This window comes from Ranitomeya imitator, chromosome 10 (genome assembly GCF_032444005.1).
Source record: "Ranitomeya imitator isolate aRanImi1 chromosome 10, aRanImi1.pri, whole genome shotgun sequence".
Taxonomy (NCBI): Eukaryota; Metazoa; Chordata; class Amphibia; order Anura; family Dendrobatidae; genus Ranitomeya; species Ranitomeya imitator.
In genome coordinates this window covers 57581429-57869786 of record NC_091291.1, presented here as the reverse complement: position 1 = coordinate 57869786, position 288358 = coordinate 57581429, and the positions used below count along the sequence as shown (strand labels likewise).

At 46.7% G+C, this 288358-nt stretch overlaps 1 protein-coding gene across 2 annotated transcripts; it reads right to left on the bottom strand.

Annotated features, from left to right (window-relative positions):
• Positions 1-96599: 96599 nt before the first annotated feature.
• On the bottom strand, positions 96600-223451 carry LOC138651725 (3-beta-hydroxysteroid sulfotransferase-like). Of its 2 annotated transcripts, XM_069742147.1 has the most exons (8): positions 223279-223354; positions 211180-211360; positions 177639-177800; positions 174859-175067; positions 174217-174343; positions 133256-133350; positions 103630-103810; positions 96600-96884 (listed from the first exon to the last, which is right to left on the bottom strand). In XM_069742147.1, exons 2-8 carry the CDS (start codon positions 211256-211258, stop codon positions 96781-96783), a joined length of 957 nt encoding a protein of 318 aa, XP_069598248.1. In that variant the 5' UTR covers positions 211259-211360; positions 223279-223354; the 3' UTR covers positions 96600-96780. The 2 variants fall into 2 exon arrangements, with proteins under 2 accessions (XP_069598248.1, XP_069598249.1); XM_069742148.1 differs by lacking the exon at positions 211180-211360 and having other exon boundaries at positions 223279-223451.
• Positions 223452-288358: the final 64907 nt, after the last annotated feature.

The window sequence follows — 288358 nt, the reverse complement described above, 5'->3', positions numbered from 1 at the left end:
ACAAGGTCTACAACCTACTGCTTGTTTGACATTCATTAAAAAAGAGGGTATCACTGGATTGTGGGCATAATGGCTCTTAACTAAATGATCTTTTAAATATTGGGATCTTCTGTATGTAATGGTTGGTTTGTCACTAATATATCGTGCCAAAACTGGATCCGCCTTCAGAATTCCCCAGGATTTAGCCAAACATGATCTCATAAGCTCATTCTGTCCGTGATACCTAGTAATATATCTGACTACCTGGTTGGATTTGGGGGTCTGTTGACCATAAAGAGCTTGGTGTCTGGTGATATTTTTGGCACGATTATATCCCTTTTTGATTGAACGTTTACTATATCCCCGTTCGAGAAATCTCTCTTTGAGATCTTTGGCTTGTATCTCGAAATCAATGTCAGCAGAACAAATCCTTCTGAGACGTAAAAACTGTCCGATAGGGATCGATTGTACCATCGCAGGGGGATGTGCTGAGGTAGCATGTAGGAGGGAGTTTACTGCTGTCGATTTCCTAAAAACATTAGTATATAGGCAATTATCCTCCCCTCTATAGATATTTACATCCAAAAAGTCCAGAGAGTTGGAATCAAATCTATACGTCAGATGTATATTTAAAGAATTATGATTAAGGGACGTCATAAAAGATTGTAGGGATTCTTCTGACCACTGCCAGATGAAAAATATATCGTCTATGAATCGTACGAATAGGGATACAATCCATCCATGTGTCAGACATCAAAAGGTCCCTCTCCCACAGCCCCAGGAATAAGTTTGCGTAAGCCGGCGCAAAAGAAGCACCCATGGCGGTGCCCTGGAGCTGTAGGTAGAGGGACCCCTTAAACAGAAAAAAATTATGTGACAATGAAAATTCGAGGAGACGTATAACAAACTGTCTCATATGATTGGGCATGATTGAAGACCCCAAAAAATGTGTAGCTGCCTGAACCCCATCACTATGCCGGATGTTAGTGTATAGACACTCTACATCGCATGTTACTAAGTAGGTGTCCTTACCAATATATAACCCATCAATTTTTTTGAGAAACTCATTAGTATCTTTGATGTGAGAAGGAAGTTCCTCAACCAATGGTTTTAGTCTCGAATCCACAAAATTATTGACATTTTCTAAAAAATTCCCACAACCGGATATGATAGGTCTACCTGGTGGGGTGGTTTGATTTTTGTGGACTTTAGGCAATAAATATAGTGTAGAGACTATTGGCTCCGGCACATGAAGAGCCGTAAACAATTCTTTATTGATGGTACCGGCATCTAAAACTTCCCTAAGGATATTTAATAGTTCCATTTTATATTTATCCAAAGGATTGAACGTCATTTTTTTATAATAGACCTCATTCTTGAGTTGGCGAAATACCTCATTTTCATAAAGATGCTTAGGCCAGACGACCACATTTCCCCCCTTGTCTGCTGGTTTGAACACCACGTCGGTCATATTTTTAAGTCCCTTTAAACATAAATGTAAAAGCAGCGCGTCGTTAGTGGATGTTCACGGTCAGGGAGAAGTCGCTTCCTTGTCTTCTTCACCAAGAACAACAGAGAAGGATGCGTCAGGCGACACAACGGGTTACTCCATGGAGCTCTTTACACATACCGTTCCTGGGTTAGAAAGTGAAACAGTTAACAGGCCATGCCCATTACAAGTTGAATCGGACATGGAGTGCACAGAGTCTTAAAAGTCTAAATACAAGTTGCATGCGTAGACATTTAACCACCATGCATTTGCAAGCCTGGACTAACTACCAAACGTCCCTTAAGGTCGTAGCACCCTCGGCCAATGAAGCTAGTCAGCAACGCTACATCCCTTCCCTCACTGTAAGCCCACCATTTCCCGCAACACCTGCAGTAAATGTGCAGATTTCATCGCCAGGCCAAAGCAGTCAGGGAATCACCAGTTTCGTAGTAGGAAACACTGCATGTAGGGCACCAGCAAAAATACCATCTCCAACCCTCTCTCAGTCTGCCATGTCCACCGGCACCCCCGCTAGTTCCACGATCTGCAGTTCTCCAGTCCAGCTCACCCTACATGAGACTCTCGATAGGAAAAGGAAGTACTCATCCTCGCATCCGCGTACACAGGGTTTGAACACCCACATTGCTAGACTAATCTCATTAGAGATGATGCCCTACTGGTTAGTTGAAAGCAAAGCTTTCAAAGCCCTGATGGACTACACTGAACCACACTATGAGCTACCCAGTCGACACTTCTTTTCGAGAAAAGCCATCCCAGCCGTCCACCAGCATGTAAAAGACTGCATCGTCCATGCACTCAGGCAATCTGTGAGTACAAAGGTGCACCTGACAACAGATGCATGGACCAGTAGGCATGGCCAGGGACGTTACGTGTCCATCATGGCACACTGGGTTAATGTGGTGGATGCAGGGTCCACAGGGGACAGCAATATTGAGACAGTTCTGCCTAGCCCACGGTCTAGGAAACAGTTGGCTGTAGGCGTTCGCCCCCCCTCCTCCTCGTCCTCCTGCAGAAGCGAGAGCTCGTCCACAGACCGCAGTCGCACGAGCACTCCATCCACAGCTGCCACTGTTGCACACGAGGAGTCCCATTATGGGACAGCTAGTTGCAAGCGTCAGCAGGCTGTATTGGCAATGAAGTGTTTGTGCGACAACAAACACACCGCGGAAGTTCTCTCCGAGTTCTTGCAGAAAGAAATTCAGTCATGGCTGGGCACTGTACATCTTGAGGCAGTGAGTGATAGCGGAAGGAATTTTATGGCTGCCATAGCCCTTTCACAACTGAAACACATTCCTTGCCTTGCTCACACCTTAAACCTGGTGGTGCAGTGCTTCCTGAAAAGTTATCCGGGGTTACCCGACCTGCTCCTCCAAGTGCGCAGACTTTGCTCGCATATCCGCCGTTCGCCCGTGCACTCCAGCCGTATGCAGAACCATCAGCGGTCTTTGAACCTTCCCCAGCATCGCCTAATCATCGACGTTGCAACAAGGTGGAACTCCACACTGCACATGCTTCAGAGACTGTGCGAACAGAGGCGTGCTATTATGTATTTGTGGGAGGATACACATACACGGGCAGGCAATTGGATGGCAGACATGGAGTTGTCAGGTGTGCAGTGGTCGAAGGTACAAGACCTGTGTCAAGTCCTTCAGTGTTTTGAGGAATGCACACAGCTGGTTAGTGCAAACAATGCCATAATAAGCATGAGCATCCCCCTAATGCGTCTGCTGATGCAAAGTTTGACGCACATAAAGGAGCAGGCGTCTGCAGCCGAGGAAGAGGGAAGCCTTGATGACAGTCAGCCATTGTCAGGGCAGTCTACAAGGCGAGGTAGCGGGCGAAGAGGAGGAGGATGATGGGGATGAGTATTTTTTGAATGAGGAAGCTTCTCCGGGGCCAATAGCAACTGGAGGCGTTGCAAGGCCGGGTTCAGGTTTTTTGAGGGAGACAAGTGACGTAGATTTGCCTGAAACTGCCCCTCAACCCAGCACAACCGCAGATTTGACAACTGGAACTTTGGCCCACATGGCGGATTATGCCTTACGTATCCTCAAAAGGGACCCACGCATTATTAAAATGATGACTGATGACGATTACTGGTTGGCCTGCCTCCTTGATCCTCGCTATAAAGGCAAATTGCAAAATATCATGCCACATGAGAACCTCAAACAAATATTAGCAACCAAACAAGCAACTCTTGTAGACCGTTTGATTCAGGCATTCCCAGCACACAGTGCCGGTGATGGTTCTCACACGAGCTGCAGGGGGCAACAGGGCAGAGGTGTTAGAGGTGCACAAATCAGAAGTAGCGCTGGACAGAGGGGTTTTCTGACCAGGTTGTGGAGTGATTTTGCAATGAACGCAGACAGGACAGGTACTGCAGCATCAATTCAAAGTGACAGGAGACAACATTTGTCCAGTATAGTTACTAACTATTTTTGATCCCTTATCGATGTTCTCCCTCAACCGTCATTCCCATTTGATTACTGGGCATCCAAAATAGACACCTGGCCTGAATTGGCAGAATATGCTTTGCAGGAGCTTGCTTGCCCAGCAGCTAGTGTGCTATCAGAAAGAGTATTCAGTGCTGCTGGTTCAATATTGTCCGAAAAAAGGACTCGTCTGGCTACCCAAAATGTTGATGATCTAACCTTCATTAAAATGAACCACTCATGGATTTCTAATTATTTTGCCCCACCTTTCCTGGCTGACACCTAGCTTTCCTATAAAAAGGTCTTGCTTGTGGACTGGTCTTACTGACTGTTCCAATCTCTTAATTTGCAGCAGCTGTTTGTCCAGCATACGACATGTTTACACCTCCCTAAATGGGCTAACTTCCCCCATGGGGCCGTGGTCTCGCCACTTGGCGCAAGCACCCGTGAGAGTGCCGTTTGTCTGAAGAGGTGGGTGTGCCCGCTTTTGGTCGACGGCACTGCCTCTGGGTCCCTCATAGTACAATACAGTGTTTCTGGCGGTGGTGGCGCGCACCCAACGTCAGACACACCGTTGTAACATGAGGGGCCCTGGGCCTGTACCGCCGGCCACAAGAGAGTTCCCCCCCCAGCTCAAACAGTGCTCTACCACTTGCAAAATTATCTCTCACAGCTCCAACAATGTTTATTCTATGCGCTGACATCCTTCAATGCCTGGCACTGACAATACCAATTTGTTGACATATATGATGCTAGTTAAAATAGTCAGGGTCAGTGTCCTATATTGACACCAGTAAATACTTAGCGACAAATTACTATGTCTGGAACTCAGCAGAGGAGCCCACCCGTGTACCTAAGTATGCCACCCTTTTTTTGGGGTTTTGTTGTTTTGCGAGACATTAACATCTATTTATTTTTTGGGAGTACTAACTGTGTCAGATAGGGTTGAGCGAAACGGGTCGGCCATTTTCAGAAGTCGCCGACTTTTGGCAAAGTCGGGTTTCATGGAACCCGACCCGACCCATGATCTTCTGAATCTGGTATCGGAATTCCGATCCCGAGTTCCGATATGTTTGCAATATCGGAAGTCGGTATCGGAATCCATATTTAAGTGTAAAAGAAAGAATTAAAATAAAAAATATCGCTATACTTACCCTCTGATGCGCCCTGGTACTAACTGGCAGCCTTTCTTCCTTTGAATCAACGTTTGCAGGACCTTGCGGTGACGTCGCGGCTTGTGATTGGTCGCACGACCGCCCATGTGACCGTTCGCGCGACCATTCACAAGCCGCGACGTCACCGCAAGGTCCTTCAAGCGCTGATTCTTAGGAAGGAAGGCTGCCGGAAAGAAGCAGGGCACGTCCGAGGGTGAGTATATACCTAATAGGAATATACTCACCCTCGGACGCGCCCTGCTTCTTTCCGGCGCGTCCGAGGGTGAGCATATACCTAACAGGAATATACTCACCCTCGGACGCGCCCTGCTTCTTTCCGGCAGCCTTCCTTCCTAAGAATCAGCGCTTGCAGGACCTTGCGGTGACGTCGCGGCTTGTGATTGGTCACGCGAGCGGTCACATGGGCGGTCGCGCGACCAATCACAAGCTGCGACGTCACCGCAAGGTCCTGCAAGCGCTGATTCGAAGGAAGGAAGGTTCCCGGTTAGTACCAGGGCGCGTCCGAGGGTGAGTATAGCGATATTTTTTATTTTAATTCTTCATTTTACACTTAAATATGGATCGCAGGGCCTGAAGGAGAGTTTCCTTTCCTTCAGACCCTGGGAACCATTGGTAACCCAATGCACTGCATTGGGTTTCGCGTTTTGGCCGACCCCGACCCCGACTCTTTTATAGGATCGGCCGATTTCACTCGACCCAACTTTTGAAAAAGTCGGGTTTCGTGAAACCCGACCTGATCCTATAAAAGTTAAAGTCGCTCAACCCTAGTGTCAGACACTCCTTCCAATCTAACTCCGCTGACCACACCAATGCTGCCTGTGTACCCCTGCCACATAATCGAAGGTGCTTTGAGCCCATTTTTTTAATTTTAGGCCTACTAAGTGTGTCTGCGGTCCCTCCTTCCATTTGTCCTCCGCTGAGCACACCAATGCCGACCGTGTACCCATGTAACTTTTTTTCAACCTGCAGTGAGCCTACTTTGTGGTGTCAGGCCTACTAACAGTGTCTGTCTGCGCCACTTAATACAGCTGTCCTCCTCTAAAGAAAAAAAAAAAAAGGCTGGTTTTCAGCCTGTCAGAATTATAAAACTGCATTGGGGCCACAAGTTTCGTTGTGGTCTACAAACTGAGTCTTCCGCTCCAAGGTGTTCTCCTGATTGCCTTTACTGAGCTTCTATCTTCAGGCTCTTGTTAATTAGTATTTTAATCGAACAACTGCAGTGGGGTTACTAGTTTGGTTGGGGCCTACTAACGGTGTCTGCCACTCCAAGGTGTTCTCCTGGTTGTCTTTCTTGAGCTTCTATCTTCAGGTTCTTGTTAAATAGTTGTTAAATGGAACAACTGCATTTGGCCTACTAGTTGGGTTGGGGCCTACTAATGGTGTCTGCCGCTCCTTGCTGTTCTCCTGGTTTCCTGTCCTGAAATTCCATTTTCAGGCTCTCGTTAAGTAGTTGTTGAAACAACACTGCATTAGGCCTACAAGTTGGGTATGGGTTGTAGAGACGGTGTCTGCCGCTCCAAGATGTTCTCCAGGTTGCCTCTCCCTAGCTTCTATCTTGAAGCTCTCGTTAAGTAGTTGTTGAAACAACACCGCATTAGGCCTACAAGTTGGATCTGGGTTCTACAAACGGTGTCTTCCGCTCCAAGGTTTTCTCCAGGTTGCCTTTCCCTAGCTTCTATCTTCAGGCTCTCGTTAAATTGTTTTTAATATAACACTGCATTTGGCCTAATTGTTTTGTTGGCCCTACTAACGGTGTCTGCCGCTCCTTGATGTTCTCCTACACTGAACAAACCAGAGCCGCCTGTTTACTTCTGTTAACAATTTTGAACTGCATTTAGACTACTTACTGATTTGGGCCTACTCACTGTGTCAGCCTCTCATTACAGTTGTACTCCACTGAAAAAAGCAATGCCCCCTGGTTAGTCCTGTTACCAATTTTGAACTGCATTTAGCCCACTTTATTATTTGGGCCTATATCTGTGTTTCCTCCTCATCCTGCCCATTGCCCAGCCAGTGATAGATGAGTCTGCTGGTACATTGACCCATAACGCAACATTCCCCATGCACGCTACACAGCAAGATTGTGACTCTGCTGAAAGTCAGGTTCCCCTTCCCGCATACCATACCACCTTACACGGGGACAAAGAGAAAGGTGCAGATGAAAGTGCAGGTTCCTTCATCAGGTGGGGGGGAAACTCGTTGGCGACATCACTGGCACAGGGCCCCTCATAGTACGCAAAAGTGTCGCTGCCGGTGGGAGGCGCCCCTGCCGTGCAAACACACCGCCATACTTTGAGGGGCCTTGTGCCAGTGCCAATGCCAACGAGTGGGCCCCCCCTGCTTGCTCAGGATCACAGCACTTGCAAAGTTGAAATACTTACCTCTCCCTGCTCCACTGCCGTGACGTGGTCCAGATTTCCTGGGCCCACTAAATACTTGAACCAACCCTACCCCCCACAACTTTAGCCAAATGACCCCCAATTTCCAATGCCTTACTATTATTATAAGGTAAATTAAGATTGACAAGCTTCAGTAACAAGAATATATGTTTTTGCCATTAAAATGGGCACTGTACATGTTTTCCTGGCCTCCACTCACTGCCGACTATGCTTCCCCATTGACTTGCATTGGGTTTCGTGTTTCGGTCGATCCCCGACTTTTCGCGATAATCGGACGATTTCACTCGACTCGACTTTTGAGAATGTCGGGTTTCGCGAAACCCGACTCGACCCTAAAAAACTAAAAGTCGCTCAACCCTACTAGCAAGCACAGCAGAGAGGGATGGATTTATAGCATGAAAACAGGCAAGAAGAAGTAATGGTTTTACCAGAGGGAGAAAAAGAATACCATAAGATACAGCCTTCCCAAAACCCTGTCTGATGACAAATGCACATTTAGCAGGATGCAGCAGGCCTCCACTGATAAAGGCAAGGGGCAGCACAGGTGCAAACTACTGATAAAACAGCCACCCTCACACTAGTCAGACTTTGGAGAGGTTGGCTGCCTGGTAGTGTTGAGCATTCCGATACCGCAAGTATCGGGTATCGGCCGATATTTGCGGTATCGGAATTCCGATACCGAGTTCCGATACTTTTGCAATATCGAATACCGGAATCGGAAGTTCCCATAATGCAAAGAGCCAGTTTCATTTAATTCAGCCAATGAGGGAATGATTAGAAGTGTTGGCACATCCTGTTTTGCATGGTAGGCATGTAACTACTGGCATGGCTGTGATTGGCTGCGGAAATGATGTCATCATGCACTATAAAAGTTGCTGCTGCCATTTTGGGTGCACTCTGCTGTGAATTCAGTTAGGGACAGGACGCTGTGTTCTGACTGAGGGCCAGTATGGAGATAGCGATTTGCTTTATTCTGCTTTATCCAGGCTAATTTAGCAACCGCTGTGTGTTAGGGGTCGAGTTCCTGCCTCTGCACAGGGGGAATCTCAGGCCATCTCCACTGCGGTCTCCCATTCTTCTCCTGCCGCAGTGGAGCCTGCTCAGCAGAGACGTCGATCCCAGCGTCTCGCTCAGTCTGACTCTGTGCTAAGAGTTACTGCTGCATTTCCTGTTTCTGCTATTGAAGTCAGTGCTGGGCAGCGGCGAGCAGACGCTTCTGGGACTAAGTCCTGCTTTTCACGTTCTGAGCATGCCCAGAGTAAGACCTCTCAGTGGAGATCGAGAGTCACATGATCAGATACTGCAGCTAAGGTCATTGGTCCTTCTTGGAAGGTCCTTGTAGGTGCTAGGACTAAGTCCTGCTTTGCACGCTGAGCATGCCCAGGGCAAGATCTCACAGTGGAGATCTGGGGTCACATGCTCAGGTACTGCAGCAACTCCATTGGTCCTTCTTTGAAGGTCCTAAACGTGCTGCAACTATTTAAGGCTCGCATGGCCGCACGGCCATGCACTAGTATTGTCTTTTGCTATGTGCTTTGCGCCAGTGTGGTCACGTGAGAGTGTGTTCAGGGACCCGGCTGAAGTAAGCCCCTAGAATGCTGGCACCTCCGGCGAAGAGTTTGTGTTTGAATGTATTCAGGGACCCGGCTGAAATAAGCCCCTAGAGTGCTGGCTCCTCCGGCGAGGAGTTTTGTGTACATGCATGACCACTGACTGCTCTCTGTTTGGGCAGTTAGCCTGTGCCTCTGTGGAGTCTGACAGGGCACAGTGCTTCTCTTTCACGGCTACTTGGTGATTAAACTGAGTTAGTCTATACCGCCATGTAGTACCGCCATTTGCTAGCAGCAGGTACTCCTGCACGGTGGACCCCGGGCTGCAAACGCACCAATATCAATAAAAACATCTCTATTTACTCGGTGCGTTCCGCTAGCCTTAACACTGTGTTAGAACCTTGCTTTTGCCTTGCAGCGCTGTTCACAGCTGTCTGCAAGGTCTCTGCGTGTGTGAGTGCAGCTCACTCTGTAGTCTGTCCACAGCCACAGCCGGTTGTAGTCAGCTCAGGGTGCATCACTGCCTCATACTGTTCAATCCATTGTCCTTTCTTGCAATTAGTGCAGCCTGCTGGACATTTTTTCAAATGTATCCTATTAGTGGGTTTCCATCCGTATCCTGCTAGATTGTGGAAAAACACTTTATAGGATTAGATAGAGGAGCTTTTCTTGGCCCTGCAGTGCTGTTCAAGGCTGTCTGCACGGTCTCTGTGTGTGTGCAGCTCACTCTGTAGTCTGTTCTGCTGCCACAGCCGGTTGTAGTCAGCTAAGGGTGCGTCACTGCTTCATACTGTTCAATTGTCCTTTTTTGCATTAGTGCAGCCTGCTGCACATTCGTTCAAATTTACCCTATTAGTGGGTTTCCATCCGTATCCTGCTAGATTGTGGAAAAACATTATAGGATTAGATAGAGGAGCTTTTCTTGGCCTTGCAGCGCCGTTCACGGCTGTCTGCACTGTCTCTGTGTGAGTGCAGCTCTGTTATGGACCTGGTGGTTAGGAGCACCCGGAACGACCTGATGACTAAACTCACACAGGACAAGCTCTGGGAAGTGGGAGCTCTGCTGACCGCAACCCCTAATCCTATCAAATAGCCGTGGAGCGTACCTAACACGACCTAGACGCCTCTTCACAGCCTAAGAGCTAACTAGCCCTGAAGATAGAAAATAAAGCCTACCTTGCCTCAGAGAAATTCCCCAAAGGAAAAGGCAGCCCCCCACATATATTGACTGTGAGTTAAGATGAAAGTCACAAACACAGAAATGAAACACCAGGGAATGAAGAAAAATAAAGTGGCACTCACCCAATATTGCTATATGAAAAATGTCCTTTATTCAGAGTATACACTCACAGACATCAGGTGGAGAGGCGGCTTGGTAGGAAGGGAGGTGCAAGAGGACGACGGCCGTTTCGCGCCTGCGCGCTTCAACGGGTCCAGGTGCATGAATTTAGAACGTCACATCCTATATAGAGGACTAAACATCATGGTGTGAACAGGTGATACCATTAAAAACATATTTGGATACAAACACCAAATTATGCTAATAAGCACAAGTACAAACGCTTTTTGTATATACTATACATAATGCTAATACAAAAGATATAATTCTTACAGGAAAATAGACATGTCCAATTTGTCATTCAATCCTATTGCGCCTTGCGCATTCGTTTCAATAATCCACCTTGCTTCACGTTGTAACAATGCATTACCTCGATCTCCTCCATTCTGGGGATTTTTTACGATTTCCAAGCCTGCGAACCGCAAGACATTCGGGTCTGCGTTATGTATGTCACGCATATGCTTAATAAAGCGGGGACAGCCCTTCCCAGAGGAGACCGAACTATAATGTTCTCTGAACCTATGGTAAAGTGGGCGGATAGTTTTACCAATATAGAAGGAATGGCATGGGCACATAATTAAATAAACCACATACTGTGATTTACATGTTATTAATTGATGGACTGTGTGACAGATGGGACCAATATGAATGGGATTATCAAGTAGTCTAAATCGACAATAACTGCAATTTCCACATTTGTGGTTACCTGTAGGTTGCAGTTCCCTCAACCAATTTGAATTTTCAATGGCTGACAAGCGGTTTTTCACAATAAGGTCCCCCAAATTTTTTGTTCGTCTATATGCGAAAATTGGGTGATTTTTTGTCAAAGATGAAAGTTCCCGATCAGACTGTAGAATGTGCCAGTTTTTTTGTATAGCCGCATAAATTACTTTATTCATCGGGCTATGCATAAATGTAAATACAAATTTATTACTATCACTGTCACTAGGGGAACTTTTTATTTTTTTACGATTTTTGAGCAGATCCTCTTGTGCTAATTTTCTAACCCTATTTTCTGCTACCGACAAAATTTTGGGGGGATAATTTCTTTCCAGAAAATTGGTTTTGAGTTCAGCTATTTGTTTATCAAAAACTTCCTCATTATTGATAATTTTCCTATATCTAACCATCTGGCTGTAAGGTATGCTGTTTTTTGTGTGAAAAGGATGAGCGCTATTAAAATGCAATAAACTATTTGTCGCTGTCAATTTTTTATGTACCGATGTATTAATTTTACCTTCGGCTATCTCGATCTTAACATCTAAAAATTCAAGCGACAAGCCCCCAAATACGGCGGTAAACTGCATATTGTCATCATTATTATTGTTAAGATGAGAAACAAAATTCTCAAAATCCTGTTTTGAGCTATCCCACACAATAAAGACATCGTCTGCAAACCTATAATAGGCACGTATAAACCGCAGACTCCGATTCTAGTGGGGTAGAAGAGGGTCCAGATAATCAAGGAGCCACAGCTGTTTGCCTTCACAGTGATATCCCTTTAGAAAAAAGACCCGACGAGGTGGACGAAAAAAGAAACCCACAAAAGAAACGCAAACAAGTATCCTGGAGAAAGTGATAACAGATAGTAACAAATTGCAAATAATTAATTTGTCTAAAAGAACTTTGACCCAGGAGCAAGAAAAAGTATTATCGTTGGGTTTAAATTTTTGTATTCCAGAGGAATTTAACTTTACAGATTTTAAGATCGATTTGTTTAAAGCCACAAGAAAGCTGCATCTAAAAAAATTCTTTTCAAATATCAAAGAGAAAAAATCTTCTTCTGATACTTCTACAGAAAGTCCTGCCCGTATTGGGAATTTGGGCTTTATGGCTTTTCCACCCATTGATCAGAAAGATATTGAAGACGCATGGCTCCTTGCTAGTCTGGATGAATCAACGGCCACAATACGTGACTTAAATATTATTACAGAGGGTGCCCCCAGTATAGAACCCTTTAAAGGGGGCACAAAATCAACGTTTATGCCTCCCATCTCTCCAGGAAATGCTGTAGACTTATTCCAGGATTTGGTGATAAAGGACGTGGAGGCCATTCTATATCGCCACCCCCAAAAAAATTTGTCAAGGGAAGAGGAGAATGCTATTCATGAAATGCAGCGGTGGAATGACACAATATTCAGGAAAGCAGACAAGGGGGGCAATATAGTTATTCTTGATAGAAGTTACTATATTGAGGAGGCAATGTCCCAGTTGAATGACAGATGTACATATACTCCGTTAGATTTCAACCCTACCTCGAAATTTAAAGAAAAACTGAGAAAGCATTTGAATAAATATGTAACAAAAGGTGTTCTATTAAAAAATAAAGCAGAGAAACTGCTTCCTGAACATCCTACTATCCCTAACTGGTACAGTTTGCCAAAAATTCATAAACATGCTACTAAACCGCCTGGAAGACCTATAATATCGGGCATTGGCTCACTAACGGAGCCCTTGTCTAAATTCCTGGATTGGTTGCTCAAACCCCTGCTGCATAAAGTTCCCTCCTTTGTTAAGGATTCTGGAGATTTTTTACTAGCTTTACGCGCTTTAGATTGGCAGCCCACTTTTTCATTAGTTTCAATTGATATCGTGAATTGTATACACGGATCCCCCACAATAAGGGCATCGAAGCAATACGTTTGATATTACAGAATTGTAATAAAGACCAGGACTTCATTGATTTCATCACTGAAAGCCTGGACTTTGTGTTATCACACAACGCGTTCAGGTTCATTAACAAATGGTTCCTACAACGAACCGGAACCGCAATGGGCACGCCGGTCGCATGTGTTTTTGCGAATTTATTTCTAGCAGTGTTTGAGGAACGATATATAACCTCTATTAAGAACCCGTTTTTGCGGTTTATACGTGCCTATTATAGGTTTGCAGACGATGTCTTTATTGTGTGGGATAGCTCAAAACAGGATTTTGAGAATTTTGTTTCTCATCTTAACAATAATAATGATGACAATATGCAGTTTACCGCTGTATTTGGGGGCTTGTCGCTTGAATTTTTAGATGTTAAGATCGAGATAGCCGAAGGTAAAATTAATACATCGGTACATAAAAAATTGACAGCGACAAATAGTTTATTGCATTTTAATAGCGCTCATCCTTTTCACACAAAAAACAGCATACCTTACAGCCAGATGGTTAGATATAGGAAAATTATCAATAATGAGGAAGTTTTTGATAAACAAATAGCTGAACTCAAAACCAATTTTCTGGAAAGAAATTATCCCCCCAAAATTTTGTCGGTAGCAGAAAATAGGGTTAGAAAATTAGCACAAGAGGATCTGCTCAAAAATCGTAAAAAAATAAAAAGTTCCCCTAGTGACAGTGATAGTAATAAATTTGTATTTACATTTATGCATAGCCCGATGAATAAAGTAATTTATGCGGCTATACAAAAAAACTGGCACATTCTACAGTCTGATCGGGAACTTTCATCTTTGACAAAAAATCACCCAATTTTCGCCTATAGACGAACAAAAAATTTGGGGGACCTTATTGTGAAAAACCGCTTGTCAGCCATTGAAAATTCAAATTGGTTGAGGGAACTGCAACCTACAGGTAACCACAAATGTGGAAATTGCAGTTATTGTCGATTTAGACTACTTGATAATCCCATTCATATTGGTCCCATCTGTCACACAGTCCGTCAATTAATAACATGTAAATCACAGTATGTGGTTTATTTAATTATGTGCCCATGCCATTCCTTCTATATTGGTAAAACTATCCGCCCACTTTACCATAGGTTCAGAGAACATTATAGTTCGGTCTCCTCTGGGAAGGGCTGTCCCCGCTTTATTAAGCATATGCGTGACATACATAACGCAGACCCGAATGTCTTGCGGTTCGCAGGCTTGGAAATCGTAAAAAATCCCCAGAATGGAGGAGATCGAGGTAATGCATTGTTACAACGTGAAGCAAGGTGGATTATTGAAACGAATGCGCAAGGCGCAATAGGATTGAATGACAAATTGGACATGTCTATTTTCCTGTAAGAATTATATCTTTTGTATTAGCATTATGTATAGTATATACAAAAAGCGTTTGTACTTGTGCTTATTAGCATAATTTGGTGTTTGTATCCAAATATGTTTTTAATGGTATCACCTGTTCACACCATGATGTTTAGTCCTCTATATAGGATGTGACGTTCTTAATTCATGCACCTGGACCCGTTGAAGCGCGCAGGCGCGAAACGGCCGTCGTCCTCTTGCCTCCTCTTGCACCTCCCTTCCTACCAAGCCGCCTCTCCACCTGATGTCTGTGAGTGTATACTCTGAATAAAGGACATTTTTCATATAGCAATATTGGGTGAGTGCCACTTTATTTTTCTTCATTCCCTGGATCTTCATTGCTTTTTTGTTGAGCACCACCCTAATGCTTTTGATTACCGCATGCCACAGTGGTTCTAAATTGAGTCTCCATTTTCCAGCGCTATTTGTTTGACAGTCTAGGCATACCCCACGTTATACCATATTCGTGGAGGAAACACTTGGTGCCATTCTATCTTTACCTTTACAGAAATGAAACAGGTTTCAGCAAAGGGAGGCCAGACTTACTAAACAGACTGAGGATAGGAAAGGTATCTTTGCGGTCAGCACAAAAAACTACAAAAGACCACGCAGAGTGTGCAAAAAGACCTCCGCACCGACTCACGGTGCGGAGGTGCCACTCTGCATCCCAGAGCTTCCAGCTAGCAAGGCGAACTCATGATAGCCAACTGGACCAGGAAACAATGAACAAATAATTAACTAGCAGGGACTTAGCTTCTGCTGGAGTAGACAGGTCACCAGAAAGATCCAAGAGCGAACTGAACCAGTACAAAAACATTGGCAGCTGGCATGGAGTAACGATCTGAGTGGAGTTAAATAGAACAGCCAGCCAAAGAATAAACTACGTCACCTGTGGAAGGAACCTCAGAAGCAGCAGCTCCACTCACAGCCACCAGAGGGAGTCCATGGACAGAACTCGCCGAAGTACCATTTATGACCACAGGAGGGAGTTCGAAAACAGAATTCACAACAGTACCCCCCCTTGAGGAGGGGTCACCGAACCCTCACCAGAGCCCCCAGGCCGACCAGGATGAGCCAAATGAAAGGCACGAACTAGATCGGCAGCATGAACATCAGAGGCAAAAACCCAGGAATTATCTTCCTGACCATAACCCTTCCACTTGACCAGGTACTGGAGTTTCCGTCTCGAAATACGAGAATCCAAAATCTTCTCCACCACATACTCCAACTCCCCCTCGACCAACACCGGGGCAGGAGGATCAACGGAGGGAACCATAGGCGCCACGTATCTCCGCAATAACGACCTATGGAACACATTATGGATGGCAAAAGAAGCTGGAAGGGCCAAATCAAATGACACAGGATTGAGAACCTCAGAAATCTTATACGGACCAATGAAACGAGGCTTAACCTTAGGAGAGGAAACCTTCATAGGAACATGACGAGATGACAACAAAACCAAATCCCCAACACGAAGTCGGGGACCAACACAGCGCCGGCGGTTAGCGAAACGTTGAGCCTTCTCCTGGGACAATGTCAAATTGTCCACCACATGAGTCCAAATCTGCTGCAACCTGTCCACCACCGTATCCAAACCAGGACAGTCCGAAGGCTCAACCTGCCCTGAAGAGAAACGAGGATGGAAACCAGAATTACAGAAAAAAGGCGAAACCAAAGTAGCTGAGCTGGCCCGATTATTAAGGGCAAACTCAGCCAAAGGCAAGAAGGACACCCAATCATCCTGATCAGCAGAAACAAAGCATCTCAGATATGTCTCCAAAGTCTGATTAGTTCGTTCGGTTTGGCCATTTGTCTGAGGAAGGAAAGCTGAAGAAAAAGACAAATCAATGCCCATCTTAGCACAAAAGGACCGCCAAAACCACCTCGAAACAAACTGGGAACCTCTGTCCGAGACGATGTTCTCCGGAATGCCATGCAAACGAACCACATGCTGGAAAAACAATGGCACCAAATCAGAGGAGGAAGGCAATTTAGACAAGGGTACCAAATGAACCATCTTAGAGAAGCGATCACAAACCACCCAAATGACCGACATCCTTTGAGAGACAGGGAGATCTGAAATAAAATCCATGGAAATATGCGTCCAGGGCCTCTTCGGGATCGGCAAGGGCAAAAGCAACCCACTGGCACGAGAACAGCAGGGCTTAGCCCGAGCACAAGTCCCACAGGACTGCACAAAAGAACGCACATCCCGTGACAAAGAAGGCCACCAAAAGGATCTAGCCACCAAATCTCTGGTACCAAAGATTCCAGGATGACCCGCCAACACCGAACGATGAACATCAGAGATAACTCTACTAGTCGATCTATCAGGGACAAACAGTTTCTCCGCTGGACAACGGTCAGGTCTATCAGCCTGAAACTTCTGCAGCACACGCCGCAAATCAGGGGAGATGGCAGACAAAATTACCCCCTCTTTGAGAATACCCGCCGGCTCAGGAACACCCGGAGAGTCAGGCACAAAACTCCTTGACAGGGCATCAGCCTTCACATTCTTAGAGCCCGGAAGGTACGAAACCACAAAATCAAAACGGGAGAAAAACAGCGACCATCGAGCCTGTCTAGGATTCAACCGTTTGGCAGACTCGAGATAAGTCAAATTCTTGTGATCCGTCATGACCACCACGCGATGCTTGGCTCCTTCAAGCCAATGTCGCCACTCCTCGAATGCCCACTTCATGGCCAACAACTCTCGATTGCCAACATCATCATTGCGCTCAGCAGGCGAGAATTTTCTAGAAAAGAAGGCACATGGTTTCATCACCGAGCCATCAGAACTTCTTTGCGACAAAACAGCCCCTGCTCCAATCTCAGAAGCATCAACCTCAACCTGAAACGGGAGCGAAACATCTGGCTGGCACAACACAGGGGCAGAAGAAAAACGACGCTTCAACTCCTGAAAAGCCTCTACAGCCGCCGAGGACCAATTGACCACATCAGCACCTTTCTTGGTCAAATCAGTCAACGGTTTAGCAACACTAGAAAAATTAGCGATGAAGCGACGGTAAAAATTAGCAAAACCCAGGAACTTCTGCAGGCTCTTCACAGATGTCGGCTGAGTCCAATCATAAATGGCCTGAACTTTAACAGGGTCCATCTCGATAGTAGAAGGGGAAAAAATGAAACCCAAAAATGAAACCTTCTGAACCCCAAAGAGACATTTCGACCCCTTCATAAACAAGGAATTTGCACGAAGGACCTGGAACACCATTCTGACCTGCTTCACATGAGACTCCCAATCATCCGAAAAGACCAAAATATCATCCAAATATACAATCATGAATCTATCCAGGTACTCTCGGAAGATGTCATGCATAAAGGACTGAAACACAGATGGAGCATTAGAAAGCCCGAATGGCATAACCAGGTACTCAAAATGGCCCTCGGGCGTATTAAATGCTGTTTTCCATTCATCGCCCTGTTTAATTCGCACAAGATTATACGCCCCTCGAAGATCTATCTTGGTGAACCAACTAGCCCCCTTAATCCGAGCAAACAAATCAGACAGCAGCGGCAAAGGGTACTGAAATTTGACTGTGATCTTATTAAGAAGGCGGTAATCAATACAAGGTCTCAAAGAGCCATCCTTCTTGGCCACAAAAAAGAACCTTGCTCCCAACGGTGATGACGACGGGCGAATATGACCTTTCTCCAATGATTCCTTTATATAACTCCGCATAGCGGCGTGCTCTGGCACAGATAAATTAAACAGTCGGCCCTTAGGAAACCTACTACCAGGAATCAAATTAATAGCACAATCGCAATCCCTATGAGGAGGTAAGGCACCGGATTTGGGCTCTTCAAATACATCCCGGTAATCTGACAAAAACTCAGGGACTTCAGAAGGAGTGGAAGGCGAAATTGACAGCAATGGAACATCACCATGTACCCCCTGACAACCCCAGCCGGACACAGACATAGATTTCCAATCCAATACTGTATTATGGACCTGTAGCCATGGCAACCCCAAAACGACCACATCATGCAGATTATGCAACACCAAAAAGCGAATATCCTCCTGATGTGCAGGAGCCATGCACATGGTCAATTGAGTCCAGTACTGAGGCTTATTCTTGGCCAAAGGCGTAGCATCAATTCCTCTCAATGGAATAGGATACTGCAAGGGCTCCAATAAAAAACCACAGCGCCTAGCATACTCCAAGTCCATCAAATTCAGGGCAGCGCCTGCATCCACAAATGCCATAACAGAATAGGACGACAAAGAGCAAATCAGAGTAACGGACAAAAGAAATTTAGACTGTACCGTACCAATGGTGGCAGACCTAGCGAACCGCTTAGTGCGCTTAGGACAATCGGAGATAGCATGAGTGGAATCACCACAGTAAAAACACAGCCCATTCCGACGTTTGTATTCTTGCCGTTCAGCTCTGGTCAAAGTCCGATCACATTGCATAGGCTCAGGCCTATGCTCAGATAATACCGCCAAATGGTGCACAGCTTTGCGCTCACGCAAGCGCTGATCGATCTGAATGGCCAAGGACATAGACTCATTCAGACCAGCAGGCATGGGAAATCCCACCATGACATCCTTAAGGGCTTCAGAAAGACCCTTTCTGAAAATTGCCGCCAGGGCACACTCATTCCACTGAGTAAGCACAGACCACTTTCTAAACTTCTGACATTACACCTCCGCTTCACCCTGACCCTGACACAAAGCCAGCAAGATTTTCTCTGCCTGATCCACTAAATTTGGTTCATCATAAAGCAATCCAAGCACCAGAAAAAACGCATCTACATCACGCAATGCAGTATCTCCTGGCGCAAGTGAAAATGCCCAGTCTTGAGGATCATACGCAACAAAGAAATAATGATTTTTACTTGTTGAACAGGGTCACCAGAGGAGCGGGGTTTCAAAGCTAGAAACAGTTTACAATTATTTTTGAAATTCAGGAATTTAGATCTATCCCCAGAAAACAAATCAGGAATTGGAATTCTAGGCTCTAACATCGGATTCTGAACCACAAAATCTTGAATGTTTTGTACCCTTGCAGTGAGATGATCCACACAAGAGGACAGACCTTGAATGTCCATATCTACACCTGTGTCCTGAACCACCCAGAGGTTAAGGGGAAAAGAAAGACAAAAAACATTGCAGAGAAAAAAAAAAATGGTCTCAGAACTTCTCTTATCCCTCTATTGAGATGCATTAATAGTTTGGGCCAGCTGTACTGTTATGGACCTAGTGGTTAGGAGCACCCGGAACGACCTGATGATTAAACTCACACAGGACAAGCTCTGGGAAGTGGGAGCTCTGCTGACCGCAACCCCTAATCCTATCCCACAACTAGAAATAGCCGTGGAGCGTACCTAACACGACCTAGACGCCTCTTCACAGCCTAAGAGCTAACTAGCCCTAAAGACAGAAAATAAAGCCTACCTTGCCTCAGAGAAATTCCCCAAAGGAAAAGGCAGCCCCCCACATATATTGACTGTGAGTTAAGATGAAAGTCACAAACACAGAAATGAAACAGGTTTCAGCAAAGGGAGGCCAGACTTACTAAACAGACTGAGGATAGGAAAGGTATCTTTGCGGTCAGCACAAAAAAACTACAAAAGACCATGCACAGTGTGCAAAAAGACCTCCGCACCGACTCACAGTGCGGAGGTGCCACTCTGCATCCCAGAGCTTCCAGCTAGCAAGGCAAACTCATGATAGCCAACTGGACCAGGAAACAATGAACAAATAATTAACTAGCAGGGACTTAGCTTCTGCTGGAGTAGACAGGTCACCAGAAAGATCCAAGAGCGAACTGAACCAGTACAAAAACATTGACAGCTGGCATGGAGTAACGATCTGAGTGGAGTTAAATAGAACAGCCAGCCAAAGAATAAACTACGTTACCTGTGGAAGGAACCTCAGAAGCAGCAGCTCCACTCACAGCCACCAGAGGGAGTCCATGGACAGAACTCGCCGAAGTGCCATTCATGACCACAGGAGGGAGTTCGAAAACAGAATTCACAACAAAGCTCACTCTGTAGTCTGTTCTGCAAAACAAACAAAAAGTTTATAAAGTTCACCAAACACTCCACTTTACAGTTGTGTAGGCCACATTAGATCATATTAAAGTGTAGTCCACACTTTATAAAATTAGTGTTTCTTATACCTGTTAGCAGCTGTTCAGGAATAAGCACACTAAGCCCTTAGTACTTTTCTGCCTATCTTTATCAGTCTACCAAGATGAAGAAGGCAGAAAGTAAGGCATGTGGTCGTGGAGGTGGAGCAGGGAGAGGACGTGGGGATTCTGAGCCTGCTGCGGGCACCAGTGACTCATCATCCCCCAGTTTTAGCAGGGAACAGTCCTTCATGCACAGCTTTGTAGGAGCTCACCGTACACCGCTGCTGCGGGATGAACAAATTGAAGCCATTGTCGGATGGATTGCAGCTAACGCATCGACTTCAATTAGTGCCACATCCTCTCAGGGACAGAGCACTGAAGAGCACCCATCTGTCTCTTCACCACCTGCCAAATTGGCCAGGCTGTCAGAGAGCCCAGGACAGGAGCCATCTCTACTTCTGTTCTCTGAATCTATTGGCTTGGAAGGAGGGGGCCAGCCAAGCAGCATTGGAGAAATTAAAGAAGAGGCAGTATGCAGTGATGTCCAACATCTTTGTCTCTCTGAATCTGAAGAGGCGGGTGGGCCAGTGCCTCCGGTCAGCACACCCCCGCACGCATCTGATGATGAGACTCAGGTGCCACTTTCTGGTGCAAACTGTGCTGCCGAGACTACCCAGGAGAAGCAGTTGGTGGAAAAGGGTAGTGTAGATGATGAGGTCCTTGACCCATCATGGTGTGAGGTACAGGAAGGTGGTGGGAGCAGCTTTGAGGAAGAGATTCCCTGAACGGCCCAAAGAGGGAGAGGGAGGGGGAAGACTGCGTTGCCTGTAGCCTCCACTTCGGCACCCATTAGGAGCATGCCTCTTCCAAATGCCAAAACGGGTGCTCCCAAGATTTGTAGTGCCTGCACCTTTTTTGACACAGTTGCAGATGACATTTGTTTTGTCAAATGCAAGCTGTCATCATAAAGTCAAAAGAGGTAAAAGTGTCAGCAACCTCAATACCACAAATATGTGGAAACATGTGCGGACCAAGCACGTGGTGGAGTTACAAAAACACAATGAAGACCTAGGCCAACCAATAGTGGCACCTACCACCTCTTCAGCTCGTGGTGTAGCCTCTTCCTCCAGCTCACACACAGCTGATTCGGCTTCCTCACATGATCGCCATGGAAGAACCTCTGGCACTGTTGTCCAGAGACCCAGAGTAATTCCACCCACAGCACCACGTTCCCAGTCATCCTCACACTCCAATCCCAGTCTACAGCCATCGGTAGCACAGGCATGGAAGAAAAGGTGACCATTCTCGGCAAACCACCCCCGAGCACTGGCTCTGAATGCTGGCATTGCAAAACTACTGTCCCTTGAAATGCTCGCATTCAGGCTGATGAAGACTGACACTTTCCGTAACTTCATGGCATTTGCAGTCCCACAATACAACGTGCCCAGCCGCTTTTATTTCAGCAGGTAAGCCGTCCCTGCCGTGCAAACGCATTTGAAGGGAAACATTAAACATGTGCTACTAATCGCCATCAGTAGCAAGGTCCACCTCACCACCGATGCTTGGACCAGTCACCATGGACAGGAACGATACCTTTCCCTCACTGCTCATTGGGTCAATGTTGTGAAGCCGGGTACAGATCTGGCGAGTGGTGCTGTACGTGTTCTGCCAACTCCAAGGATTGCAGGAATCAGGTCTGTACACATTGCCTCCACCTCATACTCCAGTTCCTCTGAATCATTGCTGCAGGAGCCGTCACGGTCTACCTCCACCTTGACCCGTGAAAGCTTATCTGTTACGACCGATATGAGCACAGCCATGGCCAAACGTCAAAAGGCCGTACTGAAATTAATTTAATTGGGGAATCGAAGCCACACAGCGCTGGAGCTCTGGAATGCCATCAAGCAGGAGATCGACGTGTGGTTTGTGCCAGCGAATCTCCAGCCAGGCATGGTAGTGTGTGACAATGTCCGAAATCTGGTGGCAGCTCTGGGCCTAGGCAACCTCACTCACATACCATGCCTGGCACATGTGCTCAACTTGGTCCTGCAGAGTTTTTTGAGGGACTATCCGGATCTTGATGCACTGCTACACAAGGTCCGCCTAGCGTGCGCTCACTTGCGGCGTTCCAGCATGGCAAGATCGCGCCTTGCAGTTCTGCAGCGCCGATTCCGCCTTCCGGAACATCGCATCATATGTGACCTACCCACCAGGTGGAATTCAACGTTACATTTGTTGGAGCGGTTGTGTGAGCAGCAGCCAGCAGTAATGGAGTACCAGCTGCATCAGGCGCAAAGAAGTCGCAATGCATGCCGTTCAGACTTCACAACCACTGAGTGGGACACTATGAAGGACATATGCCAGGTTTTGCGTGCCTTCGATGATTCCACGTGGATGGCAAGTGCAGATGATGTACTAGTCAGCATGACTGTACCCCTTATCTGCCTGCTTGAAAAAACACTGCAAGCGCTAAGGGATGAGGTTGTGGAAGAGGTGGAGGATGAGAAGTCAGAAATGTCATCTGCTTCTGGACAGTCTGCGCGACGTGGTTCCTCACAGAGGCCTAGGCAGGGGACACTTTGTGACTAGGATGAGGAGGAGTCAATGGAGGAGGAAGACATCTGCCCAGAGGAGGGAGTTACACAATGCTCCAGTAGTCAGTATGTAGAGCGAGGGTGGGGTGATGCAGAGCAGGCAGAGATCACGCCTCAAGCAGGGGACAGGGTTTCTTGGCCAGTTGGCGGTCTGCAGCACATGGTTGATTTCATGCTGCAGTGCCTGGGAAATGATCGCCGCATCACCCACATTCTCCACACGGCTGATTATTGGGTGTACACCCTCCTAGATCCATGCTACCGGGACAATGTATAAAGCCTCATAACACCATTGAACCGGGAGTGTAAAATGCGGGAGTACCAAGACACACTGGTGCATTCCATCACCTTCTCCAGTCCAACTGAGAGCAGTGCTGGTACTGCTTTACAAAGCAGCTCAGTGCGTCAAGGCAGTGGAGGAAGCTCAGCACAAACAGGGTGCAGAAGCAGTGCCTCAGCACAAGGCAAGACCAGTATGGCCCAACTGTGGAAAAGTTTTGTGTGCCCGCCACAAATGTCTACACCATCACAGACGGCTCCCGTCAGCAGGAGGCAACGTTTCCGTCCGTCATGGTGACAGACTATATGTCTTGCCCTCTCAGGGTACTCCCAAACGGCTCTTCCCACTTCAAGTTTTGGGTCTCTAAGCTGGATACATGGCCAGAGCTTAGCCAGTATGCATTGGAGGTGCTGCTAGTGTATTATCGGAATGTGCCGCAGGTGGTATACTAACAGACCATCACATGCGACTATCCTCCGATAACGTTGACCGGCTTACTTTTCTGAAAATGAACAAGGCCTGGATCTCACCAGAATTTGCCACTCCTCTTCCAGATTAAATACTTGGTTGGCAACAGTATTCAGGTCTCCTGTTGTGTTCATGCTTCTACCACCTGAACTGTAATCCCTGGACTCCAACACCGCCAGTTGCTGCTCAGAAGTGCCGTCTGCACAGTCAACACATGACCCAGTGTTCGTGGGTTTCAGTAACGTCAGCTGATCCCCTGCTGTGTATCCGGCAATTGCTCCTGTTACCTCCACACTCACACTACTACAGAAATTAAAGGGAACCTGCCCCATCCAGGCGTTTGAAACTGAAAAAGCCACCTTGTGAAGCACAAATGCTGCACCAGGAAAAGGTGGCTCTTTTACTTATGCTCCTTGCACACGCTGAACTTGACACTTAAAAAATATGTGCCCCCTGATACCGTGAAACCCTCCCGGAGGTGGGACTTTCCTTCGTAATGAGACGCAGCACAGCCGGCATTCATACCCCCTTGGCACCGGGCGTCGCCTCCTCAGCATTGTTTGAATCTGTCCCGTAGCCCGTGCTGTTATGTGAATCCTTGGCCATTGACAGTTAGCGTTGCCTGTTTTCTGACATCATTTGATGTCAGGCTGACTGCGCCTGTGCAGCCGCTGTGCCCAAGATCCTGCCGCACTGTCTACCGATTTATTCACCCTGCGGGGCTGGGATTCATGGGCATGTGCAGTGCATATCTTTGCCTCTCACTCATCTCCCTCTGCCTTCTTCCGACTGTGCGGCATCAGCTGATCCTTAATCACATGCCATGTCCATGAGGCCGCACAGTCTGAAGAAGGCGGAAGGAGATGAGTGAGAGGTGAAGATATGTACTGTGCATGCCCATGAATCCCTTCCCCGCAGTGGGAATAAATCAGAAGACACTGCGAGGTGGGATCTCGGGCAGCGCGGCCGCACAGGCGCAGTCAGCCTGACACCAAATGATGTCACAATACGGGCAGCGCTAACAGCGCATGGCCAAGGTTTAACATAACAGCGCGGGATCTGTGACAGATTCAAACAATGCTGAGGAGGCGTCGCACGGTGCCAAGGGGTATGAATGCCGGCTGTGCTGTGTCTCATTACGAAGGAAAGTACCACCTCCGGGACAATTTCACGGTATCAGGGGACACATATTTTATAAGTGTTTAGTTCAGCATGTGCAAGGAGCATAACTAATAGAGCCACATTTTCCTTGTGCAACATTAGTGCTGCTCAAGGTGGATCTTTCAGTTACAAACGCCTAGGGGGTTAAAGGTTCCCTTTCAACTTGCTCCAATTAGGCCTCAGCCTACACTCTGCTTCTCTTTTATTCCCTGGGCTCCAACACCGCCAGTTGCTGCTCGGAAGTGCCGTTTGCACAGTCAACACTTGCTGCCGTGTTAATGGGTTTTAGTAACTTCAGTTGATCCCCAGCTGTGTATCCGGCAATGTGTCCTGCGACCGCCACGCCGACACTACAACAGATATTAAACTGCCTCGAGTGCAGGCCTCAGCCTACACTCTGCTTTTCTGCATTCTCTGGGCTCCAACACCGCCAGTCGCTGCTCGGAAGTGCTGTCTGCACAGTCAACACTTGCTGCCGTGTTATTGGGTTTCAGTAACATCAGCTGATCCCCAGCTGTGTATCCGGCAATGTGTCCTGCGACCGTCATGCTGACACTACAACAGGTATTAAACTGCCTCGAGTGCAGGCTTTGGCCTACACTCTGCTTCTCCTGCATTCCCTGGGCTCCAACACTGCCAGTTGCTTCTCGGAAGTGCGGTCTGCACAGTCAACACTTGCTGCCGTGTTATTGGGTTTTGGTAACGTCAGCTGATCCCCAGCTGTGTATCCGGCAATGTGTCCTGCGACCACCATGCTGACAAAACAACAGATATTAAACTGCCTCGAGTGCAGGCTTTGACCTACATTCTGCTCCTCCTGCATTCCCTGGGCTCCAATACTGCCAGTTGCTGCTTGGAAGTGTTGTCCGCACAGAGAAAAACACTCGCTCCTGTGTTACTGGGGTTCAGTAACGCCAGCTGCTCCCCTGCTGTGTGTGCGGCAAGAACTCAAGTCTGCTCCTCCTGCTGTCCCTGGTCTCCAACACCACCAGTTGCTGCTCGGAAGTGCTGTCCGCACAGTCAACAGTTGCTCCTCTGTTATTGGGGTTCAGTAATGCAAGCTGCTACGCTGCTGTGTGTGCGGCAATAATTCAAGTCTGCTCCTCCTGCAGACCCTGGGCTCCAACACTGCCAGTTGGTGCTCGGAAGTGCTGTCTGCACAGAGACAAACACTTACTCCTGTGTTAGTGGGGTTCAGTAATGCCAGCTGCTCCCTTGCTGTGTGTGCGGCAATAACTCAAGTCTGCTCCTCCTGCTGTCTCTGGGCTCAAACACCGCCATTTGCTGCCCGGAAGTGCTGTCTGCACAGTCAACAGTTGCTCCTCTGTTATTGGGGAACAGTAATGCCAGCTGCTCCCCTGCTGTGTGTGCGGCAATTATTACACTCAGTTTCTAGCATTGACCCTGAGCTCCAACAACGCCAGTTGCTGCCTGGAAGTGCTGTATGCACAGTCACCACTTGCTGCCATGTTATTGGGGTTCAGTAATGTCAGCTGATCCCCTGCTGTGTATCCAGAATTTTTCCTACTCCCTGCACACTAAGACTACAACAGATATTAAACTTGCTCCAATTAGGCCTCAGCCTACACTATGCTTTGAGCATTTACCCTGGGCTCCAACACCACCAGAAATGGAACCGGGAGAAGAACAGGGACCATCTGGCCTGGCGAGAATTTAGCCGCTGGGCAGTCTGAATATAGACCAAGTTCTTGTGGTTGGTGTAAACTTGGTAGCATCTCCCTGTCCCTGATGGAATAATTCCTCTCTGCCGGTGTGAAGGTCTTAGAGAAAAAGAAGCAAGGATGCTTCCGATCTTGAGCATCTTTTTGCAATAGGACAGCTCCAGCACCGACAGATGAGGCATCCACCTCCATTATGAAAGGTTTATCTACATCGGGGCGATGTAGAATGGGAGCGATAGCAAAGTGGGACTTAATAGAGAGGAAGGCTTTGAAGACCTCCTCCACCACAATTTGGGATTTTCTCCCTTTTTGGTGAGGGCAACCAAAGGAGCTTCCAAAGTTGAGCAGTGGGGAATGAACTGGCGATAGTAATTAATGAACCCCATAAAGCGCTGCACCGCTTTGAGAGAATGGGGTTCCTAACAGTCCATCACAGCCTGTAGCTTGGCGGGATCCATAGCCAATCCTTGGGCTGAGATGATATAGCCCAGGAAAGGCAAAGATGCCCGCTCAAACACACACTTCTCCAACTTGGCATAGAGGGAATTTGCCCATAGGAGGTCGAAGACTTTGCAAACATCTCTCCGGTGGGAGTCTATATCTGGAGAGTAGATGAGAATATTATCCAGGTAGACTGCAACCGAGGTGGAGAGCATATCCCAGAAGATATCAATCGCAAAGTCTTAGAAAATGTCTGGTGCATTACAGAGCCCGAAGGACATCACCAGATATTCATAATACCCATCCCTGGTGTTAAAAGCCGTCTTCCATTCGTCCCCCTCACGGATGCGAATCAGGTTCACCCCGCAGATCTAGTTTAGTAAACACCCTTGCTCCCCGAAGCCTATCAAAAAGCTCAGATATCAGGGGCAATGGGTACTTGTTCTTAATAGTGATGGTGTTGAGATACCTGTAATCTATGCATGGACGTAATTCTCCATTCTTCTTCTGTACGAAGAAGAACCCAGCCCCTGCAGGTGACACTGACTTCCTAATGAATCCCCTTGCCAGATACTCCTGGATGTACTGAGACATAGCCTCCATCTCTGGGAGAGACAATGGGTAGACGTGACCCCAGGGAGGCTCAGCACCAGGCAAGAGGTCAATAGGACAGTCATAGGGGCGTTGAGGCGGAAGGATCTCCGCAGCCCTTTTGGAGAACACGTCTGCATAGGGCCAATATTGCTTGGAGAGAGAGGAGAGATCTGAGGGTACCTCAGTAGTAGCAATCTGAACGCATTCCCTCTGACATCTACCCCCACAAGATTCACTCCATCCCAAAATCCTTCCTGTGGACCACTCGATATGAGGAGAGTGGTATCATAGCCAAGGTATCCCTAACAGGATCTAAACAATTCCCTCAGGAATGACGAGCAGAGATTTTATATCCTGATGAGATGGCAACATGGATAGAGTAAATGGGATGGTCTGGTGTGTAATCTGTGAGGGCAGTGTCGACTCATTCACCACTCGTCCGGTCACTGGTTGGGCGAGCATCACCAGAGGTATTGCGTGTCGTTGGGCAAAGGCAGAAGACATAAAATTGCCCTCCACCCCAGAATCCATGCAAAGTTCTACCAAATGAGTCGATGGGCCAATGGTAATTGTCCTCTTAAAGGACAATTTAGAGGCAAACGTCTCCATGTCTAGTGTACCTCCACCTACTACCACTAGATGCTGACATTTCCTTGACCGCTGGGGACATCTAGTGGCAAGATGTCCTGACTGCTGGCAAACATGACAGACCCTAAGTGCACGAGCCGTCCGGGACTTAGATCCCGCTCGTGACACCTCCAAGGCCTCATGTGACTCGGTCGCATGGACTGGAGATTCCAAAGATTTGGCGAAGGTGGGAGCCAGCTGAAACCTCTGCCTACACTGGGCTCGTTCTAACCTCTGCTCATTAAAACGGAATTCAATACGAGTAGACACACCTATTAGCTCCTCATGTGTGGCGGGAATCTCCCTAGTGGCCAGAGCATCCTTAACATGGTCAGCCAGCCCCCTCCAAAATATTGGAATGAGGGCTTTATCTGGCTACTCCAGCTCAGATGCTAAGGTGCGGAAGTGGATGGCAAAATGGCTGACCAAGGACGGACTCTGAGTCAATGCCAACAGTTGGAGCGCCGTATCATGGATGACTCGAGGTTCTAAGCAGACCAGTTTCAGAGTGCTCAGGAACAACGGAGAACTCTGCACCACATGATCGTCACGCTCCCACAGCGGCGTAGCCCATTCCAACGCCCTGTCTGACAGGAGAGACATAATGAATCCCACCTTTGCCCGCTCTGTAAGGAAACATGCAGCCAAGAGCTCGAGGTGTATAGAGCACTGGCTCACAAAACCCCTACATGATTTGCCATCACCAGAACATTTTTCTGGCAGCGGGAGGCTAGATAGTCGGAGCAGGGGTGGCGGTGGACAAAGTTGCTGCAGCCACGCTAGCAGCCTGAACAGCCACTGCGGAACATCCACAGCTGCAGCTGCTCGATGTACCGCAAAAATTGCTGTTTGTCCGCCATTGCTAGCCAGACCCTGGCGCTAGGATTATGTTAAAGCTGGCGGAACGCAACAAGTATATTTAGATATAATTATTGGTGCGTTCGCAGCCCAGGGTCCACCGTGCAGGAGATGAAAGCGCTGCTAGCAAATAGTGGCACAATATGGCAGTATAAGCGAACTCTGTTACTTCACAGAGTCACACAGAAGGGAAAACGCTGCACCCTGTTAGCGTCACAGGTGAACATAGCTGCCTAACAGAGCAAAAGCAATCAGTGGTCAGGGAGTAGTAAGCTCAAAAACACCTCCTCTCCGGGTGGAGCCGGAATTCTAATGGCTTTACATCAGCCCTGAATTCACCATACAAAACTCCTCACTGGAGGTGCCGGTATTCTAGTGGCTTATTTCAGCCAGACGCTGACTACAAGCAGACAAGACCACTGAATAGCAAAAGCTCTTGACATAAGCTGATTCTAGCGCATGGCCGTGCGGCCATGCAAACCTTTTATAGCTGCAGCAACTTCAGGACCTTTCTAGAGGACCAATGGGATCTGCCACAGTACCTGAGCAACTTCTGGACCTTCATAGAGGACCAATGGGAGCTGCTGCAGTACCTGAGCATGTGACCCCTGACCTCCAAAGAGAGGTCTTACCTTGGGCATGCTCAGAAGGGGAACAGCAGGACTTAGTCCCCGAGACGTGTGCTCACCACTGACCATTACTGGCTACAATGGCTAAACCTGGAAAGGCAGCAGTAACCATCCACACAGTATCAGGCTGAGCCAGATGCTGAGACCGACGTTTTCGCTGAGCAGGCTCCACTGTGGCTGGAGAAGAATGGGAGACTGCAGCAGAGATGTCTCGAGACTCACCCTGTGCAGAGGTGGTAACTTGACCCCTAACAGAGAGGAGGTGATTTGAGACCAGAGTCCCCCACGGTATGAATCTGCAACAAGATCTTATTTTACAATACAATTAACTCCAATCGATTTTTCTATTTGTCTTGGTATATTATATATTTAAAAAATGTTTTTTCTTTTTTTACTTATTTATTTATTTATTTATTTCCTCGTTCATTCTCTCATACCATCTGTGTATATTTATGTATGATGTATGTGTTTATTTTCTTCAACTTTGTGTTAATTTTTTTGGCAATTCATTGAATTAATTTTCAGTTGTTTTTTGTTATCTACTTTAGCTCACACCTGTGCAGCACTAACTTGTAACCTATATTAGAAACCTGTTCAGTTCAGGGTGGTACATACAATGATTAAGGCTCTTGGCTGAAATGCGTTGGTTGTTCATCCCAGGTTGTGGTGACCAGGATCCCTGTCTTTTTTAAAGGACTACTTTACCAAATAAAATTATTATCATTTTTTTACAAAAAGATTGCTTTAATTTATGATTTCATCGCAGGAGGTTTCCTATCCCACCTTTTCTTTAAAAAATTGTTTAAAAATCTATGGTTACTATATTGCTCATCCATACAGTATTACGTGTTCTTGGGTACATTTTGGCTTTATATAAGTAGTGAAGAGAGAATTTGCTTGGAAAACGATCACGAAATATAAATTTGTCACACATATGGCACATTTAGATTCGTGATCGGAAACACGAGCAAAATCAGGAAAAATCGGTAACACAGAAGTGTTTTCAGCACATTAGCAATGACAATGGTGGTGTATCATGAGCATTTGGCACATGTTTGATGAGGGGAGGGGGTTTCCAGAGCTCAGAGGAGCGGTGTTCTTGTAAACAGTCATTTTTTTTTCCCTAACTGTAAGAGTGCATATTGCGGCTAACCAATCAGGGTGCAAGAAACACCCACAATGTCCTGACACAACGGCTTGTGTTATTGGCTTCTGAAATCACATGTCCCTCGCTATATAAATAGCAGACATGTTGTTTCAGTGCCATTTTGACACTGTAACAGTGCTGAGAGGCTGCTACTGACGCTGGCACTGTTAACAGTAAGATTTTAGCTAGTTAGTTAGGCAGTTGTATATCAGTCAGATAGTGTAGCTAGCTAGTGTCCAGTGTGCCTGTTAAATTTACCTTCCAGCACTTTTTTTTTGGCCATTACGGAGGTCCACAGACAAAGCAACAGAGCACATGTCCTACAAGTGTATTGTGCACTGCTTCTATTGTGCTCCATGCATGAATATAGCATTCTAATTAATATTTTTTTCACTAGCTAAATGTGAAACAGCCTGCTCTATCCCACCTTCTCATTTAGTGCTGTGGTGATATAAAACTGTCTGCAGACCTAAAACGCATTAAAAAAATTATAATTTTTCTGTTGCAAAACAACCCGCCGTATCACACTTTGTCATTTGGTTGGGTTGAAATTAAGCTGTGGAGGCCTGATGCAGAGGCCACAAAAATTATTCTATTCCTAATTTCATACAGTAGAGGACCTGACTTTAAAATAGTTTGCAGCTAGTGATGAGCGAACGTGCTCGCCACTACTTGTTACTCGCCCGAGTATCCCTATGCTCGGGATACTTGACGAGCGGCGAGCATTTCCGGGATTATTCGGTGGTAACTGGTATCTCCACCCAGCGCTTTTGGCGGACTTTAGAGACCCAATTGCAACGCCCCAGAGACCTGGTCGTTGCAGTATGGCACTAGGCCACTAAGGAGAGTAGCGGTACGTCTGATAGCACTAAAGAGTTCTCCTGACCAGGTATCACCAGAACACATTACACTTCACACTCCGGCCACTAGGGGGAGAAAAAGGCTTTATTTATTGGGCCACTCCTCACACTGGTAAAACTAGGGGCTGGGGAGGAAGTTAGTCAGAAGCTGACTGGGTTGGAACCGGCCAACATCCCGTGGCAGGGGGTGTTGCAGGGAGAAGACACAGGGGGGTCCCTGTCAGGCGTGGGAACCTGGCAGGTGCCTAGCAAACAGAACAGAACGTAACGGAACCGCGCCTGCACACCTTGCGGCGGTATCCTAAGAGAGAGACAAGAAGGGAAGAATATTGTGGAACAGTGTAAACGAGACCAGCACAAGGGAGAGCCAGTAAGAGTCGTGCCGAGAGAGGAAGGCAACATCTTACTGAGGCGCGTAGTCGGTGGCCGGATCACCGTAGGAGTAACTGACTTCAGGCCTTACTTCAAATTCCGCTGGACAGTTAACCCCTTCCCGACCTTTGACGCATACGCTGCGTCATGAAAGTCGGTGCCATTCCGACCCATGACGCAGCATATGCGTCATGGAAAGATCGCGTCCCTGCAGATCGGGTGAAAGGGTTAACTCCCATTTCACCCGATCTGCAGGGACAGGGGGAGTGGTAGTTTAGCCCAGGGGGGGTGGCTTCACCCCCCCATGGCTACGATCGCTCTGATTGGCTGTTGAAAGTGAAACTGCCAATCAGAGCGATTTGTAATATTTCACCTAAAAAAATGGTGAAATATTACAATCCAGCCATGGCCGATGCTGCAATATCATCAGCCATGGCTGGAAACACTAATGTGCACCCACCCCACCCCACCGATCGCCCCCCCAGCCCCCCGATCTGTGGTCCGCTCCCCTCCGTCCTGTGCTCCGCTCCCCCGTCCTCCTGTCCGCTCCCCCCGTGCTCCAATCACACCCCCAGTGCTCCAATCAAACCCCGCCGCACTCCGATCCCCCCCGCACAGCGATCCCCCCCCGCACAGCAATCCCCCCCCCGTGCTCCGATCCACCCGCCTGCACAGCGATCCCCACTACGTGCTCCAATCCACCCCCCCGTGTTCCGATCCACCCCCCCATGCTCCGATCCACCCCCCGTGCTCCGACGCCCCCCCCATGCCCTGATCTCCCCCCCTTATACTTACCTGGCCTCCCGGGGTCCGTCCGTCTTCTTTCCTGGGCGCCGCCATCTTCCTAAATGGCGGGCGGATGTGCAGTGCGCCCGCCGAATCTGCCGGCCGGCAGATTCGTTCCAGAGTGAATTTTGATCACTGAGATAGGTTATATCTCAGTGATCAAAATAAAAAAAAAGTAAATGACCCCCGCCCCCCCTTTGTCACCCCCATAGGTAGGGACAATAAAAAAAATAAATATTTTTTTTTTTTCCACTAAGGTTGGGGTAAGAACTAGGGTTAGGGGTAGGGTTAGGGGTAGGGGTAGGGGTAGGGTTCGGGATGTGCACACGTATTCTGGTCCTATGCGGATTTTTCCGCAGAGGATTTGATAAATCCGCAGTGCTAAACCGCTGCGGATTTATGGCGGATTTACCATGTTTTTTCTGCGCATTTCAATGCGGTTTTACAACTGCGATTTTCTATTTGAGCAGTTGTAAAACCGCTGCGGAATCCGCAGAAAGAAGTGACATGCTGCGGAATGTAAACCGCTGCGTTTCCGTGCAGTTTTTCCGCAGCATGTGTACAGCGATTTTTGTTTCCCATAGGTTTACATTGAACGGTAAGCTCATGGGAAACTAGCGTTTTCCGCAGCGTGTGCACATACCTTTAGAATTAGGCCATGTGCACACGGTGCGGATTTGGCTGCGGATTCGCAGCAGTGTTCCATCAGGTTTACAGTACCATGTAAACATACGGAAAGCCAAATCCGCTGTGCCCATGGTGCGGAAAATACCGCGCGGGAACGCTGCGTTGTATTTTCCGCAGCATGTCAATTCTTTGTGCGGATTCCGCAGCGTTTTACACCTGTTCCTCAATAGGAATCCGCAGGTGAAATCCGGACAAAAAACACTGGAAATCCGCGGTAAATCCGCAGGTAAAACGCAGTGCCTTTTACCCGTGGATTTTTCAAAAATGGTGCTGAAAAATCACACACGAATCCGCAACGTTGACTAGAATTAGGGTTGTGGTTAGGGTTAGGGGTGTGTTGGGGTTAGGGTTGTGATTAGGGGTACGGCTACAGTTGGGATAAGGTTTAGGGGTGTGTTGGAGTTAGAATTGAGGGGTTTCCACTGTTTAGGCACATCAGGGGGTCTCCAAACGCAACATGGCGCCACCATTGATTCCAGCCAATCTTGTATTCAAAAAGTCAAATGGTGCTCCCTCACTTCCGAGCCCCGACGTATGCCCAAACAGTGGTTTACCCCCACATATGGGGTACCAGCATACTCAGGACAAACTGCGCAACAATTACTGGGGTCCAATTTCTCCTGTTACCCTTGAGAAAATAAAAAATTGCTTGCTAAAACATCATTTTTGAGAAAAGAAAAATGATTTTTTATTTTCACGGCTCTGCGTTGTAAACGTCTGTGAAGCACTTGGGGGTTCAAAGTGCTCACCACATATCTAGATAAGTTCCTTGGGGGATCTAGTTTCTAAAATGGGGTCACTTGTGGGGGGTTTCTGCTGTTTAGGCACACCAGGGGCTCTGCAAATGCAACATGACGTCCGCAGACCATTCCATCAAAGTCTGCATTTCAAAAGTCACTACTTCCCTTCTGAGCCCCGACGTGTGCCCAAACAGTGGTTTACCCCCACACATGGGGTATCAGCGTACTCAGGAGAAACTGGACAACAACTTTTGGGGTCCAATTTCTCCTGTAACCCTTGGGAAAATAAAAAATTCTGGGCTAAAAAATTATTTTTGAGGAAAGAAAACGTATTTATTATTTTCACGGCTCTGCGTTATAAACTTCTGTAAAGCACTTGGGGGTTGAAAGTGCTCACCACATATCTACATAAGTTCCTTTGGGAGTCTAGTTTCCAAAATGGGGTCACCTTTGGGGGGTTTCTACTGTTTAGCCACATCAGGGGCTCTGCAAACGCAACGTGACGCCCGCAGAGCATTCCATCAAAGTCTGCATTTCAAAACGTCACTACTTCAATTCCGAGCCCCAGCATGTGCCTAAGCAGTGGTTTACCCCCACATATTGGGTATCAGCGTACTCAGGAGAAACTGGGCAACAACGTTTGGGGTCAAATTTCTCCTGTTACCCTTGGGAAAATAAAAAATTGCGGGCTAAAAAATCATTTTTGAGAAAATAATTTTTTTTTTTATTTTCATGGCTCTGCGTTATAAACTTCTGTGAAGCACTTGAGGGTTCAAAGTGCTCACCACACATCTAGATTAGTTCCTTTGGGGGTCTAGTTTCCAAAATGGGGTCATTTGTGGGGGATCTCCAATGTTTAGGCACACAGGGGCTCTCCAAACGCGACATGGTGTCCGCTAATGATTGGAGCTAATTTTCCATTTAAAAAGCCAAATGGCGTGACTTCCCTTCTGAGCCCTGCCGTGCGCCCAAACAGTGGTTTACCCCCACATATGGGGTATCTGCATACTCAGGACAAACTGGACAACAACATTTGTGGTCCAATTTCTCCTATTACCATTGGCAAAATAGGAAATTCCAGGCTAAAAAATCATTTATGAGAAAAGAAAAATTATTTTTTATTTTCATGGCCTTGCATTATAAACTTCTGTGAAGCACCTGTGGGTTTAAAGTGCTCAGTATGCATCTAGATAAGTTCCTTGGGGGGTCTAGTTTCCAAAATGGGGTCACTTGTGGGGGAGCTCCATTGCATAGGCACACAGGGGCTCTCCAAATGCGACATGGTGTCCGCTAACAATTGGAGCTAATTTTCCATTCAAAAAGTCAAATGGCGCGCCTTCCCTTCCGAGCCCTGCCGTGTGCCCAAACAGTGGTTTACCCCCACATATGAGGTATCGGCGTACTCGGGAGAAATTGCTCAACAAATTTTAGGATCCATTTTATCCTATTGCCCATGTGAAAATGACAAAAATTGAGGCGAAAAGAAATTTTTTGTGAAAAAAAAGTACTTTTTCATTTTTACAGATCAATTTGTGAAGCACCTGAGGGTTTAATGTGCTCACTAGGCATCTAGATAAGTTCCTTGGGGGGTCCAGTTTCCAAAATGGGGTCACTTGTAGGGGAGCTCCAATGTTTAAGCACACAGGGTCTCTCCAAACGCGACATGGTGTCCGCTAACGATGGAGATAATTTTTCATTCAAAAAGTCAAATGGCGCTCCTTCCCTTCCGAGCCTTACCATGTGCCCAAACAGTGGTTTACCCCCACATGTGAGGTATCGGTGTGCTCAGGAGAAATTGCCAAACAAATTTTAGGATCCATTTTATCCTGTTGTCCATGTGAAAATGAAAAAATTGAGGCTAAAAAATTTTTTTTGTGAAAAAATAGTACTTTTTCATTTTTACGGATCAATTTGTGAAGCACCTGGGGGTTTAAAGGGCTCACTATGCATCTAGATAAGTTCCTTGGGGCGTCTAGTTTCCAAAATGGGGTCACTTGTGGGGGAGCTCCAATTTTTAGGCACACGGGGGCTCTCCAAACTTGACATGGTGTCCGCTAAAGAGTGCAGCCAATTTTTCATTCAAAAGGTCAAATGGCGCTCCTTCCCTTCCAAGCCCTGCCGTGCGCCCAAACAGTGGTTTACCCCCACATATGAGGTATCAGCGTACTCAGGACAAATTGTACAACAACTTTCATTGTTCAGTTTCTCCTTTTACCTTTGGGAAAATACAAAAATTGTTGCTGAAAAATCATTTTTGTGACTAAAAAGTTAAATGTTCATTTTTTCCTTCCATGTTGCTTCTGCTGCTGTGAAGCACCTGAAGGGTTAATAAACTTCTGGAATGTGGTTTTGTGCACCTTGAGGAGTGCAGTTTTTAGAATGGTGTCACTTTTGGGTATTTTCAGCCATATAGACCCCTCAAACTGACTTCAAATGTGAGGTGGTCCCTAAAAAAAAATGGTTTTGTAAATTTCGTTGTAAAAATGAGAAATCGCTGGTCAAATTTTAACCCTTATAACTTCCTAGCAAAAAAAAATTTTGTTTCCAAAATTGTGCTGATGTAAAGTAGATGTGTGGGAAATTTGTGTCACATACCTCTCTGGTTTAACAGAATAAAAATTCAAAATGTGAAAATTGCAAAATTTTCAAAATTTTCGCCAAATTTCCGTTTTTATCACAAATAAACACAGAATTTATTGACCTAAATTTACCACTAACATGAAGCCCAATATGTCACGAAAAAACAATCTCAGTACTGCTAGGATCCATTCAAGCGTTCCTGAGTTATTACCTCATAAAGCGACACTGGTCAGAATTGCAAAAAACGGCAAAGGTCTTTAAGGTCAAAATAGGCTGGGTCATGAAGGGGTTAATCATAGGCTGGCTGTCTACCTTCTACACCTACGAAGACATAGGGGGCAACATTGGGAGAGGGGCGTCTCTAGGGTCCCGGAAGACCTCCAAGCCTTCCCATCAAACGGGTGGCTGTTGTGAATTCCGCTCTTGGGCTCCCTCCGGTGGTTGTAAGTAGCATTTTTGTGAGTTCTGCTCTTTGGCTCCCTCCTGTGGTTTTGAGTGGTATGGCTGCTTCTTGGATCTAGCTTCAGCATCTGTTTTCACTGATCGTCTTTCTGGCTCGGCTATATTAGTCTGGCCTTATCCCTCATTCAATGCCAGTTGTCAATTGTTCCTGCCTGGAGTCATTGCTCTTAGGACTTTCCTTACACTCTGACCAGTTCATCAAAGCTAAGTCCTTGCTTGTCCTTTTGCGATTCTCTTGTTGTGGACTTTGTTGTTCAGCACTTTCTTTGTTTTTGTTCATTTGTCCAGCTTTTCAGTATGGATCTATTCAGTTAAGCTGGAAGCTCTGGGCAGCAGAGTTTGCCCTCCACACCTTTAGTCAGGTGTGGAGATTTTTGCATTTCTCTGCGGTGGACTTTTTCTAGTTTTTATTACTGACCACACAGCGTTCTGTTCTGTACTATTTCTATCTAGCTAGAAGTGGCCTCCTGTGCTAAATCTTGTTTCATACTGCGTATGTCATTTCCTTCTCCTCTCACAGTCATTATTTGTGGGGGGCTAATCTATCCTTTGGGGATTTTCTCTGAGGCAAGATAGTTTTCCTGCTTCTATATTTAGGGGTAGTTAGCTCTTAGGCTGTGACGAGATGCCTAGGTAGAGTTAGGAGCATTCCACGGCTACTTCTAGTGTTGTGTTGGGCTTAGGGACTGCGGTCAGTATAGTTGCCACCTGCTCAGAGCTAGACGCATGTCGCTCCTTAATCACCAGATCATAACAGGTGGCGTCCTAGCCAAAATATACCTGGGGGACGTTAGAAACTAGCAACATCTGGAACCAAAGAACGAGAGAGAGAAAGAAAGCTGTAGAGAACGAACTAACGAGAGCAGCAGTTGTGAGGACTATTCCGAATGCTCAGCAGGGTAGGACTACAACACACAGGTGCTATTGGTAGGCAACGATTTCCATCTGCGAGGGAAACTCTGGATGTGCCATCGGACCGGCCGGTCTCTGATAGCCCGGTTGTACGTGCTCTCGACTGAGTATATTGAAGCCTTCAGTAAAAAGGTAAAGAGACTGCAACCTTGTGTCCTCGTTATTGCCTGCACCTCTTGCCATCACCATCCACCTTACTGGGAAGCCCTGGGGGATATACTTCACCTGTGGGAAGGTACACCATCCAGCTGCCATTCCATCACCCCAGCGGACCCCACAGCAGCGTCGGTCATCCTGACCGAACACCACAGGTGGCGTCACGAACCCCTGACAGACTGTACTACCACCTTCATTGGACGCCCCTTAGCAGGGTCACGACCGGGTCCAGCCACCGTGACAACCGCAGAACCGAAGGAGAAGGGACCGGTACCGAGTGACTTGTGGCCCTGTGTCTGGGGGCGCTCCAACTTGGCGTCACGAACCGGATCGTACTTAAACCTGAAGAATTGGGTCATGTGTGCCTTGGAACTGTGATTGAGACGTGTTGGAATTATGATTTACTGCAAGGACTGTGCATTGCTTTTGACGCAAGATGCCCGCCAAAACTGCCGCCATTGTCGCGCACGAGGAGCGCAGGAGAAGAAGAAGGGCGTGGAAGTGGGTGTAGAAGAACCGAAGAGTGCAAACGATAATGGCCGCCCAGTCTAAGCATTGCTGTATCTTGAGGGCGGGCCCATCCGCCTTCTCATCCTCTACGGAGGGTGGAGACAGTGGGGACGGAGCCGCCCCCGAAAGAGAGCCCGAGAAGAAGATCTGAAGAAGGGGACAAAGATGGCGACTCCCAGGCCACCGCATGGAGGCGACCCGGCCAGGCACAAGCCTGTATCGCCCTCGGCGATCCCAGAGTCACCGCCGCTGCAGGACTTGACTGCTGCAAAGCCGCCTGAGGGAAAACCTGGAGGGCGGATGCCTGATGGCTGGGTGGCCGCCGCCGAGGCTCGGCGGCTGGCACGTTACCTGGAAGCCCGTGCCCGAGTGAGTTCCCGGTTGGGCCATCCGACGGAGATCCGTTTGTCCCCTGTGTCCCCTTCTCTGCCCACTTCGGCTGCGCCAGGACTTTGGACCCGGCCAGGAAGTTGTGCCCCGCAGGAGCGGGACTTAAGAATCCTGCCGGTGACGGAACACCAGCGACGTCTAGTGGCGGCTTGGAGGAAACAGCCACGACCTGTAGACGTGATAGACCTCACCGGAGAGGAGAAGATCCCACCATCGCACTGGGGAGTGGTAGTCTTCTACAACCCCAGGCAGGAGAGGGGGGTTATCCAGGAGATCGGAGAACCCCTGCAGGTCCGTGTCGACCGGAGTGAAGTGAAGCCCCGCTATGGGACGAGGGAGGAGACCCGTGAACTGAGGCCAGGCGACGCGGTGACGTATACCCGGTGGCGGAGAGAGGCCGACTGGGTGGCCAGAGGTGTCCAGTTATGCGCGGCCCTACAGGTGGAAGCTGGAGCTCCAGAGGAAGGGGTCCCTGTGGTGGACCACCAAGCGAGCCCGGCCCCGCGAGCAACTGCGGATTCCACCCGTGCCCAACGGAAAGGTGTGGTCTGTGAGGTAAGACCACAACCTCCTCAGAAATAAACCTCGAAAACCCGATTTGTACATAGTTCGTTGTTTCCTGCTGCTACCTTCAACCCATCTAGGGTTAACTCCTAGGGATCCCTTCGTTTACCCGGGATCCCTATTGTTTTCTATTGTTTTCTTTTCTACTGTTAACCAACGTTCATCATTGTTTTAAAGACTGTCGGATCATGGACGGTGAATGATTCAGAACTGCCTTGTAAATAGTTTGCACCTTTTTAAAGGTGCTCCCTACTGGTTTTATAAGTCGAAGAAGACTTTGCGAAGACCTGATGCAGAAGGACTTGCTGATTGCGAACTTGCTGCTGAAAGAGAGTCTGCACCAGAGACTTGGGTCCCTCTTAAAGGGAATGTTTGACAATTACTTTCATAGAGGTTGAAACGTTAATAATGTTGGAGAATTTAGATAGTTAATAATGTTGGTAAAGATTGAGGACAGGAAAGCCTGGAAGTGAACCCGTAGGGGTTAGAGAGAGGGTCCTCTTGAGAAACGTAGAAAGATGGTTGGTACAATGACAGTAGGCCCAGCCAAGGAGCTAGGCGGTCCTGCATTGGGGAAGTTAGAATAGAAAGAAACGAGTTATGTAGCATTTTATAGTAGGTCTTTAGTGGGTTCAGCGAACACGCCCTTAAAAGTAGAGTTAGTTATTTGTTCAAAATTTGCACTTAAGTAGGATACCTGGCTGGGTACTAAAGGTTATTTATAATCTAAACGTTATTTAAAACTATTTAATCTTGTTATTGTTTGCAATGTTTAAGCGTCCTTACCTCCCATAAAGGGAAGCACCTTTTCTAATTACTTGTTCTTAGCATTCAAAAATTTTTGTATGTCTTGCACTGTATTATATTGTTGTTCTTCTTTCCCAGTTCAGGAGTACTGGATTTAACCGGGGGGGAGTGCAGCGCCCCAGAGACCTGGTCATTGCAGTATGGTACTCTGCCACTAAGGAGAGTAGCGGTACGTCTGATGGCACTAAAGAGTTCTCCTGACCAGGCATCACCAGAACACATTACACTTCACACTCCGGCCACTAGGGGGAGAAAAAGGCTTTATTTATTGGGCCACTCCTCACACTGGTAAAACTAGGGGCTGGGGAGGAAGTTAGTCAGAAGCTGGCTGGGTTGGAACCGGGCAACACCCCATGGCAGGGGGTGTTGCAGGGAGAAGACACAGGGGGGTCCCTGTCAGGCGTGGGAACCTGGCAGGTGCCTAGCGAACAGAACAGAACGTAACAGAACCGCGCCTGCACACTTTGCGGCGGTATCCTAAGAGAGAGACAAGAAGGGAAGAATATTTTGGAACAGTGTAAACGAGATCAGCACAAAGGAGAGCCAGTAAGAGTCGTGCCGAGAGAGGAAGGCAACATCTTACTGAGGCGCGTAGTCGGTGGCCTGATCACCGTAGGAGTAACTGACTTCAGGCCTTACTTCAAATTCCGCTGGACAGTTAATCATAGGCTGGCTGTCTACCTTCTACACCTACAAAGACATAGGGGGTAACATTGGGAGAGGGGCGTCTCTAGGGTCCTGGAAGACCTCCAAGCCTTCCCGTCAAACGGGTGGCGTCCTAGCCAAAATATACCTGGGGGACGTTAGAAACTAGCAACATCTGGAACCAAAGAACGAGAGAGAGAAAGAAAGCTGTAGAGAACGAACGAACGAGAGCAGCAGTTGTGAGGACTATTCCGAATGCTCAGCAGGGTAGGACTACAACACACAGGTGCTATTGGTAGGCAACGATTTCCATCTGCGAGGGAAACTCTGGATGTGCCATCGGACCGGCCGGTCTCTGATAGCCCGGTTGTACGTGCTCTCGACTGAGTATATTGAAGCCTTCAGTAAAAAGGTAAAGAGACTGCAACCTTGTGTCCTCGTTATTGCCTGCACCTCTTGCCATCACCATCCACCTTACTGGGAAGCCCTGGGGGATATACTTCACCTGTGGGAAGGTACACCATCCAGCTGCCATTCCATCACTCCAGCGGACCCCACAGCAGCGTCGGTCATCCTGACCGAACACCACAGGTGGCGTCACGAACCCCTGACAGACTGTACTACCACCTTCATTGGACGCCCCTTAGCAGGGTCACTACCGGGTCCAGCCACAGTGACAACCGCAGAACTGAAGGAGAAGGGACCGGTACCGAGTGACTTGTGGCCCTGTGTCTGGGGGCGCTCCACAATCATGGTGCAGGTATTGTTTGCCAGGCCATGAAACGCCTCAGCCATCTTTGTTGTGGTCATGCAGTGATTGGCTTGGCTGTACAGCATCATCCCGAGTATATGAGACCTGGCACTGCCCTGCTCACCGCATTCTGTTCCTGGTTCAGCGAGAGTAGGGAGAGCTGGTGCCAAAATTGTGTCAGAATCGTGGTTTTTAGAGGTATTGTAGGTCTGCAACTCTTACATGGGCAGCACGGTGACGCAGTGGTTAGCACTGCAGCCTTACAGCGCTGGGGTCCTGGGTTCTAATCCCACCCAGGACAACATCTGCAAAGAGTTTGTATGTTCTCTCCGTGTTTGCGTGGGTTTCCTCCGGGCACTCCGGTTTCCTCCCACCTTCCAAAGACATACTGATAGGGATTCTAGATTGTGAGCCCCATCAGGGACAGTGATGATAATGTGTGCAAAACTGTAAAGCGCTGCAGAATATGTTAGCACTATATAAAAATAAAGATTATTATTATTATTAACATAGTAACATAGTAACATAGTTAGTAAGGCCGAAAAAAGACATTTGTCCATCCAGTTCAGCCTATATTCCATCATAATAAATCCCCAGATCTACGTCCTTCTAAAGAACCTAATTGTATGATACAATATTGTTCTGCTCCAGGAAGACATCCAGGCCTCTCTTGAACCCCTCGACTGAGTTCGCCATCACCACCTCCTCAGGCAAGCAATTCCAGATTCTCACTGCCCTAACAGTAAAGAATCCTCTTCTATGTTGGTGGAAAAACCTTCTCTCCTCCAGACGCAAAGAATGCCCCCTTGTGCCCGTCACCTTCCTTGGTATAAACAGATCCTCAGCGAGATATTTGTATTGTCCCCTTATATACTTATACATGGTTATTAGATCGCCCTTCAGTCGTCTTTTTTCTAGACTAAATAATCCTAATTTCGCTAATCTATCTGGGTATTGTAGTTCTCCCATCCCCTTTATTAATTTTGTTGCCCTCCTTTGTACTCTCTCTAGTTCCATTATATCCTTCCTGAGCACCGGTGCCCAAAACTGGACACAGTACTCCATGTGCGGTCTAACTAGGGATTTGTACAGAGGCAGTATAATGCTCTCATCATGTGTATCCAGACCTCTTTTAATGCACCCCATGATCCTGTTTGCCTTGGCAGCTGCTGCCTGGCACTGGCTGCTCCAGGTAAGTTTATTATTAACTAGGATCCCCAAGTCCTTCTCCCTGTCAGATTTACCCAGTGGTTTCCCATTCAGTGTGTAATGGTGATATTGATTCCTTCTTCCCATGTGTATAACCTTACATTTATCATTGTTAAACCTCATCTGCCACCTTTCAGCCCAAGTTTCCAACTTATCCAGATCCATCTGTAGCAGAATACTATCTTCTCTTGTATTAACTGCTTTACATAGTTTTGTATCATCTGCAAATATCGATATTTTACTGTGTAAACCTTCTACCAGATCATTAATGAATATGTTGAAGAGAACAGGTCCCAATACTGACCCCTGCGGTACCCCACTGGTCACAGCGACCCAGTTAGAGACTATACCATTTATAACCACCCTCTGCTTTCTATCACTAAGCCAGTTACTAACCCATTTACACACATTTTCCCCCAGACCAAGCATTCTCATTTTGTGTACCAACCTCTTGTGCGGCACGGTATCAAACGCTTTTGAAAAATCGAGAATTATTATTATTATTATCCACAACTCCTGAGAAACCAACAGTCCTTTTTAGGGCTAATTTGTGGGACCTGATATTGCAGCGCTAAGTAGGCAGGGCACAGCATATCCACATCAGTGCAAGGAATGCAGGCACTGTATGTGCATCCATTGCTCCCACTGCATCTTTCCCAAAGCTCCATAACTCTCTGCTGCTGCAGCTTCCTTACTATATACCTAGTTTGATTTTTTTTTTTCCAAAAATTTACCTCCAAAAAACAAAATTATACAGTCTGTTCTGTCAGACTGAGGCCTATTGAGAAATCATGTTTTTTCAGGCATACGTAGCATAGTTGTGCGTGCTAGCCTTGTGCCATTTTTTTGTGTTTTTAAATTCACCTAAAATGGCCTCATATATCTGTGTGCTCCAACTTTGTGCATTGTAGGTCGGTGGACCCCTTTTTTTGCTGTCTGAGACTCTAATTCTATACAGCACTATTTAACTTCCAAAATTGCAAAAAGGCCACATATTTGCCAGTGCGGTAATTCCGTGACAGCCCTCATATATCTGTGTGCTCCAAGTTTGGGCATTGTAGGCTGGTGTGCCTCTTTTTTGGCTGTCTGATACTGTAATTCTATACAGCACTATTTAGCATATAAAAAAGGCCACATATTTGCCAGTGTGGTATTTCCGTTACAGCCGTCGTATATCTGCATGGTCCAAGTTTGGTCATTTTAGGCTGGTGTACTTCTTTTTTTGCAGCACTCTTTTGCATATTAAACAAAAAAAATAACACATATTTGCCAGTGTGGTATTTCTGTGACAGCCCTAATATATCTGCGCGCTCCAAGTTTGTTCATCATTGTAGGCCGGTGTACCCCTTTTTTTGCTGTCTGAGACTCTAATTCTATACAGCACTATTTAGCTTACAAATTAAAAAAAAGGCCACATATTTGCTTTTGTGGTATGTCGTTACAGCCATCATATAATTGCGTGCTCCAAGTTTGGTCATTGGAGGCCTGTGTACTTCTTTTTTGCTGTCTGATACCCAAATTCTATACAGCACTATTTTGCATATTAAACAAAAAAAAGGCCACATATTTGCCAGTGTGGTATTTCAGCCCTGATAAATGTGCGTGCTCCAAGTTTGCTCATTATAAGCCGGTGTACCCCTTTTTTAGCTGTCTGATACTCTAATTCTATACAGCACTATTTTGCATATAAAAAAAACATATTTGCCAGTGTGGTATTTCCGTGACAGCCCTCATATATCTGCGCGCTCCAAGTTTGCTCATTGTAAGCCGATGTACACCTTTTTTTGCTGTCTGATACTCTAATTCTATACAGCACTATTAAGCTTCCAAAATAAAAAAAGGCCAAATGATTTTGCGGATGATTGCCCCCCTTTCCCATGTAAGGGCAATGAGGTACTCGGTACCGGGTCCTTCAGTTCCCTCAGCTGGGATGTCACGGTGGCCCGACACGGACCGTGGCCCTATGAGTGGGTTGCCACAAATTAAATAGAGTCGAAATAGTTTGTAGATGATGGTAGTGTTCGTGACGCCACCTGTGGTGTTTGGTCAAGGTGACTGATGCTGTTTAGGGGTCCGCTGGGGTGATGGAATCACAGCTAGATGGTATACCTTCCCACAGGTGAAGTATATCCCCAGGGCTTCCCAGAAGTGTAGATGATGATGGTGGATGGTGCAAGGCGCGGTAAATAACGAGGACACAATGGGTGCAGTCTCTTTACCTTTACTGAAGGCTTCAACATCCACAGTCCAGGGTGCCGGATGACAGGGTAGGCAGAGTCCGGCCGGTCTGATGGCAATTCCAGAGTCCCCTTATCCAGGTGGAAATCAGTAGCCTTCCCCTTGCGCACAGTAACGTAGTAGGTCCCTACGTGCATTAGCTCCCATAAGGTCCTCACTCTTGCTACTCTTCTCTCTGTCCCCCAGATGGATAGGACAAACCCGTATGACGGTGGTGGCCTGAGGCTATTTTATAGGGAGCCTAGCATCGCCCCTCCTCCATGTTGCAACCTTGTCTGCTTAGGTTCTTAGGTCGGACAGCCAACTTGGAATCAACTGTCCTGCTGGTCTCTGAAGTAAAGCGTAGAGTCTATTACTCCCTCGGTGTTCCGGCTACCGGATCTGCGCTCAGTGGGAGGCAGCCTGCTTCTAGCTGGTCTCCCACTGGTGTTTTACTCCTGTTGTTACGACTTCTGTGCTCACTCACTACGGCACATTTCCTTTCTTGTTTTTTCTTAGGAGTCTGCCGCATGGGTTGCAGGCGCAGCTCCGTGTCCTTCTTTCCCTTTCCTGGGCCAAGCCCAGTCTGCTCCTCTCCTCTCCTGCCGACTATCTCCTTCCCTCTCCAGTCAGAACTCAACTCCTCTAAGGTCCTAACCAACTCCCAGTTTTACCCTAGTGTGAGGAGTGGCCAAATAGATAGAACCTTTTGCTCCCCTGGTGTCCGGCGTGTGAAGTGTGTGTGGGGCTGTGATACCTGGCAGGGTGAACTCCTTTGGTGCCATCAGACGTAACATCGCTCCCCCTGGTGGAAGAATGACATTACTGCAACGACCAGGACTCTGGGGCGTTGCATTTGCCAGTGTGGTATTTCCTTGATAGCCTTAATATATCTGCGTGCTCCAAGTTAGCTCATTGTAGGCCGGTGTACCCCTTATTTTGCTGTCTGATACTCTAATTCTATGCCGCACTATTTAGCTTCCAAAATAAAAAAAGCCACATATTTGCCAGTGTGGTATTCCCGTGACAGCCCTCATAAATCTGTGTGCTCCAAGTTTGGGCATTTTAGGCCGGTGTACCCTTTTTTTTGCTGTCTGAGACACGATTTCTTTACAGCACGATTTAGCTTCCAAAATTACAAAAAAGCCACATATTTGCCAGTGTGTAATCGCTGTCAGACATCTGATGTATTTGTGGCCTACAAAATGTGGAAATTCAGGCCTGCACTCAGCTTCATTTGATGTCTGTTACCCTAGTTCGGTACACTATTTTAGTTTTAAAGAATAAAAAATACAGGTCACATATCGAACAATGTGGTATATCGTTAAAAATACTTCTCTTACAAGTTGTCATGGCTGCTTCATGACTGCGTTAAATGCTCCAACTCCAACTACCACCATCATCATCTTCTGCCTAGAGGCAGTCACTGCGCACATAGAAAGTCTGAGGAGCAGAGTGTGAACGCTTTTGCAATGTTGTACTCTGTCTCTGTATTATGAAGGCGTGTGCTCCCGCCAAAAAAAATACTGCCAGAAAGTGAGGAGCCATGTTCACAGTGACCGCCAGAAAGTGAGGCACCGTGCTCTCCATGACCGTGAGTACAGTGCACGTTCGCAGTAGAGAGACAGTTAATGTTCCGTGTTCAGCTTTGCAAAACAATAATTAAAGGGCACAGAGGAATGACAGAGAACATTGGTACGGTCAGCAAGGTACTCCCTTATTATTTTCCAAAACAAAGCACTCCTTGTGAGAGTCCTCCATGCCTCAGGGCCAGGGCGACAGGAGGGTGTGAGAAAACTCTCCCCGAACTTTGTCAGTGTTCCACTGCCTCTGCTGGATTGGAGTTGTGTCTCTCTCACCTGTACTACTTGCTTGGCCAACGAACTGTGACCTCTTCTGCCAGCGTTTTCAGATGGGAATTGTTTTAATAATTTAGCAAGAAGAGCCTATTGTCCTCCAACATTGTACTACACCTATCTGCCTCTGGAATAAGAGAAATAAAGTAGCATGGGTCTGGAAGTCTCACTAATCAGTATTCCATGTCACCCAAAATTTTGGGAACGTGAGGGTGATGGGAAAGGCAGCAGAAACTCAGGCATGCATGCAAGACTGCTAATAGTCGATACTTCCGTGTCATCACCAAGAGGACAACTGACCATGCTCTCCTCCTCCTCCTCCTTGTCCTCAGGCCTCGACAACTTTCGACAAACCTCAGTAATATCATTATAAATACATCCTTGTAAATACATTCCCCTGTAGTTTTTATTTCCACCACCTCATTGTAGATAGTAAGTTGTCATGAGCAGGATGTTTTTTTTAGTTTACCGTATTTTTCGGACTATAAGATGCACTGGACCATAAGACGCACCCCAAATTTGGGGTGAAATTTTTTTTAAAAGATGGGGGTCCGTCTTACTGTCCGAATTTACAATATCTTACCTGTGGGCTGGTGGTGGCAGAGCAGAGTCACAGGAGGCATGGTGTTGGCAGAGGTGCGGTGTTGCGGTGGGCAATATGGCGTGCACCTGAGCAGGGTCCCTTCCTGTTTAGGTGGGTGATGCCATGGCCTGGTGTCCATGGGGGGTTGCAGCAGTGCTGTGGTGGCGGAAGAGGTGCAGGGATGATGAGGCGCAATGAGCGGTATGGTGTGAGCAGGGTCCCTTCCAAAGGTGAGGTGATGCAGTGGCCCGGTATCCAAGGTAAGCAGCAGAGCCGGGTGAATGATGGCTTTATCGGTGGCAGCGGCCATATTCCTGAGGCTGTGCGTGCGCAGATGAAGTGCTATGCTTCCCGGGGCTTCAGGAAAAAGGCCCAAAGAATTGGGTATGGACAACTGAACGCTGCACTAGGACAAGGATGTGGATGTGCTTATTGATGGTGCTAGTTGTGTTTGTGTGCAACTGCAGATGCAGGGCATGAGGCATCTTTGCCTGCACCATGGGCAGTGGATTTGCTTGCAACATTGAAAGAAGCAGTTCATGTAGCCTAGTGTTCAACCAACAAAGTCTGGTGCTTTGCTGCCATGTGCCTGATCATGCTTGTGGTGGTTAGGATGGGAGGTTTGTTACCCCTGCTTATGCGGGCATGGCTGTTGGTGCAAATGGCCTTCTGGGGGTTGTCGGCAGAGTCTTTAAAAAACAACCAGGATGTTACCGGGACATTCAGTGTCTCCCTCTCCCACAACACCTCCTCACCTCGGCCATGGTCTTTCGATGTTCCCCAAGGCTCAGTTTTAGGACCCCTACTCTTCTCCATCTACACCTTCGGCCTGGAACAGCTGATGAAATGGCACGGTTTGCAATATCATCAGTATGCCGATGGCATGCAGATCTACCTATCTGTACCTGAGATTACCTCCTTACTGACCCAAATCAAACGTCTTGCCTCTATTTTATCCTTCTTTTAAGCTCGCTTTCAAAAAGTGGACATGGACAAAACAGAATATATCATGTTTCAACCATGTCAGGCTAAATAGACATGAGAGCTGTGTATGCATCATTCGGTATCACTTTATTAAGATCGAAAGTTTGCCCAAGAGAAAATGATTTTCCAGACATTCACAGCCTTTTTTTGCAAATTTTTTGCAGCTGTGATCTTCATCTTCTTGGTGTGGATGTGGTAAATTAATTTCAAAGTCGTCATCAATAGCATCATCGTCCATATCTTGTAAAGAGGAAATCTAGTGTTTCCCAGCGTCGTGGTTATCTACCCTTAGTGCCATTCCTTTAACAGTGTTTGTTACACTAGAACAAATAATTTTCAACTTTGGATATTATTGGTAATATGTGTGGGTGAAGATGAAGAAGCTTGTGACACGGGTGTGTGGATCGCCCCCAGACGCAGGGCTGCGGGTTACTCGGTACCGGTCCTCTGCTGGCTCAGTTCTGGGGATGTCACGGTGGCTGGGCCCAGTCCGTGATCCTGCTAAGGGGCGTCCAATAAGGGGGTGATGGTGCGTAGTGCGAGGAATAACGAGGACACAGGGTTCAGTTTCTTTACCTTTTACTGAAGGTTTCAGGATCCTCAATCCAGGGCACTGTCAACGGAGCTGTCTGAGACCGGCCGGTCCGAAGGCACATCCGGAGTTCCCTTTGCAGGTGGAAATCAGTCTCTACCCACTAGCGCCTGTGTGTTGTAGTGCTTCCCTGCTGAGCATTCAGGATAGTCCTCACAACTTCTGTTCTCGTTCTCTCTAGATCTTTCTCTTCTCCGTCCCCCAAGTATATTATGGCTAGGATGCACCTTTATGACAGGTAGGCCTGGAGTTATTCTGGAACCCTAGCATCGCCCCTCTCCCACGATTGCCTCCTATGTCCTTTTTAGGTGTTGTATGGTAGACAGCCAACCTGTAATTAACTGTCCTGCCGCTATTTGAAGTAATGTGTGGAGACTGTTACTTCCTCGGTGCTCCGGCCACCGCTGTGCGCCTCAGTAGAATGTTGCCATTCTCGGGGCACTACTCCTACTGGATCTCCTTTGTGCTGATCTCGTTTCTCAATGTTCCACAATATCCTTCGCTTCGTGTCTCTTTTTTAGGATACCGCCGCAAGGTAGTGCAGGCGCGGTTCCATAACGTTCTGTTCCGTTCTGTTTGCTAGGTACCTGCCAGATTTCCCAGTTCTGACAGGTCCTCCCTGGAGCTCTCCCAGGCTTCGTTCTGTCTAACTTCCTGTCCATCCCCTAGTTTTACCAATGTGAGGAGTGGCCCAATAAATAAGCCTTTTACTCCCCCTAGTGGCCGGAGTGTGAAGTGTAATGTGTACAGGTGATACCTGGTCAAAGAACTCCTTTGTCAGACGTACCATCACTCCCCTTAGTGGCAGAGCGACGTTACTGCAACGACCAGATCTCTGGGGCGCTGCACTCCCCCCGGTTAAATCCAGTACTCCCGGACTGGGAAAAGAAGAACAACAATACATGTTAATAGAAAACACACAAAAATTCTTATATATACTCTAACAAATAAATATAACAGTGCTTTCCGTTATGGAAGGTAAGGACGCTTGAACGTTGCAAAAGATTGGTCATGCACATTCCATGACTCCCAGTTCTGTAGGTGCAACCATAGAATAGCAGGGACCCCGGGTAAACAAAGGGGCCCCTGTGAAAGTTTTGGAGTGATTCACTGTCCATCACGCCATTGTCCATTTTTAACCTATAACACAGATATTTACACAAGCATTTTAAACCAAATAAGTATAACAACTATCGTTAATATCGCCAAGGTCTATAACGAAGTGGAGTCTGATTCTTGGTGCTACGCGTGGACCTCCGCGGCGCAGGGGCTGCTACTGGCCTGACAGAACCTGCTACGCTTGCTATCGCTAGTGTAGTGCACTGTCTTCTAGCTACACTTCTAGTGAGTCTGGGCAGCACTGGCATACTGGAGTCCTCAGTGCTACCACTATTAGTGGTGGGCATGGCAGATTCACCGATGACAGAGGGAGGACCCGCTGGTTCGACCGTTGGCATCGCATCTTCTGGGGGGTTTGGCTGCTCTGGCGGGTCCAGCTGCCCTGGCACCACATTTAGTTCTGGCGGTCTCGGTTGATGGAACGTTAGGACAGGTACCAAAATGGCCTGATTTATTTGAGTCCAGGACTGGGGAAAATCGCCAAGAACATTGTGTATCATCTTCTCTTCTTCCACGGGCGGAGAAGTCCTGGGATCTATTTCCCCATCTTTCAGCTTATCAGGGCATATTTTCAGGTGGTCTCTGGATATGGCCGCTGAGGTCTCTCCTCCGTCTTTACTGATGAGACAGACCTTTGTATTGTCGAAGTCAGAGGGGAGAATGGTATACGGTTCCGCTTCCCATTGATCATCAAGCTTGTGTAGTCTCCTCTTTCTTTTGAGTACTTGCTCACCAGGTGCCAATGGAGCCGCAGGAGCATGCTGGTTGTAGTCCCTCTCTTGCTTCTGTCTGGCCTGAGCGAGACTCTTTTCCACACATTCCTGTACTTTGCGGTACCTCTGCTGCCTCTCGGTATCCCAATCCGCATCTGGTGATATATCTTCGGGGGTCAGAACCCCCATGTCCAGATCGACAGGTAACTTGCTAGACCTTCCTCTTATCAGGTACGCTGGGGTGCAGTTGGTGGAATTCACTGGGATGTGGTTGTACATGTCTACCAAATCTGATAACTTTGTAGGCCACAAGTTCCGCTCCTCTACAGGTAAGGTTTTCAGTAAGTCGATCACCACTTGGTTCATCTTCTCACACATCCCGTTAGTCTGTGGATGGTATGGTGTGGTTCTGATCTTCTTACACCCGTACAAATTGCAGAACTCCTGGAACACCTACGCCTCAAATGCCGGCCCTTGATCAGTCAACACCTTCTCTGGGTACCCATGGGGTCGACAGAAGTACTGCTGGAAGGTTTTGGCAGCCGTCCTAGCCGTCAGATCTTTGACTGGTACGACCACCAGGAATCTGGAATAGTGGTCCACAATGGTGAGAGCGTAGATATACCCTGACCGGCTAGGTGTTAGCTTTACGTGATCCAGCGCGACCAACTCGAGTGGCCGTTTGGTGATGATGGGCTGCAAGGGAGCCCGTTGGCTGTCCCGATCCTTCCGGCGTAAGCTGCAGGGGCCACACTCTCAACACCACTTCTCGATGACCTTCCTCATGCCGACCCAGTAGAACCTCCCACGGAGTAGCCCCTCCAGCTTCCTCCATCCGAAGAGTCCTGCCCCATCGTGGTATGCTCAAAGGACCATGGGCACATCTTGTCTGGGGACCACAATCTGCCACACTAATTCATACGTGCGAGGGTCGATGTTCCTTCGGCACAGCTTGCCATCGTGAAGAAACAGTTTGCCCCTCTCCTTCCACAACTGTAATGTCTCCGGTGGATCATCCGGGGCCAGGATGCAAACCTGCCTGCGTCAGGAGCTCCTTCACCCGACGGACCGCAGGGTCACCATCCTGGTTCTCTGTCCACCCGTGGTGGGGCAGGGGATTCAACGTTTGTTTCTGCGCCTGTTCTCCACCTGATGGGAACACTGAGTTGCCTTGGGACAATGGAAAGCGGGCAGCTCCACTTCTTCAAATGCTTCTGGGTCTTCCTCCGTTTCGGGTAGGTGAGGCATTTGGGACAATGCATCAGCATTTGCATTCTTGTACCCCGCCCGGTACTTGATGGTAAAATCATAATTGGACAATCGGGCCATCCACCGCTGCTCCAAGGCGCCGAGCTTCACTGTGTCCAAGTGCGTAAGTGGATTATTATCCGTGAAGACGGTGAATTTCGAGGAGGCCAGGTAGTGCTTGAACCTCTCCGTCATGGCCCAAATGACGGCGAGGAACTCCAGCTTGAAGGAACTGTAGTTGTCTGGGTTCCTTTCAGTGGAGCGAAGCTTCCTGCTGGCATAAGCGATTACTCGTTCCTTGACCTTCTGGACCTGAGACAACACCGCTCCCAGCCCCACGTTGCTGGCGTCCATATACAATACAAATGGTTGGTCGTATTCCGGGTAGGCTAGTACTTCCTCTCCCGTCAGTGCCGATTTCAAGCAAGTGAATGATCCTTCCAGTCCGTCGTTCCAATTCAACAGGGCATTCTTACCATTGGGTTTCTTGGGCTGGCCCACCAACAGGTCTTGTAACGGCACGGCCTTCTTGGTGAAGTCCTTGATAAACCTCCGGTAGTAACCCACCAACCCGAGGAACTGCCGGACCTCATGAAGGTTACTGGGCTGCGGCCAGTCCTTGATCACCGTGACCTTGTCGGGTTCTGGGGCCACTCCTTCAGCACTCACCACATTGCCCAGGTACTGTACCTTGGGTTTGAGCAGATGGCATTTGGACGGTTTCACCTTTAAGCCAAAGTTGGACAGCGCTTCAAATACCTCGGCCAGGTGCTTCAGATGGTCTTCATAGGTCTTAGAGAAGACAATGACATCGTTCACATACAGCAGCACGGTCTCAAAGTTTTTGTGTCCCAAACAGCACTCCATCATCCTCTGGAACGTCCCCGGGGCGTTACTCAATCCGAAGGGCATGTAGTTGAACTCGCAGAGACCCATCGGCGTCGTGAAGGCTGTCTTTTCTTTGTCTGCCTCTGCCACGGGAACCTGCCAATGCCAACTGGTGAGATCTAAAGTAGAGAAGTAATTAGCAGATTTTAACGCAACCAAAGACTCCTCTATCCTAGGCAGGGGGTATGCGTCCTTATGTGTAATGCGGTTTAATTGCCTATAATCCACACACATCCTCATGGTGCCATCTTTCTTCCTAACGAGGACTAACGGAGCTGCCCAGGGGCTACAGCTGTCTCTCACTACCCCAGCCTCCTTCATCTCTCGTAACATGTCCTTGGCACACTGATAATGAGCTGGTGGTACAGGACGGTATCTTTCTTTTACGGGTGGGTGATCTCCAGTGGGGATGTGATGTTGAATCCCTTTTACCCGCCCGAAATCAAGGGGGTGTTTGCTGAATACCCGCTCATACTCGTGAACCATCCTGTAGGCCCCCTGTATCTGGTGAGATGGAGTAGCATCAGTGACCACATGTAATTCCTGACACCAATCTTTTGATTGCTCTGCAGAGCCGTTGTCGTCAGCCGACTTGGACGGAGCCAAGGGCCCGGGTTCGTGTATCACACTATTATTAACAGTAAACAGCTTGGCAAGTGTGACATATTTGGTTAGGTGGACTTCCTCCTCCCCGCAGTTAAGAACACGCACCGGCACCCTCCCCTTGCGGACGTCAACCACCCCTCTGGCTGTCAGGAGGGTAGGCCTATTTTCTGAATACACAGGTTCTGCCAGAGCCTGATAGTCCTTACCCCCGAGGCCTATGGCTCCCCGACACCATATTAACATTTCACTGCTGGGGGGTATTGCAATGGGATTCGAATCACTCACTTTGACCCGGCCAATTTCACCACCAGTCAGCTCCACTTGCTGTCTCCGCATTAGGGCTCTGATTTCTTTCTGCAAAGCACGCTGCACACTGTGACCAGCTGTCTCTGCTACTTGCTGCAACAAGACAATAACTTCTGCAAGACAATTTTCTATGACATTAGTACCGATGGTCATCATGGGGTAACGTTCACGTCGGTCAATATCAACAATGACAATTCCTTGGGCCTCCAATTCTACCCGCCCCACCTTAATAGTGACCTCTTTATATCCCACTTGCGGCAGTGGCTGACCATTGCTAGCTATTATGGTGAAATCATCATCAGGGGCACGGGTAATGTCAGTGTCCTCCCAATAACGCCTATAAAGAATATAGGGCATAGTTGTCACCTGGGAACCGGTGTCCAGCAAAGCATTCATGGGGATACCGTCGATCACGATGGGGAGAACAGGATGCCCCCCGACGTATTTGGCTCTCCAATTTTGCAGGCCTGGGCATTCTACTCCTGGGGGTTGGCCCTTGGCCCCAGGGGTCGCTCGTTTAACTGACAGTACCTTGCAAGATGGCCCACCTGGTGGCAGCGGCGGCAGATAGGTCTTCCATCCTGATGAAAATGATCATCGTCTCTGCCTCTGGTCGGTGGAACCCTCCTTGGTCGTTGCCAGGGGACATCCTCCGGGCTGGAAGCCAGCTGGATCTTCTCCTTGGGGGCCTCCTGTAGGGACTGGACGGTCCGGGCTAGGGCAGCGACGCTCCTGGTCAGTTCGTGTACCTGGAGGCGCAGTCCTGCACGGGAGTCATCTTCCAGGATGTAGGCATCGGCCTCGGCGGAGACAGGTGCGTTCGGCGCCACCTCCTGGTGGTATGTGAGGGCTTGCCGCCTGAGAAGTGTGGCACGGCTGGGCTGCCGCTTCGGTAGCGCCTGGATAGCTTTATCTTTGAATTGCGCGAAAGTCAGATCTGGATTCTGCATGGCCAGGAAGTGTAGCTGGGCCCTTTGGTTACTGAACAGGAGCCCTTCAACTAACCGCTCTTTCAGGAGTTTATCCTCATCTTGCATGCTGTTTGGGTCACTTTGCTTGATGGCCCGCAGTGCCTCCTGCAGATTAAGGGCATAGTCCCATAAGCTACAGTATCCTGCGGCCGCTGCTTGCACCCATAGAACGTCAATTTAATTTCAGTAGCGGTGCGGGTGTCAAAGGTGGCTTTATGGCTATGTTCACACTAGCGTTGTGCGCCGCTGCGTCGGCGACGCGACTCACAACGCACCGAAAAACGCATGCAAACGCACGCAAAAACGCTACGTTTTTCGACGCGCGCGTCGTTTTTTGACGAAAATCGGACGCAAGAAAAATGCAACTTGTTGCGTTTTCTTGGTCCGACGCTAGCGTCAAAAATGACGCACGTGTCGGAAAACGCAACAAGCAAAAACGCATGCGTCCCCCATGTTAAACATAGGGGCGCATGACGCGTGCGTCGCCGCTGCGTCGCCAGACGCTAGCGCGACGCACACTAGCCGAACGCTAGTGTGAACGTAGCCTAAGCTTGGCAAATACTTGTTGCGCAGTTTTCTTGTCCACAGCGGGCCAGGACTTTACTTCCCTCAATGCCACTCCAAAGAGTTGGCCGATTATCATATGAACCTTCTGAGGCTCCGTCAAGGGATAAAACTCGAGCAGGCTACAAATCCCTTCTTTAAATTCAGTTAACGTATGAGCTTCTCCAAAGTATCGCGGGAGCCAGGCGGCCCCTGGTAGGTACGGCATAGAGAAGGGCATTATGGCTGCTGTAGCGGCGGCAGTATCCGGCAGGTTGGTGGGAGCGATAAGCCCCGCGGCCTCTAGAGGTGATACCGGGTTTGGGGCTGCGCTTACCGCGGAATCCAGAAGTGCTCCCGAGTCTGCAGCTGTGGCCGCCGCCTCCGCTCCTCCGGAATCCGACATGGCCGTTCCTCCTCCCATGCTAATCTGTCGGGGTCGGGGTTCTCCTTCCGGGGTCGGCACTTCACCGCGTCTTCCGCTCCACGCGCTTTTCCAGCTGGCTCCACCCACGAAGCTATGGCTCCTCCCTTCGCGCTCCACACGGCGCGGCAATGGCGGATTTTTGGCGGGAAATAGCAATACACAGTCTTTGCAATAAGTCACAGTTCCAAGGCACACATGACCTGATTCCTCAGGCTTAAGTAGATCCTGTTCGTGACGCCAAGTTGGATCGCCCCCAGATGCAGGGCCTCGGGTTACTCGGTACCGGTCCTCTGCTGGCTCAGTTCTGGGGATGTCACGGTGGCTGGGCCCGGTCCGTGACCCTGCTAAGGGGCGTCCAATAAGGGGGTGATGGTGCGTAGTGCGAGGAATAACGAGGACACAGGGTTCAGTTTCTTTACCTTTTACTGAAGGTTTCAGGATCCTCAATCCAGGGCACTGTCAACGGGGCTGTGTGAGAGCGGCCGGTCCGAAGGCACATCCGGAGTTCCCTTTGCAGGTGGAAATCAGTCTCTATCCACTAGCACCTGTGTGTTGTAGTGCTTCCCTGCTGAGCATTCAGGATAGTCCTCACAACTTCTGTTCTCGTTCTCTCTAGATCTTTCTCTTCTCCGTCCCCCAAGTATATTATGGCTAGGACGCACCTTTATGACAGGTAGGCCTGGAGTTATTCTGGAACCCTAGTGTCGCCCCTCTCCCACGATTGCCTCCTATGTCATTCTTAGGTGTTGCATGGTAGACAGCCAACACACTAGCTGTTGAAGTAATGCGTGGAGACTGTTACTTCCTCGGTGCTCCGGCCACCGCTATGCGCCTCAGTAGAATGTTGCCGTTCTCGGGGCACGACTCCTACTGGATCTCCTTTGTGCTGATCTCGTTTCTCAATTTTCCACAATATCCTTCGCTTCGTGTCTCTTTCTTAGGATACCGCCGCAAGGTAGTGCGGGCGCGGTTCCGTAACGTTCTGTTCTGTTTGCTAGGTACCTGCCAGATTTCCCAGTTCTGACAGGTCCTCCCTGGAACTCTCCCAGGCTTCGTTCTGTCTAACTTCCTGTCCAACCCCTAGTTTAACCAATGTGAGGAGTGGCCCAATAAATAAGCCTTTTACTCCCCCTAGTGGCCGGAGTGTGAAGAGTAATGTGTACTGGTGATACCTGGTCAAAAAACTCCTTTAGGGTGGTTTCACACTTGCGATTTTGTCTGCAGCGTTTTTTAAAAAAAAAACGCATGTTTTTTTCCCCTATTTTTAACATTGAAAACGCATGCGTTTTGTTTGTACGCGTTTGGTCGCATTTTGAAACGCATGTGTTTTTTTACTGCATGCGTTCATTTTCAGAAATGCAACTTGTAGTATTTTTGAGAGGCGTTTTTTGGACCAAAAAAAACGCATGCATTTTCATGCGTTTTTTTGGGGTCAAAAAATACATTGGAGTCAATGGGGACGCATGCGTTTTTTTGTGCATGCGTTTTTTTTGCGTTAAAAACGCATGGTTTTTCTATTAAAAAACCAGAAAACATACTGATATGCCACCCCCCAACATAAAGGTGATAAAGGGATCCTAACCCTAACCCTAACCCTACCCCTAACCCTAACCCTACCCCTAACTCTACCCCTAACCCTAACCTTACCCCTAACCCTAAGGGATCCTAACCCTAACCCTACCCCTAACCCTACCCCTACCCCTAACCCTACCCCTAACCCTAAGGGATCCTAACCCTAACCCTAACCCTACCCCTAACCCTACCCCTACCCCTACCCCTAACCCTACCCCTAACCCTAAGGGATCCTAACCCTACCCCTAACCCTAACCCTAATCCCTTTAGGGTTAGGGTTAGGGGTAGGGTTAGGGGTAGGGTTAGGGTTAGGATCCCTTAGGGTTAGAGGAAGGGTTAGGGGTAGGGTTAGGGTTAGGATACCTTAGGGTTAGGGTTAGGGGTAGGGTTAGGGGTAGGGTTAGGATCCCTGAGGTTAGAGGTAGGGTTAGGGTTAGGATTAGGGGTAGGGTTAGGGTTAGGTTCCCTTAGGGTTAGGGTTAGCGGTAGGGTTAGGGTTAGGATCCCTTTAGGGTTAGGGTTATGATCCCTAACCCTAACCCTAACTATTTCTGTTTATAGTGGGTTTTTTACTTTATTTTGATGATTGGCAGCTGTCACACATTTCTCAGCATGCGTTTAAAAAACGCAAACGCATGTAAACGTGTCAAAACGCCGCGTTTTTTTCACCACATGCAAAAACGCATGCGTCAAAAAAACACAGCGTTTGCACGCGTTTTTTCACCATGCGTTTTTTTGCGTTTTTTACCGCAAAAAACACACCCAAAAAAACGCAAATGTGAAACCAGCCTTAGTGCAGTCAGACGTACCATCACTCCCCTTAGTGGCAGAGCGACGTTACTGTAACGACCAGATCTCTGGGGCGCTGCATGTGTTTATAGTTACGGACGGTGCACTCCTCTTTTTTTAAATCAAATAATTTTGTATTCAAGCATATGACACGCAGTAACACAGTCTGACTCATTTTCCAGACAGGTACCACTAATACAAAACCAATCAATACATTTTCATTTTACGAAAATAGGACCCTTAACCGATAACCAACCCTCCATCCCAGTTCCTTGCCCATTATCCAATACAACCAACTGACAACATCACCTCTTGAAAATTGTCCAACAGTACATGTAAAAGTCCCTCCAGAAGCAACTAAACGACCCCCATTCTACTCTGCAATAACTCAGCAGATGCCACACCTGGGTAATCTATCCATCCGCCCCACACATTTTCAAATTTTGTATTCTGACCTCTCTTGATGTAGATATTCCTTTCCATAAGGAAAAGATAATTAATTTTAATAATAAATTCCTTTTACCCAGGCGGTTTTTCATCCAACCAGTAAATAGCATTAAACTTTCTCGCAGCATACAACAATCTTGCAATAATCAACCTTACACATTCATCCGTAGCAATATCATCCATAGACAAGTCTGCGGGTTACTCACCACATTTACCACTGTCACATCTTGAATCAAGTTAAGCACCTTCACTCAAAAGGGTTGGAGGCGAGCGCACGACCACATCATATGTATCAAATCTGCATCATCCTCAACATACATTGGGCATATAGAGTCACCTCTCAGTCCTGCCTTCCTCATCCATGCCGTGGTCCTGTACACCCTATAAACCAGGTATAACTCCAACACCCTCTTAGCCTCACTCAAGGATGCCCTGGGGATGTATTGAAGTATAGACTCCCACTGTGACTCTGACAAAGGACCCATGTCCGCCACCCATTTTTCCTTTAGCGTCACAAACGCCGATCCAGTGATGTCAGCGGTAGATCCAGCGACGAAATAAAGTTCTGGACTTTCCTCAGCGACCAACGATCTCCCAGCAGGGGCCTTATCGTTGGTCGCTGTCACACATAACGATTTCCTTAACTATATCGTTGCTACGTCACAAAAAGCAACGATATCGTTAATGATATCGTTATGTGTGAAGGTACCTTTAATGGATGTTTCAATAAAAAGGTATCCATCAGACCCCTGTACATCAAGGTAATGAACCCCCTCGTACTCCTCTGAGGCTTGATAAGATTCAACAAGCTGTCGGACTGCAGAATCACGCGTGACCCCTCCTTTTGACAGTTTAGGGCATGTCTCCACTGCAAATACTGAAAGAACATCTTCTGGGACAAAGGAAACTCTGTCCTAAGTGTCTCGAATGTTTTAATAACATCCCCATCATGCAACTGAGACACAAACCAAATGCCAATGCGCCTCCACTGACCGAACCCCCACAATCTCATGAGCTCTGCCAACCTAGGACCAAACCAAATTGGCGTAAATCTCGTAAATTCCATTACTCCCCTCCAATACTTAATTTTCTGCCAGACTTTCCCCATCATAGCTATTGTTGGGAATTGTTTGGGGTTATTTCGGAATCTGCCTGCTTCCAGACAGGCTAACAATGGGCCTTTCCCTACCGCGTGTTCAATGATTATCCCCACTTAAGCACTCTGTTCGTTTCTCCCCAACCTACCATATGCTGGCATTGAGATGCTATATAGTAAATCCATGGATTGGGGACTGCCAGACCACCCTCATCCTTCGCCCTTAGTAAATGTTCCAATTTGATGCGTGCCAGGCCACCCTTCTAAATTAAGTCCATAAATAGAGTATTGATCCTATAAAATTTACTCTGAGGCAGCCACACTGGAGCATTATGCAATATGTAGAGGAGCAGAGGCATAAGTATCATTTTGATCAATTTTACTCTTCCTGCAACCGACAGAAATAGCTTATCCCAGGCCCCAATCTTCTGCTGGAACTTCCCAAGCATAGGAGTCAGGTTGAGCCACACAAAGTCCTCTATTTTGCCCCAAACCATGATGCCCAGATATTTAAACTCATGTACCACCCTTAAGGAAACCCCAGGGTCTAGTGTCAGTGGAGCCACCGTGTCCATGGGCAACAACACCGACTTATCCCAATTAATAGATAATCCGGAAAGAGCCCCCAATTTTTTAATGCTGTTTATAACAGCCCCCAAAGACTACTGCGCATCTTCCAAGAACAGTAGCACATCGTCCGCATACAGGGCAATCTTTTCTTTATAGTTTCCGTATCGAAATCCCTTTATGTCCCTATACCTGAGTATCGTCGCCGCCAAGGGCTCAACAATTGCAAACAAGAGAGGAGACAAGGGGCACCCCTGCCGCGTTCACCTTTACAAAGGGAAATCCCCTGACAAGAGCCCATTTACCCGTATCCTGGCTCTTGGAGAAGCATATAACAATTGCACCCAAATTATAAATCTCTCGTCAGAACCCATAGCCTTCTTAACCGCCCACAAATACTGCCATTCCACAAAATAGCCTTAGTGGCGTCTAAAGACACCATAACCCTCTGACCCATATTGCCTGACTTTACCTGCATATTGAGAAACAATCATCTAAGATTACATGCTGTAGAACTATTGGGAACAAAACCGGACTGTTCCCGGTTTATTAGTGTCGCTATCACCTTGTTAAGATGATTAGCCAAGATTTTGATATCTTTAGTTAATAACACAGGTCTGCAAAAAAAAATTATTCAAGAGCTGTTTTGGTTATTCCATGTAATCTTTGTTTTTAAGTGCGCTGAATCCGAAAATGAGCTCTGTTTTGTCAAAAGACATCATGTTTTCTGACAATTTAAGTAGCTATGTTAAATAAGACAATACCTCAAAATAAATGAAAATAGACTCATAAAATTTATTTTTTATTACAAATGTTTCATGAAAATCATTTTTTAACTGCAATGAGCTCATTAACACACACTAAAATCGATTCTTCTTCCCTGTGAGGCTTCTCTTGGTACATTTACGCTTGTGAGTAGTGTTAAGCGATACCTTCCGATATCGGAAAGTATCGGTATCGGATTGGATCGGCCGATATTCAAAAAATATCGGATATCGCCGATACCGATACCCGATCCCAATGCAAGTCAATGGGACCAAAATATCGGAATTAAAATAAACCCTTTCTTTCCTTGTAGGTTCATTCTACATGAAGGAAAACAACTAAGAATAATGCAGGATGTATTTGGGGAGGTGGCGGAGACATTAAAGGCATAGAGGTTTAGCCCAATCAAATAGAATAGCATGATTTTTTTTTTCTTAAAGACGTTCGGAGTGACAAAGATATTCACTATGTAAATATTTTTTTTATTTTGTCAGATATTGATGTTTCACTATTCCACGCCCTTCCCCTTATTTTTTTTTTACTTTTCCCACACTTTCATCTTCGTCATCATCAGCATCTTTGACATCAACTTCTTCACCTTATTCATCTTTTTCTTCATCTTCTATCTATTTTTTTTTATTACATTCTTCATATTCATTTTATTCAACTATTATTATTCTTCCTATTCTACATATTCATTTTATTCAACTGTTATTATTCTTCCTATTCTACTTCTTCATCATATTCTCATTTGTGACAGGCATTCCCGTAGTTGTTATCTATAAAAGTTTGAAGATTACACCTTCCGTTTTGCCTGTCACAAAAGTTACATTTGTCCGCGTTCAGTTTGGCCTGCAGCATCAGGCTTTATCCAGGGGCACCACGAGGAGGAACGGACTCACCCCCATACACTGCTTAGTCTTCTTCTGCATATAATTAGTGTTGAGCGATACCGTTCGATACTTGAAAGTATCGGTATCGAATAGTATCGGCCGATACCCGAAAAATATCGGATATCGCCGATACCGATATCCGATACCAATACAAGTCAATGGGACACCAAGTATCGGAAGGTATGCTGATGGTTCCCAGGGTCTGAAGGAGAGGAAACTCTCCTTCAGGCCCTGGGATCCATATTAATGTGTAAAATAAAGAATTAAAATAAAAAATGTTGATATATTCACCTGTCCGGCGGCCCCTGGACATCACGCTGCTAATCGGCAGGCTTCTTTGTTTAAAATGCGCGCGTTTAGGACCTGCGAATGACGTCCCGGCTTCTGATTAGTCGCGTGCCGCCCATGTGACCGCCACGCGACCAATCAGAAGCCGTGACGTCATTCGCAGGTCCTCAATTCCTAGAATTAGGAGTTTAGTGAATGAGAATGACGTCGCGGCTTCTGATTGGTCGCGTGGCGGTCACATGAGCGGCACGCGACCAATCAGAAGCCGCGACGTCATTCTCATTCACTAAACTCCTAATTCTAGGAATTGAGGACCTGCGAATGACGTCACGGCTTCTGATTGGTCACGTGGCGGTCACATGGGCGGCACGCAACCAATCAGAAGCCGGGACATAGTAACATAGTAACATAGTTAGTAAGGCCGAAAAAAGACATTTGTCCATCCAGTTCAGCCTATATTCCATCATAATAAATCCCCAGATTTACGTCCTTTTATAGAACCTAATAATTGTATGATACAATATTGTTCTGCTCCAGGAAGACATCCAGGCCTCTCTTGAACCCCTCGACTGAGTTCGCCATCACCACCTCCTCAGGCAAGCAATTCCAGATTCTCACTGCCCTAACCATAAAGAATACTCTTCTATGTTGGTGGAAAAACCTTCTCTCCTCCAGACGCAAAGAATGCCCCCTTGTGCCCGTCACCTTCCTTGGTATAAACAAATCCTCAGCGAGATATTTGTATTGTCCCCTTATATACTTATACATGGTTATTAGATCGCCCCTCAGTCGTCTTTTTTCTAGACTAAATAATCCTAATTTCGCTAATCTATCTGGGTATTGTAGTTCTCCCATCCCCTTTATTAATTTTGTTGCCCTCCTTTGTACTCTCTCTAGTTCCATTATATCCTTCCTGAGCACCGGTGCCCAAAACTGGACACAGTACTCCATGTGCGGTCTAACTAGGGATTTGTACAGAGGCAGTATAATGCTCTCATCATGTGTATCCAGACCTCTTTTAATGCACCCCATGATCCTGTTTGCCTTGGCAGCTGCTGCCTGGCACTGGCTGCTCCAGGTAAGTTTATCATTAACTAGGATCCCCAAGTCCTTCTCCCTGTCAGATTTACCCAGTGGTTTCCCATTCAGTGTGTAATGGTGATATTGATTCCTTCTTCCCATGTGTATAACCTTAAATTTATCATTGTTAAGCTTCATCTGCCACCATTCAGCCAAAGTTTCCAACCTATCCAGATTCATCTGTAGCAGAATACTATCTTCTCTTGTATTAACTGCTTTACATAGTTTTGTATCATCTGCAAATATCGATATTTTACTGTGTAAACCTTCTACCAGATCATTAATGAATATGTTGAAGAGAATAGGTCCCAATACTGACCCCTGCGGTACCCCACTGGTCACAGCAACCCAGTTAGAGACTATACCATTTATAACCACCCTCTGCTTTCTATCACTAAGCCAGTTACTAACCCATTTACACACATTTTCCCCCAGACCAAGCATTCTCATTTTGTGTACCAACCTCTTGTGTGGCACGGTATCAAACGCTTTGAAAAAATCGAGATATACCACGTCCAATGACTCACCGTGGTCCAGCCTATAGCTTACCTCTTCATAAAAACTGATTAGACTGGTTTGACAGGAGCGATTTCTCATAAACCCATGCTGATATGGAGTTAAACAGTTATTCTCATTGAGATAATCCAGAATCACATCCCTCAGAAACCCTTCAAATATTTTACCAACAATAGAGGTTAGACTTACTGGCCTATAATTTCCAGGTTCACTTTTAGAGCCCTTTTTGAATATTGGCACCACATTTGCTATGCGCCAGTCCTGTGGAACAGACCCCGTCGCTATAGAGTCCCTAAAAATAAGAAATAATGGTTTATCTATTACATTACTTAGTTCTCTTAGTACTCGTGGGTGTATGCCATCCGGACCCGGAGATTTATCTATTTTGATCTTATTTAGCCGGTTTCGCACCTCTTCTTGGGTTAGATTGATGACCCTTAATATAGGGTTTTCATTGTTTCTTGGGATTTCACCTAGCATTTCATTTTCCACCGTGAATACCGTGGAGAAGAAAGTGTTTAATATGTTAGCTTTTTCCTCATCATCTACAACCATTCTTTCCTCACTATTTTTTAAGGGGCCTACATTTTCAGTTTTTATTCTTTTACTATTGATATAGTTGAAGAACAGTTTGGGATTAGTTTTACTCTCCTTAGCAATGTGCTTTCATTCGCAGGTCCTAAGCGCGCACATTTTAAACAAAGAAGCCTGCCGGTTAGCAGCGTGATGTCCAGGGGTCGCCGGACAGGTGAATATATCAATATTTTTTATTTTAATTCTTTATTTTACACATCCCTATGGATCCGATACCGATACCCGATACCACAAAAGTATCGGTTCTCGGTATCGGAATTCCGATACCGCAAGTATCGGCCGATACCCGATACTTGCGGTATCGGAATGCTCAACACTATATATAATTTAGATAATATCTTTTGCTCTGATATTAAGTGTTATGCTTAATGTTCTTCTGCTCTTTGTTCTGCAGCCTCTTGTTCTTCTGCTTCTCGGTCTTCCATGTCGTCGTCTCCAGGGTCGTCGTCTCCAGGGTCGTCGTCTTCTCCGCCGCCGCCGTCGTCGTCTCCGCCGTCGTCATCGGGGTGGTCTTCAGGGTCGTCATCTCCAGGGTCGTCATCATCTCACTGGTTGTCGTCTCTGGTGTCGTCGTCATCTTAGGGGTGGTCTTCCGGGTCGTCGACTTTAGGGTCTTCAACTTGGAAATGTAGCAGAAGGTACAAGAAGGCTGAGAAAATGCCAAGAACCAGCTGATGGAACTGGAACTCGGATGGCTACCCGAAGGTTCAAGAGCCTATGGAACTACCGAGGACCAGCTGACGTTACTAGAACCCGGTTACTAAGCAGGAGGTACCCGTGCTAAAAAGCACTACCAAGGACCGCCAGACGTTGGCGGAACTCGGATACCCAGAAGGAGGCACCTAAGCCAAAGGCTCTGCCCGGAACCAGCTGACGTTTCTGGAACCAGGATGGGGAGCAGAAGGTACAAGAGCAAAAGACACTGCCGAGAACCAGCTGACGGTACTGGAACCCGGATGGGTAGTCGAAGGTCCAAGAGCCAATGGAACTACCGAGGACCAGCTGACGTTACTGGAACCCGGTTACTAAGCAGGAGGTACCCGTGCCTGAAAGCACTACCAAGGACCACCTGACGTTGGTGGAACTTGGATACCCAGAAGGAGGCACCTAAGCCAAAGGCTCTGCCCGGAACCAGCTGACGGTGCTGGAACCAGGTGATGGACCAGAAGGTCCACAGGAGAGGAGAGAACAGCTAAGCCGCGAGGCAGCCGCAGTTACCGAACCCCAACAGTCCTACAGGGGGAGCTTGGCCTACTGGCACTACAGAACCAGCCTTGACTGCCAATTCACGCAGCCCACATAGGAAGCTCCTAAACTGGAGGCACCCTGGAGTTGGCTAACCCGACCACAACACGACGGGGCAAGCATAGGCGTCTCAGTGAGCTTGACAGTACCCGGAAACAGCTGACGGTGCTGGAACCAGGCTGGGCACGAGGGAGTCCCCGTGACAAAAACACTGCCGGGAACCAGCTGGCGGTGCTGGAACCCGGATGCGTTGCCCCAGTGTGCAAGAGCCAACGGTGCTGGAACCCGGTTACTAAGCTGTAGGTGCCCGCGCTTAAAAGCACTACCAAGGACCGCCTGGCGTTGGCGGAACTCGGATACCCAGGAGGAGGCACTTAAGCCAAAGGCTCTGCCCGGAACCAGCTGACGGTGCTGGAACCAGGTGGTGGACCAGAAGGTCCACAGGAGAGGAGAGAACAGCTAGGCCGCGAGGCAGCCGCAGTTACCGAACCCCAACAGTCCTACAGGGGGAGCTTGGCCTACTGGCACTACAGAACCAGCCTTGACTGCCAATTCACGCAGCCCACATAGGAAGCTCCTAAACTGGAGGCACCCTGGAGTTGGCTAACCCGACCGCAACACGACGGGACAAGCATAGGCGTCTCAGTGAGCTTGACAGTACCCGGAAACAGCTGACGGTGCTGGAACCAGGCTGGGCACGAGGGAGTACACGTGACAATAACACTGCCGGGAACCAGCTGGCGGTGCTGGAACCCGGATGCGTTGCCCCAGTGTGCAAGAGCCAATGGCACCGAGGACCAGCTGACGGTGCTGGAACCCGGTTACTAAGCTGTAGGTGCCCGCGCTTAAAAGCACTACCAAGGACCGCCTGGCGTTGGCGGAACTCGGATACCCAGGAGGAAGCACCTAAGCCAAAGTCTCTGCCCGGAACCAGCTGACGGTGCTGGAACCAGGTGGTGGACCAGAAGGTCCACAGGAGAGGAGAGAACAGCTAGGCCGTGAGTCAGCCACAGTTACCGAACCCCAACAGTCCTACAGGGGGAGCTTGGCCTACTGGCACTACAGAACCAGTCTTGACTGCCAATTCACGCAGTCCACATAGGAAGCTCCTAAACTGGAGGCACCCTGGAGTTGGCTAACCCGACCGCAACACGACGGGGCAAGCATAGGCGTCTCAGTGAGCTGGACAGTACCCGGAAACAGCTGACGGTGCTGTAACCAGGCTGGGCACGAGGGAGTACCCGTGACAAAAACACTGCCGAGAACCAGCTGGCGGTGCTGGAACCCGGATGCGTTGCCTATTCAAGATTGTCATCCTAGAGCCCCAAGTAGCGGTGTTGGAGCAAAGGGTAAGCAGAGGGAGCATAGTGGATGCCGAAGCCTGCACTGGAAGCAGCTTTGTGTCTGCGTTGCGTTTGCAGGACACGATGCCGGCTACGCAGCGGGGGAACAGCTGGCGGTGCTGAACCCCACTGTCACATTGGCTGTTGTGTTTTTCTCTGTGCAGCTAGCACTTCCGGGCAAAAACTGGCGGTGTTAGAGCCCAGGGACAGCAGGAGTAGGAGAGGAGCAGAGTGTAGGCCGAAGCCTAATTGAACCAATTTCAAAGGTAACCTTTAACCCACCCTCAGGTGTTACAATGTAGAAGAGCCACACCTTGTGCTGCAGTAATGCTCCACAAGTGAAAGGTTGCTCTTTACATTTTGCTCATTGCACACGCAGAATGAAAGACGTACACAATTTTGCCCATTGTACAGTAGAACTGTATTGGAGGCGTGACTTGTCTTTTTAAGGAGATGCGGCACAGTTGTCCAAAAATAACGCCTTGGTGCTGGGCGCAGCCTCCTGAGCGTTGTTATTTGCTGTACAGGAGTCTGCGCTCTTGTTAGCCCTTGGCCATGCGCTGTGAGTGCTGACTGTCTTCTCAACTGATTTCACATTGGCCGGTGCGGTTAGCGATGGTCATGAATCCCAGACCCACAGTGTCTTTTCATAAAGTCACACTGCGTGGCTGTGATTCGTGGCCTTGCGCAGTAAATATGTTTGCCGCTCACACATGTCCTTACACCTGCTTCAGACTGGGCGGCCTCAGCTGATCCCTTATCGCATGCCGCGGCCATAAGGCCGCACAGTCTGAAGAAGGCGGAAGGAGATGAGTGAAGACAGGCGAACATATGCACTGCATATGCCCATCAATCACACCCTCACCGTCAAAATATATGAGACAACGAGGGGCATTGTGTCGGGCAGGGCGGATGCACAAGCAGCCAACCAATGATGTCAGAAGACGGACAGCGCTAACAAGGGGGGTGCTGTGTATCCTTAACAAGGAAAGTCACACCTCTGGGACAGTGTAATAGTCTCCAATGAGACACATTTTGTAGGTGTTTAGTTGCACGTGGGCAAGGAGAAAAACTCAGCCACCTTGTACAAATGCAGCATTACTTCTCTACAAGGTGGCTGTTATACATAGAAACACCTGGGGGGGGCAGGTTCCCTTTAATTTCAGTTCAGGTGCCTGCATGGCGTTTGTAGGACACGTTGCCAGCTACACAGCAGGGGAACAGTTGGCGGTGCTGAACCCCACTGACACATTGACTGTTGTGTTTTTCTCTGTGCAGCTAGCACGTCCGGGCAAAAACTGGCGGTGTTAGAGCCCAGGGTCATCAGGAGGAGGAGAGGAGCAGAGTGTAGGCCGAAGCCTGCACTGGTAGCAGCTTTTGTTCTGTTGTGCCAGCGTGTCTTGTGCTGGACACGTTGCCGACTACACAGCAGGGGAACAGCTGGCGGTGCTGAACCCCACTGACACATTGACTGTTGTGTTTTTCTCTGTGCAGCCAGCACTCCCGGGCCCCAACTGGCGTAGTTAGAGCCCAGGGTCTGCAGGAGGAGCAGAGTGTAGGCCAAAGCCTAATTGAACCAATTTCAAAGGTAACCTTTTACCCACCCTCAGGTGTTACAATGTTGAAGAGCCACACCTTGTGCAGCAGTAATGCTCCACAAGTGAAAGGTTGCTCTTTAAATTTTGCTCATTGCACACGCAGAATGAAAGACGTACACAATTTTGCCCATTGTACAGTAGAACTGTATTGGAGGTGTGACTTGTGTTTTTAAGGAGACGCAGCATAGGTGCACATAAATAACGCCTTGGTGCTGGGCGCAGCCTCCTGAGCGTTGTTATTTGCTGTACAGGAGTCTGTGCTCTTGTTAGCCCTTGGCCATGCGCTGTGAGCGCTGACTGTCTTCTCACCTCATTTCACGTTGGCCGGTGCGGTTATCGATGGCCATGAATCCCAGACCCACAGTGTGTTTTCAATAATTCACACAGCGGGGCTGGGATTCATGGCCTTGTGCAGTAAATATGTATGCCGCTGACAAATGTCCTTACACCTGCTTCAGACTGGGCGGCCTCAGCTGATCCCTTATCGCATGCCGCGGCCATGAGGCCGCACAGTCTGAAGAAGGCGGAAGGAGATGAGTGAAGACAGGCGAACATATGCACTGCACATGCCCATCAATCACACCCTCGCAGTCAAAATATATGAGACAACGAGGGGCGTTGTGTCAGGCAGGGCGGACGCACAGGCACAGGCAGCCAACCAATGATGTCAGAAGATGGGCAGCGCTACCAAGGGGGGTGCTGCGTGTCATTTAAAAAGGAAAGTCACACCTCAGGGACACTGTAATGGTCTGTAATGAGACACATTTTGTACGTGTTAAATTCAACGTGGGCAAGGAGAAAAAGTCAGCCACCTTGTACAAATGCAGCAGTACTGCTGTACAAGGTGGCTGTTATACATAGAAACACCTGGGGGGGTGGGGGCAGGTTCCCTTTAATTTCAGTTCAGGTGCCTGCATGGCGTTTGCAGGACACGTTGCAAGCTACACAGCAGGGGAACAGCTGGCGGTGCTGAACCCCACTGACACATTGACTGGTGTTTTTCTCTGTGCAGCTAGCACGTCCGGGCAGAAACTGGCGGTGTTAGAGCCCAGGGTCAGCAGGAGGAGGAGAGGAGCAGAGTGTAGGCCGATGCCTAATTGAACCAATTTCAAAGGTAACCTTTTACCCACGCTCAGGTGTTACAATGTTGAAGAGCCACACCTTGTGCTGCAGTAATGCTCCACAAGTGAAAGGTTGCTCTTGAAATTTTGCTCATTGCACACGCAGAATGAAAGACGTACACAATTTTGCTCATTGTACAGTAGAACTGTATTGGAGGCGTGACTTGTCTTTTTAAGGAGACGCGGCACAGGTGTCCAAACATAGCGCCTTGGTGCTGGGCGCAGCCTCCTGAGCGTTGTTATTTGCTGTACAGGAGTCTGCGCTCTTGTTAGCCCTTGGCCATGGGCAGTTAGCGCTGCCCGTCTTATGACCTCATTTCATGTTGGCTGGTGCAGTTAACGATGGCCATGAATCCCAGACATGCAGAGTCTTTTCATAAAGTCACAGTGCGGGGCTGGGATTCGTGTCCTTGCGCAGTAAATATGTTCGCCACTCACACATGTTCTTACACCTGCTTCAGACTGGGCGGCCTCAGCTGATCCCTTATCGCCTGCCACGGCCATGAGGCCGCGCTGTCTGAAGAAGGCGGAAGGAGGGGAGTGAAGACAGGCGAAGATATGCACTGCTCGTGCCCATCAATCACACCCTCGCAGTCAAAATATATGAGGCAACGAGTGGCGTTGTGGCGGGCAGGGCGGACGCACAGGCACAAGCAGCCAACCAATGATGTCAGAAGATGGGCAGCGCTACCAAGGGGGGTGCTGCGTGTCATTTAAAAAGGAGAATCACACCTCAGGGGCAGTGAAATGGTCTGTTATGAGACACATTTTGTACGTGTTGAGTTCCACGTGGGCAAGGAGAAAAAGTCAGCCACCTTGTACAAATGCAGCAGTACTGCTGTACAAGGTGGCTGTTATACATAGAAACACCTGGGGGGGGGGGGGTCAGGGTCCCTTTAATTTCAGTTCAGGTGCTTGCGTGGCATTTTGCAGGTCACGTTGCCGGCTACACAGCAGGGGAACAGCTGGCCTTGCTGAACCCCACTAACAAATTGGCTGGTGTGTTTTTCTCTGTGCAGCTAGCATGTCCAGGCAAAAACTGGCTGTGTTAGAGCCCAGGGTCAGCAGGAGGAGGAGAGGAGCAGAGTGTAGGCCGAAGCCTGCACTTGGTGGCAGCTTTTGTTCTGTTGTGCCAGCGTGGCTTGTGCTGGATACGTTGCCGACTACACAGCAGGGGAACAGCTGGCGGTGCCGAACCCCACTGACACATCAGCTAGTGTTTTTTCTGTGTAGACACTTCCAGGTGGCAACTGACAGTGTTGAAACCCAGGGAATCAAAGAGGAGCAGAGTGTAGGCCGAAGTCTGCAGTGGAGCAAGTTGAAAGGGAACCTTTAACCCCCCCCCAGGAATTTCGTTGCTGAAAGAGCCATCTTGCTCCTAAAATTATGCTCCTTGCAAACGCTGAAGTACACACTCATATAATGTGTCCCCTCACACCGTCAAACCGTCCCAGAAGTGGGACTTTCCTTTGTAATGTGACACAGCACAGCCATCATTCCAACCCCTTTGGTGCCGTGCGCCACCTCCTCAACGTTGTTTGGTTCTGTCACGGAGCCCGCGCTGTAATGTTATCCCTTGGCCATGCACAGTTAGCGGTGCCCGTCTTCTGACATCATTTAGGTGTCAGGCTGGCAGTGCCTGTGCGTCAAAGCTGCCCGAGATCCAACCTCGCAGTGTCATCTAATGTAATCCCACTGCTGGCCAGGGATCCATGGGCATGCGCAGTGCATATCATCGCCTCTCACTCACCTCCTTCCTGCTTCTTCAGACTGTGCGGCGTCACGGCCGTGGCATGCTATTAGGGATCAGCTGACGCCGCCTAGTCTGAAGAAGCGTGAAGAAGGGGAGTGAGAGGCTAGTATATGCACTGCGCATGGCCATATATACCAGGCCCACTGTGGGATCACATTAGACGACACTGCAAGGTGGCATTTTGGGCAGCGTGGACGCACAGGCGCAGCCAGGACGACAACAAATGATGTCAGAGGACGGGCAGCGCAAACTGTGCATGGCCAAGGGATAACATAACAGCGCGGGGTCCATGACGGAATCAAACAACGCGAAGGAGGCAGCTCACGGAGCCAAGGGGGTAGGAATGACGGCTGTGCTGCGTCACATTACAAAGGAAAGTCCCACCTCCGGGACGGTTGGACGGTGTGAGGGGACACATTACATGAGTGTGTAGTTCAGCGTTTCCAAGGAGCATAATTTCAAGAGCGACCTTTTCCTTGTGCAGTATTAGTGCTGCACAAGGTGGCTCTTTCAGTAACAAACGCCTAGGGGGGGGGACAGGTTCCCTTACATTTTTGTTGTGCCAGCGTAGCGGTCGCATGACACGTTGCCGGATACACAGCTGGGAATCAGCTGACGTTACTGAACCCCAATAACAGAGGAGCGACTGTTGACTGTGCAGACAGCACTTGCAGGCACCAACTGGCGGTGTTAGAGCCCAGGGACAGCAGGAGGAGCAGATTGGAGGTATTGCTGCACACACAGCTGGGGATCAGCTGACGTTACTGAACCCCAATAACAGAGGAGCGACTGTTGACTGTGCAGACAGCACTTCCAGGCACCAACTGGCGGTGTTAGAGCCCAGGGACAGCAAGAGGAGCAGAGGAACAGAGTGTAGGCCGAACCTTTAACCCCCCCCCAAGACGTTTGTAGCTGAAAGAGCCATCTTGTGCAGCACTAAGGATGCAAAAGGAAAAGGTTGCTCTTTTAATTATGCTCCTTGCAAACACAGAAGTAAACTCTAAAAATGTGTCCCCTTATACCGTAAAACCGTCCCGGAGGTGGGAATTTCCTTCGTAATGGGACGCAGCACAGCTGTCATTCCTATCCCCTTGGTGCCATGCGCTGCCTCCTCAGCATTGTTTTAAGCTGTCACGGAGCCTGCGCTGGTCTGTTATCCCTTGACCATGCCCAATTTGCGCTGCCTGTCTTCTGACATAATTTGGTGTCAGGCTGTCAGTGCCTGTGCATCCACGCTGCTCCAGATCTCACCTCGCAGTGTCGTCTAATGTAATCCCACTGCGGGCCTTGGATCCATGGGCATGCACAGTGCATATCCTCGCCTCTCACTCCCCTCCTTCCCTCTTCTTCAGACTGTGCGGCGTCACGGCCGTGGCATGCTATTAGGGATCAGCTGACGGCAGTCTAAAGAAGGCGGAGGGAGATGAGCGAGAGCCCGAGGGGAAGATATGCACTGCGCATGCCCATGGATCCCAGGCTCGCAGTGTGATTCAATCAGAAGACACTGCGAGGCGGGTTCCCGGGCAGCGCGGGCGCACAGGCGCAGGCAGCCTGACACCAAATTATGTCAGAAGACAGGCAGCGCAAATTGGGCATGGCCAAGGGATAACAGAACAGTGCTGGCTCTGTGACAACTTAAAGCAACGCTGAGGAGGCAGCGCATGGCACCAAGGGGGTAGGAATGATGGCTGTGCTGCGTCACATTATGAAGGAAAGTCCCAGCTCCGGGACGGTATAACGGTATCAGTGAACACATTTTATAAGTGTTAAGTTCTGCGTGTGCAAGGAGCTAAACTAAAAGAGCTACCTTTTCCTTGTGCAACATTACTGCTGCACAAGATGGCTCTTTCAGTAACAAACGCCGGGGGGGGGGGGGGACAGGTTCCCTTACATTTAGGTTGTTGTGCCAGCGTGGCGGTCGCAGGACACATTGCCGGCTACACAGCTGGGGATCAGCTGACGTTACTGAAACCCAATAACACTGGGTCGTATGTTTTGACTGTGCAGCCTGCACTTCTGAGCCGCAACTGGCGGTGTTGGAGCCCAGGAATAGCAGTTCAGGTGGTAGAAAGATGAACACAGCAGGAGACCTGGATGACACCCAATTACTTAATCAGGCAGAGGAGTGGCAAATTCCTGCGAGATCCAGGCCTGGTTCATTTTCAGGAAAGTAAGCCGGTCAACGTTATCGGAGGATAGTCGCATGCGACGGTCTGTTAGTACACCACCTGCGGCACTAAAGACACGTTCCGATAAGACACTAGCCGCAGGGCAAGCCAGCACCTCCAATGCATACTGGCTTAGCTCTGGCCATCTATCCAGCTTAGAGACCCAAAACTTGAACGGGGAAGAGCCGTCTGGGAGTACAGTAAGAGGGCAAGCCATGTAGTCTGTCACCATCTGACGGAACCGTTGCCTCCTGCTGACTGGAGCCGCCGGTGATGGTGTAGACATTTGGGGCGGGCACACAAAAGTTTTCCACAGTTGTGCCATACTGGGCTTGCCTTGGGCAGAGGCACTGCTTCTGCTCCCTCTTTGTGCAGAGCCTCCCCCACTGCCTCGACGCACTGAGCTGCTTTGTAAAGCACTAGCAGCACTCCTCTCAGTTGGACTGGAGAAGATGATGGAATTCACCAGTGTGTCGTGGTACTCCCGCATTTTACGCTCCCGGGTCAACGCTGGGATGAGGTTTTGGACGTTGTCCCGGTAACGAGGATCGAGGAGGGTGAACACCCAATAATCAGGCATGTTGAGAATGTGGTCGATGCGGCGGTCGTTTCTCAGGCACTGCAGCATGAAATCAACCATGTGCTGCAGACTGCCAACTGGCCCAGAAACGCTGTCCCCTGCTTGAGACATGATCTCTGCCCGCTCGTCATCACCCCACCCTCGCTGTACACACTGACCACTGGACAATTGTCTCACTCCCTCCTCTGGACGGAGCTCTTCCTCCTCCATTGACTCCTCCTCATCCTCCTCACAAAGTGGCCCCTGCGTACCCCTTTGTGAGGAACCACGTGGTGCTGACTCTCCAGAAGCTGATGGAAAAGGAGACTCCTCATCCTCCACCTCTTCCACAACATCATCCCTTAACGCTTGCAAAGTTTGTTGAAGCAGGCAGATAAGGGGGACAGTCATGCTGACTAGTGCATCATCTGCACTTGCCATCCGCGTGGAATAATCGAAAGGATGCAAAACCTGGCAGACGTCCTTCATAGTGGCCCACTCTGTGGTTGTGAAGTCTGATCGGCGCTGACTGCGACTTTTTAGCGCCTGATGCAGCTGGTACTCCATTACTGCTTGCTGCTGCTCACACAACCGCTCCAACATATGTAACGTGGAATTCCACCTGGTAGGTAGGTCACATATGATGCGGTGTTCCGGAAGGCGGAATCGGCGCTGCCGAGCAGCAATGCGTGATCTTGCCAAGCTGGAACGCCACAAGTGAGCACACTCTAGGCGGACCTTGTGCAGCAGTGCATCAAGATCCGGATAGTCCCTCAGAAAACTCTGCACAACCAAATTGAGCACATGTGCCAGACATGGAATGTGAGTGAGGTTGCCAATGGCCAAAGCTGCCACCAGATTTCGGTCATTGTCACACACTACCATGCCTGGCTGGATATTCGCTGGCACTAACCATACATCGCTCTCCTGCTTGATGGCATTCCAGAGCTCCTGCGCTGTGTGCCTTCGATTCCCCAATGAAACTAGTTTCAAGACGGCCTGTTGACGTTTGGCCACGGCTGTGCTCATGTCGGTCATAGGTAAACGTTCACGGGTCCATGTGGAGGTGGACTGTGACGGATCCTGCAGAGAGGAATCTGAGGAACTGGTGTAAGAGGAGGAGTCGATGCGTACAGACTGGATTCCTGCAATCCTTGGAGTGGGCAGGACACGTCCTGCGCCACTCGCACGATCTGTACCTGGCTCAACAACATTAACCCACGAACCAGCTGTGCGTGAGCTGGAGGAAGAAGCAGCACGAGCTGAAGAGGTGGTAGCTGCCGCTGTTGGTTGGCCTAGCTCTTCAGTGTGTTTTTGGAACTCCACCGCGTGCCTGGTCCGCACATGTTTCCACATATTTGTGGTATTGAGGTTGCTGACACTTTTACCTCTTTTGACTTTCTGATGACACAGCTTGCATTTGACAAAACAAATGTCATCTGCAACTGTGTCAAAAAAGGACCAGGCACTGCAAGTCTTGGGAGCGCCCTTTTTGGCTTTTGAAAGAGACAGGCTCCTAACGGGTGCCAAAGTGGAGGCTACAGGCTCCGCAGTTTTCCCCCTCCCTCTCCCTCTTTGGCCCGTAAGGGGAATCTCTTCCTCAGAGCTGCTCCCACCACCTTCCTGTTCCTCACGCCACGATGGGTCAAGGACCTCATTATCTCCACTACCCTCTGCCACCAACTGCTCCTCCTGGGTAGTCTCGGCAGCACAGTACGCACGAGAAAGCGGCACCTGAGTTTCATCATCAGATACGTACTGCGCTGTGGTCACTGCAGGCACTGGCCCACCCGCCTCTTCAGAGTCAGAGAGACAAAGCTGTTGGGCATCACTGCACACTGCCTCTTCTTCCATTTCTCCAATGCTGCTTGGCTGGCCCCCTGTTTCCAAGCCAAGAGATTCAGAGAACAGAAGTAGAAACGGCTCCTGTCCTGGGCTCTCTGACTGCCTGGCCAATTTGGCAGGTGGTGAAGAGACAGATGGCTGCTCTCCAGTGGTCTGTGCCTGAGAGGATGTGGCACTAATTGAAGTCGGTGCCGATGCGTTAGCTGCCATCCATCCGACAACGGCTTCAATTTGATCTTCACGCAGCAGCGGTGCACGGCGCTCTCCGACAAAGCTGCGCATGAAGGATTGTTCCCTGCTGAAACTGAGTGATGATGAGTCACCGGTGCCCGCAGCAGGCACAGAATCACCACATCCTCTCCCTGCTCCTCTCCCTGCTCCGCGCCCACGCCCATGTGCCTTACTCCCTGCCCTCTTCTTCTTGGTTGACAGATAAAGATAAGCAGAAAAGTACTAAGGCCTTAGTGTGCTTATTCCTGAAATGCTCCTCCTAACAGGTGTAAGAAACACTAATGTTTTAAAGTGTGGACTAGACTTTATTATTTATAAAATGTGGCCTACACAAGTGTTAAGTGGTGTTTGGTGAACTTTACTTTTTTTTTTATGCAGATCGGGCTACAGAGCGACTTTAACACACACGGGGACCGTGCAGACAGCCGTAAACGGCCCTGCAAGGCCCAAAAACCCTCCTCTAGGTTATCCTATGTAGTGTTTTTCCACTATTTAGCTGGAAACGGGTGGAAAGACACTAATAGGAAATTTTTTAAACAATTTTCAACTGCCTGCACTACTTGAAAAAAGGAAAAGTTTTTTCACGGTATGAGGCAGTGACGCACCCTGAGCTGAATCCAACCGGCTGTGGCTGCACACAGACTACAGGGCGAGCTGCGTTATGGAGACCATGCAGACAGCCGTAAACGGCGCTGCAAGGCCCAAAAACCCTCCTCTAGGTTATCCTATGTAGTGTTTTTCCACTATTTAGCTGGAGACGGGTGGAAAGACACTAATAGGAAATTTTTTAAACAATTTTCAACTGGCTGCACTATTTGAAAAAAAGGAAAAGTTTTTTCACGGTATGAGGCAGTGACGCACCCTGAGCTGAATACAACGTGCTGTGGCTGTACACAGACTACAGGGCGAGCTGCGCTCACACGGATACCGTGCAGACAGCTGCAAGGCCCAAAAAAACCCCTCTAGGTTATCCTATGCAGTGTTTTTACACAATTTAGCTAGAGACGGGTGGAAAAACACTAATAAAAATTTTTACAAAAAATGTGCAGCAGGCTGCACTATGAGCAAAAAAGGACAATGGATAGCACTGTATGAGGCAGTGTGAACCCCCCCCTGAGCTGAATACAACCGGGTATATGGCTGCACACAGACTACAGAGTGAGCTGCACACACACACACACACAGAGACCTTGCAGAACGCTGTTAAAACAGCGCTGCAAGGCAAGAGCAAGGTGAACAGTGAACAACACACAGCGTTTTGCTAAATTAGCCTTGGGAAAGCAAAATAAAGCAATTAGCTATCTCAACTGGCCCTCAGTTAGAACACAGCGTCCTGTCCCTAACTGAAATCACAGCAGAGTGAGCGCAAAATGGCGGCAGCGTTTTTTATAGTGCAGAGTGACATCATTTTATCAGCCAATCACAGTCTTGCCAGTACTTACATGCCCACCATGCTAAACAGGATGTGCCCACACTTCCATTCATTCCTCATTGGCTGCTGCATGCAGTTTGAATTCTGGGAACTTCCGATTCTGGTATCCGATACGCGGGGAGTATCGGAATTCGGTATCGGAATTCCGATACCGCAAATATCGGCCGATACCCGATACTTGCGGTATCGGAATGCTCAACACTACTTGTGAGTAGCATCTGGAATGTCTCTCTGAAGCATCCAGCAGTAGTCTGCCATCATTGTAATGCTCCATCTTCCATGGTTTCATCTTTCCATCTCTTTAATGTCCTGGTGAAATCGTTCACCTTGATCTTCACTCACAGCTCCCAAATTTTCAGGAAAGTTGTCAAGGTGGGAATGAAGGAAATGCACTTTCAAACTCATCAGGCAACCTAAAGCTTGAAATGCTTTCATTTCAACAGACCAGCAGCATACACCTCCAACAAAGCGGGAAGGAATACCTCTTTACATTTTATTTACACCTCCCCTGAGATATCATCCACCCCTGGGGTTTTATCATTAGGCATAGAGTCCAGTGCGGCGTCAAGCTCCTCCAAATTAAATAGCTCTTCAAGAAGTCCCTGATCAACCGTAGAAAGTCTAAGAAGCTGAACCTCTGCCAGAAATACATCCACCTCCATCGTTGGTTGTACCCGCGATTTAGAAAGATCCGAATAATACTCCGTCATCACCTCCAAAATTGCCCCACAACCAGTATGCTCCGACCCATCCTTTCCCTTCAAAGAAACTACATGTGTGGAGTCTCTCTGTGCCGCCACTATTCTGGAAAGGAGAAGAACCACCTTGTCCCCCTCCTCGTGCACTCCTCTGTAAACTTAGTTTTTCACAAGCAGCCATCAGTTTGTTTGGTTTTCCTCCAACACTGATCTGCTTTCTATAATTCAGCATCTCATGAACATGTTGCACTTTGCCCTTTAGACAGACACGTGCGTCTTTGGCTTACCAACATATTCTTGACTGGCATTTTTTAGTCTAAGTCAAACACGCGCATCTGTTACACCGATCTTCTGATGGGCATGAAACACATTCTGGTAATTGGTGGTGGCTAAACGACTAATCATTGTAGGTTGTATCCTGGATCTCATACCTCCCATAGCCACAGCTGTTATTAATCATGTACGTTTCTATTCCTGTCATCACAATGCCCCTTTTCCTGATCACTTCATCCAACGATTTGTCCGCCATATTTTTACTACAAACCTGCACCTTCCCAGCAGCAACTGTGTAGGAAACCAATTTACAGTTTTGCAAGGTGTTTATGATGCCCGTACACTATTTTTTTAAGAAAAATTGCCCCCCTCATGGGGAAATGTTTGTCAGGCTGTCAGCCCATGCACTTAGTGTATGGGCATTACTACTGTAGGAGACACATTCCTTTTCATTGGGCCTAGGTTTTAATGAGGCCTTCAGCAATGTCTCCTCATATTCCACGACTAGAACACCAGGGTTCACGTGTTCCATGCTGCTACAGAAAGTCAATTTTTGGGAAAGGGTGTCTAGGATCCAAACGCAAAATTTTTTAAAAATTAACCACCTATGAGCAAATGTTTGCCAGGCCAGGTACTCCATTACAAGTCTAAGAGACCCACACCTCTACATTGGGCCTACTTCTTAACTCTGTCTCCTGCAATATATTCTTTACCTGCCACTAGATGACCAGGGTGAACGTGCTCTGTACGGTGAATTTTGGGCACGGAGCTGTGATGGCACAATTTTCTTAATAAAAAACAGGAACCCACTTTGGGGAATTGGGCATGACACTACATTGGGCCTACTTCTTAACTCTGTCTCCTGCAATGTCTCTTCTTTAACTGCCACTATATCTCCAGGGTGAACTTGCTCTGTACTGTTATAGATCGGTAAAGTTTGGGCAAGGGGGGCTGTGATGGCAATAGTATATTTTTAGAAAAGGTAGCCCCCATTGGTGAAACCACATCCTTGTTGGCAAAGACTTCATCATAACATTTGTGTACCTTAAAGAGCTCACTTAAAAAGCTCCTTTTTGTGTTGCCTGGTTGATCACATTGAACACAATACACTTCATATAAATTTGATAAAGCAAAGTCGTTAGTATGGCTCAGTAGTTCATTAAAAATATTTCTTTGTCCACTATATTACTTTCTCTCCTTAAGAGCCATAACTTTGGCTGCTTCAAATGTACAAATGGCAAATCTACCAATGGTGATTTGGAATCCAGATTAAAATTCTGTATGCCGAATGCATTCTGACAATCACATAGCTGCATTTCTTGTAAAACAGTTAAAAATGTGACTGACAATGCTCACAGTGACACAATCTTGAGAAATGTTTGTTTATTCACTTCACAAACAGTTCTAAGCCTCTATATGTTTGCTGTTTGTCATTGTAAAACATTAACATTTACTGAAACTATGTGTCACGCCGTAAGCGGTGTTAAAGGGGCAGGATGGCGTACTGGGACCCGCACCTGTCCCTACCACTTTAATGGGGCCCTGGCTTTCCCTTATCTCGGGGGTTCCTATGATGGTTAGGAGGCCCGAGCCGCCAGCGTATCCCTGTCTCCTGTGCAGGCCCTATAAGTGGCCCCCTCTCCCCCCCAGGAAGGAGGACTGCACCAGTGTATAAACACAACAATAAACAAGATATACAGACAGGGTAACTAAAAGTCTCAAACTCACCAAATACTCACACAACCACAGAGGGTACACATAGAAGGGAAGAGAGGGAGAAAACTAGGAAGGAAAACAGGTTTATCATGCAACCAAAACCGCAGACACCAATCTCTGTAATAATCCTCCAAGCTCCAAATATCACTCTCCTTCAACCTCCAAGCCAGGCAGCAGAAGTGATCACTGACGCTAGCTGTAGTTAGGACTGGGTCTATATAGAGGAGGAGATTGCAAAATCACCTTCAGCTGAGAGACCAAGCTCACAGCAACTTAGCAAGTAAGGTTAACTCCTGCACTGCTGGCACAAAGCAGCCAGGTCAAAATACAGGAGAAGAGCTTCTGTTCACTATGTGTGAACGAGGCCCAGAGCCCTGCGGTTCTCTGGAACCTCTCTGTCGTGGTAACCCCGTGACACTATGCCTGTGGTGGTTTGATTTAAATCCTTGTGGCTTTTATTTTCTAGGGTTTTATGGCCCCTCGTCTGATGACTCCATGATATCTCAGTTTCATCCAACCTTAAAAAGTGGCCACTTGAAGGTGTGGGTGAAACTAGAGTTACTATATAGTGTAAATCACTATATAAGATGTTATGATCTGGTGACCTTGGAGCTGCATGAGAACTTTCACTGGAGAAAGTGGCCACTATACTGACCGCAACCCTGAACTTAACACCGCAACTAGAAATAGCCGTGGAGTGTACCTAACACACCTAGACACCTCGTCACAGCCGGAGGACTAAATACCCCTAAAGATGGAAATAGGAATACTATCTTGCCTCAGAGCAAATCCCCAAAGGATAGACAGCCCCCCACAAATATTGGCGGTGAGTTGGAGAGGAAAAAACATACACAGGCAAAAAAAAACAGGATTTAGCACAGCAGGCCACTCTAGCTAGATAGGACAGAATAGGACAGAGTTCTGTGCGGTCAGTATTAAAACCCTACAAAAAATCCACAGCAGAATATACAAAAAACTTCCTACATCTAACTAAAGATGTAGGAGCATATATCTGCAACTCCAGTGAAACCAATCAGACTGAGAAAACACAGACACAGTCTAATCTGGACAAAAGAAAAACAAACAAACAGTACTAAAAATAAGCACACTGCATGTGTGCCACAGGAAAAGAAACAGACACTTATCTTTGCTGAACTGGCAGATAAGCAGGAGAGGCCAGGCAGCAGAGATCCAACACTTCCAAAGAAACATTGACAACTGCAAGGGCTAAAGGATCCTGCACACCTAAATATCCCAGTCAGAATTGTAATTATCCGATACACCTGGCCAGGACTGCGAGTCAGAGACACCGGCATTCCCACCAACAACCACTGGAGAGAACCCTAGAGCAGAATTCACAACAGTACCCCCCCTTGAGGAGGGGTCACCGAACCCTCACCAGGGCCCCCAGGACGATCAGGATGAGCCAGATGAAAGGCACGGACCAAATCAGCAGCATGGACATCAGAGGCAAAAACCCAAGAATTATCCTCCTGGCCATAACCCTTCCATTTGACCAGGTACTGAAGCTTCCGCCTCGAAAAACGGGAATCCAAAATCTTCTCAACAACATATTCCAACTCCCCATCAACTAACACAGGGGCCGGAGGATCAGCAGAGGGAACAACGGGCTCCACATATTTCCACAACAGAGATCTATGGAAGACATTATGGATAGCAAAAGAGGCCGGAAGCTCCAGTCGAAAAGACACCGGATTAATAATCTCAGAAATCCTATAAGGACCAATAAACTTAGGTTTAAACTTAGGAGAAGAAACCTTCATAGGAACATGATGGGAAGACAACCAGACCAGATCCCCAACCCGAAGCCGGGAACCAACACACCGACGACGATTAGCAAAACGTTGAGCCTCCTCTTTAGACAACACCAACTTGTCCACCACATGAGCCCAAATCTGCTGCAACCTGTCCACCAGAGAATCCACACCAGGACAGTCAGAAGGCTCAACCTGCCCTGAAGAAAAACGAGGATGAAAACCAAAATTACAAAAGAAAGGTGAAACCAAGGTAGCAGAACTAGCCCGATTATTAAGGGCAAACTCGGCCAATGGCAAGAAGGCCACCCAATCATCCTGATCAGCAGACACAAAGCATCTCAAATAAGTCTCCAAGGTCTGATTAGTACGCTCGGTCTTGCCTTTTGTCTGAGGATGAAATGCAGAAGAAAAAGACAAATCAATGCCCAGCCTAGCACAAAAGGTCCGCCAAAACCTAGAATCAAACTGGGAACCTCTGTCGGAAACAATATTCTCCGGAATACCATGCAAACGAACCACATGCTGAAAGAACAACGGAACCAAATCAGAAGAGGAAGGCAATTTATGCAAAGGCACCAAATGAACCATCTTAGAGAACCGGTCACAAACAACCCAGATAACAGACATCTTCTGGGAGACCGGAAGATCAGAAATAAAATCCATCAAAATATGTGTCCAGGGCCTCTCAGGGACTGGCAATGGCAAAAGCAACCCACTAGCACGGGAGCAACAAGGCTTGGCCCGCGCACAAGTCCCACAGGACTGCACAAAAGAACGCACATCACGTGACAATGAAGGCCACCAAAAGGACCTACCAACCAAATCTCTGGTACCAAAAATGCCAGGATGACTGGCCAACACGGAACAGTGAACCTCAGAAATCACTCTACTAGTCCATCTGTCAGGAACAAACAATTTCCCCACAGGACAGCGGTCAGGTTTGTCAACCTGAAATTCCTGAAGAACCCGTCGTAAATCAGGGGAAATGGCAGAAAGGACCACCCCTTCTTTCAGAATACCGACCGGCTCTAAGACCTCAGGAGAATCAGGCAAAAAACTCCTAGAGAGGGCATCAGCCTTAATATTCTTAGAACCCGGAAGGTACGAGACCACGAAATCAAAACGGGAAAAAAACAAGGACCATCGAGCCTGTCTAGGATTCAGCCGTTTAGCAGACTCGAGGTAAATCAAATTCTTATGATCGGTCAAGACCACAATACGGTGCTTAGCTCCCTCAAGCCAATGTCGCCACTCCTCAAATGCCCACTTCATAGCCAACAACTCCCCATTGCCGACATCATAAGTGCGTTCAGCAGGCGAAAACTTACGGGAAAAGAAGGCATATGGTTTCATTAAGGAACCAACAGGATCCCTCTGAGACAAAACGGCCCCTGCCCCAATCTCAGAAGCGTCAACCTCAACCTGAAACGGAAGAGAAACATCCGGTTGGCGCAACACTGGAGCAGAAGTAAATCGACGTTTAAGCTCCTGAAAGGCAGAGACAGCCGCAGAGGACCAATTTGCCACGTCAGCGCCCTTCTTCGTCAAATCGGTCAAGGGTTTAACCATGCTGGAAAAATTAGCAATAAAACGGCGATAAACATTTGCAAAACCCCAAAATTTCTGAAGGCTCTTCACGGATGTGGGCTGAATCCAATCATGAATGGCCTGAACCTTAACCGGATCCATCTCTATAGACGAAGGAGAAAAAATGAAGCCCAAAAAAGAGACTTTCTGCACCCCAAAGAGACACTTAGACCCTTTCCCAAACAGGGCATTGTCATGAAGGATCTGAAATACCATCCTGACCTGTTGCACATGAGACTCCCAATCATCAGAAAAAATCAAAATATCGTCCAAATATACAATCAAGAATTTATCAAGATAAGTCCGGAAGATATCATGCATGAAGGACTGAAAAACAGATGGAGCATTAGAGAGTCCGAATGGCATCACAAGGTATTCAAAATGGCCTTCGGGCGTGTTAAACGCAGTTTTCCATTCATCACCCTGCTTAATACGAACAAGATTATATGCCCCTCGAAGGTCAATCTTGGTAAACCAACTAGCTCCCTTAATCCTAGCAAACAAATCGGAAAGCAAAGGTAAAGGGTATTGAAACTTGACCGTGATTTTATTCAAGAGGCGATAATCTATACAGGGTCTCAAAGAACCATCTTTTTTAGCAACAAAAAAGAACCCCGCTCCCAACGGTGAAGAAGATGGCCGAATGTGCCCTTTCTCCAAAGACTCCTTAATATAGCTCCGCATGGCGGTATGTTCAGGCACAGATAGATTAAAAAGTCGACCCTTAGGAAACTTACAGCCTGGAATCAAGTCAATAGCACAATCACAGTCCCTTTGCGGTGGAAGAAAACTGGACTTGGGCTCATCGAATACATCCTGAAAATCAGACAAAAGCTCTGGAATCTCAGAAGGTGAAGAAGAGGAGATTGACATCAAAGGAACATCATTATGAACCCCCTGACAACCCCAACTAGTCACAGACATGGACTTCCAGTCCAACACAGGATTATGTACCTGCAACCATGGAAAACCCAGCACGATAACATCATGCAAGTTATGCAACACCAGAAATCGACAATCTTCCTGATGGACTGGCGCCATGCGCATGGTCACCTGTGTCCAAAACTGGGGCTTATTTTTAGCCAAGGGTGTAGCATCAATGCCCCTTAAAAGAATAGGGTTCTGCAAAGGCTGCAAAGGAAAACCACAACGCTTGGCAAACTAAAAATCCATTAAATTCAAGGCAGCGCCTGAATCCACAAACGCCATGACAGAAAATGATGACAATGAGCAGATCAAGGACACAGATAACAGAAATTTAGGTTGTACAGTACTGATGGTAATTGAACTGGCGATCCTCTTTGTCCGCTTAGGGCAGACAGAAATGACAACCTATTTTGACGTCTGAAACCTTGTCGTTCCGTTCTAGACAGAATTCTATCACACTGCATAGGCTCACGAATTTGCTCTGAGGATAACGCCACAGCGCGCACAGTTCTGCACTCCCGCAGGTGTCGGTCAATCTGAATGGCCAGAGACATAGAATCACTCAGACCGGAAGGCGTGGGAAACCCCACCATAACATCTTTAACGGATTCAGAAAGCCCCCTTCTGAAAATTGCCGCCAAAGCATCATTATTCCATTTAGTCAATACAGACCATTTTCTGAATTTCTGACAATACAATTCTGCCGCCTCTTGACCCTGAGACAGGGCCAACAAGGTCTTCTCAGCTTGATCCACAGAATTAGGTTCATCATATAATAGTCCTAAAGCCTAAAAAAAGGAGTCAATATTAAGAAAAGCCGGATTCCCAGATTCCAGGGAAAACGCCCAATCCTGCGGGTCGCCATGCAGCAGGGAGATTACGATTTTTACCTGCTGAATGGAATCATCAGAGGATCGAGGTCTCAGGTCAAAAAACGGTTTATAGTTGTTTTTAAAACTCAAAAATTTAGACTTGTCACCAGAAAAGAAATCAGGAGTAGGAATCTTCGGTTCTAAAGCAGGAGTCTGAACAATATAATCAGAAATACCTTGCACCCGAGCAGCAAGCTGGTCTACACGAGAAGCTAATTCCTGAACATTCATGCTTGCACCAGGCTCCTCAGCCACCCAGATATTAAGAGGGAAGAGAACACAAAACAGACTGGAGAAAAAAAAATGGCTCAAAAGCTTCCTTCCCTTCTTCTGAGATGCATTTAACTCATTGTTGGCCAGTTGTACTGTTATGATCCGGTGACCTTGGAGCTGCATGAGAACTTTCACTGGAGAAAGTGGCCACTATACTGACCGCAACCCTGAACTTAACACCGCAACTAGAAGTAGCCGTGGAGTGTACCTAACACACCTAGACACCTCGTCATAGCCGGAGGACTAAATACCCCTAAAGATGGAAATCGGAATACTATCTTGCCTCAGAGCAAATCCCCAAAGGATAGACAGCCCCCCACAAATATTGGCGGTGAGTCGGAGAGGAAAAAACATACACAGGCAGAAAAAAACAGGATTTAGCCCAGGAGGCCACTCTAGCTAGATAGGACAGAATAGGACAGAGTTCTGTGCGGTCAGTATTAAAACCCTTCAAAAAATCCACAGCAGAATATACAAAAAACTTCCTACATCTAACTAAAGATGTAGGAGCGCATATCTGCAACTCCAGTGAAACCAATCAGACTGAGAAAACACAGACACAGTCTAATCTGGACAAAAGAAAAACAAACGGACAGTACTGAAAATAAGCACACTGCATGTGTGCCACAGGAAAAGAAACAGACACGTATCTTTGCTGAACTGGCAGATAAGCAGGAGAGGCCAGGCAGATATCCAACACTTCCAAAGAAACATTGACAACTGGAAAGGGCTAAAGGATCCTGCACACCTAAATATCCCAGTCAGAATTGTAATTATCCGATACACCTGGCCAGGACTGCGAGTCAGAGACAACTCCATTCCCACCAACAACCACTGGAGGGAACCCAAGAGCAGAATTCACAACAATAAGACCAGAGAAACATGACTAAGACAGATGCCAAAACTAGGGTACCTGTACATGTACAGTGTGATGATACCTGCATAATTGGGGATGCCCAGGTTCTCCCAGGGGATCTCTGTCTTGGTGTTGCTTCTCTGATATTCCAGATGGATGATGCTTAAATGCCTCTTGGTGATCATCTAAGTATACTGTATGTAGTTAATCTTCATATATACGTAATCACTATACGTATTTAATCTTTATATGTACTTACTAAACTGTGTATGTTAACATATACAAAAGTGTACGCACTCACACTATTCAATCATACTATTCCTTGAATTTTGTAGTTTGCAACAAAATTGCTTTGTATTGCAAGTATTAGCCTTTTTTTAAAGCTGTATCTGAACCTTAATGTTAAAAACATGGCAAATAAAATTGCCAAACTCTCCTGTAAATAATTCTGCAAAGAGGGAACCATCATACCATTAAAAAATATGAGTGGATTTTCATGGACCCATCCAGTATGTGGGTTCAAAGGCTTAATGGGGTGCATATGACTGACTATGTAGCAGAGCTGGCCTTGCTGCCAATGTGTAAAAGAAAGGAGTACGGAAGTACAAAATGCATATTGTGAAGTGGATATTCATGCGCCCATCCAGTATGTGGCTTCCAAGGCCTAATGGGGTTCATATGGCTGACTATGCAGCAGGGCTGGCCTTGCTGCCAATGTGTAACACAAAGGAGTATGGGAGGGATTACAAAATGCATATTGTGAAGTGGATTTTCATGGGCCCTTCCAGTATGTGCATTCCAAGGCCTGATGGGGTTCGTATGACTAAGCAACAGGGTTGGAGTTGCTGCCAATGTGTAAAACAAAGGAATACAGGAGTACAAAATGCATATTGTGAAGTGGATTTTCATGGGCCCTTCCAGTATGCGGGTTCAAAGGCGTAATGGGTTGCATATGATTATGCAGCAGGACTGGCCTTGCTGCCAATGTGTAACACAAAGGAGTACAGGAGTACAAAATGCATATTGTGAAGTGGACTTTCATTGGAACATCCAGTTTGTGGGTTCCAAGGCGTAATAGGGTTCATATGACTGACTATACAGCAGGACTGGCCTTGCTGCCAGTGTGTAAAACAAAAGAGTAAGGAGTACAAAATGCATATTGTGAAGTGGATTTTCATGGGCCCTTCCAGTATGTGGGTTCAAAAGCGTAATGGGGTGCATATGACTGACTATGCAGCAGGGCTGGCCTTGCTGCCAATGTGTAAAACAAAGGAGTACGGGAATACAAAATGCATATAGTGAAGTGGATTTTCATGGGCCCTTCCAGTATGTGGGTTCCAAGGCATAATGGGGTGCATATGACTGACTATGCAGCAGGGCTGGCCTTGCTGCCAATGTGTAAAACAAAGGAGTACGGGAGTACAAAATGCATATTGTGAAGTGGATTTTCAGGGGCCCATCCAGTATGTGGGTTCCAAGGCGTAATGGGGTGCATATAACTATGCAGCAGGGCTGGCTTTGCTGCCAATGTGTAAAACAAAGGAGTACGGGAGTACAAAATGCATATTGTGAAGTAGATTTTCATGGGCCCATCCAGTATGTGGGTTCAAAGGCCTACTGGGGTGCATATGAATTGGTAGCAGGGCAGGCCTTGAATTCAATGCAACACTTTTTCAGGAGTCCCCTCTGGACATTTTATGGTAGGGGTATTGTGGTGCATCGTAATTCGTGGCAGCCCATCCACTCACAGCATAGGCTACAATAGCTTAGGAGACCCACTGTTTCATAATGGCCCTTTAAGAAGATTAATGCCGCCTGATGCACCAGTAAAAATAGGCTCTGTGACTTTAAGAGTCCCTCCTTCATAAATGAAACAAGATGGGTCTGCTTGTGTGTCACACACCACATGGCAGCTAGGGTTGTTAAATGTTACAATGACATTTCCCACTGAATGCATTTGTAGTGGTAAGTGAAAGCAATGTTAAAGTTGAAAAACGCTTCACAAACACTGCGTCTGAACTAAGCCTAAGTGGGGGAGGAAAGTTTTGGTCTGGGGTAAATATTTGACCTTACAGGCAAGTCATTAACCTGCAAAGGATGTACCTTGACGTATTTACCAACAAAATCTGTTTTGGTTTTGTTTTAATGTGTTTTTTGTGGCACTGGGAAAAATGGCATGAATCTCTGAAAGAATTGAATAAAGCTGTTAACTAGGAGTCAGGAATGCTTCCAGGGGCGATCCCCATGATGTCCCTGTGTCATTTTAGCAGTGTTTCCATCATTTTCAGACATTTTTAGACCTTAAAAGGACCCCGGGTTGGGGGGGATCGTGGTAAAAATACTCAGGTTTCCCATAGACTTACATTGGGCTCGTTGTTGTGGCCGAGTACCTGAGTATTCCAATCTGCTCGACCCGAGCAACGAGCACCCGAGCATTTTAGTGCTCGCTCATCACTATTTGTAGTATCTAGTGTGTTATAGAGGCCAGATCCATAGGTCACAAAAAATAAATCTGTTCCTAGTGCCATACAGCAAAACAACTGACATTAAAATAGCTTGTAGCATCTAGTGTTTTATAGTGGCCTGATCCATAGGCCACAAAAAAATCTTCTGTTGATAATATCATACAGTAGGGTACCTGACTTTAATATAGTTTGCAGCATCTAGTTTGATATAGAGGCCTGATGGATAGGCCACAACAAATTCTTCTGTTCCATGTGTTTTACAGTAGGGGACCGGACTTTAAAATAGTTTGCAGTATCTAGCATGTTAGCAGTATCTAGTATGTTATAGAGGCCTTATCCGTAGGCGACAAAACATTATTCTGTTCCTAGTGTCATACAGTAGGGGACCTGACTTTAAAATCGTTTGTAGAATCTAGTGTGTTATAGAGGCCTAATCCATAGGCCACACAAAAATTCTTCTGTTCCTAGTGTCATACAGTAGGGGACAAGACTTTCAAATTGTTTGTAGCATAGCTTCTTTTTCATATAGGCCTCATCCACACTCAAACACTTCTTTTTTTTTGTGAATAACAGGATACAACACACCATATTTCAACTTGGAATTTAATGCCGCTGAAATTCAGCTGGGGGGAGGTGATTCTGATGAGACTCAGTTATCTAAGGCTCAAGTGGACTGCACTGTGCTGTCAGGGCAAGAAGAGGAGGAGGGTGACTCCAAACACGAGGATTGTGATAACACAGAGGATGATGATGATGAGGTGTTAGATCCCATTTGGAGTGAACATAGATGCAAACAGTTGAGTAGGTCATCTGAGGAGGAAGACAAAGAGGTTACGATGCGCTGTACATCACAGAAACTTAGTGTGTAGCCATGACGAGCAATGCATCCCCAGCCACAACTGTGACTGTGACTAGCAGCGTCAGCAAGACTGCAGCTTGCAGAGGTGGCAAGGGTTGCCTAGCCTCGGCCTTTTTTGACACTGCAAAGGATGAGCCAACTCACGTAATCTGCCAGCTTTGCAAAAAAATCTGAGATGAGGTAAAAAGTGCAATAATTTGACTATTACATATATTTTTATATATACATATATTACTAATTTTTATGTTTTTTTCTCTGTATTGTTGCATTCTGTGCAAGCCAGGGAGTTGCCTTCCCCTCTCCTGAGCTGAAAATTGTATATAAGGCTTCCCCAGTCTGGTGTTTCACTGGTTGGGCCCAGTCCTTTTGTCTGCCCTTATTCACACTGAGGTCAATATTAACACATGGTAAGGTTTTAATATTAGACAATGTAGGACTGTCCCGATCAGACTTACCTTGATGTGGTGGGATGGCTTTTGTGCTATTTTTTTTAATCAAAAAACAGTATTACTAAAAACTCTGTTATTTAAATACACTTTTGCTTTTTTACTTAGTTACATAGTAACATAGTTAGTAAGGCCGAAAAAATACATTTGTCCATCCAGTTCAGCCTATATTTCATCATAATAAATCCCCAGATCTACGTCCTTCTACAGAACCTAATTGTATGATACAATATTGTTTTGCTCCAGGAAGACATCCAGGCCTCTCTTGAACCCCTCGACTGAGTTTGCCATCACCACCTCCTCAGGCAAGCAATTCCAGATTCTCACTGCCCTAACAGTAAAGAATCCTCTTCTATGTTGGTGGAAAAACCTTCTCTCCTCCAGACGCAAAGAATGCCCCCTTGTGCCCGTCACCTTCCTTGGTATAAACAGATCCTCAGCGAGATATTTGTATTGTCCCCTTATATACTTATACATGGTTATTAGATCGCCCCTCAGTCGTCTTTTTTCTAGACTAAATAATCCTAATTTCGCTAATCTATCTGGGTATTGTAGTTCTCCCATCCCCTTCATTAATTTTGTTGCCCTCCTTTGTACTCTCTCTAGTTCCATTATATCCTTCCTGAGCACCGGTGCCCAAAACTGGACACAGTACTCCATGTGCGGTCTAACTAGGGATTTGTACAGAGGCAGTATAATGCTCTCATCATGTGTATCCAGACCTCTTTTAATGCACCCCATGATCCTGTTTGCCTTGGCAGCTGCTGCCTGGCACTGGCTGCTCCAGGTAAGTTTATCATTAACTAGGATCCCCAAGTCCTTCTCCCTGTCAGATTTACCCAGTGGTTTCCCATTCAGTGTGTAATGGTGATATTGATTCCTTCTTCCCATGTGTATAACCTTACATTTATCATTGTTAAACCTCATCTGCCACCTTTCAGCCCAAGTTTCCAACTTATCCAGATCCATCTGTAGCAGAATACTATATTCTCTTGTATTAACTGCTTTACATAGTTTTGTATCATCTGCAAATATCGATATTTTACTGTGTAAACCTTCTACCAGATCATTAATGAATATGTTGAAGCAGGGTTTTTTGCTCACTTTTTCTCTTGTAGGTTTTATGTGTTTTGTGGCCAATGTTAACATGCATTTGACTTCTGCATGTATACCAACTTAAATTAAGCTAAATTTTTGTGTTTTTTTCACTACATATATGAACCTTCACATGCGCTATCAACATGCTTTACTGTGGGAATCCTAATGCGCAAAAATGTGGACCATAGGACCTCAACAAACATCAGCTGCCCCTTCAACGGCATCTGCTGCTTCTTCGTCTTCCTCTGTTACCGTGCCAATTGTTGAGAGGCATGTTTTCGAATGCAGATCCTCGGGTTCTTTAGTCGCTCCAGTCACACTGACTGAGAGCCTGTCGTCAGCTGTAATGGAAGAGGACATGCCTGCTGTTTTTGACTGATCTCAGAGAACGAGCACACCACAAGTTTCTCAATCAACCGCAACATCTCTGCCTGCACCACTCTCACAGTTCAGTAATTTGTCCGGTTCATTATACTCCGTCTTCTCTCAGCACTGCAGCCAGCCCACGGTTCCGCAGTTGTGGTCACCTAAAAGATTGTTTCCTCCTACGCATGACAAAGCTAAGAGGTTGAATCCCACCATTTCCAATCTGTTGGCCACGGAAATGCTGCCCTTATGCCTGGTAGATAAGGACAGTTTCCAAAAGCTGATGTCCGTCGCAGTCCCCCAGTATCAATTGCACAGTTGCCATTACTTTTCTAAAGCTGTGCCTGCGCTACACAAGCATGTTGCAGGCAACATTACCCATTCCTTCACTAATTCTCTGTCTGCCAGGGTGAATTTCACTGCAGAAACTTGGACGAGTAAGCATGGCCAAGGGCATTACATCTCGCTGACTGGTCACTTGGTGACTCTGGTGGCTGTAGGGACAGCGGTTTTCCTCAAGTCTTGGAATCCCCAAGGCTTGCAGTACAAACCTCTACATTTAACACTTCCTCCACTGCTTCTGCCTCCTCTAGGGCCTCCACCTGTGCCCTCAACCTCTGTCTTAACGAGACACGCATTCCAACAGTGCAGAGCGAATCCCAACCACCTCCGTACTGCGCAGCCAGGGCTAACTGCAATCAGGCAGTATTACAATTAATATGCCTTGGAAATCGCAGTCATACAGCTGAAGAGTTGTGGACAACTCTCCAGGTTGAGAGTTTAATCAATGGCTGTCTCCACTGAACCTGCATCCAGGGATGGGCGTGTCCGATAACTGAGTGAACCTTGTTGTGACCCTACGGTGGGGTAAGCTCACACACGTGCCTTGCATGGCTCACATCCTCAACCTGGTGGTGCAGCATTTTCTCAGCCACTATCCTGGCCTGGGTGACCTGCTTCAGAAAGCACGTAAGCTGTGTGCTCATTTCTGTCATTTTCACCCCTTTGCTCATTGAATTGCATTGATACAGAGGTCTTTGTCCATGCCAGTTAATAGGTTGATATGCGATGTGCTGACATGGTGAAATCCCACTCTGCACATGTTGCAAAAACTGTGGCAGCAGCAACGTGCCCTGATGCAGTATGTCATGTCGCATAGCCTGGGCCAACGCAGTACGGAGGTGGCGCATATCACATTTACAGAGTGGGCACAGATTAAGGACTTTGAAGTGGCTACTAAGATGGTTTGTGCTGATGACGCCATCATCAGCATTAATGTTCCGGTCATATATATGCTGGAGCAGGCTTTGAATAGCCTGCGGGAGGAGATGGCGGTCCCAGAAAAAGAGGAGGAAACAGAGGAGGCTGCAGAAGGGATAAAATTGTCTCGAAGTTCAAGACTGTCATCACACAGGTGGATGCCAAGAGAGGGTGGAGTACTGCAATCGAGGGGGGCTGGTGATGATAACAAACTGATATCAAAGGTGCAAGATCCGAGGAACAAATGGAGGAGGAAGAGGTGATGGGGGAGCAACTGTCAGATGAAGAGAATAATCCTCCCCTCTCTGCTGTTCAGGGTTGGCGGGAGTGGACCGAGGAAACGACCTCGTTGTTGCATAGCCACCAACACAGCATGGGCTCGGATCTCATGGTAAAGCCCGACATTTGACTGCTTTCTTGCTGCACTATCTGCAACATGATCCCCATATAGTAATGATTAGGGATAATGCGGACTACTCAGTTGCCACTTTATTAGATCCACGTTATAAAACCAAATTTTGCCAGATGATTCCCACCCTAGAAAGGGACCCTTGAATGATGGAGTATTGAAACATGCTTTTATACAATCTTAAGAGAGCATTTCCCCAAGACAGCAGTGAAGCACACTTTGCATAGCAACTTCCAACCTCCCACCCAACAATTCATCAACGCCAAAACATTAGCAGCAGCACAAGCAGCAGTGGTGGAAGTGGAAGAAGCAGTTTCTGTGAGCCTTTTGACACTTTTTTAGACCAACACGGGCACCAGCACAACAGAGTCCAAGTATTACATGTTCTGAATGAATGGAGAGGATGGCGCAGGAGTATCTAGAACTAAATATCAATACCATTGGGGAGGGTTTGGACCCTTACACATTTTGGTCTTCCAAAATGGAGGAGTGGCATGAGCTCACCTCACATGCCTTGGAGGTTTTGTCATGCCTGGCAGCCAGCATTCTCTCAGAACGTGTCTTCGGCGTTGCTGGTAATGTCCTGATGGATAAGCACAACCAACTGTCCCCTGAAAGTGTAGACCGCCTAACTTTCATTATGATGAACAAGTCATGGATCTCCAAGGACTTTTGCACCCCAATCACAGACTGTACAGACTATGTGATATTGCATTTTTAAGTGTGACGCATTAATGTCACGTAACTGCACTCTGTGATATCTTTAGTGTGGCTTATGTGCCTGCTGAAGCTGCTGCTGCTGATGTTAACACAAATTTGTAGAAATGTGAACAGTTATGATTGGTCTACATATGCTGAGCTAGCTGTAGTGGAAGACGTGTCGTTCCCAATTATCCTATTTCTATTCTCGTGAAAGTTATTCCACTTCGGTGGTGTCAGGCCATTTTTTAAAATGTGAACATTTCAAGTTGGGTGTCCATCTGTTGGATTGGGCGTAGAGAAAGATCTGTTGGTCCCTAATAGACTGTTTCTACTGTGGTGAAATTGATGCCACTTCTGTGGTGTAAGTCCCTCATTTTTTTAAATGTGAACACCTTGTAAGGTGTTCATCTGTTGGATTGGGTGTAGTGAAAGACCTGTCGGTCCCTATTCCATTATTTCTACTATGTTGAAATTGAGATCACTTTGGTGGCGTATGCCAATAATTTTTGGAAATGTGAACACTTCTGGTTAGGTCTCCTTCATTCGTGTTGCCTGTAGCAGTGGGCCTCCGAGACCGTCATGCCTCCACTTCCTTTCACTCAACACACTAACTCACCCGTGTTACTATCCTTAAATGTTTCTGACATTGGTAGTCTAGAAAACTGATATTTGTGCCACATGAGTGTGGCTCAGCATGAAAGCAGGTAGAGGTGTGGCATGTGTTATCAGGGATCCCTCACCCATCTCGTCTCACTGTAATGTTCATTGGAAAGCTGTAAATACTGTCCCAGATCCTGATAACTAATGTCTGGCTGATTGCTGCAGTTCCATGCTGCAATTTGTACTGTTGGTGAATTGACGCCACTTTCCTGGTGTTTGTCCCTCCTTTCAAGTGTGTTTTGCCAGCATTTGGGGCCATTGTAAGGTGTTGTGCATTCGTTTGTTTTTGCCTCCCATTGATGTGAATAGCGTTCTGTAATGGTTAGAGAATATTCAACAAATTAATATGCGAATATTGCAAATTCGGCGAACGTAATCCAAATCGAATATTGAAATATTCGCTCATCTCTAGTTTTGAGGAACATCAGGGGTTCAATTTTTAGAATGTTGTCACTTTTAGGTATTTTCTGTCATATGGCCCCTCCAAGTCACTTCAAATATGACGGACGTGTTCCCTAAAAAAATGGTTTAGTACCTTTTATGCAAAAATGAGAAATTGCTGATCGACTTTTAACCCTTCTAATTTCCTAACAAGAAAAGGTTATGTTTAAAAAATTGTGCTGCTGTAAAGTAGACATGTGGGAAATGCTATTTATGATCTATTTTTGTGACATAAGTCTGTGATTTAAGGGCATAAAAATTAAAGTTTTAAAATTGTGAAATTTTAAAAAATTTTGCTAAATTTCCGATATGCTCAGAAATTATCACAAGTTATATTGAACAAATGTTACCACTATCGTGAAGCAAAATATGTCACGAAAAAATATCCTCAGAATCACTGGGTTGCATTGAAGAGTTCAGATTTATAACCACATTAATTGACACTGGTCAGAATGGTAAAAGTTGGCCTGGTCACGAAAGCGAAAACAGGCTCCAGCGCAAAGAGTTTAAAAAAAGGAAGCTTTATACTAAAATGGATACAAACATTTTTATTGAATAATTTCATACATCCTATTGTAAATAACTAAACAATTCTTACTCTCCAATGCCAATATATTGTATATTTCGACTTTACAGATTGCCTAGGTATTTCTTAATGCAATAGTTAAAATGTGATGTAGAGACATCCTAACCCAGAATTTCTTATCTATATCATTATGCAAAGGAAAAATTAATGTCTTTCATACAGTCTTTGTAAATCTTTTCAAATTCCTCTTCTTGAGCAGGAGTAAAATGATTCTTATGATCCCCAGCAATACCTACAGAAGGAAATAAAAATACTTTGTTATAATACAAGTGTATACAATCTCCTTAGTCGTACAGGCAGCAGTGGTTTAATATCAATCATTTGGTTTGCTGTCCATAAATTAATTTGAATTTATTACACATATGAATACGGTTATCTAAAACAGCCTAAAACAAGAGAATTCAAGCAGACAAATCGAAATACATATTTTGGTAATTAGTATGTGACAATAAGCAGAAAAGTTATTTTCCTGATATAGTGTTTGGGCACAGGGAAACTATTTGATGCCGGGGAAAATAGTCACTGCTCGCTCCTGCTGGCAATTCATCTGCTCCACGTCAACTGTTAAATGGTCATATCTTCCATTGACTTTCCTAGTGCAAGAAGGCCACCCAACTATCCTCCACAGTGGCTGTCTACCATGGGTGTCCATCCTTGCAGCCTGAAAGCTTTTTATTTATGTTACAATATTAATATATTGTATCTATTAATGTAGTTATGTAGCAAACAAAGGTATACAAGACATTAAATGATCATTTACACTCTAGGCATACCTATTGTCATTCCTTTACTGTACAAAATAAGAATTATATAATATACTGTATAACATTTTATACTATGCTGTTTGTTATTAGATGAATCAGAAGTTGGGTTGTAATCTACTATATAATTGTCTAAGGGTCACTTCCGTCTTTCTGTCTGTCCTTCTGTCTGTCTGTCATGGATATTCATTGGTCGCGGCCTCTGTCTGTCATGGAAGTCCAAGTCGCTGATTGGTCGCGCAAAACAGCCACGACCAATCAGCGACGGGCACAGTCTGGAAGAAAATGGCCACTCCTTACTCCCCGCAGTCAGTGCCCGGCGCCCGCATACTCCCCTCCAGTCACCGCTCACACAGGGTTAATGCCGGCGGTAACGGACCGCGTTATGCCGCAAGTAACGCACTCCGTGACCGCTGCTTTTAACTCCGTGTGTCCCCAACTTTTTACTATTGTTACTGCCTATGCGGCATCAATAGTAGAAAAAATGCAATGCTAAAAATAATAAAAAAACAAAAAAAACCTGCTATTCTCACCCTCCGTAGTCCGCCGAGCAGCACGTGCCTGCCACCATCTTCCGTTCCCGGTGATGCATTGCCAAATTACCCAGAAGACTTAGCAGTCTCGCTTTGCTGGATCCCAGGGGTGAGTATATAACTATTTTTTATTTTAATTATTTTTTTAACAGGGATATGGTGCCCACACTGCTGTATACTATGTGGGCTGTGTTTGATACAGCGTGGCTGCTATATACTACATAGGCAGTGTTATATACTGCATGGGCTGTGCTATTTTTTACGTGGCCACTGTTATATACTGTGTGGGCAGTGTTATATACTACGTGGCTGCTATATACTGCAAGGACAGTGTTATATACTATGTGGCTGCTATATACTGCGTGGGCTGTACTATATATTATGTGGCCAGTGTTATATACTGCATGGCCTGTGTTATATACTACGTCGCCTGTGTTATATACTGCGTGGCTGCTATATACTGCGTGGGCTGTGTTATATAGTACATGGCTGTTTTATATAATGCGTGGCCACTATTATATATTGCGTAGCCTGTATTAACGTATTAACGCATTGGGTATTCTACAGTATGTATGTATATAGCAGCCACATAGTATATAGCACAGGCCACGTAGTATTTGTCTGCTATATACTACATGGCTCCTATATACTACGTGGCCTGTGCTATATACTATGTGGCTGCTATATACTGTACATACATAAATACATATTCTAGAATACCCGATGCATTACAATCGGGCCACCATCTAGTCCCATATATATCCAAATGTTGCACTGGTATTTATTTGAACTTTCTGCTGCTTTGCATAAGAAGCCTGCCTAGGGCAAAATTGCGGGGATTTAGAAACACAATAAATGAGTTGAGCTGACAGGACAAGAAGAGAAAGATTATTTGGGGTCCTGTTCTTTCCATATTGACCTCTGAATGTCTAGCGACAGTGACTGTTATACATAAGCTGTTGACCGGTATTCGGTCTCAACAAAGTTTGCATTTTACTTCTTTTACACCCCTTGGTTATATGGTGATAACAGATAACTGATCTATTCCAATGTTTCTAAAAAAAATGTCGTTTTGAGAGAATAGAAAACATAATGTGCATCAATCATGCCATTTACAGGTATTAACCCTTTCACGACATGCGCCGTACTAGTACTGCGCATGTCGTGTCTCCCCCTTTGATCTGGGCTCCGGCGGTGAGCCCACATCAAAGTCACGACATATCAGATGTTTTGTACAGCTGACATGTGCGCGCAATAGCGGTGGGTGAAATCGCTATTCACCCGCCGCTATTAACCTGTTAAATGCCGCTGTCAAACGCAGACAGCAGCATTTAACCGGCGCTTCCGGCCGGGCGGCCGGAAATGATGTCATCGCCGACCCCCGTCACATGATCCGGGGTCGGCGATGCATCAGGAAGGTAACCATAGAGGTCCTTGAGACCTCTATGGTTACTGATGCAGGCCTGCTGTGAGCGCCCCCCTGTGGTCGGCGCTCACAGCACACGTGCATTTCAGCTACATAGCAGCGATTTGATGATCGCTGCTATGTAGCAGAGCCGATCAGGCTATGCCAGCTTATAGCCTCCTATGGAGGCTATTGAAGCATGGCATAAGTAAAAAAAAAATGTTTTTAAAAATATGAAAAAAATATAAAAAATATAAAAGTTTAAATCACCCCCCTTTCCTAAATAAAACAATTAAAAAAAAACAAAACTTACACGTATTTGGTATCTCCGCGTTCAGAATCGCCCGATCTATCAATAAAAAAAAGCATTAACCTGATCGCTAAACAGCGTAGCGAGAAAAAAATCCGAAACCCCAGAATTACGTTTTTTTGTTCGCCGTGACATTGCATTAAAATGCAATACTGGGCGATCAAAAGAACGTATCGGCACCGAAATGGTATCATTAAAAATGTCAGCTCAGCACGCAAAAAATAAGCCCTCACCTGACCCCAGATCACGAAAAATGGAGACACTTCGGATATCGGAAAATGGCACTTTTTTTTTTTAAGCAAAGTTTTGAATTTTTTTCACCACTTGGATAAAAAATAACCTAGACATGTTAGATGTCTATGAACTTGTAATGACCTAGAGAATCACAATGGCAGGTCAGTTTTACCATTTAATGAACCTAGCAAAAAAGCCAAGCAAAAAACAAGTGTGGGATTGCACTTTTTTTGCAATTTCACTGCACTTTTTCTAGTAAAAGATATGGTAAAACCAATGGTGTCGTTCAAAAGTACAACTCGTCCCGCAAAAAATAAGCCCTCACATGACCATATTGACAGAAAAATAAAAAACTTATGGCTCTGGGAAGTAGGGGAGCGAAAAATGAAAACGCAAAAACGAAAAAGGGCCGCGACTTGCAGAAGTTAAGGAAGAAAACATGAACAAAATTGTTGGGACACATCTCGTGTTCTCTGAACTCCTGTTCTTCATTTAGATCTATTGCCACAGGTGTATTAAATCTATCCTCTGGCCATTCAGTCTGCCTTTTCTGACAATTCCAAAAAAGATTGGATTGAACTAAAGAGATCCCCGAAATCATGGATCAGCATGGAGCACTGTAACGGGACGACACGGTACAAGAGGTCAGTTTGTGAAATTTGTTTGTTTCTTGATTGTTAAAAATTAACTGAGTGGTACTATTTGAAATTGAAAGTGTTTAGGGACCACAGTTAAAATTGCAGAATCGGGTTGCCAATTGCTGATTGCTCGAAGTGAGGATATGGCCAAAGTTGTGCCATCAGAAATTAGAAAAGTGCCAGACATCATCTCATTACAGCCCTTATGAGTGACTACAAGACTGACTGCTAGAAAATATTGCTTCCTGTGGTGCCTGAGTATAGTACAAGGACACACTGTGCTGTCAGCAGGGCCGTATTTGCCACTAGGCACTTGAGGGCACGTGCCTAGGGCGGGGACAGGCGAGGGGGCGGCACCTCAGCAAGGTTTTTTTTTTTTTTCCTTTTTTTTTTTAAATACTAGTCCTGTGCATCCCTTCCCGAAGAGTAGACAGGGGGCGGCAGAGCGGCAGCCAGAACACGTTGTGCTGGTGCCGACTCTCCCTACTTGCCCTGCTGAGACACAGTGACCCCCTGCTCACAGCCTCACTGGTGCCCAGCAGAATGTGACTGCTGAGGTGGAGCAGCGGCGCCTTGTGTCCCGACCCTGGGTCCTGTCCTGGAATCACATTGCTGGCCTGGAGGTAAGTAGTGTACTGTCTCTGTAATGATCTCCCTCCTAGCTCCTGCCCGCGCGCTGCCTGCTGCAATGCACAGCTCTGTCTGTGACTCACCTCACGGTCCTCACCCCTTCCCTTACATTGAGACAGCCTCATTTCTGACTGTACTAGTGCCTGAGACTGGAGGAGCCGTGCAAACATAGCAGCTCTTGAATGTTTGATCTTTGCTCCCGGCAGACGGATCCAGAGAGTGAGTGGTGGGGGTGGGGTATAATACACCCCCACTCACTCTATCTGGGTCCTAGGAGCAAACATTGCCAGTGCTGGTGTGTGTGCCTGTATGTATGTGTGTGTCTGTGCGGTGCTGTATGTGTGTGCGTGCGGGCAGCAGAGCTGTATGTGTGTGCGGGCAACAGAGCTGTATGTGTGTGCGGGCAGCAGAGCTGTATGTGTGTGCGGGCAGCAGAGTTGTGTGTGTGTGTGCGGGCAGCAGAGCTGTATGTGTGAGTGTGCGGGCAGCAGAGCTGTATGTGTGAGTGTGCGGGCAGCAGAGCTGTATGTGTGAGTGTGCGGGCAGCAGAGCTGTATGTGTGAGTGTGCGGGCAGCAGAGCTGTATGTGTGAGTGTGCGAGCAGCAGAGCTGTATGTGTGAGTGTGCGGGCAGCAGAGCTGTATGTGTGAGTGTGCGGGCAGCAGAGCTGTATGTGTGAGTGTGCGGGCAGCAGAGCTGTATGTGTGAGTGTGCGGGCAGCAGAGCTGTATGTGTGAGTGTGCGGGCAGCAGAGCTGTATGTGTGAGTGTGCGGGCAGCAGAGCTGTATGTGTGAGTGTGCGGGCAGCAGAGCTGTATGTGTGAGTGTGCGGGCAGCAGAGCTGTATGTGTGAGTGTGCGGGCAGCAGAGCTGTATGTGTGAGTGTGCGGGCAGCAGAGCTGTATGTGTGAGTGTGCGGGCAGCAGAGCTGTATGTGTGAGTGTGCGGGCAGCAGAGCTGTATGTGTGAGTGTGCGGGCAGCAGAGCTGTATGTGTGAGTGTGCGGGCAGCAGAGCTGTATGTGTGAGTGTGCGGGCAGCAGAGCTGTATGTGTGAGTGTGCGGGCAGCAGAGCTGTATGTGTGAGTGTGCGGGCAGCAGAGCTGTATGTGTGAGTGTGCGGGCAGCAGAGCTGTATGTGTGAGTGTGCGGGCAGCAGAGCTGTATGTGTGAGTGTGCGGGCAGCAGAGCTGTATGAATGTGTGTGTCTGTGCGGTGCTGTATGTGTGCGTGCACGGGCAGCGGAGCTGTATGTGTGTGCACGGGCTGGCTGCGGAGCTGTATGTGTCTGTGTGCACGGGCTGCGGAGCTGTATGTGTCTGTGTGCACGGGCTGCGGAGCTGTATGTGTGTGTGTGCGTGGGCAGCGGAACTGTATGTATGCTTGTGGAGCTGTGTGTGTATGCGCAGCTGTATGTATGTGTGTGTGTCTGTGGGGTGCTGTGTGTGTGTGTGTGTGGAGCTCTATGTGTGTGCGGAGCTGTCAGTTCCAGTGTCCCGGACCAACTTTTTACTATTGATGCTGCCTATGCAGCATCAATAGTAAAAAGATAAAATGTTAAAAATAATTACCAAAAATAAAAAATTGTGCTATTCTCACCTTCCTCCGTCCACCGATGCGCGATGCTGCCACCAGCTTCCGTTCCCAGTGATGCATTGCGAAAGTACCCAGATGACTTAGCGGTCTAGACCGCTAAGTCATATGGGTAATTTTGCAATGCATCACTGGGAACGGAAGCTGGCGGCAGACCGCTAAGTCATCTGGGTAATTTCACAACGCATCACTGTGAACGGAATCTGGCGGCAGCATCGCGCGCATCGGTATAGCTGAGTTCGGGGTACACAAAATACACTATTGTAACGCACAGCTCAGGCCCTATTTAACAGTATTTTACAGGTTCCCTTTAAGATGAGACAAAAAAACACTGCTAGCAGCGTTTTTTTTCCGTTGCTGCAAGTACCGCATTTACCGGATCGCGGCAAAACCGCAAGTGCGGCACATGTCTGCAAGTCCCCCAGGGAATGAATGAGGCTGAACGCAGTGTTGCCGTAAGTGATGTGTTACATGGCAGATGCAGAAAAACTGCCCGATCTGCCGCGAATGGTAAAAATCGCTGATGTGAAAGTAGCCTAAGTCACTGCTGACAGTGTCTGCATTAGTCATACTCACCAATGGGGGAGGCAGCACGAAAAGTGCCTAGGGCAGCAAAAACTCTAAATACGGCCCTGGCTGTCAGCACTAATTACTCAGTTGTTTTTGTATTGTAAGGAATCATTTTGATAGGGATTGCACTTTTCTCTAGCTCTGTGGTTAGGAAAAATTAGAGTGAACCCTCAGATGCCACTTTGGAGCGAGTAACGTTCATCTCGAAGCTTATTTCCTCGTTTAGGTGAAAGTTACTCTTGAATACATTATAAGATGCTATTATGTTCTTTATTTGCAAATATATTCTTATCATATGCCTTACCTTTTCTGTGAAATGATCCATGTTCTTTGCTGAAAATCGCATTAGGCACTGCAGAATAGTTGGACATTGGGTTGTTTTTCATTGCTTGAAAAGAAGAATGTTCTACTACTGAGTCTATGGCTGCATCATCTAGTTCTTTTCCAAGGAATTTAATTATTTTAATAACATTGCTCCTCAAATCCTAGAGCAAAATGAAAATGTTAATAAGCAAGTTTTAATAATAAATAAATTAAATAAACTCATATTCATATACTTAACCTACATGAATATTAAGGTAAACAAATAAATATATATACAGTGGGGAAAAAAATACCATATTTTGTGGATTATAAAAGATGCATCAGTTAATAAGACCCACAACAAATTTTGGAGAGGAAAATAGGAAAAAAATGTTTTAATAAAATGGTGCAGGCGATAATCCCGCTTTTGCGGTAACTTACCTGGGAGGCAGCGGTGCTGGAAACGGATCTCAGGTGAAAGAGTTGCTTCTGGCAGAGGCAGGAAATGCTGCTGACTCCAGGTTTGTAGGATGGGGTGTTCGGCAGCAGCATAAGTTGAGCCATTGCTGAAGGCCCCAGGCTTGTTCAACGAGGTGTTCAGTGGTGACAACCCGGAGCCCCGCATTTTTCATACTTTCTAATGCAATGTACTCCGTTAAAATGGCCTCCAAAGGAGGAAATGTGCAATTGAGATCTTGGGAGATTTAACCCCTTACCGGCATCGGACGTACTATACCGTCCGATGCCGGCTCCCCTGCTTTGATGCAGGGCTCCGCGGTGAGCCCGCACCAAAGCCGGGACATGTCAGCTGTTTTGAACAGCTGACATGTGCCCGTAATAGGCGCGGGCAGAATCGCAATCTGCCCGCACCTATTAACTAGTTAAATGCCGCTGTCAAACGCAGACAGCGGCATTTAACTACCGCTTCCGGCCGGGCGGCCGAAATGACGTCATCGCCGACCCCCGTCACATGATCGGGGGTCGGCGATGCTTGTATATTGTAACCATAGAGGTCCTTGAGACCTCTATGGTTACTGATGACCGGTGGCTGTGAGCGCCACCCTGTGGTCGGCGCTCACAGCACACCTCCATTTCTGCTACATAGCAGCGATCAGCAGATCGCTGCTATGTAGCAGAGCCGATCGCGTTTGTGCCTGCTTCTAGCCTCCCATGGAGGCTATTGAAGCATGGCAAAAGTAAAAAAAAAAGTTTAAAAAAATGTGAAAAAAATAAAAAAAACATAAAAGTTTAAATCACCCCCCTTTCGCCCCAATCAAAATAAATCAATTAAAAAAATATCAAATCTACGCATATTTGGTATCGCCGCGCTCAGAATCGCCCGATCTATCAATTAAAAAAAAGTATTAACCTGATCGCTAAACAGCCTAGCGGGAAAAAAATTCAAAACGCCAGAATTACGTTTTTTTGGTCGTCGCGACATTGCATTAAAATGCAATAACGGGCGATCAAAAGAACGTATCTGCACCGAAATGCTATCATTAAAAACGTCATCTCGGCACGCAAAAAATAAGCCCTCAACCGACCCCAGATCACGAAAAATGGAGACGCTACGAGTATCGGAAAATGTCGCAATTTTATTTATTTTTTTTTTAGCAAAGTTTGGAATTTTTTTTCACCACTTAGATAAAAAATAACCTAGTCATGTTAGGTGTCTAGCAACTCGTACTGACCTGGAGAATCATAATGGCAGGTCATTTTTAGCATTTAGTGAACCTAGCAAAAAAGCCAAACAAAAAACAAGTGTGGGATTGCACTTTTTTTGCAATTTCACCGCACTTGGAATTTTTTTCCCGTTTTCTAGTACACAACATGCTAAAACCAATGATGTCGTTCAAAAGTACAACTCGTCCCGCAAAAAATAAGCCCTCACATGGCCAAATTGACGGAAAAATAAAAAAGTTATGGCTCTGGGAAGGAGGGGAGCGAAAAACGAACACGGAAAAACGAAAAATCCCCTGGTCATGAAGGGGTTAATCTTGGTGCCGAGATCTCAATTTGCTCATGTGTCGCCTCCGGCGGCAGTCTTCCCGGAGTCCACCGCATAGAAGAGTTTGTAAAGTGTGGGGCTCCGAGCTTTCACAAAATGTCGGTGGAACCCCCTCACCGCAGAACACCTCACCATACCAGCCTGAAATCCGCAGTCATCGCCCGATTCCTGCCTTCACCGCTGACATTAGCTTCCGACAACAGTGACCCTAGGACCCCGCTCCACAGCATCCAGAGTAAGCGACACTGCAGTTTCAATTCGAATTATAAGATGCACCTTCATTTTCCCAAAAAATTTGTGTGAAAAAAGTGTGTCTTATAATCCGATAAAACACGGTATTTAATAAACTGCTGGTTTTGCAAGTTTTGCCACCTGCAAAGAATGGAGAGGTCTCTAATTTTTATCGCAGGTACAGTTCAACTGTGAGAGACAGAATTTAAAAATAAAAGCCAGAAAATCTCATTGTATTATTTTTAAACAATTAAATTGCATTTTATTGCAATAAATAAGTATTTGATCACTTACCAACCAGAAAGAAATCTGAGTCTCCCAGACCTGTTAGTTTATCTTTAAGAAGCCCTCTTACTGTGCACAGTGCACTCATTAGCTGTATTAATTCTACCTATTTGAACTCGTTACCTGTATAAACAACACCTGTCCACACAATCAATCACACTCCAACTTCATCACCAAGACCAAGACCAAGACCAAAGAGCTGTCTGAGGACCAGGGACAAAATTGTACACATGCACAAAGCTTGGATGGGCCACTGGACAATTGGCAACCAGCTTTATGAGAAGGCAACAACTGTTGGTACAATTATTAGAAAATGAAAGAAACACAAGATGACTGTCAATCTTCCTCGGTTGGCTCCATGCAAGATCTCACTTCGTGGGGTAAGGATTATTAGTTAGGTCATAAGTACATGGGAGGACCTAGTCAATGTTTTGAAGGGAAATAGGATCACAGTCTAAAACATTACCATTAGTGTTGAGCATTCCGATACCGCAAGTATCGGGTATCGGCCGATATTTGCGGTATCGGAATTCCGATACTGAATTCCGATACTTCCCGCGTATCGGATACCGGAATCGGAAGTTCCCAGAATTCAAATTGAACGCAGCAGCCAATGAGGAATGAATGAAAGTGTGGGCACATCCTGTTTAGCATGGTGGGCATGTAAGTACTGGCAAGGCTTGGATTGGCTGCTGAAATGATGTCACTCTGCACTATAAAAAAGCGCTGCCGCCATTTTGCGCTCACTCTGCTGTGATTTCAGTTAGGGACAGGACGCTGTGTTCTAACTGAGGGCCAGTTGAGCTAGCTAATTGCTTTATTTTCCTTTCCAAAGGCTAATTTAGCAAAACGCTGTGTGTTCTTCACTGTTCACCTTGCTCTTGCCTTGCAGCGCTGTTTTAACAGCGTTCTGCAAGGTCTCTGTGTGTGTGTGTGTGTGCAGCTCACTCTGTAGTCTGTGTGCAGCCATATACCCGGTTGTATTCAGCTCAGGGGGGGTTCACACTGCCTCACACAGTTGTTCTTTTTTGCTCTTAGTGCAGCCTGCTGCACATTTTTTCTCAAATTTCCTATTAGTGTTTTTCCACCAGTCTCCAGCTCTATTGTGGAAAAACACTACATAGGATAACCTAGAGGGGGGTTTTTGGGCCTTGCAGCGCCGTTTACGGCTGTCTGCACGGTCTCCGTGTGAGCCCAGCTCGCCCTGTAGTCTGTGTGCAGCCATAGCCGGTTGGATTCAGCTCAGGGTTCGTTACTGGCTCATACCTTGAGAAAAATTTTCCTTTTTTTCAAATAGTGCAGCCTGTTTAAAATTTGAAAAAAAAAATTCCTATTAGTGTCTTTCCACTCGTATCCAGCTAAATAGTGGAAAAACACTATATAGGATAACCTAGAGGAGGGTTTTTTGGCCTTGCAGCGCCGTTTACGGCTGTCTGCACGGTCTCCGTGTGAGCCCAGCTCGCCCTGTAGTCTGTGTGCAGCCATAGCCGGTTGGATTCAGCTCAGGGTTCGTTACTGGCTCATACCTTGAGAAAAATTTTCCTTTTTTTCAAATAGTGCAGCCTGTTTAAAATTTGAAAAAAAAAATTCCTATTAGTGTCTTTCCACTCGTATCCAGCTAAATAGTGGAAAAACACTATATAGGATAACCTAGAGGAGGGTTTTTTGGCCTTGCAGCGCCGTTTACGGCTGTCTGCACGGTCTCCGTGTGAGCCCAGCTCGCCCTGTAGTCTGTGTGCAGCCATAGCCGGTTGGATTCAGCTCAGGGTTCGTTACTGGCTCATACCTTGAGAAAAATTTTCCTTTTTTTCAAATAGTGCAGCCTGTTTAAAATTTGAAAAAAAAAATTCCTATTAGTGTCTTTCCACTCGTATCCAGCTAAATAGTGGAAAAACACTATATAGGATAACCTAGAGGAGGGTTTTTTGGCCTTGCAGCGCCGTTTACGGCTGTCTGCACGGTCTCCGTGTGAGCCCAGCTCGCCCTGTAGTCTGTGTGCAGCCATAGCCGGTTGGATTCAGCTCAGGGTGCGTTACTGCCTCATACCTTGAAAAACAATTTCCTTTTTTTCAAATAGTGCAGCCAGTTTAAAATTTGAAAAAAAAAATTCCTATTAGTGTCTTTCCACTTGTATCCAGCTAAATAGTGGAAAAACACTATATAGGATAACCTAGAGGAGGGTTTCTTGGCCTTGCAGCGCCGTTTACGGCTGTCTGCACGGTCTCCGTGTGATTTAAACTAGCTCTGTAGCCCGATCTGCACCAAAAAAAAGGTTAAGTTCACCAAACACAACTTACACTTGTGTAGGCCACATTTGAAAAATAATAAAGTTTAGTCCACAATTTACAACATTAGTGTTTCTTACACCTGTTAGGAGGAGCATTACAGGAATAAGCACACTAAGGCCTTAGTACTTTTCTGCTTATCTTTATCTGTCAACCAAGATGAAGAGGGCAGGGAGTAAGGCACGTGGGCGTGGGCGCGGAGCAGGGAGAGGAGCAGGGAGAGGACGTGGTGATTCTGTGCCTGCTGCGGGCGCCGGTGACTCGTCGTCACTCAGTTTCAGCAGGGAACAGTCCTTCATGCGCAGCTTTGTCGGAGAGCGCCGTGCACCGCTGCTGCGTGAAGACCAAATTGAAGCCGTTGTCGGGTGGATGGCAGCTAACGCCTCGGCATCGACTTCAGTTAGTGCCACATCCTCTCAGGCACAGAGCACTGGAGAGCAGCCATCTGTCTCTTCACCACCTGCCAAATTGGCCAGGCAGTCAGAGAGCCCAGGACAGGAGCCGTCTCTACTTCTGTTCTCTGAATCTCTTGGCTTGGAAACAGGGGGCCAGCCAAGCAGCATTGGAGAAATGGAAGAAGAGGCAGTGTGCAGTGATGCCCAACACCTTTTTCTCTCTGACTCTGAAGAGGCAGGTGGGCCAGTGCCTCCGGTGACCACAGCGCAGTACGCATCTGATGATGAAACTCAGGTGCCGCTTTCTCGTGCGTACTGTGCTGCTGAGACTACCCAGGAGGAGCAGTTGGTGGCAGAGGGTAGTGGAGATGATGAGGTCCTTGACCCATCGTGGCGTGAGGAACAGGAAGGTGGTGGGAGCAGCTCAGAGGAAGAGCTTCCTCTTACGGGCCAAAGAGGGAGAGGGAGGGGGAAGACTGCGGAGCCTGTAGCCTCCACTTTGGCACCCGTTAGGAGCCTGTCTCTTTCCAAAGCCAAAAAGGGCGCTCCCAAGACTTGCAGTGCCTGGTCCTTTTTTGACACAGTTGCAGATGACATTTGTTTTGTCAAATGCAAGCTGTGTCATCATAAAGTAAAAAGAGGGAAAAATGTCAGCAACCTCAATACCACAAATATGTGGAAACATGTGCGGACCAGGCACGCGGTGGAGTTACAGAAACACACTGAAGATGTAGGCCAACCAACAGCGGCAGCTACCACCTCTTCAGCTCGTGTTGCCTCTTCCTCCAGCTCACGCACAGCTGGTTTGGCTTCCTCCCAGAGACCTTGTGTAATTCCACCCACAGCACCACCTTCCCAGTCATCCTCACACTCCCAGTCTACTCTACAGCCATCGGTAGTACAAGCATGGGAGAAAAGGCGGGCATTCTCGGCCAACCACCCCCGAGCACAGGCTCTGAATGCAGGCATTGCCAAACTGTTGTCCCTGGAAATGCTCTCGTTCAGGCTGGTGGAGACTGACAGCTTCCGTGACTTGATGGCATTGGCAGTCCCACAGTACAAGGTGCCCAGCCGCTTTTACTTCAGCAGGCAGGCTGTCCCTGCCCTGCACAGGCATGTTGAGGCAAACATAAAACATGCGCTACTGAACGCCGTCAGTAGCAAGGTCCACCTCACCACCGATGCGTGGACCAGTCAGCATGGACAGGGGCGATATGTTTCCCTCACTGCCCATTGGGTTAATGTTGTTGAGCCAGGTACAGATCGTGCGAGTGGCGCAGGACGTGTCCTGCCCACTCCAAGGATTGCAGGAATCCAGTCTGTACGCATCGACTCCTCCTCTTACACCAGTTCCTCTGATTCCTCTCTGCAGGATCCGTCACAGTCCACCCCCACATGGACCCGTGAACGTTTACCTATGACCGACATGAGCACAGCCGTGGCCAAACGTCAGCAGGCCGTCTTGAAACTAGTTTCATTGGGGCATCGAAGCCACACAGCGCAGGAGCTCTGGAATGCCATAAAGCAGGAGAGCGATGTGTGGTTACTGCCAGCGAATCTCCAGCCAGGCATGGTAGTGTGTGACAATGGCCGAAATCTGGTGGCAGCTTTGGCCCTTGGCAACCTCACTCACATCCCATGTCTGGCACATGTGCTCAATTTGGTTGTGCAGAGTTTTCTGAGGGACTATCCGGATCTTGATGCCCTGCTGCACAAGGTCCGCCTAGAGTGTGCTCACTTGCGGCGTTCCAGCTTGGCCAGATCCCGCATTGCTGCTCTGCAGCGCCGATTCCGCCTTCCGGAACACCGCATCATATGTGACCTACCTACCCGGTGGAATTCCACGTTACATATGTTGGAGCGGTTGTGTGAGCAGCAGCAAGCAGTTATGGAGTACCAGCTGCATCAGGCGCAAAGAAGTCGCAGTCAGCGCCGATCAGACTTCACAACCACAGAGTGGGCCACTATGAAGGACGTCTGCCAGGTTTTGCGTCCTTTTGATTATTCCACGCGGATGGCAAGTGCAGATGATGCACTAGTCAGCATGACTGTCCCCCTTATCTGCCTGCTTCAGCAAACTTTGCAAGGGTTAAGGGATGATGTGGTGGAAGAGGTGGAGGATGAGGAGTCACCTTTTCCATCAGCTTCTGGAGAGTCAGCGCCACGTGGTTCCTCACAAAGGGGTACGCAGGGGCCAATTTGTGAGGAGGATGAGGAGGAGTCAATGGAGGAGGAAGAGCTCCGTCCAGAGGAGGGAGCGACACAATTGTCCAGTGGTCAGTGTGTACAGCGAGGGTGGGGTGATGACGAGCGGGCAGAGATCATGTCTCAAGCAGGGGACAGCGTTTCTGGGCCGGTTGGCACTCTGCAGCACATGGTGGATTTCATGCTGCAGTGCCTGAGAAACGACCGCCGCATCGACCACATTCTCAACATGCCTGATTATTGGGTGTTCACCCTCCTCGATCCTCGCTACCGGGACAACGTCCAAAACCTCATCCCTGCGTTGACCCGGGAGCGTAAATTGCGGGAGTACCACGACACACTGGTGAATTCCATCATCTTCTCCTGTCCAACTGAGAGGAGTGCTGCTAGTGCTTTACAAAGCAGCTCAGTGCGTCGAGGCAGTGGGGGAGGCTCTGCCCAAAGAGGGAGCAGAAGCAGTGCCTCTGCCCAAGGCAAGCCCAGTATGGCACAACTCTGGCACACTTTTGTGTGCCCGCCCCAAATGTCTACACCATCACCGGCGGCTCCAGTCAGCAGGAGGCAACGGTTCCGTCAGATGGTGACAGACTACATGGCTTGCCCTCTTACTGTACTCCCAGACGGCTCTTCCCCGTTCAAGTTTTGGGTCTCTAAGCTGGATACATGGCCAGAGCTAAGCCAGTATGCATTGGAGGTGCTGGCTTGCCCTGCGGCTAGTGTCTTATCGGAACGTGTCTTTAGTGCCGCAGGTGGTGTACTAACAGACCGTCGCATGCGACTATCCTCCGATAACGTTGACCGGCTTACTTTCCTGAAAATGAACCAGGCCTGGATCTCGCAGGAATTTGCCACTCCTCTGCCTGATTAAGTAATTGGGTGTCATCCAGGTCTCCTGCTGTGTTCATCTTTCTACCACCTGAACTGCTATTCCTGGGCTCCAACACCGCCAGTTGCGGCTCAGAAGTGCAGGCTGCACAGTAAAAACATACGACCCAGTGTTATTGGGTTTCAGTAACGTCAGCTGATCCCCAGCTGTGTAGCCGGCAATGTGTCCTGCGACCGCCACGCTGGCACAACAACCTAAATGTAAGGGAACCTGTCCCCCCCCCCCCCCCGTCGTTTGTTACTGAAAGAGCCATCTTGTGCAGCAGTAATGCTGCACAAGGAAAAGGTAGCTCTTTTTTTTTAGCTCTTTGCACACGCAGAACTTAACACTTATAAAATGTGTTCACTGATACCGTTATACCGTCCCGGAGCTGGGACTTTCCTTCGTAATGTGACGCAGCACAGCCGTCATTCCTACCCCCTTGGTGCCATGCGCTGCCTCCTCAGCGTTGTTTTAAGCTGTCACGGAGCCTGCGCTGTTCTGTTATCCCTTGGGCATGCCCTATTTGCGCTGCCTGTCTTCTGACATAATTTGGTGTCAGGCTGGCTGCGCCTGTGCGGCCGCGGTGCCCGAGATCCCGCCTCGCAGTGTCTTCTGATTGAGTCACACTGCGGGCCTGGGATCCATGGGCATGCGCAGTGCATATCTTCCCCTCGGGCTCTCGCTCATTTCCCTCCGCCTTCTTTAGACTGTGCGCCGTCAGCTGATCCCTAGCATGCCACGGCCGTGACACCGCACAGTCTGAAGAAGAGGGAAGGAGGGGAGTGAGAGTCGAGGTTATGCACTGTGCATGCCCATGGTTCCAAGGCCCGCAGTGGGATTACGTTAGATGAGACTGCGAGGTGGGATCTGGAGCAGCGTGGACGCACAGGCACTGACAGCCTGACACCAAATTATGTCAGAAGACAGGCAGCGCTAATTGGGCATGGCCAAGGGCTAACAGAACAGCGCAGGCTCCGTGGCAGCTTAAAACAACGCTGAGGAGGCAGCGCACGGCATCAAGGGGATAGGAATGACAGCTGTGCTGTGTCCCATTACGAAGGAAATTCGCACCTCCGGAACGGTTTAACGGTATAAAGGGACACATTTTTAGTGTTTACTTCGGTGTTTGCAAGGAGCATAATTAAAAGAGCAACCTTTTCCTTTTGCATCCTTAGTGCTGCACAACATGGCTCTTTCAGCTACAAACGTCTTGGGGGGGGGGTTAAAGGTTTCCTTTCAACTTGCTCCAATCAGGCTTCGGCCTACACTCTGTTCCTCTGCTCCTCCTGCTGTCCCTGGGCTCTAACACCGCCAGTTGGTGCCTGGAAGTGCTGTGTGCACAGTCAACAGTCGCTCCTCTGTTATTGGGGTTCAGTAACGTCAGCTGATCCCCAGCTGTGTGTGCGGCAATACCTCCAATCTGCTCCTCCTGCTGTCCCTGGGCTCTAACACCGCCAGTTGGTGCCTGGAAGTGCTGTGTGCACAGTCAACAGTCGCTCCTCTGTTATTGGGGTTCAGTAACGTCAGCTGATCCCCAGCTGTGTATCCGGCAACGTGTCATGCGACCGCCACGCTGGCACAACTAAAATGTAAGGGGACCTGTCCCCCCCCCCCCCCTAGGCGTTTGTTACTGAAAGAGCCACCATGTGCAGCACTAATACTGCACAAGGGAAAGGTCGCTCTTGATATTATGCTCCTTGCAAACGCTGAACTACACACTCATGTAATGTGTCCCCTCACACCGTCCAACCGTCCCGGAGGTGGGACTTTCCTTTGTAATGTGACACAGCACAGCCGTCATTGCTACCCCCTTGGCACCGTGCGCTGCCTCCTTAGCGTTGTTTGATTCCGTCATGGACCCTGCGCTGTTATGTTATCCCTTGGCCATGCACAGTTTGCGCTGCCCGTCCTCTGACATCATTTGTTGTCGTCCTGGCTGCGCCTGTGCGTCCACGCTGCCCGAAATCACACCTCGCAGTGTCGTCTAATGTGATCCCACAGTGGGCCTGGTATCCATGGCCATGCGCAGTGCATATACTAGCCTCTCACTCCCCTTCTTCACGCTTCTTCAGACTAGGCGGCGTCAGCTGATCCCTAATAGCATGCCACGGCCGTGACGCCGCACAGTCTGAAGAAGCAGGAAGGAGGTGAGTGAGAGGCGATGATATGCACTGCGCATGCCCATGGATCCCTGGCCCGCAGTGGGACTACATTAGATGACACTGCAAGGTTGGATCTCGGGCAGCTTGGACGCACAGGCACTGCCAGCCTGACACCTACATGATGTCAGAAGACGGGCACCGCTAACTGTGCATGGCCAAGGGATAACATTACAGTGCGGGCTCCGTGACAGAACCAAACAACGTTGAGGAGGTGGTGCCCGGCACCAAGGGGGTTGGAATGACGGCTGTGCTGTGTCACATTACAAAGGAAAGTCCCACTTCCGGGATGGTTTGACGGTGTGAGGGGACACATTATATGAGTGTGTACTTCAGCGTTTGCAAGGAGCATAATTTTCGGAGCCACCATTTTCCATGTGCAGTATTACTGCTGTACAAGATGGCTCTTTCAGCAACAAATGCCTGGGGGGGGGGGTTAAAGGTTCCCTTTCAACTTGCTCCACTGCAGGCTTCGGCCTACACTCTGCTCCTCTTTGATTCCCTGGGTTTCAACACTGTCAGTTGCCACCTGGAAGTGTTGTCTACACAGAAAAAAACACTAGGTGATGTGTCAGTGGGGTTCAGCACCGCCAGCTGTTCCCCTGCTGTGTAGTCGGCAACGTGTCCAGCACAAGCCACGCTGGCACAACAGAACAAAAGCTGCCACCAGTGCAGGCTTCGGCCTACACTCTGCTCCTCTCCTCCTCCTGCTGACCCTGGGCTCAAACACCGCTAGTTTTTGCCCGGAAGTGCTAGCTGCACAGAGAAAAACACCAGCCAATGTGTTAGTGGGGTTCAGCAACGCCAGCTGTTCCCCTGCTGTGTAGCCGGCAACGTGACCTGCAAACGCCATGCAGGCACAGGAACTGAAATTAAAAGGGAACCTGGCCCCACCCCCCCAGGTGTTTCTATGTATAACAGCCACCTAGTACAGCAGTACTGCTGCATTTGTACAAGGTGGCTGACTTTTTCTCCTTGCCCACGTGGAACTCAACACGTACAAAATGTGTCTCATTGAGACCATTCCACTGTCCCTGAGGTGTGACTTTCCTTTGTAATGATACGCAGCACCCCCCTTGGTAGCGTTTCCCGTCTTTTGTCATCATGGTTAGCTGGCTGCGCCTGTGCATCCGCCCTGCTAGAAACAACGCCCCTCGTTGTCATATTTATTTTGTCAGCGAGGGTGTGGTTTATGGGCACGAGCAGTGCATATGTTCGCCTGTCTTAACTCATCTCCTTCCGCCTTCTTCAGACTGTGCGGCCTCCTGGCCGTGGTAGGCGATAAGGGATCAGCTGAGGCCGCCCAGTCTGGAGCAGGTGTAAGGACATGTGTAAGCGGCAAACCTATTTACTGCACAAGGCCACGAATCCCAGCCACGCAGTGTGATTTTTTGAAAACACACTGTGGGTCTGGGATTCATGTCCATCGCTAACCGCAACGGCCGACATGAAATGAGGTCAGAAGACAGGAAGCGCTCACAGCGCATGGCCAAGGGATCACAATAGCGCAGACTCCTGTACAGCAAATAACAACGCTCAGGAATCTGCGCCCAGTACCTAGGTGCAAATTTTGACACCTGTGCTGCGTCTCGTTAAAAAGACAAGTCACGCCTCCACAACTGTTTGACAGTATAATGGGCTAAATAGTGTACGTGTTTTAGTCAGCGTGTGCAAGGAGCAAAACAAATAGAGCAACCTTTTACTTGTGCAGCATTAATGCTGCACAAGGTGTGGCTCTTGTACCTTGCAACACCTGAGGGGGGGGTTAAAGGTAACCTTTGAAATTGGTTCAACTAGGCTTCGGCCTACACTCTGCTCCTCTACTCCTCCTGCTGACCCTGGGCTCAAACACCGCTAGTTTTTGCCCGGAAATGCTAGCTGCACAGAGAAAAACACCAGCCAATGTGTTAGTGGGGTTCAGCACCGCCAGCTGTTCCCCTGCTGTGTAGTCGGCAACGTGTCCAGCACAAGCCACGCTGGCACAACAGAACAAAAGCTGCCACCAGTGCAGGCTTCGGCCTACACTTTGCTCCTCTCCTCCTCCTGCTGACCCTGGGCTCAAACAACGCCAGTTTCTGCCCGGACATGCTAGCTGCACAGAGAAAAACACCAGCCAATGTGTTAGTGGGGTTCAGCACCGCCTGCTGTTCCCCCGCTGTGTAGCCGGCATCGTGTCCAGCACAAGCCACGCTGGCACAACCGACCAAAAGCTGCCACCAGTGCAGGCTTCGGCCTACACTTTGCTCCTCTCCTCCTCCTCCTGCTGACCCTGGGCTCTAACACCGCTAGTTTTTGCCCGGACATGCAATCTGCACAGAGAAAAACACCAGTCAATGTGTCAGTGGGGTTCAGCAACGCCAGCTGTTCCCCTGCTGTGTAGCTTGCAACGTGACCTGCAAACGCCACGCAGGCACATGAACTGAAATTGAAGGGAGCCTGCCCCCCACCCACAGGTGTTTCTATGTATATCAGCCACCTTGTACAGCAGTACTGCTGCATTTGTACAAGGTGGCTGACTTTTTCTCCTTGCCCACGTGGAACTCAACACGTACAAAATGTGTCTCATTACAGACCATTACAATGTCCCTGAGGTGTGACTTTCCTTTGTAATGACACGCAGCACCACCCTTGTTAGCGCTGCCCGTCTTTTGACATCATTGGTTAGCTGGCTGCGCCTGTGCATCTCCCCTGCTCGAAACAACGGCCCTCGGTGTCTTATTTTTTTGGACAGCGAGGGTGTGATTGATGGGCATGTGCAGTGCATATGTTTGCCTGTGTTCACTCATCTCCTTCCGCCTTCTTCAGACTGTGCGGCCTCCTGGCCGTGGTAGGCGATAAGGGATCAGCTGAGGCCGCCCAGTCTGGAGCAGGTGTAAGGACATGTGTAAGCGGCAAACCTATTTACTGCACAAGGCCACGAATCCCAGCCACGCAGTGTGATTTTTTGAAAACACACTGTGGGTCTGGGATTCATGTCCATCGCTAACCGCAACGGCCGACATGAAATGAGGTCAGAAGACAGGAAGCGCTCACAGCGCATGGCCAAGGGATCACAATAGCGCAGACTCCTGTACAGCAAATAACAACGCTCAGGAATCTGCGCCCAGTACCTAGGTGCAAATTTTGACACCTGTGCTGCGTCTCGTTAAAAAGACAAGTCACGCCTCCACAACTGTTTGACAGTATAATGGGCTAAATAGTGTACGTGTTTTAGTCAGCGTGTGCAAGGAGCAAAACAAATAGAGCAACCTTTCACTTGTGCAGCATTAATGCTGCACAAGGTGTGGCTCTTGTACCTTGCAACACCTGAGGGGGGGGTTAAAGGTAACCTTTGAAATTGGTTCAACTAGGCTTCGGCCTACACTCTGCTCCTCTACTCCTCCTGCTGACCCTGGGCTCAAACACCGCTAGTTTTTGCCAGGAAATGCTAGCTGCACAGAGAAAAACACCAGCCAATGTGTTAGTGGGGTTCAGCACCGCCAGCTGTTCCCCTGCTGTGTAGTCGGCAACGTGTCCAGCACAAGCCACGCTGGCACAACAGAACAAAAGCTGCCACCAGTGCAGGCTTCGGCCTACACTTTGCTCCTCTCCTCCTCCTGCTGACCCTGGGCTCTAACAACGCCAGTTTCTGCCCGGACATGCTAGCTGCACAGAGAAAAACACCAGCCAATGTGTTAGTGGGGTTCAGCACCGCCTGCTGTTCCCCCGCTGTGTAGCCGGCATCGTGTCCAGCACAAGCCACGCTGGCACAACCGACCAAAAGCTGCCACCAGTGCAGGCTTCGGCCTACACTTTGCTCCTCTCCTCCTCCTCCTGCTGACCCTGGGCTCTAACACCGCTAGTTTTTGCCCGGACATGCAATCTGCACAGAGAAAAACACCAGTCAATGTGTCAGTGGGGTTCAGCAACGCCAGCTGTTCCCCTGCTGTGTAGCTTGCAACGTGACCTGCAAACGCCACGCAGGCACATGAACTGAAATTGAAGGGAGCCTGCCCCCCACCCACAGGTGTTTCTATGTATATCAGCCACCTTGTACAGCAGTACTGCTGCATTTGTACAAGGTGGCTGACTTTTTCTCCTTGCCCACGTGGAACTCAACACGTACAAAATGTGTCTCATTACAGACCATTACAATGTCCCTGAGGTGTGACTTTCCTTTTTAATGACACGCAGCACCCCCATTGTTAGCGCTGCCCGTCTCCTGACATCATTGGTTGGCTGGCTGTGCCTGTGCGTCCCCCCTGCCCGACACAACGCCCCCCGTTGTCTCATATATTTTGACTGCGAGGGTGTGATTGATGGGCACGAGCAGTGCATATGTTCCCCTGTTTTCACTCCCCTCCTTCCGCCTTCTTCTGACTGTGCGGCCTCATGGCCGCGGCATGCGATAAGGGATCAGCTGAGGCCGCCCAGTCTGAAGCAGGTGTAAGGACATGTGTGAGCGGCGAACATATTTACTGCACAAGGCCACGAATCCCAGCACCGCAGTGTGACTTTAGGAAAAGCCACTGTGGGTCTGGGATTTATGGCCATCGTTAACCGCACCGGCCAACATGAAATGAGGTCATGAGACGGCCTGCACTAACAGGGTATTGCCAAGGGATAACACAAGAGCGCAGTTTCCTGTACTGCAAATAACAACGGTAAGGAATCTGCGCACAGCACCTAGGTGTAAATTTGTACACCTGTGCTGCGTCTCCTTAAAAAGACTAGTAGTCACGCCTCCACTACTGTTTGACAGTATAATGGGCTAAATAGTGTACGTGTTTAATTCAGCGTGTGCAAGGAGCAAAATTAAATAGAGCAACCTTTGACTTGTGCATCATTAATGCTATTCAAGGTGTGGCTCTTGTACCTTGCAACACCTGAGGGGGGGGGTTAAAGGTAACCTTTGAAATTGGTTCAACTAGGCTTCGGCCTACACTCTGCTCCTCTACTCCTCCTGCTGACCCTGGGCTCAAACACCGCTAGTTTTTGCCCGGAACGGCTAGCTGCACAGAGAAAAACACCAGCCAATGTGTTAGTGGGGTTCAGCAACGCCAGCTGTTCCCCTGCTGTGTAGTCGGCAACGTGTCCAGCACAAGCCACGCTGGCACAACTGACCAAAAGCTGCCACCAGTGCAGGCTTCGGCCTACACTTTGCTCCTCTCCTCCTCCTGCTGACCCTGGGCTCAAACAACGCCAGTTTCTGCCCGGACATGCTAGCTGCACAGAGATAAACACCAGCCAATGTGTTAGTGGGGTTCAGCACCGCCAGCTGTTCCCCTGCTGTGTAGCTGGCAACGTGTCCTGCAAACGCCACGCAGGCACATGAACTGAAATTGAAGGGAGCCTGCCCCCCACCCCCCCAGGTGTTTCTATGTATAACAGCCACCTTGTACAGCAGTACTGCTGCATTTGTACAAGGTGGCTGACTTTTTCTCCTTGCACACGTGGAACTCAACAAGTACAAAATGTGTCTCATTACAGACCATTACAATGTCCCTGAGGTGTGACTTTCCTTTTTAATGACACGCAGCACCCCCATTGTTAGCGCTGCCCGTCTCCTGACATCATTGGTTGGCTGGCTGTGCCTGTGCGTCCCCCTGCCCGACACAACGCCCCCCGTTGTCTCATATATTTTGACTGCGAGGGTGTGATTGATGGGCACGAGCAGTGCATATGTTCCCCTGTCTTCACTCCCCTCCTTCCGCCTTCTTCTGACTGTGCGGCCTCATGGCCGCGGCATGCGATAAGGGATCAGCTGAGGCCGCCCAGTCTGAAGCAGGTGTAAGGACATGTGTGAGCGGCGAACATATTTACTGCACAAGGCCACGAATCCCAGCACCGCAGTGTGACTTTATGAAAAGCCACTGTGGGTCTGGGATTTATGGCCATCGTTAACCGCAGCGGCCAACATGAAATGAGGTCATGAGACGGCCTGCACTAACAGGGTATTGCCAAGGGATAACACAAGAGCGCAGTTTCCTGTACTGCAAATAACAACGGTAAGGAATCTGCGCACAGCACCTAGGTGTAAATTTGTACACCTGTGCTGCGTCACCTTAAAAAGACTAGTAGTCACGCCTCCACTACTGTTTGACAGTATAATGGGCTAAATAGTGTACGTGTTTAATTCAGCGTGTGCAAGGAGCAAAATTAAATAGAGCAACCTTTGACTTGTGCATCATTAATGCTGTTCAAGGTGTGGCTCTTGTACCTTGCAACACCTGAGGGGGGGGGTTAAAGGTAACCTTTGAAATTGGTTCAACTAGGCTTCGGCCTACACTCTGCTCCTCTACTCCTCCTGCTGACCCTGGGCTCAAACACCGCTAGTTTTTGCCCGGAAATGCTAGCTGCACAGAGAAAAACACCAGCCAATGTGTTAGTGGGGTTCAGCACCGCCAGCTGTTCCCCCGCTGTGTAGCCGGCATCGTGTCCAGCACAAGCCACGCTGGCACAACCGACCAAAAGCTGCCACCAGTGCAGGCTTCGGCCTACACTTTGCTCCTCTCCTCCTCCTCCTGCTGACCCTGGGCTCTAACACCGCTAGTTTTTGCCCGGACATGCAATCTGCACAGAGAAAAACACCAGTCAATGTGTCAGTGGGGTTCAGCAACGCCAGCTGTTCCCCTGCTGTGTAGCTTGCAACGTGACCTGCAAACGCCACGCAGGCACATGAACTGAAATTGAAGGGAGCCTGCCCCCCACCCACAGGTGTTTCTATGTATAACAGCCACCTTGTACAGCAGTACTGCTGCATTTGTACAAGGTGGCTGACTTTTTCTCCTTGCCCACGTGGAACTCAACACGTAGAAAATGTTTCTCATTAGAGACCATTACAATGTCCCTGAGGTGTGACTTTCCTTTGTAATGACACGCAGCACCACCCTTGTTAGCGCTGCCCGTCTTTTGACATCATTGGTTAGCTGGCTGCGCCTGTGCATCTCCCCTGCTCGAAACAACGCCCCTCGGTGTCTTATTTTTTTGGACAGCGAGGGTGTGATTGATGGGCATGTGCAGTGCATATGTTTGCCTGTGTTCACTCATCTCCTTCCGCCTTCTTCAGACTGGGTGTCCTCATGGCCTCGGCAGGCGATAAGGGATCAGATGAGGCCGTCCAGTCTGAAGCAGGTGTAAGGACATGTGTGAGCGGCAAACATATTTACTGCACCAGGGCACGAATCCCAGCACCGCAGTGTGATTTTTTAAAAACACACTGTGGGTCTGGGATTCATGTCCATCGCTAACCGCAACGGCCAACATGAAATGAGGTCATAAGACAGGAAGCGCTCACAGCGCATGGCCAAAGGATCACAAGAGCGCAGACTCCTGTACAGCAACTAACAACGCTCAGGAAGCTGCGCCCATGCAAAAAGGTGTTGTTTTCGACACCTGTGCTGCTTTTCTTTAAAAAGACAAGTCACGCCTCCACTACTGTTAAACAGTATAATGGGCTAAATAGTCTACGTGTTGCATTCAGCTTGTGCAAGTAGACAAATTAATAGAGCAACCTTTTACTTGTGCAGCATTAATGCTGCAGAAGGAGTGGCTCTTGTTCTTTGTAACACCTGAGGGGGGGTTAAAGGTAACCTTTGAAATTGGTTCAACTAGGCTTCGGCCTACACTCTGCTCCTCTCCTCCTCCTGCTGACCCTGGGCTCTAACAACGCTAGTTTTTGCCCGGAAATGCTAGCTGCACAGAGAAAAACACCAGCCAATGTGTTAGTGGGGTTCAGCAACGCCAGCTGTTCCCCCGCTGTGTAGCCGGCATCGTGTCCAGCACAAGCCACGCTGGCACAACCGACCAAAAGCTGCCACCAGTGCAGGCTTCGGCCTACACTTTGCTCCTCTCCTCCTCCTCCTGCTGACCCTGGGCTCAAACACCGCTAGTTTTTGCCCGGAAATGCTAGCTGCACAGAGAAAAACACCAGCCAATGTGTTAGTGGGGTTCAGCAACGCCAGCTGTTCCCCCGCTGTGTAGCCGGCATCGTGTCCAGCACAAGCCACGCTGGCACAACCGACCAAAAGCTGCCACCAGTGCAGGCTTCGGCCTACACTTTGCTCCTCTCCTCCTCCTCCTGCTGACCCTGGGCTCAAACACCGCTAGTTTTTGCCCGGAAATGCTAGCTGCACAGAGAAAAACACCAGCCAATGTGTTAGTGGGGTTCAGCACCGCCAGCTGTTCCCCTGCTGTGCAGCTTGCAACGTGACCTGCAAACGCCACGCAGGCACATGAACTGAAATTGAAGGGAGCCTGGCCCCCACCCCCAGGTGTTTCTATGTATAACAGCCACCTTGTACAGCAGTACTGCTGCATTTGTACAAGGTGGCTGATGTTTTCTCCTTGCCCACGTGGAACTCAACACGTACAAAATGTGTCTCTTTGAGACCATTCCACTGTCCCTGAGGTGTGACTTTCCTTTCTAATGATACGCAGCACCCCCCTTGGTAGCGCTTCCCGTCTTCTGACATCATTGGTTGGCTACTTGCGCCTGTTCGTCCGCCCTGCCTGAATAAAATGCTCCTCGTTGTCTTAATTATTTTGACTGCGAGGGTGTGATTGATGGGCACGAGCAGTGCATATCTTCGCCTGTCTTAACTCATCTCCTTCAGCCTTCTTCAGACTGTGCAGCCTCATGGCCGCGGCATGCGAGAAGGGATCAGCAGAGGCCGCCCAGTCTGAAGCAGGTGTAAGGACGTGTGTGAGCGGCCAAAATATTTACTGCTCAAGGCCACGAATCCCAGCACCGCAGTGTGGCTTTATGAAAAGACACTGTGGGTCTGGGATTTATGGCCATCGTTAACCGCACCGGCCAACATGAAATGATGTCATAAGATGGGCAGCGCTAACAGGGCATTGCCAAGGGATAACACAAGAGCGCAGACTCCTGTACAGCAAATAACAACGCTCAGGAAGCTGCTCCAAGCACCAAGGCGTTATTTTGGACACCTGTGCTGCGTCTCATCAAAAAACCAAGTCACGCATCCACTACAGTTTGACTGTAGAATGGGGTAAATTGTGTATGTCTTTCATTCAGCGTGTGCAAGTAGACAAATTAATAGAGCAACCTTTCACTTGTGCAGCATTAATACTGCACAAGGTGTGTCTCTTGTACTTTGTAACACCTGAGGGGGGGGTTAAAGGTTTCCTTTGAAATTGGTTCAACTAAGCTTCGGCCTACACTCTGCTCCTCTCCTCCTCCTCCTGCTTCAACACGGGCTCTAACATCGCTAGTTTTTGCCCGCAAGTGCTAGCTGCACAGAGAAAAACACACGCCATTGTGTTAGTGGGGTTCAGCAACGCCAGCTGTTCCCCCAGTGTGTAGCCGGCAAAGTGTCCTGCAAACGCAACGCAGACACAAAGCTGCCTCCAGTGCAGGCTTCGGCCTACACTCATCTCCCCCTGCTTACCCTTTGCTCCAACACCGCTAGTTGGGGCTCTAGGAAGACAATCTTTAATAGGCAAGGCAACGCATCCGTGTTCCAGCACCGCCAGCTGGTTCTCGGCAGTGTTCTTGTCACAGGTACTCCCTCGTGCCAAGCCTGGTTTCAGCACCGTCAGCTGTTTCCGGGTTGTGTCAACTTCACTGAGACGCCTATGCTTGCCCCGTCGTGGTGCGGTCGAGTTAGCCAACTCCAGGGTGCCTCCAGTTTAGGAGCTTCCTATGTGGGCTGCGTGAACTGGTAGTCAAGGCTGGTTCTGTAGTGCCAGTAGGCCCAGCTCCCCCTGTAGGACTGTTGGGGTTCGGTAACTGCGGCTGCCTCGCGGCCTAGCTGTTCTCTCCTCTCCTGTGGGCCTTGGGGTCCACCACCTGGTTCCAGCACCGTCAGCTGGTTCCGGGCCGAGCCTTTGGCTTAGGTGCCTCCTCCTGGGTATCCGAGTTCCGCCAACGCCAGGCGGTCCTTGGTAGTGCTTTTAAGCGCGGGCACCTACAGCTTAGTAACCGGGTTCCAGCACCGTCAGCTGGTCCTCGGTCGTGCCATTGGCTCTTGCACACTGGGGCAACGCATCCGGGTTCCAGCACCGCCAGCTGGTTCTCGGCAGTGTTTTTGTCACAGGTACTCCCTCGTGCCAAGCCTGGTTTCAGCACCGTCAGCTGTTTCCGGGTTGTGTCAAGCTCACTGAGACACCTATGCTTGCCTCGTCGTGGTGCGGTCGGGTTAGCCAACTCCAGGGTGCCTCCAGTTTAGGAGCTTCCTATGTGGGCTGCGTGAACTGGTAGTCAAGGCTGGTTCTGTAGTGCCAGTAGGCCCAGCTCCCCCTGTAGGACTGTTGGGGTTCGGTAACTGCGGCTGCCTCGCGGCCTAGCTGTTCTCTCCTCTCCTGTGGACCTTCGGGTCCACCACCTGGTTCCAGCACCGTCAGCTGGTTCCGGGCCGAGCCTTTGGCTTAGGTGCCTCCTCCTGGGTATCCGAGTTCCGCCAACGCCAGGCGGTCCTTGGTAGTGCTTTTAAGCGCGGGCACCTACAGCTTAGTAACCGGGTTCCAGCACCGTCAGCTGGTCCTCGGTCGTGCCATTGGCTCTTGCACACTGGGGCAACGCATCCGGGTTCCAGCACCGCCAGCTGGTTCTCGGCAGTGTTCTTGTCACAGGTACTCCCTCGTGCCAAGCCTGGTTTCAGCACCGTCAGCTGTTTCCGGGTTGTGTCAAGCTCACTGAGACACCTATGCTTGCCTCGTCGTGGTGCGGTCGGGTTAGCCAACTCCAGGGTGCCTCCAGTTTAGGAGCTTCCTATGTGGGCTGCGTGAACTGGTAGTCAAGGCTGGTTCTGTAGTGCCAGTAGGCCCAGCTCCCCCTGTAGGACTGTTGGGGTTCGGTAACTGCGGCTGCCTCGCGGCCTAGCTGTTCTCTCCTCTCCTGTGGGCCTTGGGGTCCACCACCTGGTTCCAGCACCGTCAGCTGGTTCCGGGCCGAGCCTTTGGCTTAGGTGCCTCCTCCTGGGTATCCGAGTTCCGCCAACGCCAGGCGGTCCTTGGTAGTGCTTTTAAGCGCGGGCACCTACAGCTTAGTAACCGGGTTCCAGCACCGTCAGCTGGTCCTCGGTCGTGCCATTGGCTCTTGCACACTGGGGCAACGCATCCGGGTTCCAGCACCGCCAGCTGGTTCTCGGCAGTGTTTTTGTCACAGGTACTCCCTCGTGCCAAGCCTGGTTTCAGCACCGTCAGCTGTTTCCGGGTTGTGTCAAGCTCACTGAGACACCTATGCTTGCCTCGTCGTGGTGCGGTCGGGTTAGCCAACTCCAGGGTGCCTCCAGTTTAGGAGCTTCCTATGTGGGCTGCGTGAACTGGTAGTCAAGGCTGGTTCTGTAGTGCCAGTAGGCCCAGCTCCCCCTGTAGGACTGTTGGGGTTCGGTAACTGCGGCTGCCTCGCGGCCTAGCTGTTCTCTCCTCTCCTGTGGACCTTCGGGTCCACCACCTGGTTCCAGCACCGTCAGCTGGTTCCGGGCCGAGCCTTTGGCTTAGGTGCCTCCTCCTGGGTATCCGAGTTCCGCCAACGCCAGGCGGTCCTTGGTAGTGCTTTTAAGCGCGGGCACCTACAGCTTAGTAACCGGGTTCCAGCACCGTCAGCTGGTCCTCGGTCGTGCCATTGGCTCTTGCACACTGGGGCAACGCATCCGGGTTCCAGCACCGCCAGCTGGTTCTCGGCAGTGTTTTTGTCACAGGTACTCCCTCGTGCCAAGCCTGGTTTCAGCACCGTCAGCTGTTTCCGGGTTGTGTCAAGCTCACTGAGACACCTATGCTTGCCTCGTCGTGGTGCGGTCGGGTTAGCCAACTCCAGGGTGCCTCCAGTTTAGGAGCTTCCTATGTGGGCTGCGTGAACTGGTAGTCAAGGCTGGTTCTGTAGTGCCAGTAGGCCCAGCTCCCCCTGTAGGACTGTTGGGGTTCGGTAACTGCGGCTGCCTCGCGGCCTAGCTGTTCTCTCCTCTCCTGTGGGCCTTGGGGTCCACCACCTGGTTCCAGCACCGTCAGCTGGTTCCGGGCCGAGCCTTTGGCTTAGGTGCCTCCTCCTGGGTATCCGAGTTCCGCCAACGCCAGGCGGTCCTTGGTAGTGCTTTTAAGCGCGGGCACCTACAGCTTAGTAACCGGGTTCCAGCACCGTCAGCTGGTCCTCGGTCGTGCCATTGGCTCTTGCACACTGGGGCAACGCATCCGGGTTCCAGCACCGCCAGCTGGTTCTCGGCAGTGTTTTTGTCACAGGTACTCCCTCGTGCCAAGCCTGGTTTCAGCACCGTCAGCTGTTGCCGGGTTGTGTCAAGCTCACTGAGACACCTATGCTTGCCTCGTCGTGGTGCGGTCGGGTTAGCCAACTCCAGGGTGCCTCCAGTTTAGGAGCTTCCTATGTGGGCTGCGTGAACTGGTAGTCAAGGCTGGTTCTGTAGTGCCAGTAGGCCCAGCTCCCCCTGTAGGACTGTTGGGGTTCGGTAACTGCGGCTGCCTCGCGGCCTAGCTGTTCTCTCCTCTCCTGTGGACCTTCGGGTCCACCACCTGGTTCCAGCACCGTCAGCTGGTTCCGGGCCGAGCCTTTGGCTTAGGTGCCTCCTCCTGGGTATCCGAGTTCCGCCAACGCCAGGCGGTCCTTGGTAGTGCTTTTAAGCGCGGGCACCTACAGCTTAGTAACCGGGTTCCAGCACCGTCAGCTGGTCCTCGGTCGTGCCATTGGCTCTTGCACACTGGGGCAACGCATCCGGGTTCCAGCACCGCCAGCTGGTTCTCGGCAGTGTTTTTGTCACAGGTACTCCCTCGTGCCAAGCCTGGTTTCAGCACCGTCAGCTGTTTCCGGGTTGTGTCAAGCTCACTGAGACACCTATGCTTGCCTCGTCGTGGTGCGGTCGGGTTAGCCAACTCCAGGGTGCCTCCAGTTTAGGAGCTTCCTATGTGGGCTGCGTGAACTGGTAGTCAAGGCTGGTTCTGTAGTGCCAGTAGGCCCAGCTCCCCCTGTAGGACTGTTGGGGTTCGGTAACTGCGGCTGCCTCGCGGCCTAGCTGTTCTCTCCTCTCCTGTGGGCCTTGGGGTCCACCACCTGGTTCCAGCACCGTCAGCTGGTTCTCGGCAGTGTCTTTTGCTCTTGTACCTTCTGCTCCCCATCCTGGTTCCAGTACCGTCAGCTGGTTCCGGGCAGAGCCTTTGGCTTAGGTGCCTCCTTCTGGGTATCCAAGTTCCACCAACGTCAGGTGGTCCTTGGTAGTGCTTTCAGGCACGGGTACCTCCTGCTTAGTAACCGGGTTCCAGTAACGTCAGCTGGTCCTCGGTAGTTCCATTGGCTCTTGGACCTTCGGCTACCCATCCGGGTTCCAGTACCGTCAGCTGGTTCTCGGCAGTGTCTTTTGCTCTTGTACCTTCTGCTCCCCATCCTGGTTCCAGTAACGTCAGCTGGTTCCGGGCAGAGCCTTTGGCTTAGGTGCCTCCTTCTGGGTATCCGAGTTCCGTCAACGTCAGGCGGTCCTTGGTAGTGCTTTTTAGCACGGGTACCTCCTGCTTAGTAACCGGGTTCCAGTAACGTCAGCTGGTCCTCGGTAGTTCCATAGGCTCTTGAACCTTCGGGTAGCCATCCGAGTTCCAGTTCCATCAGCTGGTTCTTGGCATTTTCTCAGCCTTCTTGTACCTTCTGCTACATTTCCAAGTTGAAGACCCTAACGTCGACGACCCGGAAGACCACCACGATGACGACGACACGGAAGACCACCCCGATGACGACGACGACGACGGCGGAGACGACGACGGCGGAGATGACGACACTGGAGACGACGACCCTGGAGACGACAACATGGAAGACCGAGAAGCAGAAGAACAAGAGGCTGCAGAACAAAGAGCAGAAGAACATTAAGCATAAGACTTAATATCAGAGCAAAAGATATTATCTAAATTATATGCAGAAGAAGACTAAGCAGTGTATGGGGGTGAGTCCGTTCCTCCTCGTGGTGCCCCTGGATAAAGCCTGATGCTGCAGGCCAAACTGAACGCGGACAAATGTAACTTTTGTGACTGGCAGAACGGAAGGTGTAATCTTCAAACTTTTATAGATAACAACTACGGGAATGCCTGTCACAAATGAGAATATGATGAAGAAGTAGAATAGGAAGAATAATAACAGTGGAATAAAAAGAATATGTAGAATAAGAAGAATAATAATAGTTGAATAAAATGAATATGAAGAATGTAATAAAAAAAAAAAAATAGGTAGAAGATGAAGAAGAAGATGAATAAGGTGAAGAAGTTGATGTCAAAGATGCTGATGATGATGAAGATGAAAGTGTGGGAAAAGAAAAAAAAAAAGAAAAAAAAGAAGGGGAAGGGCGTGGAATAGTGAAACATCAATATCTGACAAAATAAAAAAAAAATTTACATAGTCAATATCTTTGTCACTCCGAACGTCTTAAAAAAAAAAAAAAAACATGCTATTCTATTTGATTGGGATAAACCTCTATGACTTTAATGTCTCCGCCACCTCCCCAAATACATCCGGCATTATTCTTAGTTGTTTTCCTTCATGTAGAATGAACCTACAAGGAAAGAAAGGGTTTATTTTAATTCCGATATTTTGGTCCCATTGACTTGCATTGGGATCGGGTATCGGTATCGGCGATATCCGATATTTTTTGAATATCGGCCGATCCAAACCGATACCGATACTTTCCGATATCGGAAGGTATCGCTCAACACTAATTACCATAAGTAACAGACTACGCTTTGTGAAAGGGTCACTGGTGCGGCATGTGGGCGAGATATATGTCGCAAAGTTTATTATCTTGCATGATGTGAAAGCCATAGGTTTTCCTCCATCATGATATGCACTGCGAGTAAATCAATTATTCCCAGGGACTGACTTTCATGGTGAGCAGGTCAGAGATCGGTGGAACGTCTACTCACCATATCTCCACCTCAAGGGTGTGGTTGGAGGGAGTTAAATGTCCAGCCACTGTTTTCTTCTGTCTGTGTTGGTTTGGCAAAAGGAAGCCTCCAAGCAGAAGCTCCAGTGAGAGCTGCCATGCATGGTTGTCCCAAAAGATGGGAGCCATAATGTGAATGGCCTTTGTACGGACTTTTTATTTTTGTTTGTGTCAGAAACGCTGTGTTTTTGTTACTATTTTGGGCTTTATGGTTTATGAATTAATAAATCACCCAGAGATTTTAACCTAAAGTGTTCCTGTGTCCACTCAGGGAGCAGCTAAGTGATCCAACCTCCCACAGCTGTCATGGCTTAAAATCCTCCACGGTATGTAAGATCTCCCTACTCATGCCAGCACATGTCCAGGTCCTTTTGAAGTTTGTCAATGACAATCTGGATGATGCAGAGAAGGCATGGAAATGATCATGTGGCCACATGAGATCAAAATAGAACTTTTTGTATCAACTCCACTAGCCGTGTTTGGAGGAAAGAGAAGAAGTAAAACCCCCATAACACCATCCCAACTGTGAAGGATAATGGGGGAAACATCATACTTTGGGGGTGCTTTTCTGCAAAGGGGTCATGTATCACTAGATTTTGGCCAACAACCTCTTTATCTTCATAAGAGCATTGAAGATGGGTCGTGGCTGGGTCTTCCAGCTTGACAATGACCTGAAAACACACAGCCAGGGCTAGTAAGGAGTGGCTGCATAGGAGTCATTTCAAGATCCTGGAGTGGCCTAGCCTGTCTCCAGACCTTAACCCAACTGAACATTTTTGGAGGGAGCGAAAACTTAATGTTGCTCAGTGATAGCCCCAAAACCGTAAAGATCTGTAGAAGATCTGTGAGGAGGAGAAGTCCAAAAATTACTGCTGCAGTGTGTGTAACTTGGTCAAGAACTACAGAAAATGTCTGACCTCTGTAATTGCAAAGTTTAATGTTATGTACCACATACTAAGTTCTGTTTTTCTATTGCAGCAATTTATTTAATGCAATAAAATGCAAATTAATTATTTACAAATCATACAATGTGATTTTCTGGATTTTTTTAAGATTCCACCTCTCAAAATTAAAGTGTACCTACGATAAAAATTAGAAACCTCTCCATTCTTTGTAGGTGAGAAAACTTGCAAATTTGGCAGTGTATAAGATACTTATTTTCCCCACTGTATACAGTACAGACCAAAAGTTTGGACACACCTTCTCATTTAAAGATTTTTCTGTATTTTCATGACTATGAAAACTGTACATTCACACTGAAAGCATCAAAAATATAAATTAACACATGTGGAATTATATACTTAACAAAAAAGTGTGAAACAACTGAAATTATGTCTTATATTCTAGGTTCTTCAAAGTAGCCACCTTTTGCTTTGATGACTGCTTTGCACACTCTTGGCATTCTCTTGATGAGCTTCAAGAGGTAGTCACTGGGAATGGTCTTCCAACAATCTTGAAGGAGTTCCCAGAGATGCTTAGCACTTGTTGACCCTTTTGCCTTCACTCTGCGGTCCAGCTCACCCCAAACCATCTCGATTAGGTTTATGTCTGGCGTAGCACCCCATCACTCTCCTTCTGGGTCAAATAGCCCTTACACAGCCTGGAGGTGTGTTTGGGGTCATAGTTCGGTTGAAATAAATGATGGTCCAATTAACGCAAACTGGATGGAATAGCATGCCGCTGCAAGATGCTTTGGTAGCCATGCTGGTTCATTATGCCTTCAATTTTGAATAGATCCACAACAGTGTAACCAGCAAAGCACCCCCACACCATCACACCTCCTCCTTCATGCTTCACGGTGGGAACCAGGCAAGTAGAGTCCATCCGTTCACCTTTTCTGCATCGCACAAAGACACGGTGGTTGGAACCAAAGATCTCAAATTTGGACTCATCAGACTAAAGCACAGATTTCCACTGGTCTAATGTCCATTCCTTGTGTTCTTTAGCCCAAATAAACCTCTTCTGCTTGTTGCCTGTCCTTAGCAGTGGTTTCCTAGCAGCTATTTACCATGAAGGCCTGCTGCACAAAGTCTCCTATTAACAGTTGTTGTAGAAATGTGTCTGCTGCTAGAACTCTGTGTGGCATTGACCTGGTCTCTAATCTGAGCTGCTGTTAACCTGTGATTTCTGAGGCTGGTGACTAGGATAAACTTATCCTCAGAAGCAGAGGTGACTCTTGGTCTTCCCTTCCTGGGGCGGTCCTCATGTGAGAAAGTTTCTTTGTAGCGCTTGATGGTTTTTGCCACTGCACTTGAGGACACTTTCAAAGTTTTCCCAATTTTTCGGACTGACCTTCATTTCTTAAAGTAATGATGGCCACTCGTGTTTCTTTACTTAGAATTTGTATTATGGCAAGAAAAAAGCAGCTAACAGTCTATTCAGTAGGACTATCAGCTGTGTATCCACCAGACTTCTGCACAACACAACTGATGGTCCCAATACCATTTATAAGGCAAGAAATCCCACTTAGTAAACCTGACAGGGCACACCTGTGAAGTGAAAACCATTCCTGGTGACTACCTCTTGAAGCTCATCAAGAGAATGCCAAGAGTGTGCAAAGCAGTCATCAAAGCAAAAGGTGGCTACTTTGAAGAACTAAGAATATAAGACATAATTTCAGTTGTTTCACACTTTTTTGTTAAGTATATAATTCCACATGTGTTAATTCATAGTTTTGATGCCTTCAGTGTGAATGTACAATTTTCATAGTCATGAAAATACAGAAAATCTTTAAATGAGAAGGTGTGTCCAAACTTTTGCTCTGTACTGTATGTAATATTTCAAAACCTTATTCTAAAGTCAATAGTTGCTTTACTGCCTATGGTTATGGATGACTTCAAATGCGCACAATATATAGTAATACTGTACATTTCTTGGTCTATGTTATAGAGGCAAATTTTTAATTGCATGTCTGATAAAGCAAATTAATAGGAATATAAGGACTTAAGATGCTGGTAAGAGTTGTTCAACCCCATATCAATGGCCCCAGAGTGCTGCATAAAGTAAGATCTAAACCTATCTCTCAGACCATTGTAACTTCTTTCCTCCTAGTTCCATGTTCCCGTACAGTTTTTTTTACATCAATAATTTAATTTGAGCACTACAGCCTTCACAATTTTAACAGAGGACAATATAAAGGCTATTACAGATCAGCAGCTGCTGATTAGCTGCAGTGGTTAAGTCAGATGTTTGTCAGAGACGGTAGTAATTCTGCTATTTCAGAATGTAACTAGAGTACCGTATATACTCGTGTGTAAGCCGAGAATTTCAGCACAGTTTTTGTGCTGAAAATGCCCCCTCACCTTATACACAAGTCAATTGTCCAGAACGCTTGCAGGGGGAGGGAGAGCGGACATCATACTCACCCTCTGTCGCTGAATCTCCGTCCCTGCATCTCCGTTGTCATGGCGCCGGCAACTCTCCTCTCCTGTGCTGAGCGGTCACGTGGTACCTCTCATTAAGGTAATGAATATCCATGCGCCTCCAATCCCATAGGTGTGTAGCGCTTATTCATTACCTTAATGAGCGGTACCATGTGACCGCTGAGCAGAGGAGAGGAGAGCCACCGGACAATGGAGATGCAGGGATGGAGATGCAGGTGCGAGGAGGGTGAGTATGATGGGGAGGGGGGCAATGTTAGCCATGCATACAATCAGGGGAAGGGGGGAGCCATGGGGAACGGGGGAACTGAGCAATGCGGTAACGGGAGAACTGAGCAATGCATACAACAGGGGGAGCCACACATACCAGGACAGGACAGGGGGAGCCACATACAAGGACAGGACAATGGGAGCCACATACCAGGACAGGACGGGGGAGCCACATACTAGGACAGGACAGGGGGAGCCACACATAGCAGGACAGGGATGAAGGGACAATGAATACCAGGCTTATACTTGAGTCAATAAGCTTACCCAGTTTTCCGTGGCAAAAGTAGGTATATCGGCTTATACTTGGGTCAGCCTATACTCGTGTGTATGCAGTATATATTTTTTTATTTTATGAATCATCAAGGGGTCATTGATAAGGGGTTAATCCAATACTGGACAACATTTTTAAGTTAATTGTTCAGATTAAGTGGTTAAGATAAAATTTCCACTGTAAATTCTACGTTTTTTACAATTCACTTAAATGTACCTAACTTACAGTATATTTCTACACTATAAACGTTTGTTTATAGTGTAGAAATATTAGAGTCATTTTTGCCATCCACTGAATAATCTTATAATAATAATGTTTCTAACCCACTGTTCCTTTCCTATTTTAATACTTCAAATACAGTAAAATCATTACATAAATAACTGAATTTAGTAGTGCATACCTTCAGCATGTCTTCATATGACAGAATAAGAAAGTTTGGGTTATCTTTAATTGTTAGCCATCCTTTCACATGTTCAAACCAGCGCCCAAATATAACTACAAAACAAAAATTCAGGTATAGTCATTATCAACAACATTATATTAACCTGTTATATTATTAAAGGGGTTGTCTGAGCTTGAATGTTGATTGACCAGTTAATATTCCTATAACCAAAGTATGTAGCTGAATATGAGAGACGCACCTAAGCATCATAAGACAAATCAAAACAAAGATTGTGCTGCAAAATAGCTCACAAATATTTTAACTTTATTAAATATAAAATATAACAGATTTGATAAAAAAAACAGAGTAACTCAATGGAGGGCTAAAAACAAACCTCCCAAGGCTATAAACATGCCTTCAAATCTATTTTTTAGTGGTTAACATGTATATCACATAGAAGAGTATAGGATGCAGACTTATACAGCAATAACTTTGAGCCCAGTGAAAGCTTCACCTGGCTTAGTTAATGGGTGTGCAGGTCTACACACCAAACAGGGCTCCAGATTATTACTGTTATAGCTCAGTTTGGACATTCGATCCCATGATCTGTTGCTGCAAGGTTGGTTTCCCTGTCTGCTGAGCTATCCCTGTCCAAATGCTGATGGTTTCTATTTTCTTGTTTTGATTTGCTGGTTTTCTCCTCTCCAGGTGTTTCTCATTTTCCTGTTTTGGCTTGCCTGGTCACATTCTTGGTTAGGTTTTATAAGTTCACCCTTTACTGAACTTCCTTGCTGGCTATACCTCTTGGTGGCTGTGTGTTCAGAAGTTACAGCCTTTGAGCTAAGGATTTAACCTTTCTTGATAACCTCCAGTTGTACTCTTGCAATGAGTTTGTTTGCTTTTACTCCCATCACCTTTTCCTTTTACCACTGCTAAAATTCTGGGACGTTATACTTGCTCCTTTTATTTTTAGTTCACCTTGGCAATCTCTTTCTACCCTATATGAATGTGTGTTAGTTTCTTATTTCACAGTGTCTTTTCCCCTTGTTGGTAGTGTGTTGTGGCTTGTCCTCTGGTTCCTCATAATGTACGGGAAACCTCTTGGAGGCCTTTTAATGGAGTTAGGTCCGAGGTAGTGGTTTAGCTCTGTGGCTACACGTCTTAACAATTACTATGTAAATAAGAATCCTGTACTCTTCTATATATGCCTACCTATTGGTTATGTAATGCAATACATGTGTGGGCATACTAACTATCAGGGCCGGACTGGCCATCGGACACTTCTGGCAAATGCCAGAAGGGACGGTGGCAGTAGTGGGCCGCTCGCCAGTGCCAACTCCCCCCCCAGCGCCGCGGCATTCAACTATACCGGCGTCTGCCCTCGCTCCCTCTCCCATAATTCCCTGCTCTGCCTCTGACACTGCAGGTGCGTGATGATGTCATATCATCGCATACCTGCTGTGTGTTGGGTGGGCAGATTGCAGCTGCTGAGACCGGAGCCAGGAGCAGTGCGGGGAACGAAGAGAGGTGAGGAGAGTGTTTTTTTTTTTAAATATATCAATGAGCGATAACTGGATTGTGGGGCTATTGGGGGGCTGTATTACATTCTATGGGGGGATTTATTACATTCTATGGTTGCTGGTTGCATTACATTCTATGGGGGCTGGCTTCATTACATTCTATGGGGGCTGGCTGCATTACAATGTATGGGGCTGGCTGCATTACATTCTATGGGGGCTGACTGCAATACATTCTATGGGGGCTGTGCTGTATTACATTGACCGGAGAGGTAACATAGTAACATAGTTATTAAAGTTGAAGGAAGACTCTAAGTCCATCTAGTTCAACTCATAGCCGAACCTAACATGCCCTAACATGTTGATCCAGAGGAAGGCAAAAAAACCCATGTGGCAAAGAGTAAGCTCCACACTGGGGAAAAAATTCCTTCCCGACTCCACATACGGCAATCAGACTAGTTCCCTGGATCAACACCCTAACAAGGAATCAAGTACATATACTGTTAGGGATCGAGTTCCCGCTTCTGCACAGGGGGAATCTCGGGCTGTTTCTGCTGCGGTCTCCCATTTTTCTCCTGCCACAGTGGAACCTGCTCAGCGGAGACATCGGTCCTTGCGTCTGGCTCAGTGTCACTCTGTGCTTAGGCTTGCTGTTGCTTTTCCAGCTTTTGCCATTAAAGCCAGTGCTGGGCAGCAGCAAGCTGACGCTTTTGGGACTAAGTCCTGCTTTTTCCTTTCTGAGCATGCCCAGGGTGAGATCTCCCGTTGGAGATCGAGGGTCACATGCTCAGATGCTGCAGCGGTTCCCATTGGTCCTCCTGGAAGGTCCTGAAGGTGTTAACTTCTGTGGCAGCTTCCCATTGGTCCTTTATTGGAAGGTCCTGAACGTGCTGCAGCTATATAAGCTTCGCATGACCGCACGGCCATGCGCTAGTGTACAATTGTATATGTGTGTTTGTTGATGAGTGCAAGTCGTTCATTAAATACCCCTACCCTATTGTATGACTGTTCGCGTAAGGTGTATGGCTGCTATCTAGCACCCGACTATCCTCTCAACGTGTTACGCACGAATCAGCGTCTATTGCTGTGACCGCCAGTGCGGCGCCACGCGCCAGTAGTGTGCTTCCTAACCCATGTCCGGGTGCTTAGAGGTGCCTGCCAGAATGGCACAGTTCGCACTTCGGTGCTCTAACTATTTCTATCAGTTACCTAACACACCCAGTTGCGGTGTTGTGCGCAAGTAGTCTGAACGGACTTCAACCCTGAGTCTTGGGATTGAGTTCGCTGACTCCTTGCTTGCACTCATTAGTGCGGTATTGCGGACCTGTGGCTTTACAGGGTTTGCTTCCACCGCCATATAGCGCTGCCAATTACTAGCAGCAGGTTTTCACCTGCACGGTGGAACCCGGACTGCGAACGCACCAATATTATTTCACCTTATACTTGGTGCGTTCCGCCAGTCCTAACATATACCCTGTAACGTTATACTTTTTAAGAAAGAGATTCAGTCCCCTCTTAAATTTAAGTAATTAATCACTCATTACAACATCATACGGCAGAGAGGTCCATAGTCTCACTGCTCTAACAGTAAAGAATCCGCGTCTGTTATTATGCTTAAACCTTTCCTCCAGATGTAGAGGATGCCCTCGTGTCCCTGTCTCAGGTCTATGATTAAAAAGATAATCAGAAAGGTCTTTGTACTGTCCCCTCATATATTTATACATTAACATAAGATCACCCCTTAGCCTTTGTTTTTCCAAACTAAATAGCCCCAAGTGTAATAACCTATATTGCTATTGCAGACCCCCCAGTCCTCTAATAACCTTAGTCGCTTTTCTCTGCACCCGCTCTAGTTCAGCTATGTCTTTCTTATACACCGGAGACCAGAACTGTACACAGTATTCTAAGTGTGGTCGAACTAGTGACTTGCATAGAGGTAAAATTATGTTCTCCTCATGAGCATCTATGCCTCTTTTAATGCATCCCATTATTTTATTTGCCTTTGTAGCAGCTGCCTGACACTGGCCACTAAATGTGAGTTTGTCATCCACCCATACTCCCAGGTCTTTTTCATTGACGGTATTGCCCAGAGTTTTAGAATTAAGCACATAGTTATACATCTTATTACTTCTACCGAAGTGCATGACCTTACATTTATCCCCATTAAAGCTCATTTGCCATTTTTCAGCCCAAGCTTCTAGTACACATAAATCGTCCTGTAATATAAAAATGTCCTCCTCTGTATTGATTACCCTGCAGAGTTTTGTGTCATCTGCAAATATTGAAATTCCACTCTGTATGCCCCATACAAGATCATTAATAAATATGTTAAAAAGAAGAGGGCCCAATACTGACCCCTGTGGTACCCCACTGCTAACAGTGACCCAGTCCAAGTGTGCTCCATTATTAACCACCCTTTGTTTCCTATCCCTGAGCCAGCTCTTAACCCACTTACACATATTTTCCCCTATCCCCATTATTCTCATTTTATGTATCAACCTTTTGTGTGGCACCGTATCAAAAGCTTTTGAAAAGTCCATATACACTGTGTCCACTGGGTTCCTTTGGTCCAGTCCACAACTTACCTCTTCATAGAAATTGATGAGATTGGTCTGACAGGAACAGACCCCAGTAAACCCATGTTGGTATTGGATCATGAGGTTATTCCTCTTCAGATACTCCAGTATAGTGGATCGCCCCCAGACGTAGGGCCGCGGGTACTCGGTACCGGTCCTCTGCTGGCTCAGTTCTGGGTATGTCACGATGGCTGGACACGGTCCGTGACCCTGCTAAGGGGCGCCCAATAAAAGGTGATAGGAGTCTGTCAAGGTTTCGTGACGCCACCTGTGGTATTCGGTCAGGGTGACCGACGCTGCTTGGGGTCCACTGGGGTGATGTGATGGCAGCTAGATGGTAAACCTTCCCACAGGTGAAGTATGTCCCCAGGGCTTCCCAGTAAGGTGGATGGTGATGGTGTGAGGTGCAGGCAATAACGAGGACACAGGGTTGCGGTCTTTTTACCTCTTTACTGAAGACTTCAGGATCCTCAATCCAGAGCACGATTAACAGAGCTGTCAGAGATCGGCTGGTCCGATGGCACATCCAGAGTTCCCCTTGCAGGTGGAAATCGTTGCCTACCAATAGCGCCTGTGTGTTGTAGTGCTACCCTGCTGAGCATTCGGTATAGTCCTCACAACTTCTGTTCTAGTTCGTTCATTTGTTTGTTTTTTCTAGTTCTTTTTCTTTCTATTTCGTTCCAGATGTTACTAGTTTCTCGTCCCCCAGGTATGTTATGGCTAGGACGCACCCGTATGACGGGAAGGCTTGGAGCTCTTCCGGGACCCTAGAGATGCCCCTCTCCACGCGTTGCCCCGTATGTCTTTGTAGGAAATTTAAGGTAGACAGCCAACCTATAATTAACTGTCCTGTGGTGTTTGAAGTAAGTCATAGAGTCTGTTACTTCCTCGGTGTTCCGGCCACCGGCTACGCGCCTCAGTAGGATGTTGCCGTTCTCGGGGCACGACTCCTACTGGATCTCCTTTGTGCTGATCTTGTTTCTCTTTGTTCCACAATATCCTTCGCTTCGTGTCTCTTTCTTAGGATACCGCCGCAAGGAAGTGCAGGCGCGGTTCCGTAACGTTCTGTCTGTTCGCTAGGTACCTGCCAGGTTCCCACGCCTGACAGGGACCCCCCTGAATCTTCTCCCTGCAGCACCCCCTGCCACGGGATGCTGCCTGAATCCAACCCAGTCAGCTTCTGATCTAACTTCCTATCCAACCCCTAGTTTTACCAGTGTGAGGAGTGGCCCAATAAATAAAGCCTTTTACTCCCCTAGTGGCCGGAGTGTGAAGTGTAATGTGTGCTGGTGATACCTGGTCAGGAGAACTCCTTAGTGCCATCAGACGTACCGCTACTCTCCTTAGTGGCAGAGCGACGTTACTGCAACAACCAGATCTCTGGGGCGCTGCACTAGCATCCCTTAGAATGCCCTCCAGGATTTTACCCACAGTAGAGGTTAAGCTTACTGGCCTATAATTTCCGAGTTCAGTTTTTGTCCCCTTTTTGAATATTGGCACCACATTTGCTATACGCCAGTCCTATGGTACAGACCCTGTTATTATGGAATCTTTAAAGATTAAAAATAATGGTCTATCAATGACTGTACTTAATTCCTGCAGTACTCAGGGGTGTATCCCATCCGGGCAAGGATATTTGTCAATTTTAGTGATTTTTAGACACCGACGTACTACCTGCTGGGTTAAGCAGGTGACATTTAATGGGGAATTTTTGTTATCACTGATCATTTTGTCTGCCATGGAATTTTCTTGTGTAAATACTGATGAAAAAAAGTCATTTAGCATATTGGCTTTTTCCTCATCCTCATCCACCATTTCACCCAGACTATTTTTAAGAGGGCCAACACTATCATTTTTTAGTTTCTTTCTATTTACGTAGTTAAAGAATATTTTGGGATTATTTTTACTCTCTCTGGCAATGAGTCCCTCTGTCTCAATCTTAGCTGCCTTGATTTGCTTTTTACAGAATTTATTTAATTTTCTGTATTTATTTAATGCCTCATCACTACCTACTTCCTTTAATTCTCTAAATGCTTTCTTTTTGTCACTTATTGCGCCCCTTACAGCTCTATTTAGCCATATTGGCTTCCTCCTATTTCTACTATGTTTATTCCCATACGGTATATACTATGCACAGGTCCTATCCAGGATGCTAATAAACGTCTCCCATTTTCTTTGTGTATTTTTATGTCTCAGGATATCGTCCCAGTTAATTGCACCAAGATCATCTCTCAATTTGCTCTCCTGAAGTTTAGTGTCCTTGTAACCCCTCTACTAGACATCTTATTAAAGGATACATGAAAACTTATTATTTTGTGATCACTATTCCCCAAGTGACCCCCAACCCTTATGTTTGATATGCGGTCTGGCCTGTTGGTTAATATTAGGTCTAGCAGTGCCCCCCTTCTTGTTGGGTCCTGAACCAGTTGTGAAAGGTAATTGTCTCTCATAGTTGTCAAAAGCCGATTACCTTTGCTGGAACTGCAGGTTTCTGTTCCCCAATCTATTTCAGGGTAGTTGAAGTCCCCCATAATAATGACTTCTCCTTGAGTCGCAGCTTCATCTATTTGCTTTATGAGGATATTCTCCATTGCTTCCATTATTTTTGGAGACTTATAACAAACCCCTATCAGTAACGTATTATTTTTTCCCCCTCTCCTTATCTCCACCCACAGGGACTCTACATTTTCATTAGATTCACCTATATTATCACACAGGATGGGTTTTAAGTTAACAGCCCAGTCATGGCTCTCATCCAGCCACGTTTCAGATATCCCCACCATGTCATAATTATGCTCCAACACCATTAATTCTAATTCGTCCATTTTGTTGGCAAGGCTTCTGGCATTAGTATACATACATTTTATGTATCTCTCGGCACCTCTATTCTTTCTTAAATTATTAATTGATCTAACCATACCCCCCATGCCACCGCCACCCCCAACTTCCTTATTTGTGCCCAGGTCTCTATCTGCACTATCTTCCCCTCCAATAAATTGAATACCCTCCCCTCATTCCCTAGTTTAAACACTCCTCCAACCTTCTAGCCATTTTCTCTCCCAGCACAGCTGCACCTTCCCCATTGAGATGCAGCCCGTCCCTAGCGTAGAACCTGTAGCCAACTGAGAAGTCGGCCCAGTTCTGCAGGAACCCAAATCCCTCCTTCCTACACCAATTCTTGAGCCACTTATTAACCTCCCTAATCTCCCGTTGCCTCTCTGGCGTGGCACGTGATACAGGCAGTATTTTGGAAAATACCTCGTTGGAGGTCCTTGCTTTCAGCAGGAAGTCTAATTCCCTGAAATTGTTTTTAAGGACCTTCCACCTACCTCTAACTTTGTCATTTGCGCCAATGTGCACCATGACCGCTGGGCCTCACCAGCCCCTCCCAGTAATCTGTCCAACCGATCAGCGATGTGTCGGACTCGAGATCCAGGTAGGCAGCACACCGTTCGACGATCCCTGTCTTTGTGACAGATTGCCCTATCTGTTCCCCTAATAATTGAGTTCTCCACTACCAGCACCTGTCTGGCCTGCCCTGCTCTCCTATTTCCCTCCTTACTGGAGCAGTCCCTCCTCAGGCTTTCAAAGGACATGCCTGGCTGCAGCAGTGCTCCGCCTGTACTGGCACCCCCCTCATCTGCCAACTTAGCAAACTTATTGGGGTGTTCCAGATCAGGACTAGCCTCCCTGGCACTCCTCCCTCTACCCAGCCTTCTAATTGTCACTCAGCTTGCTGCTTCACTGTCCTGCAGCTCCATCCTACCATCCCCCCTCATCTATCCCATTGAGATGCATTTCATTCTATGGGTGGCTGGCTGCATTACATTCTATAGGGGGGGCTGTATTACATTCTATGGGGGAGGGCTCTATTACATTCTATGTGGGAGGGCTGTGTTACATTCTACGGGGGGCTGTATTACATTCTATGGGGGGCTGTATTACATTCTATGGGGGGCTGTATTACATTCTCTGGGGCTACATTATATTCTATGGGGGGTTGTATTATATTCTATGGGCGCAGTGAGCAGAAGACTCCTTTCCATATTGTCAATGGATCTCAGTGTTGCCAGCTGCACATTTAGATTCAGAAACTGGGTTTCGAAATGCACAACGTGCTCACATCTTGCACAGCAGTATGCGCCCTCAATCGGCTGATCAAGGATTGCATACATGTGGCAAGATGTGCACTGGATGGCATTAACAATCGTGGAGCACATTTCCTAATGGGGATTGCACCAGACAGAAACGTTAAATAAAAAATAAATGCAAAGTATTAATAAAATACAGACAGCAATTCAGTAATTCCTCCCTTGGAAACTCCCTGAATCCAAAGTCACTGAAGCACAAGTCACACTTACCGCCGTTCACATTTACGCTCAGGTCACACTCAGCTCGCTCACACTCGCTATGCTGAAGATTTAAAGAATATTTTTTTTCTCTTTCCCCTCAGCAGCAATCCACCTTGCTGTTCAATGCACTTCCAAAAAAGACTTGAGTCCCAACCAGCTGTCCCTTATAAACCCTTGATTTTGAGCCCCCACCCTAAATTAACCCCTTGTGAATATAGCTACTCCCAATTCAGCAACTCACACCAATTCACACAGATATTTGTCAAAGGTTTTCCCAATACCTCTTCACTGAATCACAAGTCACACTTACCACCGTTCACACTTACGCTCAGATCACACTCACTAAGCTGAAGATTTAAAGAATATTTTTTTTCTCTTTCCCCTCAGCAGCAATCCACCTTGCTGTTCAACGCACTACCAAAAAGAAGTTAGGGGGTCTGTGCTGTGTTACATTCTATGGAGGCTGTGCTGTATTACATTCTATGGGGGATGGCTGCATTACATTCTATGGGGGCTGGCTGCGTTACATTCTATGGGGGCTGGCTGCATTACATTCTATGGGGGCTGGCTGCATTACATTCTATACTGGGGCTGTATTACATTCTATGGGCGAGGACTGTATTACATTCTATGTGGGAGGGCTGTATTACATTCTAGGGGGCTGTATTATATTCTATGGGGCTGTATTATATTCTATGTGGGAGGGCTGTACTACATTCTATGGGCGAGGGCTGTATTACATTCTATGGGGGGCTGAATTACATTCTGTGGTGACTGGCTGCATTACATTCTATGGGGGCTGGCGGCATTTCATTGTATGGTACTGGCTGCATTTCATTCTATGGGTGGCTGGCTGCACTACGTTCTATGGGGGCTGGCTGCATTACATTCTATAGGGGGGGCTGTATTACATTCTATGGGGGAGGGCTCTATTACATTCTATGTGGGAGGGCTGTATTACATTCTATGGGGGGCTGTATTACATTCTATGGGGGGCTGTATTACATTCTATGGGGGGCTGTATTACATTCTCTGGGGCTACATTATATTCTATGGGGGTTTGTATTATATTCTATGGGCGGCTGTATTAATTTCTATGGGGAGGTGGGCTGTATTACATTATATGGGGTGCTGTATTATATTCTATGAGGGGTGACTGCAACATACTCTATCAGGGGGCTACATTATATTCTATGGTGAGCTGCATTATACTATATGAGGAGGACTGCATTGTATTCTATGCAGGGGCTACATTATATTCTAAGGGGGGCTGCATTATGCTCTATGAGGAGGCTACCCTATATTATATATGCAGGGGCTGCATTATACTATATGAGGGGGCTGCATTATATTCTCTGGGAGGTTACATTATACTCAGGGGCTACAATATATTCTGTGGGGTGGCTGCGTTATACTATATGTGGGCTGCATTATACTGTATTGAGGACTATGGGGAATACATTATACTATATGAAGAACTATGGGGTGCTTTATACTATGGGAAGTGAATTGTACTACATGAATGACAATGGCAGGGCATTATACTATATGGAGCACTATGAGGAATGTATTATACTATTTGGAGGACTGAGGAGTTTATTATACTATATGGAGGAATTGCAGTGTATTTTAATATATGGAGGACTATGAGGAGTGTAATATAATATATGGAGGAGTGTATTCTACTATATGGGGGACTGAGGAGTGTACAGTTAGGGCCAGAAATATTTGGACAGTGACACAATTTTCGCGAGTTGGGCTCTGCATGCCACCACATTGGAATTGAAATGAAACCTCTACAACAGAATTCAAGTGCAGATTGTAACGTTTAATTTGAAGGGTTGAACAAAAATATCTGATAGAAAATGTAGGAATTGTACACATTTCTTTACAAACACTCCACATTTTAGGAGGTCAAAAGTAATTGGACAAATAAACATAACCCAAACAAAATATTTTTATTTTCAATATTTTGTTGCAAATCCTTTGGAGGCAATCACTGCCTTAAGTCTGGAACCCATGGACATCACCAAACGCTGGGTTTCCTCCTTCTTAATGCTTTGCCAGGCCTTTACAGCCGCAGCCTTCAGGTCTTGCTTGTTTGTGGGTCTTTCCGTCTTAAGTCTGGATTTGAGCAAGTGAAATGCATGCTCAATTGGGTTTAGATCTGGAGATTGACTTGGCCATTGCAGAATGTTCCACTTTTTGGCACTCATGAACTCCTGGGTAGCTTTGGTTGTATGCTTGGGGTCATTGTCCATCTGTACTATGAAGCGCCGTCCAATCAACTTTGCAGCATTTGGCTGAATCTGGGCTGAAAGTATATCCCGGTATACTTCAGAATTCATCCGGCTACTCTTGTCTGCTCTTATGTCATCAATAAACACAAGTGACCCAGTGCCATTGAAAGCCATGCATGCCCATGCCATCACGTTGCCTCCACCATGTTTTACAGAGGATGTGGTGTGCCTTTCTTCTCCAAACTTTTTTCTTCCCATCATTCTGGTACAGGTTGATCTTTGTCTCATCTGTCCATAGAATACTTTTCCAGAACTGAGCTGGCTTCTTGAGGTGTTTTTCTGCAAATTTAACTCTGGCCTGTCTATTTTTGGTATTGATGAATGGTTTGCATCTAGATGTGAACCCTTTGTATTTACTGTCATGGAGTTTTCTCTTTACTGTTGACTTAGAGACAGATACACCTACTTCACTGAGAGTGTTCTGGACTTCAGTTGATGTTGTGAACGGGTTCTTCTTCACCAAATTAAGTATGCGGCGATCATCCACCACTGTTGTCATCCGTGGACGCCCAGGCCTTTTTGAGTTCCCAAGCTCACCAGTCAATTCCTTTTTTCTCAGAATGTACCCATCTGTTGATTTTGCTACTCCAAGCATGTCTGCTATCTCTCTGATGGATTTTTTCTTTTTTTTCAGCCTCAGGATGTTCTGCTTCACCTCAATTGAGAGTTCCTTTGACCGCATGTTGTCTGCTCACAGCAACAGCTTCCAAATGCAAAACCACACACCTGGAATCCACCCCTGACCTTTTAACTACTTCATTGATTACAGGTTAACGAGGGAGACGCCTTCAGAGTTAATTGCAGCCCTTAGAGTCCATTGTCCAATTACTTTTGGTCCCTTGAAAAAGAGGACGCTATGCATTACAGAGCTATGATTCCTAAACCCTTTCTCCGATTTGGATGTGGAAACTATCATATTGCAGCTGGGAGTGTGCACTTTCAGCCCATATTATATATATAATTTTATTTCTGAACATGTTTTTGTAAACAGCTAAAATAACAAAACTTGTGTCACTGTCCAAATATTTCTGGCCCTAACTGTATATACTATATGGAGGACTGAGGTGCACATTATAATATATGGAGGACTATGGGGTGTATTATACTAAACAAGCAAAATGCTACCTATTCATCAAGTGATTGGATTGTTTATGTGGGAACAGAAATCCTTGTTCTCAGCAGCACATCGCTGGTGTAAACTGTAGATATGCTGCTGATAACATGATACTGTATGGGGACAGATTGATCTAATTGTGATTGTTCTGTTCCCTTCATTCTTTCTCAGTTGGTGTAAAGAGACCGGGAAACAAGCGAACGACTTCAGCATTGTCGATCACACTCGTTTAGTGGCCTGAGATCAGCGCATGTAAATACAGCAGAAATGCTTTGCAGGGAGACCAGGCAAGGATGATGACAGTTGTAGTTAGCACCCCGCGCCGGGGAATAGCGCTAAATCTACTGCTTTTTCCAGCTGACAAAGCATTTAATTCTGGTATGTGTAATGATTTTTAGGGTTGATGTCAGCTGCGTAATGTCAGCTGCTATCAATCCCTGGTGTAAGTAATGGAGAGGTGTCAATCAGACACCCCCACTACTAGCCCAGACCTGGCGAGATCCAGCGACTCTGAAGAGCGGTGACTGTAGTAAAAGTACCGCTCTTCACAGTTGCCGAGCTCAGTGCAAGACCCGGAATATCTGAAGAACGGTGACGCTACTGATGTCACCGCTCTTTAGAGTCACCAGGTCTCTTGCTGCGCAGCGGAACCAAAAGTGGCTGTAGGCAAAGTTTATGGAGCATCAGAATGAGGTTCCATAGCCTTTGGTCGTCTCAATCCCTTCATTATCTATGAGATCCAGTTATGTAGGTAAAGTGGCGGCTTTTCTTGGTACTGCAACTAAAAGCCATAAATAGGACCGAGCTGTAATGCTGGATAGAGCTGTGATTATGTATTATATAGTCGTGTTACACTCCCCTCACTTCTTGTAACCTACAAGTGTACAAAGATATTATACAGTCACCATGTGATACGTGGGCCTGTGTAACTTCAAATGCCCGGGCTGAATTTTAGTCCCAGTCTGGCCCTGCTAACTATATACCTTTTATAGCCTTGGAGGAGTTTGTTCTTAGGCTTGTTTCACACTTGCGTTTTAAAACGCAGCGTTTTTAACGCAAACGCATTTTGTGCAGCATTTTTGAGCCGCATGTGTTTTTGCGTTTAAACGCGTTTTGACGCATTTAAATGCATTCTTTCCTGCGTTTGCGTTTTTAAAACGCATGATGAGAAGTGTGTGACAGCTGCCAATCATAAAAATCAAATAGAAAACCCATTATAAACATAAATACCTAGGGTTAGGGTTAGGGTTAGGATCCCTAGTAACCCTTGGGATCCTAACCCTAACCCTAACACAAACCCTAACCCTAACCCTAGGGATCCTAACCCTAACCCTAACCCTAGGGATCCTAAACCTAACCCTAACACAAACTCTATCCCTAACCCTAAAACACAAACTCTAACCCTAACCCAAACTCTAACCCAAACTCTAAAACAAACTCTAACACAAACCCTAACACAAACTCTAACCCAAACTCTAACCCTAACCATAACCCTAACCCTAGGAATCCTAACCCTAACCCTAACACAAATCCTAACCCTAGGGATGCTAACCCTAACCCTAGGGATCCTAACCCTAACCCTAACCCTAACACAAACTCTAACCCTAACCCTAAAACACAAACTCTAACCCTAACCCAAACTCTAACCCAAACTGTAAAACAAACTCTAACACAAACTCTAACACAAACTCTAACACAAACTCTAAAACAAACCCTAACACAAACCCTAACACAAACCCTAACCATAACCCAAACTCTAACCCTAACCCTAACCCTAGGGATCCTATCCCTAACCCTAACACAAACCCAAACCCTAACCCTAGGGATCCTAACCCTAACTCTAACCCTAACCCAAACTCTAACCCTAACCCTAACCCTAGGGATCCTATCCCTAACCCTAACACAAACCCAAACCCTAACCCTAGGGATCCTAACCCTAACTCTAACCCTAACCCAAACTCTAACCCTAACCCTAACCCTAGGGATCCTATCCCTAATCCTAACACAAACCCAAACCCTAACCCTAGGGATCCTAACCCTAACTCTAACCCTAACCCAAACTCTAACCCAAACTCTAATCCAAACTCTAACCCAAACTCTAACCCAAACTCTAACACAAACTCTAAAACAAACTCTAAAACAAACTCTAACACAAACTCTAACACAAACTCTAACACAAACTCTAAAACAAACCCTAACACAAACCCTAACACAAACCCTAACCATAACCCAAACTCTAACCCTAACCCTAACCCTAGGGATCCTATCCCTAACCCTAACACAAACCCAAACCCTAACCATAGGGATCCTAACCCTAACTCTAACCCTAACCCAAACTCTAATCCAAACTCTAATCCAAACTCTAACCCAAACTCTAACACAAACTCTAACACAAACTCTAAAACAAACTCTAACACAAACTCTAAAACAAACCCTAACACAAACCCTAACACAAACTCTAACCCTAACCCTAACCCTACGGATCCTAACCCTAACCCTAACACAAACCCTAACCCTAACCCTAAAACAAACTATAACACAAACTGTAACACAAACTCTTACCCTAACCCTAACCCTAAGGGATCCTAACCCTAACTAACATAAGGGTTAAAATTGTGAGATGTCTTGCAGAGGGATGCAGCAGTCTTGAAATTGCCAAACTTTTGAAGCGTAATCACTAGGGTTGAGCAAAATGGGTCGGCCATTTTCAGAAGTCGCCGACTTTTGGCAAAGTCGGGTTTCATGAAACCCGACCCGACCCCTGTGTGGGGTCGGCCATGAGGTCGGCGATCTTCTCATCTGGAATCGGAATTCCGATACCGAGTTCCGATATGTTTAAGATATCGGGAATCGGTATCGGAACTCATATTTAAGTGTAAAATAAAGAATAAAAATAAAAAAATATTGATATACTCACCCTCGGACGCGCCCTGGTTCTAACCCGCAGCCTTCCTTCCTAAGAATCAGCGCCTGAAGGACCTTAGATGACGTCGCGGCTTGTGATTGGTCGCGTGACCGCCCATGTGACCACTCACGCGACCAATCACAAGCCGCGACGTCACCGCAGGTCCTTCACGTGCTCATTCTTAGGAAGTAAGGCTGCCGGTGAGAACCAGGGCGCGTCCGAGGGTAAGTATATCAATATTTTTTATTTTGATTCTTTATTTTACACTTAAATATGGATCCCAGGGCCTGAAGGAGAGTTTCCTCTCCTTTAGACCCTGGGAACCATTAGAAACCCAAAGCACTGCATTGGGTTTCGTGTTTCGGCCGACCCCGACCCCGACTTTTCTATAGGATCGGCCGATTTCACTCGACCCGACTTTTGAGAAAGTCGGGTTTCGTGAAACCCGACCTGATCCTATAAAAAGAAAAGTCGCTCAACCCTAGTGATCACTGAACAATCAAGCGTTAGCCAACAGGGTAGCAAGATGCGTGTTGGGCAAAAAATGCCCAAAATAACTGCCCATGAATTGAGGAAAATCAAGCGTGAAGCTGCCAAGATGTCATTTGCCACCAGTTTTGCGATATTTCAGAGCTGCAACGTTACTGGAGTAACAAAAAGCACAAGGTGTGCGATACTCAGGGACATGGCCAAGGTAAGGAAGACTGAAAAACGACCACCTTTGAACAAGAAACATAAGATAAAATGTCAAGACTGGGCCAAGAAATATCTTAAGACTGACTTTTCAAAGGTTTTATGGACTGATGAAATGAGAGTGACTCTTGATGGGCCAGATGGATGGGCCAGAGGCTGGATCAGTAAAGGGCAGAGAGCTCCACTCCGACTCAGATGCCAACAAGGTGGAGGTGGGGTACTGGTATGGGCTGGTATCATCAAAGATGAACTTGTGGGTCCTTCTTAGGTTGAGAACGTAGTGAAGCTCAACTCCCAGACATACTGCCAGTTTCTGGAAGACAACTTCTTCAAGCAGTGGTACAGGAAGAAGTCGGTATCGTTCAAGAAAAAACATGATTTTCATGCAGGACAATGCTCCATCACATGCCTCCAACTACTCCACAGCGTGGCTGGCCAGTAAAGGTCTCAAAGAAGAAAAAATAATGACACGTCCCCCTTGTTCACCTGATCTGAACCCAATATAGAACCTGTGGTCCCTCATAAAATGTGAGATCTAAAGGGAGGGAAAACAGTACACCTCTCAGAACAGTGTCTGGGAGGCTGTGGTGGATGCTACACGCAATGTTGATCATAAACAGATCAAGCAACTGACAGAATCTATGGATGGAAGGCTGTTGAGTATCATCATAAAGAAAGGTGGCTATATTGGTCACTAATTTATTGGGCTTTTGTTTTTGCATGTCAGAAATGTTTATTTCTAAATTTTGTGCAGTTATATTGATTTACCAGGTGAAAATAAACAAGTGAGATAGTAACATAGTAGCATAGTTATTAAGGTTGAAGAAGGACTTAAAGTCCATCTAGTTCAACCCATAGCCTAACCTAACATGTTTTAACATGTTGATCTAGAGCAGTGGTCCCCAACTCCAGGCCTCGAGGGCCGCCAACAGTGCAGGTTTTCAGGATTTCCTTAGTATTCCACAGGGGTTGGAATCATCGCCTGTGCAGATGATCACATTACCACCTATGCAATACTAAAGAAATCCTGAAAACCTGCACTGTTGGCGGTACTCGAGGCCTGGAGTTGGGGACCACTGATCTAGAGGAAGGCAAAAAAAAAAACATGTGGCAAAGAGTAAGCTCCACATTTAGGAAAAAAAAAATTCCTTCCCGACTCCACATACGGCAATCAGACTAGTTCCCTGGATCAATGCCCTATCAAGGAATCTATTATATATAACCTGTAACATTATACTTTTCAAGAAAGGTATCCAGTCACCTCTTAAATTTAAGTAATGAATCACTCATTACAACATCATACGGCAGAGAGTTCCATAGTCTCACTGCTCTTGCAGTAAAGAATCCACGTCTGTTATTATGCTTAAACCTTCTTTCCTCCAGACGTAGAGGATGTCCCTAGCCCTGTCTCAGGTCTATGATTAAAAAGATCATCAGAAAGGTCTTTGTACTGTCCCCTCATATATTTATACATTAAAATAAGATCACCCCTTAGCCTTCGTTTTTCCAAACTAAATAGCCCCAAGTGTAATAATTTATCTTGGTATTGCAGATCTCTAATAACCTTGGTCGCTCTTCTCTGCACCTGCTCTAGTTCAGCTATGTCTTTCTTATACACCAGAGACCAGAACTGTACACAGTATTCTAAGTGTGGTCAAACCAGTGACTTGTAAAGAAGTAAAATTATGTTCTCCTCATGAGCTCATGTGCCTCTTTTAATGCATCCCATTATTTTATTTGCCTTTATAGCAGCTGCCTGACACTAGCAATGTGAGTTTGTCATTCACCCATACACCCAGGTCTTTTTCATTGATGGTTTTGCCCAGAGTTTTAGAATTAAGCACATAGTTATACATCTTATTACTTCTACCCAAGTGCATGACCTTACATATATACCCATTAAAGCTCATTTGCCATTTATTAGCTTCAAGTTTACATAAATCATCCTGTAATATAAAATTGTCCTCTTCTGTATTGATTACCCTGCAGAGTTTAGTGTAATCTGCAAATATTGAAATTCAGCTCTGTATGCCCCTACAAGGTCATTAATAAATATGTTAAAAAGAAGAGGGCCCAATACTGACCCCTGTGGTACCCCACTGCTAACCACGACCCAGTCGCGATGGGAATATATTTGGTTTTTATTAAATTGCCTTAATAATTCATCACAGTAATAGTTACCTGCACAAACAGATATCCTCCTAATAGCCAAATCTAAAAAAAAAAGCCACTCCAGCTTCCAAAAATATTAAGCTTTGATATTTATGAGACTTTTGGATTCATTGAGAACATAGTTATTAAAGGGAACTTGTCACCCCGTTTTTTGAGATTGAGCTATAAATACTGTTAAATAGGGCCTGCGCTGTGTGTTCCTATAGTGTATGTAGTGTACCCCGATTCCCCACCTATGCTGAGAAATAACTTACCAAAGTCGCCGTTTTCGCCTGTCAATCAGGCTGGTCAGGTCGGGAGGGCGTGGTGACATCGCTGGTTCTTCCTCAGCTTTACGTTGGTGGCGTAGTGGTGAACCAGCAGTGCGCGATCTGCGCTGTAATCCCTTGCATCGGTGGGGGCGGCCATCTTCCTGGGGCCGCGCGTGCGCAGATCGAGTGCTCTGCTGCACGGGGCTTCAGGAAAATGGCCGCGGGATGCCGCGCGTGCGCATTAGAGATCGCGGCGGCCATTTTCCCAAAGCCGAGTTTGCATCTCGGAGAGAGGAGAGGTGCAGGATAAAGGTAAAAATAGAACAGTAAAGATTTAGAGAACTCGAAATAGTACTCAACTGAGTACAACATATTGAAGAATGGAACTGTAAAAGGTGGCTTACTGCCAACTATTAAGGAGGCAAATTAACTTGCGACCATAGGGTACCGTCACACTGAAACGACGCTGCAGCGTTACGACAACGATGCAGCGTCGCTGTTTGGTCGCTGAAGAGCTGTCATACAGACAGCTCTCCAGCGACCAACGATCCCGAAGTCCCCTGGTAACCAGAGTAAACATCGGGTTACTAAGCGCAGAGCCGCGCTTAGTAACCCGATGTTTACCCTGGTTACCATCGTAAAAGTAAAAAAAACAAACACTACATACTTACCTACCGCTGTCTGTCCCCGGCGCTCTGCTTTCCTGCACTGACTGTGAGCACAGCGCCGGGAAAGCAGAGCGGTGACGTCACCGCTCTGCTTTCCGGCTGGCTGGCGCTGACACAGGATGCAGGAGGAGTGCAGAGAAGCAGAGTGCCGGGGACAGACAGCAGAAGGTAAGTATGTAGTGTTTGTTTTTTTTACGTTTACGCTGGTAACCAGGGTAAACATCGGGTTACTAAGCACGGCCCTGCGCTTAGTAACCCGATGTGTACCATGGTTACCAGTGAAGACATCACTGAATCGGCGTCACACACACCGATTCAGCGATGTCAGCGGGAGACCAGCGACGAAAGAAAGTTTCAAATGATCTGCTACGACGTACAATTCTCAGCGGGGTCCCTGATCGCAGGAGCATGTCAGACACAGCGAGATCGTAAGGATATCGCTGGAATGTCATGAATCGTGCCGTCGTAGCGATCAAAATGCCACTGTGTGACGGTACCCATAGTTACATTGCCCAACTGATAAGCAAAGCTTGTAGGCATGTAGAAAATGTCACACAATTGTTCAAATAACAATAAACATAGTATTAATTGAATGTTTAGGAGAGAAAATCTCTGCAATGCCAGAACCTATATTATAGTTAAAGAAATGTCTTCAGGTTTCAGCATCTTTAGTAGGGGTCATCCTGGAGGCTTTGCGCCTTGTTTTCTGGGATTTAGGAGTGGAGACAGGTTGCCGTGGAGTGAGGATAGGGAGAGGTTGTAATAGTGAAGCTGCATGGAAGGCCTCAATGTCCGGATACAGGTCAAGGGTAATTTTCAATTCTTTACAGATTTTCCAGATGTCAGCTGAGGATCTTGCTTGTAGTCTTTTGTCTTCAGTGATGACTTGTATCCCAAATGGTTAGAGCCAGCGATATTGGAATTTTTTCTGGAGGACCAACTCTGTGAACAGCTTGAGTAAATAACGTTTTTTCAGGGTAATTGCTGATAGGTCCTGGAAACGTTTGAGATATGTACCTTCAAAGGTAATATCCCATGTCTCTCTTGCACGTTTTAGTATCAAGTCCTTAGTACGGAAATATAGAAATCTGCACAGTACATCTCGCGGTGGGTCTCATTGCTTAGGTTTAGGGGGAAGCGCCCTATGTATTCTTACAATTTCAATGTCTTGGGGGTCTTGATCCAGAAGAAGGGAGCGGAAGATGTCAGTAGCTGCTTTAGTTAGAGAGTCAGAAGCCACAGATTCGGGTAGACCTTGTATCCGAATGTTATTCTTCCGCTCTCGGTTTTCGTGGTCTTCTAGAGTGGAATGGAACATTTGTAATTGTTCTTCTTGGGCTTTGATGCAAGACAAAATTGCGTTTGAATATTCTGTGCAGATGCTTTGTGTATTTTGCAAGGACTCCAATCTATGACATTGCTGGGAAATTTCTTGTTTGATATCTATTAATTCCTTCCCAATAGGCTCTAGCACCTTTGATAAGATTCGTTTGATGAAAGAGCGTGTCACCGGCTGGTCTTTGCAACCTGAGCCCATATCAGAGTCACTTTCCATGTCTGTATCCATTTCCCCTTCCGAGAAGGGTAGTTTGTTTTTGCAGCACTGGGATTAGAGAGGCACGTTTTTAAATATTTGTCTAAATCTGATTGAGTGGTTAACAAGCTTGTTTTGACTGGCTTGGGCATTTTAGTGCCGGATTTAACCATTGTGTAGAGATTCAAAGATGCTTTTATTTCCTCCGCCAGTTAGCAGATAAAGAGATTACAGTTCCATAATGTTTAGGAACTAGCTATGTAGCTAGAAAGTTTATATGCTGCTATCAAAGCTATGTAGAACAAAAAGTACTTGCTTTTTTATGTAGCCACTAGGTGTCAGTGTACTACTGCTCAATTATATTTAAGCATTATCAGTTCCTCTGTTGTCAGATTTTCAGACAGGAGCTTCTATAATGAATTAATTATTGTAAAACTGATGGATTTTCCCTTTATGAGTGGTCTGGCAGGGGCTGGTTTCTGGATGTCTGCTTATAAGAAGTGTTTGGGGATATTTAGGATGGGATATCAGGAGCGGGCACTGATGGTTGCTGTTAGGTGTTTGAGTCTTGTTTACCAAGTATCCCCTGCTTTAGCGGGAAATCCACAATGCTTCTACCCCCACCTCAGCTCCATATTAATATAACCAGAATGTACCCTCTATTCCAACAGTGAGTTCTCTTAGGGTACCGTCACACTAAGCGACGCTGCAGCGATACCGACAACGATGTCGATCGCTGCAGCGTCGCTATTTGGTCGCTGGAGAGCTGTCACACAGACAGCTCTCCAGCGACCAACGATCCCGAAGTCCCCTGGTAACCAGGGTAAACATCGGGTTACTAAGCGCAGGGCCGCGCTTAGTAACCCAATGTTTACCCTGGTTACCAGCGTAAACGTAAAAAAAACAAACACTACATACTTACATTCTGTGTCCGTCCTCTGGCGCTGTGCTTTCCTCTGCACTGTCAGCGCCAGTCAGCCGGAAAGCAGAGCGGTGACGTCACCGCTGTGCTTTCCGGCTGGCCGGCGCTCACAGCCAGTGCAGAGAAGCACAGCGCCGGGGACAGACACGGAAGGTAAGTATGTAGTGTTTGTTTTTTTACATTTACGCTGGTAACCAGGGTAAACATCGGGTTACTAAGCGCGGCCCTGGTTACCAGTGAAGACATCGCTTAATCGGCGTCACACACGCCGATTCAGCGATGTCAGCGGGAGATCCAGCGACAAAATAAAGTTCTGGACTTTCCTCAGCGACCAACGATCTCCCAGCAGGGGCCTGATCGTTGGTCGCTGTCACACATAACGATTTCCTTAACGATATCGTTGCTACATCACAAAAAGCAACGATATCGTTGACGATATCGTTATGTGTGACGGTACCTTTAGGCAGACTGGGATGTAGGGGTCAAAAAGATCTCTATCTCTGAGATTGATTGTTCCCTCTTGTGAAACCTCGGCAGGCTTCCGAATTGTGAGAGCGAGACCCAGCAGGGAGCCGTTGGGGGAGATCCAGAACTGGTTGGCTCACCGCTTGTCTCCACAGCACGTGGCTCGAGATAGCGCCGGTAAGGTACAGTCCACTCCTGCTGCTTATGCAGGGCGTATGGATCTCTCCCCGTCAGCTGGTACCGGTCAGATACCGCGGCGGGGGATTAGGTGCGAGGAGGCGCGACAGGAGAGCAGGCACCACCACAGGTCAGCAGCTCTGAGACTCGCGCCAGCAGGGTAGTATAGCGAGTCCTCGTTCCGTGTTACGTCAGCTCTGCTTTAGGTGGGGGGATGCTGCGATGGATGTTACAGTCGGCGGTGGGCCAGCGGCATCGCTAAAATGGCTGCGTCTTTTCTCACGCCACAAGTTATCACTCTACCTCGAGTCACCGGTTATAAACAGGGGGGTGATCGGACTTTTATATAGGGGACAGCACCTTCGTCGTCTTACTTGATGCTGGCCTCCGGCAAGAGGAGGTGTTGTTGGCATCCCAGGAAGTAAGCGGATCAGTATCACCGACAGGCTTCAGGTCTGCTTGTAGGCCTCTGTTTTCCACAATATCTGGAGCCCACGTTTATTGTCAAATTAGACAAATGATGAATCCAAGGGCTTATGGTTGATGGCTGTCCCTTGTATTGTTGTGTGTGGGTCCTATAAGGCTTAAGATTGTCCGGAGTTTGCAGTACAGGAGGAGTGCAGAGCACAGCGCTGGAGGACAGACAGCGTTAGGTAAGTATGTACTGTTTGTTTTTTTTACTTTTAGGATGGTAACCAGGGTAAACATCGGGTTACTAAGCGCGGCCCTGCGCTTAGTTACCCGATGTTTACCCTGGTTACCGGCATCGTTGGTCGCTGGAGAGCGGTCTGTGTGACAGCTCTCCAGCGACCAAACAGCGACGCTGCAGCGATCCGGATCGTTGTCGGTATCGCTGCAGCGTCACTTAATGTGAAGGGGCCTTAAGAGATATTCTCAGAGAACAATCAGCCAAATCCTTCACCACTTGGAAAAATCGCATATTTGTACATGGAGATAAAGCTTCCAAATTAACTATGCCATTGATAAAAAAAGAGACAGGCTCGTACGTTTATCCATTCCATCACAACAAAAGGAGGCACAAAAACCCAGAATTACTCCCAGATAGAAAAAGAATTCCTAAATTGCTACAAATCCCTATACCAGTTACGCCTAGAAGAGGGAGAAAAAGAAAAAAAACAGAGAAAACAAGAAATTCAAGCTTTCTTAAAAAACCTGAATCTCCCAACCCTTTCTTCTGCACAACACGAGCAATTAGTTAAACCATTTACTGTCAAGGAGCTCCAGTCAGCCCTATCGAATTGTCCCAAGGGTAAATCTCCAGGACTGGATGGGTTCACAGCTCACTACTATAAAACTAATTCTGAGATCTTGCTCCCTTACCTTCTCAATATGTGCAACTCTCTCCAGGGAGGTAAAAAAGCGCCAAAACAATTTCTGGAAGCCAGAATCTCTCTGATTTATAAAGAAGGAAAGGATCTGGAACAATGTGGCAGTTATAGGCCTATATCATTGTTAAATATGGATCTAAAGCTATACGCGAGGATGATGGCAAACAGAATTGCGATTGTGTTGCCCCAATTAATCTCCTTAAACCAGTCCGGGTTTGTGAAAGGTAGAGAGGAAAAAAAGATAATACATATAAAGTTTTACACTTAATGCAATACGCAAAACTAAAGAAAATACCATTGGCTCTAATGGGTATAGATGCTGAAAAAGCATTTGATAGGGTCGACTGGACGTTCCTACAGGAAACATTATTAAAATTTGGTTTCCCTCTTTCAACAATATCCACAATCATGGGAATATACTCTGAACCAACAGCTAGAATTAGACTAAATGGATCCCTTACATACTCATTTCAGATCTTCAATGGAACAAGGCAAGGTTGTCCACTGTCTCCGTTACTTTTTGTACTATCACTGGAGCCACTTTTACAGACCATACAACAATGCGTTGACATAGAGGGTCTGCAAATCAAGGACATCCAATACAAAACAGCGGCATTTGCGGACGATCTCCTACTAGTAATATCTAAACCGTTAAAGAGTATCCCAGCCCTAATGAATATTTTAGAGAGTTATAGCAAAATCTCTAACTTTAAAATAAACTAAACAAAATCTGAACTTTTAAACCTAGGCTTGCCAATCAAAGTAGTAGATAATCTTAAAGCTTTATTCCCCTTTCCTTGGCAACCGAAAAGCCTAACCTATCTAGGTATCCAACTGTGTGCATCAGGCAAGGATATCTTTGCCCTCAATTTTAATCAACTATTAATTAGCACGACTGCACGCCTTCATTCCTGGAAAGATGTATTCCTATCTTGGTTAAAAAGAAAAAACATTATTAAAAGTTTAATTCTACCAAAATTCCTCTATATCTTTAGCATGCTCTCGATCCAGATCCCCTCCTATTACCTAGCTAAAATACACTCCTTATTTTTCAATGATATCTGGCTAAAAGGTAAGCCATGCATTAATTCTAAGACTCTTAGCCTACCAAAGGATGTGAGAGGAATGGGTGCCCCAAATATTGTAAAGTACTATCAAGCAGCTCATATTTCAAGAACGATCCACTGGCTCAGAAATTCAGGAGATAAACAATGATGTAATATAGAAGAAGCAATGTCATCTACCCCATTACGTACCATTTTGCTTGGACAAGATAATGATTTGACCTTACCCAATCTATCAAATATTCACACGCTAGCCACAGTTAAAATATGGAAAAAACTATCCCATGTCTTGGCCCCACCCCTTTTTCCTTTGACTAGAATCGCAGACCTATTGGACTCACTCCCCAATCGAGCCGCTCTTATCCCAATAGAACAGCTATTTAAGGATGGTACATTACTACCTGCGTGATAATATAGGTGAATCTAATGAAAATGTAGAATCCCTGTGGTTGGAGATAAGGGGAGGGGGAAAAAAATAATTTACTGATAGGGGTTTGTTATAAATCTCCAAAAATAATGGAAGCAATGGAGAATATCCTCATAAAGCAAATAAATGAAGCTGCGACTCAAGGAGAAGTCATTATTATGGGGGACTTCAACTACCTTGAAATAGATTGGGGAACAGAAACCTGTAGTTCCAGCAAAGGTAATCGGTTTTTGACAACTATGAGGGACAATTACCTTTCACAACTGGTTCAGGACCCAACAAGAAGGGGGCACTGCTAGACCTAATATTAACCAACAGGCCAGACCGCATAGCAAATATAACGGTTGGGGGTCACTTGGGAAATAGCAATCACAAAATAATAAGTTTTCATGTATCCTTTAAAAAGATGTGTAATAGAGGGGTTACAAGGACACTAAACTTCAGGAGGGCAAATTTCCAACGGATGAGAGAGGATCTTGGTGCAATTAACTGGGACGATATCCTGAGACACAAAAATACACAAAGAAAATGGGAGACGTTTATTAGTATCCTGGATAGGACCTGTGCACAGTATATACCATATGGGAATAAACATACTAGAAATAGGAGGAAACCAATATGGCTAAATAGAGCTGTAAGGGGCGCAATAAGTGACAAAAAGAAAGCATTTAGAGAATTAAAGGAAGTAGGTAGTGAGGAGGCATTAAATAAATACAAAAAATTAAACAAATTCTGTAAAAAGCAAATCAAGGTAGCAAAGATTGAGACAGAGAGACATATTGCCAGAGAGAGTAAAAATAATCCCAAAATATTCCTTAACTACATAAATAGTAAGAAACTAAAAAATGATAGTGTTGGCCCCCTTAAAAATAGTCTGGGTGATATGGTGGATGAGGATGAGGAAAAAGCCAATATGTGTTATGAACTGGTGGTTTAGGAGCAACATGGGACGAGCTCTGAAGGAGGTGGTACCTGTACTGACCGCAGTTCCTAAGCTCAACACAACACTAGAAGTAGCCGTGGGATGTTCCTGTCACTCCCTAGACACCTCGTCACAGCCTGAGAACTAACTACCCCTAAAGATAGAAACAGGAAAGCTATCTTGCCTCAGAGAAAAACCCCAAAGAATAGATAGCCCCCCACAAATAATGACTGTGAGTGGAGAGGGAAAAGACATACGTAGAATGAAACCAGAATGTAGCAAAGGAGGCCAGTCTAGCTATATAGATAGGACAGGACAGAATACTGTGCGGTCAGTATTAAAAACTAGAAAAATCCACACAGAGTTTACAAAAATCTCCACACCTGACTAAAGGTGTGGAGGGTAAATCTGCTTCCCAGAGCTTCCAGCTAAACTGAATAAATCCATACAGACAAGCTGGACAAAAACATAGAATGTACAGAACAATTAAGTCCACTACATGTGGACAGAAAAAAGCAAAGCAAGGACTTATCTTTGCTGAACTGGTCAGGATATCAGGGAAATCCAAGCAGAGATGTGAATCCAACCAGGAACCATTGACAAGTGGCACTGGCTGAAGGGAAGAGCGAGGCATATAAGCCGACCAGAAAGACAATCAGTGGAAGCAGCTGAGACTGCTAAATCTAAGGAGCAGCCATTCCACTTAAAACCACCGGAGGGAGCCCAAGAGCAGAACTCACAAAAGTGCCACTTACAACCACCGGAGAGAGCCCAAAAGCGGAATTCACAACAGTACCCCCCGCTTGAGGAGGGGTCACCGAACCCTCACCAGAGCCCCCAGGCCGATCAGGACGAGCCAAGTGAAAAGCACGAACCAAATCGGTGGTATGGACATCGGAGGCAACAACCCAAGAATTATCCTCCTGGCCATAACCCTTCCACTTGAAAAGATACTGAAGCCTCCACCTCGAAAAACGAGAATCCAACATTTTCTCAACCTCATATTCCAACTCTCCCTCAACCAACACCGGGGCAGGAGGATCAACCGAGGGAACAACGGGCACCACATATCTCCGCAACAAAGATCTATGGAAAACATTATGAATGGCAAAAGAGGCTGGAAGAGCCAAACGAAAAGACACCGGATTGATAATTTCAGAAATCTTATAAGGACCAATAAACCGAGGCTTAAACTTAGAGGAAGAAACCTTCATAGGAACATAACGAGAAGACAACCAAACCAAATCCCCCACACGAAGCCGGGGACCAACACACCGACGGCGGTTAGCAAAACGTTGAGCCTTTTCCTGAGACAACATCAAATTGTCTACCACATGAGTCCAAATCTGCTGCAGCCTGTCCACCACAGAATCCACACCAGGACAATCAGAAGGCTCAACCTGCCCCGAAGAAAAACGAGGATGAAAGCCAAAATTTCAAAAGAAAGGAGAAACCAAAGTAGCCGAACTAGCCCTATTACTAAGGGCAAACTCGGCCAACGGCAAGAAAGCCACCGAATCATCCTGATCAGCAGACACAAAGCATCTCAAATAGGTTTCCAAGGTCTGATTAGTTCGCTCAGTTTGGCCATTTGTCTGAGGATGAAACGCCGATGAAAAAGACAAATCAATGCCCATCGTAGCACAAAAGGACCGCCAAAACCTAGAAACAAACTGAGAACCTCTGTCAAACACTATATTCTCCGGAATGCCATGCAAATGAACCACATGCTGAAAAAACAATGGAACCAAGTCTGAGGAGGAAGGCAACTTAGGCAAAGGTACCAGATGGACCATTTTAGAGAACCGGTCACAAACCACCCAGATAACAGACATCTTCTGGGAAACAGGAAGATCCAAAATAAAATCCATCGAAATATGCTTCCAGGGCCTCTCAGGGACCGGCAAAGGCATAAGCAACCCACTAGCGCGGGAACAACAAGGCTTGGCCAGGGCGCAAGTCCCACAGGACTGCACAAAAGCACGCACATCCCGTGACAAGGAAGGCCACCAAAAGGACCTAGCAACCAAATCCCTGGTACCAAAAATCCCAGGATGACCAGCCAACACTGAACAATGAACCTCAGAAATTACCTTACTTGTCCATCTATCAGGAACAAACAGCTTCCCCACAGGACAGCGGTCCGGTTTATCAGCCTGAAATTCCTGAAGCACCCGCCGCAAATCAGGGGAGATGGCAGAAAGAATCACCCCTTCCTTAAGAATGCCAACCGGCTCAAGGACTCCAGGAGAATCAGGCAAAAAACTCCTAGAGAGGGCATCAGCCTTAACATTCTTAGATCCCGGAAGATACGAGACCACAAAATCAAAACGGGAGAAAAACAGGGACCATCGAGCCTGTCTAGGGTTCAGCCGCTTGGCCGACTCGAAGTAAATCAGATTCTTATGATCAGTCAAGACCACAACGTGGTGCTTGGCTCCCTCAAGCCAATGTCGCCACTTTTCAAATGCCCACTTCATAGCCAACAACTCACGATTGCCGACATCATAATTGCGCTCCGCAGGCGAAAACTTTCTGGAAAAAAAAGCACACGGTTTCATCAAAGAACCATCAGAATTCCTCTGAGACAAAACGGCCCCTGCCCCAATCTCAGAAGCGTCAACCTCAACCTGAAATGGAAGCGAAACATCTGGCTGACGCACCACAGGGGCAGAAGTAAATCGGCATTTAAGCTCCTGAAAGGCCTCAACAGCCGCAGAGGACCAATTCGTCACATCAGCGCCTTTCTTCGTCAAATCAGTAAGGGACTTAACCACACTGGAAAAGTTGGCAATGAAACGGCGATAGAAATTATCAAAGCCCAAAAATTTCTGAAGGCTCTTCACAGATGTGGGTTGAATCCAGTCATGAATGGCTTGGACCTTAACAGGATCCATTTCCATAGACGAGGGAGAAAAAATAAAACCCAAAAAAGAGACCTTCTGAACTCCGAATAGGCACTTAGACCCCTTCACAAATAGAGCATTATCACGAAGGATCTGGAATACCATCCTGACCTGCTTCACATGAGACTCCCAATCATCGGAAAAAATCAAAATATCATCCAAATATACAACCATGAATTTATCAAGATAATTGCGGAAAATATCATGCATGAAGGACTGGAACACAGATGGAGCATTAGAGAGCCCGAATGGCATCACAAGGTATTCAAAATGGCCTTTGGGCGTATTAAATGCAGTTTTCCATTCATCACCCTGTTTAATACGAACAAGATTATATGCCCCTCGAAGGTCAATCTTAGTAAACCAACTAGCCCCCTTAATCCGAGCAAACAAATCAGAAAGCAAAGACAAGGGGTATTGGAATTTGACCGCCTCACCAACACCGGAGCTCCTGCAGCCCTCAACCTACTGTCTCCTTCCCCATAATCCTGTAGAATGTAAGCCCGCAAGGGCAGGGTCCTCGCCCCTCTGTATCAGTCCGTCATTGTTAGTTTGTTTACTGTATGTGATATTTGTAACTTGTATGTAACCCCTTCTCATGTACAGCACCATGGAATCAATGGTGCTATATAAATAAATAATAATAATAAATAATAATACAGGGTCTCAAGGAGCCATCCTTCTTAGCAACAAAAAAGAAACCCGCTCCCAATGGTGACGAAGACGGCCGAATATGCCCCTTCTCCAAAGACTCCTTAACATAACTCCGCATGGCGGTATGCTCTGGTACAGACAGATTGAAAAGTCGGCCCATAGGGAACTTGCAGCCAGGAATCAAGTCAATAGCACAATCACAGTCCCTGTGCGGTGGAAGGGAACTGGACTTGGGCTCATCAAATACATCCTGGAAATCTGACAAAAACTCAGGGACCTCAGAAGAGGGGGAAGAGGAAATTGACATCAAAGGAACGTCACTATGTACCCCTTGACAACCCCAACTAGTCACCGACATAGTTTTCCAATCCAGCACCGGATTATGTTCCTGTAACCATGGAAAACCCAGTACAACAACATCATGCAGGTTATGCAACACCAGAAAATGGCAATCTTCCTGATGTGCTGGAGCCATGTACATGGTCATCTGCGTCCAGTACTGAGGTTTATCCTTGGCCAATGGTGTAGCATCAATGCCCCTCAAAGGAATAGGGCTCTGCAAAGGCTGCAAGGAAAAACCACAGCGCCTGGCAAATTCTAAGTCCATTAAGTTCAGGGCAGCGCCTGAATCCACAAATGCCATGACAGAAAAGGACGATAATGAGCAAATCAGGGTCACAGATAAGAGAAATTTAGGCTGTACAGTACTGATGGTAACAGACCTAGCGACCCTCTTAGTACGCTTAGGGCAATCAGAAATAACATGAGCAGAATCACCACAGTAAAAACACAGCCTATTCTGACGTCTGAATTCCTGCCGTTCTTTTCCAGTCAAAATCCTATCACATTGCATAGGCTCAGGACTCTGCTCAGAGGACACTGCCATATGGTGCACAGCTTTGCGCTCGCACAGACGCCGATCAATATGAATGGCTAGAGACATAGATTCGCTCAAACCAGCAGGCGTAGGGAAGCCCACCATAACATCTTTAAGGGCTTCAGAAAGACCTTTTCTGAAAATTGCAGCCAGAGCATCCTCATTCCATTTAGTGAGCACAGACCATTTTCTAAATTTCTGGCAGTATAATTCTGCCGCTTCCTGACCTTGACACAGGACCAACAGGGTTTTTTCTGCATGATCCACAGAATTAGGTTCGTCATACAATAATCCGAGCACTTGAAAAAATGCGTCTACATTCAGCAATGCCGGATCCCCTGATTCAAGGGAGAATGCCCAGTCCTGTGGGTCACCACGCAGCAAGGATATGATGATTTTAACTTGCTGAATGGGATCACCAGAAGAACGGGGTTTCAATGCAAAAAACAATTTGCAGTTATTTTTAAAGTTCAAAAACTTGGATCTGTCCCCAAAAAACAAATTAGGAGTAGGAATTTTAGGCTCTAAAGCTGGAGTCTGGACAGCATAATCTTGGGTACTCTGTACTCTTGCAGCAAGTTGATCCACACGAGAAAACAAACCCTGAACATCCATGCCAGCGCCAAAATCCTGAACCACCCAGAGATCAAGAGGAAAAAGAAGACAAAACAGAGTGCAGAAAAAAAAATGGCTCAGAATTTCTTTTTCCTTCTTTTGAGATGCATTTAATTCATTTCAGGCCACTTGTACTGTTATGAACTGGTGGTTTAGGAGCAACATGGGTCAAGCTCTGAAGGAGGTGGTACCTGTACTGACCGCAGTTCCTAAGCTCAACACAACACTAGAAGTAGCCGTGGGATGTTCCTGTCACTCCCTAGACACCTCGTCACAGCCTGAGAACTAACTACCCCTAAAGATAGAAACAGGAAAGCTATCTTGCCTCAGAGAAACTCCCCAAAGAATAGATAGCCCCCCACAAATAATGACTGTGAGTGGAGAGGGAAAAGACATACGTAGAATGAAACCAGGATGTAGCAAAGGAGGCCAGCCTAGCTAGATAGATAGGACAGGACAGAATACTGTGCGGTCACTATTAAAAACTAGAAAAATCCACACAGAGTTTACAAAAATCTCCACACCTGACTAAAGGTGTGGAGGGTAAATCTGCTTCCCAGAGCTTCCAGCTAAACTGAATAAATTCATACAGACAAGCTGGACAAAAACATAGAATGTACAGAACAATTAAGTCCACTACATGTGGACAGAAAAGAGCAAAGCAAGGACTTTTCTTTGCTGAACTGGTCAGGATATCAGGGAAATCCAAGCAGAGATGTGAATCCAACCAGGAACCATTGACAAGTGGCACTGGCTGAAGAGAAGAGCCAGGCATATAAGCCGACCAGAAATACAATCAGTGGAAGCAGCTGAGACTGCTAAATCCAAGGAGCAGCCATTCCACTTAAAACCACCGGAGGGAGCCCAAGAGCAGAACTCACAAAAGTGCCACTTACAACCACCGGAGGGAGCCCAAGAGCGGAATTCACAACAATATGTTAAATGACTTTTTTTCATCAGTATTTACAAAAGAAAATCCCATGGCAGACAAAATGACTAGTGATAAAAATTCCCAATTAAATGTCACCTGCTTAACCCAGCAGGAAGTGCGGCGGCGTCTAAAAATCACTAAAATTGACAAATCTCCGGGCCCGGATGGCATACACCCTCGAGTACTGCGGGAATTAAGTACAGTCATTGGTAGACCATTATTTTTAATCTTTAAAGAGTCCATAATAACAGCGTCTGTACCACAGGACTGGCGTATAGCAAATGTGGTGCCAATATTCAAAACGGGGACAAAAACTGAACTTGGAAATTATAGGCCAGTAAGCTTAGCCTCTACTGTGGGTAAAATCCTGGAGGGCATTCTAAGGGATGCTATACTGGAGTATCTGAAGAGGAATAACCTCATGACCCAGTATCAGCACGGGTTTACTAGGGACCGTTCATGTCAGACTAATTTGATCAGTTTCTATGAAGAGGTAAGTTCAGGACTGGACCAAGGGAACCCAGTGGATGTAGTGTATATGGACTTTTCAAAAGCATTTTAAAAAAGCTCAGAGATAGGAAACAAAGGGTGGTTATCAATTGAGCACACTCGGACTGGGTCCTCTACATTTGGAGGAAAAAAGGTTTAAAGTGACACTGTCACCTGAATTTGGAGGGAACAATCTTCAGCCATGGAGGCGGGGTTTTGGGGTTTTTGATTCACCCTTTCCTTACCCGCTGGCTGCATGCTGGCTGCAATATTGGATTGAATTCTCTGTCCTCCATAGTACACGCCTGCGCAATGCATCGTTTTGACACACCTGCTGACAGCAGGAAGTTGCGTTCCCGTGCGGTCGGCAGGGGCGTCAAAACTACGCATCCACATATATCCACATGTCCTGCATACCCAATTTTAAAGATAGGTACGCAGGTGCATGCAGAAGAAGGCAGACCTAAACGGAAGTAGAGAAGTGGGCGAAGCTTCAGGGACTAAGTACTCAGCCGTTCGCAAAGCCCGGTATGCAAGTGTCCACGTAGCCTTATTGAGGGAGCAGATTACAGCTGCTGCCTTTAGAAGTATATAATGAAGAAATATATCACAGGTTTACAGTGACAGAGGCGTCCAGAAGACCACTATGTCTGATTCAGCATACTCATGCACTGATTAGACGCACTTCACCATCATATTAAACGGTGCAGTTTTCTGCTATCAGTGAATGGGTTCAATAAATTCAGTTGAAAGTCTCTGAAGCTTTCCTGCTTTGATTATCTCAATTGTTCAGTTTTGGACACTCCTCACTGCTATACAGTGGGGCAAAAAAGTATTTAGTCAGTCAGCAATAGTGCAAGTTCCACCACTTAAAAAGATGATAGGCGTCTGTAATTTACATCATAGGTAGACCTCAACTATGGGAGACAAACTGAGAAAAAAAAAATCCAGAAAATCACATTGTCTGTTTTTTTTTATCATTTTATTTGCATATTATGGTGGAAAATAAGTATTTGGTCAGAAACAAACAATCAAGATTTCTGGCTCTCACAGACATGTAACTTCTTCTTTAAGAGTCTCCTCTTTCCTCCACTCATTACCTGTAGTAATGGCACCTGTTTAAACTTGTTATCAGTATAAAAAGACACCTGTGCACACCCTCAAACAGCCTGACTCCAAACTCCACTATGGTGAAGACCAAAGAGCTGTCAAAGGACACCAGAAACAAAATTGTAGCCCTGCACCAGGCTGGGAAGACTGAATCTGCAATAGCCAACCAGCTTGGAGTGAAGAAATCAACAGTGGGAGCAATAATTAGAAAATGGAAGACATACAAGACCACTGATAATCTTCCTCGATCTGGGGTTCTGTTGTGAATTCTGTGGCAGAGCTCCCTCCTGTGGTCACAAGTGGTACTTCGGCTGATTCTCTCTGTGAGCTTCTGTTAGTGGAGGGAAGTGGTACTGCGGCTTCTGAGTTTCCTCCCTCAGGTGATCTGGTGAGGTCGTTAGGTGCTTCTCTACTTAACTCCACCTAATGCTTTGATCCTGGCTTCCTGTCAATGTTCCAGTGTTGGACTTGCTTTTCCCTGGATCATTCCTGTGGCTTGCTGCTCTGCATAGCTAAGTTCTTCTTTGCTATTTGTTTGCTATTTTTTCTGTCCAGCTTGTCTAATTTGTTGCTGGAAGCTCTGGGACGCAAAGGGTGTACCTCCGTGCCGTTAGTTCGGTACGGAGGGTCTTTTTGCCCCCTTTGCCTGGTTTTCTTTAGGGTTTTGTGTAGACCACAAAGTTACCTTTTCTATCCTCGATCTGTTCAGAAAGTCGGGCCTCACTTTGCTGAATCTATTTCATCTCTACGTTTGTCTTTTCATCTTAACTCACAGTCCTTATATGTGGGGGGCTGCCTTTTCCTTTGGGGTATTTCTCTGAGGCAAGGTAGGCTTATTTTCTATCTTCAGGCTAGTTAGTTTCTCAGGCTGTGCCGAGTTGCATAGGCAGAGTTAGGCGCAATCCACGGCTGCCTCTAGTGTTGTTTGGAGAGGATTAGGGATTGCGGTCTGCAGAGTTCCCACGTCTCAGAGCTCGTTCTATGATTTTGGGTTACTGTCAGATCACTGTATGTGCTCTGACCGCTATGTCCATTGTGGTACTGAATTGCCTTTCATAACAGTACAGGAAGCCAAAAGTACTAATGATTCTCAATAGAGGGAAAAAAGAATTTCTGAGACCATTTTTTTTTCTTTGCACTGTGTTTTGCCTTTTTTTTCCCCTAGACATTTGGGTGGTTCAGTACACAGGTGTAGCGATGGACATTAGAAGTCTGTCTTCATTTGTGGATCAGCTCTCGGCAAGAGTACAAAAGATTCAAGACACTATTGATCAGAAATCTATGTTAAAACCAAGAATTCCTATTCCTGATTTGTTTTTTGGAGATAGAACTAAGTTTCTGAGTTTCAAAAACAATTGTAAATTGTTTCTGGCCTTGAAACCTCGCTCCTCTGGTGATCCAGTTCAACAGGTTTTGATTGTTATTTCTTTTTTGCGCGACGACCCTCAGGACTGGGCATTTTCTCTTGCGCCAGGAGATCCTGCATTGAGTAATATCGATGCGTTTTTCCAGGCACTCGGATTGCTGTACGATGAACCTAATTCAGTGGATCAGGCAGAGAAAAATTTGCTGGCTCTTCGTCAGGGTCAGGATGAGATAGAGGTATATTGTCAGAAATTTAGAAAGTGGTCCGTGCTCACTCAATGGAATGAATCTGCGCTGGCAGCTATGTTCAGAAAGGGTCTCTCTGAAGCCCTTAAGGATGTCATGGTGGGATTTCCTATGCCTGCTGGTTTGAATGAGTCTATGTCTTTGGCCATTCAGATCGGTCGACGCTTGCGTGAGCGTAAATCTGTGCACCATTTGGCGGTATTACCTGAGCTTAAACCTGAGCCTATGCAGTGCGATAGGACTTTGACCAGAGTTGAACGGCAAGAACACAGACGTCTGAATGGGCTGTGTTTCTACTGTGGTGATTCCACTCATGCTATCTCTGATTGTCCTAAGCGCACTAAGCGGTTCGCTAGGTCTGCCACCATTGGTACGGTACAGTCAAAATTTCTTCTGTCCGTTACCTTGATCTGCTCTTTGTCATCGTATTCTGTCATGGCATTTGTGGATTCAGGCGCTGCCCTGAATTTGATGGACTTGGAGTATGCTAAGCGTTGTGGGTTTCTCTTAGAGCCCTTGCAGTGTCCTATTCCATTGAGAGGAATTGATGCCACGCCTTTGGCCAAGAATAAGCCTCAGTACTGGACCCAGCTGACCATGTGCATGGCTCCTGCACATCGGGAGGTTATTCGCTTTCTGGTGTTGCATAATCTGCATGATGTGGTCGTGTTGGGGTTACCATGGCTACAAGCCCATAATCCAGTATTAGATTGGAAATCCATGTCGGTGTCCAGCTGGGGTTGTCAGGGGGTACATGGTGATGTTCCATTTCTGTCAATTTCGTCATCCACCCCTTCTGAGGTTCCAGAGTTCTTGTCTGATTACCAGGATGTATTTGATGAGCCCAAGTCCGATGCCCTACCTCCGCATAGGGATTGTGATTGTGCTATCAATTTGATTCCTGGTAGTAAATTCCCAAAAGGTCGACTGTTTAATTTATCCGTGCCTGAGCACGCCGCTATGCGCAGTTATGTGAAGGAATCCCTGGAGAAGGGGCATATTCGCCCGTCATCGTCACCATTAGGAGCAGGGTTCTTTTTTGTAGCCAAGAAGGATGGTTCGCTGAGACCTTGTATAGATTACCGCCTTCTAAATAAGATCACGGTTAAATTTCAGTACCCCTTGCCATTGTTATCTGATTTGTTTGCTCGGATTAAGGGGGCTAGTTGGTTCACCAAGATAGATCTTCGTGGTGCGTATAATCTGGTGCGAATCAGGCGAGGAGATGAATGGAAAACTGCATTTAATACGCCCGAGGGTCATTTTGAGTATCTAGTGATGCCATTCGGACTTGCCAATGCTCTATCAGTGTTTCAGTCCTTTATGCATGACATCTTCCGAGAGTACCTGGATAAATTCCTGATTGTGTACTTGGATGACATTTTGATCTTCTCGGATGATTGGGAGTCTCATGTGAAGCAGGTCAGAACAGTTTTTCAGGTCCTGCGTGCTAATTCTTTGTTTGTGAAGGGATCAAAGTGTCTCTTTGGTGTGCAGAAGGTTTCATTTTTGGGGTTCATCTTTTCCCCTTCTACTATCGAGATGGATCCTGTTAAGGTCCAAGTCATCCATGATTGGACTCAGCCGACATCTCTGAAAAGTCTGCAAAAGTTCCTGGGCTTTGCTAATTTTTATCGTCGCTTCATCTGCAATTTTTCTTGTATTGCCAAACCATTGACCGATTTGACCAAGAAGGGTGCTGATTTGGTCAATTGGTCTTCTGCTGCTGTGGAAGCTTTTCAGGAGTTGAAGCGTCGTATTTCTTCTGCCCCTGTGTTGTGTCAACCAGATGTTTCTCTTCCGTTCCAGGTCGAGGTTGATGCTTCTGAGATTGGAGCAGGGGCTGTTTTGTCGCAGAGAGGTTCTGATTGCTCAGTGATGAAACCATGCGCTTTTTTTTCCAGGAAGTTTTCGCCTGCTGAGCGAAATTATGATGTGGGCAACCGAGAGTTGCTGGCCATGAAGTGGGCATTCGAGGAGTGGCGTCATTGGCTTGAAGGAGCTAAGCATCGCGTGGTGGTATTGACTGATCATAAGAACTTGACTTATCTTGAGTCTGCTAAGCGGTTGAATCCTAGACAGGCTCGTTGGTCGCTGTTTTTTGCCCATTTTGACTTTGTGATTTCGTACCTTCCGGGCTCTAAAAATGTGAAGGCGGATGCTCTGTCTAGGAGTTTTGTGCCCGACTCTCCGGGTTTGTCTGAGCCGGCGGGTATCCTCAAGGAAGGAGTAATTGTGTCTGCCATCTCCCCTGATTTGCGGCGGGTGCTGCAAAAATTTCAGGCTAATAAACCTGATCGTTGTCCAGCGGAGAGACTGTTTGTCCCTGATAGGTGGACCAATAAAGTTATCTCTGAGGTTCATTGTTCGGTGTTGGCTGGTCATCCTGGAATCTTTGGTACCAGAGAGTTAGTGGCTAGATCCTTTTGGTGGCCGTCTCTGTCGCGGGATGTGCGTGCTTTTGTGCAGTCCTGTGGGATTTGTGCTCGGGCTAAGCCCTGCTGTTCTCGTGCCAGTGGGTTGCTTTTGCCCTTGCCGGTCCCGAAGAGGCCTTGGACACATATCTCTATGGATTTTATTTCTGATCTTCCCGTTTCTCAAAAGATGTCAGTCATTTGGGTGGTCTGTGATCGCTTTTCTAAGATGGTCCATCTGGTACCCTTGTCTAAATTGCCTTCCTCCTCTGATTTGGTGCCATTGTTCTTCCAGCATGTGGTTCGTTTACATGGCATTCCAGAGAATATCGTTTCTGACAGAGGTTCCCAGTTTGTTTCAAGGTTTTGGCGAGCCTTTTGTGGTAGGATGGGCATTGGCTTGTCTTTTTCCTCGGCTTTCCATCCTCAGACTAATGGCCAGACCGAACGAACCAATCAGACCTTGGAAACATATCTGAGATGCTTTGTTTCTGCCAATCAGGATGACTGGGTGTCCTTTTTGCCTTTGGCTGAGTTCGCCCTTAATAATAGGGCCAGCTCGGCTACCTTGGTTTCGCCATTTTTCTGCAATTCTGGGTTCCATCCTCGTTTCTCTTCAGGACAGGTTGAGTCTTCGGACTGTCCTGGTGTGGATACTGTGGTGGACAGGTTGCAGCAGATTTGGACTCATGTAGTGGACAATTTGACCTTGTCCCAGGAGAAGGCTCAACGTTTCGCTAATCGCAGACGCCGTGTGGGTCCCCGACTTCGTGTTGGGGATCTGGTTTGGTTATCTTCTCGTCATATTCCTATGAAGGTTTCCTCTCCTAAGTTTAAACCTCGTTTCATTGGTCCGTATAGGATTTCTGAGGTTCTTAATCCTGTGTCTTTTCGTCTGACCCTTCCAGATTCTTTTTCCATACATAACGTATTCCATAGGTCATTGTTGCGGAGATACGTGGTACCTATGGTTCCATCTGTTGATCCTCCTGCCCCGGTTTTGGTGGAGGGGGAATTGGAGTATATTGTGGAGAAGATTTTGGATTCTCGTGTTTCTAGACGGAAACTCCAGTATCTGGTTAAATGGAAGGGTTATGCTCAGGAAGATAATTCCTGGGTTTTTGCCTCTGATGTCCATGCTCCCGATCTTGTTCGTGCCTTTCATGTGGCTCATCCTGGTCGGCCTGGGGGCTCTGGTGAGGGTTCGGTGACCCCTCCTCAAGGGGGGGTACTGTTGTGAATTCTGTGGCAGAGCTCCCTCCTGTGGTCACAAGTGGTACTTCGGCTGATTCTCTCTGTGAGCTTCTGTTGGTGGAGGGAAGTGGTACTGCGGCTTCTGAGTTTCCTCCCTCAGGTGATCTGGTGAGGTCGTTAGGTGCTTCTCTACTTAACTCCACCTAATGCTTTGATCCTGGCTTCCTGTCAATGTTCCAGTGTTGGACTTGCTTTTCCCTGGATCATTCCTGTGTCCTGCTGATCTGCATAGCTAAGTTCTTCTTTGCTATTTGTTTGCTATTTTTTCTGTCCAGCTTGTCTAATTTGTTGCTGGAAGCTCTGGGACGCAAAGGGTGTACCTCCCTGCCGTTAGTTGGGTACGGAGGGTCTTTTTGCCCCCTTTGCGTGGTTTTCTTTAGGGTTTTGTGTAGACCGCAAAGTTACCTTTTCTATCCTCGATCTGTTCAGAAAGTCGGGCCTCACTTTGCTGAATCTATTTCATCTCTACGTTTGTCTTTTCATCTTAACTCACAGTCATTATATGTGGGGGGCTGCCTTTTCCTTTGGGGTATTTCTCTGAGGCAAGGTAGGCTTATTTTCTATCTTCAGGCTAGTTAGTTTCTCAGGCTGTGCCGAGTTGCATAGGCAGAGTTAGGCGCAATCCACGGCTGCCTCTAGTGTTGTTTGGAGAGGATTAGGGATTGCGGTCTGCAGAGTTCCCACGTCTCAGAGCTCGTTCTATGATTTTGGGTTATTGTCAGATCACTGTATGTGCTCTGACCGCTATGTCCATTGTGGTACTGAATTGCCTTTCATAACAGGGCTCCACGCAAAATCCCACCCCGTGGGGTCAGAATGATCACAAGAACGGTGAGCAAACATCCCAGAACCACACGGGGGGACCTAGTGAATGAACTGCAGAGAGCTGTGACCAATGTAACAAGGCCTACCATAAGTAACACACTACGCCACCATGGACTCAGATCCTGCAGTGCCAGACGTGTCCCATTGCTTAAGCCAGTACATGTCCGGGCCACTCTGAAGTTTGCTAGAGAGCATTTGGATGATCCAGAGGAGTTTTGGGAGAATGTCCTATGGTCTGATGAAACCAAACTGGAACTGTTTGGTAGAAACACAACTTGTCGTGTTTGGAGGAAAAAGAATACTGAGTTGCATCCATCAAACACCATACCTGTGGGCAGCACGGTGGCGCAGTGGTTAGCACAGCAGCCTTGCAGCGCTGGGGTCCTGGGTTCTAATCCCACTCAGGACAACATCTGCAAAGAGTTTGTATGTTCTCTCCGCGTTTGCGTGGGTTTCCTCCAGGCACTCCGGTTTCCTCCCACATTCCAAAGACATACTGATAGGGATTCTAGATTGTGAGCCCTATCGGGGACAGTGATGATAATGTGTGCAAAACTGTAAAGCGCTGCGGAATATGTTAGCGCTATATAAAAAATAAAGATTATTATTATTATTATACCTACTGTAAAGCATGGTGGTGGAAACATCATGCTTTGGGGCTGTTTCTCTGCAAAGGGGCCAGGACGACTGATCCGGGTACATGAAAGAATGAATGGGGCCATGTATCGTGAGATTTTGAGTGCAAACCTCCTTCCATCAGCAAGGGCATTGAAGATGAAACGTGGCTGGGTCTTTCAACATGACAATGATCCAAAGCACACCGCCAGGGCAACGAAGGAGTGGCTTCGTAAGAAGCATTTCCATGTCCTGGAGTGGCCTAGCCAGTCTCCAGATCTCAACCCTATAGAAAACCTTTGGAGGGAGTTGAAAGTCCGTGTTGCCAAGCGAAAAGCCAAAAACATCACTGCTCTAGAGGAGATCTGCATGGAGGAATGGGCCAACATACCAACAACAGTGTGTGGCAACCTTGTGAAGACTTACAGAAAACGTTTGACCTCTGTCATTGCCAACAAACGATATATTACAAAGTATTGAGATGAAATTTTGTTTCTGACCAAATACTTATTTTCCACCATAATATGCAAATAAAATGATAAAAAAACAGACAATGTGATTTTCTGGATTTTTTTCCTCAGTTTGTCTCCCATAGTTGAGGTCTACCTATGATGTAAATTACAGACTCCTATCATCTTTTTAAGTGGTGGAACTTGCACTTTTGCTGACTGACTAAATACTTTTTTGCCCCACTGTATATACTCTCCTCTGGCAATCAGAATTGCCAGAGTTAGTTTTATACTGTCTGGTGTGGAGTTGGAGATGTTTGTTGAGAAGGCATTTTGGAGTCTTGTTCTAAATGCGGTTGCTTGGCGAACTGTCAGTGCATACCCTCATCCTCTCCAATTTTGTTTTCCCTTCCTTTACTTCCAAGTTTTCCCACTCTGTTTGTCAATGCATATTTGTATGATTGGTATTCTATTTATTCCTGTATGTCTTTCCTTGTTGGTCTGGTTTGTGCATTCTTATATTCAACTACTCTCCACTTCTCTGGGTGTGGGAGGGGAGAGATAAGGGCTGATTCAAGAGCTCAGGAAGGTACATGGCCTCAGCATCTTTACCATTAGAAGTAATCATGGCAGCAGGGATAGCTAGGGCTCCCCTAACTTTAGGGGATAGTGAAGGAGCTCCTATCAAATGGATATCTAACTACAGTCTCTTGACAAAATATGTGGGGATGGAGGTAACAGCTGCTGTGCTAAAGGAATACCTGGAGGCTAATTTTCCCCTTAAAAAAAAGGACAATGACATATTGACATGATATACTTACTGTCTTTGCTTAGAAACAAAGAGACAAAATCCTGAAAATCTTCCCTGCTTTCCATAAATTGTGCAATCTTGGAGAAGTAATAAAGGGAAACACATACATCTTTAGGATTCCTTATGGTGTAGATTACCTAATGCACAAACAAATAAAAAAGACTCTGGATTTAGAAATTCTTGCAATGAAAAAAGCAAAGTTGCCATTTAACTGTAAGGAAGTGTATGGGAAAGAAAAAGGGCATGGTTTTTGAAGAAATAGATCAAAAATATATTTTAAATGTTTGGGTTTTGATCTAGGAAAATCAGTAATACTTCTCCAAAGGACACATTTTATTTTATGGAGACATATTTCCCTCATATAGGACAATGTAGACTGAAATAGATCTATTTTGGAGCATTTTAACCTCCGTTGTCTTATATGCTTAAAATTCACTTCCTAAAACACCAGCTAAAATGTAAATAAAATACCTTTATCCCAGCATAGTACATTTTCTACGCCTATACAATATCTTAGTCCATGAAGTGTTTTTTGATAAAAAGCCTTAGCGTGCAAAAGCTCTTAAGATATATAGGTGAAGAGAAAAAAAAAAAAAGAGACCTCCTTGTGGACGCCTCTGATGTGCATTGTATCACAATATTCATCACAAACCTTGGCTTTGGATTTAGCAAATGATTGTGGAAACAGATGGAAAGGAAGATGTGTTGTAATAAGTCGAGGTGATGGTCTGTTCTCAATCTGGGCTCGTCCACCATGCTGTTCAATCCAAGGCACTCGATCCCAGCTGTAAGTTGTTTTTATTGGTGTAGGATCTCCATTGCTGTAGATGAGAGAGAGGATTTCTTGTAGCCATGTGGTGCCTAGAATATAATATGCCTGTCTTTATCAATTTATTTGATTTAAAAGTTATGTAACTATAATGAATGACAAATGCACTTATGATCCTAACAGTACATTTGTGAACTGTGATAAAGAACGCATGTGAGCCTTCGAAATGCGTCTTTCTTCCTTTGCCCTGTCTATGCAACTTTTGTAATTTTTAATGGACTTAAAATAAAAAGAACTATTTTATCACACGCGGGAACGACAATTTTTTTTCTGTGAGCATATTATCTGATGTGGATCCACCTGATTCCCGTGCGAGCTGGACTTCAAGGACTAGGTGAGCTTGGAATACCCCGGCAGTGGGTACTTATACCTCAATGAAGCCTAACTCATTTTGGCTACCAGAATCATAAGGATTAACCAAGTTACCCAATACTCACATTCGCTGGATGTTCCAGCCCCAATATTTTCTGAATCTCTAGTGAATCAAAATAAAAAAAAAATAACAAAAAATTGGTCATCTCCAATAATTAAACTCCTGTTCTAGATGCGTGTAAATTACAAATAAATTTATGCTTTGGCATAACTATACCGATTTCATCTGATATATTAAGGAAAAGAAGAGGGTGTTTTATAATTATCAAATTTTAAGAAAGGGCAAGGAAACACAAAGATAATTTTTAGTATGTGACCATTATATTTGATTTTAAGTCTCATGGGGTATGAAAGTGTATTCTTATCTATTTTAGCAATGTCTTAATAAATGTACATTTTTATTTTAATTACTTTTGTATTGGTAATGTTAAATTGTGCATTGGTATGACTAATTAAATGTTCAATGAAGCAATCACATTTATAGACATTTTTATCAAAACATAAGATTTTGACATTCGACAGAAAAATTAAAGGAAAACTATCACAAAATGGCCTCTGGATTAAGGGTATGTGCACACGTCAGGATTTTTTCCTGGCAAAATCCTGAGAATTCTGCCAGAAATCCATGTGCTTTTTTTGCGCGGATTTCTTGCGGAATTTGCACGTTTTTGTGCGTTTTTTGCGTGGATTTTTTGCGTTTTTTTTAAAATTTTCCAGAATGTCCATTTTGATAGGAAATCCGCAGAAAATCCGCAAAAAGATAGAGCATGTCCGGATTTTTTGCGGTATGCGTTTTTTTTTGTGGAAAAAAACGCTAACATATCCACAAAAAATGCGGAATGCATTCTAAAAGATAGGATGCATAATGTTAGCGTTTTTTGTTACCGGATTTATAGCGTTTTTATGGCGAAATTCCGCAAAAAAAAACGCTAAAAATTCTGACGTGTGCACATACCCTAAATCAGGTTTCTGTGTTAAAATTTTGTACTATATTTTTGGCAATGTTTGTTTTATTTTATTTTTTTACTCATCAGAATCTATATTAAACATTAAAACAATACATATCTTGCACTTTCCACACTGATCACTGATTTTTTTCTCTAGACTCATTTCTCTTTGGGGTGGAAAAATATTTAGAATTGAGAGTCCTCAGTGGTTGATACCTTTTAATGGCTAACTGGAAAGATCGTAACAAATTGCAAGCTTTCGAGACTACACAGGTCTCTTCATCAGGCAAAGACTAAATCAAAATCTGAAGAATCACATATTTACGCACAACATAGCATAGTCTCGAAAGCTTGCAATTTGTTACCATTTTTTCAGTCAGCCATTAAAAAGTATCAACTACTGAGGACTCTCAATTCTAAATATTTTTCTATCCACTGGCTAACACGGTGCCAAAATATATATATTTCCCGAATTATATGGGTACTTTCACATGGCGTTTAGTCGCCAGGACCACCCACAACATGGGATACAGACTTAGGGCTCATACACATATGTGTGGAAAAAAAACGTTTCAATATCAGGACTGAAAAAAAAAAAACAGACAAGTGTCATGTGAGTGTCATGCAAGTACAATGCAATTTTTCTTACATAGTATCTGTATGACATGCGTATGCAATGCGTTTTTTTCTCTGCAAATATTTTTCTACAATCATTTACAGGACCATTTACAGTATTCTATGCCACAGAATGGTATGGTATCTGTAAAAAAACGGACGGCATATGGATGGTCCGTATGCCGTGTAATTTTTTTGTCGCACCATGAGATGTAACCCATAGAATAACATTGGTCAGAGGGCAATCTGATTTTTCTCTCAGATAGCACCTGTTTGTTTTTCTCGCAAATGAATATAACTGACAGGGTCATAGACTATAATGGTGATGACAGAGCGAACAGGAGCTCTGACGTGTATCATTTTTCGGGTGTGTACACCTACTGGAGGCAGACACTCAGATGTAGTAGACATTGTCTGGGTGTTCGCCTGTGGTAGGCATATATGTCTGAAAGTGATTCACAGCAGAGCGCACATTCACTCTGTTGGCACCATTATAAACTATGGTGCCAACAGCGCATATGTCCTAATTCTGTTTTGTGGGGGCCCCTGTGCAGCTGCACCTATGGTATGTCCACCCTTGTCATAAATGTCCATGATGGAAGCACACTTTTAAATGTATAACAACAAGCACAGTGTTTTTCTTATGAATTTACCAATTGAATTAATTACCTGATTTGGGATAAGTTACGTTGAAAACATCATCATCACGTGTTTCAAATTCCTTCCATGCATAGATTAAGCTTTCCTTTGTGTGCACCCCCTGGGGCACTCTGATATCCTCAAAATCCATGTAATTTACAGTTTCATATTCCATCGTGATGAAAAGATTTCCTTGGGAAAAAAAAAATCTGAAGTAAGAACCAGGTCACACTTTCATGTTTAGCTTTTTTTTATGCATCTTGTGTTTAAAATTGTTTTAGCCAAAACTAGGAATAGATCCCCAAAGTTTTCATTCATAGTTCTACTTCCTATCTTCCATTGAACACACAGACATCTCAAGTCCACCTGAGTAAAGGTACCGTCAAACATAACAATATCGTTAACGAAATCGTTGCTTTTTGTGACGTAGCAACGATATCGTTAACGAAATCGTTATGCGTGACAGCGACCAACGATCAGGCCCCTGCTGGGAGATCGTTGGTCGCTGGGGAAAGTCCAGCACTTTATTTCGTCGCTGGATCTCCCGCTGACATCGCTGGATCGGCGTGTGTGACACCGATCCAGTGATGTCTTCACTGGTAACCAGGGTAAACATCGGGTTACTAAGCGCAGGGCCGTGCTTAGTAACCCGATGTTTACCCTGGTTACCATTGTAAATGTAAAAAAAAAAAAACTACATACTTACATTCCGGTGTCTGGTCGCGTCCCTCGCCTTCAGCTTCCCGCACTGACTGTGAGCGCCGGCCGGCCGTAAAGCTGAGCACAGCGGTGACGTCACCACTGTACTTTACGGCTGGCGCTCAGTCAGTGTGGGAACCTGAAGGCGAGGGACGCGACAGGAATGTAAGTATGTAGTGTTTTTTTTTTTACTTTTACAATGGTAACCAGGGTAAACTTCGGGTTACTAAGCGCGGTCCTGCGCTTAGTAACCCGATGTTTACCCTGGTTACCCGGGGACCTCGGGATCGTTGGTCGCTGGAGGGCTGTCTGTGTGACAGCTCTCCAGCGACCAAACAGCGACGCTGCAGCGATCGGCATCATTGTCTAGATCGCTGCAGCGTCGCTTAATGTGACGGTACCTTTAGAGTCTCTTCTTATGCATATAAAAGGGAGAATCCTAAAGAAATCACACCCTCCCCCTCTGTGGGCAGCAAATTTGCTTAGTGATTAGCACAGTTTATACAGACTAACTGGCTTCATGAAGCAACTATCCATCTGTAAACCTTTACTGATTGGAGGTTGTTTAAATGCCTTTTTAAACAGGCAGACCAAAGCAATCGATGTGCACTGAGCGATCTGTCATACATCACTCAGAGCACATAGGCTTCCATAGTTTTCCGAACTGCGAGTCTTGTTTACACAGGATGATGCCCTACCAACAGCTATGGCTTTTTATGATATGTAATAAGTCATTTCACCAATCAAACAAGCATTTTGCTCGTTTATCAGATGATTGGTAGCCTGTCTAAACAGCAAAATTATCATAGAATTATCATTTTTAAGGACACACTTTCACGAGTATACAGTATACGCATCATTCAGTGTAAATGCAGTTGAAAGGGAATCCCCTTCTTCATAGAGCCATAACTCTTATTTTTCTATCATCATAGACATGAGGGCTTTTTTTTATGGTTGGAGTTATACTTTTGAATATTGTACTGGAAAATAGAAAAAGATTTCCAACTGGGTAGAAATTATGAAAAAAATAAAAAAAACAAAAATCGCAATTCTGACATTTTTTGGGAATCATTTTTATGGTGTACAGTTTGTGTTAAAAATGACCCTGCAATATGATTTTGCTCATTAGTATGATTACGGCAAAATAATAATAATAATAATAATAATAATAATTTTATTTATATAGCGCCAACATATTCCGCAGCGCTTTACAAATTAGGCTACTTTCACACAAGCGTCGTTTGGCCTCTGTCGCAATGCGTCGTTTTGGAGAAAAAACGCATCCTGCAAAGTTGCCCGCAGGATGCGTTTTTTCTCCATAGACTTTCATTAGCGACGCATTGCGATGGATTGCCACGTGTTTTGGCGGACCGTCGGCACAAAAAACGCTACATGTAACGTTTTTTTGTGCATCGTGTCTGCCACCTCCGACTGCGCGTGTGCGGCCGGAACTCCGCCCCCTCCTTCCCCTCCTCCCCGGACCTTACAATGGGGCAGCGGATGCGTTGAAAAACTGCATCCGCTGCCCCCATTGTGCTTTTACTTTACAGCATGCTCTCAAGCTTACAATCTATAGGGAAAAGGGAGACACAAGAGGTGGAGCAAAATCAAACATCCATTTTTTAAATTATTGTAGTGGTGAAAAAAATTGAGGAAAGTTTCAAAAAATATTTTATTTTTGGTTGTGTCTCCATTTTACGAGACCCATAATGTTTTTTCTTTTTTTCAGTCGATGTAGCTGTGTGAGGGCATATTTTTTGCAGGACGAGACAACGTTTATTGATATCATTTTGGGATACATGTCACATTTTGATCGCTTGTTATAGCACTCTCTGTGGATTTGCAGCAACCCAAAGAACGTAAATTTGGCACTCCTGATATTTTCGGTTTATAGTGTTTCCCGATCAAGCTAGTTAATTTTATATTTTGATAGATCGACTTTTCTGAGCTCGGTGATACCACATATGTATATAATTTTTTTTTTTAAATGTATTTATTTTTAATTGGGGCAAAAGGGGAGTGATTTTAACTATTATGCTGAAAACGAGAATGGACAGCACTGAACATGAGGTTCTTGGTTTAATATTCTGATCAAACTATATGAAGGCCACTGCCACATCACGGCAAACCTCTTAGTGGGTCCCTATTGCCCCAATGGAGAGAGCCTTGTACCAACCTCTACCCACAGCAGCAATGCACCGGTCTGGTGCCTCATACTACCCATGATGCAAGACTGAGTCCCCATGACTCCAGACCGCGCCGCCCCACCAGCACAAAACCACATCAACAATGGCCGCCACACAGCACTCACACCAAATGAAAGGAGTATTGAAACTCCGCTACCTCAGGCTCTCCAGTGAGAGCAGAAATGGGCTAGACCAGGGGTGTCCTCGAGGGCCGCAAACCATGCGTGTTTTCAAGATTTCCTTAGCATTGCACAAGGTGCTGCAATCATTATGTGTGTAGGTGATTAAATTATCACCTGTGCAGTACAAGGAAATCCTGAAAACATGACCTGTTTACAGCCCTCGAGGAATGCAGTTTGACATCCCTGAGCTAGACCCATTACTTTGCAGTCTCCAACTAATTAAAATTGTGTGAAATGGGAGTAGAGCACATTCAGTTGTGCTGTGGGGCGGTGTGGTCTGGAGTCATTGGGACTCAGTCTTGCAGCATGGGCACTGTGGGGCACCGAGCTAACCACCCTGCCAATGATTTTCGCTGTGGTGGTAGTTGGCACACGGCTCCGCTCTGTTAGGGCGATAGGGATCCACTACGAGGTTTGCCGTGACAGTTGGCTTCATACAGTCTGATCAGAATGTTAAACTAAGAACCTCACGTTCAATTATATATATTTTTGCCTAGCGGCATTAGATCACTGTATGATTTTTAGAGCTGCGGTCAATTCTCTTTTTCAGTTTATTTGAACTATTATGTTTTTAATTTTTTTTCATAGTATTTACAGTTTTTTTTAACTTTTCAATGCTCATGTTAGATACCTTAGGGGACTTGTAGCTGTGATTCACTGATCACTTGTGCAAAATATAGTGATGTCACAGCATTGCTGTATTTAACAGAAATCACGGTTTGCTTTGCAGCTCGACCATAGTTAGGGTTTAAAAACAGCTGCATAATGAAAAGCACAGTGGTCTTCAGCATATTCCCTGCTGATTCATCATCCAATCGGTGACTCCTGATCCCATCACGGGTGTGCCGATGGGCACAAGGAATGACATACCACCATGATGGTGCTTGCTAAATGTCGCTGTCAGAGTTTGACATCATTTAACAGGTTGGCAATCACAGGCGGCGCTGTGCTCCACCCACAAATATTTGAGGCAGGTCCTCGCAGTAATATACAGCCATGATTTGCCAGGTTTGGGGCCAGCAGCCGACTTGCAACGTACATGTAAGGCTTATGTCGGGAAGGGGTTAATTTCCAATGCTCATGTATTTTTGCAGAACAGAATCTGGCATTCGCATACAGAGATATTTCAAAATGAATTAAAATCCAAAGACATCCATTTTTTATCTTTATTGGCAAAGAAAAAGATTAGCCTTCTCAAGTTTTTAAAACTAGTGAGAAAAAATGAAAAATGTATGCAAAGAGTTAATGTTCACTATGGAATACAATTGAATGGTGTTGGTCTCCTGTGTCTGTAGGCTTTCCTGCAACACTTAATCAATAAATAAGTAACCTGCCCTGGTGGTTCATTCTCCATTGTTACTCCAGTCCTGTACCTTGGTTTCTGATAAGATGGTAGCACAGAAGAGCCTTTTCTGTGTTGGCACATATCACAGGAATGACTAAGCTTCCCCGTCTGGCCTGAAGAATTCACTGATCTGTCTGTTAGGGCTAGCGGAACGCACCGAGTAATAGGTAGATAGCTACAAGATGCGTTCGCAGCCCCGGGGTCCACCGTGCAGAGATATCTGCTGCCAAGTAATGGCGGATGGACTCTGAGCTCACACGTGGGTTAAGCTTCACCCCGTGTGAACTGGAAGCGAACTCTGTTACCTCACAGAGTCACGCTGTACACAAAACTAATACCTTAACTAGGGTTGTGCTTGCTCTGGAACTCTTCTGTGCTAACCGCACACATGAAGGAACCAGATGCTAAGCCAAGGCTAATTGCCCCCACTGACGCTAGCTGCCTGCCTGAGTGTACAGTCCTAATGCTACAGCTTCACACCACATAAGAAAGGAGAGGTATAGTATCCACTGGCATAAGCCAAAACACATTTGATACTAGCGCATGGCCGTGCGGCCATGCGAGCCTTAAATAGTTTCAGCACGTACAGGGCCTTCAAAGAAGGACCAATGGAGTTGCTGCAGTACCTGAGCATGTGACCCTAAATCTCCACTGAGAGATCTTGCCCTGGGCATGCTCAGAGTGCAAAGCAGGACTTAGTCCTAGCACCTACAAGGACCTTCCAAGAAGGGCCAATGGAAGTTGCTGCAGTACCTGAGCATGTGACCCTAGATCTCCCTGGGCATGCTCAGTGTGTGCAAAGCAGGACTTAGTCCCAGAAAAGCCTGCTCGCCGCAGATCAGTGCAGGGTACAATAGCAGAGCCTGGAGAGGCAGTAGTAACCCTCTGCACAGTATCAGTCCCAGTGAGATGCTGGGAGCGACATCTCCGCTGAGCAGGCTCCACTGCAGCCGATGCAGAATGGGAGACTGCAGCAGACACGGCTCGAGATTCCCCCTGTGCAGCAGAGGAAACTCGACTCCTAACACTGTCTGAGTGAACAGTTCAATCTGGGCTTGGAATGAGGGTGATCCCTCGAAGTGTGGCTCGGGGTGGTGATTGATCCCTGCCTGTTACAATTTGGAATGAAATTTCCACATGTCTGTACCGTTATGTATTTGGAATAATTCAATGTGGTTTTTATCCTGCGTGTAAGTTTCATATCTGACTTATTGAAAGTGGATGTAATTCTGGGCCATTTTTTGAGAAGAAAGAACGTATATGAATAGAACTAAAACTGTCATTGTCTTTATTTGTGAAGTGATTAAATATCAAGGAGGAGCTGTGTAAGGCCACGTTTACATGTTGAGTATTTGGTCAGTATTTTACATCAGTATTTGTAAGCCAAAACCAGGAGTGGGTGATAATACAGAAGTGGTGATGTGATTCTTTATTCATTTCCTCTGATTGTTCCACTCCTGGTTTTGGCTTAGAAATAGCAATGTAAAATACTGACCAAATACTGATGTGTGATTGTGGCCCATTTATTTCTATTCAACGACCATTTTCATGAATACACTGAAAATGATAACAATAAAGCAAGAATAAAATGATGTAATCAATGAAACATAGATACAAAGTAGTGTCCACTGCATTTGCAGTGTTTGATTCTGCATTTTGAAGAGAGGTCCAGAGGGCCAGTAACATTTCTGCTATTTATGGATTTTGATTTCATGTTAAATTTAGCAAAAAGTCCAAATGCAGGTTATAAGCAGCTCCAGGAGTCCACAAGTGATCATGGAGATATTAAACAGGTTTTCTGCTATTTTTACAAAGCTTTGTAAAGAGTAGTGAGCATTTTCAAATTCACATGCCCATCTCTAATGAATGTCTGCCATTTTGGCTCTTTCATTATGTGTGAGCTTTGAGACTGAAACAATTACTTCTGCACAATACGTTTTTTTCTTCCGTTCCAAAAATGATCAAAAAACAGAACCTAAATGTTCCTTATAATAATCAATGGACCCCTTTGACTCCAAATGCATGATTTAGGTAACAAACACATTTTGGACATTAATTCCGGTTGTCTGTGACTGAAATGGAACAATCAAGAGGAATGTCTGAACATAAATGTGAACATGGGCATCATTATATATTCTACAGGGTTAAAAAATAGAAGATATCACTGTGTTAACTAATTGGGCCAGTGGGGAAATGCATTACTGACAATGAACATAAACATAAATTATCCAGTAAAAGAAAATGGCATATACAAATAAAGAGCAGAAAAGTAACTGTAATATTTAGAGGGCAAACACCTCATATACTGTAGGAATACCGCCATGAAGAATCCACAGAAATGCATTCTGTTCTCTTTTCCTGCTCACTAATTAGGTTTTATAGGTTATCTTTCCATATATTATCATATCCGCTTCAGACAATGGACATGGACATTGTAATGCAACAATTTATTATTTTTAAGACTATATTACAAGAGAAGCAAAACTATGGTTGAACTTTAGCAGAGAGAGAATTCGAGCTCTCAACAGTTTTGTATTATTTATTTTAAAGGGATTGTCCAGGCTGAAATGAAATGTCTGCAGTCACTCTATGTAACTCCAGATGACTGACTCATAACAGTGTGCAATGTTCCTGTGTACCAATGCATTGCTTCACTCGATTAGGAAGTTTGCAGAATTCTGAACAAGCTTTCGATTTCAAGGCTTAAAGGGAATCTGTCAGTTTGCTTTGTAAATTGAAGACAGGCTATAAGGAATAAAAACTCAGATTTCGGCGATGCCCCTCATCAAGCTCAGTGGTCTTGTTTGCTTACATTGATTATTTTAGCACCAGGAGCTTATCCTTGCTGGGACACAGCAGTGTCCTCCTGTGATAGGCAGCTCACTGTCTATGGACTTTATACATAGGGAGCCTGATGGGGGCGGAGTTATCCTTCTCAGCTCAGCTGCATTGTCCATTCTAAAAGCTCTGATAGTGTGAGAATGGCAGGACTCAGTAATCTAAAGGTACCGTCACACTAAGCGACGCTGCAGCGATTCCGACAACGATCCGGATCGCTGCAGCGTTGCTGTTTGGTCACTGGAGAGACGTCACCGCTCTGCTTTCCGGTCGCTGTGCTTACACAGGGCAGAGAAGCAGAGCGCCGAGGGACAGACAGCGGTAGGTAAGTATGTAGTGTTTGTTTGTTTTTTACTTTTACGCTGGTAACCTTGGTAAACATCGGTTTACTAAGCGTGGCCCTGCGCTTAGTAACCCGATGTTTACCCTGGTTACCAGTGAAGACATTGCTGAATCGGCGTCACACACGCCGATTCAGCGATGTCAGCAGGAAGTCCAGCGATGAAATAAAGTGCTGGACTTTCTGCAGCGACCAATGACATCACAGCAGGATTCTGATCGCTGCTGCGTGTCAAACTGAACGATATCGCTAGCCAGGACGCTGCAACGTCACGGATCGCTAGCGATATCGTTTAGTGTGACAGTACCTTAAGTGATATATCCCTGGATTCAGTTTCTCTTTGCCTACATCAGGTTGCTGAACAACAAATGGCGGTTTGTGGAAGGAGAGGTAGCAGCCGTCCCAATGAGGAGGAAATAGGTGCGCCGGTCCCCGCAGCTCCAGCTCCAGCCGGATACCCCATAACGGAGGAGAAAGACTTGCAACAGGAACAGAATAGCCGGTCTCAGGAGAGCAGAAGGAGAACACAGACACTAGTTTAGGTGTTCTCCTTCTGCGCTCCTGAGACCGGCTATTCTGTTCCTGCTACATCAGGTTGCTGTCAGATATGGTAGTAAAAACCTGCTGATAGATTCCCTTTAAAAAATAGAAAACACAGCATAAAAAAACAACAATCCACTTCTGCTCACCCTATTTTGAAATCTGCATCTGCTGTACATGAACAATGCTGTTGGCACTGACTCCACACAAAATGCAGTACACTCCTGATTTGAGGATGACTGGAGCGTCAGAGGCTGGCCAGATTTATCATCAGCGGGTATTAGTTGTATGCTACAACTGACACTCTGCTGTATTGGCCATGATCAGTGTTAGCATTATTAATGCTGTAGATGCCACTGCCAATAGCAATAGTGGCACCTAGATACCTGAAAGAGGCATTAGGTTTTCTCAGTACACCAATGTCTTTTATTGCATCCATTGGCCAAAGAACCACCTCAAGGTCAGATCTACAACAGGCTTTCTGCTAAATAAAATGTAGGATGCCATTTCTCCTGTAACTTCTTGTAAAAATGAACAGTTCAGATTAATTTAACAGTCTTCATTTTACTTAATTCCTGCACTACACCTGAATGGTTAAAAAAATACCTGGAATTCAGTTTTTGATATGTTGCACATTATTTATTGTTTTAAAATTTGGACACTTTTCGACGTGTGTGGCATTTCTAATACACAGGACCCTCAAAGGTACTTAAAATTTGACACCCCATTTTTTTTTTACATTCTGCTAAAAATGTAAAAAATTGCATCCATTCTTCTAAACCTTCTAACTTCCTAAAAAAATAAAAATGTTTAAAAAAATGTTGTAAACAGACTAGACATATGGTAATGTTAGTTATTAGCAATTTTATATGAAATTATTAGTGTTAGGATATACAGAACTTCTGATACTTTTTGGATTAGACACAAAGCGTATAAGGCTTTAGCCTCGTTTACTACTAAATAAAGTACAATGTGTCACAAAAAACAATAACAATCTAGGAATCACTTGGATAAGTAGAAGCATTCCAAAGTTATTACCACATAAAGTGATGCATCAAATCTAAAAAATAAGATACCATCAGCAAGATCAAAACTAGCTGTGATGGCTGAGTATTATCACATGGTCTTGTGTGTTTACTGATCCAAAGGTTAACGGGCGAGTAAGGCTACATTCACACTAGCGTCGTTCAATGCACATCACAATGCATCGTTTTGGAGAAAAAACGCATCCTGCAAAGTTGCCCGCAGGATGCGTTTTTTCTCCATAGACTTTCTTTAGCGACGCCCTGCAAAGGATTGCCACACATCGCATCCGTCGTGCGACGGATGCGTCGTGTTTTTGCAGTCCGTCGGGACAAAAAAAACGTTCCATGCAACGTTTTTTGTCCGTTGGTTCCGCTTCTTCCGACCGCGCATGCGTGGCTGGAACTCCGCCCCCTCCTCCCCAGACCTTACAATGGGGCAGCAGATGCGTTGTAAAACTGAATCCGCTGCGCCGTTGTGATTTTATTTCACAGTATGCGTCGGTACATTGGCCCGACGCACTGAGACGGGCCCGTACCGACGCTAATGTGAAAGTAGCCTAAGGGACTCAATGTTTGTAAAAATCAATGGCAAACATCAAAAGGATATAGAAGACATTCATCATAAGGGAGATATTGTAGCTGCTAAGAAAAACTACTTTTCTGAATACCTGACTTCAGTAGTACTAGACTTCTGCTGAAACACTTATATACAATATTAACCCCTTCCCGTCACTGTCAATTTTCATTTTCATATTTTGTTTTATTTTTTTTCCTCCCTTTCCTCTAAAATTTACATTTTTCTAAATTTTTCCAAGTAGGGTAAAATTGCAAAAAAAAAAAACGCAATTTCAACATTGTTTTTTGGGCTTTTGTTTATTTTGACCTTTATTGTGTGATAAAAAATAACCTGGTATCGTGCTTTTCCAGATCTATATGACTATAGATCATTTCAGGGGGTTTGTGTTGCCATTTTCCGGGACCGGTAACTTTTTCTTTTATTGGTCAGTGGAGAGCTTTTTGTTTTTTGCGGTGCGTGAAGACATTCTTATGGATACTACTTTGGGCAGATATACGTTTTGAAGGCTTTTTATTTAATTCTTTTGTAGAATCGCAGGGTCAAAAAAAAAGTTAATATTTTTTTTCTGTTTATAGTGTTTAATGATCACGTTAATTTGATATTTTTGTAGCTTGAACTTTTATGGATGCAGTGCTACCAAATATGTGATTTTTTTTTTAATGGGGTGGTAATTAGAATTTTTTTGCTTTTTATTTTTTTAAACATTTTATTATTTTTTTTTTACAGTATTTGTTATTCCCCTGAAAAGAACCTGCAAACATCTGATAGCTCATATCAAGTACAGAAATACTTCAGTATTGCTATTTACAATATGAATTATAGTCTTCTTTGAACACCAGCCATAAACTGGGTTTCAACTGAGCACAAGGGTGGCAGACACGGGAATCTTCAGCTGCCATAGCAACCCATAGATGAATTGTTGGGAAGGGGCAATGGACGCATGGAACACAGCATCTTGACAGCGGCATTGAACATGTTAACTGAGATCCACCCACAGCTGTTAGGTGCAGATCATGGCCAATATTTAAGTGGTATTGGGCAGGCTCAGACTCTGAGCGTGGTTCACACACCGCTCCTGAGCTTGCACATACGTGGCAGATGATGGGAATATGCTAATTTATTCAAAATTGTATGTCAGTAGTTACATAGAGATATAATAATGCAGAGATATCAGCATTTCTTGTTCCTGAAATGCTGTTGTCAACTTGAATTTTTTAATTGTATACAAGGCCTCCTTCACACGTAAGAATGAAAAAAAAGTACATGGGAATACAGTACCAGTGTCATCAGTGTGCCATCAGTGTGTGTTTATCCCATCAGTGTGCCATCAGTGTTCCATCAGTGTGCCATCAGTGTGTGTTTATCCCATCAGTGTTCCATCAGTGTGTCATCAGTGTGTCATCGGTGTGTGTGTATCCCATCAGTGTTCCATCAGTGTGTCATCAGTGTGTGTTTATCCCTTCAGTGTGCCATCAGTGTTCCATCAGTGTGTCATCGGTGTGTGTTTATCCCATCAGTGTTCCATCAGTGTGCCATCAGTGTGTCATCGGTGTGTGTTTATCCCATCAGTGTCATCAGTGTGTCATCGGTGTGTGTTTATCCCATCAGTGTGCCATCAGTGTGTCATCGGTGTGTGTGTATCCCATCAGTGTTCCATCAGTGTGTCATCAGTGTGTGTTTATCCCATCAGTGTGCCATCAGTGTTCCATCAGTGTGTCATCGGTGTGTGTTTATCTCATCAGTGTTCCATCAGTGTGTCATCGGTGTGTGTTTATCCCATCAGTGTTCCATCAGTGTGTCATCGGTGTGTGTTTATCTCTTCAGTGTTCCATCAGTGTGTCATCGGTGTGTGTTTATCCCATCAGTGTTCCATCAGTGTGTCATCGGTGTGTGTTTATCTCATCAGTGTGCCATCAGTGTTCCATCAGTGTGTCATCGGTGTGTGTTTATCCCATCAGTGTTCCATCAGTGTGTCATCGGTGTGTGTTTATCCCATTAGTGTGCCATCAGTGTTCCATCAGTGTGTCATCGGTGTGTGTTTATCCCATCAGTGTTCCATCAGTGTGTCATCGGTGTGTGTTTATCCCATTAGTGTTCCATCAGTGTGTCATCGGTGTGTGTTTATCCCATCAGTGTTCCATCAGTGTGTCATCGGTGTGTGTTTATCTCATCAGTGTGCCATCAGTGTTCCATCAGTGTGTCATCGGTGTGTGTTTATCCCATTAGTGTGCCATCAGTGTGTCATCGGTGTGTGTTTATCCCATTAGTGTGCCATCAGTGTGTCATCGGTGTGTGTTTATCCCATCAGTGTTCCATCAGTGTGTCATCGGTGTGTGTTTATCTCATCAGTGTGCCATCAGTGTTCCATCAGTGTGTCATCGGTGTGTGTTTATCCCATCAGTGTTCCATCAGTGTGTCATCGGTGTGTGTTTATCCCATTAGTGTGCCATCAGTGTTCCATCAGTGTGTGTTTATCCCATTAGTGTGCCATCAGTGTTCCATCAGTGTTCCATCAGTGTGTGTTTATCCCATTAGTGTGCCATCAGTGTTCCATCAGTGTGTCATCAGTGTGTGTTTATCCCATCAGTGTTCCATCAGTGTGTCATCGGTGTGTGTTTATCCCATCAGTGTTCCATCAGTGTGTCATCGGTGTGTGTTTATCCCATTAGTGTGCCATCAGTGTTCCATCAGTGTGTCTGCTTTTACCATCAGTGTGGTAATCCATGTGTCATCCGTGTGTACATTTTTCCCATCAGTGTGTCTTCCATGTGCCATGAATGCATCATCAGTGTGTCATCCGTGTGTCTGTTTTTATCATCAGTGTTTCTGTTTTTACCATCAGTGTTCCATCAGTGTGTCTGTTATCACCATCAGTGTGTCTGTTTTGAAAATCAGTGTGTCTGTTTACTGTATAGTATCAGTGTGTCATCTATGTGTCATCTATGTGTACATTTTTCCCATCAGTGTGCCATCAGTGTGTCTGTTTTTACCATCAGTGTGTCATCCATGTGTCATCTTGGTGTACATTTTTCCCATCAGTGTGTCATCAGTGTATCTGTTTTTACCATCAGTGTGCCATCAGTGGGTCTGTTTTTACCATCAGTGTGAACGTTTTTACCATCAGTGTGTCTGTTTTTACCATCAGTGTGTCATCAGTGTTTTTCCAGGGTGGATGAAAAAACAAAGAAATTACATAGCTTCTCCTATACTTTGCAATGTTAAACAAGGACAATACACAGATGGCACATAGACATATATTTGCCCTTGTCGTCCATGCTGCCAGAAATTAAAAAATGGACATGTCTCTGTGTGTTTTGCATGGACACACAGTGTAAAACCTCACGCATGTGTATGGGGACGTGTGGTATCTGAAAAGAATGGACATCACACATACTGGAAACATGGACATGTGATGGAGGTATAAGAGGCGGGACTGGCTGACTAATTTATCTGGGTGACAGTTCATACTGAGGGCTGAGATGTTAGATACTGTAGTTAGGAAGGTTAAATATCTACACTTGATCAAAAAAAATAAATGCTCCCTTTCCTTCCTGTCTGGGAAATTGCACCCAGTTGTACATTGATGAAAGCATTCTTCCAGTTTCACTGCAGCTTTTTTTAAACTTTTTTTCCATCACAGATGATAGACTGATGGCTAGTGTTGAGCGATACCTTCCGATATTCAGAAATATCGGTATCGGATTGGATCGGCCGATATTCAAAAAATATTGCATATCGCCATACCAATGCAAGTCAATGGGACAAAAATATCGGAATTAAAATAAACCCTTTCTTTCCTTGTAGGTTAATTCTACATGAAGGCAAACAACTACGAATAATGGAGGATGTACTGGGAGAGGTGGAGAAGACATTAACCCCTTCCCGACCCATGACGCCACGTAGGCGTCATGAAAGTCGGTGCCAATCCGACCCATGACGCCTATGCGGCGTCATGGAAAGATCGCGTCCCTGCAGGCCGGGTGAAAGGGTTAACTCCCATTTCACCCGATCTGCAGGGACAGGGGGAGTGGTAGTTTAGCCCAGGGGGGTGGCTTCACCCCCTCGTGGCTACGATCGCTCTGATTGGCTGTTGAAAGTGAAACTGCCAATCAGAGCGATTTGTAATATTTCACCTATTATAACGGGTGAAATATTACAATCCAGCCATGGCCAATGCTGAAATATCATCGGCCATGGCTGGAAATACTAATGTGCCCCCACCCCACCGATCGCCCACCCAGCCCCCCGATCTGGCCGGTACACTGCTCCGGCTCCCCTCCTTACTGTGCTCCGCTCCCCACCGTGCTCTTGTCCGCTCCCCCCGTGCTCCAATCACACCCCCGTGCTCCAATCACCCCCCCTGCACTCCGATCCACCCCCCCCGGTGCTCTGTTCCACCCCCCCGTGCTCCATTCCAGCCCCCCCGTGCTCCGCTCCACGCCCCCCGTGCTCCGTTCCACCCCTCCCGCGCTCCGATTCCCCCCCGTGCTCCGATTCCCCCCCCCCGTGGTCCCCCCCCACCCCATCATACTTACCTATCCAGCCGGGGTCCCGTCCGTCTTCTCCCTGGGCGCCGCCATCTTCCAAAATGGAGGGCGCATGCGCAGTGCGCCCGCCGAATCTGCCTGCCGGCAGATTCGTTCCAAAGTGCATTTTGATCACTGAGATATAATCTATCTCAGTGATCAAAATAAAAAAAATAATAAATGTCACCCCATAGGTAGGGACAATAAAAAAATAAAGAAATTTTTTTTTTCCACTAATGTTAGAATAGGGTTAGGGTTAGTAGTAGGGTTAGGGGTAGGGTTAGGGTTAGGGTTAGGGGTAGGGTTAGGGTTAGGGCTAGGGTTAGGGCTAGGGTTAGGGGTAGGGTTAGGGGTAGGGTTAGGGCTAGGGTTAGGGTTTCGGTATGTGCACACGTATTCTGGTCCTCTGCGGATTTTTCCGCTGCGGATTTGATAAATCCGCAGTGCTAAACCGCTGCGGATTTATGGCGGATTTACCGCGTTTTTTTCTGCGCATTTCACTGCGGTTTTACAACTGCGATTTTATATTGGAGCAGTTGTAAAACCGCTGCGGAATCCGCACAAAGAAGTGACATGCTGCGGAATGTAAACCGCTGCGTTTCCGTGCAGTTTTTCCGCAGCATGTGTACAGCGATTTTTGTTTCCCATAGGTTTACATTGAACTGTAAACTCATGGGAAACTGCTGCGGATCCGCAGCGTTTTCCGCAGCGTGTGCACATACCTTTAGAATTAGGCTATGTGCACACGGTGCAGATTTGGCTGCGGATTCGCAGCAGTGTTCCATCAGGTTTACAGTACCATGTAAACATATGAAAAACCAAATCCGCTGTGCCCATGGTGCGGAAAATACCGCGCGGGAACGCTGCGTTGTATTTTCCGCAGCATGTCAATTCTTTGTGCGGATTCCGCAGCGTTTTACACCTGTTCCTCAATAGGAATCCGCAGGTGAAATCCGCACAAAAAACACTGGAAATCCGCTGAAAATCCGCAGGTAAAACGCAGTGCCTTTTACCCGCGGATTTTTCAAAAATGGTGCGGAAATATCTCACACGAATCCGCAACGTTGGCACATAGCCTTAGGGTTAGGGTTGGAATTAGGGTTGTGGTTAGGGTTAGGGGTGTGTTGGGGTTAGGGGTGTGTTGGAGTTAGGGTTGTGATTAGGGTTATGGCTACAGTTGGGATTAGAGTTAGGGGTGTGTTGGGGTTAGTGTTGGAGGTAGAATTGAGGGGTTACCACTGTTTAGGCACATCAGGGGTCTCCAAACGCAACATGGCGCCACCATTGATTCCAGCCAATCTCGTATTCAAAAAGTCAAATGGTGCTCCCTCACTTCCGAGCCCTGAAGTGTGCCCAAACAGTGGTTTACCCCCACATATGGGGTACCAGCATACTCAAGACAAACTGCGCAACAATTACTGGGGTCCAATTTCTCCTGTTACCCTTGTGAATCTAAAAAAATGCTTGCTAAAACATAATTTTTGAGGAAAGAAAAATGATTTTTTATTTTCACGGCTCTGCGTTGTAAACGTCTGTGAAGCACTTGGGGGTTCAAAGTGCTCAACACATATCTAGATAAGTTCCTTGGGGGGTCTAGTTTCTAAAATGGTGTCATTTCTGGGGGTTTCTACTGTTTAGGCACACCAGGGGCTCTGCAAACGCAACGTGACACCCGTAGACCATTCCATCAAAGTCTGCATTTCAAAAGTTACTACTTCCCTTCTGAGCCCCGACGTGTGCCCAAACAGTGGTTTACCCCCACTCATGGGGTATCAGCGTACTCAGGAGAAACTGGACAACAACTTTTGGGGTCCAATTTCTCCTGTAACCCTTGGGAAAATAAAAAATTCTGGGCTAAATAATTATTTTTGGAGAAAGAAAACGTATTTATTATTTTCACGGCTCTGCATTATAAACTTCTATGAAGCACTTGGGGGTTCAAAGTGCTCACCACATATCTAGATAAGTTCCTTTCGGGGTCTAGTTTCCAAAATGGGGTCACTTGTGGGGGGTTTCTACTGTTTAGGCACATCAGGGGCTCTGCAAACGCAACGTGACGCCCGCAGAGCATTCCATCAAAGTCTGCATTTCAAAACGTCACTACTTCAATTCCAAGCCCCGGCATGTGCCCAAACAGTAGTTTACCCCCACATATGGGGTATCACCGTACTCAAGAGAAACTGGACAACAAACATTGGGGTCAAATTTCTCCTGTTACCCTTGGGAAAATTAAAAAATTCTGGGCTAAATAATTATTTTTGAGGAAAGAAAACGTATTTATTATTTTCACGGCTCTGCATTATAAACTTCTATGAAGCACTTGGGGGTTCAAAGTGCTCACCACACATCTAGATAAGTTCCTTTGGGGGTCTAGTTTCCAAAATGGGGTCACTTGTGGGGGGTTTCTACTGTTAAGCCACATCAGGGGCTCTGCAAACGCAACGTGACGCCTACAGAGCATTCCATCAAAGTCTGCATTTCAAAACGTCACTACTTCACTTCCGAGCCCCGGCATGTGCCCAAACAGTGATTTACCCCCACATATGGGGTATCAGCGTACTCAGGAGAAACTGGACAACAACTTTTGGGGTCAAATTTCTCCTGTTACCCTTGGGAAAATAAAAAAATTGCAGGCTAAAAGATCATTTTTGAGAAAATAATTTTTTTTTTTTATTTTCATGGCTCTGCGTTATAAACTTCTGTGAAGCACTTGGGGGTTCAAAGTCCTCACCACACATCTAGATTAGTTCCTTTGGGGGTCTAGTTTCCAAAATGGTGTCATTTCTGGGGGATCTCCAATGTTTAGGCACACAGGGTCTCTACAAACGTGACATGGTGTCCGCTAATGATTGGAGCTAATTTTCCATTTAAAAAGCCAAATGGCGTGCCATCCCTTCCGAGCCCTGCCGTGCGCCCAAACAGTGGTTTACCCCCACATATGGGGTATCAGCATACTCAGGACAAACTGGACAACAATATTTGGGGTCCAATTTCTCCTATTATCCTTGGCAAAATAGGAAATTCCAGGCTAAAAAATCATTTTTGAGGAAAGAAAAATTATTTTTTATTTTCATGGCTCTGCGTTATAAACTTCTGTGAAGCACCTGGGGGTTTAAAGTGCTCAATATGCATCTAGATAAGTTCCTTGGGGGGTCTAGTTTCCAAAATGGGGTCACTTGTGGGGGAGCTCCAATGTTTAGGCACACAGGGGCTCTCCAAACGCGACATGGTGTCCGCTAACAATTGGAGCTAATTTTCCATTCAAAAAGTCAAATGGCGCGCCTTCCCTTCCGAGCCCTGCCGAGTGCCCAAACAGTGGTTTACCCCCACATATGAGGTATTGACGTACTCGGGAGAAATTGCCCAACAAATTTTATGATCCATTTTATCCTACTGCCCATGTGAAAATGAAAAAATTGAGGCGAAAAGAATTTTTTTGTGAAAAAAAAGTACTTTTTCATTTTTACAGATCAATTTGTGAAGCACCTGAGGGTTTAAAGTGCTCACTAGGCATCTAAATAAGTTCCTTGGGGGGTCTAGTTTCCAAAATGGGGTCACTTGTGGGGGAGCGCCAATGTTTAGGCACACAGGAGCTATCCAAACGCGACATGGTGTCCGCTAACGATGGAAATAATTTTTCATTCAAAAAGTCAAATGGCGCTCCTTCCCTTCCGAGCCTTACCATGTGCCCAAACAGTGGTTTTCCCCCACATGTGAGGTATTGGTGTACTCAGGAGAAATTGCCCAACACATTTTAGGATCCATTTTATCCTGTTGCCCATGTGAAAATGAAAAAATTGAGGCTAAAAGAATTTTTTTGTGAAAAAAAAGTACTTTTTCATTTTTACGGATCAATTTGTGAAGCACCTGCGGGTTCAAAGTGCTCACTATGCATCTAGATAAGTTCCTTGGGATGTCTAGTTTCCAAAATGGGGTCACTTGTGGGGGAGCTCCAATTTTTAGGCACACGGGGGCTCTCCAAACGTGACATGGTGTCCGCTAAAGAGTGGAGCCAATTTTTGATTCAAAAAGTCAAATGGCGCTCCTTCCCTTCCAAGCCCTGCCGTGCGCCCAAACAGTGGTTTACCCCCACATATGAGGTATCAGCGTACTCAGGACAAATTGGACAACAACTTTCGTGGTTCAGTTTCTCCTTTTACCATTGGGAAAATAAAAAAATTGTTGCTAAAAGATAATTTTTGTGACTAAAAAGTTAAATGTTCATTTTTTCCTTCCATGTTGCTTCTGCTGCTGTGAAGCACCTGAAGGGTTAATAAACTTCTTAAATGTGGTTTTGAGTACCTTCAGGGGTGCAGTTTTTAGAATGGTGTCACTTTTGGGTATTTTCAGCCATATAGACCCCTCAAACTGACTTCAAATGTGAGGTGGTCCCTAAAAAAAATGGTTTTGTAAATTTCGTTGTAAAAATGACAAATCGCTGGTCAAATTTTAACCCTTATAACTTCCTAACAAAAAAAAATTTTGTTTCCAAAATTGTGCTGATGTAAAGTAAACATGTGGGAAATGTTATTTATTAACTATTTTGTGTCACATATCTCTCTGGTTTAACAGAATAAAAATTCAAAATGTGAAAATTGCGAAATTTTCAAAATTTTTGCCAAATTTCCGTTTTTATCACAAATAAACGCAGAATTTATTGACCTAAATTTACCACTAACATGAAGCCCAATATGTCACGAAAAAACAATCTCAGAACCGCTAGGATCCGTTGAAGCGTTCCTGAGTTATTACCTCATAAAGGGACACTGGTCAGAATTGCAAAAAACGGCAAGGTCTTTAAGGTCAAAATAGGCTGGGTCATGAAGGGGTTAAAGGCATAGAGGTTTAGCCCAATCAAATGGAACAGCAGGAATTTTTTTTTTTTTTAAAGACGTTCGGAGTTATAAAGATATTGACTATGTTTAGATTTTTTATATTTTGTCAGATATTTATGTTTCACTACTTCCATGCTCCTCACCTTCTCCCACACTTTCTTCTTCATCATCCTCAGCAGCAGCAGCATCTTTTTCATCAACTTCTCCTTCACCTTATCTTCTTCTTCTTCACCTTCTTCCTATTATTCTTTTTTTTATATTCTTCATATTCTTTTTATTCTACTATTATTCTTCTTCATATTCTACTTAATCATCTTCTTCATATTCTTCTTCTTCATAATATTCTTATTTGTGACAGGCATTCCTGTAGTTGTTATCTCTAAAAGTGTGAAGATTACACCTTCCGTTCTGCCTGTCACAAAAGATTTACAACATTATTTGTCCACGTTCAGTTTGGCCTGCAGCAGCAAGTTTTTTCCAGGGGCACCACGAGGAGGAACGGACTTACCCCCATACACTGCATAGTCTTTTTCTGCTTATAATTTAGATAATATCTTTTGCTCTGATCTTTAGTCTTATGCTTAATGTTCTTCTGCTTTTTGTTCTGCAGCTTCTTGTTCTTCTGCATCTTGGTCTCCAGGGTCATTGTCTCCGGGGTCGTTGTCTCCGGGTTTGTCGACTTCTTCGGGGTGGTCTTCAGGGTCGTTGTCTTTAGGGTCTTGAACTTGGAAATGTAGCAGAAGGTACAAGAAGGCTGAGGAACTGCCGAGAACCAGCTGATGGTACTGGAACCCGGATGGCTAGCCGAAGGTAAAAGAGCCAATGGAACTACCGAGGACCAGCTGACGGTACTGGAACCCAATTACTAAGCAGGAGGTACCCGTGTAAGAAAGCACTACCAAGGACCACCAGATGTTGGTGGAACTCGGATACCCAGAAGGAGGCACCTAAGCCAAAGGCTCTGCCTGGAACCAGCTGACGGTACTGGAAACAGGATGGGGAGCAGAAGGTACAAGAGCAAAAGACACTGCCGAGAACCAGCTGACGGTACTGGAACCTGGATGGGTAGCAGAAGGTACAAGAGCCAATGGAACAACCAAGGACCAGCTGACGGTACTGGAACCCGGTTACTAAGCAGGAGGTACCCGTGCCAGAAAGCACTACCAAGGACCACCAGACATTGGTGGAACTCGGATACCCAGAAGGAGGCACATAAGCCAAAGGCTCTGCCTGGAACTAGCTGATGGTACTGAAACCAGGAGGACCTATTCAAGATTGTCTTCCAAAGAACCAGCTAATGATGCTGGAACTCAGATAGGCAGCAGAAGGTCCACAGGAAAAAAACTTGCTAGGCCGCGAGCTGGCCGTAGTTACAGAAAACCCACAGTCCTACAGGGGGAGCTTGTCCTATTGGCACTATGGAACCAGCCTTCATTGCCAGTTCCCGCAGCCCACATAGGAAGCACCTAAACTGCAGGCACCATAGAGTTGGCTATCCCGACTGCAACCCGACAGGACAACGTATTGGAGGCAAAGTGGCCTTGACACTACCCGGAAACAGCTGGTGTGCTGGAACCAGGCTGGGCAGAAGGAAGTACCCATGCCAAAGACACTTCTGAGCAGCAACTGGCAGTGTTGGAGTCCAGGGATTACAGGAAAAACAGAGTGTAGGCTGAGGCCTAATTGGAGCAAGTTTCAAATCTGTTGTAGTGTGAGTGTGGAGGGAGCAGGAGAAATTGCCTGATACACAGCAGGGGATCAGCTGACGTTACTGAACCCCAATAACACGGCAGCAAGTGTTGACTGTGCAGACATCACTTCCAAGCAGCAACTGGCAGTGTTGGAGCCCAGGGTCAATCAGGGTGTAGGCCGAGGCCTAATTGGAGCAAGTTTAATATCTGATGTAATGTGAATGTGGAGGGAGCAGGAAACATTGCCGGATACACAGCTGGGGATCAGCTGACGTTAATGAACCCCAATAACAGAAGAGCGACTGTTGACAGTGCAGACAGCACTTCCAGGCACCAACTTGCGGTGTTAGAGCCCAGGGACAGCAGGATGAGCAGATTGGAGGTATTGCCGCACACACAGCTGGGGATCAGCTGACGTTACTGAACCCCAATAACAGAGGAGCGACTGTTGACTGTGTGGACAGCACTTCCAGGCACCAACTGGCGGTGTTAGAGCCCAGGGACAGCACGAGTAGCAGAGGAACAGAGTGTAGGCCGAAGCCTGATTGTAGCAAGTTGAAAGGGAACCTTTACCCCCCCCCAAGGCGTTTGCAGCTGAAAGAGCCATCTTGTGCAGCACTAAGGATGCAAAAGGAAAGGGTTGCTCTTTTAATTATGCTCATTGCAAACACAGAAGTAAACACTTATAAAATGTGTCCCCTGATACCGTAAAACCGTCTCGGAGGTGGGAATTTCCTTCGTAATGGGTCGCAGCACAGCTGTTATTCCCATCCCTTTGGTGCCGTACGCCGCCTCATCAGCGTTGTTTTAAGCTGTCACGGAGCCTGCGCTGTTATGTTATCTTTTGGCCATGCACACTTAGCTGGGTCATGTGTTGACTGTGCAGATGGCACTGCTGAGCAGCAACTGGCAGTGTTGGAGCCCAGGGATTACAGTTCAGGTGGTAGAAACATGAACACAACAGGAGACCTGGATACAGTTGCCAACCAATTATTTAATCAGGAAGAGGAGTGGCAAATTCTTGCGAGATCCAGGCCTTGTTGATTTTCAGAAAAGTAAGCTGGTCAACGTTATTGGAGGATAGTTTCAAGCGACGGTCTGTTAGTACACCACCTGCAGCACTAAAGACGTGTTCCGATAATACACTACCAGCAGGGCAAGCCAGCACCTCCAATGCATACTGGCTAAGCTCTGCCATGTATCCAGCTTAGAGACCCAAAACTTGAAGGGGAAGAGTCGTCTGGGAGTACACTGAGAGGGCAAGACATGTAGTCTGTCACCATCTGACGGAAACGTTGCCTCCTGCTGACTGGAGCCATCAGTAATGGTGTAGACCAGGGGTGTCAAACTGCATTCCTCGGGGGCTGCAAACAGGTCATGTTTTCAGGATTTCCTTGTACTGCATAGGTGATAATTTAATCACCAACTCATTATTTGTGTAGGTGATTAAATTATCACTTGTGCAGTACAAGGAAATCCAACATGACCTGTTTGCAGCCCTCGAGGAATGCAGTTTGACACCCCTGGTGTAGACTTTTGTGGTGAGCACACAAAAGTTTGCCACAGTTGGGCCACACTTGTGCTGAGGCATTGATTCTGCTCCCTCTTTGTGCTTCCTCCACTGCCTCGACGCACTGAGCTTCTTTGTAAAGCACTAGCAGCACTGCTCTCGGTTGGACTGGAGAGGATGATGTAATGCACCAGTGTGTCTTGGTACTCCCACATTTTACGCTCCCGGTTCAACGGTGTTATGAGGCTTTGTAAGTTGTCCCGGTAGCGAGGATGTAGGAGGGTGTACACCCAATAATTAGCCGTGTTGAGAATGTGGGCGATGCTGCGGTCGTTTCTCAGGCACTATGGCATGAAATCAACCATGTGCTGCAGACTGCCAACTGGCCAAGAAACGCTGTCCCCTGCTAGAGGCGTGATCTCTGCCTGCTCTTCATCACTCCACCCTCGCTGTACATACTGACTACTAGAGCATTGTGTAACTCCCTCCTCTGGACAGATGTCTTCCTCCTCCATTGACTCCTCATCCTCCTCACAAAGTGTCCCCTGCCTAGGCCTCAAAGCTTTTCCCACCACCTTCCTGTACCTCACGCCATGATGGGTCAAGGACCTCATCATCTACACTACCCTCTTCCAACAACTGCTTCTCCTGGGTAGTCTCGGCAGCACAGTATGCACCAGAAGGTGGCAACTGAGTCTCATCATCAAATGCGTATTGAGGTGTGGTGACCGTAGGCACTGGCCCACCCGCCTTTTCAGATTCAGAGAGACAAAGCTGTTGCGCATCACTGCATACTACCTCTTCAGATTCTAGAATGCTGCTTGGCTGGCCCCCTCTTTCCAAGCCAAGAGATTCAGAGAACAGAAGTAGAGATGGCTCCTGTCCTGGACTCTCTGACTGCCTGGGCAATTTGGCAGGTGGTGAAGAGACAGAAGGGTGCTCTTCAGTGCTCTGTGCCTGAGAGGATGTGGCACTAATTGAAGTCAATGCTTTAGCTGCCATCCATCCGATAACGTCTTCAATTTGTTCATTCCGCAGCAGCGGGGTACGGCGAGCTCCTACAAAGCTGCACATGCAAGACTGTTCCCTGCTAAAACTGGGGGTTGATGAGTCACCGATGCCCGCAGCAGGCACAGAATCCCCAAGTCCTCTCCCTGCAGAAACTCCACGCCCATGTGCCTTACTCCGTGCCTTCTTCATCTTGGTAGACTGATAAAGATAGGCAGAAAAGTACTAAGGGCTTGGTGTGCTTATTTCTGAACAGCTGCTAACAGGTATAAGAAACACTAATTTTATAAAGTGTGGACTAGACTTTAATATGAGCTAATGTGGCCTACACAACTGTAAAGTGGAGTGTTTGGTCAACTTCATTAACTTTTTGTTTTTTTTCGCAGAAAAGACTACAGCGTGAGCTGAACTCACACAAAGACCTTGCAGACAGCCGTGAACGGCACTGCAAGGCCTAAAAAATCTCCTTATGTACTCCTATATAGTGTTTTTCCACAATCTAGCAGGATATGAATGGAAACCCACTAATAGGATAAATCAGGACAAAATGTGCAGCAGGCAGCACTAATTGAAAAAGGACAATGGAACAGTATGAGGCAGTGACGCACACTGAGCTGTCTACAACTGGCTGTGGCTTCAGAACAGACTACAGATTGAGCTGCACTCACACAGAGAGACCTTGCAGACAGCCGTGAACAGCGCTGCAAGGCAAAAACAAGGTTCTCACACAGCGCTTGCTAAATTAGCTTGGGTAAAGCACAATGAAGCAAACTCAAACTGGCCCTCAGTCAGAACACAGCTTCCAGTCCCTAACTGAATTCACAGCAGAGTGAACCCAAAATGGCGGCGGCGACTTTTATAGTGCATCATGACATCATTTCAGCAGCCAATCACAGCCATGCCAGTAGTTACATGACTAACATGCATAACAAGATGTGCCCACACTTCTTAGGCTTCCTCATTGCCTGAATTAAATCAAACAGGCTCATTGAATTATGGGAACTTCCGATTCCGGTTTCCAATATTGAGAAAGTATCGGAACTCCGTATCGGAATTCCGATACCGCGAATTGCGTGACCAGGCAACAAAACTTTTGTCTTGCCAAAACCAGACCATTCTATGTCCATTAACTGATCAATATTTCTGCATTGATGCCAAATTATTTTCTTAACCTAAACCACATTTCGGAGGGTTTCAGCTTTCAAAAGAATAATTTATACAACCAATGGATGAGTTTAACGTCAGGTTATAAGCTTTTATTTACATAACATGGATAAGCGACATAACTTCTGTCAGGGAGTGTGTATTAGTATAACGCTCTGTTTGGCTAAATACTTAAAAACAGTGTTGGTAAGGGTTTTATTACTCTATACTCTCTGCTCTTACAACATAAGGCCTCTTTCACACGTCAGTGTCTCCGGTACATGTAGTGACAGTTTAATCAAATGAATGGGTTTACGCACGTCAGCGTGTTTTCACGGATTGTGTGTCTGTGTGCAAAACATGCAGCCATGTCCTTTTTTACCCGGACACACAGGCCGCAAAACATGCCACACACGTGCACACGGAGAACAGTGCATATTGTCCTCTGTGAGCACGGACGGCAGCCAGGGAAGCAGCGCTACTGTAAGAGCTGCTTCCCAGCGGCTGGTGCTGAAGACAGCTGTCATCCTTTCTGTCCTGCGCTGATGGCGAGCAGTGCGAGCAGGGTAGAATGAATGAGAAGCTGTGTGCACAGGCTCAGTAACTAGTGGTAACGTCACCGAGTCTGTGCTCGCAGCTTCTCATTCATTTATTCTCCCCTGCACGTCGGCCAAGCAGGGGAGAACAAATGACAGGCACGTTCAGCACCAGCCACCGGGGAACAGCACTTACAGTAGTGCTACTTCCCCGGCGGCCAGCCGTGTGGTACTGATGCGGCACACGGGCGGCACATGGTTGCCACACGTGTGCCACACATAGTACACACATGGACACACGGACACTGATATTTTCGGTACTGGTTCTTCCGGTACTGGAAATATCAGGATGTGTGAAACCGGCCTCAGGGCAGTTATGGGTCAAGGTGCTCTGCAGTGATACCCTCGAAACCTCAGTAACAGTATGGTCATTACTACGTGTATTAACTACACTATTCTGGAAGTAAAATCTTAGCCTTATTATACTATGGGTAACTTCTTTTATACAAACAATTTTATAAGTATTTTGCTGTCTGGAATTGCCTTTTTTTCTGGAATGTCCACTTTGAGAACAATTTTTTCTTATATAAATGCATGTATTTTTGGTGGAAAAATAATTTTTGTCTTTAGGTTTCTTAAAAATTTCTGCACTATTTGCTGTCTATTGCAAAATCTATTGCTGGCTACAGAATTGGTTAATCAAGAATCCATCAATGAATTCTTTCTGAAAGTTCAATAAGCGTTTCCAATTCTTTTATCTTTCATAGCTAGGTGCAGGCAACTGTGTATGCTCTCATTCAAGAGAATGGGGTGGGTTATTCAAATCACACTTGAGGAGAACATGGAGTAAAAAATATTCTCCATCATCACCATTCTGTTGTTCTGTGGAAACCGTGTAAGAAGAGAGCCTGGATCGGGGGTATCTTTACACGCCGGTGCCAGAACTGTCGAGACTGTCACCTTTGTTGTCTGGGGGAAAGCTTAGAGACCTGGACCAACCTTTGCAATTGACAGCAGGGGCGGAGGGAAGATAAAAAGGGCAGAGTGCATGAAACAACAGGCAGACTTGGCGAGAAGATGCAGCACGCAGCAGAGGAATTTAGGTGCTCCTCCTCTGAGCATTGTGACAGTGCAGATATGGTGTCATAATCAGTGTTCATGGGGCCAAAGTTCAGTCAACAGCAGCTTGTACAAGAGCCAGAGGATTGTTATCTATTTACCTGTAATCCTATTTAACCTCTTACTTAAGGTACCTTCACACATAACGATATTGTTAAAGATATCGTTGCATTTTGTGACGTAGCAACGATATCGTTAATGAAATCGTTATGTGTGACAGCGACCAACGATCAGGCCCCTGCTGGGAGATCGTTGGTCGCTGAACAAAGTCCAGAACTTTATTTCGTCGCTGGATCTCCCGCGGACATCGCTGGATCGGCGTGTGTGACACCGATCCAGCGATGTCTTCACTGGTAACCAGGGTAAACATCGGGTAACTAAGCACGGCCCTGCGCTTAGTTACCCGATGTTTACCCTGGTTACCGGCATCGTTGGTCGCTGGAGAGCGGTCTGTGTGACAGCTCTCCAGCGACCAAACAGCGACGCTGCAGCGATCCGGATCGTTGTCGGTATCGCTGCAGCGTCGCTTAATGTGAAGGGGCCTTTAGTGCTGACCAATTTTATATAATTAAACCACTTACGTAGCACTTTTATATGGTCTTATTTCTACAGCCCCATTGTTATACATCAGCTTTATTTTGGAACCTCAATCTCTGCAGATCCCTTCAACAGCTGAATAACAGGGGTGATAGGGATGACCCTGGAGACCTATCAATACCTGTCCCAGTGAGCACAGTGATTACGGTACATAAAGGATATATATGTACACCATATATACGCAGACTTGCACTGGCCCGCAGTGGAACCGTAGCGCAGGAGTGGGGCCTGAACTTCCCCATATGAGCAGTACTTGGCATAATACACTACTATATTTACTATGTACATGATCTCATTAATCGTATAGCAAATAACCCAGTTTATTATTATACAGCATTGAATCATGGCTAAATATGTGATGATGAGAGTAATAATTGAATGTACAGTAGCTGAACAGTGAACCCCAAAGTCAAGTCAATGTCACTGGTGGGCCCCGTAAACTCCAGCGTGATACTGCATATATATATATATATATATATATATATATATATATCCACACATACAGTATATACACACATAAATCTACTATATAATTGTCTAAGGGTCACTTCCGTCTTTCTGTCTGTCTATCTGTAACGGAAATCCCAAGTCGCTGATTGGTCGTGGCAAAATAGCCATGACCAATCAGCGACGGGCACAGTCCGGCGGCAAAATGGCCGCTCCTAACTCCCCGCAGTCAGCACCTGCTCCATACTCCCCGCAGTCAGCGCTCACACAGGGTTAATGGCAGCGTTAGCGGACCACGTTATGCCGCGGTGTAACGCATTCTGTTAATGCTGCTATTAACTATGTGTGACCAACTTTTTACTATTGATGCTGCCCATGCATTGCCATCTTGCGAGATGATGATGTAGCGGTCTCGCGAGACCACTATGTCATCATCTCGCAATTCCGCAATGCAATCTTGGGACCGGAGCACGCATGGAGCATCAGTAAACGCTTCGACTGGATCCGGGGGCCAACGGAAGGTGAGTATATAACTATTTTTTATTTTAATTCTTTTTTTAACGGGGATATGATGCCCACATTGCTACATAATATATGGGCTGTGCTATATACTCCGTGGGCTGTGCAATATACTCCGTGGGCTGTGCAGTATACTACGTGCTATATACTATGTGGGCTGTGCTATATACTATGTGGGCTGTGCTATATACTACGTGGGCTGTGCTATACACTATGTGGGCTGTTATATACTACGTGGGCTGTGTTATATGCTATGTGAACTGTTATACACTCCGTGGGCTGTGCTATAAACTCTGTGGGCTGTGTTATATACTACGTGGCTGTGCTATATACTACATGGCTGTGCTATATACTATGTGGCTGTGCTATATACTACGTGGCTGTGCTATTTACTATGTGGCTGTGCTATTTACTACATGGGCTGTTATATACTACGTGGCTGTGCTATATATTACGTGGCCAGCCCCGAACAATCAGCGACAGGCACAGTCCGGTCGCGAATTGGTGCGGGATTTGAACCACACGTGCTAATTGGCCGAATCCTGTGTATTCAATGTATTATTCTGAAATCTTAATAAATAAACTATATACATATTCTAGAATACCCGATGCGTTAGAATCGGGCTACCATCTAGTATGTATTTAAATATATATGAGTATATACAATATATATCTAGATATCTCTCTCCGTTTGTGTGTGTATATATATATATATATATATATATATATATACAGTTAGGGCCAGAAATATTTGGACAGTGACACAATTTTCGCGAGTTGGGCTCTGCATGCCACCACATTGGATTTGAAATGAAACCTCTACAACAGAATTCAAGTGCAGATTGTAACGTTTAATTTGAAGGGTTGAACAAAAATATCTGATAGAAAATGTAGGAATTGTACACATTTCTTTACAAACACTCCACATTTTAGGAGGTCAAAAGTAATTGGACAAATAAACATAACCCAAACAAAATATTTTTATTTTCAATATTTTGTTGCAAATCCTTTGGAGGCAATCACTGCCTTAAGTCTGGAACCCATGGACATCACCAAACGCTGGGTTTCCTCCTTCTTAATGCTTTGCCAGGCCTTTACAGCCGCAGCCTTCAGGTCTTGCTTGTTTGTGGGTCTTTCCGTCTTAAGTCTGGATTTGAGCAAGTGAAATGCATGCTCAATTGGGTTTAGATCTGGAGATTGACTTGGCCATTGCAGAATGTTCCACTTTTTGGCACTCATGAACTCCTGGGTAGCTTTGGCTGTATGCTTGGGGTCATTGTCCATCTGTACTATGAAGCGCCGTCCAATCAACTTTGCAGCATTTGGCTGAATCTGGGCTGAAAGTATATCCCGGTACACTTCAGAATTCATCCGGCTACTCTTGTCTGCTCTTATGTCATCAATAAACACAAGTGACCCAGTGCCATTGAAAGCCATGCATGCCCATGCCATCACGTTGCCTCCACCATGTTTTACAGAGGATGTGGTGTGCCTTGGATCATGTGCCGTTCCCTTTCTTCTCCAAACTTTTTTCTTCCCATCATTCTGGTACAGGTTGATCTTTGTCTCATCTGTCCATAGAATACTTTTCCAGAACTGAGCTGGCTTCTTGAGGTGTTTTTCTGCAAATTTAACTCTGGCCTGTCTATTTTTGTTATTGATGAATGGTTTGCATCTAAATGTGAACCCTTTGTATTTACTGTCATGGAGTTTTCTCTTTACTGTTGACTTAGAGACAGATACACCTACTTCACTGAGAGTGTTCTGGACTTCAGTTGATGTTGTGAACGGGTTCTTCTTCACCAAATTAAGTATGCGGCGATCATCCACCACTGTTGTCATCCGTGGACGCCCAGGCCTTTTTGAGTTCCCAAGCTCACCAGTCAATTCCTTTTTTCTCAGAATGTACCCAACTGTTGATTTTGCTACTCCAAGCATGTCTGCTATCTCTCTGATGGATTTATTCTTTTTTTTCAGCCTCAGGATGTTTTGCTTCACCTCAATTGAGAGTTCCTTTGACCGCATGTTGTCTGCTCACAGCAACAGCTTCCAAATGCAAAACCACACACCTGGAATCCACCCCTGACCTTTTAACTACTTCATTGATTACAGGTTAACGAGGGAGACGCCTTCAGAGTTAATTGCAGCCCTTAGAGTCCATTGTCCAATTACTTTTGGTCCCTTGAAAAAGAGGACGCTATGCATTACAGAGCTATGATTCCTAAACCCTTTCTCCGATTTGGATGTGGAAACTATCATATTGCAGCTGGGAGTGTGCACTTTCAGCCCATATTATATATATAATTGTATTTCTGAACATGTTTTTGTAAACAGCTAAAATAACAAAACTTGTGTCACTGTCCAAATATTTCTGGCCCTAACTGTATATATACTCTGTTTACAAAATATATGCAGGGCAACCCAGATACGAATGATAAGTATGAGGAAGTAAATGTAGAAAAAATAGAAGAAAAAATGAGGATAGGAACACACCGGCGCTCCCAGAGAAAGTACGGTATAAAGTAAAGCAAAGCAAACACTTACTGATGTAGCATAACTGCAGTGTTAGTGCTGAAACTGCTCCGAGGAGATGGTGTGTTAAAAAGGAGTGACCTGCGGCTTGTGTATCCAAAGCCGAGAGGTCAAAGCGGCGGTGTGGGGTGGCAGAGCCACTCACTTGTTTGGGGAGCGTCCTCCCCTGTTAGTGCTCAGCCGCCACACACCTAGAGCACCACTGAGCGGCACATGTGGGCCGAAGAAGCGCCGCTAGATGGAAGCGGTGAATGAAGGGGGTGTGGTCTGTGTGACGTCACCTAGAATGGAAAGCAAAGAGCGGGGGACGGGTGCCGAGCTGGACCAAATTGCCAATTAGTCGAGTATCATTGGTAGCTGTAGCCATTTATATATATCTCAATACCGGCCGTCACCACTGTTGGTGGCTACCTGTTAGTAGGTTATTGATTTTTTATCTGGATTGGTTGTTCATTTACATGTTTACTAACACCCTGGGATTCACTCAAGTGTGCTCATGGTAAAACTTGCTTATTGAACCTTCTTATATTTGGTTAGCGCGGTGACCTGATTTCCATACATTTTTTTCCTTTGACACATGACAGATATAGCACAGGAGCTGTCTAGGCACCACCAGCTTTCGACCTACTTTCTCTGGGAGCGCCGGTGTATTCCTATCCCCTTTTTTTCTTCTATTTTTCTACATTTAATTTCTCATACTTATCATTCGTATCTGGGTTGCCCTGCATATATTTTGTAAACAGAGTATATATATATATATATATATATATATATATATATATATATATATATATATATATATATATATACACACACACGGAGAGAGATATCGAGATATATATTGTTACTCATATATATTTAAATACATACTAGATGGTAGCCCGATTCTAACGCATCGGGTATTCTAGAATATGTACAGTGCCTACAAGTAGTATTCAACCCCCTGCAGATTTAGCAGGTTTACACATTTGGAATTAAATTGGCATTGTGACATTTGGACTATAGATCAGCCTGGAAGTGTGAAATGCACTGCAGCAAAAAAGAATGTTATTTCTTTTTTTTTTTTTTAAATTGTGAAAAGTCTTTTCAGAGGGTCATTTATTATTTAACCCCTGAACCCACCAGAATTCTGTTTGGTTCCCCTAAAGTATTAAGAAGTAGTTCAGGCACAAAGAACAATGAGCTTCACATGTTTGGATTAATTATCTCTTTTTCCAGCCTTTTCTGACTATTTAAGACCCTCCCCAAACTTGTGAACAGCACTCATACATGGTCAACATGGGAAAGACAAAGGAGCATTCCAAGGCCATCAGAGACAAAATCATGGAGGGTCACAAGGCTGGCAAGGGGTACAAAACCCTTTCCAAGGAGTTGGGCCTACCTGTCTCCACTGTTGGGAGCATCATCTGGAAGTGGAAGGCTTATGGAACTACTGTTAGCCTTCCACGGCCTGGACAGCCTTTGAAAGTTTCCTCCCGTGCCGAGGCCAGGCTTGTCCGAAGAGTCAAGGCTAACCCAAGGACAACAAGGAAGGAGCTCCGGGAAGAACTTACGGCAGTGGGGACATTGGTTTCAGTCAATACCATAAGTAACGTACTCCACCGCAATGGTCTCCGTTCCAGATGAGCCCGTAAGGTACCTTTACTTTCAAAGCGTCAAGTCAAGGCTCGTCTACAGTTTGCTCATGATCACTTGGAGGACTCTGAGACTGACTGGTTCAAGGTTCTCTGGTCTGATGAGACCAAGATTGAGATCTTTGGTGCCAACCACACACGTGACGTTTGAAGACTGGATGGCACTGCATACGACCCCAAGAATACCATCCCTACAGTCAAGCATGGTTATGGCAGCATCATGCTGTGGGGCTGTTTCTCAGCCAAGGGGCCTGGCCATCTGGTCCGCATCCATGGGAAGATGGATAGCACGGCCTACCTGGAGATTTTGGCCAAGAACCTCCGCTCCTCCATCAAGGATCTTAAGATGGGTCGTCATTTCATCTTCCAACAAGACAACGACCCAAAGCACACAGCCAAGAAAACCAAGGCCTGGTTCAAGAGGCAAAAAATCAAGGTGTTGCAGTGGCCTAGTCAGTCTCCTGACCTTAACCCAATTGAAAACTTGTGGAAGGAGCTCAAGATTAAAGTCCACATGAGACACCCAAAGAACCTAGATAACTTGGAGAAGATCTGCATGGAGGAGTGGGCCAAGATAACTCCAGAGACCTGTGCCGGCCTGATCAGGTCTTATAAAAGACGATTATTAGCTGTAATTGCAAACAAAGGTTATTCCACAAAATATTAAACCTAGGGGTTGAATAATAATTGACCCACACTTTTATGTTTAAAATTTATAAAAATTTAACTGAGCAACAAAACTTTTTGGTTTGTAAGATTTATGCATCTGTTAATAAATCCTGCTCTTGTTTGAAGTTTGAAGGCTCTAACTTATTTGCATCTTATTAAACCTGCTAAATCTGCAGGGGGTTGAATACTACTTGTAGGCACTGTATATAGTTTATTTATTAAGATTTTAGAATGAATACACAGGATTCGGCCAATTTTTTTTCTTCTAAGTATGAGGAAGTGTTGAAGTGCATGGCGCTCTGCCCACTATAAGTCTTGTCACATCTACTGTATTATCTTGCAGATTCTTAAGCTGCATTTACACTGAAAGATAAGCATGAACAAGAACTGTTCAGAATAACATTCCTTCACTCTAATCTTTCAGTATAAACAGGCTGCTGATAACTTGAGATCAAAATGTTCTTTCATCACGATTGATGTTTTTGCACCTCGCAAAAGATCATCGTTCTTGGCAGCTCATCATATTGTATACACAGGATTGGCACTGAGCGATCTCTTACAGCTCTCAGATATTGTGGTCTGCATGTTTACACAGGCTTTTGAACAACCACTGATCAGTGAAGGTTTACTGATTGGTGGTAGTTTAGTTCTACCGGTTGGTCTATTTAAGTGGACCCTTGTTATTCAACATTACATGAGCACCTCAATCTCTGCAGACAGCAAACACAGGCTATCAGTCAACAAATGTCTAATAGGATTTTAAGAGGACACAGCTGCTAAATTTATACTTACAGACACAGTGGCTAGTTATATATTCAAGGAGACCAGTGGCTAATTTTGTATTTAGAGGGACCATTGGCAAATTAAATGTATATATGTATTCTGCTACAGATGGATCTGGATAAGTTGGAAACTTGGGCTGAAAGGTGGCAGATGAGGTTTAACAATGATAAATGTAAGGTTATACACATGGGAAGAAGGAATCAATATCACCATTACACACTGAACGGGAAACCACTGGGTAAATCTGACAGGGAGAAGGACTTGGGGATCCTAGTTAATGATAAACTTACCTGGAGCAGCCAGTGCCAGGCAGCAGCTGCCAAGGTAAACAGGATCATGGGGTGCATTAAGAGAGGTCTGGATACACATGATGAGAGCATTATACTGCCTCTGTACAAATCCTTAGTTAGACCGCACATGGAGTACTGAGTCCAGTTTTGGGCACCGATGCTCAGGAAGGATATAATGGAACTAGAGAGAGTACAAAGGAGGGCAACAAAATTAATAAAGGGGATGGGAGAACTACGATACCCAGATAGATTAGCGAAATTAGGATTATTTAGTCTAGAAAAAAGACGACTGAGGGGCGATCTAATAACCATGTATAAGTATATAAGGGGACAATACAAATATCTCGCTGAGGATCTGTTTATACCAAGGAAGGTGACGGGCACAAGGGGGCATTCTTTGCGTCTGGAGGAGAGAAGGTTTTTCCACCAACATAGAAGAGGATTCTTTACTGTTAGGGCAGTGAGAATCTGGAATTGCTTGCCTGAGGAGGTGGTGATGGCGAACTCAGTCGAGGGGTTCAAGAGAGGCCTGGATGTCTTCCTGGAGCAGAACAATATTGTATCATACAATTATTAGGTTCTGTAGAAGGACGTAGATCTGGGGATTTATTATGATGGAATATAGGCTGAACTGGATGGACAAATGTCTTTTTTCGGCCTTACTAACTATGTTACTATGTTACTATAGTAAAGCACTGTCGCTAATTCGGTATATATTTAGGGAGCGTACTGGGTAATCATTTATTCTTGGAGCACTTTGTTGGGCATATTTGTATTCAGTTAGGACAGTGAGGAAAACTGTTTTTATTGGGGACACTTGTTAGCACTGCAGCCTTTCAGCGTTGGGGTCTTGGGTGCAAATCCCACCACCAAGGACAGCATCTGCAAGGAGTTTGTATGTTCTCCCAGTGTTTGCGTGGGTTTCCTCCGGGTTCTCCGGTTTCCTCTCACATTCCAAAGACATACTGATATGGAATCTAGCTTGTGAGCCCCAATGGGGACAATGCCAGTAATGTTTGTAAAGGGCTTCGGAATTAGTGGCACTATATAAATAAACAAAATTTGAGGGTGCATTATGAGGTACGTTTTTTATTCTAGTGAGTCGTGATACATTGAGGAGCATATATGCATTCAATGGCACAGTGTGGGACATATTTTTACCTGGAGGCATTTTGAACACAGTGTGAATATGCTGTAAAAGCGACGAGCTGAAGACATCTGTGCTGCATATTTTGTAGTTGTAGCCGAAAGAAGTCATTGTGAAGGTCTGGAGCAGGCGGAGAAGAGAAGCGCTCCAATCACAGTAAATGTTTCCTGTAAGTCACTGTATATTAATGTTCCGCCTGCCTCTTCACATCTGATTGTACTAGTGTTGTCTGTCGAGTGTTGATTCTTGTTAGTAAAACAACTCAAATGTGCCCTTGCTATTGCTAGGGCTATATAGTGGGAGGTGTGGATTACATTGTACAAACCTCAATGGCAGGTGTATGCAGAAATCTGTGCAAAATTTGGGATTGGACCCAGATGTGTTTCACTTCTACCCGACTGCCCTTGCTCAACATTTAACTACATCTCTGACTGAAATACTGCATTTAACAGTGTACATTACATACAGTATGTGAGATATAAAGTAGCTGGAAATATGGACTCCTTCCACCGTTTTGAAGAGGAAATGATCACAATACTGTTTACAACAGAAAATCTAGTCATGAGGTCTGTCCATATCTGTGAGCAGATTGCATTTAAGGCCCCTGCCCGCCCTTATCTCCTCCGCTGGAAATGACAAAACCACACAAAACTGATGCAACGTTTGAGCAAAGTATAGATTAAAGGAAAAATACTAACTATTGATCTACTATAGACATTATCATAAACCTACATGATACATTCCTATTATACAACCACAGCTATGCAACTATGTGTAAGGACTGCCATTTTTAAAAGGAATACTCATGTAAAGAAAAAAGTTTATGTGCTTGTGATCACTGTGGTCTGGGATCTATAATATAACGCTGGGAGCGTCACTCTGTCCGAAGCCTTTATAGACTGCGCAGGAGCAAGCGCCGGCGCAGTCTGGCCCCCACAGAGTGACGCTCCCAGGTGATCGCGGTATGCGTAAGCACTGAACGCCTACCGCGATCTCCACCGGAGAGTCAGGGACCGTGGACGCGCCAGGAGGGAGGGTAAGTATTTTCACCTGTCCTCCGTTCCAGCGCTGCGTGCGGCTCCGTCTTCCGGCTCCTCTGCTGTGACAGAGTCCAGTCACAGGTAGAGGAGCCGGAGTGTGTGTTCAAGAAAATGGCGCCGGAAAGCGCGGACTGCGCAGGCGCCGATTCCTGCTGCCGGAATCGGCGCCTGCGCAGTCCGCGCTTTCCAGCGCCATTTTCTTGAAGACACACCTGCAGTGGAGCCGGACGATAGGTGAGTATGGTATATTTTTTTTTTTTATATGGCAGCAGCATACGGGGGCATATAATACAATAGTGGCGCAGGATGGGAGCAGCACATGACAGAACGGGCGCAGGATGGCAGCAGCACATGACAGAACGGGCGCAGGATGGCAGCAGCACATGACAGAACGGGCACAGGATGGCAGCAGCACATGACAGAACGGGCGCAGGATGGCAGCAGCACATGACAGAACGGGCGCAGGATGGCAGCAGCGCATGACATAACGGGCGCAGGATGGCAGCAGGATGGGAGCAGCACATGACAGAACGGGCGCAGGATGGCAGCAGCACATGACAGAACGGGCGCAGGATGGCAGCAGCACATGACAGAATGGGCGCAGGATGGCAGCAGCACATGACAGAACGGGCGCAGGATGGCACCAGCACATGACAGAACGGGCGCAGGATGGCAGCAGCGCATGACATAACGGGCGCAGGATGGCAGCAGGATGGGAGCAACACATGACAGAAAGGGCGCAGGATGGCAGCAGCGCATGACAGAACGGGCGCAGGATGGCAGCAGCACATGACAGAACGGGCGCAGGATGGCAGCAGCACATGACAGAACGGGCGCAGGATGGCAGCAGCACATGACAGAACGGGCGCAGGATGGCAGCAGCACATGACAGAACGGGCGCAGGATGGCAGCAGCGCATGACATAACGGGCGCAGGATGGCAGCAGGATGGGAGCAGCACATGACAGAGCAGGCGCAGGATGGCAGCAGCGCATGACAGAACGGGCGCAGGATGGCAGCAGCACATGACAGAACGGGCGCAGGATGGCAGCAGCACATGACAGAACGGGCACAGGATGGGAGCAGCACATGACAGAACGGGCGCAGGATGGCAGCAGCACATGACAGAACGGGCGCAGGATGGCAGCAGTACATGACAGAACGGGCGCAGGATGGCAGCAGCGCATGACATAACGGGCGCAGGATGGCAGCAGGATGGGAGCAGCACATGACAGAGCAGGCGCAGGATGGCAGCAGCACATGACAGAACGGGCGCAGGATGGCACCAGCACATGACAGAACGGGCGCAGGATGGCAGCAGCGCATGACAGAACGGGCACAGGATGGGAGCAGCACATGACAGAACGGGCGCAGGATGGCAGCAGCACATGACAGAACGGGCGCAGGATGGCAGCAGCACATGACAGAATGGGCGCAGGATGGCAGCAGCACATGACAGAACGGGCGCAGGATGGCAGCAGCGCATGACATAACGGGCGCAGGATGGCAGCAGGATGGGAGCAACACATGACAGAACAGGCGCAGGATGGCAGCAGCGCATGACAGAACGGGCGCAGGATGGCAGCAGCACATGACAGAACGGGCGCAGGATGGCAGCAGCACATGACAGAACGGGCGCAGGATGGCAGCAGCACATGACAGAACGGGCGCAGGATGGCAGCAGCGCATGACATAACGGGCGCAGGATGGCAGCAGCACATGACAGAACGGGCGCAGGATGGCAGCAGCACATGACAGAACGGGCGCAGGATGGCAGCAGCACATGACAGAACGGGCGCAGGATGGCAGCAGCGCATGACATAACGGGCGCAGGATGGCAGCAGGATGGGAGCAGCACATGACAGAACAGGCGCAGGATGGCAGCAGCGCATGACAGAACGGGCGCAGGATGGCAGCAGCACATGACAGAACGGGCGCAGGATGGCAGGAGCACATGACAGAACGGGCGCAGGATGGCAGCAGCACATGACAGAACGGGCGCAGGATGGCAGCAGCGCATGACATAACGGGCGCAGGATGGCAGCAGGATGGGAGCAGCACATGACAGAACAGGCGCAGGATGGCAGCAGCGCATGACAGAACGGGCGCAGGATGGCAGCAGCACATGACAGAACGGGCGCAGGATGGCAGCAGCACATGACAGAACGGGCACAGGATGGGAGCAGCACATGACAGAACGGGCGCAGGATGGCAGCAGCACATGACAGAACGGGTGCAGGATGGCAGCAGCACTTGATGGAGACCATATACCAATATAAATGCTCGCCACCCGGGCGTAGAACGGGTTCAATAGCTAGTCTTTTATAATGGCATGAGATTTAGGCATCCCAGATCCAATTGTTACAATCCCAACCTAACAGAACCAAATGTTAGGGACCAGTGGCATAACTAGAGTCCAAAGGGCCCTGGTGCAAGATATATATATAGCCTCCTTTCTGGATATATGTATCCCTCATCCTGGTAATTTATGTCCTTTATCCTGCCTGGGCCTCATCCTCGTATCACTCACCTCCTGGATTGAGTGCCGTTAAGGGGTTGATTGTGACTTGTAGGATCGCTACTTCCAACAGGTGGCGTTATAAAGTTTAAGTCCTCTTTTTCTCAGAAGAGGCAAATTTGCATATTTACTATAGTCAAGTACAAGTACTATAACCAGCACTATTGTATGTACTGTTTGCTTTATCTTTTTCTTTATGCTGAGCAAGGGCTATATTTGAATTATTATGATGTGTTTTATGAGACTGCATTAAACCAGCCAGAGTTTAACTAGGAACAGTTCCTGTAATACCTCAGAACGCTCCCAGGTGAGTAACATTTTTACACTTGGCTTATGTTCCTTATTGTGGGCCCCATCCAGGTAATAGGTCACTTATCCTTTAGCCTGGGACCCATTCTGCTTTATGTACACAATTTTGCTACTGTTGTTTATTGCATAGAAAATAATAAACCATTATACTCACCTCCCCGTTGCTCCCCCATCACGTGGCATGCTCTTCTGATGTCGACAGTTGAATTCAGCATGCAAGTGAATGAAGTTCATGATGTCACTGTCCTGCGCACCGTCACATGCATGCCAATGTCAGCTGCTGGCCTCTGGCTGGCAGCATGTATTGACGTGCACAGACCTGATAGGTCCATGCACTGCAATTCACTTCACCTGGATGAGCGTCCAAGGTCATTAGAACCCTCTTAGGGACCTACTGAGAGGTTCACCATGATATGGTTCTGGGCTTGATATATTCTAATCAAGATGTTAAACTAAGAACCTCATATTCAGTTTTGTAAATTTTTGCCTAGCGTTATTAGATCAGCGTATGATATTTCAATGTGCAGTTCATGACTTTGATGTCTTTTTCTACAGTACTGGCATATAACACCATTTATCTAGGTAGTAAATTCCGTATTGGCTACAAGAAAGACATATACTATAGGTATACAGATGCTATAAGGCCCTTCCCAATCTCTGATGTCTTTGGTTACAAAGTAAACATACCTATTAATGAATAGCAGTCCAGTGACATGTATACCTTTTATATTAAAAGTATACACACATCCAAACATAAAAATGAAGCATTTTACATTCTATATATTAGGTTGACTTAATAGATGCTTACATTACATATTTTTTTAAAGAGAGGAAAAGTTAATAAATTGTTCTAGCTATATTTTAAAAAGAATCTTAAATGTTTACTGACAAGGAATAAATGTGTAAGTAGAGGAGCTGCGGAGACACCATCACGTGTTTCTCAACGCAGGCAGTGAATAGCCAGGCTTGGCATAGGTGGTTTTCCTTTATTGGATGTTTTCCTTTATTGGATGCTGCCCTTCCCTTGGTTGTTCCTTCCCGGTGAAAGGCCTGGCTATTCACTGCCTGCGTTGAGAAACACGTGATGGTGTCTCCGCAGCTCCTCTACTTGCATTTGCATATTTGGGGGCAGTGTTCTGGATCACTGCATTGAGAAACACGTGATGGTGTCTCCGCAGTGTTGGATGTTTTGGTCTCCACGAGGTCAATCATCCGTGCCTTTAAGGAATAAATGTGTGTCCGTCATTTGGAAGTTTCTATTAAAAAAAAGTGATGACTTATTCCTTCTACAGACTTTATGAAGGGCAAAGGACATATATTACTTCTGGAGTAAAGACAATTCAAGCATTTAAATAGAAAAGGGTTCTTTACAGTTACAGCAGTGAAGCTTTTGGATGCCTGACCACAAGAGTTAATAATTGCAGATATTATGTCTTAAAGGTGTTGTCCACTATTAGGGAGGACATTTTTTTCTTACTTAAGTGCATGCAATTTTGGCAAAAAATTAGGTTTGCAATTGGGTTCATTAAAATTTTGCACAATTTGCCTCCTATAACTGCTGTATTGTACTGTCTATTGCTGGAAGCAGAATGAGGTCAGCCACATTATCTTTATTTTAAAAGGGGACATAATTTTGTATCACTATTATAGAGCAGTCCTAACTAATGTATATATTCCCTATCTGATGTATTTAAAAACCTGATCATCTGTATAGTACCTGTATAAGCAGGGTTCAGAGAGGAAATATCCATGTGGACATGCTGGATGGAACAGCTTAAGTGCAAATGACCCACAAAGGAGTGGTGGACTCCCCAGTCTTGTAAAAACAAGAGAACATTTTTTTTCCATCTTTTGACTAGCACTTGCTTATTACTGTGATTATTTTTACAACAGAGTATTTTTGACCTTACTGTGCACTTTTGTCTTCAAGTTTCTTGGTGGTGTGCGAACAGGTTCCTACAGACTTGTTCAATGTGCAAGTAGCCCATGTGTTTCTGGTTCTATACAAGTAACTAAAGTCCAATTCTTCACAGCATATTGTAAACAAATAGGAAAATCAAGTTTCCAAGTGGAATACCTCTCAAAGTGTGAAGAACAATAGTTACAAAGAAACAAACAAGTACAAAAATTACCTCCTGTGTGTGATGGTGCGTGCTCCTACGCACGTTTCGGCCACTGCCTTCTGTTGGCATTTCATTAGTAATATTTTACATTTTGCACTGGGTGTGCGTTTTTCTTGATTTATGCAATGTTTTATTGACCCAACTTCATTATAATGAGAGGAACTCATGTGAGTCTCTCGCACCAATTCCTGGCACTGCTGCCAACGATTCTGACCGCAGCGTTAAGCTGCATCTATAATATAATGCTGGGAGCGTCACTCTGTCCAAAGCCTTTATAGACTGCGCAAGCGCAAGCGCCGGCGCTGTCTGGACCCCACAGAGTGACGCTCCCAGTAGATCGCGGTATGCGTAAACACTGAACGCACACCGCGATCTCCACCGGAGAGGCAGGGACGCGCCAGGAGGGTAAGTATTTTCACCTGTCCCCCGTTCCAGTGCTGCGTGCGGCTCCGTCTCCCGGGTCCTCTGCCTATGACGTTCACAGTTCAGAAGGCGTGATGACGCGCTTAATACGCGCCGCCCTCTGACTTGAACAGTCACAGCCAGAGGAGCCGGAACACGGAGCTCACGCAGCGCTGGATCAGGGCCAGGTGAATATAGCAAGTGTCGGGGGCCTGAGCGAGCGGCAACTCCGGCACCTGACCCCCACAGCGCGCCGGTGTCCCCGCCTGCTCAGGCCCCCCAGCACTCGGCACCCAGCGACAATAGGTGAGGATGGTATTTTTTTTTTTTATATATCGCGGCAGCATACGGGGCATATAATCCTATGGAGCATCTTATGGGGCCATCAACCATAATGGAGCAGTGTACGGGGGCATATAATACCATGGAGCATCTTATGGGGGCCATCAACCATAATGGAGCAGTGTACTGGGGCATATAATACCATGGAGCATCTTATGGGGCCATCAACCATAATGGAGCAGTGTACGGGGGCATATAATACCATGGAACATCTTATGGGGCCATCAACCATAATGGAGCAGTGTACGGGGGCATATAATACCATGGAGCATCTTATGGGGCCATCAACCATAATGGAGCAGTGTACGGGGGCATATAATACCATGGAGCATCTTATGGGGCCATCAAGCATAATGGAGCAGTGTACAGGGGCATATAATACCATGGAGCATCTTATGGGGCCATCAACCATAATGGAGCAGTGTACGGGGGCATATCATACCATGGAGCATCCTATGGGGGCATCAACCATAATGGAGCAGTGTACGGGGGCATATAATACCATGGAGCATCTTATGGGGCCATCAACCATAATGGAGCAGTGTACGGGGGCATATAATACCATGGAGCATCTTATGGGGCCATCAACCATAATGTAGCAGTGTACGGGGCATATAATACCATGGAGCATGTTATGGGGGCCATAAACCTTTATGGAGCAGTGTACGGGGGCATATACTATGGAGCATCTTATGGGGGCCATAAACCTTTATGCAGCAGTGTATGGCGCATATACTATGGAGCATCTTATGGGGGCCATAAACCTTTATGGAGCAGTGTACGGGGGCATATAATACCATGGAGCATCTTATGGGGGCCATAAACCTTTATGGAGCAGTGTACGGCGCATATACCATGGAGCATCTTATGGGGCCATCAACCATAATGGAGCAGTGTACGGGGGCATATAATACCATGCAACATATTATATTATTATATTATTATTATGGGGCCATCAACCATAATGGAGCAGTGTACGGGGGCATATAATGCCATGGAGCATCTTATGGGGCCATCAACCATAATGGAGCAGTGTACGGGGGCATATAATACCATGGAGCATGTTATGGGGGCCATAAACCTTAATGTAGCAGTGTACGGGGCATATAATACCATGGAGCATGTTATGGGGGCCATAAACCTTTATGGAGCAGTGTACAGGGGCATATACTATGGAGCATCTTATGGGGGCCATAAACCTTTATGGAGCAGTGTACGGGGGCATATACTATGGAGCATCTTATGGGGGCCATAAACCTTTATGGAGCAGTGTACGGGGGCATATACTATGGAGCATCTTATGGGGGCCATAAACCTTTATGGAGCAGTGTATGGCGCATATACTATGGAGCATCTTATGGGGGCCATAAACTTTTATGGAGCAGTGTACGGCGCATATACTATGGAGCATCTTATGGGGGCCATAAACCTTTATGGAGCAGTGTACGGGGCATATACTATGGAGCATCTTATGGGGGCCATAAACCTTTATGGAGCAGTGTACGGGGGCATATAATACCATGGAGCATGTTATGGGGGCCATAAACCTTTATGGAGCAGTGTACGGGGGCATATACTATGGAGCATCTTATGGGGGCCATAAACCTTTATGGAGCAGTGTACGGGGCATATACTATGGAGCATCTTATGGGGGCCATAAACCTTTATGGAGCAGTGTACGGGGGCATATACTATGGAGCATCTTATGGGGGCCATAAACCTTTATGGAGCAGTGTACGGGGGCATATACTATGGAGCATCTTATGGGGGCCATAAACCTTTATGGAGCAGTGTACGGCGCATATACTATGGAGCATCTTATGGGGGCCATAAACCTTTATGGAGCAGTGTACGGGGGCATATAATACCATGGAGCATGTTATGGGGGCCATAAACCTTTATGGAGCAGTGTACGGGGGCATATACTATGGAGCATCTTATGGGGGCCATAAACCTTTATGGAGCAGTGTACGGGGGCATATAATACCATGGAGCATGTTATGGGGGCCATAAACCTTTATGGAGCAGTGTACGGCGCATATACTATGGAGCATCTTATGGGGGCCATAAACCTTTATGGAGCAGTGTACGGGGGCATATAATACCATGGAGCATGTTATGGGGGCCATAAACCTTTATGGAGCAGTGTACGGGGGCATATACTATGGAGCATCTTATGGGGCCATAAACCTTTATGGAGCAGTGTATGGCGCATATACTATGGAGCATCTTATGAGGGCCATAAACCTTTATGGAGCAGCGTATGGGGCATGTGGATGGGAGCAGCAAATTACAGAACGGGGGCACAAGATGGGGGCAGCACATGACAGAATAGAGCAGCACATGACAGAACGGGGGTGCAGGATGGCAGCAGCACATGACAGAACAGGGGCGCAGGATGGGAGCAGCACATGACAGAACAGGGGCGCAGGATGGGTGCAGCACATGTCAGAATGGAGGCGCAGGATGGGTGCAGCAAATGTCAGAATGGAGGTGCAGGATGGGAGCAGCACATGTCAGAATGGAGGCGCAGGATGGGAGCAGCACATGTCAGAATGGAGGCGCAGGATGGGAGCAGCACATGTCAGAATGGAGGCGCAGGATGGGAGCAGCACATGTCAGAATGGGGGCACAGAATGGGGGCGCAGGATGGAGCAGCTCATGACAGGATGGGGGCGCAGGATGGGTGCAGCACATGACAGGATGGGGACGCAGGATGGAGCAGCACATGTCAGAATGGGGGCACAGAATGGGGGCGCAGGATGGAGCAGCTCATGACAGGATGGGGGCGCAGTATGGGGACGCAGGATGGAGCAGCACATGACAGGATGGGGACGCAGGATGGAGCAGCACATGACAGGATGGAAACCACATACCAATATAAATGCTCGCCACCCGGGCGTAGAACGGGTTCAATAGCTAGTAATAATATATGCAGCAGCACACTCCAGTCCCGAGTGCCGGCGGCAGTGTCAGGTATTGATGCGAGAGACTAGCTTAATTTTCTCGCATTGCCTAAGGGCATTTCTCACAACCAATGGCATTGTTGGTTTTAAGTATATAATTGGTCAAGATTAGTAATGAGCGAGTGTACTTGTTGCTCGGATTTTCCCAAGCACACTCAGGTGGTCTCCGAGTATTTGTAACTGATCGGAGATTTAGTTTTCATTGCCTCAGCTGCATGACTTACAGCTGATAGACAGCTTGATTACATGGGCAGTTTCCCTAGCAACTAGGCAAGCCCCACATGTACTCAGGCTGGCTAACAGCCGTAAATCTTGCAGCTTCGTCAACCACAACGGAGACCACCCGAGTGTGCTTGGAAACACCCGAGCAACGAGTACACTCGCTCATCACTAGTCAAGATGGGTTGAACTTGATGGACCTTTGTCACCTTAGCAGGGAGTCATGAATTATAAAACCATGTGGAATCCTTACAGCTGATGTCTTTCCAGAATGTTGTCAGTATTATGGTAGAATCAAATAATCAATGGTTGTTTGAGGTGTCACGTTGTTAATTTAGAATATTTGCTCAAATTTACATTAAGTTTGCTACCTTAGAGATATAATAAATATAACTTTGCACAAGTTGATGCTAAACTGGAGATTGCTGTACAAAAGAAGATTAGAACAAAAAGATGAATCTATTCCATTATTAGTAGTCATCAGGGAGATTGACTGCAAAACACGCATCATCTGAATCCTCAAACAGCTGCTTGGAAGTTATTGTTCATGCACATACATGTAAAGGCAGGAGCTTCGCACAATGTGAGCTCTGTAACATACACTGTTATAACTTCATTTACAAAAAATAATGATTTTCGAGTACAGTGAAATGCAAGATTATGTTGTTGCATACAGTATATAAATTGCTACTATTAAACTCTCATGTAAAACCGAGGCTTTAGTTGCTTTTTTTCTTTTACAGAAATTGCACAAACAAATTAAAATGCCAGACAAGTAGCGCATTACTCTACAGAGTTGTGCTGAACGGTAATTAAATTGACGTGTGCTGGGCGTCTCAGCTTGCACTACTAAAGGAATACATAAATATCAACTGGACAAATTCATCTACATTAATAAAATGATTTTTCAGCAAACATTCTGAATGACATAGTAAGAAAAAGGCAAAAAGCGATCCCAAAACTGAAAAAGTGAGCAGATAAGGCTTCTGTGTGTAAAAATGTCATATTGCACAAGGAAAAAGAGTTTTTCAAACCTGTTAGATGGGCGAAGAGTTGAAATATTCACGTTCAGCTGCTGAAGCACAGACTCGAAGTATCAGTCGATGTATGAAAGGGGCGATGTGTAGGGGAAACCTTTATAGAACTCGTATTACCACAGAGGAATGTGATTAAGGCCTTTGTACTTTCACTGGCAGACACTCCCTCTGAGGATACAAAGTATGCTGTAATTGTTATCAGGTATATACAAATGTGCTATCAGTTTCTCTCCAAGCCATAAGGACTCACAGTTAACTCTCTCAGCTCAGTTAAAACTAACCTTGAATTCCAGCTCTACTACATTTCTTGTTTTCTGTACGTGATACATTTAGCTCTTTCTATAGAAAGCTGTCGATCATTAATTCTTTGTCCAGACCTTAGAATATCATGTTGTCGGCAGCACATCAGCTGAAGGGTAGAGTCACATGGCTGTTGTCTGCAGATCCGTAAAAAATTGTCATGATTAGGGTTGAGCGAAACGGAGCGGACAAATTCAAAAATCGTTGACTTTCGGCAAAGTCAGGTTTCATGAAACCCGACCCGATCCTAGTGTGGGATCGGCCATGAGGTCGCCGATCTGCGCGCAAAAGTCGCGTTTCATATGACGCTTTCAGCGCCATTTTTCAGCCAATGAAGGAGGACGCAGAGTGTGGGCAGCGTGATGACAAAGGTCTTGGTCCCCACCATCTTAGAGAAGGGCATGACAGTGATTGGCTTGCTTTCTGCGGTGTCACAGGGGCTATAAAGGGGCGTGCACGCCGACCGCCATCTTACTTCTGCCGATCTTAGCATAGGGAGAGGTTGCCCAGCATCATCAGAAGAAAGGATATAGTTAGGGAGGGAAGATTAACCCCCAAACTGCTTGTGCTGTAGCGATTTCCACTGTCCAACACCACCATTTGTTTGCAGGGACAGTGGAGACTATATTTTGTGCATCAGCTCTGTAGCTTATTAGGCTGCCTTATAAGGCTCCCTGGTGGCTGCATTGCTGTTTGCACGCCGCTGTGCAAACCAACTGCTTTTTTAAAAGCAAAAATCCTGTTGGTCCATTCTGCACAGTTATCTTGTTTATTTGTCGACACTTTTGTGTGCAGCAGTCCGTTTTATTGCTGCCATACTTTTCCTGAGATCATTGTAGGAAGATTGAAATTGTACTACAGTCCTTGTATTTTTCCATATATCTTCCAGCCACTTTCTGCCACTTACATTGTGTTGTTTTATACATTGGGCCTGAGTTTTGGTTCAGTCTCTCCCAAAAAAGTGAGATTCAAATTCTCACAAAGTGGATATACTGCAGTTCTGTTACTTTGTCGTATATCAGCCAGCCACTTTCTGCCACTTAGATTGCATTGTTATATACACCGGGCCTGAGTTTTGGTTCAGTCTCCCCCCAAAAAAGTGAGATTCAAATTCTCACAAAGTGGATATACTTCAGTCCTGTTAGTTTGTCGTATGTCAGCCAGCCACTTTCTGCCATTTACATTGTGTTGCTTTATGCACAGGGCCTGAGTTTTGGTTCAGTCTCCCCCCCCCAAAAAAGGGAGATTTAAATTATCAACAAGTTTATATACACCTTCTACCTTGTTTTACAGTACCATATAACGGTTGTTATTTTGGTTAGATTTTCCAAAAAATGAGGAAGTCTGGTGGAAGAGCCCGTGGGCGGTGGTTGCCAGCTGGTACTGATGGTGGTGGTGGTGGTGGTGGTGCATCTGGTGGTAGTGGCAAAAGCACAATAGCACCTAAGGCTGGAGGTGTTGAGCCAGCGTCATCGTCTGGCTACAAAAGGCCTCAAAGGCTCCCTTATCTGGGAGTAGGAAAACAGCTTTTAAAGCCAGATGATTTAACCTTCATTAAAATGAACCAATCATGGATTTCAAATTATTTTGCCCCACCTTCTCCTGCTGACACGTAGCTTGCCTGAAAAATGTCTTGCTTTTGGCCTCCTTACTGACTTCTCCAATTCCTCCATTTGCAGCTGCTGAATGTCCACCATAGGTAATTTTTATACCTCCCTAAATGGGCTGACTCCCCCCACAGGTCCGTGGTCACCACCTGGCGCAAGCACCCGTGCGAGTGCCGCTTGCCTGGACAGGTGGGTGGGCCCCCTCTTGGGCGACGGCACTGGCACAGGGTCCCTCATAGTACAATGAAGTGTCTCTGATGGTGCTGGTGCACAACCAACATCAGACACACCGTCGTAATATAAGGGGTCCTGTGCCAGTACCGCCGCCCACGAGAGAGTGTTCCCCCAGCTCGAACAGTGCTCTGCCACTTGCAATACTTACCTCTCCCTGCTCCACCACTGTGTAGTCTGTGCTGTTAAATCCTACTACCACTGTCTGCTACTCAGCAGAGGAGCCCACCCCTGTACCTAGCTATGCCACCTGTTTATTTATGAACAATTTTTGGCAGACATTTAGCCCACTTTAATATTTGGGCCTACTAACTGTGTCTGCCACTCATTACAGTTTTCCTCCACTGAACAAAGCAATGCCGCCTGTTTAGTCCTGTTACCAATTTTGAACTGCATTTAGCCTACTTTATTACTTGGGCCTACAAACTGTGTCTGCCACTCATTACAGTTTTCCTCCACTGAACAAAGCAATGCCGCCTGTTTAGTCCTGTTACCAATTTTGAACTGCATTTAGCCTACTTTATTATTTGGGCCTATATCTGTGTTTCGTACTCATCCTGCCCATTGCCCAGCCACTGCTAGATGAGTCTGCTGGTACATTGACCCAGACCACTACATTCCCCTTGCACTCTACACAGCCAGAATCTGACCCTACTGAAAGTCAGGTTCCCCTTCCCGCATACTATACCACCTTACACGGGGGCAAAGAGGAAGGTGCAGATAAAAGTGCAGGTTCCTTCATCAGGTGGGGGGGCATACTCGTTGGCGACATCACTGACACAGGGCCCCTCATAGTGCACAAAAGTGTCTCTGCCAGTGGGAGGCGCCACCCACCGTCAAACACATCGCCGTACTATGAGGGGCCCTGTGCCAGTGCCAACGAGTGAGCCCCCCCTGCTTGCTCAGGATCACAGCACTTGCAAAGTTGAAATACCTCTCCCTGCTCCACCGCCTTGACGTATTCCGCGTTTCAGGGGCCCACGAAAATCTTGAGCCAGCCCTACCCCCCCACAACTTTAGCCAAATGACCCCCAGTTTTCAATGCCTACCTATTATTATAAATTAAATTAAGATTGACAAGCTTAAGTAATAAGAATTGATGTTTTTGGCATTAAAATGGGCACTGTAGGTGCTTTCCTGTCCTCCATTCACTGCCGACTTTGATTCCCCATTGACTTGCATTGGGTTTCGTGTTTCAGTCGGCCCCCGACTTTTCGCAATAATCGGCCGATTTCACCCGACCCGACTTTTGACAAAGTCGAGTTTCACGAAACCCGACTCGATCCGAAAAAAGTAAAAGTCGCTCAACTCTAGTCATGATCAGTTTGATCAGCGTGCCATCAATTTTTCTCGGGTGTGGAGAGAAAAAAAAATTCTCCACCTTCTCCAGTTGATGAAAATCCGAGTGTTATCCCAGTAAAGTCCGATTTTTTTTTTTTCTAGGACCCACATTGATTTTGATCTGACACTCAAATCAAAATTTGACAAGTCTTCAATTTTTTTTTCCACTGATCACTTACTCCGAGGAAAAAGATAAACATGCACAGGCCCATAGAATATCATAAACAAGACGGCTATGTGTGAGAACCAGGGATAGCACTCGTCCAAGAAAATTGATCATATGCACAAAACCTAAAAATTACTTTTAAGCCATTTTAGGGACTGTTTAAAGGGAACCTGTCACCCCGTTTTTTCAGATTGAGATATAAATACTGTTAAATAGGGCCTGCGCTGTGCGTTACAATAGTGTATGTAGTGTACCCTGATTCCCCACCTATGCTGCGAAATACATTACCAAAGTCCAGTACAACGAAGTAGAAGTAGAAAGGAGCACTCACCATCCAGAAGAAATGTTCAATCTTTATTGCGGCATAAAATGTATAGCAAGGTCTCACAGGAGAACGTGGGTGTCACGAGACGACGGCCGTTTCACGCTGCTGCGCTTCTACGGGTCTAAGGTAAGGCTGGGGGGAGGGGAACTTTATGCGGTCAGAACACTACAAAGGACCACTGAGGAGTATCCCAGCCATACTAGCTATCCTGGAAAAGTTCAGCGAGTTATCAAATTTCAAAATAAATTAAACAAAATCTGAATTCTTGAATTTAGGCCTGCCAATACAAGTAGTAAATAAGCTTAAACTAACATATTCATTCCCTTGGCAACCGAAAAGCCTTAAATACCTGGGTATACGGTTGTGCGCGTCAGACAAAGACTTATTTGAACTAAATTTCAATCAGCTACTGAGAAACACAGCCGAAACCCTTCACTCTTGGAAGGATACACATCTATCATGGGTAGGCAGAAAAAATATACTAAAAAGCATAATCCTGCCAAAGTTTCTTTATGTATTTAACATGCTTCCAATCCAAATCCCCTCATTCTTCCTCTCTAAAGTGCACTCCCTCTTTTTTGGTTATATCTGGCGGAAAAGTAAACCGCAAATTAATTCAAAAACCCTAACATTGCCAAAAGAGATGGGAGGAATGAGCGCTCCGGACATAATAAAATACTATCATGCAGCACACATTTCAAGAACAATTAACTGGATCAGAAACACTGAAAGCAAACAATGGCTAAAAATAGAAGAAGAAATGTCACCTCTCCCTTTGCGCTCTATACCACTCGGACAAAACGATGACCTTGCCCCAACAAAAATAAAAAACATTCACACCTTAGCCACAATTAAAGTATGGGAAAAATATCGCCATAATTTGGCTCCACCTTTATCCCCCTTAGCAAAAATCGCAGACTTGTTGGATTCCCTTCCAAAACAAGCTGCACAAATTCCATTAGAGCGCATACTGGAAGATGGCGTCCCTATACCATTAGAAGATTTACACAAAATCCCAGGTCTCTCTGGCCTAACTTTCCTGCAGCACAGAAAACTCTCTCATATAGCAAATCAATATAGTCGCCAGGCCGATCTCAACAGATCATTAACCGCCTACGAAAGTCTATGTGCTGGACTGAGACCTCCTACCAAGGTTCTGTCAACTATATATCAATCCTTAATTAAAATAGACATGCCATTGAGGCGCCTACCTGGCCAGATGGGAAAAGGACATGGGTTGCACCTTTACTGACTCACAAATCAAACACATTTATAGGAACTCACACGGTCACTCAAAATGTGTGAGAATCCAAGAAAATTCTTTTAAACTAGTCACTAGATGGTATATCACGCCCAAGCAGATCCAAAGATGGCATCATGCTGCCTCCGCTGACTGCTGGAGATGCGGCATTGAAGAAGGCAACTACTTACACATATGGTGGTCCTGCCCCTCCTTAGCCCCCCTCTGGAAAGAGGTTAATTCCATGATATATAAACTACTAAATAAGCGCACTACATGTAAACCCGAAAATATATTCCTACACATCCCAATTTGGACAAATGACAGAGCAGCTGACAAATTAGCTCAATTCATCATAGCAGCTGGGAAATCCTTGATCCCATTGCACTGGAACACCAAGACAATACCCACAGCCACCCAACTACATCTTAAAATAGAACAACTATATCATATCGAGGAACTGGCTGCCAGAGTCAATCATAATTTAGTAAACTTTAATTACGTCTGGAAACCTTGGACCCTCTACAGGACACAACAAGCTTTCCTCTCGAAGATAGCAGAAACAACACCTTAAGCCATCTGTTGTGAATTCTGTGGCAGAGCTCCCTCTTGTGGTCACAAGTGGTACTTCGGCTGATTCTCTCTGTGATCTTCCGTTGGTGGAGAAAAGTGATACTGCGGCTTCTGAGTTTCCTTCCTCAGGTGATATGGTGAAGTCGTTAGGTGCTACCCTATTTAGCTCCACCTGGTGCTTGGATCCTTGCTTCCAGTCAATGTTCTAGTGTTGGACCTGTTTCCTCCTAGAGTGTTCCTGTGGCCTGCTGATCTGCATAGCTAAGTTCCTCTTTGCTATTTGTTTTGCTGTTTTTTCTATTCCAGCTTGTCAATTTGTTTTTTCTGCTAGCTGGAAGCTCTGGGACGCAGAGGGTGTACCTCCGTGCCGTTAGTTCGGTACGGAGGGTCTTTTTGCCCCCTTTGCGTGGATTTTGTAGGGTTTTGTGTTAACCGCAAAGTTGCCTTTTCTATCCTCGCTCTGTTCAAGAAGTTGGGCCTCACTTTGCTAAATCTATTTCATCTCTACGTTTGTTTTTTCATCTTAACTCACAGTCATTATATGTGGGGGCTGCCTTTTCCTTTGGGGTATTTCTCTGAGGCAAGGTAGGCTTATTTTCCATCTTCAGGCTAGCTAGTTTCTCAGGCCGTGCCGAGTTGCATAGGCAGCGTTAGGCGCAATCCACGGCTGCCTCTAGTTGTGTTGGAGAGGATTAGGGATTGCGGTCAACAGAGTTCCCACGTCTCAGAGCTCGTTCTTATTTTTTGGGTTATTGCCAGGTCACTGTATGTGCACTGTATGTGCACTGACCTCTGTGTCCATTGTGGTACTGAATTACCAGCCATAACAGTACTGGAAGCCAAAAGTACTAATGATTCTCAATAGAGGGAAAAAAGAAGTTCTGAGACCATTTTTTTTTCTTTGCACTGTGTTTTGCTTTTTTTTTTTCCCCTAGACATTTGGGTGGTTCAGGACACAGGTGTAGCAATGGACATTAAAGGTCTGTCATCATGTGTGGATCAGCTCACTGCAAGAGTACAAAGTATTCAAGACTTTGTGGTTCAGAATTCTATGTTAGAACCGAAAATTCCTATTCCTGATTTGTTTTTTGGAGATAGAACCAAATTTCTGAGTTTCAAAAATAATTGCAAACTTTTTCTGGCTTTGAAACCTCGTTCCTCTGGTGACCCAGGTCAACAAGTTAGGATCGTTATTTCGTTTTTGCGTGGCGACCCTCAGGACTGGGCATTTTCTCTTGCGTCAGGAGATCCTGCATTAAGTAATATCGATGCGTTTTTCCTGGCGCTCGGATTGCTGTACGATGAGCCTAATTCTGTGGATCAGGCAGAGAAGAATTTGCTGGCTCTGTGTCAGGGTCAGGATGAAATAGAGGTATACTGTCAGAAATTTAGAAAGTGGTCCGTACTCACTCAGTGGAATGAAGGTGCGCTCGCAGCTATTTTCAGAAAAGGTCTCTCTGAAGCCCTTAAGGATGTCATGGTGGGATTTCCTATGCCTGCTGGTCTGAATGAGTCTATGTCTTTGGCCATTCAGATCGGTCGACGCTTGCGCGAGCGTAAATCTGTGCACCATTTGGCGGTAGTACCTGAGCTTAGACCTGAGCCTATGCAGTGCGATAGGACTTTGACCAGAGTTGAACGGCAAGAACACAGACGTCTGAATGGGCTGTGTTTCTATTGTGGTGATTCCACTCATGCTATCTCTGATTGTCCTAAGCGCACTAAGCGGTTCGCTAGGTCTGCCACCATTGGTACGGTACAGTCAAAATTTCTTCTGTCCGTTACCTTGATCTGCTCTTTGTCATCGTATTCTGTCATGGCATTTGTGGACTCAGGCGCTGCTTTGAATTTGATGGACTTGGAGTATGCTAGGCGTTGTGGGTTTGTCTTGGAGCCCTTGCAGTGTCCTATTCCATTGAGAGGAATTGATGCTACGCCTTTGGCCAAGAATAAGCCTCAGTACTGGACCCAGCTGACCATGTGCATGGCTCCTGCACATCAGGAGGTTATTCGCTTTCTGGTGTTGCATAATCTGCATGATGTGGTCGTGTTGGGGTTGCCATGGCTACAAGTCCATAATCCAGTATTAGATTGGAAATCCATGTCTGTGTCCAGCTGGGGTTGTCAGGGGGTACATGGTGATGTCCCATTTCTGACTATTTCGTCATCCACCCCTTCCGAGGTTCCTGAGTTTTTGTCTGATTACCGGGATCTATTTGATGAGCCCAAGTCCAATACCCTACCTCCACATAGGGATTGTGATTGTGCTATCGATTTGATTCCTGGTAGTAAATTCCCAAAAGGTCGACTGTTTAATTTATCTGTGCCTGAGCACGCCGCTATGCGGAGTTATGTGAAGGAGTCTTTGGAGAAGGGGCATATTCGCCCGTCATCGTCGCCATTGGGAGCAGGGTTCTTTTTTGTAGCCAAGAAGGATGGTTCACTGAGACCTTGTATTGATTACCGCCTTCTGAATAAGACCACGGTTAAATTTCAGTACCCCTTGCCATTGTTTTCTGATTTGTTTGCTCGGATTAAGGGGGCTAGTTGGTTCACCAAGATAGATCTTCGTGGTGCGTATAATCTTGCGCGTATTAAGCGAGGCGATGAGTGGAAAACTGCATTTAATACGCCCGAGGGCCATTTTGAGTATCTAGTAATGCCATTCGGACTTGCCAATACTCCATCAGTGTTTCAGTCCTTTATGCATGACATCTTCCGAGAGTACCTGGATAAATTCCTGATTGTGTACTTAGATGACATTTTGATCTTCTCGGATGATTGGGAGTCTCATGTGAAGCAGGTCAGAACGGTGTTTCAGGTCCTGCGTGCTAATTCTTTGTTTGTAAAGGGATCAAAGTGTCTCTTTGGTGTTCAGAAGGTTTCATTTTTGGGGTTCATTTTTTCCCCTTCTACTATCGAGATGGACCCTGTTAAGGTCCAAGCCATCCATAATTGGACTCAGCCGACAACTCTGAAAAGTCTGCAAAAGTTCCTGGGCTTTGCTAATTTTTATCGTCGCTTCATCTGCAATTTTTCTAGTATTGCTAAACCATTGACCGATTTGACCAAGAAAGGTGCTGATGTGGTCAATTGGTCTTCTGCTGCTGTGGAAGCTTTTCAAGAGTTGAAGCATTGTTTCTCTTCTGCCCCTGTGTTGTGTCAGCCAGATGTTTCGCTTCCGTTCCAGGTCGAGGTTGATGCTTCTGAGATTGGAGCAGGGGCTGTTTTGTCGCAGAGAAGTTCTGATTGCTCGGTGATGAAACCATGTGCCTTCTTTTCCAGGAAGTTTTCGCCTGCTGAGCGAAATTATGATGTGGGCAATCGAGAGTTGCTGGCCATGAAGTGGGCATTCGAGGAGTGGCGTCATTGGCTTGAAGGAGCTAAGCATCGCGTGGTGGTCTTGACTGATCATAAGAACTTGACTTATCTTGAGTCCGCCAAGCGGTTGAATCCTAGACAAGCTCGTTGGTCATTGTTTTTTGCCCGTTTTGACTTTGTTATTTCTTATCTTCCGGGCTCTAAAAATGTGAAGGCGGATGCTCTGTCTAGGAGTTTTGTGCCCGACTCTCCAGGTGTATCTGAGCCGGCGGGTATCCTCAAAGAGGGAGTAATTGTGTCTGCCATCTCCCCTGATTTGCAGCGCGTGCTGCAGAAATTTCAGGCTAATAAACCTGATCGTTGCCCAGCGGAGAGACTGTTTGTCCCTGATAGGTGGACCAATAAAGTCATCTCTGAGGTTCATTGTTCGGTGTTGGCTGGTCATCCTGGAATCTTTGGTACCAGAGAGTTAGTGGCTAGATCCTTTTGGTGGCCATCTCTGTCGCGGGATGTGCGTACTTTTGTGCAGTCCTGTGGGATTTGTGCTCGGGCTAAGCCCTGCTGTTCTCGTGCCAGTGGGTTGCTTTTGCCCTTGCCGGTCACGAAGAGGCCTTGGACACATATCTCTATGGATTTTATTTCAGATCTTTCCGTCTCTCAAAAGATGTCAGTTATTTGGGTGGTCTGTGATCGCTTCTCTAAGATGGTCCATTTGGTACCCTTGTCTAAATTGCCTTCCTCCTCTGATTTGGTGCCATTGTTTTTCCAGCATGTGGTTCGTTTACATGGCATTCCAGAGAATATCGTTTCTGACAGAGGTTCCCAGTTTGTTTCGAGGTTTTGGCGAGCCTTTTGTGGTAGGATGGGCATTGACTTGTCTTTTTCCTCGGCTTTCCATCCTCAGACTAATGGCCAGACCAAACGAACCAATCAGACCTTGGAGACATATCTGAGATGCTTTGTTTCTGCTGATCAGGATGACTGGGTGTCCTTTTTGCCTTTGGCTGAGTTCGCCCTTAATAATCGGGCCAGCTCGGCTACCTTGGTTTCACCATTTTTCTGCAACTCTGGGTTCCATCCTCGTTTCTCTTCAGGGCAGGTTGAGTCTTCGGACTGTCCTGGTGTGGATACTGTGGTGGACAGGTTGCAGCAGATTTGGACTCATGTAGTGGACAATTTGACCTTGTCCCAGGAGAAGGCTCAACGTTTCGCTAATCGCAGACGCTGTGTTGGTCCCCGACTTCAGGTTGGGGACTTGGTTTGGTTATATTCTCGTCATATTCCTATGAAGGTCTCCTCTCCTAAGTTTAAACCTCGTTTTATTTGTCCGTATAGGATTTCTGAGGTCCTTAATCCTGTGTCTTTTCGTCTGACCCTTCCAGATTCTTTTTCCATACATAACGTATTCCATAGGTCATTGTTGCGGAGATACGTGGCACCCGTGGTTCCATCTGTTGATCCTCCTGCCCCGGTTTTGGTGGAGGGGCAGTTGGAGTATATTGTGGAGAAGATTTTGGATTCTCGTGTTTCTAGACGGAAACTCCAGTATCTGGTTAAGTGGAAGGGTTATGCTCAGGAAGATAATTCCTGGGTCTTTGCCTCTGATGTCCATGCTCCCGATCTTGTTCGTGCCTTTCATATGGCTCATCCTGGTCGTCCTGGGAGCTCTGGTGAGGGTTCGGTACCCCTCCTCAAGGGGGGGTACTGTTGTGAATTCTGTGGCAGAGCTCCCTCTTGTGGTCACAAGTGGTACTTCGGCTGATTCTCTCTGTGATCTTCCGTTGGTGGAGAAAAGTGGTACTGCGGCTTCTGAGTTTCCTTCCTCAGGTGATATGGTCAAGTCGTTAGGTGCTACCCTATTTATCTCCACCTGGTGCTTTGATCCTTGCTTCCAGTCAATGTTCTAGTGCTGGACCTGTTTCCTCCTGGAGTGTTCCTGTGGCCTGCTGATCTGCATAGCTAAGTTCCTCTTTGCTATTTGTTTTGCTGTTTTTTCTATTCCAGCTTGTCAATTTGTTTTTTCTGCTAGCTGGAAGCTCTGGGACGCAGAGGGTGTACCTCCGTGCCGTTAGTTCGGTACGGAGGGTCTTTTTGCCCCCTTTGCGTGGATTTTGTAGGGTTTTGTGTTGACCGCAAAGTTGCCTTTTCTATCCTCGCTCTGTTCAAGAAGTTGGGCCTCACTTTGCTAAATCTATTTCATCTCTACGTTTGTCTTTTCATCTTAACTGACAGTCATTATATGTGGGGGCTGCCTTTTCCTTTGGGGTATTTCTCTGAGGCAAGGTAGGCTTATTTTCCATCTTCAGGCTAGCTAGTTTCTCAGGCCGTGCCGAGTTGCATAGGCAGCGTTAGGCGCAATCCACGGCTGCCTCTAGTTGTGTTGGAGAGGATTAGGGATTGCGGTCAACAGAGTTCCCACGTCTCAGAGCTCGTTCTTATTTTTTGGGTTATTGCCAGGTCACTGTATGTGCACTGTATGTGCACTGACCTCTGTGTCCATTGTGGTACTGAATTACCAGCCATAACAGCCATCATACTAACATCCCAGGTATCAATACCCCCCCCACCCCCATCCTCACTCTTTTAACCCTTACTTGCTTTTCCTCTCTTCTTCTAACCTTTCTTTTCCTTGAATGTACAAATTGATTTCTCTTCTCACCAGATCGTTCAGTTAAATATAGGTCAAGAATAGAGTATAATTGGTCAGACAAAAAGATACTATATATGTTTGAATGTATGTATATACCTGACAAATAGCACTTAAAGAATTAGTATCAAGCGATATTCTTGTATTACACTCTATATTCTAAAGTTGATTTATGTCTTCGTTAATTCACTGAAAATGATTGTATTAACATGTTTTCAATAAAAAGAACATTGAAAGAAAGAACACTACAAAGTTGCCGCCCCTACCCCAGCGTCAGCTGAGACAACCAGACACTTACTAATCAGATTAAAAGAACAAACAGAGTAAAAACAACACGTAATATGGAATTGACAAAAAACAAGGAAGAGATAAAGACAAGACTGTCAGGTAACCAATGGTCAACATTAGAAAAAAGGTTGGATAATAAAATGGTAATATTTCAAGCAGACATAAAACAAAAAAACGTGATAAATTCATCCGCGATAAAGCAGATTTTGATTCTAATCAAATCTTCTCTTGGAATAAAAACAAAAATAACCAGACCTATCGAAGAAGATCTAGAGTAAATAGATTTAATAAATCTAGAAGACAACCCAAAAGGGATCATTTTACAACAGATTCCGATTCCAGTATCAATGAAGAGGGTTCCTCGTCCGCCAATGCATCTAGAAGTGAAGTTTTTCCACAACAGGCGGCCCCTTTAGGCGGAGGACGCGCCGAGGTGGCAGAAAGCATGGAGCCCGACAATCAATGGAAAAGAAAGACTGTATCATGGAAACGGACCTACCAGCCGCCACAACATCAACCATGATAATTAATTTGTCTTCTCATGAACTGAGTGTGGCACATTACTCGGTTCTATCTAAGGGTCTTAGTTATAGTTTACCAGAAGAATTCAACATTGTGGACTTTAAAATAGATTTATTCAAAGCAGTGAGAAAGATTCATTTATTTAAACATTTTTCTTACTCCACAGGGGCCATTGCCACAACGTTCCCAGGCGAGATTCCTAGCAGAGAAGGCCCTTTGGGCTTTATGGTAGATCAGAATGTAGATATGGGGTTCTTAAATGATGTCCAATTATTGCTTAGTCTTGCTAATCCAGAGGGGGACACAATACAGACTCAGTCCCAGGATAGAGTCCCCTTTACAGGAGGTGTGCCTTCCACGTTCATGCCACCGGTGACACCGGGCAACGTGATAGATGTATTCGAAAAACAGGTTATAAAGGAAGTTGAAGCTCTTTTGTATAAGAAATCACCCATCAATCTGACTATAGTGGAAAAAGCGGCACTGAGAGATATCAAAGGTTGGTCTGATACGATCATACGTACAGCAGACAAGGGTGGTAATACCGTGCTGCTGTCCAGAGATTTGTATATGGCGGAAGCACATTCTCAGTTGTCTAAAAATGACACTTATCAGAAACTAAAAATAGACCCCACACCAAAATATAGTAATGATTTACGCACATTTTTAAGAACATATGTGGAAGGGGGAATTATTTCAGCAAAGCAGGCGGAAAAGTTACTCCCAAAATTTCCGAAAAAGCCACACTGGTACTATGTACCGAAAATACATAAATCTCTGACAGCTCCACCTGGCCGCCCCATAGTTTCAGGGATAGGCTCACTGACAGAACCATTATCTAGATATCTTGACTGGCTCTTACATCCCCTTTTAATTGACATTCCCTCCTATATACGGGATACAAAGAATTTTTTAGAGGTTTTGAAAAAATTCACTTGGCAAGAAACCTTTGTTATGGCCTCAATAGACATAGAGAGCCTTTACACCCGTATACCGCAAAATCAAGGGGTACAAGCAGTTAGGGAGGTGCTCTCCTGCACAGCAACAGATTCAAAGACGATTAATTTTATTTGTGATGGCTTACAATATATATTGGCACACAATGCCTTCCAATTTGACTCCGAGTGGTTTGCGCAAGTAGAAGGGACTGCAATGGGTACGCCCGTTGCATGTACCCTAGCCAACCTATTTTTGGCCGTCTTTGAAAATCGCTATGTGTATGCAGACACCAACCCCTTCTTAAGCCATATAAAACTTTTTCTAAGATTCGTGGATGACGTTTTTATTATTTGGGACGGGACTGAAGAGGAGTTCAACCAATTTGTCTGTCACTTAGAACAGGTTAACACCATGAACATGAGACTGACATCAGTTTTTGGTGGGTTAAGTTTGGAATTTTTAGATGTGAAGTTGTGGGTTCATGAAGGCTCGATATTGACAGAAGTGTTTCGAAAATCGTCAGCCACTAATTCCCTTCTACACTATAATAGTGCACATCCCCAGTATATAAAAAATTCCCTCCCATATAGCCAATTTCTGAGGGTTAAAAGGATAAACAATAGTGATGAAGGTTTCAAAAGACAATCCCAGGAACTCTATAATAGATTTAGAGCACGAGGTTATCCCCGAAAAGTGTTGGATAATGCACAAAAAAAGGCGGAGGTAGAGGACAATATAGGAGTAAGGGCAAAAAACGAAAAGACGTTACAAAAGAGATTTGTCTTCAGTTTTAAATTTAGCCCTATGGATAATTGCATTAGAACGGCCATTAGAAATAATTGGCATATCCTAGAAAAAGACCCCGCTCTCACAGACCCCACTAGCCACGGACCTCTCTTTGCCTGCCGCAGAGGTAAAAATTTGAAAGACATCTTGGTCCATAATAGAGTAGATTCCGAAAGACACATGTGGCTACAAACCGGAACACTGCAAGGCAATTTCAAATGTGGTCAGTGCAATTTTTGTAAGTTCCATCTAGTAGATAAATGCATTCAGATAGGACCTGTGCGACATGTAGTTCAGGATTTGATAACATGTAAAACAACGCATGTAGTATATGTAATTTTTTGTCCCTGTGGATTTTATTATGTTGGCAAGACTATCCGCCCGCTCTTTGTCAGATTTAGGGAACACTGCAATTCCATTAAGACAGGTAAAGGGGTCCCTCGGTTGATTAGCCATCTACGAGACCAACATGAAGGTAATGCAGCAGTGATGCGGTTTGCCGGCCTAGAAAGAGTTAAACTCCCTCCACGAGGTGGGGATCTGCATAGACTGTTACTTCAGAGGGAGGAGAAATGGATACTGCGAGTCAATGCCACAGGACCATTAGGTCTCAATAAGAGATCAGATATGACAGTTTTCTTGTGAATAGAGTAAGGGTACCGTCACACTATACGATTTACCTACGATCACGACCAGCGATATGACCTGGCCGTGATCGTAGGTAAATCGTAGTGTGGTCGCTGGGGAGCTGTCACACAGACAGCTCTCCAGCGACCAACGATGCCGAGGTCCCCGGGTAACCAGGGTAAACATCGGGTTACTAAGCGCAGGACCGCGCTTAGTAACCCGATGTTTACCCTGGTTGCCAGCGTAAAAAAAACCAAACAGCACATACTTACATTCCGGTGTCCGTCAGGTCCCTTGCCGTCTGCTTCCCGCACTCACTGACTGCCGGCCGTAAAGTGAAAGTGAAAGCACAGCACAGCGGTGACGTCACCGCTGTGCTCTGCTTTCACTTTACGGCCGGCAGTCACTGAGTGCGGGAAGCAGACGGCAAGGGACCTGACGGACACCAGAATGTAAGTATGTGCTGTTTGTTTTTTTTTAGTTTTACGCTTGTAACCAGGGTAAACATCGGGTTACTAAGCGCGGCCCTGCGCTTAGTAACCCGATGTTTACCCTGGTTACAAGCGAACGCATCGCTAGATCGCATCGCTAGATCGGTGTCACACACACCGATCTAGCGATGCCAGCGGGAGATCCAGCGACGAAAGAAAGTTCTAAACGATCTGCTACAACGTACGATTGTCAGCAGGATCCCTGATCGCTGCTGCGTGTCAGACACAGCGATATCGTAACGATATCGCTGAAACATCACGAATCGTACCGTCGTAGCGATCGAAATGGCACTGTGTGACGGTACCCTTAGTCTTCCTATAGTACTGGATAAGTAGTTCATTCATTAAGTGTTACGTGTTGTTTTTAATCTGTTTGTTCTTTTAATCTGATTAGTAAGTGTCTGGTTGTCTCAGCTGACGCTGGGGTAGGGGCGGCAACTTTGTAGTGTTCTGACCGCATAAAGTTCCCCTCCCCCCAGCCTTACCTTAGACCCGTAGAAGCGCAGCAGTGTGAAACGGCCGTCGTCTCGTGACACCCACGTTCTCCTGTGAGACCTTGCTATACATTTTATGCCGCAAAAAAGATTGAACATTTCTTCTGGATGGTGAGTGCTCCTTTCTACTTCTACTTCGTTGTACTGAATTTTGGACTCTGTTTTTTCACAAGGAGCACCCAAATCCATAATACTGGCTGAAGAAACGCATGTTTTGTGGTTTTCCACCCAGTATCTCTGATTTAACCTGCTGTGAGTGCGGACTTTGATTCTTAGTTTTGGGTGCTTACATTACCAAAGTCGCTGTTTTCGCCTGTCAATCAGGCTGGTCAGGTCAGATGGGCGTGGTGACATCGCTCTTTTCTTTCCCAGCTTTCCGTTGGTGGCGTAGTGGTGTGCGCATGTCGCAGTGACGAATCTACTGCGCGCACGTGAAGAAGCAGCGCGCGATCTGCGTTATTACCCCCTGTCATCGGTGGGGGCGGCCATCTTCCTGGGGCCGCGCGTGCGCAGATGGAGTGCTCTGCTGTACGGGGCTTCAGGAAAATGGCCGCCGCGATCTCTTCTGCGCACGCGCGGCATCCCGCGGCCATTTTCCTGAAGCCCCGTACAGCAGAGCACTCCATCTGCGCACGCGCGGCCCCAGGAAGATGGCCGCCCCCACCGATGACAGGGGGTAATAGCGCAGATCACGCGCTGCTTCTTCACGTGCGTGCAGTGGATTCGTCACTGCGACATGCGCACACCACTACGCCACCAACGGAAAGCTGGGGAAGAAAAGAGCGATGTCACCACGCCCACCTGACCTGACCAGCCTGATTGACAGGCGAAAACGGCGACTTTGGTAATGTATTGCGCAGCATAGGTGGGGAATCAGGGTACACTACATACACTATTGTAACGCACAGCGCAGGCCCTATTTAACAGTATTTATATCTCAATCTGAAAAAACGGGGTGACAGGTTCCCTTTAAATGAGACAATAGTCAGAAGAATTTATTCCCTAATTATAATCTGGAGTAAATGGTCCTTTAGGCTACTTTCCCACAAGGAGTAATTGTTGAGTTTTTGATGAGGCAGATTTTCTGCATTCTTTTTGCACCTATTAACTGTATTAGTTTTCTTTTGTTTTTTTTAGCGCATTTTTACATGCTTTTTTACGGTATCTCTTTTTCACTCTGCGTTTTTTTGTGTTCTTGATGTGCAATGCTGTAAATACAGTCCCTTTGCTTTTGATACTTTCCTGCATTTGTCCTTGGCAAAAGTTTATTAACATTGTCAGCATTGCTTATATGCGTTTTTAGTGAGTTTTCACAGCGGTAACAACACATGCACTTTTTACTTGCAGATTTTCCGCATCTAATTCAATCCTATGGGGAAAATCCTTGTAAAAATCAGCATACCCACAAGAGAAATTAATGTGTAGCGAAGTTCAGAAACATGCACCCCAGATCATTTTACGCTGCTTGAAAAAAAGGGCTTTCTATTAATCACATCTGCTTTACTGGAACTGTAAAACGCTGCACTTTTTGAGCACCGAAAATGAGCATGATTAAAATCTCATTGTGGGAACTTAACCTTAGGCCGGTTTCACACGTCAGTGGCTCCAGTACGTGTAGTGACAGTTTTCTCACGTACCGGAGACGCTGACACACGTAGACCAATTCAAATGAATGGGTCTATGCACGTCTCTGTGTTTTCACGGACCGTGTGTCCGTGTTAAAAACACGGAGACATGTCCACTTTTCTCCGGCAGCACGGTCCGCAAAGCGTCCTGCAGACGTGCACACAGAGAACAGTGTGCATTCTCCTCCGTGTGCACGTACCGCTGCAAGAGAAACAGCGCTACAGTTAAGCATGTGCACCCTGCATGTGGTGCTGAAACTGGCTTTCATCCCTTCTGTCCTGCTCGGCTGAAAGCAGCGCTTGTAGGAGAGAAGGGATGAAAAATCAAGGTTTTTTTGTTAAAAATAAAGTTTGGGGTCATCTCCCGCCTCCCACCCCTCCCCACCTCCGCGTGCTCGCCCCCTAGCAGAGAAATACTCACCCAGCTCCCGCGATGCCTCCTCTCAGCATCGGCAGCTTTTCCTGTGTGAGGCTGCGGTCACGTGGTACCGCTCATTACACTGGTGAATATACGGCTCCACCTCCCTTGATTTTTCATCCCTTCTCTACTGCAAGCTCTGCTTTTAGCTGAGCAGGACAGAAGGGATGAATGCCAGCTTCAGCACCACACGCAGGGGACAGCGCTGTCTCTCCTGCACAGTCCGTGTGGTCCTCAGGTGGAACATGGGCGGCACATGGCTGCCACACGTGTGCCACAATGATGTGCCACATGAGCACACGGACACACGGACACGGATAACTCCGGTACCAATTTCTCCAGTACCAGAATTATCTGGACGTGTGAGACTGGCCTTAATGTGTGTGAACTCTGTGACCTTATTACAAAAGGAGTGTTAGTAGGGAACAAAATGATGAGCACGCTTTGTGTATTCTATAACCTTACCCCATAGTAAAACTAATAATGGATGACTGACGAGCATTCCTTCAAGAGTTGCCATCAAAGGAGGTATCAGTCATAACAGCTGTGTGCTTGGGAAGGATAGTCTGAATAGTATACCTCTGGGGTAAGGAAGAGCCATAATCATTATATCTGTTGTGAATTCAGCTTTTGGGCTCCCTCCGGTGGTTGTAGAGGGTAATGCAGTTGTGCCTGGACTGCAGGATTGGACAGGTGTATCTACTAATTGCAAAACTGACTGGGGTATATAGCTTTGCAGGACTCTTTAGTCCCTGCCAGTTGTCCATTGTTTTTGGGGGATTCACATCCCTTCTGGTCTCTCCTGTTCGCTGTGCTTTTCTTCAAATATAAGTCCTGGCTTTGTTTTTGCTGTCCACCTGCTGTGGACCTTATAGTTCTGTGCATTTTCACGTTTTGTCTTGTCCAGCTTTGTCTGTGAAGTATTTTTGCAGCCTTGCTGTGTCTCTGGAGATGCAGATATACCCTCCATGTCTTTAGTCAGATGTGGTGTTTTGTATTTTCTGTGGTGGATATTTTCTAGTGTTTTAATACTGACCGCATAGTACTCTGTTCTATTCTTTATATTTAGCTAGTATGGCCTCCTATGCTAAATCCTGATTTCATGTCTGCGTATGTTTTTTCCCTCTCCTCTCACAGTTAATATTTGTGGGGGGCTGTCTGTCCTTTGGGGATTTTCTCTGAGGCAAGATAGGTTTCCTGTTTCTGTCTTTAGGGGTAGTTAGTTTCTTAGGCTGTGTCGAGGGGTCTAGGGAGTGTTAGGTACCCCCCACGGCTACTTCTAGTTGCGCTGCTAGGTTCAGGGTTTGCGGTCAGTACAGGGGCCACCTTCTCCACAGTACGTCTCATGCCGCTCCAAGGCCACCATATCATAACATATATCCATGTACTGATTGAGCACAGCATACACATGTGGACAGCCTCCATAAAACTTGCGGGAATAAAGCGAAGTACATAAGAAATAGATAAAAAACTACACAAAATTTGACTGTATTCAATATATCATAAGATCTTAAGATTATGAGCTAAAATAAGATTAAGCTCCAATTGATGAAAATAAAAGCGTATGTGTGTAAAGCGCTCCGGAATATGTTTGCGCTATATAAATAAAAATTATTATTATTATGTGTGTTATATACGCCAAAAATGTACATGTAGCAAATTATGACAAAAAATAGTAGTGGTAGCCTGATTAAATGACCATCAGAATTGTCATAAATTAGTTATAATGGCAAAACAGTACATACAGGGCAGCATGGTGGCTCAGTGGTTAGCATTGTAGCACTGGAGTCCTGGGTTCAAATCACACCAAAGTCAACAAGGAGTTTGTATGTTTCCCCATGTTTGCGTGGGTTTTCTCAGGGCATTGCGGTTTCCTCCCACATTCCAAAGACATACTGTTAGGGAATTTAGACTGTGATCCCCATTGGGGACAACCATGTGTGCAAACTGTAAAGCGTTGCGGAATATGTGAGCACTATATAAAAATAAATATTATTATTATTACATAAATATAGTAGAGTGTGAAAACTCTGTGAATGGGAATGACGGTTGAGGGAGAACGTCGATAAGTGATGAAAAATAGTTAGTAACCATACTGGACAAATGTTGTCTCCTGTCACTTTGAATTGATGCTGCAGTACCTGTCCTGTCTGCGGTCATAGCAAAATCACTCCACAACCTGGTCAGAAAACCCCTCTGTCCAACGCCACTTCTGATTTGTGCACCTCTAACACCTCTGGCCTGCTGCCCCCTGCAGCTCGTGTGATAACGATCACCGGTGCTGTGTGATGGGAATGCCTGAATCAAACGGTCAACAAGAGTTGATTGTTTGGCTGCTAATATTTGTTCCAGGTTTTCATGTGGCATAATATTTTGCAATTTGCCTTTATAGCGAGGATCAAGGAGGCAGGCCAACCAGTAATCGTCATCGGCCATCATTTTACAAATACGTGTGTCCCTTTTGAGGATACGTAAGGCATAATCCGCCATGTGGGCCAAAGTTCCAGTTGTCAAATCTGCGGTTGTGCTGGGTTGAGGGGCAGTGTCAGGCACATCTAAGTCACTTGTCTCCCTAAAAAAAACCTGACCCCGGCCTTGCAACGCCACCAGTTGCTATTGGCCCCAGAGAAGCTTCCTCATTACAAAAATAATCATCCCCATCATCCTCCTCGTCCTCCTCCTCCTCCTGTTCGCCCGCTACCTCGTCCTGTACACTGTCCTGACCAGACAATGGCTGACTGTCATCAAGGCTTTCCTCTTCCTCTGCTGCAGACGCCTGCTCCTTTATGTGCGTCAAACTTTGCATCAGCAGACGCATTAGGGGGATGCTCATGCTTATTATGGCGTTGTCTGCACTAACCAGCCGTGTGCATTCCTCAAAACACTGAAGGACTTGACACATGTCTTGTATCTTCGACCACTGCACACCTGACAACTCCATGTCGGCCATCCTACTGCCTGCCCATGTATGTGTATCCTCCCATAAATACATAACAGCACGCCTCTGTTCGCACAGTCTCTGAAGCATGTGCAGTGTGGAGTTCCACCTTGTTGCAACGTCGATGATTAGGCGATGCTGTGGAAGGTTCAAAGACCGCTGATAGGTCTGCATACGGCTGGAGTGTACGGGCGAACGGCGGATATGCGAGCAAAGTCCGCGCACTTTGAGGAGCAGGTCGGATAACCAAGGATAACTTTTCAGGAAGCACTGCACCACCAGGTTTAAGGTGTGAGCCAGGCAAGGAATGTGTTTCAGTTGGGAAAGGGAGATGGCAGCCATGAAATTCCTTCCGTTATCACTCACTACCTTGCCTGCCTCAAGATCTACAGTGCCCAGCCACGACTGCGTTTCTTTCTGCAAGAACTCGGACAGAACTTCCGCGGTGTGTCTGTTGTCACCCAAACACTTCATAGCCAATACAGCCTGCTGACGCTTGCCAGTAGCTGCCCCATAATGGGACACCTGGTGTGCAACAGTGGCAGCTGCGGATGGAGTGGTTGTGCGACTGCAGTCTGTGGACGAGCTCTCGCTTCTGCAGGAGGACAAGGAGGAGGAGGGGGTGCGAACGGCTACAGCCAACTGTTTCCTAGACCGTGGGCTAGGCAGAACTGTCCCAAAATTGCTGTCCCCTGTGGACCCTGCATCCACCACATTCACCCAGTGTGCCGTGATGGACATGTAACGTCCCTGGCCATGCCTACTGGTCCATGCATCTGTTGTCAGGTGCACCTTTGTGCTCACAGACTGCCTAAGTGCATGGACGATGCGCTCTTTAACATGCTGGTGGAGGGCTGGGATGGCTTTTCTGGAAAAGAAGTGTCGACTGGGTAGCTCGTAGCGTGGTATAGCGTAGTCCATCAGGGCTTTGAAAGCTTAGCTTTCAACTAACCGGTAGGGCATCATCTCTAACGAGACTAGTCTAGCTATGTGGGCATTCAAACCCTGTGTACACGGATGCGAGGCTAAGTACTTCCTTTTTCTAACGAGAGTCTCATGTAGGGTGAGCTGGACTGGAGAGCTGGAGATCGTTGAACTAGCGGGGGTGCCGGTGGACATGGCAGACTGAGAGACGGTTGGAGACGGTATTCTTGCCACCGGTGCCCTAGATGCAGTGTTTCCTACTACTAAACTGGTGATTCCCTGACCCTGACTGCTTTGGCCTGGCAACAAAACCTGCACAGATACTGCAGGTGGTGCGGAAAATGGTGGCCTTACAGTGATGGAAGGAATGTTGCGTTGCTGACTAGCTTCATTGGCCGAGGGTGCTACAACCTTAAGGGACGTTTGGTAGTTAGTCCAGGCTTGCAAATGCATGGTGGTTAAATGTCTATGCATGCAACTTGTATTTAGACTTTTCAGATTCTGACCTCTGCTTAAGGTAGTTGAACATTTTTGACAGATGACTTTGCGCTGATCAATTGGATGTTGTTTAAAAAAATGCCAGACTGCACTCTTCCTAGCATCGGATACCTTTTCAGGCATTGCAGACTGAGCTTTAACCGGATGGCCACGCTGTACTCCAACAGGTTTTGGCTTTGCCACGCGTTTTGGGCCAGATACGGGCCTGGCAGATGGAACCTGTTGCGATGTTGATGCATTCTGCGGCTCCTCCTCCTCTGCTTCAGAACTACTGCCACCTGCACCCTGTTCCCCCAATGGGTGCCAATCGGGGTCAACAACTGGGTCATCTATGACCTCCTCTTCTATCTCGTGTGCATATTCGTCTGTGTCACCGTGTAAGTCGGTGGTATAGCATTCGTGATGGGGCACCATAGTCTCATCAGGGTCTGATTCTGGATCAGTACACTGCGAGGGCAATGTTGTGGTCTGAGTCAAAGGAACAGCATAGTAATCTGGCTGTGGCTGTGCATCAGTGCACTCCATGTCCGATTCAACTTGTAATGGGCATGGCCTGTTAACTGTTTCACTTTCTAACCCAGGGACGGTATGTGTAAAGAGCTCCATGGAGTAACAGAGCTTCCAGCTAGCAAGACAAAATCATGATATCCAGCTGGACAAGAAAACAATGAATGAATTAGATACTATCAGGAACTTAGCTTCTGCTGGAGTAGACAGGTCACCAGAAAGATCCAAGAGCGAACTGAATCAATGCAGAAACATTGACAGCTGGCATGGAGTAACGATCTAAGTGGAGTTAAATAGAGCAGCCAACCAAAGGATAAACCACGTCACCTGTGTAAGGAACCTCAGAAGCAGCAGCTCCACTCACAGCCACCAGAGGGAACCCACGGACAGAACTCACCGAAGTACCATTCACGACCACAGGAGGGAGCTCGACAACAGAATTCACAACAGCCTGTACGGCCGCGCTGCTCGAGATCCCACCTCGTAGTGTCTTCTGATTTAATCACACTGCTCGCCTGGGATTCATGGTCATGCGCAGTGCATATCTTCACCGCAGGCTCTCGCTCATCTCCCTCCGCCTTCTTCAGACCCTGCGCCGTCAGCTGATCCCTAATAGCATGCCACGGCCGTGACGCCGCACAGTGTGAAGAAGCCGGAAGGAGGTGAGTTAGAGGCGGAGATATGCACTGCGCATGCCCATGAATCCCAGGCCCGCAGTGTGATTAAATCAGAAGACACTGCGAGGTTGGATCTCGGGCAACGCGGCCACACAGACGCATTCAGCCTGACACCAAATGCTGTTAGAAGACAGGCAGCGCTAACTGCACATGGCCAAGGTTGAACATAACAGCGCAGGCTACAGGACAGATTCAAACAATGCTGCAGAGGCAGCACATGACGCCAAGGGGGTAGGAATGATGGCTGTGCTGCGTCCCATTACGAAGGAAAGTCCCACCCTGGGGGTGGTTTCACGGTATCAGTGGACACATTTTAGAAGTGTTTAGGTCTGCGTTTGCAAGGAGCATAATTAAAAGAGCCACCTTTTCCTTGTGCAGCATTATTGCTGCACAGGGTGGCTCTTTCAGTGTTAAACGCCTGGAGGGGGGTTAGAGATTCCCTTTCAACATGCTACAATGTGGCCTCGGCCTATACTCTGCTTCTCCTAGATTTCCTGAGCTCCAATACCACCAGTTGGTGCTTGGAAGTGCTGCCTGCACAGAGAAAAACCCTCGCTCATGTGTCGATGGGGTTCAGTAATGCCAGGTGTTCCCCTGCTGAGTAGCCAGCAAGGTGTCCTGCGACCGCCACGCAGACAAAACAGATATTAAACAGCCTCCAGTGCAGGCCTCAGCCTACACTCTGCTCCTCCTAGACTTCCTGAGCTCCATTACCGCCAGTTGGTGCTTGAAAGTGCAGGTTGCACAGAGAAAAACACTCGCCACTGTGTCAGTGGGGTTCAGTAACGTCAGCTGTTTCCCTGCTGTGTAGCCGGCAATGTGTCAGGCAACCGCCACGCAGACACAACAGATTTTAAACTGCCTCCAGTGCAGGCCTCAGCCTACACTCTGCTCTTCCTGGATTCCCTGGGCTTCAATTCCGCTAGTTGGTGCTCGGAAGTGCAGGCTGCACAGAGAAAAACACTCGCTCTTGTGTCAGTGGGGTTCAGTAACGCCAGCTGTTGCCCTGCTGTGTAGCCAGCAACGTATCCTGCAACCGCCACGCAGACACAACAGATATTAAACTACCTCCAGTGCAGGCCTCGGCCTACACTATGCTCCTCCTGGATTCCCTGGGCTCCAATACCGCCAGTTGGTGCTCGGAAGTGCAGGTTGCACAGAGAAAAACACTCGCCACTGTGTCAGTGGGGTTCAGTAACGTCAGCTGTTCCCCTGCTGTGTAGCCGGCAATGTGTCTTGCGACCACCACGCAGACACAACAGATATTAAACTGCCTCCAGTGAAGGCCTCTGCCTACACTCTGCTCCTTTAGATTCCCTGGGCTCCAATACTGCCAGTTAGTGCTCGGAAGTGCTGGCTGCACAGAGCAAAACACTTACTCATGTGTCATTGGTGTTCAGTAACGCCAGCTGTTCCCCTGCTGTGTAGCCAGCAACATGTCCTGCGACCGCCACGCAGACACAACAGATTTTAAACTGCCTCCAGTGAAGGCCTTGGCCTACACTCTGCTCCTTCTAGATTCCCTGGGCTCCAATACCGCCAGTTGGTGCTCGTAAGTGCAGGCTGCACAGAGAAAAACACTCGCTCATGTGTCAGTGGGGTTCAGTAACATCAGCTGTTCCCCTGCTGTGTAGCCGGCAACGTGTCCTGCGACCACCACACAGACACAACAACAGACATTAAACTGCCTCCAGTGCAGGCCTCAGCCTACACTCTGCTCCTCCTGGATTCCCTGGGCTCCAATACCGCCAGTTGGTGCTCGGAAGTGCTGGCTGCACAGAGAAAAACACTCACCACTGTGTCAATGGGGTTCAGTCACGTCAGCTGTTCCCCTGCTGTGTAGCCGGCAATGTGTTCTGTGACCACCACGCTGACACTACAACAGATATTAAAGGGAACCTGTCCCCCCCAAGGCGTTTGTAACTAAAAGAGCCACCTTGTGCGGTACTAATGCTGCACAAGGAAAAGGTGCCTCTTTCATTATGCTCCTTGCACATGCTGAAGTTAACACTTATAAAATGTGTCCCCTCATACCCTGAGACCGTCCCGAAGGCTGGACTTTCCTTCTTAACCCTAGAACGCATACCTGGGGCCTCGCAGGCCTGCCAGATTACTTGTTTTCTATTTTCTGTAAAATTACTTTAGTTAGAATTTTGAAACTCTAGGTATTCCTCAGGTATCTAGTTGTTAGTAATTTCCAGTTATTCATATATTTTTATGTTACAGACATTTCGGTATAACACCTTTGTTTGGGACTACCTCATATTCATGCACCTGGGGCCTTTTAGGCCTGTACTAGGTTTACATGTGATACTCAGTCTTTTTGTCTGTATTGTTGCTGGGGAAGAACTTTTATGACTCTGCTATTGCTGGGAAGAGTGTGGATTCTGCATGACAACATGGTCATGTGATCTTGGAAGGGCAAAGAAGCTGATGCTCCAGTCCAGAAAGACCTATGTTCCGACATAGTAAAAACACTTGCTCTACCAATTTTCAATTCAGGAAAAATATTACAATGGATAATTACTTTACCAATTTTGAAATGGCCAACTTTTTGCTTTAAAATCAACTTACACTTGTTGGTACTATGAGGCCAAACCGCCGCAAAATTCCTCCAATCATGAAGCACAATGCACAGCGAACAATCTACGAGAGTGTATTCGGTTTCTGAAATCAAGCAACAATGGTGTCTTATAAAGCCAAGAAAGAAAAATCCATGATATTACTGAGTACAATGCAGCATGATGGAAGTATTGACACCAATGACAGGAAAAAAAAAACCTGAAATCATGCTGCATTATAATAAGACAAAAGGAGGTGTCGACAAGATGGACAAAATGATTGGAGAGTATTCGTGCAAAAGGCAGACTAAACGTTGGCCTGTTGCCCTTTTTTCCAATATCCTTGATGTGTCAGCCCTCAATAGCTACATTGTTTAGTCAAACTAATCCAGAATTCCATGCCAACAGGAAAGACAAGAGACGTCTATTTTTGACAGAATTTTCTTATGAACTTTTGATGCATACTATGATGGAGAGAAGCAGCATGATACGCTTATCAAGGCAAATTACGGAGGCAATGATCCGATGTGGAATACGCTTTCTGGAACATCCAGAGCAAAGAGAAAAAAAAAGAAAGCACTGCTATATTTGTCCAGCAAAGAAGGAAAGAAAATCGGAGGGTTTCTGTTCTACTTGCGGACAAAATGTATGTAAGGAACATTCAGCCGAATATGTAAAGTTACAAATAAATATTCCTGCACCAAGTTTGCTACAATCAAAAAATGTTTTCATAACAAAATTGCATATAGAATGCCTATATTTGGCGTGCCCGTTTACTTACTTTTTTGTTGTTTTATGCACATAATTATGTTTTGAAATATACACATCTTAGGCTGTGTTCCCAGTAGCGCTGGGGTTCGCCAGAAGGGGATCCATAATGGATCTGACCTCCTGGTAACTCCAGCTAAGGCTGCCGCAATGGCGGGATTCCGCCAGCCTTAGCTGGGGTCACCAGGAGGTCAGATCCATTACGGATCCCCTCCTGGCGGACCCCAGCGCTAGTTCGAATGCATCTTTACCTTGCAATTGTAAAATAAATTTTGAAAAGTATTTTTATTTGAGTTATTCCGTGTTATTTGCACACAGGCCTAAAAGGCCCCAGGTGCAGGAATATGGGGTAGTCCCAAAAAAAGGTTGTTATACCGAAATGCCTATAACATAAAAATATATGAACAACTGGAAATTACTAACAACTATATACCTGAGGAATATCTAGAGTTTCAAAATTCTAACTAAAGTAATTTTACAGAAAATAGAAAACAAGTAACCTGGCAGGCTTGCAAGGCCCCAGATAGGCGTCCGCCAGCCTTAGCTGGAGTCAACAGGAGGTCAGATCCATTACGGAATCCCGTCCTGGCGGACCCCTGCGCTAGTGGGAATGCATCCTTACTTTGCAATAAACTTTGAAAAGTATTTTTATTTGAGTTATTCCATGATAATTGTAAACAGGCCTAAAAGGCCCCAGGTGCGTGAATGTGTAGATTTCTATGGATATGCGTTCTAGGGTTAATGAGACGCAGCACAGCTGTCATTCACACCCCCTTGGTGCTGTGCGTCGCCCCCTCAGCATTGTTTGAATCTGTCCTGGAGCCTGCGCTGCTTTGTTGTCCCTTGGCCCTGCGCAGTTAGCGCTGCCTGTCTTCAGACATCATTTGTTGTCAGGCTGGCTGCGCCAGTGCGGCCACCCTACCCGAGATCACGCCCCGCAGTGTCTTCAGATTTATTGACACTGCGGGGCTGTGATTCATGGGCATGCGCAGTGCATATCTTCGCCTCTCACTTATCTCCTTCCGCCTTTTTCTGACTGTGCCGCGTCACGGCCGTGGCATGCAATTTGGGATCAGCTGGCGCGGCACAGTCTGAAGAAGGTGGAAGGAGATGAGTGCACTGCGGATGCCTATGAATCCCAGGTCCGCAGTGTGAATAAATCAGAAGACACGGCGGGGCGGGATCTCTGGCAGGGTAGTCGCACAGGCTCAGCCAGCCTGACAACAAATGATGTCTGAAGACGGGCAGCGCTAACTGCGCATGGCCAAGGGATAACATAAGAGCGCAGGCTCCGGGACAGATTCAAACAATGCTGAGGAGGCGGCGCAGGGCACCAAAGGGGTGTGAATGACAGCTGTGCTGCGTCTCATTAAGAAGGAAAGTCCCGCCTCCGGGACGGTTTCAGGGTATGAGGGGGCAAATTTTATAAGGGTTAACTTCAGCATGTACAAGGAGCATAATGAAAAGAGGCACCTTTTCCTTGTGCAACATTAGTGCCGCACAAGGAGGCTCTTTTAGTTGCAAACACCTATGGGGGTTAAAGGTTCCCTTTCAACAGGCTCCAATTAGGCCTCAGCCTATATTTTGCTTCTCCTGGATTCCCTGGGCTCCAACACCGCCAGTTGCTGCTCAGAAGTGTCTTTGACACGGGTAGTCCCTCTTGCCCATCCTGGTACCCGTACTGTCAGCTGGTTCTAGGCAGAGCCTTTGGCGTAGGTGCCTCCTTCTGGGTATCTGAGTTCCACCAATGTCAGGTGGTCCTTGGTAGTGCTTTCTGGCACGGGTACCTCCTTCTTAGTAACCGGGTTCCAGTAACATCAGCTGGTCCTCAGTAGTTCCATTGGCTCCCGTACCTTGGGCTAGCCATCCGGGTTTCAGTACCGTCAGCTGGTTCTCGGCAGGACCTTTTGCTCTTGTACCTTCTGCTCCTCATCCTGGTTCCAGTACCATCAGCTGGTTCCGGGCAGAGCCTTTGGCTTAGGTGCCCCCTTCTGGGTATCCGAGTTCCACCAATGTCAGGTGGTCCTTGGTAGTGCATTCTGGCACGGGTACCTCCTGCTTAGTAACCGGGTTCCAGTAACGTCATCTGGTCCTTGGTAGTTCCATTGGCTCTTGTACCTTCGGCTAGCCATCCGGGTTCCAGTACCATCAGCTGGTTCTCGGCAGGGTCTTTTGCTCTTGTACCTTCTGCTCCCCATCCTGGTTCCAGTACCGTCAGCTGGTTCCGGGCAGAGCCTTTGGCTTAGGTGCCCCCTTCTGGGTATCCGAGTTCAACCAACATCAGGTAGTCCTTGGTAGTGCTTTGTGGCACGGGTACCTCCTGCTTAGTAACCGGGTTCCAGTAATGTCAGCTGGTCCTCGGTAGTTCCATTGGCTCTTGTACCTTTGGCTAGCCATTTGGGTTCCAGTACCATCAGCTGGTTCTCGGCAGTGTCTTTTGCTCTTGTACCATCTGCTACATTTCCAAGTTCAAGACCCTAAAGATGACCACCCTGAAGACCGAGAAGCAGAAGAACAAGAAGCTGCGAACAAAAAGCAGAAGAACATTAAGCATAAGACTAAAAATCAGAACAAAAGATATTATCTAAATTTAAGCAGAAGAAGACTAAGCAGTGTATGGGGGTGAGTCCGTTCCTCCTCGTGGTGCCCCTGGAAAAAACCTGCTGCTGCAGGCCAAACTGAACACGGACAAATCCTGTTGTAAATCTTTTGTGACAGGCAGAACAGAAGGAGTAATCTTCAAACTTTTATAGAACAACTACAGGAAGGCCTGGCTGTCACAAATAAGAATTATGATGAAGAAGAAGAAGATAAAGAAGTTGATTATGAAGAAGAATAATAGTTGAATAAAAAGAATATGAAGAATGTAAAAAAAAAAATAATACGAAGAAGGTGAAGAAGAAGAAGATGAATAAGGTGAAGGAGAAGTTGATGGAAAAGATGATGCTGCTGAGGATGATGAAGAAGAAAGTGTGAGAGAAGTTAAAAAGAACGTGAACAGCATGGAAGTAGTGAAACATAAATATCTGACTAAATATAAAAAATCGTAACATAGTCAATAGCTTTGTAACTCCGAACGTCTTAAAAAAAATTAATTCCTGCTATTCCTTTTGTTTGGGCTAAACCTCAATGCCTTTAATGTCTCCTCCACCTCCCCCAATACATCCTACATTATTTTTAGTTGTTTTCCTTCATGTAGAATTAAGCTACAAGGAAAGAAAGGGTTTATTTTAATTCCGATATTTTGGTCCCAATGACTTGCATTGGTATCGGGTATCGGTATCGGCGATATCCGATATTTTTTGAATATCGTCCGATCCAATCCGATACCGATAGTTTTGGATATCGGAAGGTATCGCTCAACACTACTCGGCACTAGTGTTGAGCGATACCTTCCGATATCGGAAAGTATCGGTATCGGATTGGATCGGCCGATATTCAAAAAATATCGGATATCGCCGATACCGATACCCGATCCCAATGCAAGTCAATGGGACCAAAATATCGGAATTAAAATAAACCGTTTCTTTCCTTGTAGGTTCATTCTACATGAAGGAAAACAACAAAGAATAATGCAGGATGTATTTGGGGAGGTGGCGGAGACATTAAAGTCATAGAGGTTTAGCCCAATCAAATAGAATAGCCTTATTTTTTTTTTTTTTAAAGACGTTCGGAGTGACAAAGATATTGACTATGTAATTTTTTTTTTTTTATTATTTTGTCAGATATTGATGTTTCACTATTCCACGCCCTTCCCCTTCTTTTTTTTTTTTACTTTTCCCACACTTTCATCTTCTTCATCATCAGCATCTTTGACATCAACTTCTTCACCTTATTCATCTTCTTCTTCATCTTCTACCTATTTTTTTTATTACATTCTTCATATTCATTTTCTTCAACTATTATTATTCTTCCTATTCTACTTCTTCATCATATTCTCATTTGTGACAGGCATTCCCGTAGTTGTTATCAATAAAAGTTTGAAGATTACACCTTCCGTTCTGCCAGTCACAAAAGTTACATTTGTCCGCGTTCAGTTTGGCCTGCAGCATCAGGCTTTATCCAGGGGCACCACGAGGAGGAACGGACTCACCCCCATACACTGCTTAGTCTTCTTCTGCATATAATTTAGATAATATCTTTTGCTCTGATATTAAGTGTTATGCTTAATGTTCTTCTGCTCTTTGTTCTGCAGCCTCTTGTTCTTCTGCTTCTCGGTCTTCCATGTCGTCGTCTCCAGGGTCGTCGTCTCCAGGGTCGTCGTCTACGCCATCGTCGTCTCCGCCGTCGTCATCGTCGTCATCGGGGTGGTCTTCCGGGTCGTCGACTTTAGGGTCTTCAACTTGGAAATGTAGCAGAAGGTACAAGAAGGCTGAGAAAATGCCAAGAACCAGCTGATGGAACTGGAACTCGGATGGCTACCCGAAGGTTCAAGAGCCTATGGAACTACCGAGGACCAGCTGACGTTACGGGAACCCGGTTACTAAGCAGGAGGTACCCGTGCTAAAAAGCACTACCAAGGACCGCCTGACGTTGGCAGAACTCGGATACCCAGAAGGAGGCACCTAAGCCAAAGGCTCTGCCCGGAACCAGCTGACGTTACTGGAACCAGGATGGGGAGCAGAAGGTACAAGAGCAAAAGACACTGCCGAGAACCAGCTTACGGTACTGGAACCCGGATGGGTAGCCGAAGGTCCAAGAGCCAATGGAACTACCGAGGACCAGCTGACGTTACTGGAACCCGGTTACTAAGCAGGAGGTACCCGTGCCTGAAAGCACTACCAAGGACCACCTGAAGTTGGTGGAACTTGGATACCCAGAAGGAGGCACCTAAGCCAAAGGCTCTGCCCGGAACCAGCTGACGGTACTGGAACCAGGATGGGGAGCAGAAGGTACAAGAGCAAAAGACACTGCTGAGAACCAGCTGACGGTGCTGGAACCCGGATGCGTCGCCCCAGTGTGCAAGAGCCAATGGCACGACCGAGGACCAGCTGACGGTGCTGGAACCAGGATGGGGAGCAGAAGGTTCAAGAGCAAAAGACACTGCTGAGAACCAGCTGGCAGTGCTGGAACCCGGATGCGTCGCCCCAGTGTGCAAGAGCCAATGGCACGACCGAGGACCAGCTGACGGTGCTGGAACCCGGTTACTAAGCTGTAGGTGCCTGCGCTTAAAAGCACTACCAAGGACCGCCTGACGTTGGCGGAACTCGGATACCCAGGAGGAGGCACCTAAGCCAAAGGCTCGGCCTTGAACCAGCTGACGGTGCTGGAACCAGGTGGTGGACCAGAAGGTCCACAGGAGAAGGGAGAACAGCTAGGCCGCGAGGCAGCCGCAGTTACCGAACCCCAACAGTCCTACAGGGGGAGCTTGGCCTACTGGCACTACAGAACCAGCCTTGACTACCAATTCATGCAGCCCACATAGGTAGCTCCTAAACTTTAGGCACCCTGGAGTTGGCTAACTCGACCGCAATACGACAGGGCAACGCATAGGTGTCTCAGTGAGCTTGACACTACCCGGAAACAGCTGACGGTGCTGGAACCAGGATGCGTTGCCTATTAAAGATTGTCTTCCTACAGCCCCAACTAGCGGTGTTGGAGAAAAGGGTAAGCAGGGGGAGCAGAGTGTAGGCCGAAGCCTGCACGGGAGGCAGCTTTGTGTCTGCGTTGCGTTTGCAGTACACTTTGCCGGCTACACAGTGGGGGAACAGCTGGTGTTGCTGAACCCCACTGACACAATGGCGGGTGTTTTTCTCTGTGCAGCTAGCACTTCCAGGCAAAAACTAGCGGTGCTAGAGCCCAGGGGCAGCAGGAGGGGGAGAGGAGCAGAGTGTAGGCCGAAGCCTAGTTGAACCAATTTCAAAGGAAACCTTTAACCCCCCCTCAGGTGTTACAAAGTACAAGAGCCACACCTTGTGCAGCATTAATGCTGCACAAGTCAAAGGTTGCTCTATTAATTTGTCTACTTGCACACGCTGAATGAAAGACGTACACAATTTAGCCCATTCTACAGTCAAACTGTAGTGGAGGCGTGACTTGTCTTTTTAATGAGACGCAGCACAGGTGTCCCAAGTAACGCCTTGGTGCTTGGCGCAGCTTCCTGAGCGTTGTTATTTGCTGTACAGGAGTCTGCGCTCTTGTGTTATCCCTTGGCAATGCCCTGTTAGCGCTGCCCGTCTTATGACCTCATTTCATGTTGGCCGGTGCGGTTAACGATGGCCATAAATCCCAGACCCACAGTGCCTTTTCATAAAGTCACACTGTGGTGCTGGGATTCGTGGCCTTGAGCAGTAAATATTTTCGCCGCTCACACACGTCCTTACACCTGCTTCAGACTGGGCGGCCTCTGCTGATCCCTTCTCGCATGCCGCGGCCATGAGGCCGCACAGTATGAAGAAGGCGGAAGGAGATGAGTGACGACAGGCGAACATATGCACTGCTCGTGCCCATAAACCACACCCTCGCTGACAAAATAAATAAGACAACGAGGGGCGTTGTTTCTAGCAGGGCGGACGCACAGGCGCAGCCAGCTAACCAATGATGTCAAAAGACGGGAAACGCTACCAAGGGGGGTGCTGCGTATCATTAGAAAGGAAAGTCACACCTCAGGGACAGTGGAATGGTCTCAATGAGACACATTTTGTACGTGTTGAGTTCCACGTGGGCAAGTAGAAAAAGTCAGCCACCTTGTACAAATGCAGCATTACTGATGTACAAGGTGGCTGTTATACATAGAAACACCTGTGGGTGGGGGGCAGGCTCCCTTCAATTTCAGTTCATGTGCCTGCGTGGCGTTTGCAGGTCACGTTGCCGGCTACACAGCTGGCGTTGCTGAACCCCACTAACACATTGGCTGGTGTTCTTCTCTGTGCAGCTAGCATGTCCGGGCAAAAACTGGCGGTGTATGAGCCCAGGGTCAGCAGGAGGAGGAGAGGAGCAGAGTGTATGCCGAAGCCTCCACTGGTGGCAGCTTTTGGTCAGTTGTGCCAGCGTGGCTTGTGCTGGACACGATGCCGGCTACACAGCAGGGGAACAGCTGGCGGTGCTGAACCCCACTAACACATTGGCTGGTGTTTTTCTCTGTGCAGCTCGCATTTCCGGGCAAAAACTAGCGGTGTTAGAGCCCAGGGTCAGCAGGGGGAGGAGAGGAGCAGAGTGTAGGCCGAAGCCTAGTTGAACCAATTTCAAAGGTAACCTTTAACCCCCCTCAGGTGTTGCAAGGTACAAGAGCCACACCTTGTGCAGCCTTAATGCTGCACAAGTAAAAGGTTGCTCTATTAATTTTGCTCCTTGCACACACAGAATAAAACACGTACACTATTTAGCCCATTATACTGTCAAACAGTAGTGGAGGCGTGACTTGTCTTTTTAAGAAGACGCAGCACAGGTGTCAAAATTTACACCTAGGTGCTGGGCGCAGATTCCTGAGCGTTGTTATTTGCAGTACAGAAGTCAGCGCTCTTGTGTATTCCCTTGGCAATACCCTGTTAGCGCAGCCCGTCTTATGACCTCATTTCATGTTGGCTGGTGCGGTTAACGATGGCCATGAATCCCAGACCCACAGTGCCTTTTCATTAAGTCACACTGCGGTGCTGGGATTCGTGGCCTTGAGCAGTAAATATTTTCGCCGCTCACACACGTCCTTACACCTGCTTCAGACTGGGTGGCCTCTGCTGATCCCCTCTCGCATGCCGCGGCCATGAGGCTGCACAGTCTGAAGAAGGCGGAAGGAGATGAGTGACGACAGGCGAACATATGCACTGCTCGTGCCCATAGACCACACCCTCGCTGTCAAAATAAATAAGACACCGAGGGGCGTTGTTTCAAGCAGGGCAGAAGCACAGGCGCAGCCAGCTAACCAATGATGTCAAAAGACGGGCAGCGCTACAAAGGGTGGTGCTGCGTATCATTAGAAAGGAAAGTCACAACACAGGGACAATGTAATGGTCTGTAATGAGACACATTTTGTATGTGTTATATTCAACGTGGGCAAGGAGAAAAAGTCAGCCACCTTGTACAAATGCAGCAGTACTGCTGTACAAGGTGGCTGTTATACATAGAAACACCTGGGGGTGGGGGGCAGGCTCCCTTCAATTTCAGTTCATGTGCCTGCGTGGCGTTTGCAGGTCACGTTGCCGGCTACACAGCAGGGGAACAGCTGGCGGTGCTGAACCCCACTGACACAATGGCGGGTGTTTTTCTCTGTGCAGCCAGCACTTCCGGGCAAAAACTAGCAGTGTTAGAGCCCAGGGTCAGCAGGAGGAGGAGAGGAGCAGAGTGTAGGCCGAAGCCTGCACTGGTGGCAGCTTTTGTTCTGTTGTGCCAGCGTGGCTTGTGCTGGACACGGTGCCGACTACACAGCAGGGGAACAGCTGGCGGCGCTGAACCCCACTAACACATTGGCTGGTGTTTTTCTTTGTGCAGCTAGCAGTTCCGGGCAAAAACTAGCGGTGTTAGAGCCCAGGGGCAGCAGGAGGAGGAGAGGAGCAGAGTGTAGGCCGAAGCCTAGTTGAACCAATTTCAAAGGTAACCTTTAACCCCCCCTCAGGTGTTACAAAGTACAAGAGCCACACCTTGTGCAGCATTAATGCTGCACAAGTCAAAGGTTGCTCTATTAATTTATCTACTTGCACACGCTGAATGAAACACGTACACAATTTTGCCCATTATACAGTCAAACTGTAGTGGAGGCGTGATTTGTCTTTTTAAGGAGACGCAGCACAGGTGTCCCAAATAACACCTTGGTGCATGGGCGCAGCTTCCTGAGCATTGTTATTTGCTGTACAGGAGTCTGCGCTCTTGTTATCCCTTGGCCATGCGCTGTTAGTGCTGCCTGTCTTCTGACCTCATTTCATGTCGGCCGTTGCGGTTAGCGATGGACAGGAATCCCAGACCCGCAGTGTGTTTTCAAAAATTCACACTGCGTGGCTGGGATTCGTGGCCTTGTGCAGTAAATATGTTTGCCGCTCACACATGTCCTTACACCAGCTTCAGACTGGGCGGCCTCATCTGATCCCTTATCGCATGCCGCGGCCATGAGGCCGCCCAGTCTGAAGAAGGCGGAAGGAGATGAGTGAACACAGGCAAACATATGCACTGCACATGCCCATCAATCACACCCTCGCTGTCAAAAAAAAGTAAGACACCGAGCGGCGTTGTTTTTCGAGCAGGGCAGACGCACAGGCGCAGCCAGCTAACCAATGATGTCAAAAGACGGGCAGCGCTACCAAGGGTGGTGCTGCGTATCATTAGAAAGGAAAGTCACACCTCAGGGAATGGTGGAATGGTATCAATGAGACACATTTTGTACGTGTTGAGTTCCACGTGGGCAAGGAGAAAAAGTCAGCCACCTTGTACAAATGCAGCAGCACTGCTGTACAAGGTGGCTGTTATACATAGAAACACCTGGGGGGGTGGGGGCTGGTTCCCTTTAATTTCAGTTCAGGTGCCTGCATGGCGTTTGCAGGACACGTTGCCAACTACACAGCAGGGGAACAGCTGGCGGTGCTGAACCCCACTGACACATTGACTGGTGTTTTTCTCTGTGCAGCTAGCACGTCCGGGCAAAAACTGGCGGTGTTAGAGCCCAGGGTCAGCAGGATGAGGAGAGGAGCAGAGTGTAGGCCGAAGCCTGCACTAGTGGCAGCTTTTGTTCTGTTGTGCCAGCGTGGCATGTGCTGGACACCATGCCCTCTACACAGCAGGGGAACAGCTGGCGGTGCTGAACCCCATTAACACATTGGCTGGTGTTTTTCTCTGTGCAGCTAGCAGTTCCGGGCAAAAACTGGTGGTGTTAGAGCCCAGGGTCAGCAGGAGGAGGAGAGGAGCAGAGTGTAGGCAGAAGCCTGCACTGATGGCAGCTTTTGGTCTGTTGTGCCAGCGTGGCTTGTGCTGGACACGATGCCGGCTACACAGCAGGGGAACAGCTGGCGGTGCTGAACCCCACTGACACAATGGTGGGTGTTCTTCTCTGTGCAGCCAGCACTTCCGGGCCCCAACTGGCGTAGTTAGAGCCCAGGGTCTGCAGGAGGAGTAGAGTGTAGGCCGAAGCCTAATTGAACCAATTTCAAAGGTAAAATTTAACCCACCCTCAGGTGTTACAATGTTGAAGAGCCACACCTTGTGCAGCAGTAAAGCTCCACAAGTGAAAGGTTGCTCTTTAAGTTTTGCTCATTGCACACGCAGAATGAAAGACGTACACAATTTAGCCCATTGAACAGTAGAACTGTATTGGAGGCGTGACTTGTCTTTTTAAGGAGACGCAGCACAGGTGCACATACATAACGCCTTGGTGTTGGGCGCAGCCTCCTGAGCGTTGTTATTTGCTGTACAGGAGTCTGCGCTATTGTGATCCCTTGGCCATGCGCTGTGAGCGCTGCCTGTCTTCTCACCTCATTTCATGTTGGCCGGTGCGGTTAGCAATGGCCATGAATCCCAGACCCGCAGTGTGCTTTCAAAAATTCACACTGCGTGGCTGGGATTCGTGGCCTTGTGCAGTAAATATGTTTGCCGCTCACACATGTCCTTACACCTGCTTCAGACTGGGCGGCCTCAGCTGATCCCTTATCGCCTACCACAGCCATGAGGCCGCACAGTCTGAAGAAGGCGGAAGGAGATGAGTGAAGACAGGCGAACATATGCACTGCACATGCCCATCAATCACACCCTCGCAGCCAAAATATATGAGACACCGAGGGGGGTTGTGTCGGGCAGGGCGGACGCACAGGCACAGGCAGCCAACCAATGATGTCAGAAGACGGGCAGCGCTACCAAGGGGGGTGCTGCGTGTCATTAAAAAGGAAAGTCACACCTCAGGGACATTGTAATGGTCTGTAATGAGACACATTTTGTACGTGTTTAATTCAACGTGGGCAAGGAGACAAAATCAGCCACCTTGTACAAATGCAGCAGTACTGCTGTACAAGGTGGCTGTTATACATAGAAACACCTGGGGGGGTGGGGGCAGGTTCCCTTTAATTTCAGTTCAGGTGCCTGCATGGCGTTTGCAGGACACGTTGCCAGCTACACAGCAGGGGAACAGCTAGCGGTGCTGAACCCCACTGACACATTGACTGGTGTTTTTCTCTGTGCAGCTAGCACGTCCGGGCAAAAACTGGCGGTGTTAGAGCCCAGGGTCAGCAGGAGGAGGAGAGGGGCAGAGTGTAGGCCGAAGCCTGCACTGGTGGCAGCTTTTGGTCTGTTGTGCCAGCGTGGCTTGTGCTGGACACGATGCCGGCTACACAGCAGGGGAACAGCTGGCGATGCTGAACCCAACTAACACATTGGCTGGTGTTTTTCTCTGTCCAGCTAGCACTTCCAGGCTACAACTGGCGGTGTTATAGCCCAGGGGCAGAAGGAGGAGGAGAGGAGCAGAGTGTAGGCAGAAGCCTGCACTGATGGCAGCTTTTGGTCTGTTGTGCCAGCGTGGCTTGTGCTGGACACGATGTCGGCTACACAGCAGGGGAACAGCTGGCGGTGCTGAACCCCACTGACACAATGGTGGGTGTTCTTCTCTGTGCAGCCAGCACTTCCGGGCCCCAACTGGCGTAGTTAGAGCCCAGGGTCTGCAGGAGGAGTAGAGTGTAGGCCGAAGCCTAATTGAACCAATTTCAAAGGTAACCTTTAACCCACCCTCAGGTGTTACAATGTTGAAGAGACACACCTTGTGCAGCAGTAAATCTCCACAAGTGAAAGGTTGCTCTTTAAGTTTTGCTCATTGCACACGCAGAATGAAAGACGTACACAATTTAGCCCATTGAACAGTAGAACTGTATTGGAGGCGTGACTTGTCTTTTTAAGAAGACGCTGCACAGGTGCACATACATAACGCCTTGGTGCTGGGCGCAGCCTCCTGAGCGTTGTTATTTGCTGTACAGGAGTCTGCGCTATTGTGATCCCTTGGCCATGCGCTGTGAGCGCTGCCTGTCTTCTCACCTCATTTCATGTTGGCCGGTGCGGTTAGCAATGGCCATGAATCCCAGACCCGCAGTGTGTTTTCAAAAATTCACACTGCGTGGCTGGGATTCATGGCCTTGTGCAGTAAATATGTTTGCCGCTCACACATGTCCTTACACCTGCTTCAGACTGGGCGGCCTCAGCTGATCCCTTATCGCCTACCACGGCCATGAGGCCGCACAGTCTGAAGAAGGCGGAAGGAGATGAGTGAAGACAGGCGAACATATGCACTGCACATGCCCATCAATCACACCCTCGCAGCCAAAATATATGAGACAACGAGGGGGGTTGTGTCGGGCAGGGCGGACGCACAGGCAGCCAACCAATGATGTCAGAAGACGGGCAGCGCTACCAAGGGTGGTGCTGCGTACCATTAGAAAGGAAAGTCACACCTCAGGGACAGTGGAATGGTCTCAATGAGACACATTTTGTACGTGTTGAGTTCCACGTTGGCAAGGAGAAAAAGTCAGCCACCTTGTACAAATGCAACATTACTGCTGTACAAGGTGGCTGTTATACATAGAAACACCTTGGGGTGGGTGGCAGGGTCGCTTTAATTTCAGTTCATGTGCCTGCGTGGCGTTTGCAGGTCACGTTGCCAGCTACACAGCAGGGGAACAGCTGGCGGTGCTGAACCCCACTAACACATTGGATGGTGTTTTTCTCTGTGCAGCTCGCAGTTCCGGGCAAAAACTGGCGGTGTTAGAGCCCAGGGTCAGCAGGAGGAGAAAAGGAGCAGAGTGTAGGTCGAAGCCTGCACTGGTGGCAGCTTTTGTTCTGTTGTGCCAGCGTGGCTTGTGCTGGACACGTTTCCGACTACACAGCAGGGGAACAGCTGGCGGTGCTGAACCCCACTGACACATCAGCTAGTGTTTTTTCTGTGTAGACAACACTTCCAGGTGGCAACTGACAGTGTTGAAACCCAGGAAATCAAAGAGGAGCAGAGTGTAGGCCGAAGCCTGCAGTGGAGCAAGTTGAAAGGGAAACTTTAACCCCCCCCCCCAGGCATTTGTTGCTGAAAGAGGCATCTTGTACAGCAGTAATACTGCACATGGAAAATGGTGGCTCCTAAAATTATGCTCCTTGCAAACGCTGAAGTACACACTCATATAATGTGCCCCCTCACACCGCCAAACCGTCACGGAAGTGGGACTTTCCTTTGTAATGTGACACAGCACAGCCGTCATTCCAACCCCCTTGGTGCCGTGCGCCACCTCCTCAACGTTGTTTGGTTCTGTCACGGACCCCGCGCTGTAATGTTATCCCTTGGACATGCACAGTTAGCGGTGCCCGTCTTCTGACATCATTTAGGTGTCAGGCTGGCAGTGCCTGTGCGTCAAAGCTGCCCGAGATACAACCTCGCAGTGTCATCTAATGTAATCCCACTGCGGGCCAGGGATCCATGGGCATGCGCAGTACATATCATCGCCTCTCACTCACCTCCTTCCTGCTTCTTCAGACTGTGCGGCATCACGGCCGTGGCATGCTATTAGGGATCAGCTGACGCCGCCTAGTCTGAAGAAGCGTGAAGAAGGGGAGTGAGAGGCTAGTATATGCACTGCGCATGGCCATGGATACCAGGCCCACTGTGGGATCACATTAGACGACACTGCGAGGTGGCATTTCGGGCAGCGTGGACGCACAGGCGACAAATGATGTCAGAGGACGGGCAGCGCAAACTGTGCATGGCCAAGGGATAACATAACAGCGCATGGTCCAAGACGGAATCAAACAATACTAAGGAGGCAGCGCACGGCGCCAAGGGGGTTGGAATGACGGCTGTGCTGCGTCACATTACAAAGGAAAGTCCCACCTCCGGGACGGTTGGACGGTGTGAGGGAACACAATACTTGAGTGTGTAGTTCAGCGTTTGCAAGGAGCATAATTTCAAGAGCGACCTTTTCCTTGTGCAGTATTAGTACTGCACAAGGTGGCTCTTTCAGTAACAAACGCCTAGGGGGGGGGACAGGTCCCCTTACATTTTAGTTGTGCCAGCGTGGCGGTCGCATGACACGTTGCCGGATACACAGCTGGGGATCAGCTGACGTTACTGAACCCCAATAACAGAGGAGCGACTGTTGACTGTGCAGACAGCACTTCCAGGCACCAACTGGCGGTGTTAGAGCCCATGGACAGCAGGAGGAGCAGATTGGAGGTATTGCCGCACACACAGCTGGGGATCAGCTGACGTTACTGAACCCCAATAAGAGAGGAGCGATTGTTGACTGTGAAGACAGCACTTCCAGGCACCAACTGGCGGTGTTAGAGCCCAGGGACAGCAGGAGGAGCAGATTGGAGGTATTGCCGCACACACAGCTGGGGATCAGCTGACGTTACTGAACCCCAATAACAGAGGAGCGACTGTTGACTGTGCAGACAGCACTTCCAGGCACCAACTGGTGGTGTTAGAGCCCAGGGACAGCAGGAGGAGCAGAGGAACAGGAACTAAACAGGAACTAAAAATGTGTCACCTTATACCGTAAAACCGTCCCGGAGGTGGGAATTTCCTTCGTAATGGGACGCAGCACATCTGTCATTCCTATCCCCTTGGTGCCGTGCGCTGCCTCCTCAGCGTTGTTTTAAGCTGTCACGGAGCCTGCGCTGTTCTGTTATCCCTTGGCCATGACCAATTAGCGCTGCCTGTCTTCTGACATAATTTGGTGTCAGGCTGTCAGTGCCTGTGCGTCCACGCTGCTCCAGATCTCACCTCGCAGTGTCGTCTAATGTAATCCCACTGCGGGCCTTGGATCCATGGGCATACAGAGTGCATATCCTCGACTCTCACTCCCCTCCTTCCCTCTTCTTCAGACTGTGCGGCGTCACGGCCGTGGCATGCTATTAGGGATCAGCTGACGGCGCACAGTCTAAAGAAGGCGGAGGGAGATGGGCGAGAGCCCGAGGTGAAGATATGCACTGCGCATGCCCATGGATCCCAGGCTCGCAGTGTGATTCAATCAGAAGACACTGCAAGGCGGGTTCTCGGGCAGCGCGGGCGCACAGGCGCAGCCATCCTGACACCAAATTATGTCAGAAGACAGGCAGCGCAAACTGGCCATGTCCAAGGGATAACAGAACAGCGCAGGCTCCGTGACAGCTTAAAACAACGCTGAGGAGGCAGCGCATGGCACCAAGGGGGTAGGAATGACGGCTGTGCTGCGTCACATTATGAAGGAAAGTCCCAGCTCCGGGACGGTATAACGGTATCAGTGAACACATTTTATAAGTGTTAAGTTATGCGTGTGCAAGGAGCTAAAATAAAAGAGCTACCTTTTCCTTGTGCAACATTACTGGTGCACAAGATGGCTCTTTCAGTAACAAACGCCGAGGGGGTGGGGACAGGTTCCCTTACATTTAGGTTGTTGTGCCAGCGTGGCGGTCGCAGGACACATTGCCGGCTACACAGCTGGGGATCAGCTGACGTTACTGAAACCCAATAACACTGGGTCGTATGTTTTGACTGTGCAGCCTGCACTTCTGAGCCGCAACTGGCGGTGTTGGAGCCCAGGAATAGCAGTTCAGGTGGTAGAAAGATGAACACATCAGGAGACCTGGATGACACCCAATTACTTAATCAGGCAGAGGAGTGGCAAATTCCTGCGAGATCCAGGCCTGGTTCATTTTCAGGAAAGTAAGCCGGTCAACGTTATTGGAGGATAGTCACATGCGACGGTCTGTTAGTACACCACCTGCGGCACTAAAGACACGTTCCGATAAGACACTAGCCGCAGGGCAAGCCAGCACCTCCAATGCATACTGGCTTAGCTCTGGCCATGTATCCAGCTTAGAGACCCAAAACTTAAACGGGGAAGAGCCGTCTGGGAGTACACTAAGAGGGCAAGCCATGTAGTCTGTCACCATCTGACGGAACCGTTGCCTCCTGCTGACTGGAGCCGCCGGTGATGGTGTAGACATTTGGGGCGGGCACACAAAAGTTTTCCACAGTTGTGCCATACTGGGCTTGCCTTGGGCAGAGGCACTGCTTCTGCTCCCTCTTTGTGCAGAGCCTCCTCCTCCACTGCCTCGACGCACTGAGCTGCTTTGTAAAGCACTAGCAGCACTCCTCTCAGTTGGACTGGAGAAGATGATGGAATTCACCAGTGTGTCGTGGTACTCCCGCATTTTACGCTCCCGTGTCAACGCCGGAATGAGGTTTTGGACATTGTCACGGTAGCGAGGATCGAGGAGGGCGTACACCCAATAATCAGGCACGTTGAGAATGTGGTCGATGCGGCGATGGTCTCTCAGGCACTGCAACATGAAATCAACCATGTGCTGCAGACTGCCAACTGGCCCAGAAACGCTGTCCCCTGCTTGAGACATGATCTCTGCCCGCTCTTCATCACCCCACCCTCGCTGTACACACTGACCACTGGACAATGGTGTAACTCCCTCCTCTGGACGTAGCTCTTCCTCGTCCATTGACTCCTCCTCATCCTCCTCACAAAGGGTCCCCTGCCGACCCCTTTGTGAGGAACCACGTGGCGCTGACTGTCCAGAAGGTGACTCCTCATCCTCCACCTCTTCCACATCATCCCTTATCCCTTGCAGGGTTTCTTGAAGCAAGCAGATAAGGGGGACAGTCATGCTGACTAGTGCATCATCTTGCCATCCGCGTGGAATAATCGAAAGGACGCAAAACCTGGCAGACGTCCTTCATAGTGGCCCACTCTGTGGTTGTGAAGTCTGAGCGGCGCTGACTGCGACTTTTTTGCGCCTGATGCAGCTGGTACTCCATTACTGCTTGCTTCTGCTCACACAACCGCTCCAACATATGTAACGTGGAATTCCACCTGGTAGGTAGGTCACATATGATGCGATGTTCAGGAAGGCGAAACCGACGCTGCAGAGCAGCAATGCGGGATCTTGCCAAGCTGGAACGCCGCAAGTGAGCACACTCTAGGCGGGCCTTGTGCAGAAGTGCATCAAGATCCGAAAAGTCCCTCAGAAAACTCTGCACAACCAAATTGAGCACATGTGCCAGACATGGGATGTGAGTGAGGTTGCCAAGGCCTAAAGCTGCCACCAGATTTCGGCCATTGTCACACACTACCATGCCTGGCTGGAGATTCGCTGGCACAAACCACACATCGCTATCCTGCTTTAGGGCATTCCAGAGCTCCTGCGCTGTGTGGCTTCGATTCCCCAAAGAAACTAATTTCAAGACGACCTGCTGACGTTTGGCCACGGCTGTGCTCATGTCAGTCGTAACAGGTAAACGTTCACGGGTCCATGTGGAGGTGGACTGTGACGGATCCTGCAGCGATGAATCTGAGGAACTGGTGTACGAGGAGGAGTCAATGTGTACAGACTGGATTCCTGCAATCCTTGGAGTGGGCAGGACACGTCCTGCGCCACTCGCACGGTCTGTACCCGGTTCAACAACATTAACCCAATGGGCAGTGACGGAAAGGTATCGCCCCTGTCCATGTTGACTGGTCCACGCATCGGTGGTGAGGTGGACCTTGCTACTGACGGCGTTCAGTAGCGCGTGTTTTATTTGTCCCTCCACATGCTTGTGCAGGGCAGGGACAGCTTGCCTGCTGAAGTAAAAGCGGCTGGGCACCTTGTACTGTGGGACTGCCAATGCCATCAAGTCACGGAAGCTGTCAGTCTCCACCAGCCTGAATGAGAGCATTTCCAGTGACAGAAGTTTGGCAATGCCTGCATTCAGAGCCTGTGCTCGGGGGTGGTTTGCCGAGAATACCCGCCTTTTCTCCCATGCCTGTACTACCGATGGCTGTAATTTACCAAACACAGGCAAACAAAAAACACAGGTGTTCACAACATCAACCCCTGTGTCCGTTAGGAGATATCACCACCATAACGGTCCCGTACACACAATTATATAAACCTACAGAAAAAGTACTGAAACAGACCTCAAGATATGAACAAAAATATCAAATTTTATTGAGACATATATTTAAAAGAGACCACCATTGATGGTGCACAAAAACCAGTCATAAAAGACACCATAGACCTGAGGTATGTATCATACATAATTTTCAAAGCCTCCTATATAGTCTACACCGATCGTGCCATAGTCTGTGGCGCCAATAAGGTCTGCTCTAACAGTACCCGCCGATAGTGAGACAAAAAAGATGGCATAGTAAAACAAAACAAAACAGTACCTCCCTTACCTCAGGTCTAATGGTGCCACGTCCCCTACGCGCGTTTCGGCTGCGTCCGCCTTCTTCCGGGGGAGTGGCAACATCAGATACCCGACCAATTAAATAGTGGATCCCACCCAATCAACATACGTATACTAGACGTCATGTGTCCGCCTACCATAGAGCGGCGCATGCTCCGTACCGCCGTCCCACAGCCCGAGTCCCCCGCGGCGTCATCAGGCAAGCACGCCCACATAAACGCCAAACAGGCGATCACGTGCACGCCAAGCCCGATATAGACACCCGCGGACAACGCGAGGCCAGCGACGCGGAACGCGCATGCGCACAGGAGCGGACACAGACAATCCCCCCGCTTGCATGAATAATCCATTAACCCTTCATTACTGGCTAAAACCCGAAACTCCCATAGACCACAACGGTACGAAGGACACTATTCATAAGGAGCAACCACAACCCAGTCACTCAACACAAATAAGTAAACATATACAGCACCAGTTAATACCAATGCATCCAATGGTGAATATATCAAATATAAATACATAAAATGAGTACACAGTAATCACTGAAATACACAGATAAACACCGTGAACATCCATGTGCATTCAATACAACCATAATAGATATACATATATCTCCATACTATACAATCTACATAGACATAATACAAGGTGCATTTAATGAACATATCATCCAATATTCGTCCAACTTGAATTCCTTTCGAGGTGAGCCAGCATGGACATGCATATGAATATACATAAGTGAAGTGCATATAGTGAGAATATCTTCCCCTTTTTTTTCCTTCCAAATTGAATCCCTTTCCAAGTAGGCCAGCAATAAGCGTACAAAGCGGAGGCTAGAAAATAACATAACATATTAAAAACCTTAAAAAAACACAACATTAAAATCAGATGAACCACAACACACATATTAAAAAGTAGCCATACTAAAGAAAAGTATGGCACCATAGTGAGGAGATTCAGAAGTTATTCCCTTTACCTGAGGAGCAAGCTGCATTGAGGGATTTGGAGGAGCTGGCAGAGGAGCACATTAGATCATCTTTAGGTAAGGTACCTCCATTACTCCGCCCCAAATCTAAGAAATTCCCTCCCTTGTCCCTATGTCCAAATGTGGACATATTTATCCAGTTAGTAACAAAAGAACTTGAAGGGATTCCACCTATAGTCTGGCGGGATAATTTAACTAAGAATGAACATCGAGCGATACAATCCCTGAACAAACAGAAGGATATCTTGGTAAAACCTGCGGACAAGGGAGGGAATGTTGTAATTTGGCCTACTAATTTATATGAGGCAGAGGTGTATCGGATGTTGAGAGATCCGATTTGCTATAAAAAATTAACGTTTAACCCTCTTGCCTCATATAAAGAGGAATTACGTAAGATCCTTGAGAAAGCAGAGGTGGGAGGCATTATAACAGAGAAGGTGAGGGAGAGTTTATTAATTAAAGACCCACGTATCCCGACTCTGTACCTATTGCCAAAGGTGCATAAAAATCAGAAAAACCCTCCGGGGAGGCCCATCATCTCCGGGATAGGCAGTCTTACGGAGGGCATCGGGAGATACATAGACATGTTCCTCAAGCCATTGGTGGAAGCCATACCCTCATATACTCGTGATACATCTGATTTTTTGAAAAAGATAGATGCAGTACATATTGAGGAGGACATGCTTTTAGTGACTTGCGATGTTGAGTCGCTTTACACTAACATCAGGCACCACGATGGCTTGGGGGCGGTCTTTCATTTCTTGACCATGACTAATTTTTCGAGGGAGGAGATCGACTTCTTAGTGTGTCTGCTTCAATTTCTTTTGACGCACAATTTTTTTATTTTTAACGGATCCCTCTACCTGCAGCTCCAGGGCACTGCAATGGGGGCGGCTTGTGCGCCCTCGTATGCAAATGTGTTCCTGGGGCTGTGGGAGAGGGATCTATTCACGTCAGACCAGGGTACATCGATGGAGCGGGTCACTTTTTGGACCCGCTACATCGATGACATCTTTATGATCTGGCGTGGTACATCATCTGAACTTAAAACTTTCTTTCAATGTTTAAACAATAATAAGTACAATATTCATTTGAAATACAGACACAGCTTTGAACAGATTGAGTTCCTTGATGTCTTGGTCAGGAGGGACGCTAATGGTCTTTTGGTCTCCGATGCCTTCCGTAAGGATACTGCGGTTAATTCTGTTTTACATGCCAGCTCCTCTCACCCCTCTCATGTAATCAATGCAGTTCCATATGGTCAATTCCTTCGGATAAGGAGAATCTGTTCCACTATGGAGGCCTTTGAAGAACGTGCACTGGAGATGAGGGGGAGATTCCTGGAGAGGGGATATAGCCGGAGAAGCATCAAAAGAGCATACAACCGTGCGAGAAATGCGGATCGCCATCAGCTTCTTTATTCATCAAAGAAAAAAACGGTTACAAATCAGACGACCTATAACTCGCAATGGACAAAACTCTGGGAGTGTGTAGCCAAACACTGGCCCATTTTACTAGCAGATCCGGTACTTAAACAGTACTTGCCGGAGAAACCATCTCTCACTGCAAGGAGATCTAAAAACCTGAGGGACACGTTGGTTAGGAGCTTGTATGTCCCGGAAGTACGGCCAATATTTGGGTCACAGAGACAAACTAGGCCCCCATGGGGTTGTAAACCATGCGGGAAATGTGTGGCGTGCCCGAATGTGGACACTGCAACCGAATTCGTGTCTTCAGATGGATGGAAATTTAACATCACACATACAATAACGTGTACTACCACTGCTGTGGTGTACTATGCGTATTGTACATGTAGTAAAATCTATGTAGGATTGACCACCAGGGCTCTGAAGATACGAATTAGGGAGCATGTAAGGGACATTCTTGCTGGAAAACAGGAAGAGAACCTGGATCTTTTGAAAAGTGTCCCCAGGCACTTTAAACTATTTCATGATAGTGATCCTTCAGGTTTGAGGGTGAAGGGGATAGATTGTATTCCCGTGAATCCACGGGGGGGTAATGTCAGCAGAGCCCTGGCCCAAAAAGAATCCCGTTGGATTTGGGAACTTCGGACATTGAAACCAGATGGTCTAAATGAAACATTAAGCTTTGCGCCTTTTCTTTAGTATGGCTACTTTTTAATATGTGTGTTGTGGTTCATCTGATTTTAATGTTGTGTTTTTTTAAGGTTTTTAATATGTTATGTTATTTTCTAGCCTCCGCTTTGTACGCTTATTGCTGGCCTACTTGGAAAGGGATTCAATTTGGAAGGAAAAAAAAGGGGAAGATATTCTCACTATATGCACTTCACTTATGTATATTCATATGCATGTCCATGCTGGCTCACCTCGAAAGGAATTCAAGTTGGACGAATATTGGATGATATGTTCATTAAATGCACCTTGTATTATGTCTATGTAGATTGTATAGTATGGAGATATATGTATATCTATTATGGTTGTATTGAATGCACATGGATGTTCACGGTGTTTATCTGTGTATTTCAGTGATTACTGTGTACTCATTTTATGTATTTATATTTGATATATTCACCATTGGATGCATTGGTATTAACTGGTGCTGTATATGTTTACTTATTTGTGTTGAGTGACTGGGTTGTGGTTGCTCCTTATGAATAGTGTCCTTCGTACCGTTGTGGTCTATGGGAGTTTCGGGTTTTAGCCAGTAATGAAGGGTTAATGGATTATTCATGCAAGCGGGGGGATTGTCTGTGTCCGCTCCTGTGCGCATGCGCGTTCCGCGTCGCTGGCCTCGCGTTGTCCGCGGGTGTCTATATCGGGCTTGGCGTGCACGTGATCGCCTGTTTGGCGTTTATGTGGGCGTGCTTGCCTGATGACGCCGCGGGGGACTCGGGCTGTGGGACGGCGGTACGGAGCATGCGCCGCTCTATGGTAGGCGGACACATGACGTCTAGTATACGTATGTTGATTGGGTGGGATCCACTATTTAATTGGTCGGGTATCTGATGTTGCCACTCCCCCGGAAGAAGGCGGACGCAGCCGAAACGCGCGTAGGGGACGTGGCACCATTAGACCTGAGGTAAGGGAGGTACTGTTTTGTTTTGTTTTACTATGCCATCTTTTTTGTCTCACTATCGGCGGGTACTGTTAGAGCAGACCTTATTGGCGCCACAGACTATGGCACGATCGGTGTAGACTATATAGGAGGCTTTGAAAATTATGTATGATACATACCTCAGGTCTATGGTGTCTTTTATGACTGGTTTTTGTGCACCATCAATGGTGGTCTCTTTTAAATATATGTCTCAATAAAATTTGATATTTTTGTTCATATCTTGAGGTCTGTTTCAGTACTTTTTCTGTAGGTTTATATAATTGTGTGTACGGGACCGTTATGGTGGTGATATCTCCTAACGCAGAGGTCCCCAACTCCAGTCCTCAAGGCCCACCAACATGTCATGTTTTCAGGATTTCCTTAGTCTTGCCCAGGTAATAATTGCATCACCTGTGCAATGCAAAGGAAATCCTGAAAACATGACCTGTTGGTGGGCCTTGAGGACTGGAGTTGGGGACCTCTGTCCTAACGGACACAGGGGTTGATGTTGTGAACACCTGTGTTTTTTGTTTGCCTGTGTTTGGTAAATTGTATCTTGCTGTGTATTTTCACAGAATATTTTAGGACAAACAATGGATTATAGAAATCGAGACACGGCCTGGCAGGTACAAGCTGCTTCGGTTTTTGATGGTGCGGATACCAGTGTGGTAACCAATACGAATGAAGAGGTTAAAAATCTGCAAGCACAGTTGAAACGTCTGGTTCATAAACGAACCAAATTATGGTGGAATAGGGCATTCCATGAGAACTATTTGAAAAAGAGGCTGATTCCAAGAGGCCTGAGGATCCAGGTGTTCCCCTCATTTCCAGTGCATGATGAGAGTTTTATTACCAAATGGGAGGAGGTGTGCACTGCAGCTTCCGTCCAGTTTATGGAATTGTTAATTGAACTTAACAAAAAATCTGTAACAGCCTTGGAGACTGAGATTGATGAGTCCTATGGAAATTTGAAAAAACTAACATCTGTAGAGTCTTTGCTGGTGTTCAATCAAAGTATGGATAAGAACTCAGACGAATGGGAAGCACAGATTAGAAAAGTACAGGCCAAGAAGGTGTCACGAGATAATGGAGATTTCCAACAAGGTACAGTGTATAGATGGAGGAGGAAAATGTCGGTGAACCGTATTAGGAGAACCTCCTCAGTGTCATCTTTAGCATCATCTGGAGGGAGATCTGATGGAACCCAATATTCAATTGAAACTAGATTTGGGAATAACAAAAGGAAAAAAGATCAAAAGGTGGATTCCATTAAACGTCCGCAGACCTCTGGCCCCAAGAATGATGCTTTAAAGGTAATCAACCTATCAGATCATGAATTGAGTGTGGAGGAATTATCTGTACTATCTAAAGGTACCTTCACACATAACGATATTGTTAACGATATCGTTGCTATTTGTGACGTAGCAACGATATCGTTAATGAAATCGTTCTGTGTGACAGCGACCAACGATCAGGCCCCTGCTGGGAGATCGTTGGTCGCTGAATAAAGTCCAGAACTTTATTTCGTCGCTGGACTCCCTGGAGACATCGCTGGATCGGCGTGTGTGACACCGATCCAGCGATGTCTTCACTGGTAACCAGGGTAAACATCGGGTAACTAAGCGCAGGGCCGCGCTTAGTAACCCGATGTTTACCCTGGTTACCATGCTAAAAGTAAAAAAAAAACAAACACTAGATACTTACCTACAGCCGTCTGTCCTCCAGCGCTGCGCTCTGCACTCCTCCTGTACTGGCTGTGAGCCGGAAAGAAGAGCGGTGACGTCACTGCTCTGCTTTCCGGCTCACAGACAGTACAGGAGGAGAGCAGAGAAGCAGAGCGCAGCGCTGGAGGACAGACAGCGGTAGGTAAGTATGTAGTGTTTGTTTTTTTTAACTTTTAGCATGGTATCCAGGGTAAACATCGGGTTACTAAGCGCGGCCCTGCGCTTAGTTACCCGATGTTTACCCTGGTTACCGGCATCGTTGGTCGCTGGAGAGCTGTCTGTGTGACAGCTCTCCAGCGACCAAACAGCGACGCTGCAGCGATCCGGATCGTTGTCGGTATCGCTGCAGCGTCGCTTAATGTGAAGGGGCCTTAAGGGTCTCACTTTCTCGCCTAGCACGCGGCTTGACACCTTCACGGTGATCAAGGATTTGCATGTGTTCGGGAGATCGTTATTGTTCAAAAAATGGCACCATAGTGAGGAGATTCAGAAGTTATTCCCTTTACCTGAGGAGCAAGCTGCATTGAGGGATTTGGAGGAGCTGGCAGAGGAGCACATTAGACCATCTTTAGGTAAGGTACCTCCATTACTCCGCCCCAAATCTAAGAAATTCCCTCCCTTGTCCCTATGTCCAAATGTGGACATATTTATCCAGTTAGTAACAAAAGAACTTGAAGGGATTCCACCTATAGTCTGGCGGGATAATTTAACTAAGAATGAACATCGAGCGATACAATCCCTGAACAAACAGAAGGATATCTTGGTAAAACCTGCGGACAAGGGAGGGAATGTTGTAATTTGGCCTACTAATTTATATGAGGCAGAGGTGTATCGGATGTTGAGAGATCCGATTTGCTATAAAAAATTAACGTTTAACCCTCTTGCCTCATATAAAGAGGAATTACGTAAGATCCTTGAGAAAGCAGAGGTGGGAGGCATTATAACAGAGAAGGTGAGGGAGAGTTTATTAATTAAAGACCCACGTATCCCGACTCTGTACCTATTGCCAAAGGTGCATAAAAATCAGAAAAACCCTCCGGGGAGGCCCATCATCTCCGGGATAGGCAGTCTTACGGAGGGCATCGGGAGATACATAGACATGTTCCTCAAGCCATTGGTGGAAGCCATACCCTCATATACTCGTGATACATCTGATTTCTTGAAAAAGATAGATGCAGTACATATTGAGGAGGACATGCTTTTAGTGACTTGCGATGTTGAGTCGCTTTACACTAACATCAGGCACCACGATGGCTTGGGGGCGGTCTTTCATTTCTTGACCATGACTAATTTTTCGAGGGAGGAGATCGACTTCTTAGTGTGTCTGCTTCAATTTCTTTTGACGCACAATTTTTTTATTTTTAACGGATCCCTCTACCTGCAGCTCCAGGGCACTGCAATGGGGGCGGCTTGTGCGCCCTCGTATGCAAATGTGTTCCTGGGGCTGTGGGAGAGGGATCTATTCACGTCAGACCAGGGTACATCGATGGAGCGGGTCATTTTTTGGACCCGCTACATCGATGACATCTTTATGATCTGGCGTGGTACATCATCTGAACTTAAAACTTTCTTTCAATGTTTAAACAATAATAAGTACAATATTCATTTGACATACAGACACAGCTTTGAACAGATTGAGTTCCTTGATGTCTTGGTCAGGAGGGACGCTAATAGTCTTTTGGTCTCCGATGCCTTCCGTAAGGATACTGCAGTTAATTCTGTTTTACATGCCAGCTCCTCTCACCCCTCTCATGTAATCAATGCAGTTCCATATGGTCAATTCCTTCGGATAAGGAGAATCTGTTCCACTATGGAGGCCTTTGAAGAACGTGCACTGGAGATGAGGGGGAGATTCCTGGAGAGGGGATATAGCCGGAGAAGCATCAAAAGAGCATACAACCGTGCGAGAAATGCGGATCGCCATCAGCTTCTTTATTCATCAAAGAAATAAACGGTTACAAATCAGGTAAGGTTGGTGACGACCTATAACTCGCAATGGACAAAACTCTGGGAGTGTGTAGCCAAACACTGGCCCATTTTACTAGCAGATCCGGTACTTAAACAGTACTTGCCGGAGAAACCATCTCTCACTGCAAGGAGATCTAAAAACCTGAGGGACACGTTGGTTAGGAGCTTGTATGTCCCGGAAGTACGGCCAATATTTGGGTCACAGAGACAAACTAGGCCCCCATGGGGTTGTAAACCATGCGGGAAATGTGTGGCGTGCCCGAATGTGGACACTGCAACCGAATTCGTGTCTTCAGATGGACGGAAATTTAACATCACACATACAATAACGTGTACTACCACTGCTGTGGTGTACTATGCGTATTGTACATGTAGTAAAATCTATGTAGGATTGACCACCAGGGCTCTGAAGATACGAATTAGGGAGCATGTAAGGGACATTCTTGCTGGAAAACAGGAAGAGAACCTGGATCTTTTGAAAAGTGTCCCCAGGCACTTTAAACTATTTCATGATAGTGATCCTTCAGGTTTGAGGGTGAAGGGGATAGATTGTATTCCCGTGAATCCACGGGGGGGTAATGTCAGCAGAGCCCTGGCCCAAAAAGAATCCCGTTGGATTTGGGAACTTCGGACATTGAAACCAGATGGTCTAAATGAAACATTAAGCTTTGCGCCTTTTCTTTAGTATGGCTACTTTTTAATATGTGTGTTGTGGTTCATCTGATTTTAATGTTGTGTTTTTTTAAGGTTTTTAATATGTTATGTTATTTTCTAGCCTCCGCTTTGTACGCTTATTGCTGGCCTACTTGGAAAGGGATTCAATTTGGAGGGAAAAAAAAGGGGAAGATATTCTCACTATATGCACTTCACTTATGTATATTCATATGCATGTCCATGCTGGCTCACCTCGAAAGGAATTCAAGTTGGACGAATATTGGATGATATGTTCATTAAATGCACCTTGTATTATGTCTATGTAGATTGTATAGTATGGAGATATATGTATATCTATTATGGTTGTATTGAATGCACATGGATGTTCACGGTGTTTATCTGTGTATTTCAGTGATTACTGTGTACTCATTTTATGTATTTATATTTGATATATTCACCATTGGATGCATTGGTATTAACTGGTGCTGTATATGTTTACTTATTTGTGTTGAGTGACTGGGTTGTGGTTGCTCCTTATGAATAGTGTCCTTCGTACCGTTGTGGTCTATGGGAGTTTCGGGTTTTAGCCAGTAATGAAGGGTTAATGGATTATTCATGCAAGCGGGGGGATTGTCTGTGTCCGCTCCTGTGCGCATGCACGTTCCGCGTCGCTGGCCTCGCGTTGTCCGCGGGTGTCTATATCGGGCTTGGCGTGCACGTGATCGCCTGTTTGGCGTTTATGTGGGCGTGCTTGCCTGATGACGCCGCGGGGGACTCGGGCTGTGGGACGGCGGTACGGAGCATGCGCCGCTCTATGGTAGGCGGACACATGACGTCTAGTATACGTATGTTGATTGGGTGGGATCCACTATTTAATTGGTCGGGTAGCTGATGTTGCCACTCCCCCGGAAGAAGGCGGACGCAGCCGAAACGCGCGTAGGGGACGTGGCACCATTAGACCTGAGGTAAGGGAGGTACTGTTTTGTTTTGTTTTACTATGCCATCTTTTTTGTCTCACTATCGGCGGGTACTGTTAGAGCAGACCTTATTGGCGCCACAGACTATGGCACGATCGGTGTAGACTATATAGGAGGCTTTGAAAATTATGTATGATACATACCTCAGGTCTATGGTGTCTTTTATGACTGGTTTTTGTGCACCATCAATGGTGGTCTCTTTTAAATATATGTCTCAATAAAATTTGATATTTTTGTTCATATCTTGAGGTCTGTTTCAGTACTTTTTCTGTAGGTTTATACCGATGGCTGTAGACTAGGCTGGGAGTGTGAGGATGACTGGGAACGTGGTACTGTGGGTGGAATTACACTAGGTCTCTGGACAACGGTGCCAGAGGTTCTTCCATGGCGATCCAAGGAGGAAGCCGAACCAGCTGTGCCTGAGCTGGAGGAAGAAGCAACAAGAGCTGAAGAGGTGGTAGCTGCCGCTGTTGGTTGGCCTAGGTCTTCAGTGTGTTTTTGGAACTCCACCGCGTGCCTGGTCCGCACATGTTTCCACATATTTGTGGTATTGAGGTTGCTGACACTTTTACCTCTTTTTACTTTCTGATGACACAGCTTGCATTTGACAAAACAAATGTCATCTGCAACTGTGTCAAAAAAGGGCCAGGCACTGCAAGTCTTGGGAGCGCCCTTTTTGGCTTTTGAAAGAGACAGGTTCCTAACTGGTGCCAAAGTGGAGGCTACAGGCTCCGCAGTCTTCCCCCTCCCTCTCCCTCTTTGGCCCGTTAGGGGAATCTCTTCCTCTGAGCTGCTCCCACCACCTTCCTGTTCCTCACGCCACGATGGGTCAAGGACCTCATCATCTCCACTACCCTCTGCCACCAACTGCTCCTCCTGGGTAGTCTCGGCAGCACAGTATGCACCAGAAAGCGGCACCTGAGTTTCATCATCAGATGCGTACTGCGCTGTGGTCACCGCAGGCACTGACCCACCCGCCTCTTCAGAGTCAGAGAGACAAAGCTGTTGGGCATCACTGCACACTGCCTCTTCTTCCATTTCTCCAGTACTGCTTGGCTGGCCCCCTGTTTCCAAGCCAAGAGATTCAGAGAACAGAAGTAGAGACGGCTCCTGTCCTGGGCTCTCTGACTGCCTGGCCAATTTGGCAGGTGGTGAAGAGACAGATGGCTGCTCTCCAGTGGTCTGTGCCTGAGAGGATGTGGCACTAATTGAAGTCGATGCGTTAGCTGCCATCCATCCGACAACGGCTTCAATTTGATCTTCATGCAGCAGCGGTGCACTGCGCTCTCCGACAAAGCTGCGCATGAAGGACTGTTCCCTGCTGAAACTGGGTGATGGTGAGTCACCGGTGCCCGCAGCAGGCACAGAATCACCACGTCCTCTCCCTGCTCCTCTCCCTGCTCCACTCCCACGCCCACGACCCTTACTCGCTGCCCTCTTCATCTTGGTTGACAGATAAAGATAAGCAGAAAAGTACTAAGGCCTTAGTGTGCTTATTCCTGAAATGCTCCTCCTAACAGGTGTAAGAAACACTAATGTTGTAAAGTGTGGACTAGACTTTATTATTGATAGAATGTGGCCTACACAAGTGTTAAGTGGTGTTTGGTGAACTTTACTTTTTTTTTTGTGCAGATCGGGCTGCAGAGCGAGTTTAACTCACACGGAGACCGTGCAGACAGCCGTAAACGGCGCTGCAAGGCCCAAAAACCCTCCTCTAGGTTATCCTATCTAGTGTTTTTCCACTATTTTGCTGGAGACGAGTGGAAAGACACTAATAGGAAATTGTTTACAAAATTTTCAACAGGCTGCACTAGTTGAAAAAAAAGGACAAGTTATTTAACGGTATGAGGCAGTGACAAACCCTGAGCTGAATATAACGGGCTGTGGCTGCACACAGACTATAGGGCGAGCTGCGCTCACACGGAGACCATGCAGACAGCCGTAAACGGCGCTGCAAGGCCCAAAAACCCTCCTCTAGGTTATCCTATCTAGTGTTTTTCCACTATTTAGCTGGAGACGGGTGGAAAGACACTAATAGGAATTTTTTAAATAATTTTTAAACAGGCTGCACTAGTTGAAAAAAAGGACAAGTTATTTAACGGTATGAGGCAGTGACAAACCCTGAGCTGAATACAACAGGCTGTGGCTGCACACAGACTACAGGGTGAGCTGCGCTCACACGGAGACCGTGCAGACAGCCGTAAACGGTGCTGCAAGGCCCAAAAACCCTCCTCTAGGTTATCCTATCTAGTGTTTTTCCACTATTTGGCTGGAGACGGGTGGAAAGACACTAATAGGAAATTTTAGAAAAAATCTGCAGCAGGCTGCACTGTGAGCAAAAAAGGACAATGGATAGAACTGTGTGAGGCAGTGTGAACCCCCCTGAGCTGAATACAACCTGGTATATGGCTGCACACAGACTACAGAGTGAGCTGCACACACACACACACACACAGAGACCTTGCAGAACGCTGTTAAAACAGCGCTGCAAGGCAAGAGCAAGGTGAACTGAACAGTGAACACAGCGTTTGCTAAATTAGCCTTGGAAAAGCAAAATAAAGCAATTAGCTATCTCAACTGGCCCTCAGTTAGAACACAGCGTCCTGTCCCTAACTGAAATCACAGCAGAGTGAGCGCAAAATGGCGGCAGCGTTTTTTATAGTGCAGAGTGACATCATTTCAGCAGCCAATCACAGCCTTGCCAGTACTTACATGCCCACCATGCTAAACAGGATGTGCCCACACTTCCATTCATTCCTCATTGGCTGCTGCGTTCAGTTTGAATTCTGGGAACTTCCGATTCCGGTATCCGATACGCGGGAAGTATTGGAATTCGGTATCGGAATTCCGATACCGCAAGTATCGGCCGATACCCGATACTTGCGGTATCGGAATGCTCAACACTACTCGGCACTCAAACTTAGCTTTATAGGTGGTTTAATTGTATCCACGCTTAGTAGCAAAAAAAGTTTCGGTCCTATTAGCTGGACCTTCATCAGTCACTATGGTACAAAAAATAAATAATAAATAATAAAGAACACTTAGTCAAGGCAGTGGATATCATGTAAAAATAAACAATAGCAAAACCAAAGTATATACAATGCGAGACGGAGGTCAGATATGATGGCCTAAAATCATTTAGATAGCTGAATATAATAAACATTTTAGGCCAGGGAATATAACATTAGGACTAGTAACCGGGAGAACATTTAGGCATAGGGAAAGAAAGTAACCTTAATAAGATGCAATAAACATACCAGCGGTAAGTTGTGAATAAAAACAGATGAACCCACAGGATTGTGGGTTCTCAGTAAAGTCTGAGAAAAAAAGAGTTGTGATACTAGATAGTGCTGCTCTGGTACAAGAAGAGGAGTGCACCTGGCCGTGCTGTAACATACCGTAGCAGAAGGTGGACATAGTCCGTGTCTCAGGAGTGTAGCCTAATCCGTCAGAAAACCTAGTCGTAAGTATATAAAATTTCAAAAATGGGTGGCCACGAACTATCGTCAGTAGTGAGAGAGAGAGCGCGCTCCACCATACTGACCTTAGAAGATCTAGAGTCTGCGTGTCTGGTCTGAAGGGGACGCGGCATCCACCACAAGTCCATGCAACCAGGAAGTGTGGAAGGCAGTGCTAGATAAAGGGGAGGGGTGGGACGCACTGTGGATGTGAGCCTATCAGTGAGGACCAGGAGTGGTCTAAACCAGAAGTATAAGGCTGTGCATGTCAGCATTTGTGTATTGCACTCCAGCTGCCAAGATAGGTGCCTTCCATTCATTCCTATGAATTGGCTTTTGCGCGTGTCAGAAGATATGACGTGCAAGTGTGGCAGAGTGTCTATTAGACTGGGTTCCAGTGTTTAGTAAAGGTGACTCTGGGAGAAAAAAAAGAATAGTGTTGTAAAATATTCGTACATAACAAACATTGATACGTCCCAGAAAAAATAGAATCATATCATGGACAGTTATAATTGGCGGCGCAATTAATTTGAAGTACATTTAGGGTGATATAAACCAGAGGTGTCATGTGATATAGATTTTCAACAGTATGTTCATTATAAAAGCAGTAAATTATTACAAAAATGACAGGAGATCATAATCGCGATTTAACCCTTTAGGTGTTAAGGTGGACAGAGTGTGGATCCAAAAGGCTTCACGCCGCTTAAGTTGTCGTATGCGGTCGCCACCCCTGCGGGGCTGAGGTACCTGTTCCAAGATCTGGAATTTGAGTTGGGAAATGGTATGGCCCTAAGTGATAAAATGGAAGGAGATGGGGAGAAGCATATTTTTGCACCTGATTGTGGATTTATACTTCGATATGTGGTCCTTTACACATTGGGTTGTTTCACCCATGTATAATAGCCCACATGGGCATTTGATCACATAAATGGCAAAGGAGGTGTCGCAAGTGAAATACCCCTAATTTTGTAAGTCTTGCCTGTGTAAGGGTGGTGAATAGGGTTGAGCGACTTTTCCTTTTTTTTGGGTCGAGTCAGGTTTTGTGAAACCCGACTATCTCAAAAGTCGAGTCGAGTGAAATCGGCCGATTATCTCGAAAAGTCGGGGATCGACCGAAACACGAAACCCAATGCAAGTCAATGGGGAAGCATAGTCGGCAGTGAGTGGGGGCCAGGAAAACACCTACAGTGCCCATTTTAATGGCAAAAACATCCATTCTTGTTACTGAAGCTTGTCAATCTTAATTTACCTTATAATAATAGTTAACCATTGGAAATTTGGGGTCATTTGGCTAAAGTTGTGGGGGGTAGGGCTGGTTCAAATATTTAGTGGGCCCAGGAAATGTGGACCACATCAAAGCAGTGGAGCAGGGAGAGGTAAGTATTTCAACTTTGCAAGTGCTGTGATCCTGAGCAAGCAGGGGAGCCCACTCGTTGGCATTGGCACTGGCACAGGGCCCCTCAAAGTATGGTGGTGTGTTTGCACGGCGGGGGCGCCTCCCACCGGCAGCGAGACTTTTGCGTACTATGAGGGGCCCTGTGCCAGTGACGTTGCCAACGAGTATCCCCCCACCTGATGAAGGAACCTGCACTTTCATCTGCACCTTCCTCTTTGTCCCCGTGTAAGGTGATATGGTATGCGGGAAGGGGAACCTGACTTTCAGCAGGGTCACATTCTGGCTGTGTAGCGTGCACGGGAATGTAGCATTATGGGTCAATGTACCAGCAGACTCATCTATAACTGGCTGGGCAATGGGCAGGATGAGGAGGAAACACAGATATAGGCCCAAATAATAAAGTGGGCTAAATGCAGTTCAAAATTGGTAACAGGACTAACCAGGGGACATTGCTATGTTCAGTAGAGGACAACTGTAATGAGAGGCTGACACAGTGGGTAGGCCCAAATCAGTAAGTAGGCTAAATGCAGTTCAACATTGGTAACATAAGTAAACAGGCGGCACTGGTTTGTTCAGTGGAGGAGAACAGCAAGGAGCGGCAGACACCGTTAGTAGGGCCAACAAAACAAGTAGGCCAAATGCAGTGTTATATTAAAAACAATTTAACGAGAGCCTGAAGATAGAAGCTAGGGAAAGGCAACCTGGAGAACACCTTGGAGCGGCAGACACCGTCTCTAGAACCCAGACCCAACTTGTAGGCCTAATGCAGTGTTGTATCAACAACTACGTAACGAGAGCTTCAAGATAGAAGCTAGGGAGAGGCAACCTGGAGAACACCTTGGAGCGGCAGACACCGTCTCTAGAACCCAGACCCAACTTATAGGCCTAATGCAGTGTTGTATCAACAACTACTTAACGAGAGCTTCAAGATAGAAGCTAGGGAGAGGCAACCTGGAGAACACCTTAGAGCGGCAGACACCGTCTCTAGAACCCAGACCCAACTTGTAGGCCTAATGCAGTGTTGTATCAACAACTACTTAACAAGAGCTTCAAGATAGAAGCTAGGGAGAGGCAACCTGGAGAACACCTTGGAGCAGCAGACACAGTCTCTAGAACCCAGACCCAACTTGTAAGCCTAATGCAGTGTTGTATCAACAACTACTTAACGAGAGATTCAAGATAGAAGCTAGGGAGAGGCAACCTGGAGAACACGTTTAAGCGGCAGACACCGTCTCTAGAACCCAGACCCAACTTGTAGGCTTAATGCAGTGTTGTATCAACAACTACTTAACGAGAGCTTCAAGATAGAAGCTAGGGAAAGGCAACCTGGAGAACATCTTGGAGCGGCAGACACCGTCTCTAGAACCCAGACCCAACTTGTAGGCCTAATGCAGTGTTGTATCAACAACTACTTAACAAGAGCTTCAAGATAGAAGCTAGGGAGAGGCAACCTGGAGAACACCTTGGTGCGGCAGACACCATCTCTAGAACCCAGACCCAACTTGTAGGCCTAATGCAGTGTTGTATCAACAACTACTTAACGAGAGCTTCAAGATAGAAGCTAGGGAGAGGCAACCTGGAGAACACCTTGGAGCGGCAGACACCATCTCTAGAACCCAGACCCAACTTATAGGCCTAATGCAGTGTTGTATCAACAACTACTTATCGAGAGCTTCAATATAGAAGCTAGGGAGAGGCAACCTGGAGAACACCTTAGAGCGGCAGACACCGTCTCTAGAACCCAGACCCAACTTGTAGGCCTAATGCAGTGTTGTATCAACAACTACTTAACGAGAGCTTCAAGATAGAAGCTAGGGAGAAGCAACCTGGAGAACACCTTGGAGCTGCAGACACCGTCTCTAGAACCCAGACCCAACTAGTAGGCCTAATGCAGTGTTGTATCAACAATTACTTAATGAGAGCTTCCAGATAGAAGCTAGGGAGAGGCAACCTGGAGAACACCTTGGAGTGGCAGACACCATCTCTAGAACCCAGACCCAACTTGTAGGCCTAATGCAGTGTTGTATCACAACTACTTAACGAGAGATTCAAGATAGAAGCTAGGGAGAGGCAACCTGGAGAACACGTTTAAGCGGCAGACACCGTCTCTAGAACCCAGACCCAACTTGTAGGCCTAATGCAGTGTTGTATCAACAACTACTTAACGAGAGCTTCAAGATAGAAGCTAGGGAGAGGCAACCTGGAGAACATCTTGGAGCGGCAGACACCGTCTCTAGAACCCAGACCCAAATTGTAGGCCTAATGCAGTGTTGTATCAACAACTACTTAACGAGAGCTTCAAGATAGAAGCTAGGAAGAGGCAACCTGGAGAACACCTTGGTGCAGCAGACACTGTCTCTAGAACCCAGACCCAACTTGTAGGCCTAATGCAGTGTTGTATCAACAACTTCTTAACGAGAGCTTCAAGATAGAAGCTAGGGAGAGGCAACCTGGAGAACACCTTGGAGCGGCAGACACCGTCTCTACAACCCAGACCCAACTTGTAGGCCTAATGCAGTGTTGTATCAACAACTACTTAATGAGAGCTTGAAGATAGAAGCTAGGGAAAGGCAAGGCCTAATGCAGTGTTGTATCAACAACTATTTAACGAGAGCTTCAATCTAGAAGCTAGGGAGAGGCAACCTGGAGAACACCTTGGAGCGGCACACACCGTCTCTACAACCCAGACCAAACTTGTAGGCCTAATGCAGTGTTGTATCAACAACTACTTAACGAGAGCTTCAAGGTAGAAGTGGAAGACACAGTTTGTAGACCCCAACGAAACTTGTGGCCCCAATGCAGTTTTAAAATTCCGACAGGCTGAAAACCAGACAGCTCTTTTTTTTTTAGAGGACAGCTGCATTGAGTGGCGCAGACAGACACTGCTAGTAGGCTTTACACCACAAAGTTGGCTGGTTGCAAGTTTAAAAAATGTTACATCGGTACACGGGCAGCATTGGTGTGGTCAGCGGAGGACAATTGGAAGGAGGGACCGCAGACAGACTTAGTAGGCCTAAATAAAAAATTAGGCTCAATGCAGTTAGAATTATGTTGCAGGGCTACACAGGCAGCATTGGTGTGGTCACGGGAGGACAATTGGTAGGAGGGACCGCAGACAGACTTAGTAGGCCTAAAATAAAAAAAATAGGCTCAATGCAGTTAGAATTATGTTGCAGGGGTACACAGGCAGCATTGGTGTGGTCACCGGAGGACAATTGGTAGGAGGGACCGCAGACAGATTTAGTAGGCCTAAATAAAAAATTAGGCTCAATGCAGTTAGAATTATGTTGCAGGGGTACACAGGCAGCATTGGTGTGTTCACCGGAGGACCATTGGTAGGAGGGACCGCAGACAGACTTAGTAGGCCTGAAATAAAAAAAATTAGGCTCAATGCATTTAGAATTATGTTGCAGGGGTACACAGGCAGCATTGATGTGGTCACCGGAGGACAATTGGAAGGAGGGACCACAGACAGACTTAGTAGGCCTAAAATAAAAAAAATTAGGCTCAATGCAGTTAGAATTATGTTGCAGGAGTACACAGGCAGCATTGGTGTGGTCACCGGAGGACAATTGGTAGTAGGGACCGCAGACAGACTTAGTAGGCCTAAAACAACAAAATAGGCTCAATGCAGCTTCGATGATGTGGTAGGGGTACACAGGCAGCACTGGTGTGGTCACCGGAGGACAATTGGAAGGAGGGACCACAGACAGACTTAGTAGGCCTAAAACAACAAAATAGGCTCGATGCAGCTTCGATTATGTGGTAGGGGTACACAGGCAGCATTGGTGTGGTCAGCGGAGGACAATTGGAAGGAGTGTCTGACACAGTTAGTACTCCCAAAAAATAAATAGATGTTAATGTCTCGCAAAACAACAAAACAAACAAAAAAAAGGGTGCCATACTTAGGTACAGGGGTGGGCTCCTCTGCTGCCTTTCAGACATAGTAATTTGGCGCAAAGTATTTACTGGTGTAAATGTAGGACAGGGCCCCTAAATATTTTAACTAGCATCATACATGTCAACAAATTGGTATTGTCAGTGCCAGGCATTGAAGGATTTCAACGCATAGACTAAACAGTGGTGGAGCTGTGAGAGATAATTTTGCAAGTGGTAGAGAACTGTTTGAGCTGGGGGGTGGACACTCTCTTGTGGCCGTCGGTACCGGCCCAGGGCCCCTCATATTACAACGGTGTGTCTGACGTTGGGTGCGTGCCACCACCGCCAGAGACACTTAATTGAACTATGAGGGACCCAGTGGCAGTGCCATCGACCAAAAGTGGGCACACCCACCTCTTCAGACAAACGGCACTCTCACAGGTGCTTGCGCCAAGTGGCGAGACCATGGCCCCGTGGGGGGAGTTAGCCAATTTAGGGAGGTGTAAACATGTCGTATGCTGGACAAACAGCAGCTGCAAATTAAGAGATTGGAACAGTCAGTAAGACAAGTCCAAATGCAAGACCATTTGCAGGAAAACTAGGTGTCAGCTTGGAAAGGTGGGGCAAAATAATTCAAAATCCATGAGTGGTTCATTTTAATGAAGGTTAGAGCATCAACATTTTGGGTAGCCAGACGAGTCCTTTTTTCGGTCAGTATTGAACCAGCAGCACTGAACACTCTTTCTGATAGCACACTAGCTGCTGGGCAAGCAAGCTCCTGCAATGCATATTCGGCCAATTCAGGCCAGGTGTCTATTTTGGATGCCCAGTAATCAAGTGTGAATGACGGTTGAGGGCGAACATCGATAAGGGTTGAAAAATAGTTAGTAACCATACTGGACAAATGTTGTCTCCTGTCACTTTGAATTGATGCTGCAGTACCTGTCCTGTCTGCGGTCATTGCGAAATCACTCCACAACCTGGTCAGAAAACCCCTCTGTCCAACGCCACTTCTGATTTGTGCACCTCAAACACCTCTGCCCTGTTGCCCCCTGCAGCTCGTGTGAGAACCATCACCGCCGCTGTGTGCTGGGAATGCCTGAATCAAACGGTCTACAAGAGTTGCTTGTTTGGTTGCCAATATTTGTTCAAGGTTCTCATGTAGCATGATATTTTGCAATTTGCCTTTATAGCGAGGATCAAGAAGGTAGGCCAACCAGTAATCATCATCGGTCATCATTTTTATTATGCGTGGGTCCCTTTTGAGGATACGCAAGGCATAATCCGCCATGTTGGCCAATGTTCCAGTTGTCAAATCTGTGCTTGTGCTGGGTTGAGGAGCACTTTCTGGCAAATCAACATCACTTGTCTCCCTCAAAAACACTGAACCCGGCCTTGCAACGCCACCAGTTTCTATTGCCCCCTGAGAAGCTTCCTCATCCAAAAAATACTCATCGCCATCATCCTCCTCGTCCTCCTCCTCTTCTCCCGCCACCTCATCCTGTAGACTTCCCTGACCAGACAATGGCTGACTGTCATCAAGGCTTCCCTCGTCCTCGGCTGCAGACGCCTGCTCCTTTATGTGCGTCAAACTTTGCATCAGCAGACGCATTAGGGGGATGCTCATGCTTATTATGGCGTTGTCTGCACTAACCAGCCATGTGCATTCCTCAAAACACTGAAGGACTTGACACAGGTCTTGTAGCTTCGACCACTGCACACCTGACAACTCCATGTCTGCCATCCAACTGCCTGCCCGTGTATGTGTATGCTCCCACAAATACATAACAGCATGCCTCTGTTCGCACAGTCTCTGAAGCATGTGCAGTGTGGAGTTCCACCTTGTTGCAACGTTGATGATTAGGCGATGCTGGAGAAGGTTCAAAGACCGCTGATGGTTCTGCATACGGCTGGAGTGTACGGGCGAACGGCGGATGTGCGAGCAAAGTCTGCGCACTTTGAGGAGCAGGTCGGGTAACCTCGGATAACTTTTCAGGAAGCACTGCACCACCAGGTTTAAGGTGTGAGCCAGGCAAGGAATGTG

Bases quoted from the DNA above. Each gene is read 5' to 3' on its own strand.
- LOC138651725 (XM_069742147.1), bottom strand. From the start codon at position 211,258: ATGTGTATCCAGACCTCTCTTAATGCACCCCATGATCCTGTTTACCTT. The intron at 103,811-133,255 runs GTATGCACTACT...ATTTTGCTCTAG, and splicing joins CATATGAAGACATGCTGAAG to GATTTGAGGAGCAATGTTAT. The intron at 96,885-103,629 runs GTAAGGCATATG...TTCCTTCTGTAG, and splicing joins TGGATCATTTCACAGAAAAG to GTATTGCTGGGGATCATAAG.